Below are 215,866 nucleotides of genomic sequence, written 5' to 3' on the forward strand. Positions count from 1 at the left end.
AATGCAAGGATTACTATTTATTTTTTATTATTTTATATAGCTCCTTTCACCTCAGGCATCCGTCCTGAAGCACTTCACAAAATTTGCAAATAGTGTCTGCATGTTGTGCAGGCGAACACAGCAGCCAGATCTATATGTATTCTCAAATTAACATTCTGTGCTGTGGATCCACTTGGAACTTGGCTCTGACTGTCCAAACTCTGAACTCATTTTACAAAGGAGTTTTGCAGCCAGCAGAGAGCAGACTTTCCTCCCTTCACTCTGGGCTCATTTTAAACCCAGGTCCTAGAAGATTATGTATCACTGATCCATAGCACCATCTGCTCCTCAGAAAGCATAAAATCCAAAGTACACAAACAAACGATGGATCTCCTGCTCAAACAAGATAAAGCATTTCACACATTCGTGTTCATTCCATGCACACCCTTTTTCAAACTGATAGTCTACCAGATTTAGTATTAATACACAATGCCGAATCACAGAGGCAAAGCTCTGCTAAGTGGGGAGAGCAAAGGGGCCAGGCATGTCCGCTGTGTCTCAAAATAAACTAATGGGAGGGGGGAGAAGAGGAGGAGCACATGGCAAACACTTCCTCAGCTCTATGAGCCAAACCCAAGGGGTAAGGTTCTCCTTGCTGACACGTACCGTACAGTGCGGTTACATGTTTCATTGCTTCTACCAGACTTTCACCTTCCCCTCCAGCAGCATGGCCTTTTTTGCAAAACATTCTTTTGTCTGTGTTGCCCAGTCTCCTGTCTAATCGACAACATCTGCCCCACCTCACGCAAAATTGTTAGCTCACTCCCCACACCAGAGACGGTCAGTGTATTTATTTTACAGGTTCCCTCTTACTCTGTTTCCTATGAATATTTGGATGCTTTGTGCATTCTTAACCATGTACCTCGTTACTTTGCAGCGTCTTCGTTACACCCCCTTCCCCCCACCCTATTCTATTAAAGTTCTGCTGCTTGTGGACCTAATGCTAACTTTGAGTTCTACAGATACTTTGCTCAACCCGCTCTATCATTGACGTCATACCTGGACTCTGTGATTGCTGCTGTCTGCCACGACCACGTGACCTTCAGGACTCACAGCCACCCCTCTTGGCCAAGTGAAATGACCCAGATCACTGCCTTTCGATCCAAACTTGAATTGCAGGCGTCCTTTCTCCTGATAGTGAAGCTGAAGATCGCGACCGGTCAACGGGAGGCTCAACATGTGGTGGTTCATGTCCAGCAGCTCAATAATCAGAGCCTGGGAATCGCTGGAGCTTGCCCTTTGCCCTAACTGTGAATTCGAGGATAAATAGTTACTAGCCATCCTGGGCAAAGGGTTAAGAGAATTGTTTATTGTCAGAGGGGAATACATTTCAATGCTGCTCTGCGTTGAAACAGTAATGCTTCGATGTGAGTTCTGTGTTGCTTGATATCTTGACAAACTGGAAGAAAGGAGTTGCAAAGGTGTTGAATTTTTTGTGGCCCAAGAGACTGAGCCAAACTTGACGACATCGGTGTGAAGAGCAACGGTATTGGCTGTAAACCTCAGAACCTTGGGCTGGACCTCATCTGGCTCATCCAAGTACCTGATCTGTCCGATGAGCTCTCTGGACTGTTTGTGAAGTTGCCACAGCTCGCTGCTTGGGAGGCGCCCACTGCCCTTCAAGCTGTTCTCAACACAGTCGCAGTGACTTGAAATGCTGGCCAGCTCAAGCTCCAAGTTTTCCTGCTTCAGCTGAAGAGTCCTGACAGCCGACTGCACCAGGGTCTCCGCTTCCAACATCAGAACCTGCTCCCGTTCCTTCAACTCGGCGATAAACCGTTCCACGCTGCGTCTGATCTCAGCACGCACTGCCTCGACATTTTGCTTCAGAGACGCTAGCTTCTGCTCCAGTGCTCCCAGGGCATTGGAGAGCTTAGGAACGGACCTCCTCAACTGGGACACCAACCTCTTGAGGTCCAGTCGCAGCTGCTCCATGTGTAAATGCTGACAGGAATCGCACAGGTGTTTCTCACAATGGCAGCACACTGCCAGCTCCTCCTTGAGGCTGCAGAAATGGCAGGTCAGTGGCCCATTGCTGTTCAGGCCTGGGATCTGCTCCAGAGGGATTTCCAGAAAGCTGAGAATAGTCCTGTTGTTGGGGAATCCAGACACTCCTTCGCGGGGGATTTTGTGGACCGCCCTGCATTCGGGACATTTCACCTTTCGGTTGACTTCGTTGACCAAGCCTTTCAAGCAGGGCTCCTGGCAGAAGGTGTGCTGGCAAGGCAGGAGCTTTGGCCTCTTGTAGCGGTCCAGGCAAACGGGACAAGTCAGCAACTGCTCAATCAGGTGATGGTTCATTTCCAGATTAGCAATAAAACGAGTGGCTGGAAACATAAAGCCAGGTAGTTACACCCTTGTAGCGAATTATTTTATCTTCTGGGGGGGGTAAGCGGGGTCTCCTTGGAGTTCAACTGGCTCCGAGGCGACATGCCTGGCAATGGAATGTCGGGATCGAGCCAGCCCTCTGTGGTGGTCTCGGTGGTCCACTTCCTGAGCCAAGAGGATCCGCAGTATTCCAGGGCACTGCTGATGACAGCACAGACAGCGTGACTCATGAGCAGGACCTGGAAGGGCAAACCAGTCCCTGGAGCAGGGAGTCTATCCCACTCAGCTCCTGTTAACCCTGCAAGCCAAAGCCCTCACGGGTAGCTGGACAAGAAGCGGGAAAGCTTGCCAGACAGCAATATCAATGGCAAGCAATGCAGTTTTAGCTGGTAAGACCCCAGTAGTACCCCATAGTACATTCTGGGGTCCCCAAGCCTTGGCTCTTGCCAGCCTGTGCCTAATACTTTCCGGAATTAGGTAAGCAAGATACGTCCCTCCAGGGAGAGAGTGCACGTTCCATTCCAACAATCTATCTCTGGGATTTCCATGTCTAGGTGGGATGCTTGGTTTGGATACTGTTAACCATGGTGATGGTTTTACATATGTGTCACACCAGGCTGACCAAAACAAAATAGCAAATTATCTGTCAAGACAATTTACAATCTGAGTACCAACTCTTCTCCCCTCCCTCGTGGTAGATTGATGTAACATGTCGCATATAAAACAACACTTAATACAGAAAAACCTCAATATAACGTGTTTCGTTATTACGTAGGTTTGCATTTGCTGGGGTTTGGGTGTGCACACCGACATTTACCAATTGAAACGGAAGCTTCAGTGGTACTTCAAATTACCAGTAGGTGTACCATGAACCAAAATGGCCGATTTCCAGACCATCAGCCTTACTGGTCATGCACAGGAACTGATGTCAATGGTACCCTGGTGACCGGGAAGTTAGCTGTTTTGTCCACCTGTGCAATGGTTGGCAAATTTGAAGCACTGTTTTGCTGGGTGGGTAGGAGCAGAGCAGGGGCATAGCCCTGGGTGGGCCACGCTCTCTGCTGCCTCATACTTCCTGTTCTGGCTTCTCTTGAAGTGGAGGTCTCTACTTTGTTTCCTCTAATGGTTTCTCCTCCAGCCCCCGCACTGTCATGTCTGGGGTCCCCCAGTGCTCTGTCCTTGGCCCTCTCCTCTTTAATATCCACATGTTCCCCCTTGGTGACATCATCCGCAGACATGGGGTCAACTTCCACATGTATGTTTTTAACATACATAGCCTCCATTGGCATTGATAATTTTAAGTTTGTCCACCAGACCATTTTCTCTGTTTTTCAAGATTTAATGGTTAAGTCCTGTAACTCAGTGATTAGAGCACTCGCCTCACAAGCGAGAGACTTGGGTTCGATTCCCGGCAGGGCGAAAAGTTGGGCAAGTTTCCTTACTCCACACGCCTGATAATAATCCCTCAAGGAAAAAAACAATAATAATTTGGTCACTTCAATCCAAGACCGTTTGTGGGACACTGCTGTGCACAATTAGCTGCCATGTTTCACCCACAAAAATGCAGTCAATTCACTTTACAGTATATTCTGTGAAACGCTTTGAGACGTCTAGAAGATGTGAAAAGCTCTGTATCAAATTCAAGGATTATTATTAGTAGTATTATTATTATGCGGATGACACCCAGCTCTATCTTTCTGCCTCCACCCTCAACTCCAGGACCACTGCTGTCCTGACAGACTGTCTGTCGGACATCAAGTCCTGGATGAGGGCAAATTTCCTACAGTTGAATGTGAACAAGACTGAGGCCCTCCTGATTGGCTCGCGCCAGCGCCTCTGCACCTCAGGCACTGGCAGCATCAACCTCCATGACCCACTCTACCTTCCCTCACCTCTGTAACATCACCCGACTCCGCCATTGCCTCACCCCTCAGGCCACTGAAACTCTTGTTCATGCCTTCATCACCTCCACGCTCGACCATGCAAACGCCCTGCTTGTCGGCCTTCCGAACTCCTCCCTCCACAGGCTGCAGATAATCCAGAACTCTGCAGCCCGTGTCCTCTCCCGCACCAAACTCCATGACCCCAATTCCCCCATTCTCGCCCGACTCCATTGGCTTCCTATCCTTCAGAGAATCCAGTTCAAGATCCTGGTCCTCAGCTACAAAGCCTCCATGGCCTCACCCCACCCTACCTCTGCGACCTCCTAACCCCTTACCAACCCACCCGCTCCCTCCGCTCAGCCGGCTCCGGCCTGCTCCATGTCCCCCGACCCACCCACCCCACCATTGGCGGGAGAGCCTTCAGCCATTCTGCCCCCAACCTCTGGAATTCCATCCCCCAATTACTCCGCCTCACCCCCTCTTTAGCCTCCTACAAGTCCCGCTTCAAGACTCTCCTCTTCGACCATGCCATCAGCCACCCCCCTTCCCCTCCCCTCCCTTCTCCCCCCCTGACCCCAGCTCGGCTCTGAAATGCTGTACACTGTCCAGTGCCTTGGGACATCCTCCCGATGTGAAAGGCGCTATACAAATGTAATCTTGTTGTTGTTGTCGTCGTCTGTGCTGAATCAGCTCATTGCAAGAATGGTAGCAACCGGGAAAGGAAGGGGGAAAGAGTATTTTTGGAGTTGATCTTGGTGCCGAGGCCTGAACAGAGAAAAATCGATCATCGTTCCCGGGTTTGGCCACTGCTATCCCATGACTGCTGCCCAATTGTGCGGATGTATGACAGGAATCTTTCCCGACTCTGATGCCCACACTAGTCAAACAGCCTAATAACATTCTCTTGGCTCACAAAGCTCACTCTATTCCTTTCGATCCTGCAAGCCAAAGCCCTAACGGGCAGCGTGATCCTGGCTGCACAAGCAGTGGAAAGCTTGCAAGTGTTCTCAATGGCAATCCGTGTAGTTTTAGCTGGTTACACTCCAGCAGTACCCCAACACAGACAGTGACCTCCCCAAACCTTGGCTCTTGCCAACCTGTGCCCAATACTCTCTGAAATTAGGTAAGCAGGATGAGTGGCTCCAGAGAGAGAGTGTGTGTGTGTGTGTGTGTGCGCCTTCCAATCCAAACACACAGAAATGTCCATGTGTCATGGCACACATGTAGGGGAACTCTGACTGGGTTGGACACTGTAGCATAAGTGATGAGTGTCTTGTACGTGTCAGACGCTTGGCTGACCAAAAAGCATCACACAGGAAGAAGTTTTTTGTGAAGCATCTTCGCAAAGATGCAGTGAGTGAGTGGTTGGGGTACAGGATATCATTACCATCCAGTGCACGTTATGGACAATATAATAATAATAACCCTTGCATTTGATATAACGCTTTTCACGTCTTCTTGACGTCCCAAAGCACTTCACAGAATATACTGTAAAGTGAATTGACTGTATATTTGTGGGCGAACGCGGCAGCCAATTGCGCACAGCAATGTCCCACAAACAGTCCTGGATTGAAAATGACCAATTTATTATTGTTTTATTTTTTTGGAGAGATTATTATTAGACGTGTGGAGTAAGGAAACTTGCCCAAGGTATCGCCCTGACCTGCCGGGAATCGAAACCAAGTGTCTCGCTTGCAAGGCGAGCGCTCTAACCACTGGACTCCAATAGATACCTGGATAACCGTGGGGGGGGGAAAGGTGCCCCCACCCCTCCCCTTTGAGAAATATACCGAATACACCGATGTTTTCAGCATTTAACAGGTGTAACGCTGTCTCTCTCACCTTCGGAGATGATGCACAACCGCGGTGTCATTTAATCCGCTTTCGGATCAAAAGGACAGGAAGTGCGGCGCAGTTTGTGGGTGAAAATCCGACTTACAAGAAACAGTGTTTTGTCTGACTATCTGTATCTATCTATTATATATATATATTTTTAAAATTCCATATAAAACACACACAGACTGTTCCTCTCCCACAGCACAGGTCGGAAATGTACACAGCCTTCAAGTTGATCAGAGAAAGGGAGGGAGGGAGAGAGAGAGAGAGAAAGAAAGAAAGAGAGAAAGAATGAAAGAGAGAGAAAAAGAAAGAAAGAGAGAGAAAAAGAAAGAAAGAGAGAAAGAAAGAAAGAAAGAAAGAAAGAAAGAATGAAAGAGAGAGAAAAAGAAAGAAAGAAAGAAAGAAAGAAAGAAAGAAAGAATGAAAGAGAGAGAAAAAGAAAGAGAGAAAGAAAGAGAGAGAGAAAAAGAAAGAAAGAGAGAGAGAGAAAGAAAGAAAGAGAGAGAGAGAAAGAAAGAAAGAGAGAGAGAGAGAGAAAGAATGAAAGAGAGAAAGAAAAAGGAGAGAAAGAAAAGAAAGAGAGAAATCTTACAGGAATCACACACTTAAGCCGATGAAGGTTGGGGGGAGAGGGTAAAGGAGGAATGATACCGCCTTCAGTGTGTACCTCGGGGTTGGGGTTGTCCTCCGGGAGCGTCCACCATCGGGGGGTCAGGACACAGCCCTGGGCTTCGGCAGCCACTCCGTCTGAGGGGGTGAGGGTGTGTGTGTGGGGGGGTGGGGGTGTGTGTGAGGGGGTGTGGGGGTGTGTGTGAGGGGGTGGGGGTGTGTGTGAGGGGGTGGGGGGGTGTGTGTGAGGGGGTGTGTGAGGGGGTGTGTGTGAGGGGGTGGGGGGTGATGGGGGGTGAGGGTGTGTGTGTGTGAGGGGGTGGGGGTGTGTGTGTGAAGGGGTGTGTGAGGGGGTGTGGGGGTGTGTGTGTGAGGGTGTGTGTGTGTGAGGGTGTGTGGGGGGGTGTGTGTGTGGGGGGGTGTGTGTGGGGGGGTGTGTGTGTGGGGGGGTGTGTGTGGGGGGGTGTGTGTGTGGGGGGGTGTGAGGGTGTGGGTGTGTGTGTGTGGATGTGTGAGGGTGTGAGGGTGTGGGGGTGTGTGTGAGGGGGTGTGTGTGTGAGGGGGTGTGTGAGGGGGTGTGAGGGTGTGTGAGGGGGTGAGGGGGTGTGTGTGTGAGGGGGTGTGTGTGTGAGGGGGTGTGTGAGGGGGTGTGAGGGTGTGTGTGAGGGGGTGTGTGTGTGAGGGTGTGTGTGTGAGGGGGTGTGTGGGGTGTGTGAGGGGGTGTGAGGGTGTGGGGGTGTGTGTGTGAGGGGGTGTGTGTGTGAGGGGGTGAGGGGGGGTGTGTGTGTGAGGGTGTGAGGGTGTGGGGGTGTGTGTGAGGGGGTGAGGGGGTGATGGGGGGGTTCTCACTTCAGATTCTTGGCTCAAAACACAGGTCGGTCTCTCGGCAGAGCGGCCGCTCGGGGTGTCCTGGTCCCTCCCCTCCACTCCCAGGTCAGGGCTGTGGCCGCTCCTCTCCTCTCCTCTCCTCTCCCCCGGTACAAGGCTGCGGTTGATGGACCGCCGAGTGCTGTGCAGTTGGTGTTTGGAATTGGCTCTGGATCCGACCCCCCCACCCCCACACCACCCCCCCCCACCACCACCACAACCCCCCCCCCCCACCACCACAACCCCCCCCCCACCCCCACACCATCCCCCCCCACCACCACAACCGCCCCCCCCCCCCACCACCCCCCCCCCCCACCACCACCACCACCACCACCACACCCCCCCCCCCCCCACCACCCCCCCCCCCCCACCACCACCACCACCACCACAACCGCCCCCCCCCCACCACCCCCCCCCCCCCCCACCACCCCCCCCCCCCCCCCCCCCCCACCACCACCACCACACAACCCCCCCCCCACCACCACCACCACCCCTCCCCCAACCCCCCACCACCACCACAACCCCCCCCCCACCACCACAACAACCCCCCCACCATCCCCACCACCACCACCACCCCTCCCCCAACCCCCCCACCACCACCACAACAACCCCCCCCCACCACCACCACAACCCCCCCCCCACCACCACCACAACCCCCCCACCACCAACCCCCCACAACCCCTCCCCTCCCCCAACTCCTCCCCGCACCACCACCACCCCCCCTTCCCACCACCACCATCCCCCAACCCCCCCACAAGCCTCCCCTCCCCCAACCCCCCCTACCACCACCCACATCCCCCCCACCAACCCCCCCCACCACCCCCATCCCCTCCCCACCCCCCACCACCACCACCCCCCAACCCCCACCACAACCCCTCCCCTCCCCAACCCCCCCACCACCACCCACATCCCCTCCCCCAACACCCCCCACCACCACCACCCCCCCAACCCCCCACCACCACCCCATTCCCTCCCCCCCAACCCCCTCATCCCCTCCACACCACCACCACCCCCCCAACACAACCACCACCCCCCAACCCCCCCCCCACCACCACCCCCCCCCCCACCACCACCAGCCCCCACCCCCCCAACCACCACCCGGGGAAGCGGAGAGCCGCTCAGCTCGGCCTGGCCTGGCCACCCACCCGTGTCAGTTTACAGGAGATAATGTGCTTCACTTCACTCCATCTGTCACCTGAGAGTGACTATCACCTGTCCAACCTCTGCCCCCAGAATATTACAGCTACAGGAAACCTCTCAACGAGGGAACCACAGCAATCATAATAATAATAACATAATATAATAATGTTATTATTATAACAGCAATCTGCGGAGAGATCATTTTCCTTGAGTCTATATTCACGCACTAAACAAATATACTATATGTATATATATATATTAGTGGAGTCCTGTAGCTCAGTGGTTAGAGCACTCCGAAGCGAGAGACCTGAGTTTGATTCCCGGTAGGGAAACTTGGGCAAGTTTCCTTACTTCACACGCCTAATAATAATCCTTCAAGAAAAGAAATTAAATAATAATTTGGTCACTCAATCCACGACTGTTTGTGCGTAATTAGCTGCCGTGATTTGCCCACAGATATACATTCAATTCACTTTACGATATATTCTGTGAAGGGCTTTGAGACATCTGGAGGACGTGAAAAGCGTTATATCAAATGCAAGGATTATATTATTTGTTATATATGCAGGGTGACCATAATGTCATGATATCTACCCTAATGTAAAAAAAATCATAATTTCTTTAAGACTTATTAGACATTGTAATGGCATCACGATTTTTGGTCACCCTATATATATATCACCCCTCAGCCCAAATATACACCTGATCACTGGACATAAGGGTGATATTTTTAATAATCTTCATATTTGATATATATTTGATATTTGATAATTGGTTGGTTATATATAATATATATATAGCAGAGCCACCTTAACTGTTCCTTGGCAAATTTGTGAATAAAGAACGAATCTGAAATTCTTCATGGTTTTAGCTTAACTCTGTTGTCTCGAAAATTTGAGGTTGTGCAGATTTTTTAGAACCAGCTCTTAAAATCTAGTCCTAATTTTGAAGCTGGCTTACCGCACATGAACTGCGGAAACATGGTTTCAAAGTGATGTCAAAATTTGAGAATTTTCTAAAATTCTGCACGATCGTTACACTTTATCACGGTGGTGTCAGGCTAAAACCAGAGAGACCTTCGTGCCCTCGCACTTGCCAGCCCTCTCCTCCCCAACAATTCCAACCAGGTATCACTAATTCCAATTCAACCGAATCCCTCTGTCCACTTGCCTCTTATCCAGAACATTATAGAAAACAATCCCGGGAGGTTCATGGAGACCAAACACTCAGTGAAATCTGATTTTCCTGATCCCCTATACATTTAATAAAGTATCTTTCTATGAACGTAAAACATTAAGCAACCTGTGTGTAACTTAACATTCTCCACTCTGACAAGTCTAAGTTAACATTCCATTGCAGTGCTGGGGGTCAGAAGTGCCATCCTTCGGATGAGACGTTATGGCACTGTTCAAAAAGAAAAGGGAGTTTCTCCCGGTGTCCTGGCCAAACAATCCCCCAAGTAAAATTGGTCATTCACTTCATGGCTGTTTGTGGGACATTGGTGTACACAACAGGCTGTCGTGTTTTGCTCACAAAATACACAGTCAATCCACTTTATAGTATATCCTGTGAGTTGCTTTGAGACGTCTCAACGACGTGATAAGGCACTATATTAAATGTAAGGATTATTATTATTATTCCTCCTCCACATTATATCCTGCTTCCCCCTCCTGTCCCTCACATCTTCTTTTTTAGTTTTGCTCCATGGCCTGTTTTTGTTTGCAATCCCTTTTATTGCTAGTATTTTATTGCTAAACATTTTGTTTTGAAGTGCATTTCTCCTGTTTACTCTTTTACCTTCTGTGTAACTTTTTAAATAAATTACAACTATTGTTAATAATAATATTCATTGCATTTGATATAGTGCCTATAAACACTGAAACATCCGAAACCACTTTACAGTAATTACTGTGAAGTGTAGTGACTGTGTATTTGGGGGCCAATGGGGCAGCCAATTTGTGCCCAGCAATGTCCGACAAAAAAACAAACGATGAATGACCAATTTTATCGGGGGGATTATTGGTCAATGGGATAAATCAGCAAAGTCCAACACGTTAAATGCAGATTAACTCAGCAATAGCTCTTTACATTTTGTTGTAGCCACTTTATATTCGCGGGAGTTTATCTGGTTTTGTGTGGCTTGTGAGACACTTCATCAGAGAACAAACTCTCTGAAAAGGACCAGTAGATCACTAAAACAGAAGCTGCTGTTAGTGCAAAAGTAAAGTAGGGTGAGAATGGATACAGTTGATAGTAAGTGACTACCTACAATAAGAGTGTATTATATACAACATGCGAACAGCGACTTAGGCAACACAGACCAGGAACATTCCTGACAACCACAGACTCCCAGAACAGGTGTCTTGAAGCTGTTCCATGATCCATGGTTGTAGCAATGTGAAAAGTTCCTTCATTCTTACTGCTGTGGTTAAGAATGTAGGAACATAGCAGGAGAAGGCCATTCAGCCTTCGAGCCTGTTTTGTCAGTTTATTCATTGCAGATCTTTTAATCCCATTTCCCCCACATCAGGAAAAGTTCCCTTTTCTTTCTGAATAGTGCCACGGGATCTTAATGCCCACCTGAACAGATGGCGGGATCTCGGTGTAATTCGTTTCTGAACATTCTTGTTAATTATAGTTTTCTAATTTGCTCCGTCCTCTCCCTTGCTTTCCTCTGCCTCCTACTCTTACAGATTCATGTACGTACAGGATAAAAGGGATCACTCCTATGTATGGTACATTGTCTTCAATGAGCACTCAAATGACATGTTCAGCATATGGTGGGTAAAAGGTAACCATCTGTTTGCCTACCATACAGCCTGTGTGTGCTTTGGTGTCAGGTTCTACACTGGTATTCGTGAACTGTGTTGGTTATACACCAACATGACAGAGGAGTTTTAATTTTTTACTATCTTCTTTACAATACAAAATTACATTTGTATAGCGCCTTTCACGTTGGGAGGATGTCTCAAGGCGCTGGACAGTCAGGGATTTGGACCCAAGTTGGGGGTTGGGATTAAGGAGGGTAGACGGCAGAGAGGGTAGGAGAGTGTCCGAAGGCTCGGTCGAAAAGGAGGGTTTTGAGACATGCATTGAAGGAGGCATGGAAGGAGGCAAGGTGAAGGGAATGTGGGAAGGAGATCCATAGGGTGGGGAGAGTAGGGGCAGGAAGGCTGAAGGCCTGACCACCAATGATTGGGCGGGGGACGTGGAGCCAGCCATAGCCTGCTGAGCAGAGGGAGCAGACAGGTTGATATGGGGTCAGCAGGTTGCAGAGGTGGGGAGGGGCAAGGCTGTGAAGGGCCTTGAAGGCGAGGACGAGGACAGTCAGGGATCCACACCCGAGTACAATTCGGGTTTCTGAGTCAGATGGGTCTGCCATACTACAGGACATAGCCAGCCTGGTTCATCAGCAGGACTTGGAGGGGCAGACCAGTCATTGGGGTCAGGAATTCTCTCATTCAGCTACTGTTAAACCTACAGCCCAATGGGTAGGGTGTTCCTAAGATGGACAAACAGTGGAAAGCTTGCCAGACAGTGCTTTCAATGCCAAACTATGGGTTGCAGCTGGCTATACTCTAGCAATACTCAAATACACACTCTGGGGTCCCCAAGCCTTAACACAAGGAAATTTCCATGTGTAGGTGGGATACATGTGTAGATCTCTGTCTGGTTTCAATACTCTTAGCAATGGTGATAGGTTTCCCCTGTGTCAGACATCCGGTTGACAAAAAACAAAAGATGGTAGTTTTGGGGCTCAATCTTGGTCTGACAAGAAGGTTCGCAGAATCTGGAGAAGTTATTTGTGGTGTTATATTTGTCACCACCGGGGGGGGGGCATTCATCTTAAAACTGCCTGAGTTCAGACTACATTTAAATTTGGTCGTTTATTTCATGGCTTTTGTGAGACATTGCTGTGTACAAGTTGACTGCCTTGCTTGCCAATAAAATACGCTTAACAGTAAATCCAGTGAAGTGCTTTGAGACCTCTCAGCCACAATGTAACAGAGCACACCCGCTGTTCTATGTGTGTCGCTGAAGACGTGCTGTGCAATGCTTTGGTGTATCGAGTGTTAAAGAGGGGGTAGTTTCGCACTGTAGGCCCATGCCCTGGAGGAACTCGGCTGTGACAACCTGTAATTCACATAGGATCCTTACAATGAGCGCAGACGGAGAAACTTTCAGACCATCTATCTGAGTTGGCTTCAAACCCAATGTGTTGAGGTGAAAGGGCAGTTACAGAATGTTGCAGCACAGAAACAAACCATGCAGTGTGTTGTCTGCGCCTGGAATTTTTTTTCCCCTTAGTTTAATGCCACGCTCTTTTTCGCTCTCCATTCTCTTTAATATTTTTGCCCATAAAATACACAGTCAAACTACTTTACAGTATATCCCGTGAAGCATTTTTGAGGTGTCTTGATGATGTGGAAAGGCACTGTATCAAATGCAAACATCTGACCAATTCTCGATTTTTTTTAAAAAAAGACCCTGCCTCAACAATATTCTGTGGCAGAAAATCCCATATGTCCAAGCATCCTGTGTAAATAATTACAGAGTCTACTTTAAGAACAGCCCTCGCTTAAACCCAACTAAGCTCCTTAAAGGGCAGAAAGCAGCTTTTGTAGTACCGTTCTCTGGCCGTTCTCTGGATGAAAATAGAGAGCGTGTTCGCTTTAAGATCTTTGGGTTCTTATGTTGGTTATGTTGAGGATTTTGAGAACATTAAGGGATTATCCTGTTCGACAAAGTACTTGGAGCCCACAGGAAGAGCAGTGGCAGGTAGGGTTCTGAAGCTGTTGGCAGACTGGTGTGCGTTTGGTCCAGTTTTGTTGCAATCTGAGCCCTTCACCGGTAAGTGATTTGCAAATTTGTATCATTATAAATCTATACAAAGCGCAACCCCCCCCTCCCCCAACCACCGGACACAACAGAGTTTGAAATGAATGGACTTCATAAAGACAGGTCATTTTGGAGGGCAGGTTACTTACCAAATCACAGAAGGCTGCTCTTTTTTTCCTTCTTATTTCACATGAATTTAAGTCTAATCTCTCCACTCAAGCACCTGTAAACAGGAGGTGCTGAGAATGTTCCTTTTGAAGCTCGTGTTTAAAGTTTGTACTGTATAAGGGTTGTACTGTACAAGTCTTCAGTTCAAAGAAGAATGAGCTAGAGTGAGGATCTAAGGAGGAGGAAAACCGTGGAGCACGATGTTTTTCGGATCTTGGAAGAAGCAAGAAAGGAACGTTTGGTTGAGTAATGATCTCCAGTATTAATTAAAGAGAGAAAGTCATGAAAAACTGTAAGAGAGAGGGAGGTTGGAAGTGATAGGTGAGGGAAGGATCCCCTGTACAGAAGGCAACCTTTTTTTTGTCCTCTCTCCGGGAGTGCTTGGAGGAAGGTTTGAGATGGTTATGATTAAGGCATTGACAAAGAATCATAAAATCAATTTAGTTACTCAACTGGAATTCAAACTAAATTCCAACAATTTATAACATGAAACCCAATACCAATGAATCATTTAATAGTGGGGGCAATAGTGGTTAGTAATCCTAAATAATCCTTGCATTTGATATTAGCACTTTTCATGTCTTCTAAATGTCTCAAAGCACTTCATAGATTATACTGTAAAGTGAATTCACTGTATATTTGTGGATTAAACACGGCAGCCAATTGCGCACAGCAGTGTCCCACAAACAGTCTGGATTGAGTGACCAAATTATTTTTTTTTAGAGGGATTACTATCCCCGGAAAAGCAATCAGCCAATCGATTAACAACCGGTTTCCGACTTAATGTTAGGTAAATTGAGGCGTATGGAGTAAGGAAACTTGCCCACCATTTCGCCCTGCCGGGAATCGAACCCAGGTCTCGCGCTTGCGAACGCTCTAACCACTGAGCTACAGGACTCCACAATCAAGATCTGATCAAGATTACACAGCTAAGGTAATGCTTGTACGGTATCAGGAATTCCTCCTTGCAGACAGAGTGAATGTCAGGTGACCCAAACCCTTAGAATTCCACCCAATGTATTGCTTTGATCCTTGGAACAGGTTACAATGCCTGTGAATGGGAAGCGATGGGGTCTGCTGGAATTCTGCCCAACAGACTGAATGGAAGACGGCTGAGTCCATTGGGCTTCCGTATAATGACAGTCGTTGGGAGGTAACAGGCCAATTAGAGTTCTACGCTTGGAGCAGGCTGGTATTTATCTGGTTCATTTAATTCCATGTGCCTTTCCAGTTATACTCAAGTCCATTTGAACACAACGGGAGCAGATGAAATTCATAGTTATGCACAATGTTGAAATAGCAGATGTTGACGAATTCCCTGAACCTCACCAGCTGCCTTAGCTTCCCAACTATATCCCTTGATTTGTAGTACAGTTACCAGCACACCAACACCGCTTTCCCAGCAGACACAAAGCGCCCTGTCAAGCTTTAGCAATTTGTCACAAGTGCCATCTTCATGACTGATCAATTGGGGGATTGCTTTATTCTCAAAGCTGTGTTCAACCTTCCATCTCCTGTGTCCAGTTTCTTTTCCTCATTCAGTCTCTGATAATTTATCTCTGATAATGGGAGGTGGAAAACACAGCAGGAGGATTAGCTGCTCGTAGGATTATTGGCGGATCCATTCTCTGCAGGAAATACTCTTGGTTGCTATGTCAGCAGAATCTTGTTGACCTTGTCCGAGAGTGACAAAGCCAACATAAAACAGAAAGACATCTCACCAATGATGTGTGACGAGCCCCATCTTCCTTATTGATGAACCAGACCCAAAGGTTAATGTATCATTCTGTAGCCATCGATATCACTCTTCCCAGGCTGTCATGGTATTTTATATGAACATAAAAGCTTATTTCAATGGACACAAGGACCCAAGCAGCTGCACAATCCCAGATACTTTACAAGAATTTGCCTGGATGTTTTTTAAGAAAGGCTTTTTATAGCATCTTATCGAGACTCCTCAAAGCACTTTACAGCAATTACTGTCAACTGCACAGTAGTTAGCTTCCGTAGTAATAATTGGGAAATGACTTTGTGCAGAGAGATTGCTCATGAATTGTACAACCTGGAATAAAAATGAAAATAATCGGCACATCTTTATCCACTGCTGATTTAATAATTCAGCCCCCAATAAAAACAAAACATTTGCTTCATAAGCTGTGCACGGCTGAAAAGCAGCAGCAGACAGTATGGTTTCAGTGAGCTGAATACAAACACGGGCCACATTTTACATGTGGATCAGAATTTAAATGTCTAACTTAACTTCCCAAACTTCCAAACAAAATCAAATCTAGTTGAGATTAAACCATTGTTGTCTCTATTACCTTTTGATTTGCCAATACCAAGGTGGGGGTGGGTAGAGAATATAATGAACGTTAAAGATCTCATGTCACTACAGGACTTGTGGAATCCTGTAACATATTGGTTATTGCACTCGCTTCATAAGCGAGAGGACCCAGGTTCGACTCCTGGGCAGAGTGAAACCTTGGACAAGTTTCCTTACTCCACAAGCCTCTGTTTCCCCAGTAGTAAGTAAAAACCTGGTTGTTAGTTGATTAGCAGATGTCCAGAAACAGCCTTGAAGCGAATGACCATTTATTTTATTTGCAGGATTGTTGGCCAAGGCATCAGGAGTTGTGGTTAAAACAGTTTTTACATTATAAGTAGTTTGTTCACTTTCGGACTATTTGTGGAATATTGCTGTGTGCAAAATTGGTTGCCTACAAATACATAGTTACTAACTACATTTAATGACAATTATTGTGAAACACCATCTCTGTTCTAATATTAATCACATGCGCCTGAATCACCATCTCCAGTATCCCATCTGCGATCCTGCTTGTCTGCTTATCATTATTAATGCTTGTATCATGTTCTTTTTCCCCCAACCCCCCAAAAATATCTTCCTATTGAGAATTTATTGAGCAACCTTTGTTTCTCAATGATATCAGGTCCCAGAATTCAAATACAAATATCATGAATATTCATGAGCGCAAGTGCTAGGGAACATATCTGGACGATTGTAAAGAAGTTCTTAACTTTAATCTTGAAGTTACTTCTACATTTCCTTTAATTGATATCTGAATTGTCTCTCTTTCATAAATTCCAACAGATCCTCAAACAACTGTTGGCAGCATCTCGTGTTCAAAATGATGCAAACCATGGAGACACCAGTGCGGCAAACAAAGAAGGAAAACGGTAATACAATACACATTACGTTTGTATAGTGCCTTTCACGGTCAGGAGGATGTCCCAAGGTAATGAGATGTCTGGCTTTGCGGCTTGGTGGGACAAGGTTTCCTCGAGCCTCATACGGGATTGGTGAATAGAATATATAGAGCACAAAAGGCACCTGGAGACTGAGTCACCAGCAGGGATCCAAACAAGCTGTGGATAGCTTTCATATCAGTATTGCTGCTTTGCTGCTTACAGACCAGTCTGTTCGTGTTCATAGACATTGATTACTTCAAGCACTTTGGATTGTTCTCTCAACGTGTCAGGTGCAATCTAACTGTAAATTATAATCCTTGCTTTTGATATAGCGTCTTATCACATTGTTGACACGTGTCAAAGAGCTTCACAGAATTACTTGATTGTGTATTTTATGGGCGAAACACAGCAGCCAATTGCACACAGCAGTGTCCCACAAACAGTCGTGGGTTGAGTAACCCAATTTCTTTTTTAAAGGGTTTATTACCCCCGGAAAGCAATCTGCCAATCGACTAACAAACAGATTCCTACTTACTGCCAGGTAAACAGAGGTGTGTGGAGTAAGGAAACTTGCCTAATATATTGTCCCCTTACTCCTCTGGCTCTTTCCCCTCTTTCAAGCACCTCACCCTCTCCCACCCCTCCTTCCTCTCACTCAAAATCGTCCTCCTCTACTGGCCCCCTAAAACCTCTCCCACCTTCATCTCCGATATTTCAACACTTCTTACATCTCTCTGCCTTTGCTCTGATCGCCTCATCATTCTGGGCGACTTCAACCTGCACTTCACCCCCTCCTGCTCCTTCCCCTCGGACTTCTCTTCCCTGCTCTCCTCGCTCAACCTCTCCCTCCACATCAACTCCCCCACTCACAGTCACGGCCACCCACTCGACTTGGTGATCACCCGGGGCCTCAGTGTCTCGGATGTCAGTATCACCGACAAGGCCGTCTCCGATCACCACTTCATCTCCTTCACCACCTCCACCTGGTTCACCACCCACCTCCGCTCACTGAAGAGCCAGGTGCGGGCCGCTGAATCACCTGCCTCAAATCTGGCCTAACGGTCCACCGACAAATCTGGCTGGACCTCCTCAAAATCTACCGCTCCACTCTAGCCTCGGCCAAGTCGTCCTTCTACTCCAGGATAATCCTGGAGGCGAAGAACAACCCCAGGCTTCTGTTTTCTACCACATCCCGACTCCTCCGTCCCCCCCGCCACCCCGCGCAGGTCATCTCCTCCAACCTTCACTGTGAGGAGATGCTGGATTTCCTTGAATCCAAAATCAAGGGAATCCGCTCCGCAGGCACTACCCTCCAACCTCCGCCCACCCCCCACCCCCTCCCTCCCACACTCCGACTCCTACCCATCCTCCCCAGCACACCTTCGAACCCGTTTCCCCACCCTCTGTCACCAAACTCATCCTATCCCTGAAACCTACCACCTGCTCCCTTGACCCCATCCCCACTCCACTCCTTATCTCTCAGCTCCACCTCCTTGCCCCACGTATCACAGACATCGTCAACCTGTCCCTCTCCTCTGGCTCTGTTCCCATTCCCTTAAAAACTGCCACCATCACTCCCACCTTGAAAAANCCCTCACTTGATGCATCGCAGCTATCAAGCTACCGGCCCATCTCCAACCTCCCCTTCCTGTCCAAGGTCCTTGAAAGAGTTGTCGCCTCCCAGCTGCGCTCTTTCCTCTCCACCCATTCATTATTCGAACCCCTTCAGTCGGGTTTCCGTGCTGCCCATAGCACAGAAACTGCCCTGGTCAAGGTCACCAATGACATCCTGACCATCTGCGACCAGGGCTCCCTCTGCCTCCTCATCCTCCTCGACCTATCGGCAGCATTCGATACGGTCGACCACGCTATCCTCCTCCACCGCTTGTCCTCCCACCTCAAACTTCAAGGCCCTGTCCTTGAGTGGTTTAGGTCTTACCTCTCCCACCGTCTTCACTTTGTTTCCACGAACGGCTTTTCCTCCAGCCCCCGCACTGTCTCGTGCGGTGTCCCCCTTGGTGACATCATCCACAGACATGGGGTTAACTTCCACATGTATGCGGATGACACCCAACTCTACCTTTCCTCCTCTACCCTCTACTCCACGACCACCAATGTCCTGACAGCTGCCTGTCCGACATCGAGTCCTGGACGAGAGACAACTTTCTTCAGCTCAATGTGCGTAAAACTGAGGCCCTCCTGATTGGCTCGCGTCAGCGCCTCTGCACCTCAGGCGCTGACAGCATCAGCATCCAAGGCTGCACTCTCCACCTCTCAAAACCATCAGGAACCTTGGTGTTCTGTTCGACCCTGAGCTGTCCTTTCTCCCCCATATCCGCGCCACAACTGGCACCGCCTTCCATCACCTCCGGAACATCGCCAGACTACGGCACTACCTCACCCCTCACGCTGCTGAAACCCTGGTCCACGCCTTTATCACCTCAAGGCTGGACTATGGGAATGCTCTCCTCGCCGGCCTTCCCGCCACCTCCCTCCACAAGCTGCAGGTCATTCAGAACTCTGCAGCTCATGTACTGTCCCGCACCAGGCTTCGGGACCACATCACTCCCACCCTCGCTCGCCTCCACTGGCTCCCCATCCCCCAGAGAATCGAATTCAAGATCCTCATCCTCACCTACAAGGCCATTCACGGCCTTGCTCCCTCCTACCTCTCCGACCTACTATCCCCCTACCTACCTGCCCGTACCCCCCGTTCCTCTGGCTCCAGTCTGCTCCACATCCCCCGCCCCAACCGCCCTACCATCGGTGGCCGGGCCTTCAGCCTCTCAGCCCTTAGGCTCTGGAACTCTATCCCCCAGTGCCTTCGCCTTGCCTCCTCCCTTTCCTCCTTCAAGGTCGGTCTCAAGACCTTTCTCTTTGACCGTGCCTTCAGCTCCCCTCTCGACTCTCTACCCCCTCCTTGCTCCCTCCCTTCCCTCCCCTCACCCTGACCATTTCCCCCCTGCTCGGGTCCTGACCCAACTGTGCAGCGCCTTGGGACGTCCTCCCAACGTGAAAGGCGCTCTATAAAGGGAATCTTGTTGTTGTTGTTGTTGTCCCGACCAAGAATTGAACCCGGGTCCTCTCGCTTGTGAAGCAAGTGCGCGAACCACTATGGGACTCCATAAAAATAGTTTTAGGTCATGGGCAGGGGCTGAGATCATTGTTTGAGACGAGGCAGAGGGTGGGGGTCATTGTTTGGAACTTAACTTGAGGAATCTGTTCCTTTCCCCTAGGCCTTTCTCAGCTCTTGTCAATGGTCATTGATGAACTTTCTTTTTCTCTGGACAACAATGTCAGTGGACTGGATATTCTTCATGGACTGCTCAACGCACAGTGGCTGCAGTCATTGGTAAAGGTAACAGAGTACAACAGAATTCCTTGAACCTCTCCCACTGTCACAAAAATACCTTGATTCAGTATTTGGTAGAAACACTTCTTTCATATAATCTCTGCATGAGAGATACTTTCCGGAATTAGGTAAACGGAATGCATCACTCCAGGGAGAGAGTGCCCATTCCATTCTAGCAATCTATCGCTTGAATTTCCATGTGAAGAGGGGATGCATGGAATTCTCAGTTTGGTTTGGACACTGTTAAGTATGGTGATGGGTTTCCCCATGTGCCAGACCCTCAGCTGACAAAAAAAGGCTCAAAATGAAGAATCACCTCTTGAGTGAGATACTAGAAGGTTCTTGGAGCACATTGGATAAAATATGAATAATATCCAAGCAGAAGGTAAAATAAAGCAAAACACCTTCAGGGAAGGAAGAGAGAAGTAGAGAAAATTGGAGGAGGCAAGATAACATGGAACTAAAAATGTATGAACAAAATTCCACTGCAAACGGGCTTGAGGGCAATCTGCTTATTCACTGCCTTGGTTGGAGAAAATGTGTGACTGAATGATCATTTCTGGTTTGTTTGTTCCAGGTCTATGAGTGTCTGCACAAGTTCTCGAAAACAAGACCAGCTCCCACCATGTCCCAGGCATCTGTGCTGTGCCGAGAGGTGAGACAAAAGCTTGTGGTTTGAAAAGGCACTAGAAATTCATCCCGTACAGCACGTCCAGTTAAAGCCCAACAAGAGAGAGTAGAAATAGGGAGCATACGTTTCACCATGTTGTAACTAATTTATAAATACTTGCAAAGGAAATAAATGTGGATTATTCCTCCTGGAGTGGACAATTGTCAGACATTGGAAAGCATTTAGACAGAGGGTATGTTATGCCTGGAACAGGTGAGCAGGAACGGTGGTTAAAGCCAGGACTCTGGATTCGTTTCCGGCAGTTACCCCAACGCACACCCAAGCCTTGTCTCTTGCCAACCTGCGCCTAATACTTTCCGGAATTAGGTAAGCAGGATACGTCCCTCCAGGGAAAGAGTGCATTCCATTCCATCAATCTATCTCTGGGATTTCCATGTGTAGACGCGATGCATGGAATTCTCAGTTTGGTTTGGATACTGTTAAGCAAGTTGACGAACCTGGCAAAGGGATGTCAAAATTGAGCCAAACCTCTGTGGCGGTCTCAGCAGTATTCCAGGGCACTGCTGATTACAGCACAGCCAATCTGGCTCATCGGCAGGACTTGGAATGGCAGACTAGTTACTGGGCTTAGGGACTCTTCCCACTCAGCTCCCATTAATCCTGCAAGAAGAGATCGGACCTATTGCTGTTTCAGCCAAGGTATGTTTCGAATGGTTGAGATGGGATTTATTACTCCAGATTGTCATTTGCTGATGATGTTAATTCTTGTCCTGACCGTGTCAGTCCTCAGAAAATTGCCCACATAATACAATATAGTGATTGCTATTAATATTGTATGTAGTGCTTCTGTTTAAGATACCTTTTGACATCTGAGAATTAACTTAATGTGTCTCTGTACGTATATTTGTATGTGTGTGTCTGTTTATGTGTGTGTTTGTGTATGCATGTGTTTGTTTATGAATGTGTGTGTGAGTGTGTGTGTGTGTACCTCTGTCTATATGAGTACGTTCATGTGCATGTGCTGTGTTCTCATCTGCAGGTAGTAACAACGCTCTCTGAAGCATCTCATTCCATTCATGTGAGAGAGCTGCAGTGGTTGCTCAGAAAACCTTATCTCCAGGTCAGCTCCCTTTTCTCTCCTCTGCCCTCTCCTGCAATTGGCAGCTTACGTTCTTATTTGAATCTGAAATCATTTGAAATTAAGTTTCAAGTGATTTGTCTGCCCATTCTGCCCAGGTTATTTTTCTTCTCTTTCCTGGCCGATGGAAGTTCAGGTCTCGGATGTGCAAATGCAGTGTACAGATGCATGTGATATACTCAGGTCTATGTGCACAAGCACCCACCCAAGCACACACATATATGTGTACACAATGCACGTAGTGGCAGATGCCCTGTTCCCAGCCCTGGATTACTAGCTCTCATGTCTTTGTCACACAATAGGAACAGAGGAACAGGAGTAGACCATTCAGCCCCTCGAGTCAGATCATGGCTCATCTGTACCTTAACTCCAATTTATCCACCTTTGCTCCATATGCCGTGATACCCTTACCTAACAAAACTCTATGGACCTCAGTCTTGAAAATTTCAATTGATCCAGCATCTACAGCCTTTTGAGAGTTCCAGATTTTCACTACCCTTTGTGTGAAAAATACAAAAGCAATATTTTTGAGTCAACTACTTGGCTATTGTTGTGACAATGACCTGTTAGCTGCTGGAAAAGTTTTCAGCCTCTTTCGAAGAAGCGCCTCCTCACTTCCCCTCAGTACCTCCAGCATCTAAGTCTTGTGAAAAGCGTCACATTGCGAATCTGGTGCCCTATGTTAGTGCAGTGTGCTGGAGCAAGCTATTAGAACCCGACAGTGAGAGAAGGGATTCTGAGTTCACCATCACTCACATTCATTTGACTTGTCACTTGAAGGATGGACGTGTGCACCAAAGGGTGTTTTGCTACTGATGGTAACATATGCACAACCTGATTGACAGGCGCTGCTCTCTGCTCACGACTCAGTGGCTCAGAAGGACTACAATCCTGTTCTCGCTCCTCTGCCAGACAACCTACCCGAGGATGAGGAGGCCATGAGAATTGTGTGCCTGGTGAAGAATAACCAGCCTTTGGTAAGACCTTTTGGGAAGTTGGGATAGATACCTGGATGGACCAGAAATCCACTTGTGACTAAAACTGTTACACAGGTATTTTAAAGGTGATCTCATGGCTTCTGGCAGAAGTGGCCACAGTGTCAAAAGTGTGTTCTTCAGAGAATCCCCCATATTTCACACGGACAGTGCATCAGCTCTGACATGAGAGCTCACCTCTGACTCAAACGGTTGCAAGTTCAAGCCCCATGTTGTCCCGTGGAACCCATTTTATCTATGCTGACACTCCAATGCAGTGCCGGAGGTGTGCTGCATTGTCGGAGGTGCCGACCTTCAGGTGAAATGTTAAACCGAGGTCCCGTTTACTTGTTTAATTTTGAGTTTATTCTTACATCGCTGCATAGAGTTATGTTTGCAGCATTGGTCCTTAAGAATTATGCGTTCCTCTCACTCATCTCCCCCGCACTAAACTCTGTACCCCCATTAACCAGTCGTTTCATCCGCAGGGTGCTACCATTAAACGGCAGGAAACAGCTGGGTCCATTGTGATAGCTCGCGTGATCCACGGTGGACTTGCAGACCGCAGTGGTGAGTGTCCCCTCTTGACATGCGGATACAACAGCAGGTAAAGCATCTTCTGGCCAGGGAGAAGACAGATGCTTCAATGGAAGGTAGTGAAAAGGCCAACTGAGATATCACCTCCAGACTCACAGTGAGCCCTCATGGACCTCTGCCCTTCCTCTCAGTGACAGATTCCCGGCAGATGGTGACTGCAGTTCAGTTTTTGTTTGGAAGCCTTCATTCTGAGACCAAGGCTAAAGAAAACGATTGCACGCCCTGTGCAACACATTTGTGAATTGGCAGAGTAGAAAGCGTGAAGCAAGTTGGAAAGTTATTTGATGTGCGAGTGTTTTTTTTTGTAAGGGAGTGCGTATGAAAATATCATGTAATGTAACAAAAGTGACTTTTTTGGGATATGAATGTTCTGTTTTGCCTCAGCTTCCCCATCAACATTCCTCTCTGATACATAGGAGTGACAGATGTGAAGATGTCCATAGTGAAGTCAAAAGCTCACCCCACTTTGTATTATTGCCATAATAATAATAATAATCCTTGCATTTGATATAGCGCTTTTCACGTCGGGAGGACGTCCCAAAGCACTTCACAGAACACACTGTAAAGTGAATTGACTGTATATTTGTGGGCGAACGCGGCAGCCAATTGCGCACAGCAATGTCCCACAAACAGTCGTAGATTGAAAATGACCAATTTATTATTGTTTTTTTGGAGGGATTATTATTAGGCGTGTGGAGTAAGGAAACTTGCCCAAGGTTTCGCGCTGCCTGGAATTGAATCAGGTCTCTCGCTTGCAAAGCGAATGCTCTAACCACTGAGCTACAGGACTCCACATGTGCCAGTGTAAATGGTGTGTTTCCCAGTTTCAGGTGGGATGGAACTTTGTCATGGCAATCAACTGCTACACAAGACGCATTTTCTATACATATAATACTGCCCTCTCTCTCTCTCCCCATATGCACACACAAATAGATGGCGTTCTGTTCTGTTTGTTGTTTCAGGTTTGTTGTTTCCTGGTGACCAGTTGGTTGAGGTCAATGGAACTCCTGTGGATGGCCTGGAGCCTGAGCAAGTCATCCAGATCCTTGTAATTAATGTCTTAATGTTTCATTTGTCCCAACACAGCACATCATGGAACAATAGTTTAGAGTCGCAAACAGACCATGTCATGTTTTTGTACATTAGTCTAGTTTCAGCTGCTCGAATGTCCTCTGTAGCCAACTGCTTTAAAATTGGGCGACCATTTTTGCAACAATTTGCATTTATATAGCACTCTTCATGCGTGTAGGATTTCAGAACGCTTATATATGGGATACAAACTAACCTAATTCCCACCATGTTGTAAACGAAATGTCGGAGAATGACCTACAATTCCAGTCTGAATGAGGTCTGCTGGAATCCCTTGTGTTCATTCCTTCAGTCTTTTTTTTAGGAAGTCATAAATAAGGCAATTTTTAAATTGTCACAGACAAGCCTCCAGTGCAACCTATTGTACACATATACATTGTGAAATGAAATTGATACAACTGACAATACATCTTTACCTCTCTGAATAGGTTCGGTCACAAGGTACCATTATGTTCAAGCTTATCCCAGTATCATATCGGCAGATCAGCTGTTCCCAAAACGTGGTAAGGTCTGAGTGTTGCTGGTAATGTTCTGTATAAGTAATCAAAGTCGTTTGTGCTTTGGTCTTGCAGGAAAGTTCAACAAGAGCACAGCTGCATCCCACAAGGATGGACAATAGGCTCAAATACCACAAGAGTGGACAACTCAAAAATTTAGTTTTGTAACAAAAAGAGTTTAACATTCATTTCAAAATGACTCATAGAAATGATTAGCTCGTTGTCTAGCACACTGCAGCGCAGTAGGGAGAGCGCCAAAATGTCATATATGCCATTCTTCAGATACTAAAAGTGGAAGACAAGCTAATAGGGTTTACTTGGAGCTGAGCTTGCTCTGCAATGCTGATGACAGACCACCCAGTCTGGCTCTTCGGCAGGAGTTGGAGGGGCAGACCAGTCACACAGCTCTTCTTAACACAGTATGTCAAAGCCCTCACAAGTAGGGTGGTCCTAGCTGGACGAGCAACAGAAAGCTTACCATACAGTGCTTTCAATGCAATTTATGCAATTTTAGCTGGTTAAATTTCAGCGGTACTCCAACACACACTCTGGGATCCTCAAGCCTTGGCTCTCATCAACCTGTGTCTGTCACTTTCTGGAACTGGGTAAACAGGGTGTGATCCTCCAAGGAGAGAGAGTGAACAATTTAGGTTGGAAGATAGAATTCTCTGCCGCAAACCATAGTTGAAGCAGAGTCAATAAATTCTTCTGCAGCGGAATTGGATAGGTTATTGAAGAGGAGGAATCTTAAAGGATATGCATGGGGAATAGGCAAGATGAGATTGGCTCATGTGAGAAAACACAAAGCAGACTTGATTTGCCAAATGGCCCATTTCCGTGCTGAACTCTGTATGTTAGCCCACAAAAATACACAGTGACTCCAGTTCACAGTGGATTCTGTGAAGCACTTTGAAACATCCTCCCGAGGTAAAAAGGCGCATATCAAAGGTAAAGATTATTATTATGTTATTATGTTTCAATGTCAGAGGTTGTAAACAGAAATTTAGTTCTGTATTATATATAATAATATTAATAATAATAATAATAATCCTTGCATTTGAAATAGCGCTTTTCACATCTTCTAGATGTCTCAAAGCACTTCACAGAATAGACCATAAAGTGAATTGACTGTATATTTGTGGGCGAAATACGGCAGCCAATTGCGCACAGCAGCGTCCCACAAACAGTCGTGGTTTGGAGTGACCAATTTATTATTGTTTTATTTTCTTGAGGGATTATTATCAGGCTTGTGGTGTAAGGAAACTTGCCCAAGGTTACTTTTCAACAGTGAATTGTTTCTACGTTGTATCACTTTACAGCAGTCAAGTAACATGCGAGTGTGTGTGTTGCAGATCTATGTGCGAGCCATGGCTGATTACCGCCCGGGGGAGGATACGTCTATCCCTTGTGTCGCCGCTGGCCTGGCCTTCAAAAGGGGGGACATCCTGCAGATCGTGGACCGGAATGACATTCACTGGTGGCAGGCAAAAAATGTCTCATCTCCTTCCATCTGCGCTGGGCTAATTCCTTCCAACACCTTGCTGAAAAGGTGAGGAAATGTATTTAGCTGTTTCCTGTAGTTATTGCTCTAACGTTGGGGATCAGCCTTATTGCTGTTCTTTATTTGGTTGTGTGACACTTATTCTCCTCCCTTTTCTGTCCCCAGAAAGCAGAAAGAGTTCTGGTGGTCTCAGTCCTTTCCGCCACACAACTGTATGAAATCCACACATTGTGAGTACCAGCGCCCACAGTTCTGTTCGGTGCAGGTAGCTAGAATCTGTTTCTCTGCCTGTCCTATTGGAGCAATGGTATGAGTAGGAGGGCAGGGAAACAATTCATTTATCATTTATTTGTGTTTCACTGCCTTCGCTTCAACCATTGTTACTTGCAATAGGGCATCTAATTCCCATTTTTTGCAAGTGGGCATTGTTCTAATACTTTTCGATCCCTGTCCCCAACTCCGTTTGAAACACAAAGGGGTTGCTGTTCAGGTGGATCTTTAAAGACCCCATGACAAGATTCGAAAGGAGAAGGGAGTTTCTCCCGGTGTCTTGGCCAACAACCCCCAATTAAAATTGGTCACTCACTTCATGGCTGTTTGTGGAACATTACTGCATGCAAACTGGGTGCTTCAATCACCTACAAATACCCAATCATGACATTTCACAGTAAAATCCTGCCTGTGAAGCACTTTGTGACATCTGACATGAAAGGTGCTATATGAGTACAGTTATCAATTCAGTACAATTTATAGTTATATAGTGCCTTCAGAAGGTGAACATTTTCTTTCATTACACTGATACATGACACCCTGTTTGAGTAGCTGCAGAGGTTTATGTTTGGAGTTTGTGGCTCATCACTAATCACTGAATCTGATCTGTTTCCTTCCTGCGGCTGGCACTGGGCAGTGAGCACTGTGGATGAGGGTGAGTAGCTGTGTGCTCGGAATGCTGCATTTCTATTGTGTTTCTGCCTGAAACTGTCCCTCCCATTCACCTCCCACTTTTCCTGTTACAGAAGAGGATATGGCGATTGATGAAAAGTGCGTCGAAACAGGTAAGGTAACCACTTTCGTCGGCCTTAATTTTGGGACGATGATGCTAACAGATGTGCAATGGGTTGAAGAGCCGTTTCCCATTGTCTCCGCAGTCCATCCCCAATGTCTCGCTGTTCGCACAGATGCATTTGACAAACGTGGTATTCATGGAGGGAGAAGAGTAACATTGTTGCGTCCACAACAGCAACGACAGTTTGCACTTATACAGGACCTTTCACGCAGGGAAAATGTCTCAAACCACTACACAAAGACTGAGTAAAAGGAAGTGGTGGGATTTTGAAAGAAAGACCTGCAGGGAAGGGTCAAAGTGTTGGAAGGGTTCAGTAGATAGAAGAAGGAGTCGTAAAGGAGGGCAGAGTTGTCAGAGCAAAGGGAGTTACTGGGGGATGAGGGTTGCAGAAGATCCTTGAGGTGCGGTGGGCAATAACACTGTCACATGTCAGTGATGCACCAACGTCTCGATATTGTCAGGACATGGCACTCAGAGAATATTGAATACTCGATCGAGCTTGTATATCCACTTGTGTGAATGTTCAATGCACCACAGTTAATGGGGAACAAGCCACTCATGCACACTGCTACACACCTCCTGCAAAGCAACATTTTAACATAGAATAACAGAGCGCTATAGCACGGAAACAGGCCATTCGGCCAATTAGTCCGTGCTGGTGTTTATATTCCAGGTGAGCCTCTACTCCCGTAATTTCTTCTCCCATACAGTACAATAACATTTACAGTAGCACAGCCCCATCACATCAGAAGGATGTCTCAAAGAGCTTCAGACATCTGACTCAGCACCTGAGGAGGGGTATGGAAGCTGAAGAGAGGGAGGGAGATGACCGAAAGTGCAGTCTTGATGGGAGCTTTAAGGCAATACCCCTCTATTCTCTCTCCCTGGTGTATGCATGGAATTTATCTTAAATATGTAAATCTTAAACCTTTGTAAATCTTTGAGAGGGAGTAAGGAATAGGTGGAGACTCGTATGCAGTATAAACACCCCCATGGGCTGGTTGGCCCAAGTGGCTGTTGAAGGAGATGATAATACTCAATTTAATATCTCTTTGAAAGATTTTTTTGCTAAACTTTTCTTTCTTTTCTTCATCTCTGCAGATGAAGAAACCTTTGAATCAGGTAGGTAAGTCTTTTACTTTGATCGTACAGTTACAACAGTTCTGCTGTTAGTCTGTATCATTCTTGTTGACAGCCTGGCTCGGTTGGTAGCTCATTGGAAGGTTCTGGGTTCGAGCCCCACATTGCGTTCCAATGCAGTGCTCGGGGAGAGCTGCATTGTTGGACGTGCCCCACCTTTTGGATGAAATGTTAAAGCAAGATCCAGTCTGCATTTTCGGGTAGATGTTAAAGATCCCATGGCACTATCCAAAAACAAAAGGGAGTTACTCCTGTGCCCTTGTCAACAAACACCCTAATAAAATTGGTAATTTGTTGCATGGCTGTTTCTGTGTGCAATTGGGCTGCCACGTTCGCCAACAAAACTTTCCAACACCATTCCTGTGAAGCACTATGAGTCCATTGTACTGTATAAATGCAAGTTGTTATTGTAGTAAGAGAATGAATGAGACTTAGACCGAGAGAGATGGGCTCAGAAAGAGATTCTTAGAGAAAGATTTAGAGTGGGAGAGAGAATGGCTGGCACAGTTTAGTGCTTGTGTGACAATATAACTCTCGATCAAAGGATTGTTTAATTAGCACTGTAACCAGTTTGTATTTTGTGTAATGACTAATGTTACCTGCACTCTTTCCTTATCCACAATGGGGCCCCTCCCAATTAGTGCAGGTTCACTACTGTAATCCGTTATGCAAAGCACTTTGAGACAGTTTGCTGAGATAAAACGTGAATCAAATGCAATTACACTCTGGTTTAAGTGCTAGAAAAAATAACTGAATGCTAAAAACCTGAAATCAAGACAAGACATTTTAGGAAATACACAGCAGGTTAGTTGGAATCCGCAAGAGAAAGATTGGTTAATGTTTCAGGTCAAACCTTACATCTGAACTCATAATTTTCTTTTAAGAAGCTGGCTGGCCTGCTGTACATTTGCAGCATTTTCTGTTCTATTTCCTACGTGAATTGAATGTGAAAGGCTTCAGTCCAGATTCAGATGGATTTGTCCCATGATAACAAAAGTGCCCATAACTTGGTACAAAATGGATCGAAACTGCCAGTATCATTTCGAATGAATGGAAGGATGGAAAATGGATCTGTCACACTGGTCCTTCTCTGCGGTTGAGGTTAAAGTCCTTTGTTTGGTAGAGAACAAAGCAGGCTTTTACTCTGTAATTAATCCCACTGCAGTCCGTTCCCTGCACAAAGGAGAACAGAAAATGAGTGGGGAGAAGCAAGCGATAAGGAGATAACATTGAAGCTGCACTTCAAAATATTTAAATACGTCTATTTTTAGCTGGACCAGTGTGTGAACTTGGGACCATTTTGCAATTTAAATTGCAAGAGCAACATAAATACAGATCTCAGCATTCTTTCTATGTGTGTGGGGAGAGAGGTGCTGAATCTTAACTGCTTTACTCATTCCTATTCTCTAATCCTGTTTCTCTTTTTGCTTTCTCAAGACGAATTGCAAGAAGGTAAATGCACGGAAAGATGGAAAGCTTGCAGCACAGAGAGAGAGAGAGAGAGAGAGAGAGAGAGAGAGATGCTGTTCAGCTCACCTTATCTGTATTTGGCTGCTAGTTTCTCCTCTTTAGAGCCAACTATTCTAAATCCTATTTCGCTACTCCTTCCGCATAACCTTTAATATTCGGTTGAGATGTTAAACCGAGGTGCTATTTTTCTGTTCAGGTGGATGTTAAAGATCCCATTGCACTATTCAAAAAGAGAAGGGCGCTTCTTCTGGTGTCCTTGCCAACAATTCCTCAGATAAAATTGGTCATTCACTTCACGGCTGTTTGTGGGACATTGCTGCGTGCAAATTGGCTACTGCGTTTGCTGATAAAATACACCTTTCACTATATTCCATGAAGTGCTTCAAGACATCCCCTTGCCATGAAAGGTGCTACACTAAATATAAGGATTGTTATTATTAATAATAATAAATGGAGGCATTCCAGTGAACAATATTCCTTCATTTCGGTAACTAACCCCTGACTGCACAGCTCTGGAGGGAAGGAGACCTGAATTAGTGGGTTCTCAATGAGCCAGGGAAACATGCACTGTGTCAATGATGGAGAGATATGTATATATTTATTTGGATGTAGATAAAAGGGATACTCAAGCAAAGCTCCCACCTCCACCCACATCTCCTCCCCCTCCTCCACCACCCCACCTCTGGCTAGACTTTTCTTGCTCTTTAATCTGACTGCTGGTGGCAACCTCACAGAGTCTGATCTGACCACTTTTTCTCTTCCTCCTTCTCTACCTACCTCCTCGCTGGTTAGAAGATGCTGAGTTCAACGGATATAAACAAGGTCTCTACATAGGTATGTCACAGCTCTTGTCCATTTTGCCTCCCTCTAATTTTGTTCCATTTGTACCCTGTCACCTCTCCCTAGGCCCTGGTTCTCCTCCTCAGAGGAAGGAATGTATTAAGTGGGGCAAACTCACAGTCACAAACCAATTTCTATTGAAACCTGCCCTACAGAACATGTTGATAGGAGCTGCTGAACATCAGCTCAGTGACTTTACCTTCTCTCTTCTTCCGGGATGGAAGTGCTTTGTTGCGATGGTCCATCCCGCGAACAAGCTTTGCCTCTGAGCAAGCTCGGAGTGAGTGATGGGCATTCCTGGGATGTCAACTCACTGTCTTCCATCTCTGAAATGCAGACAATAAAACAACACCAGCAAGAAATTACACTTACATAGAGCCTTTCACGTCAGAAGGATGTCCCAAGGCGCTGAAGAAATAAGGATTTGCAGTCAAGTTGGGGGTTGGAATCAAGAGGGTTTGGCGGGTTGGGGATGGGAGTGTGGCACAGTCGAAGAGGAAGGTTTTGAGATGGGCCTTGAAAGAGGCGAGGGAGGGAGGGGGCAAGGCTGAGGGATTCAAGGATGGAGTTCCAGAGGGTGGGGGCAAAAGAGCTGAAGTCCGAACCGTCAATTGTGCGTTAGGCAGAGCGGGGGACATGGACATTAAACTGTGTCTCATTGTGTTTTGAGGAATATTTGTGCTTGATATTGTTAATTTCATCCCCCCCACCCTCGCAAAACCTGCCTAGCTGGTTTCCGTAAAAGCGCACGGCTTTGCCGGAGGAATTCGAAGAGCAACCAGCTCCTGTGTAATGCTCGATCTCCAGACAACTGTTACTCCAACTCCGTGTGGCCATACGAGGAGGTGGTGAGGTACCAGCGGCAGGCTAACGCCAAACATCGGCTGGTCATTCTTGTTGGTACGTGATTAGAATATTGCAAAGAATAATGCATTGAGGATGGATGCGGAGGTATCCCAGCCTCGTTATATCCCCTGGCCAAATATTCCTCCCTCATCCACATTCACCATGTTATAATTGGTTATTCATCTCATTGCTGCTTTCGGGATGTTGCTACCAAAGGTAAACTCACAACAGACACGACATTTAAACATAAAGTAAAGGAGGAATCCAGATCATTGTGTTCTTTCTTGCTCTTCAATTCATTTCTGGATTAAAGCCACACCTTTGGCTGTAAGACTGAGGTGGGGTGACACACCAGAGCATCAATTTACACAGTTAATAATCATTAATTTACAAGTACTAACAACCCTACAAAAGACACAGTCACTACACTTTACCTGTGAAGCACTTTGAGACATCCTCCAGATATGAAAGATACTATATCAAACGTATCTCTTTTACCTCGCTTTGATCAATTTTCCCCTCCCCATCCCTCACACCACACAACAAAAGCTAGGGTGACCATCTATGACTGCGAAATGATTTAAGGTGTCCCCCTGACGTGAAAGGCGCATCAGTGTAACTTGTATTGATATCTATCAGATGTATGGATTATTTTCCTATTAATCTTTCATTGCCTTGCCAATGTTCATTTTCTCTACATGTAGTTATTGGCAGGTTGTTTCTGGAGAATATTGCAGCTCGACCCAGCCTAACCTTGCCCTCACCCAAGATTTGTGTACATTTTCTGGACGGAAGTGGGTGGTTCATTGAACAGAAACCCAGAGCGAGAACCCAGGGAGAAATTTCTCAGCCCAGCCCAGTTGAGGACAATTTTCGGTAGACCAAACTCAGGGCTTGAGCCATTCAAGTCTGCATCTCACTGGAGAACCAAAGCATTTACCTATTAGGCTATCAGAGGAGAAACCACAGTTTGCCTTTTAAGTGAAAATTTTATGCAAAAATAAGTGGAGTCCTGTAGCTCGGTGGTTAGAGCACTCGCCTCGCAAGCGAGTGACCTGGGTTCGATTCCCAGCAGGGTGAAACCTTGGGAAAGTTTCCTTATTCCACACGCCTGATAATAATCCCTCAAGAAAAAAAANCAATAATAAATTGGTCACTTCAATCCATGACTGTTTGTGGGACACTGCTGTGTGAAATTAGCTGCCACAAATATACAGTCAATTCACTTTACAGTATATTCTGTGAAGCACCTTGAGACGTTTAGAAGACATGAAAAGCGCTATATCAAATGCAAGGATTATTATTATTATTTTTATTATTAAATGTGTAACTGTTGTAAGGACGGGCAACAGTTCCCAAAGAAATGCAACGAGTGATTTTGATGTGAACGTTTGTTTTCCCATTGCTGCAGGTCCCTCAGGAGTGGGTGTTAATGAGCTGAGGAGGAGATTGATTGAGATTAACCCTCATCACTTCCAGAGTCCAGTGCCACGTATGTAAGGACACCCAACACACACGCCCATGTGGGGCTCGGTACAATGATGGGAACAATAACTGCAGATTTCACCACTGCTACATTTCAGTCCTTATACAGACAAGGACACCTTAACTATTGAGGCTTTTGGTTCCCAGGTTTGAGGACCTATCCGCTCTTATATATCTCATTGATTTCAAAACAGTGCATTGGGTTACAATTTTCACAAATATGTCTCCTTGGATCCTGTTAAGCTCCAGGGAGACCTCTCTTACCTCCCCTACCCTTACAGTAGTCATTGACTGATCTCGAAACAGTGTTGTGCCAGGCATATCTCCTGACTGAGGTGAGACCTCTCTGAAACTGTTCTCCAGCTAGCCCCCGTGTCGACTGCAGTTCTCCTCTTATGAAGCCAGCAACCAGCACTGTCTTCTCGCACAATGCCATGCAATGCTGGCAGGGCTGCAGAGCACCATTCCCTGAGCTTCCAGTTCAGCTGTCATGTCAAAAGGAGATATCGAAGTCAAGAGGTCTCAAAGGAAGAAAATAAGAGGAAGAAAGCGAGTGAGAGGTTGTATGAGGGCTACAGTGCAAGGATTATTAATATTATTACAGTGAGAGAGGGTGATTATGGACCACCTTCAGCCACCTCTAGGAACAGTTTACGGACTCCTGGGCCTAAACTGAGAGGTTTCACCCGAGCCACGGCCTCTCCCAGTTCCCGTACCTTCCTCCATCCCACGGTCCCTTCGCCTCGCTTCCTCCCTTGCCTCCTTCAAGGCCGGTCTCAAGATCCTTCTCTTCGATCGTGCCTTTGGTCGCCCTCCCACCTCTCTGCCTTCCCTCACCCCTACACCACCCCTCCCCCATGCTCGGGCCCCGACACCTGACTGTTCAGCGCTTTGGGACGTCCTCCCGACATGAAAGGCGCTCTATAAATATATTTTTGTTGTTGTTGTTGTTGGGCTGCACAGTTTCATCATCATTTTGTTTAATTCCATTGACTATTTGGAGGGGGAGGGGTATTTCCTATGAATCATCTGCATACAGAATAGAAAGTGTAGCCCTTGCAATTGACTAACGTAGACTCTGTGCCAGCCCATTCCCTCTCTCAGTATGTGATATCAGCCATAGGTTTCTGCTGCAGTGATGAATGACATCCTAATGACCATTCTCCCTATTCTCTCGCTAGACACCACCAGACCACCCAAAAGCCACGAGGAAGATGGACGAGAATATCACTTTGTTTCCCGAGAATCATTTGAAGCCATGGCACTAAGCCAAAGGTGGATACAATACAATGCAATTCACATTAAAAGATTACACCTTTCACATCAAGAGGATGTTTCAAAGCACTTGCCACAGGGCCAGGATTGGAGCCGAGGGTGGTGGGGAGGGTACAGATGTCCAAAAGTGTGGTCAAAGAGGTACAATTGCAACACTTTGCAACACCAGCCTCTACAGCTTTCTGGGGCAGAGCATTCAATGTCTTCACAACCCTCTTTGTGAAGAAATGCTTCCTCAAACTTTCAAAGCTCTTCATAGGATTTCACTGTAAAGTGTAGAAACTGCATTTGTAGGCAAATGCGGCAGCTAATGTGTGTACAGCAGTGTCCCACAAACAGCCATGAACTGAATAATCATTTTTATCTGTATTGCATTTCTAATATCTCTCTCTCTGTCTCTCTCTGTCTTTCTCCGTCTCTCTCTGCCACAATTGTTATCTCACTCTCACTTGCATCAGGTTTCTGGAATATGGAGAATATAAAAATCATCTTTACGGCACCAGCACAGAGACAGTGCGCTCGGTACTAGATGCAGGGAAAGTCTGTGTGATCGACCTGGAACCACATGTGAGTACCACATGTGCTGATGGAGAGGAGGGAGGTGCACACCATTATACTGAATAGCTCAGCCTTGGTCACTTTTTTTGTCATGAAATTTAACAGCAGAGATTTTGTTGCAACTTTTGATTGATGGATCCTCTGTTACGGCCAATGCAGAGCTCAAATGTAACAAGAGAGGTTTGGATGAAGAAGGCCCTAAAGCCCATTTCATCTCCTTCTTCCCAAATACACTCCCTTCTGTCTCTACATTCCGGCATCAAATGTTTCTTAAATAAGTCCAGGGTATTGACCTCAAGCACCCTCCATGATAACCTGTTGCAGTCGTTCATTATCATTTATCCTAAAGAAATGCTTCCTGGGCTTGAACTTGCTTTTCGCACTCCTAATCCTGTAACTTTATCTATGGTGGAGATCAGATATAATGGGTCCGCATTAATCCAAACAACTTTTGTCAGTTTGGCTTGGAAACTCTTAAGCATGGTGATGGGTTTCCACATGTGTCAGATACCTTGGACATCTCCTTCAACCTGAGAGACAAAGAACTAAGGGGCAGGTTGGTCTCACAGGTGGGCTGGAAGAGCTCTGGCTTTGTAGGTTATTGCATCATCTTTATAGACTTCATAGAATCACAGAAATATACAGCACAGAAGGAGGCCATTCGGCCCATCGTGTCTGTGCCAGGTCTTTGAAAAGAGCTATTCAAATCAATCCCACTCCCCCGCTCTCTCCCCATAACCCTACAAACTTGCCCTCCCCAAATAATTATTTACTTCTCTCTCAAAAGTTGATATCAAATCACTTACTGAGTCCTTTACATTTCCATTGTCATAATCCCCTCTTCCTCCCATCCTCTGCCCACCCACCCCCCCCCCTCAGCCCCCATTACAATACAATGCCTAACTCAGCACCACAGCAAAAATGTCTTTGCTTCCTTCCTGCTCCAGAGAATCTATCTGACACGAACAAAAGAGCTGAAACCGTATATTGTATTTATCAAACCTCCCAGCATCAGTCGCCTGCAACAGACTCGGAAGTACAGCCGCATCATAACAGAGTATTATGTGAACAGGTCCTTCAAGGTGGGTTTGTCTCGCGTGCAATCAAGGCTTCCAGAAACTATTCTTTCAAAAGCCCCACATCAGTCGCCACATTCCATCCTTCATGTTAGCCTTTCTCACTGAGGGTACTACAAAGGTTTTATAATTGAGAGATAGGAATTGGACTGAATGGAGTTTCACAGCTGCACATTGAGAATCTTAATTAACATCAATCATCATGTTTGATGGGTCTTCGATTTTTGAATGTGTATATGTTAATCCAGCTCCCCCATGCTGGTGGGCTCCCTATTAAGACCAGTTTTACTGATTTTACGACCGATGTTAATCCAATTTCCTTACACTATTGAACTGTTGAGCTCAGTAACTTCCTGTCAGTGCCCAATTAGTCTGTGCCAATGTTTAAACTCCACGTGAGCCTCCACTCCACCCTTCCTTTACCCCTCTGTTCCCATCTCCCTCATGTCACCATCACTTTTCCTCTTAAATACACTGAAGCTTTTTGCTTCAACTACATCTTATGGCAGTGAGTTTACATCTCTATTGGGTCCTTTCTCAATCATTTCATCTCTAGAGAGAAAAGCTCCAAACTGTCCATTCTCTCCTGATAGCTAACTCGTCCCTGGTCATATCCTTGTAAATATCCCGTTCCCATCCACTGTCAGTAAGTTCTCCCAGAGATTTTTTAGCTGAGGCTCCAGCTGAATAAAAATAAATCCACAAGGATGTCGCAAACTGTGTGCTTTCTGTGAACCTTTGTATTTCTCCCGCACCCCAAAATAAAAACAAGCTTTAAAATCAACAGAAATAACATGAGATAGAGGACAATAACACAACTTGCATTTATATAAAGCACTTCACGTAGAATAACTTCAGAGTGCTTTACAATAGTTGGGCAGATGCCAGGTAGGGGAGTGGGGGTAAAGGAAGTAACCATAGGTATGGTCAAAGAGGGGGATTTAAGGTGAGACTTGAAGAGAGATATAGAGTGGTGGGGGTGGGGAGATGGAGGGGTTAAGGGAGGGAGTTCCAGAAATTAGGGGCATAGAACATCAAATGTAAACATCATGATTTGTGGCTGATTTTCAGGTGGAAGTTATCTGCACAGTAGATAAAGATATCAGTACCGTTTGTTTCAGGACAGTGCTTGTCTGATATAGTGTAAGAGTTGAGTGTTGAAGTGAATGACTGCTGACTGTAACCTGGTCCTATTTTCTCTGACAATGCAGGATGAAGATCTAGAAGAAATGGAGGACACAGCGAAGAAAATGGAGGACCATTTTGGACACTTGTTTGATCGTGTAATTGTCAACGATGACCTCCACTTGGCCTGCGGGCACCTGCTATCTGCAGTGAGACAGGCCCAGGAAGAGCCTCACTGGGTCCCAGAGGCTTGGCTGTGCCCTGACATGGACTCCTAGCTCTCAAGACATGAAACCTGAGCAGAGACGGATGGTGCATACTCAGAGTGAACGGAATGGGGAGAAATAGTACAGGTCAACAGAAAGGAGATCATCAGCGATGGTTGTGAAAGACATCTCTTCCCTTCGGTGGAAGAGCCCTTGTGCTGAGTGCACAGAGTTGCCTAAGCTGTTTCCGGGAGCGATGAGATCCACTCTGCAACAATGACATTCACCCAGGAAGTCAACCGCTGCAGGCTCTTCATTCAAATGACATTTAAAGTTTAAATGCTTCAGTGCACTATTTCACTGATTGTCAGAACATATGCCTGCAATTCTAAAACTGGGACCTTCCTGCCCTTGCTCAAGTCATTTATGAGCTTTTTGGAGGCACGTTCTCGCGTTCAAAAGAGATAAAAAATTAGAGGGTGAGCTCACTAACAATATTCCTGGAATAAGGCGACGACAGTATTTGGAGAGGCGAGGCAATGTGCATGATAGAGGAGGCGTTTATTTGAAAACTAAACAACAACCAGTGATGGGTACAATATTAAGGTTTTGTTCTTGTCTTTGTGCTGAATGTTGATCGATCCTTTAAATATTAGAGAAAAGCGAATTAGAAATCCAGAACTTTAACCACTAATATTATATGCAGTATACAGTGCACAATGTACATTAACTTGACACAGAGCACATAATTCTTTGTACATGCAAATAGCGTGTCCTGAAGCTCTCTCAAACATTTACTGTGTGTAATCTAATCTGACAAATGTTCTGTCTAAATGTGATGGTTAAGTAATAAAGTGTTATAATTAGTCAGTTTCACTGCTGGGGCACACCAGTTTTGGTTTCCCTGCTGACCTGTCACAGTACTTAATGTTGTGTTCTATCATTTAAGTAATCCTTGCATTTGACATGGCATCTTATTTACATAATTGAAACATGCCATAGCGTTGCACAGGATTTTATTGTAAGATGTGGTACCTGCATTTTTGGTAAGCGAACACAGGATGCCCACAAATGAATGCCCGATTTCATCTGGGGGACTATCTATTTTCGAATACTGCCATTGGAGTCTTTAACCAGAACAAACAGACGGGAACTCGGTTTGATGTTTAAATCAAAGGATGACACCTCTGACAATCCAGCAGTTCCCCAGCAGTGCACTGGAGTGTCAGCCTACATTATGAGTTCAAAGTCCTGATGTGTGATTTGAATCCACAGCTTTCTGATTCAGGGGTGAGAATGCTTACAAATGAGCCAGGTTGACACTTCAACCACAGAATCAATCCTGTCAACGTTTCATGAATCAAGGGAGATCCTGATTTATATTTCCTAGTACCATTAATGCAAATATATCAAAAGAACAGTTTCATCCCGATGTATCCTGTGAATCACATGAAGGATTACAAAAGACAAAATACTGCAGATGCTGGAAATCTGAAATAAAAACAGAAGTCGCTGGGAACACGCAGCAGGTCAGGCAGCATCTATGGAGAGAGGAAAATTAGTTAACGTTTCAGGTCGATGACCTTTCGTCAGATCTGGGGCATATTGGAAGGGAGCAGATTATGAGAACGAGCAGAGAAGGGGTGGGGAAAGAAAGACAATGGAAACATATAGGCGGAGGACAGAAGGTGATGAGATCAGAAGTGAAGGATTACATCCCTTTGCACAGATGAACTTGTTCTGATGTTGAAATTGCGCTCGTACGTTACGGCAAATGACTGTTTCAGCATTTTCCAGCCACTGACACTAAAAGTGTTTTTAGTTAGCACACGTGGAACCCCATCACGGTGCTTCAAGTCGATTGCAGGCAGAGATTACACAGCGGGACACTAAGAACCAGCTGAACCGAGTGCTTGTGGAGTCCTGGAGCTCAGTGGTTAGAGCACTCGCTTTGCAAGTGAGAGACCTGAGTTCAATTCCAGGCAGAGGGCGAAACCTTGGGCAAGTTTCCTTACTCCACACAGAGCCTAATAATAATCCCTACAAAACCAAAAAACAATAATAAATTGGTCATTTTCAATCCACGACTGTTTGTGGGACATTGCTGTGCGCAATTGGCTGCCGCGTTCGCCCACAAATATACAGTCAATTCACTTCACAGTGTGTTCTGTGAAGCTCTTTGGGACGTCCTCCAGACGTGAAAAGCGCTATATCAAATGCGAGGATTATTATTGTTGTTGTTGTTGTTGTTGAACTGAGTGCTTGGTTCAGGACCAGCTCCACTCACCCGTCAATCACAGAGCTGGCACCGCCCTCCACCGGGCGGGGCAAAGAGCGTCAATCCCCCGCGGACTCCACCCCCTGCCGATGATTGACGTGCGCCGCCGGCGCCCCGGAAGTGGTTGCGAGAGCCGGTGACCCGGGAGCTGCCACGGCAACGGGCCAAAGCGCATCATGGAGATGGAGCAGGAGACCTGCGACTTGGTCAGTAACAAACAATACAACACAGGGACATCTAACCCTCCACACGGCACCCTGCGCTGTGCTGGTGCAGGGACCTGAACCTGACTCACATTACACCCCTCACGGACAGTTAGTTTGTTAAATGGAATTTTCTACCATTTTGTTTTGTGGAGGGGGGAGGGCGCGGGGGGGAGGTTTCATGTTCTCTTGTTCATAAAATACTTTGTTCAGAACTTGCTCTCTCCATATCAGGTGCCACTCTGTGCTGATTCCAAAGCGCGGAGCCTTACCTGTTTTTTTGTTGTTATTTATTTCTTAATGCGGGTAACGACAATTGAGATGTGGTGTTTGTGTTTCTTTGCTGCATCTTAAACTCACCTTTGTTTCTCTGGTTCTCTCCCTTTCCCTTTCCTCCCCCCCCCCACCATGAAATGTTATCGCAGGGTATTACTTCTTATATTGGAAACCCATAGAAACGTCACGGGGCAACATTCTGCGAACGTTAAGTTTCTGTGTGCTACATTTGTTTTCAGACTCTTGTCACTGTGCCTCAAAAGTATGAAACAAATCCACAAGCACTTTCACCTTTCGCCTGTAATCACGGGTAGAAATTGATTGTGATTTCATTCAAAAACAGCTCGCTGAGTACAAATCACACAACAACAACAACAACTTGCATTTATATAATGACTCTCATGCAGGGTAGAGTCCCAGAGCACAGGGTAGCGTTCCACACACTTGGAAGAGGACAAATACATCCGAAGAAGTTAATCCTAACAATTGTAAACCAGAATGCAAGGCACACAAGGTAGTCATGCTTTAAATCGGTAATTCCAGTGCAATTTTGTTAGTGCAATGGATTAAATACCCACTTCTGTAAGTGAAATGCAGTATATGCAAGGATGGTGAATCCTGACTTCTGTAACTGAAGTGTAATGGATACAAGGAAGACATTATTTTTAATAAATATAATCCTTGCATTTGATGTACCATCTTATCAAATGTTGAGATATCACAAAGCACTTCATAGATTATACAGTAAAGTGGTACGATTGTGTGTATTTTGTGGGCAAACATGGCAGCCAATTTGTGCACAGCAATATCCCACAAAAAGCCAAGTGAGTGACCATTTTTATTTTGAGTTTGTCAGCTAGGACACCAGGAGAAACTCTCTTCCCTTTTCAAATAGTATTGTGGTATCTTTAACATTCACCTGGACAGGTAGACAAGATCTTGGTTTAACGTCTCATCTGAAGGACAGCACCTCTACCAATGTAGCACACTGCAATGGCATGTCTGCATTGACTATATGGCTTCCAATTGCCGACGTGGGGTTTGAACCCACAACATTCTGACTCAGGTGAGAGCGCTTATTATAACTGAGCCAGACTGACACCATTGTATTACCAATGCATCCATTGATGAAAGTCCATTCATTTCACTTTAAACACTTGTGTTCTTTGCTGAGTCATGTCAAATCCTATTAAATGACAAAGTATAAAGTATAGCTGGATTGCTGGACAGATTGAATAGGCAGGTGTATGGTGAGTTTACAATGAGATAAGATGTTACACTTTGTGCCAATATAATCAATATAAGCTCTCGACCGCCCCACTATTCAATTTCCACATTTAAGTATTGTTGCATTTAGATCCAAATTGGAAAATAAATCAATGAACTTCAGTGACTGATTTATCCACTTTGATTTTGATTGGTGACATCTTTGCACCACACAACAACTTTAAATGGTGGTTTGAATTGGAAGAATCATTCGTCACCACAGCAACAATTGTTTAACAATGCAATTGCAGATCAACTGTGACATTCTTTGAGTGTTTGGAAGATTTACATCCCCGTATTGAAGGGAAGGGAAACGGGGAGAGGGAAATGAGTTCTTGTTGTGTATTCCTCTGACTATCTTAGAAAATCACATCCTTAATGAAAGAAAGAACTTGAAATTTTAGAGTGTTTCAACGGTGTTTCAGCTAATTGCTGTCAAATGCATTGAATGTTTTGTAGGTAAATATAGCAGCACATAGCAGGGTCGCACAAAAAGCCAATGTAATCTATAGGATTGTTGACTAGCAGAAGCTCCCTTCTCTATTCAAATCGTATCATTGGATCTTTATCATTCACCTAAACTATCTGTCTTGTTTTCCCTTTCTGTGGGGAAAAGCAAGACTTGAATTGGCAAATGCTCATGATGGGACAAAAGAAATTGGACTGACCCTCCAGCAAGCCTCTGCTTGGGATTGAAATGTCAGCAAAATGCCAATTGGTCCCTCAACATTGTAAATGTAACATATTATTGCCTCAAGCGTGGAATCTAGTGGAGAATTACTGAATCAGATAACCATAATAGAGTACAATTTACCTTTATGTCTTTTTTTTTGCTTCACGTTGGAAGAACGTCTCAACGTGCTTTGCATAGCTTGCACCCGAGCCGGGGTATAAAATACTGTTTCATTATTGCAACAAACTGTATGAATCGAGTCCTTCCCAGCAACCTGAATCCACAAGTGATACTGGATGGATGCATTCCTATCCTTCACTTGCAACTTGAGGTACATCCATAGTGGAAGAACCTGGAAAATACATTGGATTTTTTTTTGCTGCATCAGCGTATTTAAGACTCTGAGCCCTGATTACCTTTTTAGAGGTTGTGTCATGGACCAGACATCCAGCTAATCTCCTGAGTCAGATATTGCTGGGGACAGATTTGGTGTGGGATTAGTGAGATGCAGAGCAGGCGCAAGGACCCTTTCCAAGTGCAGCCGGCTGGCTTGGAACGTGAGTGTAATGAAAAAGAAACAGTTGGTGAGTCTGGATTGTTTGCGGAAGACGAGCATTTTAGCAGGTTATGGTATGCCAGCAACTAGTCAGTGTTGCCGGCATACCATAACTTTTATCCAGTGATTCTCTCTTATCCAGTTCGTGAAATCGCTGGTTGGTGTCATTGTGATCATTGTATTGTGAAATATTGTAGTTGATATTCTGATGAATATTAGTATTTGGTAGTATTATTTATATAGTAATATTAGTATTTATTTTTAATAATAATAAACCTTGCTTTTGAAATAGTGTCTTATCACGTCATTAAGACCTTTCAAAGCCCTTCACGGAATATACTGTAAAGTGAATTGATTGTATATTTTGTGGGCAAAATGCAGCAGCCAATTGCATACAATGGTATCCCACAAACAGTTGTGGATTGAGTGACCACATGATTTATTTATATATTTATTTTTATTTGTCATTGCTTTCCTTTCACAGCAACTGGAAATATAAGCAAACGTAACTGCCGAGTGATTTAAAATGAGTCCTTTTCCAGTTAGAAACGGTCCTGCTGTGTGACTTTGTGCCCCTGCTCGGCACTGCCTTTTATTCCCTACATCTCCCATTTTCTCCTGGATTTGCTTTATAGATGTATCAGTCCTTTGCAGTCACTTCTCTCTCCTTTCTATTTTGAAACCAAGTGAGACTATTAAGAAACCAAATTAAGATTAGGTGTCAGTTTGGCTCATCTGAAAGCACTCCTCTGGGTCAGCCCCATATTGTGACTTAGAACACACCCATTCTTGGCTGATACTCCAGTGCTGGGGGTGCACTCATTGTTGTAGGTGTCTTCCTTTGGATGAGATGTTAAACTGAGGTCTTGTCTGCCTGTTCAGATCCCATGGAACTATTCAAAAAGTTTAATAATAATAATAATCCTTGTATTTGATATAGTGCTTTTCACGTCTTCTAGACATCTCAAATCGCTTCACAGAATATAGTGTTAAGTGAATTGATTGTATATTTGTGGGCGAAATGCGGCAGCCAATTGCGCACAGCAGAGTCCCACAAACAGTCTTGGATTGAAAATGACCAATTTTATTATGGTTTTGTTTTTTGGAGGGATTATATGAAAGAAACATCTTGATACACTTAACAGAATAAGATTAGATAGAAATAAAGCAGATAATATTAGAGAGCCAAAAGCCACAACTAATTTGTGCCAGTAGCATCCCACAAACTATAATGAGAAGAGTAACCAAGTAATTTAAAGGGGTGATTTTTAAGGAGTTACTGCAAGCACTAATAATGGGGGGGGAAACTCCACATTAGTGAAGACACCCGCTAATAAGAATAATAAGAATACTTGCATTGGATATAGCACCTTATCACGTCATTGAGATGTCTCAAAGTGCTTCACAGAATGAGTTGCAAAGTGGATTGACCGTGTATTTTTGGGCAAAACGTGGCAGCCAAATGCAGACAGCAGAGTCCCAGAAACAGCCATGGATGACCAAATCATTATTATTTTTTTTATTTGATGGGATTTTTAAGCTAAATAGAATGCTGAGGGACAACTTTCACCTGGTGAGAGGTGAACAAATGAGTGAGTTAGCAAATGATTAGAGTGAGTTTATAAATGGTGATGGGTTGGCAAATGAGAGAAACCAACCAAGTTGCATTTATCCAGTTAGCGTCCTTCACTTAGGATATTGTCTCAGAGTACTTTACAGATATAGTCAGATACCAAGAAAGGGCAGCACTTCTATATTTAACACTCACAGCACTAAGGGCTTATGAGCTGAATTACACTGTGCGCTCCTGTAAGATTAGAGAGCTGCAATGACTGGACGAAGAGCTTGTATTAGGAGATGGGAACGTGATCGACTTAAGCCTTTGTAGCATGTACATGCAAGATTCTAGCCCTAATATTTCTCTGTGCTTTTCTTCCAGCGTACACCTCGTGCCCTCCCACCAATACCAAGGTAAGTCTGTTGAATACAAAAGTGTTAAGTATCCATCAAGTGCATAGGGAATAGTAAATATCTCCACATGGGGTTATAAAATGAGCTGAGAGAATCTCTATGCAGAACAACAGACAGCTGGAAGGAAGGGGTCTGTTATTTGTAACATATACAGGCTCTGGATTTTTCCACTTTGGAGTTTTCCACGAGGACTTTGTATCTTCTGTTACCTCAACTATTTATTGCTGAATGCTACAATAACCCATTAACATTATGGCTGAGAGGTTTTGCATCACCTTTGTTGGGATTGTAATGTTACTTCAGCGTTAAAATAGCACAAGTAATTGCAAAAGGGAATTTTACTGGCTGTGTCATTGGTCTGTGATGTTTTGTATACAGTATTTATAGCACACCTTGCTAAGCCTTATAGATATTTGACCTGAACCCTGGCCAACATGCAGGATTGGCTAAAATGTCCCACCAAACACCATGCACTTCTCCCGACAACTTCCTGATCTGCTACTGCAAAAAAAATCTTAACATGAGCATTGTATGGTCCTGTCTTCATTTGTACATAAAGTGTAATGAAGGGCTGGTTAACTGGGAGTAGCCATAGAGCAGTGGAAGGTGATTTGAATGAAGTATTTAAGATAATGAAAGGAATTGATAGCTTAAATGGTGGAGACTCTTCACCATCCTTTTAAAATCAGAACCAAGGTGGTTAGAACTGAGGTCAGGAAGCATTTCTTCACACAAAGGGTTGTAAAACGTATGTCCCAGAAAGCTGTGGAAGGGGATTCAATAAGGATGTTTAAAGGAGAGATGAACATATATTTAGGAGTAGTGATTTAGGGGTGTAGTGAACGTGCATTGGGATTAACAAATCTGGTAAAATCTAATAAACTAGTGAAACAGGTTCAATGGACTGAATGGCCTCCTCCTGCTCTCCTATGACTCTATGCTCTTATAATGATGTGTGCGTTATTGCCTTATATTGCTGCTCAAAAACAATATTTTTTTGCGTATATACAATGCTTTCTATTTACTTTCTTTTTTAATTTTTTTTACCATGGCTTTTTGTGAATAAAGCACCGAGAATACAGGTAAGCGCTGATATGCTTAGTACTTTTTATTTTGGATTTTAACATTTCTGTATATAATTCTGTGTGAGCTATACTCCCATGATTCTGGGAATGAGAGGAGAAATGCTGACCAGTGTTCCTACTTCCTATCCAATTGTGTTTGTATGCCTATGTGTGTGTACATGTGTGTGTAGACATTCAGCAATATAGAAACTACTTTTACAGAAGCCTGTGATTTACAGCTAAATCCTTTGTTGACCCTCACTGTCCAGTATCATACATCTGTTTGGTTGAGATAATAAAGGGGTACTTCTTCATATGATCTTCAGAGAAGGGAGGTGTATTGCAGAGGTTGTGTTCAGTGTTCTAGGAGTTCACAGTGAAATGTGGACACTGTGCCCTAGAATCGTGGGACATTGGTTCTCCTCTAATTCAAATACGCTGTCAGCTCCTTATTGTCATCTGAACCATGAGGGAAAAGTGCAGAGTAGCAGCCTGGTGCTTCCTTTCAGTAACTAAAGAAGAGACATTCAGAAAATTTTCAAGCATTCTGAGCTGATGAGTTGGTGGAGGCCTGGGGCTAGGCTTTAATTATCTTCGTCAAGTGGGAGAAGGATGGGGGTGTGGAGCATGGAGAAGGATCTGAGGAGAGAAGGTGGTGGACAGAATTACCAAATTAATTTTAAAACTTGATCAGATGGTTTTATTGATGTTTCTTCTGTGGAAATTTTATTGAATTGTCAACTCTTTGATGTTTTGAACATATAGAGATAACAGAAACTGTGCTACATGTTATATGGTGGGGGGGGAAGGGAGGGTTATCATTTGGATATAAACATGTTGGAAGTGTCCTGTGGGTAAGAATGTATTTACTTACAGGAAATTCCAGTTGCAATTATTGATATAATTAATGTTCCTCAAGGGTTTCATTTGCAATAAGTAGAGATAGCTTCAACCATTTTGTGGAAATGTCATTGAAGTAATGCAAAAGGCTGGAGGTTAAAACTGGAAGTGTGACTCATAAGATATTCTAAGAAGTCTGACAAGATCTCCCAGTTATTTAGTGTCCTCCTTACCATTGAAGACATCGCTTTCTCAGGTGGATTTGTACATTGCATCTTGTACATTGGTTACAGCCATTATACTTGCTGTATCATGCACCTATCTGGCCTGCCCCACCATCGGCGGTATGGCCTTCAGCCTTTCTGCTCCCACCATTTGGAACTCCATCCCACAGTCTCTTAGCCTTGGCCCTTCCCTTGTCTCCTTCAAGGCCCGTCTCAAGACTCTTCTTCAACCACATCTTCTTACTCTCCACCCTTCCTGATTCCAACCCTCAGCTCGGGTGCAAATTTTGACTGTCCAGCGACTTTGTACCTCCTCCTGACATGAAAGGTGCTTTACAGATGTAATTTGTTGTTGCTGTGCACAACATATTGCTGGTATAATGGCAAAGATGCCATTGTCTTGTAGCTGCTTCCTAGGCTTTGCTTTGGCTTAAAAGGCTAAGCAATTTTGGTGTGTAAAGCTCTAAATTGTTCCTACCGGTCTTGATAACGTCTGCATGTGTAAACCAGTTCAATTGTTTGTTCTTTTCATCCAGAAATCCCTTTGAGCAAACCTAGAAAGAAAAAAACCAAATCTACGAATGGAGTAGGTAAGCCACTGCACAGTGCTATAGATAACTGCACAGTAGTGCACATATCCACAATGTAATACAAACCCACAGCTGGAGAGAGGGAGTGAACACTCTTCTGGTTTGTAGATGAACACGGACATGTTCTCACCAAGGCTGGATGAGCACAGCTCGGGATTCGAGTGTACCCTGTTGGAATTTCTAGTGCACTCTGTTGGATGGAAATGTCCAATGTTGATCTGTAGATTGGATTATTTAGGGGCAACTGTTTAATTGTCTGTTTTTTATTATATGCACACGCCAGATCCTGAACACAGTGATTGTATTTAAATATTTCTAATCATATGAAATTTGGGGTTTCAGTCTGAATTTCCAATCAACAAATAAAACACTTGATTTATTTTATTACGTCTTCTGCGATGTCCAAATATTTGTCTCTTGGATTTCTGGTAGGAAATAATATCTCGGGATACAGAATATAGTTTGGGGCATGACAAGTACATGACAACTGCCAGAATGGTGGTAAGGCGAACTGGATGGACCTGGTCTTCTTTAGTCTAGCAATTTTTATACTCTTATGTTCTTATTTAGTGGAACAATCTCCTGCCCTGATTTGATTCAAGCCAGCATAGATGGAACTTCTTTTTTGATTAGACATAACAGAAGCTAACTGGTGCATTATTACCTTAAATTGTTGACCTGCATGACCTTTTGACACCTATCCACTGCTTCATGTCATCTTTCAGAGTCGGCCGTATCAACAGGGAGACGTTTGTCTGAGGCTAGAGGGTCTGTGACGTTAGATCCTATTCAGAAGAAAAAGAAGAAGAGAAAGTCACTTCCAGCACCTGGTCAGTCTTATATCTAGAACAGTCTATAAGTCAGTCTTATATCTAGAACAATTCAACCAAGGGATATTTTCAGAGACCATAGTTTGGTTGGTGACAGCTCACCCTATCTCTGGGCTCATTTAGTGCCCCTGTTTTTGAGCTCTGTAGTTAAACCAGTGTAGCATTCTTTAAAACTTCTGTTACTCAGAAGTTCTGAGAAGATCAAATAAGTCCCGAGAATGGTTGTGTAATTTTAGTATGTAGCGGAGTCCTGTAGCGTATTGTTCCTGTTCCAATTTGAAGTAGTCTTCTAATCATCCAGGGATGAACAGTACTATCTTGATCTCCAGATATGTGAGATCATCTTTCCTGTGGGCCCCCCTCCTTTCATAAGGTTCTGCCCTTATCTCTTTCTTCTATTGTTGCGTTACTTCCCTTAATCTTAACCTTGCTTTTACTGCTCTGCTACTTCCTGCTTATTACTGGTATTTTTACGAGGTCTTTCTTTGATCAGGCCGATCGTTTGGTTCTTAGTTGCTTTGTCTGATGTGTAGTACAATCTTCCTGTTTTTCCAAGCTGCAAGCTATGTGCCTCACACACACACATTCCTCTCTTTATTACAGTCACTCAATCCATGACTGTTTGTGGGACACTGCTGTGCACAATCGGCTGCCGCTTTTTGCCCCAAAAATATACAGTCAATCTACTTCCGTGAAGCTCTTTGCGATGTCTCATCAATGTGATGCGGCGCTATATCAAATACAAGGATTGTAATTATTATTATATAATTTGAGCATTTTGGGATTGAAAGAATATAAAGAGTAAAAATTAAAACTGAGTGTGAGTTTTGAGACCATCACTCTTAACTGCTCCTGTTTTATTTTGTAGATTTGGAAACCACCATCAGCCAACAAAGTGTTTCTGATGGCTCATATGTGTACACTGGACAAGAGGAGAATCAGACAGAGGGGGAATTGATCCGTAAAACCAGGAAGAGAGCCAAGTAAGTGATGTGTACCCAATGTGTGCAAGTCCATCATATGTTATTGAGTCAGACCTCATTACCCTTTCCACTTGCTGACTCCTCTCCTCAGAATCTCTGGAATTCATGCTGCCCATGCTCCTTACCCTGTTATCCTGCTGATCTGTCAACTCTTCAAATGAAATGATAAACTAAGATAGCTTCTGCCTGTTATAATAATAATGATAATCCTTGCATTTGATATAGCGCTTTTCACGTCTTCTAGATGTCTCAAAGCGCTTCACAGAATATGTTGTAAAGTGGATTGATTGTATATTTGTGGGCGAAACACAGCAGCCAATTGCGCACATCAGTGTCCCCCAAGCAGTCGTAGATTGAAAATGAACAATTTATTATTGTTTTGTTTTGGAGGGATTATTATTAGGCTCTGTGTGGAGTAAGGAAACTTGCCCAAGGTTTCGCCCTGCCAGGAATTGAACCCAGGTGTCTTACAAGGCGAGTGCTCTAACCACTGAGCTACAGGACTTCTGATGGTTCAGGCGGGAATAAAGATTTGACTGCACTGCTTCAAGAGCAAGGAATATTATAATAACAACTTTGATATAGCGCCTTATCATGTGGTTGAGACATCTCAAAATGCTTCGACTGTAAAATGGTTTAACAGTGTATTTTGTGGGTGAAACCCGGCAGCCAATTGCACACAGCGATGTCTCACAAAGAGCCATGTTTGTGGGAATTGCTGTGCACAATGAGGAATATTGCCTCCTCATCTAAATTCACCAAACAACACATAAGTTACTCAGTTGCTTATTCATCTCATTGCTGCTATAGGAAGTTTGCTGTCACAGATTAGCTGCTGCTTCTAGCTACATAATTGTCACTGCACTTCAATGTAATTGATTGTTGTAGATGGTTTACAGTGGTGAAAGCCTGTAGCAATTTTTACATCCCTTTATTTAGATACAAGCAGGTATCTTGTAGTGTTGTTATAAAACACTGAAAGTGCAGGATTACGATCCTAAACAAGAGGTCTGTTTAAAACCCAAACAGGAAGAGCCGGCTAGCGGAGCTCGAGTACACCAATGAGCTTGGAGTGGAGGAAGATGACATCATTAGCGATGGATTGCCACCTCGACCTCACGGGCCTCTCTTTGCAATATCTCCTGGGACCAGCCACCCTGTGGACAAAGTGTTTCTCGAGAGAAACCGTAGGTTTACTTTGAGGAATAGTGAAATAGTGATGCCTATTTCATGGAGTATAATAGAGAGAGTTTAGGGAACAGTGAACTCTTATTTCAGGAAGTATGGGTATTGATGGGTTTCGAGACAGCTGCCTGGCCTCTGGCAGACACAGCAGTAACCTCATCATGTGTTGTGGGCAGTGCCATGCATTTTGGCTGTGATATCACTTATACCCAACTCCCAGAGGTTGCCGTTTGCTCCGGCCACACAAGTTTTGTGCTGAAACAGAGACTGAGAAAACGAGAGGTGTTGGAGGCCAAAGATCAGCTCAGGAATGAAATTACCTGATGGTCGGGTGCCATTCTGGATCTGTTTTTTGTTCAATGCTGGTGTTTGCAGGCTCCAGCACAGGATTCGAGTGAGGGGGATAGGTGATCACAGCATATGTGACATTATCTCATGTGCTCCTCAGTAATTTCAGTCAAGGATTATTATTCAATAAATTATGAAGAGCAGGATCCCATTAACTGGATGCCATCTCCATTTGTCAATGGCTTTTCACTGGAGGAAGGTGAACCAGAGACAAATCTTTCTTTGTACTGCAGTGAGCCTCAGTTCCAATCAGTGGCATGTTTTCGTTTCCAGTGAAGTTTGCTCGATTGGGTGGTGCTTTTCCCCCTCATTGAGACGTCTTTATTTCATAGATTCATAGAATGTTACGGCACAGAAGGAGGCCATTCGGCCCAAAGAGTCTGTGCCGGCTCTTTGACAGAGCAACAACAACAACAAGATTCCATTTATAAAGCGCCTTTCACGTCAGGAGGACGTCCCAAGGTGCTGTACAGTTGGGTCAGGACCCGAGCAAGGGGGAAATGGTCAGGGTGAGGGGAAGGAAGGGAGGGAGCGAGGAGGGGGTAGAGAGTCGAGAGGGGAGCTGAAGGCACGGTCAAAGAGAAAGGTCTTGAGACCGGCCTTGAAGGAGGAAAGGGAGGAGGCAAGGCGAAGGCACTGGGGGATAGAGTTCCAGAGCCTAGGGGCTGAGAGGCTGAAGGCCCGGCCACCGATGGTAGGGCGGTTGGGCGGGGGATGTGGAGCAGACCGGAGCCAGAGGAACGGAGGGTACGGGCAGGTAGGTAGGGGGATAGTAGGTCGGAGAGGTAGGAGGGAGCAAGGCCGTGAATGGCCTTGTTGGTGAGGATGAGGATCTTGAAATCGATCCTCTGGGGGATGGGGAGCCAGTGGAGGCGAGCGAGGGTGGGAGTGATGTGGTCCTGAAGAATGACCTGCAGCTTGTGGAGGGAGGTGCCAGGAAGGCCGGCGAGGAGAGAGTTCCCATAGTCCAGCCTTTCAGGCAGATCATTCCAAATTCGAACAACTCGCTGAGTGAAAAAAATTCTTCTAACCTCCCCTCTGCTTCTTTTGGTAGATATCTTAAGACTGTGACCATGGGTCACAGACACACCTACCAGCGGAAACAGCTTTTCCTTATCTCGCCTGTCGAAACCTTTCATGATCTTGAAGACCTCTATCAGGTCCCCGCGTAACCTTTTCTGCTCTAATGGGAAAAATTCTAACTTCTCCAGCCTGTCCTCATAGCTAAGGTTCCCCATTCCTGGTATCATTCTCGTGAATCTCCTCTGCACCCTTTCCAGTGCCTTAATGTCTTTCCTGAAGTAAGGTGCCCAGAACTGTCTTACCTCTAGTCCTCTGCTAGTGTAGCTGAGATCAGGAGCTTGCCTCATGGGAAGTGGCAGCTATGAGCCCCATTTGCCCAGTTCTGAGTGACCTGCAGTGCCAGCGCACTGATGCTCTGCTCCATTTCTAAGCCTTTTGATGTCCTCTCCTTTCCTCAGGTCGATTCCAGGCCACTGACAGGGCAGATCTAGTAAAAACCTCCGAACCAATCGATGTTTATATGGAAGTGAAGTCCTGGTCAACGAAAGATGTTGCTTTACAGATGTATCGTGGATTTGGGTAAGAGCAAATAGCACATGGTTGTTTAGCGATAGTAGCTGATGGAAGTGGTTGGTAGTGAATATAAAATCACACTGTGCAGTGTGACTTTGTAGCTCTGAGCTTTACAGGCCAGGAAGACTCCAGGTTCTAACCCTGAACTGTATTGAATTAACTTGTCTCAGTCAGGGCAATCATGTAGGTGTTAATGTTATTATATTATTATTATGTAGTTGTTAATGTTAGCTTCAGTGTCGCTGAGCGAAGGAGGGGAAAATTGGCAGTTTTTCTACTGCTGATGGTTATCGGGGGAGGTGATTTATTTTACTGAGAGCAAGCTGGAGTGCAATGCCGACCACAGATTTTGGGTCTGTTGATCTGTCGACTCTTACATGAAGAATTATCGGATGAGACATTCAACTGAGATCCCTTCTGCCTGTCCATCAGATAATAATATTGGGATCAGATGATAATAATAACAACGACTTGGATTTATATAGCGCCCTCCACGCCGGATGGTGTCTCAGAGCGCTTCATAGTAACGGATCCCGGGGCCGAGCCAGGGGGAGGGGGAGGAAGGTGACCAAAGCCGCGGTCGAAAAGAAAGGTCTTCAGCCGAGACCTGAAAATAGGAAGAGAGGGGACGAGGCGAAGGGAGTTCCAGAGCCTCGGGGTATAGTGGCTGATCCTTTCACTAGTGCTGCTAACATCAAATATCTCAAAATTCTTCCCAGAGAATTGCTGTGAAATGTAGTGACTTTGCATTAGTGGGTAAAGGCAGTAGCAATTTTTGTGCACAGCAGTCGCACAAGCAGCCATGATGTGAATTTCAAATTCATCTGCACGATTGTGGACCAGGATACCGGGAGAAACTTCCTTCTCTTTTTGAATTGTTTTATGGGATTTAGTAAACACCTGAACAGGCAGACGGGACCTTGGTTCCAGGACATTGGAGTCCTGTAGCTCAGTGGTTAGAGCACTCGCTTTCCAAGCGAGAGACCTGAGTTCAATTCCAGGCACAGGGCGAAACCTTGGGCAAGTTTCCTTACTCCACACAGAGCCTAATAATAATCCCTCCAAAACCAAAAACAATAATAAATTGGTCATTTTCAATCTACGACTGTTTGTGGGACATTGCTGTGCGCAATTGGCTGCCGCGTTCGCCCACAAATATACAGTCAATTCACTTTACAGTGTGTTCTGTGAAGCGCTTTGGGACGTCCTCCCGACGTGAAAAGCGCTATATCAAATGCAAGGATTATTATTATTATTATTGGTTTAATGTTGCATCCAAAGGATAGATGGTATGATTTGAGGTGTATTAATCTTTCACTGCATGCAAGAAAGGTGGAAGGCAAATTAGATGGACCTTGGTCTTTTTTTTGTCTAGCATTTCTTATGTTCTTATGTTCATTGGATGAGATGGGTGAACATTTGTAGCATAAGATCACACTCCTATCTCTTATATGCGTGTATCAGTTTGTTTTCATTAACTTTTATAGGACATCTGTTTCTAGTTATGTGATGAAGACCGGCAAACCTCATTTGTGTGTAATGTTAAACCCAGATTTACTTTGCTTTTAGGGTAATTGGACTCTTTGTAAATGGATTTCTGGCTGGATATGCAGTGTGGAATATCGTTGTTATTTACATGCTCGCTGGCCATAATCTTTCTGCTACCAACAATCTGCTGGAGAACTACAGAAAGCTGGCCTACCCCAATCAGTGCCTACTTTACCTGTTGATCACCATCAGCACTGTAGCTGCATTTGACAGGTAGGGGAAATATAATGGAAAAACAGTGGATATTTGTGGTTTGGTGTATCCGATTGGCACTGACTTATGAACTCCTCCCACCAACCACAACTCACTATGTATGGTGGAGTAGGTTTCATCCCTACACAACTCTGATGTCTTATCTGTCTCACAGCTTGCTCATATCGCTCAATTGAATTTGCTAAATTGCGATTTGATTTCCTCTTGAATTTACTGTTGTGATCTGCTTCCACCTCCTTCCTAACTAGTCCATTGTACTTATTCACCACACTCTATAAAGTCAATAAAAATCTACATTGCCTTTTCACTGTGTCTCTTTAGAGCATGAGTCTGTGAACTCTTGTTCTGTATTTTTTGGCTACATTAAGCATATTATTAAGATATAATTTACCCCTTTAGGATGTTGCATACTTAAATAAGATCTCTCTTGAGACTTCTTATCTATGGTATTAACATCACCAGCTTCCATAGCTTCTTCTGACAACTTGGATGCCTAAAGTCAGCTATCAGTCGAGTTGTCTTCCACCTTCCACTATATCCGGACTATGTGAACTTTATCTGTGTCCCTTTACACTACTTGTAATACTTTGGATTGCTTTGCTGCCATGGAATAAAAGATTCTGCAAAGCAAGGGGAATATTGGACAGTTAATGTGTGAGGGTGCCCTCTCTGTCAGTGTCGTGTGTGGCTTGTGTAATCTACGTAGAAAGATGGGAGGAGATTCCAATGGCATTTGGATTTGCACTGAAGATCCCTTTGTTACCTGTGGAGGCTCAGTCCTGATGTCCCGAGCACCTAAAGCAACACCAGTACCAAACTAGTCTTTCATCTGAGACATCTGGCTGTGCTTCATTGCACACAATGAGACATCCTGCGTCAATGATTCGTAATTTACATCAGGAGATGTGTGGCACTGCAGATGGTTTGGAATCAGTAATACTCCTGAGATTTTACTCAGTCGTTTCAGATAATGATGCACCACAGGAGCAAAGCTCAAGTGGTTCACAGACGTCATCTGAAGCTTGAGGTGAAATATGCAGCCTTGTAGTCTATCGTCTAGCTGAACTGAAAACAGTGCTCACGTCAGTTCCACAGGGCACGAAAATAACATTGATTTATGTCTGTGAAAGGTTGTTGTGGTATCAGTACAGAATTATTCTGTGATTCATTTCACAGCAAAGTGCATTTTCCATTTCTGAATGAGACTAGGGGAATTTCATTCTGCATTTCCATACAGTTCCGGGGAGAATATTTAAATACTGTAGTGTAAAATTGATGGAAAGCCATTTATTTGGTTATTTTATTAAATATCTCAATTATTTGCATCCAGTTACTGTATTCAAAATACTTGGTATAAAGTATTTAAGATGCATGTCTTATTGTATAACTTATTGTATTACTGTTGAAATTTAATTGCATTTGGTGGGGTGAATTTATAATATTGATATTAACACCAAAGAGAAGCTTGAGGAGAGATCTTATTGAATGTTACAACCTCCAGGCACTGAGGTCAGTAAATTTACCACCACGTAGAGAATTACAACAACAACAACAACAACTTGGATTTGTATAGCGCCCTCCACGCCGGACGGCGTCTCAGAGCGCTTGAATTAGACGGGGTTTTCCATTGTGGTGAGAGAATTGCTCTCAAAATGTCAGACCAAGCTGCAAGTGATTCTACAAAAGATTCTGGGCCATAAACCATATCTTTTATAATATCATAATAATAATCCTTGATACAGCGCCTTATCACATTGTTGCGACGTCTCAAAGTGCTTTGCAGGATATGCTGTGAAGTGGTTTGACTATGTATCCGTGGGCGAAACATAGCAACCAGTTTGCACACAGCAATATCCCACAAACAGCCATGGATTGAGTGGCCATTCTTATTTGGGAGATTTGTTGGCCAGGTGGGAAGCAGCACCAGTGCTCTGGAATCACATCCTGTACAACACATGGGGTAAATGGGGCAGCACTGCTGGCACGTAGAAGTTTCAATGATGCTTTGGACAAATCAACAATGTAAAAGAATGCAGGAAATCTATGAGACTCAGAAAAGGAATCACAACTGGTGAATCCTGCTGGTACCAGGATATGCCAGAGGCTGATCCCCTGGAGCTTTCCTTCGTCACTGATCCCGATTTATGAATTATTTTTCTTATTCTTGCAAATTAGACCCAAGTGTTTCTAGAATGTTGTGAGTAATGAGGTCAGTAAATTAACGTAAATTAAGTTGTTCAATGTGAGGAAAGTTAGAGACTGCAGATGCTGGGATGGAGTAAACGAATCGGGTTAACTTTAATGTTGTACTGTGCTTCACTTGCCTTTTTTTTGTTGCTCTCCTTTCTCCAGGATTAATCTGGCTAAAACAACAATGTTGGTGCGTGGTATTATAACGCTGGACCCTGCTGCTTGGGCCTCTTTCTGTAAGTGCTTCCAGTGTGTGGATATTTGCAGTTTCAGCCTATTTTCTTACATGTTTAATGCAATCAACCTCACGTCTTTTCAGTCATTTACAATCAGCTATTTCAAATTCTGACATGACTGGGAGAGATTGGATAGCAAGTAGCCTGGAAGATTTGAACTTTCTCCCCCGAGACCAATTTGAATCCAACTTGGGTGTTAGTGAATTAAAATACTGTCCTTTCACCTTTGATTTGAATGTAGTCTGGATCTAAAGCGCAACACTGAAATGCCATACATTTGTAGTTGGTGCCATATCCTTGTACCGTCTACTTTTTCGCCTACAAAATATACAGTCAAATTCACTTTACATTATATTCTGTGAAGCGCTGAAAGGAGATATGAAGTTGAATTGAATTTGAAAACTATTATCGGTGGATCAGAAGCAATGAGTTACATATAATGGAGCAGCCAGTAGGTCAGAAACCAGTCTGAGTTGATTTGACAAACCAGGAGAGTTTTTACGCACAGCTATGATTTGTTCCTTTTTGCATGGGAACATGGTTTTCTTAAATGGCTTGTTGGTTTGTGGCTAAAATTGGCTGCTGCATTTCGCCCACAAAATATACAGTCAACCCACTTTACGATATATTCTGTGAAGCTTTTTGAGATTCTCAACGACGTGATAAGGTGCTATATCAAATGCAAGGATAATTATTATTATTATTACTGTTGCCGACAAGGTAAACCCATCAGAGTGGATTCTCAGAACCATAACTGGCACATAGTTCTAAGAATCAAACCCTTTTCAATCAATTATGATTAATTTTTGACCAGCGTTTTTGATGGTGACATTTTTGCTTTAGAAAATAATAATAATAATTCTTGCATTTGATATAGCGCTTTATCACATCTTCACGACATCCCAAGCGCTTCACAGAATATACTGTAAAGTCAATTGACTGTATATTTTGTGGGCAAAACATGGCAGCCAATTGCGCACAGCAGTGTCACATAAACCGCCGTGGATTCAGTGACCAATTTTTTTTATTTTTTTTTGAAGGATTTATTATCCCCGGAAAAACGATCCACCAATCGACTAACAACCGGGTTCCTACTTACTACTAGGTAACCAGAGGCGTGTGGAGTAAGAAAACCTGCCCAATGTTTCGCCCTCCCAGGAATCGAACCAAGGTCTCTCACTTGATTGTGTTAGACAAACCGCAATAATAACTTTGGTGAATGCTGCTTATTCTATTGTTTCCCTTCTGTCTCTACAGTTTACTTTATGGCCCTGATACTCACTGTGAGCCAACAGCAGTTAAGCGACAGGATTCAGTTCTACTTGGTGCCAGGGGAACCAGTGCCAACGCTTCCACCAATAACACTGCCAACACGTGCACCTATACGCAACATCACCATCTGGTAAAATGCAACAGACCACACCTCTCCTGTACTGTAATTTCCATGGAATTAATCAATGAATGAAATAATCCTTATCACAAAGTGTAGACATTTCATAGCACTTCACAAGATTTGCTGTAAAGTCCAGTGACTGTATTTTTGTAGATGAATGCGGAAGCCAGTTTGCGCCACAGCATTGTCCCACAATCAGACATGAAGTGAACGACCAATTTTATCTGGGAGATTGTTAAAATTTAATTCTCTTTTTGAATAGTGTCATGGGATCTTTAATATCCATCTGAACAGGGAGACAGGGTCTTGATTTAAATGCCTCTACCCTGCATGAAGGGTGCTATATAAATGCAAGTTGTTATTAACATTTCATCTGAAGAATGGCGTCTCTGAAAATACAGAGTACTGCATCAAATGGTCTGAGTCTTTCTATCCACTCACCCCCTGCTGGACCACACTGAGTACTACTACTCTCTGCACTGCTCTGGAGCATCAGCCTAGATTGTGAGTTTGAAGTCCAGACATTGGGCTTGAACCTACAACCTTCTGACTCAGAGGAGCGAGTGCAACCAACTGAGGCAAAGTACCTAAATGTGCACCTCCAAAATATACCATGACTTCATTTTACAGTTAACAATAATAATACTTGCATTTGATGTAGCGCCGTATCACGTCTTCGAGACGTGTCAAAGCGCGTCAATCCTGTGAAGCAGTTTAAGAACGTCTTCCCAAAGTGAAATAGGCTTTGTCAAATGTGAGGATTATTATTATTAACATCATCATCAAAATGCTGAGGTATTTTGGGTTTGGATTATAATGTTTCAAACCACAAAAGCAATTTCACTCGCCAGATTATCAACCCATCCAGCCAGTACTAAGTAATTTTGTAGTGCGAAATGGATTGGCCTGCCATATACCCAGTCATCTCTTTTACTTTAGTTGGCTGAGTGCTGAGATGTGATGATTGCCACGTTACTTAACATAAATATCGTCCCTAAGTTTCACTGCATGTAATAACAGTCATCTTAATGCCTTACCACATTGTACTTCTCAAAGCGCTTCACAGTATTTTCTGTAGTAGCAAAATCCTGAGGAGTCTAATCATTGCCATATGCCTCTGCGTAGGCCTCCTGGGTCAGAGCTTACCATTTTGTATCCCTGGATCGTGGTGAACCTTATTGTGGCTCTCTTGGTCGGGCTGGCCTGGGTCTTCCTGTCCACTCAACCCCTGCTGGATCACACTGAAGGTAATGACAGTTATTGATGTTCCTGAGTATCTCCCCAAAATTACAAGTCAGTAATCAAACAACCTCATAAAGATTCTGATGCGATAATTAAGTTCACTGGCCATTTAACGCAAATAGTCCTTACCAGTGTTTATACACCATTTGAGCCACCATCTCCTCTCTTATATCTTTCTATCCCTTTTCCCTCATGTATGCATCAAGTTTTCTTTAAATGCATTGATGATTTTTGCTTCAACCACAGCCTCTGACAATGTGTCACATTCTCACCACCCTCTGTGTAAAGAGGTTCCTCCTAACCTCTCTTTTAGATCTGCTACTGACTGTTTTATTTTTTTAATATATATATTTCTTCTGTGGTGTGTGTTTTCTGATTACCGTTGACAGTGTGTGTGACAGGAATTGATTACAATTCAGTGCTCCAAACATGTCCCCTAAGTGCAGAGCCTCGGGATCTCAGGATTCTGTGAATGACCATAATATTAGCACACAGCCTCACTGTCACATATCTCAGCACATAGAAGTCTGTACTCAGCGCTAGCAGACAGCCTCAGTGTTATAGGGCTCTGCAGGTATACAGTACTGATGGGCAGCCTCAGTATCACATATCAATAGTTTGTAACTTGATGATTTCTCTATTTCATGAACTACTGAACACAGTGATTCATACTGTAGTGACATTTACCCCATTTATCTGCTAAACGAGATTACTTTCTCAGTACTGATGCTTCGTAACTTTTGCTTTCTAGATTTGATGTTTGCACTGGATACAGATGAGTTTCCTGAGCTAGAAGACAGAACAAAAACACAGACATAAAACTTCTGCATTGTTTCATTGTTACAAATGTTTATATGTCTTTGTGAGACTCGATAGGTTTGATACTTTCAGATCATTTTTGGCATAACCATCTATATAATATTGTTTATAATGTTTTTTTCAGTGTTTATCGTTATGTCTGACATAAGACCATCTATGACTTTGTTGCGATTAGGAGGAAAAAGGTTTTTACAGTTTCTGTTGAAGAGACCTGATGGGTCAGAGTTCAAATCTAGGATTATAATGATCCTTGTACTATATTTGCTATAGCCCCAGATCATGTCATTGAGACATATCAAAGCCCTTCACAGGATTTCCTGTAAAGTCTAGTGACGATGCATTTTGCTGGTAATTAGGTGAAAATCATTTCTCTCTGCTTGTCATTGGGGTCCCTTATGGGTCCCACGTGAAATGAGTCTCAATCCAGATCCCAATGGGTATGAGTTCCGAACACAAAACTGTCAGCATCCCTCAGAGGGCCGCAGGGTAGCTGGAGGGGAAGCGAAGAACATAGGGGTTGTCTGATGAGGAACACTGGTGCAGTTGAGCAGAGGAGGCTACTTCTGTATCTGGGCTGTGATGAATAGCAGACTTGGGATTGTTTGATGCAAACCCTAGACTCTCAAAAAAAACTTTGCATTTGATATAACGCCTAAAGTGTCAGCATCTCAAACCGCCTCACAAGTAATGGCTATCAGATATATATTGACTGTATTTTTAGGCAAATGTGGTAGCTACTTATCATTCAGCAAGGCCCTACAAACAGCCACAAAGTGATGACCAACTGGGTCCATTAAGCTTAATAATTTTCTCCCAATTCGTGCATCCTTTTGGCTCCTGGGATCCAGCATCATCGAAGGATATAATTCCTCCGACACCAGTTGCTTTCTGTCATACCACCCAAGTGAACATTCTTCATGTTTGAATCTTTGCAGGCTGTAGAGGGTGTCATAGCCTCTCCTTATCTCTCCCCACCTGGTTATTCCACAGGTGCCCGGGCAGTCAAGGTTGCTAAACAGGGACCAGAGCCATAACACCTGGCTGATTTTAACCTAAACCAGCAAATTTAGCATGGACTGTGATTTGAAACAGTGAGGTTCCAGTCCATCAGCTGCACCTCTATTCATTATCCCATCAGGCCTGCTCTGAAAGTTCAATTTGTATCCTGGAGATGAATATAATATCAGATCACACTACAAAGGAGTGGTGCTGCCCAAAATTCAGATTGAGGAGCTTTGAGATGGGAGCAGTGTGAGCATTCGTTACATTTGATTCTGCCTCTGAATGCATTCTGAAATGCTGATTTAATCACCAATACTGAGACATTGCACCATTAAGAAATTAATGTGCAAAATGAAATCAAAATAAACCAGAAATTAAACAAGAGAACAGGTGCTGATCAGCCAGTTGCTGTCATGGTGTTTCAATATTGATTCAAAGTGCTTGAAGTAGAGATGCATGGGCAAGGATTTATAAAGATAAAAGTTGGGGGTCATGTGTGGAACATAGGCCTGAAGGGAATCTTGGAGACATGGTTTGGGAAAGTAGTGCAAGTTATTTTCTGGATCCCAAGCTCCTCAACGTGAAATATCAACCTACCAGATTGTTTCAGTGAGTGTGGTTATAATTGGTCCATATTGCTGTTGTGAAATGAGTGACAGAAAAAAATCAATGAAAGGATTCAAAAGAAATCCTTTGATCCAGGCTGCAGTTTGAATAGTAAGCAAACAGGAATCAACAGTAGTAGGATTATGGGTCTCTCAAGCTGTCAGTGTATTTAAATATAACCACACTCTGTTCTGATGCACACTACATGTTGTTCACCTCTTCAGTGGTAGTCCTGTCAAGTCTCATTTGTTTCAAGTGAGAAATATTCATTTGGGATTAGAACTGTAAAGAGTATCACTGTGAAGAATAAACACAGCTTCCTATTTCAATCATTTTGTGATTTGCATTTATTGTTACAATACTAATAATCTCATTTGTAATATTCGAGAAGTGTTGACAGCTTTGAAAGGCTTGGCCACTCATCAGATAGAATCTGATAAAAAGGGATGAATGAGAAAAGTTGATGGAAATTAAATTATAGATGCTTCAGACTATCTGTGAGACCCAGTTTGTCACAGACAGAAACCCAGCCTGTTTCACAGGCAGATATCACACACAGACAGACAGGGTCTCAGCTCTCTCAGCCTGTCTCACACAGAGACAAACAGGGCCTCGGCCTGTCACACACACAGACAGACAGCATCTCAGCTTCTCTCTCAGCCTGTCTCACACACAGACAAACGGGGTCTTGGCCTGTCACACACATAGACAGACAGGATCTCAGCCTGTCTCACACACACAGTCAGGTCTCAGCCTGCCTGTCTCTCTCACACACACAATCATAGAGCGAGACAGATAGGATTTCAGATTGTCTCACATGCTCAGATCTGTGTCACTTGAGCTATTGCTATGTTGACACTGGTTGAAGCGCTTGGGTGGCGATGTGGCCAGGTCGGGGTGGGTTTGTATTTCTGTTGTGCTGTGCCTGTGTAAAAGAACACTTTGGGCTAGCACCTAATGTTTTTTTTAAAAAATGTAAGCCTACAGAAGGTATTTCTTACTCCCTTTGAAGACCTTTTCTTAGTTTGAAAAAGATTTACTAAATGTAAATCGGCCACTGCTGCTACCCATAGGCAGGCAACGCAAGATATTGGGCTACTTTGGATGAGACGTTAAACCAACTGTCTGCCTGTTCAGGTGGATGTTAAAGATCCCTTGTCACTATTCAAAAAGAAAGGGAGTTTATCCCGGTGCCCTGGCCAACAATCCCCTAGATAAATATACAGTCAAAAATATACAAAAATTTACAGTCAAATCACTGTACAAGACATAAGGCGCTATATCAAATGCAGGATTATTATTATTCTAAACGTTGTCACTCACTCCATGGCTGATTGTGGGACATTGTTATGTGCAAATCGGCTACTGTCTTCCACCCACAAAATAGTCACTCCACTTTACAGGTTTCCAGTAAGAGCTTTGAGACGTCTCAACGATTTGATAAATAATAATAAATAATAATAATCCTTGTACTTGATGTAGTATCTTATCATGTCTTTGAAATGTCTCAAAGTGCTTCACAGAATATACTGTAAAGTGAATTGACTTTTGTGGGAGAAATGCAGCAGACAATTGCGCACAACATGTATGAGGGTTTCGTCGGCCTGCGGTGTGAGACAGTGCAGGAGCCAGACAACGTTGCGGAGGTGAGGGAAGGCAGAGCGGGTCATGGCGCAGATGTGGGGTAAAAAGGATAGTTGAAGGTCAAATAAGACCCCAAGGTTCCAGACTGGCTTAACAAGGTGGATGTGCAACCATGGATGGTGATGCTGTCAGCATCTGAGGCGTGGAGGCGCTGATGGGAGCCAATCAGGAGAGCTTCGGTCTTGTTGACGTTCAACTGAAGAAAATTAGCTCTCATCCAGGACTTGATGTGCGACAGACATTCTGTCAGGACCTGTGGTCCTGGAGTCAAGGGTGGAGGCAGAGAGGTAGAGTTGGGTGTCATCCGCATACATGTGGAAGTTGACCCCATGTCTGCGGATGATCAATCCACGACTGGTTGTGGGACACTGCCGTGCGCAATTGGCTGCCGCATTTCGCCCACAAATATACAGTCAATTCACTTTACAGTATACTCTGAAGTGCTTTGAGACGTCTAGAAGACGTGAAAAGCGCTATATCAAATGCAAGGATTATTATTATGATGTCGCCATAGAGATATTGAAGAGGAAGGGACCAAGCACAGAGCCCTGAGGAACGCCGCACGAGACGGTGCGGGGGCCGGAGGAGAAGCCGTTTGTGGAGATGAAGTGGAGGCGGTGTGAGAGGCACAATCTGAACCAGTCAAGGACAGCGCCGTGAAGGTTGAGGTGAGAGGAGAGGCGGTGGAGGAGGATAGAGTTGGTCGACGGTGTCCAAGGCGGCAGAGAGGTCAAGGAGGCCGAGGCGGCAGAGGTAAGATAAGCAGTTAAGGTAAGATAAGGTGCTATATCAAATGCGGGGATTATTATTGTATCAAATGCAAGGATTATTATTATTATTATTATTATTATTGGGCTGGTAGTGGGCGACTTTGGGCTGCAATGCCTTGTGAGTGCTGGCGCCCCTGGCGGGGGCTGTGCGCAGTGCAGGCGGCGCTGTGGCTGCTGTTGAGGTGGTTGAGGCGGCGGCGGCGGCGGCTCTGGAGCAGCGGCTTCTCTCGGTGTCGCTCACACACACAAAATGCTGGACTTCGCCATTTTCGCCATCACCTTCGTGGTGTTCCTCATCTGCGCTGTGCTTCACCTGTACCCGGTAAGAGCGAGAGGCGAGGCCGCGGCGCCAGGGCCCGGTGTGGGCCCTGTGAGGGCCCGAGAGGCCGCTCCCAACAACACGGTTTGTGTACAGGACACCTCTTGTAATTATAACCTCCTATTTGCAACTGCAAATGCATTAAAAAAACACAGCTGCTGCCCCCCCCCACCCCCCCCCTCCCCTCCTCCCCCATTAAATATAACGTCCGGTTGCCTTCATTATTGAAGTCCCATTGGTTATCAGCACTAACTGGATTTCCCCCCTTTGTTGTTGTTGTTGTTGTTGTTATTACTATGTCTCGGTTTAAGTTCCGTTCAGGGACGTACCGCAAAAGTTTCATTTTCGCCCACGCAACACGCAGTCCGCTTTACGCCGTGTCCCGCGGAGGCGCTCGGGAGACGTCTCGACGACCCGAAGAGTTTCTGTGTCAAATGCAAGGATTGCGGTCGTCGTTCAACTCAAACATGGGGTGAGAAGGAAGGGAAGTGTCAAGAGAAGCCAAGTTTACAGGTGTTTCCCCCCTCCCCACCCCACCCCACCCCACCCCGGCTTGACATCTCCCTCTCCCATCTGGGTCCAAAAAGTGATGGGATGAATCAAGCGAGAATACAAAGTAAGGGAACAGGTAAGGAGGGACCTTCCCAACTGTTGGGATGATACCGGGGCTCAATACAGTATCCTTCTTGCCTCGTATTCTTAAAAAAAACAGGTTCAGTGGACTTCAGAAAAAAAGTTAAAACACAGCACCGAAGAGTTTAATATAGTAATAAATAATCCTTGCATTTGATATAGTGCTTTTCACGTCTTCCAGAAGCCTCAAAGCGCTTCAAAGGATATGCTGTAAAGTGAATTGACCGTATATTTGTGGACCCGCCCACAGTTTTGTGGAATTTTGGAAAGAGAAAGTAAACTTAGTTATATTAAATATAACTTTAATGAAACAATTATTTGGTTAATGTCACTATATGTTTTCTTGGTACCAGTTGGAATTAATTGCAGTGATTGGTATGTGTATTTTGGGAAAATTTAAACTCGGTTTTGAACCAAGCAAACAGGTAACGAAGCAAACAAAGTCCAGCATAGGAAGGCTAATGCCATGTTGGAGGAAGGCTAATGCCATGTTGGAGGAAGGCTAATGCCATGTTCGAGTTCATTGCAAAATGGTTAGAGTACAAGAGTAGGGAAGTCTTGCTGCAGTTGTATAAGGCCTTTGTGAGACCGGACCTAGAAAATTGTGTGCAGTTTTGGTCTCCTTATTTAAGAAAGGACATACTCCTCTTAGAGGGGTTGCAGCATAGATTCACTAGGTTGGTTCCTGGGATGAGGGGTTGACCTATGAGGATAGGTTGAGTAAACTAGGCCTATATTCTCTAGAATATAGAAGAATTAAAGGTGATCTTATAGAAACCTTGACAGGGTAGATGCTGTGAGACTGTTTCGCCTGGTTGAAGAATCTAAAACTAGGGATCATAGTCTCAAGATTAAGGGTCAGCCTTTTCGAACTGTGTTGAGGAAACATTTCTTCACTTAGAGGGTAGTGAATTTGTGGAATTCTCTACCCCAGAAGGCTGTGGATACTCAGTTCTTGAACATATTCAAGATTGAGGTTGATAGATTTCTAAAGGATAGAGGGATTAAGAGATATGGGGATAGGGCGGGTAAATGGAATTAGGTTAGAAGATCAGCCATTAAATGGTGGGGCAGACTCGAGGGGTCAAATTACCTACTCCTGCTCCAACATCTTATGGTCTTATGGTAACCTGTTGGCTTCCAGCACTGGTGGTCTGTGCCACAAAGTGAAGCCATATGTTTTTCCAATGAAATTCTCAACATAATGAGTTATCAATCCAGTGGTGGGAGGAAGTTATATTTGATACTTGTTTTCTCGCTGCTATTATTGTGCACCTTCTGGAAGGGCAGTTGCCTTCCCGTTCATGTGACTAGATTTATCGTATTACATAAAACAAAATGTTTGGAAACTACCAACTTTTTTTGAATATATTTCAGTCTTAGTTTTCAAGGATAGGATTGAGAAAGTAAACTTAAAAAANCTTTCTGATCACCAAGGTAGCAGAGTAAGAATTTAGAGTTGCCAATGACAATTTCAGGACTCTCCACCAGGAAGTATTTGTTTACACAGAGGATAACTTACGCACAGTAACAGGGTTACCAGGAAATGTAATAAGAAGCTTCTTGATGTGATAGGAGATGATTGGGTGGGTATTCTGGAAGAATGAGATCAAATGGGCTGAAGGGCCTTCTTCATTACAATTGTTTTGTGGAAACTCCAATTATTTGCCCCCTCTAATGATCCCTTATACTCCAAACACACTCTTCTCTAATTGAGGTAAGTGGGATCTCCTGGGAGCTGAACTCCAAGGCCCTTCTTTTTGACCATGCCTTTGGCCCTCCACCCTTCCTCTGCCACTCATTGTCTATCTTTAAAGCACATCTTGAAACAAACCTCTTTGACAACAGTCATTTCCCCCCTCTCACTTGCTCAGCGTATGATTCCATCATTATGAAGCGCTCTGAGCCCTTCTTCTATGAGAAGGGCTCTATATAAATGCAAGTTTTTATGGTTGTTATAACTGATTATTTTTCTAGTTGCTTATTATTTATATTGTTTTCCAGGCATCCAGGCAAGCATCTGGCATTCCAGGGATGGCTCCTACAGAAGAGAAGTGAGTGTCACTTCAGACTTCACATTTCCCTAATGAACTAATGAAGGAGCCCTTTTGAAAATCAATGCCAACTCATTTAGAAACTCATTTGGAGACCCAGTCAGCAAAGCAAATGGCCAGTTGTGAAATGTAACCATGCAACAAATTGCGAGGTTTCCTGGTTTGTGCCCTGCTCCCTCATAGATAATTAAGATTCCACTTTATTCATGTGTTTGCTCCTTATATAGATGCTTCTTATTTTATGAACAAACTAATTTTTCTCACACCTTATGGCATTGGGTTGCTCACTGCTCAGGGGAAGGGGAAAGTGCCATCAAGCGAAAGGGCAAACCCACGCTTTTCAGTTGTCTGGTTAGCAATCTGTGCCATTCCTCCGTGATTTGAGGGGAATAATAATAATCCTTGCATTTGATGTAGCACCTTGTGACTTTGTTAATATGTCTCAAACAGCTTCACAGGAGCGTTAAGTCAGACCCCACCTGGAGTACTCGTTTCGCTCACAAATATACAGTCAATTCACTTTACAGTCTATTCTGTGAAGCGTTTTGAGACGTCTAGAAGACATGAAAAGCGCAATATCAAATGTAAGGATTATTATTATTACTGCGTTCAGTTTTGGGTACCTCAGGAAAGATATATTGGCCCTGGAGGAGGTGCAGCGCAGATTCACCAGAATGTTACCAGGCCTAAAAGGGTTAAGTTATGAGGAAAGGCTGCATAAACTTGGATTGTATTCCCTTGAGTTTAGAAAGTTGACGGGTAATTTGATTCAGGTCTTTAAGATGATAAAGGGATTCGATAGAGTAGATACAGAGAAGCTATTTCCTCTGGTGGGGGAGTCCAAAACAAGGGCACAAAATCTTAAAATTAGAACCAGGCCATTTAAGAGTGAAATCAGGAAGCATTTTTTCACTCAAAGGGTGGTAGAAATCTGGAATTCTCTCACCCAAAAGACTGTGGATGCTGGGTCCATCCACACCTTCAAGAGTGAGGTTGATAGATTTTTGGTAGGTCAGGGTATTAAGGGATATGGGGAGAAAGCGGGAAATCGGAATTGAAAGGATTAGTTGAGGTACAGATCAGCCATGATCTAATTAAATGGTGGAAAAGGCTGGAAGGGCTGAATGGCCTTCTACTGTTCCTATGTTCCTATATATTGACTCTGTATTTGTAGATACACGCGGCAGCCAATTTGAGCATAGCAGTTCCACAGACAACCATGAATTGAGTGACCAAGTTTATTTGGGGCATTGTGGCCAGGTTACCGGGAGAAACTCAATCAAATGAGATGTTGCTTCATTATAAATTTTTGTTTTGAGCAGAGGTGCAAGATTGGCAGTTCCCTCATTTACTCCTGCGTAATCTCAGTAGTTAAGTGACACTATTTTAGTTTGTAAAATAGCTACTGTTTTGTTTTATCCTCCCTTCAGGGATGGAAACCTACCAGATATTGTGAACACGGGGAGTCTTCACCAGTTCCTGGTTAGCCTACATGAAAAGTATGGATCAATGGCTTCTTTCTGGTTTGGACGAAGGCTGGTGGTTAGTTTAGGCTCCGTAGACCTCCTTAGAGAACACATCAACCCAAACCGAACCTGTAAGTACCCCTAGCATTTGAGTGTTGCTGCCGTTAACGCTGAGCTCTGCGCACAATTGCTACTGTTCAGTTTTGTATACAGTCTGCTCTGTTCAAGGTTTTTTCCCCATTCGTCAGCTGCACGTTCATGCATCCAGAATAATGGGTGATCTGATAAAGCGATCAAAGGCATTTTTATCAAGAGAATAATTGGGTGATCAATGGTGACAAACCACAAAATTCTATATTGGGAAAATAGACACCTGAATTGAACTGGTGTGCAGTGTATTTGAGGGTTGCAGAGAGAATATTGGATTGGCTGTTAATAAATTGCAAGCTGTGATCTGTCTGTTCATGGAGTTCAGAAGATACCATGGACTGGTGGTTTAGGAACAGATTGTGAATGTAATTGGAACATGCCTTTGACCTGGTCTCCACTGTGACAAAAGGCAAGTGGTACTTTCTGGGTTTTTTTGTTCTTAAAGGATATGATTGGTACTGGTGATGTTGAGGGTAAAAATTTCTTCCAACATTCAGGTTTAGTCTTTTGGGAAGCAAAAGTCCTGTGGCTCAGTGGTTAGAGCACTCGCTTTGCAAGCGAGAGACCTGAGTTCATTTCCAGGCAGAGGGCGAAACCTTGGGCAAGTTTCCTTACTCCACACAGAGCCTAATAATAATCCCTCCAAAACCCAAAAACAATAATAAATTGGTCATTTTCAATCTACGACTGTTTGTGGGACATTGCTGTGCGCAATTGGCTGCCGCGTTTGCCCACAAATATACAGTCAATTCACTTTACAGTGTACTCTGTGAAGCGCTTTGGGACGTCCTTCCGACGTGAAAAGCGCTATATCAAATGCAAGGATTATTATTATTATTATTATTATTATTAAATGGTTGTAGCTCGAATATTAATCAATGGCCTTCACGTTCCCATGGTTTATCATTGCCAAATACCTTTTTGCTATTTGTGACTGGTGGGAGGATGGCAACACCTCTCCGTGTTGTTCGGAGTCCCTGGCGTTGTGGTACTTGCACTCTATGGGGCGGCAGTATGAAAATGGTGGGAGTGCAGGCAAGCCTCACCAGGCACTGGCATTAATGCTGCAGTGTTGAACCTAGGCACCTGAACCAGTCATCAAAGTCAGCCACTCAGCTACTCTCCGTATTGCGTTGAAACTGTAAGCTGTGCATTTTTTGTTAACATTTCATCCCATTTCGTTCTTCCATGTACAGCTGATCCATTTGAGATGATGCTGAAGTCACTGCTGGGATACCAGTCTGGGTTTGCAGGAGATGCTGTTGAGAGTCATTTGAGGAAGAAGGTTTATGAAAGCGCCGTGAACAAAACCATTCAGAGTAACTTCCCACTGATGCTGAAGGTAAGAGTTCTTCCATTCTGTATTGCTGCATTAAAATGTCACTCAAGGTACAGTGCTTCCCAACTGTTCCATTCAAGATGCTTTGAGGAAATTCTAAAGCCAGGTTTCCCCAACATCACTGGTTCTAAGAAACAATGCATCAAAAAGTGTAGATAACGTACTGTATATTAGATTAGAGAACGTCCCCACCTCTAAAACGTGATTATATATATATGTATACACACACACAACTTGCACTTATACAACAACAACATTACATTTCACTTCCCAAGGCGTTGGATAGTCAGTGTTTCGGACCTGAGCTGGGGGATCAGGATTGGGGAAGGTTTAGGGCGGTGGGGGGAAGGAGGGTATCGAAAGGACAGTCGAAGAGGGGGGGCCTTGAGATGTGTCTTGAAGGAGGCAAAGGAGGGGGCGAGGCGGAGGGACTGCGGGATGGAGTTCCAGAGGGTGGGGGCAGAGTGGCTGAAGGCCCGCCCGCCAATGGTAGGGGGTGGGCGAGGCAGGGGATGTGAAGCAGGCCGGAGACCGCTGAGCGGAGGGAGCAGGCAGGTTGGTAGGGGGTGAGGAGGTCGCGGAGGTCTGCATATAGTGCCCTCCATGCAGGGTAGCAGGGTATATTGTAATATATTACCATTACAAAATTTTCTGTGGCTAAATGTACATATATTCCTTCTCCTTTCATACTTGCTTGGGGTCTAACCCGGTCCTTGGAAAGGGTCTTAATGCAAGTTGTGTGTGTATGTGTATATATATTATATGTATATATATGTACACATAGTGGACATGTCTATATACAATATATTTGCAAGCAGTGTTTTTTAAAAAATTCTTCCTGATGTTAAGGAGATTCACGACTATAAACACCAGCACGGACGAGTTGGTAGAGTGGTCTGTTTCTGTGCTATATAACCTATGTATATCGAGGAGAAGGTCAAAAAATTTATGAAGGTGTTTTCACTCTCCTCTCGGCCAGGGTTTCCTTCAGGCCATTCAGCAAGTACATCAGTCCATCTCCAAATGGAAATTGTGTGCTCCAAGATGTCAAATGTCTACTTCCAGCCCAGGGAGGTGACTGCAATGTGAAATCTAGTTTATTAACATTATCTGATCTTTTTAATTATTGCAGTTGGATTAAACTAACCCCGGGGTCTATACATGTCTGGAATGTCTCACATTGAATCACTGGCTGCAGTGTGAAGCTGCAATCTTAAAGATCTTTGTGGCTTAATTTAGATTATTTTATCAGCTTCATATGTGCTTTATTAATAATGATCCATGCATTTGATGAAATCCTAGAACATTGAAATGTCTCAAAGAGCTTCACAGTCGATGGGTTATTCATTTTCCGCTCCAAGCCTCTCCATCTCATGCAGAGGTTTGCACCTTCTCTGGCTCGGAAGATGCACTAAAGATCATTGGTTCTCTAAAGTCAGCTAATAGAGAGGGCTTGGTGACAGCCCTGACAAAACTTGCGGTCTGACGCCCCTCCTTTAATCTACCTTTCTGCACCCACCTGCGCTGTGTTGCCATCAACCTTCTTTCATTGATTCTTTTGAAAATAAATTATATTTTTGGATGATTTGTGAATATTTTTAAGACCCAGTGTTAGGTCAGGAATTATGCAAAGTGAAACTCTACTGATTCTGCCAGAGCAATGCAACTTTTAGTCAATCTTAAAAGGTCACTGCCCTCCGTTCCACACCTGCCATCATGTCGTCTTGCCGATTCCTCACCCTTTTGAAGGAATTTGATCCCCTTTGCCTTCTTCTGGGTACACTGTTCCACAGGTACTGAAGTGGTTATTCAAGTGATCCTTGTGAGTTGTCAGCAGGGTATTCAATAGGATAAGGGATGGGAGGTTGGCAATTGTGCCAGATTTTGTCCTCATCTGATGTCCACCAGCTCAAGCGCCTTCAGCAAGGGTATCTGGCCAGCATTCAGAGGCCCAAATTTCAGCTATTTCAGCCTTTCAGACCGTTTTATCTAAAAAATTAAAATTGTACATTTCTGAAATTTCTTAGTTTGCTGGCTGTTTCTCTACAATTCTTAAGGAGAACTGGCTACCAAATTAAGACTGAATCTTAAGAATTTTATATAACGAGACAAATGGCTGTGTGTGTATTCAATCCTTGCTCAGTAGAGGACTACGCGCTCCAGAGCCAGGAGTTAAGTGTGTAAAATGGGTAACGTTTTCAGAACCATCCTCTACAGGCAACTTGAGTCATTTGATTTGTACGTTTCTTCTTTCTCTGAATGAACGTTAAGCAGATTCAGTTTCCAGACCGGTGAACTTGTCAAGGTCAAGTAGTTCCTTGAGGCTGCTTTACACAAATGTGGCTATGGCAGTTCTTGTTGCACAGCCTCCTCAGCAATGCCAACTGTCCGGAGCCTCTTGGTTATTCACGGTGTAGACTCTTCAAAAGAAACAACTTGCATTTTTATAGGGCGCTTGTATGTCAAAATATCCAAATACTTTCAGTAATTATTATCACTTGCATTGCTTGTTTTTTTACAGGCAAACACTGCACTCAGTTTGCGTGCAGCACAGTCCAACAACAGCGACATAGACAATGACTGATTGATCTGGAAGATCGTTAGCCAGAACACTGGGAGAAACTCCCATTTCTTTTGAAGTTGTCAAGGGATCCTTAGAGTCTTACCTGAAGAAAAGGGACTTTGTTTTCATTTCTCATCTGAAGGATGGCAGTTCTGACAATACGTCTCTCCCATTGGGGCTTGAGCCTACAGTCCAAGCTGAGACTCCAGTCCAGGGAGAGCTCTACATTGTCAAAGGTGCCATACTCAATTGAGACGTTAAACCAAGGTCGCATCTGCCTGTTCAGGTGGATGTTAAAGACCCCATGCACTACTCAAAAAAATAAAAGGAATCTCTCCTGATGTCCTGACCAACATTCCTCCTGATTAATTGTTCATGCACTGAATGTGGGTCTTGTGGGCCTTGCAGTGTGCAAAATGACGGTCACTATAAAGGTAGAAGTACCCTTGGAAGTGCTTTGAGCCTTTTTGATGTCATAGGTGGAATATCAAATGCAAATTATATGTTATTGTTACTGAACATTCATGTCAGTCTATACTGTGCTTCTAATATGGGTCTTGGACTAAGCTCACACCATCTGTCAGTGTGCCAGTAGAATGATCTCAGCATAGCTGGAAAGCAGCCTGAATCAGTGCCCCACATTCACTTTGATGTTCTGTTTCATGGAGCACTCCAGCAAAGATTTATAGTGTTATTTCTGAGCCTAACCCCAGTCTTTATCAGACAAGCATCAAGATCAATCTCATTTGTCTTTTTCAATTCCACAGTTTATACCACCAATGAAATGAAAGGTTTAAGTCGACCATTGAAAGAGTAGTGTATATTTAGACATTTCACCTTCGGGCTAGTGCTGAGCTTTGAACTGAAGCCAGTGAGTGTTTAATTTGGGAATCCTCCATTATCCCCACTGAGCCAGAGCATGGAATCAATGAATGACTCAGACAATGACATTCCTACAAGATTATCGGATGGGAGTTTTTCCTTTCTTCTGCCAAATGTAATGACTCCTCCTGGCTAGGCTGAACATGTAAAGTTGCACATAAATTAAACAATTTACCTGAGTCCCATATGCTTGTCCAGGTGGACATAAGTTTCTCCTGATTTCTGCCCAATGATCCTCCAGATCAGTTTTTCCTTCATCTTGTGGGAACTTGCTTTATGTAAAATGGCTTTGACATTTTCTTACTTTTGTGATTGCACTGAGAATCTGAAGGGTGATTTCAGCACCCTATTAAGTAAATAGCAATGGTTCCAATGTTAGATTGGAAAAGCTTTCAACTCCGCCTTAGATATATCATTGTCAATACCAAGGAACACATTATTTTTCCACTGTCCTCAAAGATCCAGCAGTTTCTGAATCATAAAGTTAGAAGTGCCCTCAGCCTTCAGGTCAAGCCACAATCCTACATCCGACCCCTTCACTGGAGGTGTAGAGTCCAGTAATTGCTGTGTCCCAGTGCACCCTGAGGATTCATCAATTGTCACAGAAACTAGGATATTTTGAATTCAGCATCTTACACATGTACTTAGGCAGAGATTTGACCCATGTTTGGCTGGGTTTCAGCATGATCTGGGAGCAAGAGCTCCTTCTCGAAAAACGTCATCATTTGAAGCCTTCTGACCGATCAAGACTTATGTGTACTTGTGAAGCGGTACAAGGCAGCAGCACACAAGGGGATCAGGATTTGTTACCTAACTGCTTGTTAGGTCAGGGTATTAAGGGATACAGGGCAAGGGCAGCTAATTGGACTTGAGGTACAGATCAGCCATGTTCTTATAGAATGGCAGAACAGACTCGAGGGGCTGAATGGCCTACTCCTGTTTCTATGTTTCTAGGATACTGGAAGATTTGAATCAGTTCAATTCGGAATCCCATAAATTACGTGCACACTGTGTGGTGTTCTGGCAAGGTCACACCTCAACGACGGTACTCAATTTGCTCCGCTGTTTGTTCCTTTCACCCAATAGAGAAGGATGCTTAAGCCTGGCGGCAATTGTTGTGGTGCTTGATTTTTGTTCCGCAAAGACTATATATATAAGTGGAGTATTGAAACAGGTATCCAGTACCAGCTCCCAGCCACCTGATGGCACTATGCAGACCCAGCAGTAAAATTCTGTTCAATACAATATCACCAGTGGCTCAACAGCTTTAAAGTGATACAGTACAAAATCTTTTCTAAATCAGATTATTTCTTTTTTCATGCCTCCTCTGTTCTATGCACCTTTACCCAGCTGAGAAAGCAAATGGGGGAGATGGTATTCTGAGAGCAGGACAAGCTTTCTTGGTGATGGGAAATGGTATGTGCGAGATTGGTTGTGTTGGTGACGGAAGAGTTGGTATTTGAGAGTGTGACAGGGACACTGGTATTAACAGGGAATGTTAGTGATGGAGGATATCCTACTCTATATGGTGACTATCGAATTCAAGATCCTTTCACTGGTTTTCAAATCCCATCATGCTGCCCTTGCACCTCCCTACCTATCTGACGTGCTTACCCCCTATTCCCCCACCCGCTACATCCACCCGGTTAGCTCCAGCCTCCTGTTCGTCCCTCGTCCCCTCCGCTTCACCATTGGTGGACGTGGCTTCAGCCTCTCTCCCTCAGTCCCTCCGCCTTGCCCCCTTCCTCCCCATTTTCATATCCCGTGTAAAGACCTTCCTTTTTCATCGTGCTTACGGTCACCTCCCCCCTCCCTCCACCCCTGGCTCGGGGTCAGACTCCGCCACTCGGGGTCAAGTGCTCCAGGACGCTACCCCGTGTGAAGGGCACTGTATAAATGCAAGTTGTTGCTGTTGTGACAATTGGTATTTGGAGAGCGGGTGTGGTGATAGCTGGATGAGGGTTGGTTGTGCTTGTGACTTAGGAGCCTGTGTTTTATCTTCCTCACTTTCGGAAAATGCCAACCCATAGCCACATGGCCATTGTGAGGGTAATTGCAGGTCAGCAGGTGAATGTTACCACTCTCTGATCAACAACAACAACGACTTGGATTTATATAGCGCCTTCCACGCCAGATGGCATCTCAGAGCACGTGTATCAGCTGTGAATGTTACCACTCTCCAGTCCCGAAGCATGTGAACGTTGCCACACTTTGGCAAGTTCCCCAATCACAGCACAAGTAATTGTTTGAGATAAGGAGTTAATCAATTACAAACAAAAAAGGGTAGGAAGTACCAATCAGTGCGCCATTAGCATATGTTTTTGAAAGACTATTTTTCATGATCATATGGCACAGATTTACAGGATTTCTCCAGCATGTGCGAGATTTGAGTCCTCAGTGCGGAAATGTGGCCAACTATCTAAATGGTTCCAATTTTATTCATACGTTAGATTTGTGAACTACACAATTTGCCAACTCTGGAAAACTGCCTGGATTTCTTTTGCTGTTAACCAAAATCCTATTATTTAATACGCTATTTTGCATTACATTTAGTGCTCCATGGCGGATCATTACTTGCAGCATACACTTCTTGAACATGCAAAAATCAAAGCTTCCTTCGTGGCCCAGTTTGGAACGGAACCATACAGACCAAGGACGTCCTGAACATGTCGTATAGCTTAGTCTGTTGAATTTGAGAATAGAAAGTTCTGAGTTTGAATCCTGGTGAATTCACTCTGCCCCTCACCCTTTTGAAGACGCATATTATGTTACCTTAAAAAAAATTAAGGTATGGCAGGCGACAGAGTTGATACTTAGAGGGCAAGGGGCTGGAAAAAATAAGTGCTTGGGGAGTGGGGGGAAGAAGTGTGTTAGTTACGTCTGCTTGTGTGTGCTTAGATGGTACAGGAATTTAATAGTAATGATAACCCTTAATAATAATCCTTACATTTGGTTGGGAAGATTTCAAGATCCTCTTTAGGACTAAAGAGCTTCACAGGATATTCTGTAAAATGGTGTGACTGTATATTGTGTGGAACAATGCCAAAATTAAAGCAAACCTGCCAAAGGCTTCTGAGACTCTGGTGATAATGAGGAGGAATTGTATTTCCACTCCAATACTCTTGTTGGAAACGTGTCCAATAAAAGATGTTTGCAATCCTTGTTTCTTCCTCAGCTCGCCGACGAGCTGGTATCAAAGTGGCTCTCGTACCCTGAAGCTCAGCATGTCCCCCTGTGCCAGCACATGTTAGGCTTTGCCATGAAGTCCATCACACAAGCAACATTGGGCAGCTGCTTTGAAGACGATCAACAAGTGATCAACTTTCGAAAGAACCACGATGCGGTGAGTCACCTTGTGGGTGGGGGATTATAATATTACGTGAGGGGAGAGCGAGACTGATTCCCCCCCGTCCCCCCATCTTTTTGTTGGTTTTCACCAATGAATTAATAGAAGCTGATATCATAGAAGCATTTTTAAAAAGAAAACAAGAATGGAGAAAGGTGGAGACAAACCTATTTAGCTGATATCTCAGCCAATCCAATCAGGTGAGCCAGCAAGCTTGAGCCAGCAGTCTCCCACATGGACAAAGAGCTTGGTGAGGTGGGTGGGAACATATCCTGAATATTTTAGATTGTGCGAGTGATTTGGTCAAGATACCTGGTTCCTGGAAGGAGAGAAAAGCAACTTAAATAAACCTTAGATTTTATATAGGGCCTTATCACATCGTTGAGGTGTCTCGATGCGCTTCACATGACGTAATGTAAAGTGGAATGACTGTGTATTTTGTGGATGAAACCCAGCAGCCAGTTTCGTGCACTCCAGCACACAGCCATGGAGTGAATGACCAATTTGATTTGGGGCATTGTTGGCCAGAACACCAGGAGAAATTCCCTTCACTTTTAAATGGTGCCATGGATTCTTTGATATGCATCTGAACGTGCAGACTCGGTTTAATGTCTCAACTGAAGGTTGGCACCTCCAACAGTGCCAGCCTCCCCTGCCCCCCAGCACTGCATTGGAGTATCAGTTTAGCCTATGTGATTCCAAGGCCCAACGTGGGACTTGAAACCACAGCCTTCTGACAAATTGAACAAGAGTGGTCAGTCCAGTGTCTGGAGGATTCAAAGTTCATGGGTTCATATTGTAATTCTAATCCAAAATGATGGTACTGCAGGTTAGTTAATTTTGAATGCATTGCTTCAATTGAGAGATTAATGTTAAACCCCAGGAAAGCCCTTTGTCAGGGAGTAACAATTGGCAGCATGCACCAAGCAAGTCTACCAGACTCATGGAATTGGTTATTCTGCGTAATGCGGGGAGGGAGTGGAGTCTCCCAGATGGAAAAAAAGAGACAAAGGAAAGAGCCCTTAAAGTCTGCAACTCTGTTACTTTCGTGATTGGGCAGCAATCACAGGTTCTGTGACAGGACACTGTTTCTATGCTCCCACACTCCAAACATTGTGTTTATGCAACTGAACAAATAGTTATGTAACTTCTACACTCACCTGGGTAAATTCTACTCTTTCATACAATGCATTAATAATTCAAAGCATTTACAATTCCTAGCGTTTACATCTTATATGAGGTCAGAAGGATTTGCTTTCAGCTTCAGTGTGTTGTATTGTACACCGGAGAATGTTCTTGCTGCAATTGCTGTTTGATATGGTCAAGAGCTCCAAACAAGGGGGCATTGTTTGAAACTCAAAAGAGGGATTGCTAATGGGCAGTTGGATTTAGCTGCTTTACTCAACACTGATTAATATGTGGAACCATTTGCCTAGGGAGGTGATTTGTATGTGGGAATTGGATATTTTTTAACACCGAAGGGATTTGAGCGATATGTGAGAAAGGAAGAGACATTATTTGATAACGGCTCCAGTGTCCCTTTCCAGTCCTGCGCTTCCCTGTAAAGTCTGTGATTTTTTTTCCTGTCACAAACTGCTCCCCATTTGTCGCATACATTTCATATTGATTGACTGCTGCCATTTGTTGTACGATGCCCATTCTCACCTTGTGTTTTGCTGCAGATCTGGTCTGAGATCGGGAAAGGCTTTTTGGACGGATCCCTTGAAAAAAGCTCAACCAGGAAAAAGCATTATGATGAAGGTACTTCATCCCAGCTCTTTCAGAAATGGACGGTATACACATCAACTACAGATTATTATGAGAAATTTGAAAATATTATTACACAGTGTTATTAGGCTGTGAAGCGCAATATCAGTTAGTTATGACATTTAAAAGGGAATTAGGAACAAGAAAATTGTGTAATTGTGAATAAAGATACAACAAGTATATGGGGAAAGGGCAAGGATATGGGACTGGAGAACATGGCTCCAGTGGGAAAGGTAATACGATGCAGGTATGATGGCTAATGGCTGTTTGATCTGAAATTTCTATGAAAAGAATCGCTCCCAGTTTTTCAGCTTTGTCACGATAGCATCATTTTATTCTGCTGTAAATACCAACCAGGTTCTTGGTGGTTTCTAACTAATCTCTAGAGAAAAGGGATTGAAATGGTCCAACACCAAATATAATCAACTTGGACATAACCTGGGCCAATAGAAAAGTGCGGCCACAATTTTGCTACATAGCTACATATACCTCCTCCGCCATAAACCCGCTACAAACCCGCTATAAACATAGTTTCTGGCCCGCAGCTGTTTACTTGACGTCACTGTGTAGTGGAGGGAGGAGAAGGTGGCAAATGGGCTTCACTCGGAGTTGTGATTGTGCGTATGTGAGAGTGTATGATTCTCTGAGTGTGTCTCTCTATATGCATTTATGTGTGTCTTGTGTGTGTGTCTGTGTGAGTATGTCTGTGTCTCCCTCCCCTGTGTGTGTCTATGTGAGTGTGCGTCTCTCTCTGAGAATGGGTGTCTCTGTGTCTGTGAGTGTGTGGCTCTCTGTGTCTGTTGTATGTGTCGCTCTCTCAATGTGTATGCCTCTGTGTGCGTGTGTCTCAATTCGCGTGCGTCTCTCAGTGCAGGCCCTCTGTCTCTCAGTGGACGCACGCCTCTGTCTTTTGGGGCGCACGCGCCTGTCTCTGAGTACCTGTGTGTCTCTCTCAGTGTGTGCACGCGTGTGTCTCTGAGTGTGCGCACGTCTCTCTGAGTGCGCATGCATGTGTCTCTCTCTGAGTGTGTGTGTGTCTCTGTCTCAGTGTGTGTTTGTCTCTGAGTGTGTGTGTGTGTGTGTGTGTGTGTGTGTCTCTCTCTCTCTCTGGCTCTGTATGTGGTGCCCTGAGAGCTCCTGCTGGTGTCACCCTCCCACCCCCAAAAAAAGGTCATCCAGTTTTTGTTAAAAAAGCAATTCATTTTTTTTTGCAACATGTTTAGTTTTTATCAATAAAGTGAAAAAATGTAGGTTGGCAGTAAAATGTACATCAGTAGCACCAATCAACTTCCTGCCATTTTCTGCAACATTTGCCCCAAATTTCCAATTCTCCCCACAATTTTTGGCAACTATTTCTCCATTTTTCTATTGGCCCAGGACATAACTTGCATTTGAAATGTGAATGACAGTAACGTGAGCTGCTGGTTACAGTGCCAGCCAGGTGCACCAAGGCAGGGCAGCACATTCAGTGCCTCACTGCCATGTTTCTCTCCCACGGAGACCTGATTTACAGAGCAGACATCAGACGTGATTGACGTGAAGGAACAGAGCTAGTGAAGACAAACCAAAACCAGAATTAGATTTTTTTTTAATTGATTGGGACCTCCTTTTAAGTCAAAGGCTGCTTAGAATTCTAGTGCTCACAGACAGTCAATGCCTGATGTCATACCAAGGAATAGAAACTGAAGGGAAGCCAACATTGGAACCTCCGTAAGCATTGGAACCTGTATTGATTTCATTGCGAGATATTGTGCTTCCCAAACAATTCGGAAACCTAGGCTCTGTGGGCGTCATTATACTCTATTTTTTTCAGAAATTTGAGTTTAATTAAAAAAATATTCTCTGCTCTGACTTCCTTCTCTCCTTCCCCACCCTCCTCTTCCCAATACAATCGTAACCACCAAAAAAATCTTTACTCTATTAGTTGACCAGTGATTTTTTTTTGAGCACACGCAACTATTCAGATCAGGCCTTATTTTTGTTAAATATTGAAAATGGGATTTCAAAATATTAACAGGCAAGGAAAGGAGCCAATGGTGTTATTGATTGGCCTTGCGAACATGTGGCTACCTGGCCTACATTGAACAAAATTGTTGATTTTTTTTTTCAAATCAAGACTAAAGTCTGCAGTTAATCTAGCTTTGATGTTGCTTGAAAGCTCAGGAGCAGAATTGCATCATTTTGCTCTCTTGTCCTGCAAACCTGTCATTACGTGATTCAAACCGCAGAACAAAACTTTCAATTGCTTTAGTTGCCCCGGATCTCTGGAATTCTCTCTCTCAATCCTTCCGCCTTGCCCCTCCCGCCCCACCTTCAAATTCCGCCTAAAGACCTTCCCTTTTGATCGTACTTATGGTCATCTCCCTCTCCCCCTGGCTCGTTGTCAGACTCCACCACTGTGAAGCGCTCCAGGATACTACATAAATGCAAATTGTGTTAGTTTTCCTTTCCATCCCTCCCCCTCTCTTGCAGAGACTGAGTTGTATTGGAGTGTGGTTCTTTTGAGCTAGAAGCTGTTGCTCATTGTTCATGTGTGAGTCTGGACAGTGAGTTGCGACAGGATGTTTTTCTGATCCTATCATCACAAACAACAACAACATTTATATAGCCCTGTTCATGCAGAAAGCATCTCGGAACATGGCAACCCAAACACAAAACCCTGCAGATCTCTTGATCTCTTGATCCTCACCCTCACCTACAAGGCCATTCACGGCCTTGCTCCCTCCTACCTCTCCGACCTACTATCCCCCTACCTACCTGCCTGTACCCTCCGTTCCTCTGACTCCGGTCTGCTCCACATCCCCCGCCCCAACCGCCCTACCATCGGTGGCCGGGCCTTCAGCCTCTCAGCCCCCAGGCTCTGGAACTCTATCCCCAGTGCCTTCGCCTTGCCTCCTCCCTTTCCTCCTTCAAGGCCGGTCTCAAGACCTTTCTCTTTGACCGTGCCTTCAGCTCCCCTCTCGACTCTCTACCCCCTCCTCGCTCCCTCCCTTCCCCCCCCGACCATTTCCCCCTCCTCGCTCCCTCCCTTCCCTCCCCCTGACCATTTCCCCCTTGCTCGGGTCCTGACCCAACTGTACAGCGCCTTGGGACGTCTTCCCGACGTGAAAGGCGCTCAATAAATGGAATCTTGTTGTTGTTGTTGTTGTTGATAGCAGGCAATGATTCTCTCCTTCCTCCTTACTCTGTGTAGAAACCCAAATACTTCTACTGACAGCTAATCCAGGGATCAAATTTAGGTATTTGAGTCTGATTAGCTTAGTAATGCCCCATGCACTGCATTTTTGCACTGAGCCACCAGTGGGAGTCAGGAAAGTTACATGCAGTAGAAGGATATTGTCGTTTCTGTAAATAACATTTCCAAATCCCATTGTTTCTAGTGAGTGGTGCTGAGGCCTATTGTAGCCCCAACCACTTCCCTGGCTGAACTTACAACAACAACAAATTGCATTTCTATAGTGCCATTCACATCACAAGCAGGTCTGGATCTTAATTAACTCAGCACGAACTAGGGATTGAACCCACAACCTCCTCGTCCACATATATGATTTAGTGCTGTGTGGGGGAGGGAGGTGCCTTTATCCATTCTGCCATCGGGTGGAGTCCTAGAAACACAAGAATGCTCATTAGTTCTCACTTTGCCTCCTGAAATATTCTGTTTTTGTAGTTTGTTTCCCATTGAAGGTTGGGGGGAATTTTATTTGATATTATCCTCTTTCTCTTTCCCCCCCATCCAAACACAACCCACCACCCACACAGCTCTCACAGAAATGGAAGACGTGCTGAAGAAAGTGGCGAAAGAAAGGAAGGGGAAAAGCTCCAGCCAGCAAGTGTTTATGGATGTCTTGCTACAAGGCAACCTGAGTGAAAAGCAGGTAAAGTCAGGTTGCTTCTTTCAGGGCTCTGTGTAGCTCACTATTAAAACTGGGAACCTTGTTTGCCATGCAAAGCTGTACCATCTGCGGAAATATGTGCAATATGTTTGAATGATCATATAATTTGGTTTACAAGTCATACCACATCATGTGTTGCATACCTACCTTCCAGGGACCTTAACATGGAGAGACGTTCCAAGCCAGTGTTGTATAATGAGTTTGTAAGGCTCCTAAAACTATTGCTTAATACGGAAGTGGAAGTATGCCACCCCAACCCATGGAACACTGCTTGATGGGATCTGCTTTCATAATGGAGTTCCCACATGATGTACTTCTGGTTACCTTAAGGAGTGCTCACTAGGATTCCTTATTAAGTTTCAGTTCTCAATGGCCAGTACCCATACAGCAATGACAACTTGCATTTAAATAGTGCCCTTCACGCAGGGTAGCGTCTCAGAGCGCTTTAGCACGAGAAACCTAAAACCATCCTGTTGTTGGAAAGGCACTTGACAAAGGGCATCCAATGTGAGAGTAGAATCAGGGAGTGGGCTCAGTGCAGTAGCATACTGGGAGCCACACCGCTGAAGAATGCATCTACAAAAGTGATGGAAGGGGTTCCCCAATTGGTAAGAGGTTGAGTGGGTGGGTGGCTGGTCCCTGTGCATAGTGGGAAGGCATAGGGTGTCGGCTTCCTGGATCCATGGTGGTGACATCAGCAGAGATTCCTTTGTGCTGCACACAGGAATTCATGTGAGCCATTCTTTTCGTGAACACTTTTAAAAAAATCGTTCTTGTGGTAGATACTTAAATTTGTACTGATTGATCTGTGTTACCTGGTTTTCACTCTTTGTGCGTTGATTTGAGTCGGGTTGACTGCATTCATGGTGGCTGACCTGCAGGCTGAATCCTGAATGGGGGACAGGCTAATCGAAACTCTTCAGCATTTACAACTTATTCTGCAGCCTTTGTGTTTATGCCTGGCTGAGTTGGTAGACTCTGAGTCACAGAGTTGTGGGTTCAAGCCTCACATCAGAACTTTGAATTCAGACAGACTTGGCTAACACGCCAGTGCAGTGCTATGGGAAGGTTGCATTATTGCTGGTGTCACCCTTCGGATGAGATGTTAAATTGAGTGGGGTTCCTTCTACGTGTTCAGGTGGATGTTAAAGGTCCCATGACACTGGAAAAGAAAAGGAGTTTCTCCCGGAATCCTGGCCAATGATCCCAAATAAAATTGATCATATATTTCATGGCTGTTTCTGGGATATTGCTGTGTCCAAATTGGCTGCCCTGTTTGCTTACAAGTACACTTTAAAGTTAAAGTATCTTGTGAATTACTTTGAGAAGTCCACCCGACCTGAAAGGCACAATATTAAATGCAAGGGTTATTATTAACGTATAGCTGTAGACAGTGGAAATAAATTGGTCAAATGCACTGTTGATCATGGTCTGCTTCACCACTAGCAACCTTGGGTTCTGGTATGCTACAAAGCTAATCTTACCTCTCACGTTGTCTGCCATATCATGCCAGTTTCTGTAGCGTTTCTGGTAGCAGTTAATATCTTACCACTGGGCAAGCATTGCTGCAAACTCTTTCTTTGTTTCCCCAGGTGCTGGAGGACAGTATGATCTTCTCGTTGGCTGGCTGTGTGATTGCAGCAAACTGTAAGTAAACCTGCATCTGCCAATGGAAATGTACAGAACCATTGAGGTCCATCTGCTGCTCCCAAAGTGGAAAAAAAATCTCTCATGCTCCTCAATGAATTTCTTGCCAAGTACCTATAAACTTCCCTCTTGAATATGCAGAGACAATCTGACTTCATAATCTTTCTGGCTAGTCCCCACATAATCAGCACTCTGCAAAATACTGTAATGAAATCCAAACCGTGTGTTCATGTTCTATTTCCTGAGCGTAGTCGGTGCCCCCTTGTGTAGAACCTGTGACCATATTAAACATTATGGAGGTTCAATTAATTTTAAGATCTTGAATACTTTAATAAAATTTCTTCTCAGCCTTCTCTTGAGTACAAACATTCCCAACCTGCGTTGCCGCTCTTTGTAACTCTGGTTACAACAGTCGATTGTTGGAATGTCAACCATGTCCATTTTCAAAAAAAAAAGACTGGAACATTGTTAAGAGAGAATAAATCTGAGGGATATAAATCCTTGCATTTGATATAGCATCTTATGTCGTTGAGACGTCTCAAAGCACTTCACAGAATATATTATAAAGTGGATTGGCTGTGTATTTCGTGAGTGAAATGCAGCAGCCAATTACTCTCACAGTAGTATCCCACAATTATGAATTGAGTTATCAAATTAGTGTTTTAGTTTTTTTTGGGGGGAGTGGGAGAGATATGGGACTAGGGATAGGATATAGAATAGGCACTCCTATGGAGTATAAGCACCAGCCGGGTTGAATGGCCTGTTTATGAGCTCTACCATCTCTGAATTGCGTAATTGTTTTACTTTCTGATCAGGACACTAATGACTCCTCTGCGGTTACAATGACATCACTCTTTTGGCTGGCTTGTGTTCAGTAACTTTCCGTGGAGTGCTGATTCTGAAATAAATGCATCGAAATTACACACTGACGATGAGTGCTTTAAGGGGATAGATAGTAAATCAGGTGGCTCCAGCTGCCTGACTCATTTCAAAAAGAGAAGTTTATTTGCTCCAATGGCACAGTTTGCAGTAGTGGGACTGATTCTGAAACGTTCCACTGGTTACTTGTTAGAATACAAATACTTTTTTTAGATGCAGTAAGTGCGCGAGTCCATGCATATCCCTGATTTGCAAAATCTTTTCTGAATAGCATATCTCAGGCTGACTATGGAAGTTACTTGGACACTAGTCTCATGGAAGTCTGATTTTGGATCGGTGTTTGAGTGGAGTTCACAGTGTCATCCATCAGAGATTAGCTGTTTACGCATCCTTTTGAGAAATCTTGCAATATAAGAAATCTTGTGTCAACCTGGCTCAGTTGGTGGCAACCTTGCATCTGAGTCAGAAGATTGTGGGTTCAAACCCCACAATATCCCCACCCCCGCCATATCGGGACTTTAAACTCACAGTCTTGGTTGACCCTGCAGTATTGAAGTGACTGCAGTGCTTGAATAATAATAATAATCCTTGCATTTGATACAGCGCTTCTCATGTCTTCTAGATATCTCAAAGCGCTTCACAGAATATACTGTAAAGTGATTGACTGTACATTTGTGGGCGAAATGCGGCAGTCAATTGCGCACAGCAGCGTCCCACAAACAGTCGTAGATTGAAGTGACCAATTTATTATTGTTTTTTTTCTTGTATTATTATCAGATATGCGGAGTAAGGAAACTTACTCAAGGTTTTGCCTGCTGGGAATCGAACTCTCGCTTGTTAGGCAAGTGCTCTAACCACTGAGCTACAGGACTCCACATTGTTGGATGTTCCCCATTCGAATGAGACGTTACCACAAGGTCCCGTTTGCATATTTAAAGATCCCACAGCTCGATTGGAAAAGAGAAGAATTTCTCCAGGTGGCTTGATCAACAGTCCCCCAGATACAGTTGGTCACTCACTTCACAACTATCCGTGGAACATTGCTGTGTGCAAATTGTCTGCCTTGTTCACCTACAAATTACACAATTACTACAATTTGCAGTAAATCCTGCAAAGCACATTGAGAAGTCCTGACGTAAAAGATGCTATATCAGATTGCAAGGATTATCATTGTTATATAAGCCTGAATACAATGCACTAGCAGTGCAGAAACTGGCTGAACTATGTAGAAGGCAATTTTGCAACAATTTTAAGGATGAACAATGAGATACTAAATCTCATGTTTCTCTGAATGGTGGCACCTGGCTTAGGACGAGATATAAATTTGTTCAATGGAAATCAAACTGTTTTAAAAAAAATTGGATGTTTCAATCCATGACTGTTTGTGAGACACCGCTGTGTGCGATTGGCTGCTGCATTTTGCCGACAAAATACAGTCAATCCACTTTACAATATATTCTGTGAAGTGCTTTGAGACATCTCAAAATGTCTGCATCAAATGCACGGATAATTATTCTTATTCTTAATGTTTAAATAGCATATAGAATGCCTTTTTAAAATAAGTGCCATCTACATTGTTTTTCAGTGTGCATTTGGTCATCGTATTTTTTGGCAACATCTGAAGCAGTGCAGGAGAAACTGTATCAGGAGGTGAACCAGGTTCTGGGGAAGAGCCCACTCACCCTGGAGAAGCTGCAGGAGCTCAAGTCAGTGCTTTCAATCTTTTGCCGTATTTTCTTTTGCTGATGGAGGAAAGAAGGCAATCAATTGCTCATTGCTCAGATCAGACATATCCCCACTGGGCAACTGTGTCGCATTGACTTGGGAATATGAATCTTAATGTGAAAAGGTTTTATGTGCGTTGCGACTCCCAATGTGAAGTGATCCGATATTCGTCTTTGCGTGGAATTTCCAATCCCGGCTTGTGTTTCAGAGGTTGGGAATTAAATATTTCCACAATAAAGAAGAGTACCCAGTGCTGCTCTCTCAATGGCTTCTCATAGAGATCACACAGGCCCAGGAGTAGGTTGTTTGCTGACCCTTTCCGCTAGACAGAAAAAAGGGGAAGAGGATCATGTGATAGAGCCACGTTGTGTCTTTTGTTGCGGTGTTTTGTTTAGCGCTTTTAATTTATTGGATTGAAAGGACAGACAGACTACCTCGGTCCAACCTAAGCCAGTGCTACTTTTGGGCCAACCTCTGGGAGGTGGCGACCAAGGTTCCGCTGAGGACGTGCCTGGCCTCCAGTCACAAAAAGAATGGAGGCGTTTTGGCTTCTCCACTTCAAATATTTGTGTGCTACGATACAGGTGTAACTGAATCTGCTCTCCTTTGTTCACCGGGAAGGTACTGCCAGCAAGTTCTGAATGAGACTATCAGGACAGCAAAGCTGACCCCAGTGGCAGCCCGACTCCAGGAGCTGGAAGGGAGCGTCAATCAACACATTATCCCTAAAGAGGTAAAACGCAGAGAACTATAATTGAATTGCCACCTCCTGAAATGGGAAGTGCTGATGGCCAGTCTACTAAGACTTCAAAAGGTTCCATTATTATTTATAATACACAAAGGGTTTCAATAAAAGCTAATGAGTTGAGGCAGGTTAACACCACATCGATACCCACATTTTATCAGAGCTGAGAGTGCGTAATGCTGACACGCATGGAAAAACTATAAATCTCAATTCATTATCATGTCTTATTGTGTGTTCTTGAAGCTAAGATTTAATATTTGAGTCAATTTGGGTTTAATATTTAACACATTGAATATAAGTGTTATGTTCAAGAGTTCCCAATCATGAAGTCTGCTTTGTGATTTTTTTAATAAAGCCCCCAAATCTAAAAAAGGTAGGCATTGGAACCCTCGATCTGTGAGCCTGAAGTCCAAAGCCGCAGCTCCGCACTGGCACCATTTATTGAGGGGGTGGTTACAGGTGCTGAGATAGAATGGATTGGTTGCAACTCGTATGGGTATTTGCAATATCTCCAATGTAGAGTCACTTATACACTCTCTCCTTTCTCCCCTCTTTATCCCCTTCATCTTTCCTTCTTTTCATTCAAGAGGTCACTGGGTAGTGATCAGGAGCAGAAACTCTGGCTGATAGTCTCCCTTCCTAAACCCAGAGAAACAGATCCCAAGTTTAGCATCATTGCCATTGTGTTGTTGTGTTGGCTGTAATAGCTAACTCAACCAGTGACCATTGAGCAAACCTGGGACCTTCCTGCTCCGTATTGCTCACTTATACATAAACAAACATATACAGCACAAAAGGAGGCCATTCGGCCCATCATGTCTGTGCTGGCTTTTTGAAAAGAGCTACGTAAATCAATCCCTTTTCCCCGTTCTCTCCCCATAGCCTTGCAAACTTGTCCTCCCCAAATAATTATCTACTTCTCTCTTAAAAGTTGTTATCGAATCATCTTCCACCACCCTTTCAGGCAATGCATTCCAGATGCAAACAACTCGCTGTGTGAAAAAATTTCCCCTCACCTCCCCTCTGTTTCTTTTAACAACTATTTTAAATCGATGTCCTCAGGTTACCGGCGCACCCGCCAGTGGAAATAGTTTCTCCTTGTTCACTCTATCGAATCCCTTCATAATTTTGAAAACTTCTATTAAGTCTCCTCTTAACCTTCTCTGCTCCAAGGAGAATAATCCAAGCTTCTCTAGCCTCTCCTGATAACTGAAGTCCCTCATTCCTGGTACTATCCTGATAAATCTCCTTTGCACCCTCTCCAGTGCCTTGACATCCTTCCTAAAGTGTGGTAGCTGAGGTCTAACCAGTGTTTTATAAAGGTTCATCATAACTTCCTGACTTTTGGATTCTATGCCCCCATTCGTAAAGCCTAGTATCCCATATGCTTTTTTAATAGCTTTATCTACCTGTCCTGCCACCTTCAAGGCTTACGTACATGAACCCCCAGGTCTCTCTGTTCCTTCACCCTCTTTAAGATTGTACCATCAGCTTAAATTGCCTCTCCTCATTCTTCTTCCCAAAATGCATCACTTTCCACATTAAACTTCATCTGCCATGTATCTGCCCATTTTACCAGTCTGTCTGTGTCCATTTGCAGTCTTCTACTATACTTCTCACTGTTTACTGCTTTTCCTAGATTAGTACCATCTGCAAACTTGGTCCAGGTCATTTATATAGATCAAAAACAGCAGTGGTCCCAATACAGACCCCTGGGGGACACCACTACACACTTCCCTCCAGTCAGAAAAATAATCGTTCATCACCACTCTCTGCCTTTTGCCTCCCAGCCAGTTTCGTATCCATGCTGCCACTGTCACTTTAATACTGTGGGCTTCTATTTTGTTTACAAGTTTCTTATGCGGCACTTGATCAAATGCCTTTTGAAAATCTATATAATCTACATCAACTGCACTGCCTTCATCCACCCTCTCCGTGACTTCATCAAAAAATTCTACCAGTATTCAGTACAGAGAACCAGTTTGTGAGTGCCACAATCTCAGGAGATTTCTGCACTGCCGTCCCCTCTACCTACTATGCCGGTTGGTCACCCACTCACTCTCCTTCTGAACCCTCTTAGACCCACTGAAGTCTTAGTGATGGATGGTGTGCTTAGTTTGATCTGTGCTTTTTACAGTGCAATACAAATGTCCATTTACCTTTCACGTTAGGAGGACGTACCAAGGCGCTAGACAGTAAGATTTGTACCTGAGCTGGTGGTGGGCCGAGGGCGTGGGCCTGAGTGGGTGGGAGGTGGGGGTGAGATGACCAGTAGAAAGGTTTTGAGACAGATCTTTAAGAAGGCAAAGGAAGGGGCTCTGGAATGGAGTTGCAAAAGGTGGGGCAGATATGCTGAAAGCCAGAGCATCGATTAAGGGGCGAGGAACATGAAGCAGTTGATGCCCACAGAGCTGAGGGAGCGACCGGGTTTGTAAGGTTTGAGTAGGTCACAGAGGTAGGATGTGGCAACACCATGGAGGGATTTAAAGGTTAGGACAAGGATCTTGAAATTAATCCACTGGGGAATGGGAGCCATGGAGCCAGGCAAGGATGCGGGTGATGGGCTTTTGGAGTCTAATGCTGGACATGAGCTGCAGAGTTCTGTATAGTTTGCTGTTTATGAAGGGAAGAGGAAGGTAGTCTGGCGAGCAGAGAGTTAGTGTAATTTAGCCGAGACACGATGAAAGCAAAGATTTTGATTGGACCCAACATGTAAGAAAGTAAATAATCATTGGCTGTTTATTCGATATGAAGCTATTCAGCCAGATGAGCGCAATGAGATTGTACACTGTTCAATTAAATCATCATTGGGAAGTGTTCTTTCTGTATTTCAGTTGGTGCAGTTCACCTAAAATGATTCAGAAAATGCATTGCCTACACTCGCTGTATTGTTCCTAATTCTTTATTCTTGTGTTGATCAGACTTTGGTAATTTATGCCCTGGGTGTGGTGCTTCAGGACAGTACAGCATGGCCCTTACCTTACAGGTACATTCACACTGTTTTTATAATGATTCTGTCTGTCCTTCTCTGGCATTTGAAGCTCCTGGCATCTTGTCATTGGTAAACTTCCAGTTGAAAGGGTTTGAGTTGAATGATCTGCTCAGCCTCCAGGTGGGAGAGAAGCTCTTTACCAAGCTTGGTTGAATAGACGATTATTACAAAGCTAGACTGTTTTTCTCCTCTCAACCTCCTCACTTGTAGGAATTAATACACAAAACAAACATAAATTGATGCCATTAAGAGTTTTTTGCTGTAATTAATCCTGTAGCCAATGGGTCAGAAACATCATCTTGACTCCTATTTCTCACTTCTATAATTTTTTACTATAAAAACAATTCTCCTCCTCAATGAATTGTCACCCTCTGGTTTTGTACTAATTATGGTGGATAATGGTGGATAATTAAGGTGGAGAACCAGAGGTTGATACTTCCTGTTCTTCCTCCTTGATTCAATGGGGATTAGGCATTTGAGTAAAAGTGGTAGAGAACTCGTGCCACAACTCTGAGGCATGCTGGCCCATCAGTGCAATTGGGAACGTAGTGTTATCACCAAGTTATAAAAGGGAGCAGCACAATAATAAAAATAATAATCCTTGCATTTGATGTAGTGCCTTATCGCGTCATTGAGACATCTCAAAGCGCTTCACAGGATACACTGTAAAGTGGATTGTGTGTTTTGTAAGTGAAACAATGGACTAAGTGGCCTAACTGCTGGTAATATGTGTTCTGCACAGCACTGCGGTTGTGGATATTGGGTGGGGATAAGACCAGGCTTGGCTGTGATTTGCTCCATGCACTTCCCCAGCTTTGCTCACCTAAGAAAAATGGCCACTTGAGCTAGGTGTCTTTATACTTGTACTGCAGCAAGAAGCATTATCCTTTGGGGAAGAGAAACTTAGTTAAATATTCCATCAGTAGCAATATATTTCCTGTTTTTGTGTTCTTTTATGTGAATAGTGTAACTTGTCACCTCATAATTCACACTCCTGCAGTTGTTGTGGTGCAAGGTCCTCTAAAATTGAACAGGTTTGTATTCTCTTCATTTTGCAGATTCGATCCTGAAAGGTTTGATGATGAAAATGCGAAGAAGCAGTTGACCCTGCTGGGGTTTTCCGGGAGTCAGGAGTGTCCAGAACTCAGGTAAGACAGTGATGGCCCTCACATGTCAGAGAAGGAAATATCTGCATCTCTTTACACAGAATAGTTGGAATGTTGTTGTGACCATTTCTTTTTTAAAAAGAGAATCTAATAAATGCTTGTTAAAGTGGAAAATTAGGGATTATGGAACTGAGTCGGAGAATGAGATTAGATTATGTAGCTCAAGTGGTGAAAATTTACAGAGGGTAGAGATTTTTCCTATTCAACTCTTGTTAATCCTGCAAGTAAAGCCCTTTTTTGGGTTTGGGTGGTCTAAGCTGGATAAGCACGAAAAGACTTGCCAGGAGCTTTCAATAGCAAGTTATGTGGTTTTTACTGGTTGCAGTTCTGCAATACCCAAACATACACTCTGGGATCCCCACGCCTTGGCTCTTGCCAACCTGTGACTAAAATTCTCTGGAAATAGGTGAGCAGGGTGCATCCCTCCAGGGAGAGAGTGCAAATTCCATTCCAAATGTAGGTGGCAAACATATTTGGAACTCTTATGCGGTTTGGATACTCTTACGCCTGGTGATGGAAGGGTTTCTGCCTGTGTCAAGACATCCAGCTGGCCAAAAGAAAAAGTGGAGAAAAACACAAATATTGATTTGGGGTCTGAATGGCCTGTTTCTCTGCTGAACCTCAATGTTTTTATGATCTTCTGCTAAGTTGTCGATTGAGAGAGCACGGATGTCCAGCACTTCATTTTGGCCGAGTTCCTTAATAAGGAGTGCCTGGTCTCGAGGGTTTCCAGAGGCGTCCTGCCAGTTTCTGTCTGGGAGCAACATTGTATTCTTCACTGAGGGTTTGTTTTTAATAGAAATCTGTTCTCTCTTTCTCTGTGAAAGTAGGTCAACCCTCTGTAAAAGGAGAGAAAGCTTCTCCAAATGCTGCTTTGTAAAGTCCACTGCACTCACTATGCATTCCAATTCATAAAATTACAGCTTTATTAGGTAATTCATGGCAACCTGCCTTGTCACACCCTCAGTATATTATGACCTTTTCTATGTTCAAAGAGAAAAAAGACATGTTTCATGGAGGGTGAGACCCTCTCTCTCTCCCTCTCCCCCACCCCCTTGCAAACCATGAAGCCATTCAGTTACACATAACTTAATATTTTTTACAGATGGTTGCATGATATCAAACCCCAAATAACTCACTGTAGCCAATGGTTTTCAGAGAAATGTGGTCAGAAATTAAGAGCAAGTGCCAATTGCCCAGGAGAGAAAGACGCTAATACAATGGGGTTCAAAATGAAGACTGTTTTTAGGTTCTTGCAAAATAAATGTACTGATGGATTTGATCATGAAGATTTCCATTTAATTTGAGTGAATCTCAATTGCTGTGATAGCTTTAGCAGTGGAAGGAGTACTTAGTCAAACTGTCTTGTAACATAACCAATGATCTGACTTTGCATCAGTGCCCAATACACTGAATGAATGTTGAGTCAGAACACATATAGTACAACACTACCAATAATAAGTTATTGGTGAGGACCTTGGTGTATGAGAGAGCACCCTGAACACCATATTTTCCAAGCCCTTCAGTCTTCATGAATCCATGGAGTCTAAGCATGGTGGTGTGACTAACTATCAAGTATTAATAAAAGTATCTTGAGTTCCACTATGAGGTGTCTCTGCCAACAAAGATCTTTACAATGAGTGTCAGTCATACTCAGAATGCTGTCCCCAGGTCTGTTGACTTTATAAATGGATGTCTTGTCACAGAGCAGTTTTCAAAATAGGCTTGTATAACAAACATTTGCTTTTCACAATTGCCTTAGAACCTGTTCAATCACTGAAACAATGGTTAAACAATGGTTTCGGCGCCTTGGGACGTCCTCCCGACGTGAAAGACACTATGCAAATATAATCTTGTTGTTGTAAACACACTGCTTGTCACAATGAAACACTGTTAGTTTCACATGCACTTGTCCCTCTCAGATCTCCCTACCTGTTAGGGCTTTAGAATTTAGGGATGACATGACATATACATCTCCAAGTTGCATTAATGAGTCAGACAGTCTAGTCAACCATCAACATTGCTTTACTATGTGAACTACTGTGGACTTACCTGTCTTTTGCCGGGCATATCTCAGAGCCAGGACGGCTTCAGGAAGAATATTATTAATGTTTTGACTTGCTTATGGTTATCAAATTTCCTTTGCATTTAACTGGCAAAATGAATTTGCTGGGTGACCCCAACTTAGACTTGCATGTTTAGTACTCCCTGTCGTTCCTGGAGTAATTTCTAGTCATCTGCAAACCACTGAGAAATGATTGTGGGGGTTACTTTACTGGCGGGAAGATACTTTATTCTCCAATACTATTCTCCTATTGCCTTCCCTAAGATTAATAACGTGCACCTTGCATCACCAAAGTGTGTAATTTTTAAATTTATTTTTGGTCAGCCGGGTGTCTGAAACATGTGGAACCCCATCACCATTATTAAGTATGCAAACCAACAACAACAAGATTGCATTTGTATAGCGCTTTTCATGTCGGGAGGACGTCCCAAGGCACTAGACAGTGCACAGCATTTCAGACCTGAGCTGGGGTCAGAGGGGGAGAGGGGAGGGGAAGGGGTTGACCGATGGCATGGTCGAAGAGGAGGGTTTTGAGGCGGGACTTGAAGGATGCTAAGGAGGGGGTGAGGCGAAGTGATTGAGGGATGGAATTCCAGAGGTTGGGGGCAGAGTGGCTGAATAAGACATGAACAAGCTGAGATTTCCATGCATCCCAGCCACAGATAGAAATCCCAGAGATAGATTGTAATGTAGCACTTCCACAACAACAACAAAATTACACTTATATAGCACCTTTCACGTCGGTTCCAATATTTTATTTAAAAAAGTGGGATAATTCCTATGGATAGAACTCTTAGACATGTTTGGTGCAATCCTCGCATGTCCTTAACATTCACACAATTGGGAATCTTTCCTCATTTTATGGACAGTTTGGGGACCACGTGGTTTCTGTAGGGTCTCGCGAAGCATTTCTAATCGGTCTCAAAGTTCATGCCTTCTCTTTTTCTCTCTGTCCTCCCTCCCTCCCTCTTCTCATGGTAGATTTGCTTATACCATGGCTATGATTGTGCTGTGCACGGTGATCAGGAAGCTGCGGCTGCATCCGGTGCAGGATCAAGTCGTGGAGATGAAATATGAGCTTGTCACGTCTCCTAGAGAAGAAGCCTGGATCGCTGTCAGCAAAAGGAGCTAGAGCCAGCCTGGGGACACAGAGGTTACACGATAATAGAACTGTCAGAGAGGTTGCCCTCTCTGGAGGTGTGGCATTGACTGTTAAAGATCTATGATCAAATTAATACAGTTGGATTCCTTCTATTGTCACTTTCGATTGCAGGCCACCCAGATCCACCAAACCAAAACAGTTCGCATGAAGCAACAATTACAGGGTTTTGCCACAAGCAGCTCTATGGAATGGATTTAGGGGCATCTCTTCCAGAAGAGAGTCACTGGATCTGCCATCCCTTTCTTGTGCTGATTTGTGGTGGCTTCTGAATGTTTTTCCGGCATTCAAAGTGGAGCCCCAATCTTGTCCTGCTGAGGCAGTGTTTGTGTACGGATGTCAGCTGTGTAACTTGAGAAGTTACGTGTATGACAGTCAAAAAAGGAAACATTGATTGAAAACTCAGATGGATCTGAGCATTTGGTAGAGATTTTATGGGGACTGATGGACGGAGAATACGAAGTGACAGTATGTGAGATGACAATTGACTGTGTTCATGATGGGAAGTTATAATCTATAGATTTACATTATAATAATTTCACTAATGCCATATGGAGGATTTTGTTAATTATAATTCATGTGGCTGCTTATTCCGTTTTAAAGATGGGTTTGATTTGGAGCGAGAGTGGAAGAAGCGATCATTGCTCAGGTGTTATCCTCTGTATAGTACATAACAGCTGCCATGTTCGCCCACAGTATATCCTGTGAAACGCTTTGAGACATCTCAATGACCTGATAAGGTGCAACATCATATGCAAGAATAATTATTATATACCTTACTGCAACCATTTTGCACTGCTCTCTACAGACAGTCTAACCGTATGGTTAGATCTATTTTGATGACTGCCTGCTAATGGAATACTTGGATCAAGGGAGATTTTTTTTAAATTAAAGACTTATTTTCCCTCAGAATCTTGAGTCTTTTTCTGTCTTAATGAAATCAATGTGAAGCCCTTGAAACGGTGTTGTTGCAAACATTTCATCTTTGCAGTTGCTAGCTTGAAAACAGGGAGTACTTCCAGCCACTTGCCCCAGGTCTCTGGGACTTCCTGAAAATCCCTCTACCTCGCACCCTTCAAGACTCTTAAAAACCTGCTTCTTCAACCATGCCTTTGGTCCCCTCCTTCCCAGTCTCCCACTTTTCAGACTATCCTTGTAAGTTCGTTCAGATACTATTCAACAAGATAGGCACAACGAATGCCAGCTGTTGTACTTTTGCTCTTTCACAAGTATATTTGGGCAACATGTTGGTGTGGTGGAGGCTGCGACCCTGATACTCTCCGTCACTGCAGCAGAGCGCAGTTGAAGGTATTTTCTAAAGCATTCAAAGTTCATGAAGGTGTTTGCTCCTCACTATGTGTAATTGTTTTCCTCTTTGTTGCCTCTTTCAGTCGAACACAAATATACCAGTCTGGGTTGTGCAGTAATCGGCTTAGAGAGGCTCACTCTCGAGTCTTTCTCCTTCACTGTGGGGAAGGGGCTGAACCTCTGCTTAAATAACAGTTAGATCTTATAATCAAGTCGTTGGAATGGAACGACCTCCATGACTGAGCCTACTATGTGGAAATTACAACTGTGTTGATTGTCTTTGTGGTTGAGTGGACCCAGGAGCATTATCAGTGAAACCCTGTATAAAAGATGAATTGGCCATTACAAAACACTCATTCGCTGAATGAGCAGACTAAAGTCCAACCTTTATTGCTCTGCAGTTTACAACATGGTTGGAGGGGAAAGAAGTAGCATGAAAGGATATAGCTTATTAATGAACAATTTGTATTCTGACCAACCTCCCCCCACCCCCTTCTCTTTTCCCTCCCTCGACTGCATTACTAACTTTAAATTACAATAGAAGATAATGCTTTTTCTTCATAACAGTTTAAAGTTGTGTCATCTGTTGCCAGCATCATATGAACAGTAAATATAGGTTTGGTGATTTTGGACCTGGTGCCGTGGCAAGTTTGCAGTGTGGGAAGAGTGCACATCTTCATCTTGCTTTTTATTAAAAATTGTAGCCTCACAAGCCTCACTTTTTGGGGATGAGTAAGTTCTGCTATTATAAAAATGTTTTACAAGAAACAAGAATGTAATGTTGATGAGGAAGGTGGAAGACCAATGACAGACTGGCGAAAAGCAATCCATCAATCGACTAACAACCAGGTTCCTATACTGCTAGGTAAACAGGCATGTGGAGTAAGGAAACTTGCTCAATGTTTCTATATTGACGGTGGGGGACACTGGGAGAACTTCTTGCTTTTCTCAGAAATACCAGTGTGAGATCTTTAATTTCCCCAGATCACCAGAAAAAATAATCTTATGAGATTAATCTTATTTGCAGTAATTATAAGGCATAACATTGGACCAATGTTTGAAACAAAAGCAGTAACTACCAGCCTCTGTATTATGCTCCCTGAGTCCCAAGTCACTCCTTTGATAATTGCACTACCCCACTATGCAGTTGAAGCATATAAATACGGATCTAAAATTGGGTGGTGGTGATGGCACATAAGCCTCAGCACCTGGACTATAGAAAGGAGAAAACTAGTCAGAATTCCTGCTGTTGATTGCTATCCAGTGACTCCTGATGGAGAGTGCCCTTTGTGTGGTTTTTGGGTGAGGACTTGATGAGGCTCGACCCTCCACGGTTGCATTGTACGTCTTGGTTCGCGTGTGAAGAATGAAGATCTGAGTGATGTATGGAAGGCTTAAAGGCTATGAAGCGAAAAATTTAAAATTATTAAAATTATTACAAATTATTAAAGACTGTAGCTTTTCTTAAACCTTGAGTTGAAACTAGTTGCAGTGTTCTTACTGCGACCCTGACTGAGCTAAATCAGTAGATCTGGGAGATAGATTTTTAATTCTAAGTCAAACGGAATTGTATTTCACTGAAGGTAAGCAACAAAAATAATTGGCTGGTACTTACTGTGTTTCCTAAAAGTGGAAAATGACTGGCAGGACCCCACATTCTTGTGTTTGCACCATTAGTATTGCTGCCCCAGCGTCGGTGGCTAATGATGACAGATGACGATTAATGCTGATGAGATGTGTATTTAAGATAACCAAAGCAATTTGTGTCTGGTAGGACTACGTTGCCCAAACTCTAGGGATGTGGACTGACAGCTGCAGCTGGAGGAAAGTATCTAACGGTTGTGAGTGTGAACTCTTGATAAAATATGCACTACATGAGTGATGGGGAAATACAGGCTTGACTGGAATAACAGCAAAACAATCTGAGAAAAGAGTACTTGTTCTCTGCTTGAGGAATTCTGTAGTGGTTAGGAACAGGTTAATTTAGTCATTGATGCACAAGATGGGGTTTTTCATGGCTAATGATGACATTAGTTCATCGTTGCCTTTTCAGACAAGTCTGTCAACTGGAAGAACTACAAATCAGGCACCATAAAATCTAAATCCCTGTTGGTATTTCAATTTTGCTTATTAATCCTCTTTAAATAATTTCTCATTTGTGAGGTGTTTAAATCATGGAAATAGCACGGAGGAAGCTATTTGGCCCATCGTGCAATAGCTCCCCCACTGGAGCAATCTGCTCTAGTCCCATTTCCCTAACTTTTACGTATCTTCTGTGCATTAAATACATGTAAATCAGATAGCTGCCTCCACACGGGTTTCATGAAAGTATTATTACAATCTTTTACAGTTCCTTTTTTGTTTATAATAAAATTGTCACCAAAGTGAAAGACCAAGGCGCACAGGGCCAAACTCTACCAAGATTAAACAGGTGAGCAATGAAATAAGAAAATTGTGGAAAAGATGGTCCCAGCATGTTAAACATTCTCGGGTTATTTTTGTGGTTCGCAAAGGTACACGGTAAACTGTGCAATGGGTAGAGGGAACATTGTGGAGTGGCTGCCAAATGAACCTAATGCCTTACAGTCCAAAATGGTGTTAGTATTCGGGGCAACTGCATTATTGCATCAGTGTCTCTCAGATTTTCAACTGTTGCCTTAAATAGTACAGCCAGGTAAACTGATCCACTTTCCAGTGGAAGGTAAAAAGAATCAAACACTTTTAGGAACGCCGGAGATAACTGGAGGGAAATACTGGCGAAGTGGAAAAAAAAGTACAAAAGTGGGTACATTCACTGAAGGGTTAAGATGCTGGTTCTTTTGTGCAGCTTGAAAGGAAGCCATTAATGAGCATGGCTGGCTGAGCTACAAACTGGAGTTGGATTACACCTCAGCCTCTCTGTACTCTGGCTCACCTGTGACTTGCTGCATCGCTTCCTGTAACTGGAGTGTCCTGACATTGTCAGTCAGCACAGATGCAGATAAGAAGATCCAGTACAAAATAAGAACAAATCTCTCTTTTTATACAAGATTCAATTTTCAGATGAATGGGTTCTTGTACACACAGCGTTGTGGATTGTGACTCCTGCTATCTTGCTGGTTGATATTGGACCTGCTATCAGTATCTTAATCCCACTCTGTGGGATTGTGACCTGAAACGCCCACAGTTGCATTCTGTTCTCTGAACAAAATGAATACTGTACCTGATTTATGTGTTTTCTTTGTTTCTCAAAGTTAATTCTTTGAACAGTGAAGCTAATTTTGTGTGGAGAGTATGGGGAGGAACTCTGTTAGTGCAGCGTTTTTTAAAAATAAAAAAGCGGTGGTGCTGAAGTTGGTGATCTTATCTGGAAGGCAGCACCAGTGCTAGTAGTGGGAATGCTGCAGTTAGCCTCACCTCATCTACATTGGGCTCGGGCGGTGGGGGTAGCAGAAAAGGACTTTATTTCCTGATGTGAATAGTTGGACGAAGCCAGAATCAGACTCAATGAGAATGACTTTGCTCTGTCATTCTTTATTGCTTGCCAACGCTGAGTTTGCTCATTATCTGGAGTCATATTGTGAGAAGATGGGAGAAACTTGGAAGAAAAATAATCGTGGTGTTACACATTTTGGACTGGGAAGCATTTTTGTTTCACACACATTTGTCTATATTTTAGCACTTTGGGATGTCCTCCTGGAGTGAAAGGCGCTATACAAATGTAATTTGTTGTTTTAGCAATTGCTTTGCATCAGACACCTGTCACACCCTCTTTCTGCAATGGTTACAGGTATAGCCTGAATTCACTTAGCATATTATGCAGAATACCTCATTAATTCTGAGCAAAGCATTGCAAAAATGGGAGCTAAAACTGAAAAACTTCGAGCAAGTTGGGGAACAAAATGAAGTTTGTCAATACATGCAGGGAAATTGATCAGAACACCACTCAGTTAAACATAATCGAAGAAGACAACGATTAAAGTTGTGTAAATTATGTTGAGCTGCAATCAACCATTGTATGTCAGATCTTGTTAATTTCTTAAAGACAGTGAGCCTTTTACAGCTTTTGCTGAAACACATTTCAGCAACAGCCTGTTTCATGGAGGAAAGTTAGATTGGCCATTGATGCCTTATACCCTCATTCAGTTCCCTAGAGGTAGAAAGAGTATGGATCGCTGGAGGAATTCTAGATGACATAGAACGATCCTGCGGTTCCAGAGCATCTAAAAATAAATTTGGAGGTGAAAGGTTAGCATCATTTACCACAACCCCCTTCCCCCACCCTGAACCAAAGTGGCTGTATCTGTACCAGGAAAACGAGAAAAAGATCCTAGTGAAGTTACAGAGGCCACATTGCTTCTCAGCATTCTGGTTGCACTCCGACAAGGCTTCCAGCTCCAAGGTTCAAGGATGAATTGGCAGACATGGTGGAATAAAATTCATAAATCACAGTCCACAGAGAGCAGTCTTGGCTTCAATAATAATGATCCTTGCGTTTGATATAGCGCTTTTCATGTCTTCTAGATGTCTCAAAGCTCTTCACAGAATATACTGTAAAGTGAATTGATTGTATATTTGTAGGCGAAAGATTGCCAGTTATTGGCATTCAATAAATTGGTCACTTCAATCCATGACTGTTTGTGGGATACTGCTGCGCACAATTGTCTGCCCCGTTTTGCACACAAAATATAGTCAATTCACTTTACAGTATATTCTGTGGAGCGCTTCGAGACTTCTCGAAGATTTATAAGGCGTTATATTAAATACAAGGATTATTATTTATTATGTATTATTCAGGGATACTGAAATATTAGTTTCTTGTCTCAGGATATGCAGGAAACTAAGCATCACCATGCAAAACTGCAATGTTGTGAGGAAGAGGCTGCAGGATATGGTCTGATATGTCGCCATTCCATCATATCACAGTGGGAGAGTCTGTGTAATCTACATTAGGATGGTTCTGCTCTTGGCTATATTTGATGGGTGAAATGATTTTGTTGTCTCTGTAAGCATTTGTAACAATTTTTGGGAATCTGTTCCCTTGTTATTGCAGTCAATCTTTTGCTAAGCGTTGTTGGACAAGCAGCAGGAAGCTTGCCAGACAGTAATTTCAATGGCAAGCTGTGTTGTTTTAGCTGCGTAAACTCCAGCAGTACCCCAGTACACGCAACTGAAACCCTCGTCCACACCCTTGTCACTTCCCAGCTGGATAATTCCAATGCCCTCTTCGCTGGTCTCCCCAGCTCCACCATACACAAAATTCAATTAATTAAAAACTCCGCCGTTCAGATACTCACCTGCACAAAATTCCATACCCCCATCACACCAGGCTTTGCCAGGCTCCACTGGCTCCCAATTACCGAACAGATTGATTTCAAGATTCTCTCACTCGTTTTCAAATCCCTTCATGCCCTCGCACATTCCTACCTACCCGATCTGCTTACCACCCACTCCACCACCCTTTGACTCCAGTCTCCTGTTTGTCCCTCATCCCCTCCGCACCATCATTGGTGGCTGTGCCTTCAGCTACTACGTCCCAAAACTCTGGACCTCCCTCCCTCAATCGCTGTGCCTTGCCCTCTCCCTCCCCACTTTCAAATCCCCCTTCAAGACCTTAATTTTGATCTCCCCTCCCTCTCCACCTGGCTCGGCGTCAAAGCCACTGTAAAGTGCTCCGGGATGCTACCCCACGTGAAGGGAGCTATATAAATGCAAGTTGTTGTTGTACACACTTTGGAGTCCCCAGTGCTTGACTGTTGCCTACTTGTGCCTAATATTTTCTGGAATTTGGCAAGCAGTGTATGACACTCCGGGGATCGAGTGCACATTCCAACCCAAACATGGGAATTTCCATATGCAGGTGGGATGCATGAAACTCTAACTGATTCGGATACTCTTCAGTACCATGATGCGTTTCTGCATATCAGACACCTGGCTGACCAAAACCGAAAGCATTGTTATGATTGCAATGCTTCGCTGTTTACTGTTGCCCTTATCTTCCTTATTTGTAGTGCAGGCACTTAAACTTCCCAAGTTCTGTCAAATGTTTTTGTTTCTTTTCTCTTTTTGTTGGATAGGTGATCACTGTTGCCCCGGGTTTATCTGTGTCTTGTGATTATATGCCTCTCACCAGGTCCTCGTTCCCGCCAGCAGTTCAGACCCATAGAAATGATGTTGATGGTTTTCGGAGCCGCTGAGGTGATGCGGCCGCTAGGTTCTCCTGTAGCTGGGACGTACCGTGTTGCTAAGGTGATGCTATTGCAAGCTTCTCCTGTAACTGAGGATATAGCTTGTTGCTAAGGTGATGCCCGTTGCTAGGGTCTCCATCTGGGTGTACCCTGTTGCTAAGTGATGCCGTTGCTAGGGTCTCCATCTGGGTGTACCCTGTTGCTAAGGTGATGCCCGTTGCTAGGGTCTCCATCTGGGTGTACCCTGTTGCTAAGGTGATGCCGTTGCTAGGGTCTCCATCTGGGTGTACCCTGTTGCTAAGGTGATGCCCGTTGCTAGGGTCTCCATCTGGGTGTACCCTGTTGCTAAGGTGATGCCGTTGCTAGGTTCTCCATCTGGGTGTACCCTGTTGCTAAGGTGATGTTGTTGCTAGGTTCTCCTGTACCTGGGAGTTGTCGCCTGTTGCTAAGGTGATGCCCGTTGCTAGGGTCTCCATCTGGGTGTACCCTGTTGCTAAGGTGATGCCGTTGCTAGGGTCTCCATCTGGGTGTACCCTGTTGCTAAGGTGATGCCGTTGCTAGGGTCTCCATCTGGGTGTACCCTGTTGCTAAGGTGATGCCGTTGCTAGGGTCTCCATCTGGGTGTACCCTGTTGCTAAGGTGATGCCCGTTGCTAGGGTCTCCATCTGGGTGTACCCTGTTGCTAAGGTGATGCCGTTGCTAGGGTCTCCATCTGGGTGTACCCTGTTGCTAAGGTGATGCCCGTTGCTAGGGTCTCTTGGCGGAAGTGGTGTATCCCACGGCCCCGCCCGGTGTTTCCGTTTCCGGTGCCCCCTCCCGGCTGCCACACTCTCTCTCTTCCCCATTCAGTGTCGGAAGATGTGGGGAAGATGGCGGAGCTGCAGATGCTGTTGGAGGAGGAGATCCCCGCTGGCAGGAGAGCGCTGCTGGACAGTTACCACAACCTCGACCGGGTGGCCGAGTACTGCGAGAACAACTACATCCAGGTAATGGCGGGAGCCCAGGCCGGGCTGCGGGGGTGAGTGGGGGGCGGCGGGAAGGAGATGTGGTTCGGCGGCGCCTCAGCCGCTCGGTGAACGGGCAGCAACTCCGCATCCTGACCACTCACAATGGCCTGGGGCTCGCGGGCGGGCGGGCGGGAGGGAGGGAGGGAGGGTGTGGGGGTGTGTGTGGGTGGGGGTGGGGGGGGGGATGAGGCAGGTTTCCCTTAGACCCCCATTGCTTCATTCTCCGTTCATCTATGTTTTGTGTGTGGCGATGGCTCAGTTCGTGCGTATTTGAGGGGAATTGCCCCCCTCCCTCCCTCCCTCCCTGTGCCAGTTTTGAATGTGTTGTGTGCTGTCGGTCACTGGGCTCTCTCTCGCCTCTCTGTGCGTGACTTTCCTCAATTTTCTCCTGGTATTACTCCTCTCTTTTCAAAAAAAAAAAATCTTTTTAGGGGGTGGGGGAATATGGTTGTATTTCCTTCTCCCTCACCCACGCGCAGGTTTTTACAATTTTTTTTAAAAAAAATCCTTATTATTAATAATAATGATAATAATAATTAAAAACAGCGATTGCGTTTACAATTCTCTGGAATCCCCCGGGGAATCCACGCAGAATTATATTTAAAGGGTTAATTTCGACGTTTCAGCGGGTAAAATGTGTCACGGCGTTTTATTTTTTTTACACACACACTTTAAAGAATTGGTGCAGAGCTCAAATCGAGTTTTTTTGGGGGGAAAAAGTTGAAACGCAATCGACGGTTTAAATCTGACGGTTTTAGGATACTGCCCTTTTCCATGATTTTTAGTTTATAATTAAATGTGTGCATGTGTGTGAGGTGGGGGATTGGGAGCGAGGCAAGGAAACATTCTGGGCTCCTGGAACCCCATTGATTTATTCCCTTTTCATCTATTTTTTATGTGGAGTGACTGCTCAGTTTGTGAATATTTGGGGCAAATCAAATTTTTTTTTTTACTGTCCCTGTTTTCAATGTGTTTCCTTTGCACATCTTGCTGTAGCATTACCCCAAATTAGAATCTCCCGTGTTTTATACAGTATAGAAGAGATTCGCTTTGGGCTGATGATGGGTTTTCAGTGTCTGGTTTGTTTTGGAGTTTGCAGTTTATTATGAGGTATACATGCAAAATGCTGTGGTGGTACCAAGGGAGAATTATTTGCTGAGGAATTTTGGCTCGGTAATCACAGCTGTTCATTCAGGCGTGTGCAGGCTCTTACTTGGGGTATTGTTTGTTTTGAATCTGTAATGTGGCACTATTTTAATGGTCAATATTCAGAAGGGTTTCTTGGTTCTATTTGTAAGTCTGGCTGAAGAAATGAAAACCCATTTCATATATCTGATTTTTTGACACTGCATAAACTGTTGCCGGCCATCAATTTTTCTCCTGTAGAATTTCAAAATATTTTGATGTATGTGATGGTAAAATGTGGAATGAATCGTCTGGGAGTTGGCGTGTGATTTACAACTTTTTAAATTAAAATCAATAAGTGGAGGAGAGGGTCAGATCTGTGGAATTAAAGGGACATGTTAAAGTGATTGAAATATAATTTTACCAAGTGCCTTTTTACATTGATTTGTGTTGAATGAAGGTTTTTAATTTTTCAAAAAAATCTTAAATTGAATCCACACCATAGAACCTACATTGAAGATGTATTTGTTGCAACAAGCAGCCAATATGGTAGTAATTTACATTTCCAAAGATCGAGCCCAATGAAAATTCCCTGAAAAATCCCTGTGACTTTAAATATTGATTTTTTTTCTTGGAAAAAGCAGCAAAACCAGACTCCAGTAGCCGCATTACAATTTTCTTTTTGGTGTGCATTTGCTAATCTGAGAATTGTGTTTTTTTATAGCGTGTGAAATTTCAAGGTTTGCCTTTTATGTTGCTGAGGGTTTGAGATTTTAATTTCAGTGTGAGAGGACTTGAATTGCAAAACATGTACATTGTATTCTCATTACTATATCTAAGTTATTGGAGGAGGAAAGAAGAGATATAAAGGATCCAATTGTTTTTTTTCCTGAGGCTGCTGACTCTTGCTGGAGTACAGTTCCAATGGTACTAGTGCCCTCTGTCACCTTACCCAAGTGGATTTTCTATGCATGTGAGCCAAGGTGCAGTGAGTTTTGGCAGATGAAAGCACCTTTGTACATTCCAAATTGAGTGATACTGCCTTTGGCCAGTGCTGACACCTGTGCTTTTTTCAACAGAAGCCACAAGAAAATGTTCAGGAGTGGAAATCCTGACTAATTTTTCCTCTCTCTTTTTCAACACTGCCCCCCCCGCACCCCCCCACCCTTTGTCCAGAGATGCTATGGCTCACTTGAGCTCATATGGCTTGAGATCCACAACTCAGTATAGATTAGGATTAAAAGGGAAGAAGGCATTGACTTCTTTTATGGATAGCTTGTTGGGGTCTTGTAAATATTTTCTATTCAAAGTGTTAGGTGTTTTTCTTTTTACGCTTGATTGTTCAATTTGAAATGAAACAAAAATAGATTTTGTTTAATCTCCACTCTTTTCCCAGGAGCAAATTGGAAGTCTCTGAATTAACTGATCCATTCCTTGTATGTAAAATTGAGTGACTAATTTGTTCATCCATGAGAGGGGGCGAGGGTGTTGCAACCAAAACAAATAGTGTTTTCACCTGATATTTGCATTTTCCAGCAGGGTCACTGGTTCAGGATCAGGAACCAGTTTTTTTTTGTTTCCCCTTTACCCCCAAACCTCCCTCTAACCTGGGGGTACAAGCCAATTGTTGCAGCCTTACTAACTAAGATTAGGTAACTCAGTCAGGATCAGAAATCATGCTTGGGAATTTCTGCTTGGTATGGCTTACAATCTAATATCACATGGAGGGGAAAAAAATGCAATGATTATTGTGCTACATGGTGTCATTATACAGATCGTGACTAAAATTTGTATATGGCATGATGATGTCCCACACATGTGCAACCACCCAGCCCTCCACCTGAATAATCTGAATATGAAATACCTTGGCTCTCAGCCATTTTTCTGTGTTCTGCTATGATTATATAGGTAGGTGATTAAAGGCTTTGCCAACTTTCTATTTGTGCTTGGGATGTGCAACGTGACTGTATTGGATACAGACTGGAGTCTGTATACAGGTGATCAAATCACAGCTATTGACAATGTGATCGGAAGCACGTGGTGACAAAACCGTTTTAGTCTTGGGCTCCATCAATGGTCAGGTTTTCATTTTGCAGAGGCTCAACCCTATATGGATGTCCTGGTTATCGAGCTTGCTAAATAATTGTACTATAAATCAGACAACTGTACTTTCAAACTGACTTGAGTAGATAATGATGCTCTGTGCATTTCAGCATCAATTAGTATGTGATATTAGAGAGCCTTTAAACACAACAGTCAGTATGTCCGTGCCCAAGCTTTTAATCCTCGATTTCTTAAAAGATTGTCAACAGTGTATTTTATACTAAAATTGATACAAAGCTCACAATGAACCCGAAATCTTCGAACTCACCTCTGAGATAGAAAGTTATGGGTTCAAGCCCCATAATCGGAACATGGAACTCGTATTTGCTATGTTTTTCAAATGTAGGCCAGTTGACACTCCAGTGCAATGCTGGGGGTATGCTGTATTTTAGAGATGCCATCTTTCAGGTGAGATGTGAAAATGCAGTCCTATCTGCTCATTCAGGTGGATGTTAAAGATCCCACGGCACTATTCAAAAAGAGGAAGGAGTTTCTCCCGAGGTTCTGACCAATAATCCCCCAAATAAAATTTGTCTTTCACTTCATGGCTGTTTGTGGGATATTGCTGTGCGCAAGTTGCTGCCTCATTCACCCACAAAATACACAGTCACTCTGCTTTACAGTATATCCTCTGAAGCTCTTTGAGATGTCCTCCTGAAATGAATGGCGCAATATCAAATGTAAGAATTTTTTGTTGAAATCCCCCCCTTTGGTTTGCATCAATAACACCTCTTTAATCCATCATCCCCTGTTCTCTACCCCACTTTCTCCTTTGTCTTCCTTGCCCTGCCCCTCCCCTCTCTGTTAGCCCTTAAAAGCCTCTCTCTCCCAACATGCCCCAGTTCTGATGAAGGGCCGTGGACCCGAAACGTTGACTCACTTTCTCTGCAGATGCTGCCTGAGCTGCCGAGTATTCCCAGCGACTTCTTTTTGTTTCTGATTTCCAGCATCTGCAGTATTTTTGTTCTGTTTATTATAATTTGACCTAATTAATAGATCAAATGACACTCTTATTCTATAATACTTGTAATAAGGTGACTGCATGGAGCATTACAATAAGCACAGGATATATGTTTGTGTTGCTGTTACTGCATGCAAGCCATCTGATAGTGGATGTGCCAAACCCATTTGTGACAGAAGATCCACAAAGAAGATGAATTTAGTAGTTTTGTACGTGTGAAAGTACATATTCTACGTCTTCCCAAAGGCCTCAGAAAACTTTCACTTGCTGGAAGGATTTGAGGCAAGATCTGCTATTGTTGAAGGCTAACATGGTTAACATATTCTTTATAACCAGGTAATTTTGTCTGCAAAATATACAGTCAATTCGCTTTACTGGATATTCTTGAATGGTAAAGGATGTGCTGTGCTATAGACTGGGTAATTTAGTCCAGTCTGCCATTCATCAGCCTGTTGCCAGTTTGATGATTATAATAATAATAATCTTTGCATTTGATATTGCGTCTTATCACATCTGCGAGACGACTCAAAGCGCTTCACAAAACATAAGTGAATTGACTGTACATTTTGTGGGCGAAACGATATAATGAGTAGTGCATTGTTTATTGTTTAAAAATTCTTTTGTCTTAAATCACTTTACATTTAACTTTATCTGGATTGCAAAAGTAAACCCTGAATTTCACAATGCATGTTTCAAAGCTATGTAATGCTTCTCCTCGGTCATTGCTTTAAAAACCAGTACCCCTCGCTGCCTTGTCCATCAATCCAGAGACACTGGAAAAATGGTGCATTGGTCCTGCTCAGTCACAATTTAAAGATATTTGGTGGGGGTTGGGTAGGGTTGCCTGAATGTCTGAACGTTGTCATTCTTTAAGCGAGATAGTGTTCTTTTCTTGCCTGAGTGTCAAGATTGTCTTCCTTCCTGCAAATCAATGTGAAGAATTTAATAAGTGTGCTGGTTAATTCAGGTTTCATTGAAAGGGTGGTTCTCCATTGCTAGGTGAGTTATATATCACGTGAAAAACATAATTCTGCTTTGAGGATTTTGTAACTCCTTGCATATTTCTCTGGATTTTGGGTGATCTACTTTGTTTTTCTGATGACTGTTGTAGTATATTTGAAATGGCCCAATGCATTGTTTCTCTGGCAGCAACAATGTAATTAGATTGGAGGTCGACCACAATAACACTCAAGGCACATGAGGGCCAGTGTTCTTAAACTGTACAAGGCATAAATATATATTATATATATATTTTGAGTTACTATAATTGCCTTCAGTGAAATACAAGAACCAGCAGCTTATATCTGGTGGGAGTGAATTCAGGTAGAATGCTCTTGTGCAGGCTCTGAAAATGACAGAAGGGCCGTCCTGAAAGTTCATGGCATTGTCATTTCATTTGTGGAACAGATGTAAAATGGAAGAGTCCAGGATTGAGTAAAGGTCATTCAGCCCTCCCAACTTGCCCTCTGTTCTGGGTCTTGTGTGAAGATGCAATTTGGTCACTTCATCTGGAGACTCAATATGGAAATTGCATTGGCAGTGATGGTTTGGCCGGTTTGTTCCATAAGTGAAGGCCATTTTTAAGGAAGGATTAAAAGATTACTGTTGGACTGGAAACAATGTGATTGGATGTGGGAAAGTCAGAAGACAAATGCTCTGCACCCAATAAACAATTTTGAGTGGTCCTGAAGATGGCCATTATGATTTGAAGTGACTGAGCACCATCTGTGTTGTGTAATAAAATATAGATTTGTGGTATTCCAGACCATGCCTATGGGCTAACTGCAAAATGACCACTGCCGTAACCACTTGTATCTGTGACCTAACTGCAAATATACCCTTTGCGTCTCACACCACCTGTGGTTTATTATGCTGCTACTGGCATGATTCTTTGGAAAATACCACTTTTTGAAATTTCAAAGGTTGAAATTGTATTCAATTATCTTCATGGGCATTGGTAATGGGAGGGGTTAAGACCCTCTTTGTGGTTTATGGTCCGTTGACTGAGATCAGTTCTCAGGCTTGTGAGATGAGTTGGCTGCTCTGTGCTTTGTGCAGCATGTGGTGGGGACTATAAAACAATACATTTTCACAGGTATCTAATTTTCAGTGGTGTGAAGTGGTGCTGGTAGGAATTGTGAAAGTAACAGATGTATAATAAATTGAAAATATGATTGAAGAAACCATCAGAATTAAAAATCAGCATTTAGTCCTGCTTCAAGGATGACGTTAAGTAGATACTGGAAGTTCAACAAGATTTAAGATTTTGAATATTTTTCCTTTTCAATTTAACAAGTGATTGTTAATTCTGATTCAGAAGTTTCCTGTTGGAGAGAGGGAATTTGGTCAGCAGGGGATATGGTTTGAGCCTGAGGAATCTCAGTTCTTTGTGTAATACATTTCCACTTCACTGTGTGTAAACTTAAGAATCCATTATATATATACTGTATATGCATTTAAAAATTCTCTCGAGGTGCTCATTGCTTCTTGGTAAATAGTTTTCTGCAAAGTACAGTAACTGTGTCTGTGGGCAAACAAGGTTGTCAGTTTGCACATATCAATGTCCCACAAACTGAATGACCAATTGTACCTGGAGGATTAATGGACAGGATACCAGGAGAAACTCCCTTCTCTTTTTGAATATTACCACGGAGGTCTTTAATATCCTCCCGAACAGGCAGATGCGATCTCGGTTGAACTTCTGATTTGAAAGATGACAATTTTGACAATGTAGTGTTCTCCAATAACATTATCATTCTAGACTTCGTTCCAAGTCCCTGGCATTTTTAACATCCACCTGAATAGGCAGTTGTGACCTCAGTTTGTTCTCATCTGAAGGACAGCGTCTCTAATGATACAGTGTTTGCTCTCCCAGCGCTGCTTTGGAGTGTCAGTTGAGACTGAGTTCAAAGTGCTGAAAGGAGGATTGAGCCCAAGGTGTCTACCAACTGAACCAGGCTGGCAAAAATGGGTCCCATTTGCCCTCTGGTACTTCCTCAAAGTGTTTTTATGTGGGTGTTTGACAGCGATTGTCAGCAAAGCTATTTCCCTGTTAGGTGATTGAGAGAGCTTTATTGACAGATTTATCTAAGCAGTTGCTTTGCCTGTTCGTATTGGCTGATGGCATTGGTGCAGTTTGTATGCAAGTCTGCTGGCTGTGACCCAAGTTACAAGAAGATACCACCTTGTATCGTGTCATCTGGTTCCAGCATTTTATCTCCATGCCCAGATTTTAAAGTGCAGAGATTCAGGCACATTTCTTTGGAAATTATCCAGTAACTAAAATTACTTGAAACCAGTAAAGCAAAGCGAGTGCCATACAGGCATCTCTAAAATGAAGACATCATCTCATAGTTCAGGTGAGAATGCATTATTTTTTTACCCGCTGGATTTACCTTCCCAAAGAGACTTGATTTCTTGAATATTGCAGAAATTTATAATAAACTTGAATTTTATTAATAATACTAAAATCCTTGCATTTGGTATAGCTCCTTTCAGGTCAGAGCTGTTCAAAGCGCTTCACAGGATATACTGTAAAGTGGAGTGACTGTTCTGCGGGAGAGGACACGGGTTCCAGAGTTCTGGATGATCTCTGGAGGGAGGAGTTGGGGAGGTCGCATAGTCAAGCCTGGGAGTCTGCGTTATCAACAGAAGTAACACACTTGGAAGGAATTCCCATTTGCAACTGATTGAGGAATCTCACCAAACATCACAATTTAGACTTCACTAAAACCCGAGAGTGTATTTTGTTTTGGGGTTTTCATTATTTAAACTGCCTAACGTATTGGCGGAAGAATGCAATTGATACTATGTAGTTGATCGATCGTTGCCACATATTGCTGCGCACAGCTCTGAGCACGTTGGCGCCCTTTTTGGGCAGGTTTTCATTTATCTTAGTGATAATTTTTTTAAAAAAAGAATGACTGAAATCATCAGTTGGCACCGCCACAGAATGTGTGATTTACACTTTTCCCGAGCTTAGTTTTATATTCAGTGGCCGAAATGCACTCGATTTGTGCAAATGAGCAGTTGAGCAGCATACATACTGAAGTTGTAAAGGGTGCCTGCTGCTGACTGGTTAATCCACTGCTGTTTGGACTGGGCCCTTTCACTGCTGATTAGCAAATTTTGTTTCAATATAGGATTATGGAATTAGCAGGGGATAAATAGATTTAATGTGAGCATTATAATTCTTGTGCTTGCAAAACAGGATAGAAGTGCATTTTCTTGCCTGTTAGGTTCTGTGCCACATGCCCTGCTCTGGATAGCGGATGGGTAGTAATATACTTCCTTCCCTCTCTGTTGATATTCAGCAGCAGGTATGCATGAGTTTCTCCTTGTGTCTTGGCCAACAATCCACCAGATAAATTAGTTATTCACTTCATGGGTGTTTGTGCGACCTTGCTATCTGAAAATTGGTTGTTCCATTTGACTACAGTCGCTACAAATAACAGCTTTAATAACGTGTATTAAAAAAAAATTAACAATATATATCTGTTAAGTGCTTTAAGGCATTTTGAAATAACAACAACAAATTACATTTATATAGTGCCTTTCACATCAGGAGAATATCCGAGATGCTGGATAATCATAGGTGATATATCAGATGTAAGAATTATTTGAAATCTAATACCTGCCAGGCAGTTCGTTATCTTTAAAGTTAGATTTGGAGGCAACAAATCATGGGATCTTGGGAAATTGCTGTCTTTGTATCTAAGTGTGTTTATTGCAAAAAGACAGTGGGGCTGATGCAGTGCTCGGAGAAACCAGCCCTCATATACACAATTGTGGATAACCGCTCGTACACCGCGTGTCATTTGAAATGAGCAGTGCGCTTCTGTTTGCATTTCATTGACTCTGTTTAAGAGCAGTTCAACTTAAGATTCATTTTTAAAAACATTTTTGTGCAAGTTTTAAAATCTTTTCTTCCTCCCCAATCCTGTGTACTATTTCCCTCAACGAGCCCTATTTATCCTCCAGTCTCTGCCAGGGCTGTGGAATTGCCTGGAGGATTATAATAATTCAGAGATGATATTCTCGTGAGTATGTTGCCTTCCATTTGTGTAGCTTTGTAGGTGGTATAAACAATTCACTAGCTCGAGCAACTTGGGAATCAAACTGTAGCATGTTGATCTGAAACTCCCCCCAAGCTTCATTTAAATATGAAGGAGGGGAAAGGAAGAAGAAGCTGGGAACGACTCGTTTTTTTGTGTGTTGGCTAAAGGAGAGCTTCAAATTACAACTGTATGTAATTCCCTTGATAGAGTGTCATAAATAATCCATAACAGGGGAATTAAATTACTGTTTGGAAATACTGGGCTGTTAAAGAAGTGTCCTTCTGCTCGGACAGCTTTATGACAATATTAGTGGTTAATGAGATTTTTTTTGCAGTGGTTTCTCTGGAGCTACAGCCTCGCGAGTAACTTTGATCCCTCTGAGTGAATCGCATCTGCTGAAGGCTCCAGTTTAATTCTGTCCATATTGCTCTCGATTCCTTATCTGTGGCTTTATATTGGTAATTCACATTGCTGGCATAAATTGTGGGAAATCTGGATGCAATAAACCTGGGAAACAGCAGAACCTGCTTTTCCAGAGCTTTAATGTGTGGAATAAAAATTGTTTGGAAATCTTGGCCTGTCTCCAAGATCTCTCGAGAATTGCATTGTGTTGTGCTGCCATTTCAATCCCCTGAACTTGCACTGTCCTTCCCAATCACTCAGACCAAGTGATAGTATTTCTGTTTTTTTCTTCCTCCAAGTTCATCAAAACGCTACTTGCAGTCATTTGATCGGTGGATTGGCATTGCATTGTCTATGGGTAGATGTGTTAACCTTCAATGTTAAATTTGGATCACTAGCAGATTACCATCAGCCCTTCATTGATGCCTGACTGTGCATTACTGTCCCAAAAAGCAGAGACCTTTAATAATAATAATCCTTGCATTTGATATAGCGCTTTTCACGTCAGGAGGACGTCCCAAAGCGCTGCACAAAACACACTGTAAAGTGAATTGACTGTATATTTGTAGGCGAACTTCAGAGGTTGTTCATAACTGTTGCTTCTTTATACTGGACCTGTTGCTGCAATTGTGTGACAAATCCCTAAACACTAGATCCTGCAGGATGAGTTAATAAGCAATAAAACTGCAATGTCTAGGGAATAAAACAAGAATGCTGGCAATACACAGCAGGTTTATCAGATAGCTTACATTTTTTGGGTGTGAACTTGCATAAGAATTGGGCACGTAAATGCAGTGAAAGCCAGAACTTCTGATGCAATCTGCATTGTTAACTGCTTCCCTAATAATAAAAAAATACAACCCGTTTTCTGTGCAATGTGCTTCTGGCAATCAACAGGCTTTTTCAAAGAGGCTCCAGTGTGCCAGCTCACTTATGTGTGAATGGTGAGGTACGGTTGCAACTGCAGTAGTCAAGAGACACAGAGCAATTCTTGCCAACTCCATACCAGATGTCCAGATTTTGGAGTTTTTATTTAAATGAGTACAACAAAGCTTTGTGTTCTGTTCTCATTTCTCAGAATATTGCCTTACTACTTGAACTTGCTGCTACGAACTCTGTTGGAAGTTGTGCTTGAATGATTTAATTCTATTTAGTTTGACCTCATCCACTTTCATTAAAATCCTTTATTTACCATGGCATCTTGTTCATCTGTTATTTTAAAGCTCTAAAGATGAAACCTTAAGCAAGTGGTCAGAGGTTTAATAGCACATGTGTTTAATAGCAAATTGTACCATTTGCAATTGTTTTCATGTAAGTGGTTTCAAATCTCATGCAGAGCAGAGCTGAAGAATAGAGAAAGGTGAAAAGTCCCTCCTTTATTGAGGATATCATTCAAACCGCAGTTACCAGAGAGCTAGTTTCAAAACATTCCAAGGGCAGAGAGTAGAATTTTAATAAATGCAGAGTTTTAAAAAAAAGTTTGGATATTTGTGAATGAATGATGGAGTAATATTTTTAAATACATTTTCACTTTTTTCTTGCCCACATACCATCCATGTCTCCTGAAGGTACCAAGTTATGCTGGGGAACATTGGGACTGGGCAAGCGAGCACCCTGGCATAGCCTGCGAGACCAGGTGGTGTTAGGGCATTAGACTGTGTGGGGTTGGGGCTGTATCTGTATCTGTGGAGTCCTGTAGCTCAGTGGTTAGAGCACTCGCTTTGCAAGTGAGAGACCTGAGTTCAATTCCAGGCAGGGCGAAACCTTGGGCAAATTTCCTTACTCCCCACGCCTAATCATAATCCCTCCAAAAACAATAATAAATTGGTCATTTTCAATCTACGACTGTTTGTGGGACATTGCTGTGCGCAATTGGCTGCCGCGTTCGCCCACAAATATGCAGTCAATTCACTTTACAGTATATTCTGTGAAGCGCTTTGGGACATCTAGAAGATGTGAAAAGCGCTATATCAAATGCAAGGATTATTATTATTATCTGCAAGCTGTCCAGCGTAGGCCATCAGAAGCAGGAGAAAAGTGGCTGTAGGCATAGACATTTTTTGCATTTTGAATTATTTCCATGGTGGTGAAACAGAAGTGATATTTACCATGTGTAATATTTTTATTTTTCCTGTTGCTAAGTTGAAAATCTTGCGGGGATTGAATTGTCACCAGTGCCCAGTGGGGCAATCAAATCCTGAAACCGTAATTGCATAATTAAATTTTTAACCCGTTTACAGTTGTGCAAGAAACCAGATGGCTTCCTCCCTGAGAGCTGTGTAAATGAGTCTGAATAAACATTCCCATTTGACTTCTTAGGAAGAGATGGAACACTGCCTGTTAAATATAGATACTGTTAAATGGACTAATACCTACTCCACTGGAATGTAGGATGTAACAAAATGTGTCTTTTCTGATTTCAGTCTTGATGGATTATTCCAGTGTGAAGCCCCTCAGGTGACTTGTTCTGACAGGGATTTTTAGGAGCAAGTTTAACTTAAAAGGCGAGTGGGGGGTTCCTTCCCTAAACGACTCAAGTGGGTTTACTGGCTTGTTCCAACATGCTGAGTTGCCTATGGAGCGGAAGAGGTGTGAACCAGATGTTTGCTTTGCCTTTCTGATCAAAGGATAGGGCAGTTTAAAAGTAGGAGTATGTTTCTCCTCCTTTTTTACACACTGTGGAAGTATTAGATCAGAGCGTTAATAGAGCATAGCAATGATTTCTTTAGTTATGTTAGATGACCAAACTGGTGGAGCCATTGATGATGATGGAGCTTTGGTAAGATTTATTGGGAGGAGATCTGCTGTGGCAGGGTAATGCTTGGTCAGACAAGTCTATTTGGAAGTAAATCCTAAATGGAAGAAAATGGTCTTTTATTTCATTTTCTTCAAATTATTTGTGTTAAACTAATAGTTTGATTTTATTTTGAAATGTCTCTCACTGGTTCAAATGTAACAGCCTACGCTTTGAGGTTTATAGCTTTAAGAAAAGTATAGGCAAATGCAATAGCCAATTTGTGCAATGCAAAATTTCACAAACAGCTATGAAGTGAATGACCAAGTAATTGGAAGATTATTGCCAGAACACCAGGAGAAACTCTTTCCAAAAAACCAAATGGAATATTTAAAGTCCATCTGAGCTGACAGAAAGTCTCACCTGAAGGTCTGCACCTCTGATAATGCAGCTCTCTCTCCCCAGTACTTCAGTGTAGCAACATCTTGGGATTTTGAGCTCCAGGGCCAATGAGGGGCTTGAGCTCACTGACCCAGAGGTGAGATTTATATCAAATGAGTCAAACAATCCCTGGAGTGGCTTCCTGTCTCTGTGAACATGCGGAGGTTGATTACCTGTACCTGGTTGACAGCTCACCTGGGTAAGAAGAGAGGAGAGCTCTGAAATTTCAATTAGTTGTGCATCTCCTTTTAATGGTCGGCCAGGCTCTCATTTTTTGGACTACAAGCAAGCCATAATGAAAGAAAATCCAAGTAACTGGGTAGCCTGAATTACCTTTTCTCATACATAGTGAATTTGTTGGTGAAGAGACAGATTTGCTTAGAGAAATTAGATCATAAAGTAGGGAAGAAAAGAAGAATCAATGTTCTGACTAACCATTTTGCAGTTAATGAACTTGAGGAAACCAATCCAGCCCAAAACCTTACATTATTGAACACTACTGGTGTGTTCCCTGGATGACATGTTGATACTGACAGCTAAAGAACCATGTTAATCCATGCAATTTGGTTATCCTGGTACCATATTTCCTTTTAACCCAAAACCTTTTCTGAGAAACATTGTAACATTACATTGAAAGCATTGGGCGTTTAGTTGCCTAAATGTCCATATTATCCACTTGTATGTGGAAAACTGCATCTGTGAGAGAATGAAATCTGTGTGAAGATTTGTATTTTTCCCACACCAACAGTGTTGGCACCTTTCACTGGACAATGACACTGCAGTGAGTGAGTTCCCACCTTCTGTGGGGCAGGCCTTGAGATTAACACTGGTCCAACATCCAACTAATCTAGCATCAGACCAGCAACGGGGATTTTGATTTGGATCAACAGATCTGAAAATATATTTCTTGTACTAATTCACACCCTCTGTGCTGTGCTCCCACACGTGGGCATGTACTGGGTTTTTACAGACCACTTCTAAGAAAGCTTTGTGCGTAAAAGGCACCGCAAATCCTGGATGGATTCCTGTTATGCTTTGAGGTACCAGCTACTGATTTTGCAGCCTACGCTTTGAGCTTTGCAACTTGAAGAAAAGAACTTTGCAAGCTTGTGTTGATCCCTTCAGTCTCCAGTCTGTCATGGGTTTTTTGTACTGCATCTGATCAGTTGTAGTCCTTTGCTTCTCTTCCCACTGACAATCAAAGATATATTCAGTTTCTCTGTTTGAAGTCACAGCAGCTTCAGGTGAGTGAGCAGTTAATTTATGCTAGTTTATATTTTAAAAAGTACTGTTTCCCAGCACAGACTCTGTTCAGTGGGGCCTGACAGAGGAATTTATCCACCTAATATTTTAAAAATGAAGTTTGAAATTCATTTATTATACGTAACTTGTTTTATTGTCAAAACTAGTCTACTTGTCTATCAATCATCTAGAAATAAAGTGCTGCTCTGGCTCAACACATTTCTCCCCCTGAAATAAGATTACGAGGAATTATTCTTCTACACCTTTTTTTGTATTTGCTGAATCACATTTTCTCACAGCAGAGAAGTCAGTGCAATATGAAATTGACTGCAACACTGCTTTGGATATTCCAGCCCGTGGACTGCTGTTCAGGTGTTTAGCTTGCATACATTTTCAGAGCACGTAACTGATAAAAATACATCAATACACGAATCATTCGATTGTCTTGTATACAAACAAAATCCTCTGGAGGTGGTGTTCTGTACATTTATTTCCTATTCTTTTTGGTTTCCCTGCCCACACTGCCTCGGCCAGTGGTGTTTGGGAACCATTTGCGTGGAAGTAACATAGGTATCTTGTGGCTACTGCCTCGGACTTATTAAAGCAAATCTTGCTGTGGGAATAATGCCTGTCGTACTCTTCAGTTCCCCAAAGAATCTCTGGTTAGGAACATAATTTATCTTTATAGAGAGGAATTGTGTTTGCTGAAGGAAATCCCTTGGAGTGAAATCCACTCTACTATGCTAAACAAGTAGCCGGAATTTCAGAACTAGAATGCACCTATCCTCCTTTTCCCCGCGAGCCTGTTTTTTTTTGTTTGCATTATTTAATGTTCGGGAATAGTCAGATGGACCTACAACTCAACCTGTAAAGAAATGTTAATAGTTTCATTATAATGTGGTCTTTTCATCACCATCATGAGGAATTCAGTTGCAGCTTCCTCCCGTGAAAAGGATCTACTCTGGATGGTGTGGATCATTTTGCTACACGCAGACTCTGCATAATTTTATCTGGAAACTAGTTTTTATTAAAATAAACATTGAAAGTGGATATTCATTTAAATAGCAACAATGAAGGAATTTCTGGTACCTGCTAGGTAACTTGAGGAAGAAAACTGATGGCTCTGCAAGTCCTTGTGCAATTAAGGTGGCCTTAGACAGGTGGCCTTAGACTACTCTTGTGAAAATGTTTTCTTCCACCTTGGGTTTGGTTCCTCAGGTGCTGTTATTCCTCAGGTATCTTGTCCAAGTATTGTTTCTTTGTGCCCAAGCAGTCCATATAGTCATTACAGTTTAACCTGTTTGCACTTGAAATCCACATGTGCTCTTTCCAAAGAAGCGTTATTGGATAGCGTTTGACAAGGGGAACCTGTCTGCTACATGTATTCCTTGTTCCAAATCCAGCTGGCATTGGCAACTGTTGTATTGTTTTGGCAGTAATATTGTTTTTCCGTTTGTGGTGGTCTGAACAACTGTTAGTACAGAAGCTTAACCTGTGAGGAGCTCATTTGTAAAATCAGGTAATTGAAGTGCTTTACATGGTCATTTATTGTTTTCTGTTATAGTGCAATTTAATGTTGAAAGTTAATGTTGTTTGCAGCAGATTTGAATACCAAATATGTTGTATGTGTGTATAGTTTGAAGTATTTTTTGATGAAGTGCCACATCGTGAAAATCACACCTATGTAAATGTGCCACCTGAGCTGTGATAAATGGTACCGAGGATGCAGTAGATCACCTGATTTGCAAAATCTAAAATGGTGAAAAGAGCTATTTTTCAACAGACTGGCACAAGAACATGTTCCTTCGTGTTTTAATGGAAATTAAAAATGTATTTATGTTGTGTGAAGAACTTATCTTCAAAAGGTTTCCAGCAAATTTGATTTAAGATTCACAATCATGCAGAATTTTGGAAAATTGTCATGTTAATTCTTAATTTGGTAGCCAGATTTCTGCGATTCTCAAAACAACTGGAAAACAGGCTTCCAAGTTGAGATTAACTTTACGGTTTCCAAAATTCTACACTACCTTAAATTTTATGTGAATGGTCATAAGTCTCAGACTTTGAAGAATATCAGACATCTGGGTGTCGGACTGATAATAAGATAGACTCCCGTGGCTACTTATGAAAGAATCATCCATTCTTCCTCAATAGTGATCCCCTACATAGTTATGGGTTTTCTTCATTGTTGGGGCTTATGACACGAAGAAATTCTCTTCACTGCTTGTCAGATTTCTCAACTGTTGAACAGTGGCTTGTGCTCAGCAGGATAATTCTGAGCTGACAAAACCTTGCACTGTTTTGTGTGCATCCGGCAGCCCTGGCTAGTAACCCTGGTTGTAATCTGCCTTGATGTAGAGTTGAGATTGTTTTGTTTGCTGTTGAGGAGTGGTGCCTCTCAATTTGCTGCTTTTTTTTAATCTACAGTTGTATTTGTGACAGAAAGCATGCGTGCTGACAGAATCATAGAGCAAAGAGGGAGGCCATGGAGTATATTGTGCCTGAGCTGGCTATATGATCCCATTATTCATTTTGTTCTATTCCCCCCTATATTTTCCCCATACTCTTGATCATCATTTTTGTTTTTCAGATATTTGTCTTATTCCATTCTAAAAACTGTTATGGATTCTTCAACTACTAATTTGATAGAGTTTTGATGCATGGATCAGGATAAATTGGTTTGTAGTGGTGACCTTTGGAGTGTTTGTTTCAAGCGTTGCAGGGCATGAACCTTATAAATATGTGGCTGGGCTCAATGAAATCTGTGAAGATGTCAGCTTGTGTAACTCCTCCATACTGCTCTCCGCCCGTGTAGCTAAGGCAATCATTCAGTCCTGTGAGGCACAAGTGAACGTGCATGCACACACACACACTTTTCAGGTTTAATAAAATGGGAAGTTTGCTGAATTGAATTTGAAGTGGTGTATTTTATATTCCTGTGCTGCAGTTCTCAAACATGTCAATCATTGTACCATTACATGGTGCGATGCATGTCAGGGGATTTCCTTCATCACCTTTCTTTTAAGCTAGCACAGTTCATGCATTTGGTAATTTTCTATGGATGGAATTTCTGTTTTTGGATAAAACTACATAATTGAAGTTTAGAAATGCATGACTGTTTCTGTGAAATATTTAACTAATGCTGTTGTCTTTTTTGTTCCCATCGGATGATACTGATTTGCTTTTAAAAAGAATTGCCAGGTGATGCAGCTGCTATCTTCGTAGATAAAAAAAAATCTCCTTAAGGCATTCACTTATGCTGGGAACAGTGCCACTTGTACTGACTGCCTTTCAGTAGTGCATCTTTCAAGGAGCAATTTGCCACGTTTGAGCCCAGGCGCTGGACTAATGTTGAGAGAAACTTTGGGGAAAGGGTGCGGGTGCGACTGAAAAACAGTTGAGTCTGACCCTCTTAATCATTTCCAAGCCACTTCTGGTGATCAGAAGTGGGTCTAGACCTCAATTGGATTTTTTTTAAACTCCTTTGCCAGGACAGAGATGAACTGTTACACTCTTGCTGTCAACCTAGCCCAATGATCGAGTATGGTTAATGTAGTGAAAGCCTTACCCTGCATTTAACTTCTTGCACCTGTGACCTGGAAGTACAGTACTTGAAGGAGTAGTGCAGCAGTAGTGTTCATAGAATCATAGAATTACAGCACAGAAGGAGGCCATTCGGCCAATCACGTCTGTGCCGGCTCTTTGAAAAGAGCTATCCAATTCATTCCCATTCCCCCGCTCTTTCCCCATAGCCCTGCAAGCTTGTCCTCCCCCAAATAATTATCTACTTCTCTTAAAAGTTGTTATTGAATCGGCTTCCACCACCCTTTCAGGCAATGCATTCCAGATCCAAATTTGCTGTGTGAAAGACTGTATATTTTGGGCAAAAATGGTGCAGGTCAGATACCAGAAAATTGGCCTTTCATGGCACCTTTCTAATACACTGGCACCCTGTACAAAAAACGTTCAAAAAAATGTTTAAAAAAATCAATTTTTTTTAAAGGAACTTTTCAAATTAATTTAGTTGTTTACATTTTGGCACGCAGACAAAATGTGTGGTGCTCTTTCTAGAAAAAATTTGCATGAGATGTTCCTGACCCTAATTGTGTAATATAGCTGAATTAACATATTGTTGAGAATACTGGGATTAATGATGGTGTCTATCCATATAATTCAGGTGTCTCGCATGGTTAGGCTCATTAACTGCCCACCTGGTTCCTCCAGCCCTATCAGGGCTCTCCATTTTAAATTGAAATGATCACTAAATAATAACAATAATCCCTGTTTTTTTTTAAATAGCCTTTCATATAGTCTTTCACTTTGGGACATCCTCCCAAGGAGGATTTTGAAAGCAAATGTGGCAGTTAATTTTGCTAATAATGTTCCATAAACAGCATGAAGTGAATGACCAGTTGTATCTATGGGATTGTTGGCTAGGACACGAGGAGAAACTCCCTTCTCTTTTTGTTTAATGCCATGGGATCATTAATGCCTAAGCAGGCAGATGAGACCTTGGTTTTATGTCTCATCCGAAGGATGACACCACCAACAAATCAGCACTCCCCCAGGACTGTTTTGGAGTGTCAGCCTTGACCGTGATTTCAAAGCCTTGACTTGGGGCTTGAGCCCACAACCTTCTGAATCTGAGGTGAGAATGCTGTTAAGTGAACCAAGGTCACAGCTAAATCCAACACAAATAGAAAAAGATTGCTCTGAATTTTTTTTTCTCCTACTCTCCAGATGGTATGACCTGGGGCTAAGGCTCCAAAGTACCTGGAGTCTTTTCCAAATGGCCATTCTTCATATGTAAGTGGGGATGATGAGTGTTGATAGATTGAAGGGATCTTGATGTGGATCTGGAGTGTGACTTACCTCACCATTCATGTTCCAATTCCAGAAAGGAGTGAAAAGGTAGCAGAATTCTGGCTATTTGAGATATTGGTGGCAGCTTCTCTCTTTACTTGGCTATCTCTGTTTTCCTATTTAAAAGGGATTCAGGGCAACATGGTGCTACAACTTGTTACTCTGAAACCTCACACAGTGGGAGGTTCCTCTTCATGATGCAGTACAATTCCACACTAGGTTGTGCCGACAGTGAGAGGGAATATATTGGAGTATAAGTATCATGAACCTGCTATTTATATGCCTTCTACTGAAATGTTTGAGGAGAGATGATGAGAACCCTCCCCATCAGTCTGGAATCCGATCATACTGTTTCTGTGCTATACCCACTTTTTTGGGGGGGGGGGTGGGGGGGAGAAATGGGAGCTGTTGCTCTTCGTTGACAGACTGGAGCCCATGTACTTGGCTCAGTGAAAGACTGAATTTAAGATTTTGCACAAAGCACTGAAGTTTAATTTTTTTAACCATATAATAATAATATTAATAATAATTTAATTCCAAAAGTGAAAGGAGAAGTACTTTGGACAAGTATGTAATGATCAAGTGCTTGCCTCAAGAGTGATCTTTTTCCTACGCTGTTGGAAACTACTGGTACGTTTTGAGCATCAGAAGAAGCTGAACATGTAGAATTAATAAAATGGCTGTGCTGCCTCCAAGCTCACAGAAATATTTCCTTCCCCTTTTTGGCCTTAGCAAGTAAGGAACTGTTTTTAAAGGAGGAAGTTTCTCAGCAATGCAACATCCAACTTTTAATTTGCGAGAAGGATTCATGTAATGGAGGAAGGGTTCAGCAATTGGCATCCGCTATCTATTGCATTTCTGCAGTCCATGATTCAGATTTGCATGGCGTTTTTTAAAAAATAATAATTTAGCATTTTAATGTTTTTGTCAGCTGTGCCATAATTGCCTGAACACCCCACCAAGTGAATCAGGATGTAGTTGATGTTGAGTGCAGATCATACCAGTAATCATGAATAGAGTACTCACAAAATGGATACATGCAAGGCAGTAATTGAAGACTGGGCTGCAAGAAACCTTAGAGAGTAAAATTGTTGACTGCAGGGGAGCATGCAATGTAATTGCTCTCCACTCCCCCTCTTATGGATGAACTGCATGATCACATAAGTCAAAAATACAGTGATGCCTATTTTGTTTTAAGTGCTGCCTTTCTTGCCACCTCCTGACTACTCCCCACTGAGAAATGCTGGGAATCTCCACTCAAGCGGGATGATTTATAAATTAAGCGTGTGACAATGATACGTTTGTCAACTGAGAGTATAAAATGTGAATTTGAAGAAGGGACTTCTCCCTTTTTAAAGATAATAGGATTTTGTATTGATTCCTACTGTACTAAACTCCAGACAAGTGGGCATTAAGATTTGCATGAGGAGATCCTTATCACGTTGTGATTATGTATTTGTCGGCAGATAATTTGCGCATCGTGATGTCGCACAAGCAGCCATGAAGCGAATGACTAATTATTTGGGGGGTTTGGGGGGGGGGCTCATTGGTCAGGATACTGGGAGAAACTCCCCTTTTTGGAATCATGTCATGGGATCTCCACATCACCTTGAACATGTAGATGGAACCTCAGTTTTACATCTCCTTTGAAGGACAACACCTCAGACGATGCAGTGCCCCACAATCTGCATTGGAGATTCACCCCAGACTCTCAGTTAAAATCTAACATAAGACTTAAACCCACAGCATTCTGACTCGGATGATACCAGCTGAGCCAGGCTGACATTGTACCTCTCCACGGCAGAGAGGAGCAAGTTGTTGTATTTTTTTCCACACTGTAAGTGAATACCTTTTTTCAAACTAAAAATCCCAAGTTTGAGGAATTCATTATGAGTTTATACCAAATAAAAGGTAAATTTTATCAAAGGATGCCAAAACAACAAATGTATCCATACAGTTTACAGTTGTTGTTACAGTTTCAAATGTCCCAACCTCATGAAAATATGCAATGTGAATGTGTCAATGGCATTGTGTGTTTGCATTGATATCTTTTCTGAACACACTACACTAATGCCTGGCCTCAAAGGACACAGTCCATCATAATGTATGGTCTCGCTGAGCACAGTATATAATCTTTGCATTTGATATAGCATCTTATCAAGTCTTTGGGACGTTTCAAAGCAATTCATAGGATACGTCCTCCCGACGTGAAAGGCGCTTTATAAATAATTTTGTCATTGTCGATGACAAAAGCTTACTGTGAAGTGGACTGACTGTACTTATGTGGGCGATCAAAGCACCAATTTGTGCACAACAATGAGTGGACATTTTAATTTGTGAATTCACACCTGGAGCAGTGCTCTTTTTCTTTATTGTTATTTTACTGCCTTAAAATATTCTCTCACTGACAGTATCTTTAAGTTTATCAGATTGGGTAAAGGTACTTACAATCTTCAGTATGGAGACTATATTCCAGCCCCACCCTCAGCATTGTCAATGCCTTGAGACTTACTCCCAAAGTGAAAGGTGCCATATAAATGTAATGTATATACATAGTAATGCACAAGACATGATGTGTATTGCTCATTTCATGAACCCATTTGGATTGTGTCATTCTTTATAAAGCCAGAAATTGTAAGAAAATCTTTAATCTTTAAGTTAAGAGCTTTTTTGCTGATAGCGTACAAGTGTTTGACCATTACTGTGAAAGAAATTCGATCAGTTTTGTTAGGATGTTGATCGATATTGAGAACCAATATCGATCCTGGCTTGGATGGGAGAGGTGGGTGGGGGGAGGGTTGGCAATTACTTTTTATCCCCTGAATAAAGACATAAATTGTGCTTGACATATAAGGCTTCCCACCTCTGGGGTTATTTTTATAGTTGATCAGGAGGGCATGAATAATTCATACTTCAGACGGGTTTAGATCCTTTAAGAAATCCACAAAGGATTGAATGCACTAGTTACAAAAATCAATGGTTGTTTCAGATTCAAAATGTGACTTTGTTGATGGGAGCTCACTCTGAACTCTCGAGTTGCTATTTCTATCTGGCTTCCAGTCAGAGCTGTTTGCAGATCTTGCAATTGGCAAAACCCAAGTGGGTTGTAGTTTGTCTTCAAAAGTATAACCAACTCTAAAATGGAGTTGTTGGTGATGGTTTGGAACTGAGCAGTGATCTTTTATCTTATACTAGCTGTGCCTGTTGCAGCTACGCTTGCAACCAAAGGATCCAACATGGAATGTAGATTGACACACCAACAGACATACATTTCATCTTTATGTATACTTATTTGAGAGGACTCCTGTGGAAGGACTTTGATCTTCAGTTTCATTCAGTGGGCCTTCTCTCTTTTGTCTAGCATTTTTACTTATCCTTGAAAGGTTTGATTTTCGCTTAGGCATCTTTATAATGATAAATGTGTAATTTATAATCACTGGGACATCCTCCCAATGTGAATGGCGCTTTAAAAACGTAATTTTGTTGTTGTTGCCGAGGCTTAGCTTTGTCTGTGTTCTACGTGCATGCTCTGTGATGCACGATCCCACAGTGTCACGGTCAGCTGGTGGACTCCTGCAGTGCATGCGTACATAAATACATGCTCTGTGATACACAGTACCATGGCGCCACTTTGCCTCGGCGGACGTCAGGTATAACTGCAGCGAAAAACGCAAAACTGAAATACATTTTAGGTCAGAATTCATGAACGATAGGAGATAACCGAAAACAAATATGCCCATGTCCCTTCCAGATGCAAGACCTTTCCAATGAGGCATATATCATGTCTCTACATCAATCAGTTATTGAGATCCTTCTTGAAGCACAATCATTTTATTACTATAGGTATATATGAGATATATGTATAGAAGATAGATTATTGAGCAATACATTGCAGCACTTGTCATAAGCCTATGAAAATTCTGCCGTTCATTACTTGGGTTTACTCGAATAGAATCATAGCAATTTACAGTGCAGAAGTAGGCCATTTGGCCCATTGAGTCCGCATCAGCTGTGTCATATGCAGTTCTTGCGCCTGCTGATAGGTGCACAGCAGCGATTTATCCTCAATTAACTACACTCTCCGTGTACTAAAAGAATTGTCCCCAAGTAATGCCTCCCTTGAGTGCTTACCGCAGATTGCAAGCTCAATGTTTTTAAATAGATATTCCCATCATAGCTAGGACAGAAGATGCTTTATATCATGAATGCAAGAATATTCAGAAAAATAATCAGCAGCTGTAAACCTGTGCAGTAAATTGAAATGTTGAAGTTTCTGTAAGTGTGAGCGCGGGGGAGGAGGAGAAGTGTCCTGTAATTCACTCTAATCCATTGGAAGATCAGAGGGTTTATGGATTTGTTTTACTGAGTATATCAATGTTCTCATTGTTTCGGAAATGAATGACTTGTCAACAACTTAGTGACAAGTGAAGAAATGCCAGGCATGCAGAAGAAATGCGTTTGAATCGAACTTTGTGGGCAACCCAACAATCAGTGCAACTCACTCCAGTATTCAGGGCATCTTTTCCTCTATTTCTGATAGATACGACTCATTACTAGATTGTGCATAACTTTTCATGGCTGTTCATGCTGGTGGTCTCGTAATCAGTTTGGATTTGGCTTGGCAAATTGGTCATTATAGGAACTTTTGCAATGGCAGCTTCTGGACTCTTCCGTGTTGTTTGATTTTTAGAAATTGCCATCCAATTGACTTTCAACATTCCTGCTTGAGCAATGAGGCCAAATGCACTCCAGTCTGGTGACCCTTAATGCTGAGTTTCCACTGCACTGATAAATATGCTGTGATTCTCCATATGCTGCTGGCATTTCACTGCCAAGGATATTTTGGTTTGGAGTAGGTAGAGAAGGAGATGGAAGAGGATTTGTAGGGTAATCATCATAGACCCCTTTTAAACTTTTTTTTAATGTTATTTGCCCTTTTTTTGTGAAAAAAATGTTGACATGATGAATTCTTGTTCAATGGTGGGAGAGAGAGGAAGGGAGAGAGAGAGAGAGAGAGAGGTCGTCTGGGTGGAATTGCTGAGCTCAACACCATGAGAGAATGAATCCGTTGACGTGGTTAATCCAGATTGCTTCAGCAATTGTTTGGCTGCCGAAGTTAATTTGGATGCACTGGTGGGTTTGATGTTGTATGTGCTCTGTTTAAACAAAAAGTCCCTAAGTGATCATGTATGTGACAGTATGTTGGCAGCACTTGGTCCCCCTTTTCTTTCAGGTCACGATAACAGTAATTGAGCCTAAACATTCTTGCAGAAGATTAAAGTGAATTTTAATTTCAAAAGACAACCTGTTCCATCTGAAACATGGAATAATTTGGACCACATCTTGGAATGTATTACTTGGGTAAATTGCGCAGCATAGACAGCCAACATCTGAGGCATTGCCTTGTTGAATTATTGATCGAAACCTATGCTTTTGTCACTTTGCGACAGTTTATTCTGGTAGTTGGGTAAAACCTCGGAGTCCATGCCCTTGTACGTACAGGAATTTGAATGTTTGACAGGAACAAGATTAGCTTAACCTGGAACAACACTGGAAATCTGAGAAAAGGCAAAACTGACCAAGTGTCCTGACAACTACTCCTTGTTATTTTATAAACCTCGGAACGGGCATGAAATATGCATCCTGTTGGGGGGATAGAATGTGATGCAGCCAATCTAATGATCTCTAACCCATACAGCATAGCATCAAATTAACTCTTGGCTTATAAGGCACATCACTTTCAATCCATATTATTTATTTACTGCTGAGCAAAACACCATCCTTTTATTATTTTCAGACAATTTGTATTTTGCTTTTAGCATACAGGGAAGGGTGGATGAAAGCATTGATGTCAGTAGAGCCCCAAAAATGTGTTATAGGTTTGAACAACAACAACAAAATTACATTTATATAATGCCTTTCGCATCAGGAGGACGTCCTCTCTGCATTGTGCTTTTAGCCGTCCTTGATTTCTTTCCTTGTAATGAGCTTGCCAATTGTTGAATGTATGGTGTGAGTTGCGCCCTGCATATGCAGCAGTGTGCTCTGTGTGAAAGTTATGTGTAGATGTGTTGGGTTGTGACTGGACCTCGTCTTTATTGAATTTATTTAAGCAGTCCTTGATGGAGCTCTTCTGCAAGCTCAGTTGGTGAAACCACTGCAAATGCGACAATGTCGCAAATAAGCACCAGTCTGTGCTGGAGGAACAATTATTGTTCTTAGATTTAATGTTCCCTGTTTATGAAGCAACATACCACACCATGGATGTAGAAAGGTTTCAATTTAGACCTTATGACTGGAAAACACTTTTGGAAATATTTTCAGAAATGCATCTGCTTAAAGTCCATAGAAACAGGAACCTGTCACGTGGTGGCGGATTATTGGAATTGATGGTCAAGTTGGAAATGTCTGCTGGATAGTGTGATCCATGCATTGTCTATTTTCATGACTGGAAAGTGCACAGTGATGAGATCGCTCCCTTTTCCAGCGGAATTAAATGTTAGAGTTTGTTTCCTGAGCTGATACTAATAAGCAAGCAATGAGTAACAAGGAGTCACTGTGTGAGAGCTGGAATGATGCCGGGGTGAGAGCTGGAATGATGCCGGGGTTCCTCCGCGATCTCTCTAACCTTCTAAAAGCACAATGGGTTGTTTTAGTTCAAGCCTTTGGGAACACTAATAAAATGACCACTTTTGTGAGTTGATGTGGATGAGGCAATTTGTCTGTTTCTTGAATTTGTTAGGGGATGTGAAGGGCAGCATTAGTGGTGGTGAACGATAAACACGTGTGGAGTTTTATTCACCATGAAAAGCATATCAGAATCATGCTGTAAATGTTATGGGGCTATTTTATGGATGTTAAAGATCTCATGACACAATTTTTTTAAAAAACGGGGAGTTTCTCTCAGTTTTCTGAACAACAGTAAGTGCTGCATTGTTGGAGGTATCATCCAGTAGTTGAAATGTTAAACCGAGGTCCCATCTGCTGTTCTGGCAATTTTGGTGGGTGCTAAAAATCCTTTATTTAAAGCAGGGTAGAGGATTATCCTGGTTTTATTGCAGCTCATCCAAATCACCAAAAAAGAATGTATGATTGCTGTTGTGGAACATTGATAGCCAAGGTCAGCTGCTATGTTTTACAAAACAGTCACTCTATTTTAAAGCAACTCAGTGCAATTCAAGACTTTTCCACGTAACATGTATATCGTATATCGCATGCGCCTATTGTCTGGAGGGTAGAAACATAACAAAACTAAGAGTCGGTGCACTGATCGGGGTTGTCAGTAGTTGGGAAGAGAAGGACACAAACAATCTGTAGGCTCCTACCAGCTTCAAGTGCTTGAGGAACTGGGAGCCCTGAGATTGGATTGTTTGCTTCCTTCACTTGGGTGGGGGTGAGGAGAAAAATTTCAAGCTTTCAGGAGAGCAATAAAAAGATCCTGATATTTCAATTCCTTAAAAAAAATCTATTCCACAATAATGCAAACATTTCTGGAATATTCTTAAATGCCACAGCAATGTTTAACAATGGGAATGATGAGTGATTAGATTTTATTTATATAAAGGTGTTTTCACCCAAAATGTTTTCATCATAATAAGTACTAAACAATATACTATAAATATACTTTGCTACAGCACAATCTAAACCAAATGTTTCAAACAATTTAACAGATACTAAGAACCAGGATATATCAATTTAATGGTATTCATAGTTTTTAAAATTACCATCTTTCTTCCTCATTGTTGCTACCTGTTGTCATCTTGGTCGTGTGCCACTTGCAGAACATTTTCTCTTGTTTTGCCATAAAATTTCTGGTTGAATGCCAAATAGCAAATTGGCTGAGATTCAAAAACTTCATCCCTCCATTTCCAGGGCGCCCAAACACCAAAGCCACATTTTAACTGGGTAGCTATTCCCTTTGAAATACTCTGTTTTTTAAATCCCTCACGTTTCCTGACTGAGGAAATTGTAGGAATTGCCCCTGGTCACTCTGCTTATAGTATAAAAGAACAGTGTGGCCTAAACAGATTTGCTGCCTTCATTTTGTTGCCTTTCCCAAGCCCATCATTTGAGTTGAGGAACTTAACACCTTAGAAGAGAACTGTGTTGCTTTTCTAGGATGTCATTCTTGAGATGATATCCGGGAGCACTGATTCTTAGTATTTGTTAAATTGTTTGAAATACGTTTGGATGGTACTGCCGCAAGTAAACTTGTAAAACAGGAGTAAACAATCCATTTGGTGTTAAATTTAAACCCTGATTTTAGCAACTGAGTATGTTTTCCTTTGGAGTATTGAATACTGTTCAAAGGCTGGATAAATCTAACATTCCTCCATATATTTGTTTCTCAAATGTGTTTTTATGCATTGTGCAGTAACAAGATCATAGGTCTGGTCCATCTGTCAGAGTAAAATCAAGACTCCTTTTGTCAACCACTTGTTTACTCCATGAATGTTTATGAAGATACAAGGAAGAAATTGTGCTCTTTATTTTGAATAGTTGCAGTATTGTACAGAATGTTAAAAGTAGGTCCGTGAATTGGAGCTGGATATTTGGATTTTGAATGTGAGAATATTGCCAGCAACAATTTTTTTTGCAGGCAACTATGGCTAATGTAACATTGGTACATAACTTCCTCTGATAAAGCTTGCTTAGTTTACACCTCAAGTGTCAGCCTGCTCGGTTGGTAGCATGTGTGACTCTGAATCAGAAGATTGTGGGTTCAAGCTTCATGACAGAACGTTGGGCTTATCATCTAGGCTGATAAAGCATTGCAGGAGGAGCACTGTGTTGCTTCAGATGTGCTATTCTTTGGATGAGACATTAAACCAAGCTCCTGTCTGTCTGTTCAGCGGGATGTTAAAGACCTTCAAAAGAAGAGTTTCTTCCGAACAATCGTTCAGATAAAATTAGTTCATTTACTTCTGTTTATGGGATATTGTGGCGTGCAAATTGGCTGCTGTGTTTGGCTGTAAATACAGTCACTACACTTTGAGGCATTTCTACAGTTCTGGTCACAGCAACATAAGGGGCTGTTCAGGCCCAAGAGTGGTTCAGGGGAGAGCAATGAAGATGATCTCTAGTGTTAGAGGATTGAGCTATGAGCAATAACTAGATAAGCTCAGTCTTCAGAGAAGATGACTCAGAGGGAACCTCAGAGAGGTGTACACATTTGAAATGGAATTGAAAAGTAAACCCAGTCCATTACTTTAGGGTGTATGGTCCTAGGGGAATAACAGTAGAACAAGATGACATAGGTTTAGAGTAGTAAAGGGCAATTTCAGGACAGATGCCAGGAGGTTTTTCTTTACATTGAGGGTAATCAACTGGAATAGGTTATAATAATAATAATCAGAACAGGTTGCTAGGAAAGGTGGTTGAGGCCTGGACATTGGACTCATTTAAAAAACAGCTTGATGTTGTGATGTTGGGTTGTATTGGAGTAATGAGTTTGACCGGGACAAAGGGCTTTTGTTCGTTCAAACCAATCTCCAATCGGGTTTCCGTGAAGCCCACAGGACGGAAACAGCCCTGATCAAAGTCACTAACGACATTCTGAACATCTGCGACCAGGGCTCTCTCTGCCTCCTTGCCCTCCTCGACCTCTCTGTTGCCTTTGGCACTGTCGACCATTCTATCCTCCTACACTGCCTCTCAGCTCAAGCCTCATGGACCTGCCCTTGCTTGGTTCGAATCCTACCTCTCCCACTGTCTCCACTTTGTCGCCACTAACGGCTTCTCCACCAGCCCCCGCATCGTCATGTGTAGCGTCCCTCAGAGCTCTATCATTGGTCCTCTCCTTTTCAATATATAATAAGAAAAAAACAATAATGATTTGGTCACTCAATCCACGACTGTTTGTGGGACACTGCTTGCGCAATTGGCTGCCGCTTTTCGTCCACATATATACAGCCAATTCACTTTAGAGTATATTCTGTGAAGCTCTTTGAGACTTCTAGAAGACTTGAAAAGCGCTATATCAAATGTAAGGATTATTATTATATTATATCTATATGCTCCCTATTGGTGACATCATCTGCAGACATGGGGTCAACTTCCACATGTATGCATGCGGATGACACCCAACTCTACCTTCTTCCTTCACCCTCGATTCCAGGGCCACTGCTATCCTCTCAGACTGCCTGTCAGACATAAAGTCCTGGATGAGAGCTAACTTTCTGCAGTTGAATGTCAATAAGACCAAGGCCCTCCTGCTTGGCTTCTGTCAGTGCCTCCATATCTCGGGCACTGACAGCATTCTACATCTCATGGAGCCAATATGGAACCTCGGCATCCTGTTCGACCCTCAATTGTTCTTCACACCCCACATCTGTGCCATGACCTGCTCTGCCTTTCCCCACCTCCACAACATCGCTTGGCTCCGGCACGGTCTCACACCGCAGGCGGCCGAAACCCTCATACACACATTCATAACATCCAGACTTGACTACACAAACTCCCTGGTTGTCAGCCTCCCCAACTCCTCCCCCACTCAAAGGCTGCAGATTATCCAGAACTCTGCAGCCCTGTCCTCTCCCACACCAGGCTCTGCGGCCTTATCACCCCCATCCTTGCCTGACTCCACTGGTTTCCCATCACACAGGATACAGTTCAAATATCCTCACTTTCAAAGCCCTCCATGGCCTTGCTCCCCATTACCTCTGCAACTTCCTAACTCACTACCAACCTGAGTGCTCCCACCGCTCAGTGAGCTCTGGCCTGCTTCAAGTCCGCCGCCTCGCCTGTCCCACCATTGGCGGGCGGGCCTTCAGCCACTCTGCCCCTTCCTCTGGAACTCCATCCTGCAGTCCTTCAACCTCGCCCCCTCCCTTGGCTGTTTCAAGACCCTCCTCTTTGTCCGTACCATCGGTCACCCTCCTTCTCCCACTGCCCCCGCCTTCCCCAATCCTGACCCCCAGCTCGGGTCTCAAATACCGTTTATCCAGTGCCTTGGGACGTCTTCCTGACGTGAAAGCCTCTATACAAATGTAATGTTGTTGTGATTTTTGATGACACAATAAGGTCCTGTATCAGGTGTAAAGATTTTATAATTAACTTTTTATCAATTTTCTTTGCTTTTCTCTGTTTCTCAACAAGTGACACTGACTCATGCTAAAGTACAGTTCCATGTGCAATGCCGGCTCTCTGGTTTGTTGCCTGGTGGCTATTCCTTGTGTGTGCCGAAGCAATGAGTGTTTGCGGTTGGCTTAAATTCCGGAGCCCCCATCTTTCGAGGCCCATTATGCCAAGTTGAATTAATATGCCTGAGCTGAAATCAACTAATTCAGGACAGAGAAAATTTCTGCCTTACACACCTCACTTTTGTTTCCTTGTCTGCTTGTGTGACATTTTGCCCATAAAATGTACAGTCAATTCACTTAATAGTATATTCTGTGAAGCGCTTTGAGACGTCTCAACAACTTGATAAGGCACTATATCAAATGCAAGGATTATTATTTTGAATTCTACCTTTCAAATAGATTTTTTTTGTGTGCTGCTTCTTCTCTTCTCAATTGATGGTTTAACTGATGTAATGAGTTGGGTTTGTAAAGCTCTTTCAGTGGAGCACAGTGTTAGTAGCTGTAATCAAGGCACTGTGTCCCAAGTCTAAACTGATTCAATAAATTGTCTCTTAGCTCACAACGCACTCAAAGCGACACTGAGCTGTATCCAGATTGAACCCTGTCCAATCAAATAATGGAAAGGTTCCTTTGTTGTTTCTGATGGTTAACAGACATTGGTTTGAGTAATTTAATTCAGTTTCTGATCAAAAGCAAAGGTGTGAAATCTGGAAATCCACAGGAGGTCAATCGGTATCTTCATGAGTCAGTTTCATTGCAACCAACTTGTTTGTTTAGAGCCCACACATAGCACGATCTAATAGGCTGGCAGGAAGTTGGCAGTCTTTGTGAATTGCTGATTTGGGACGTGTAAATGTCACAGTACAGTTTGGATTCTTTTCCGAGATTGTGCGTAAGGTGCAGAGTTAGAGCAAAAGGAGTTCCATCTGTTCTCTGCTGTACCTGGTTTTGGATTGTTTGGTAATGATTTGTAGGTGGTGATAATGGTAACATTTCCTTGGCAATAGACCCTTCAGCTTTTATGAGGTTGAACATTCGCCTCCAACAAATTGTAAAAAGAGTGTGGTTAGGTTCAGGGAATTGTTTGAATGAGTTCTGCTTACTTAAGAAATTCAAGTAACAGTAATTAAAATTTCTGTGCACAGGGTGTGTTCATAGCCCTGTGTTTTTTCTACAGTACAGTGACCAACAACTTAAAAAGTGGAAGAATGATAATAATTGTATTTAGAAGAAATTATTTGTATTCAATATAAATGTTTTTACTATTTTTTAAAAAAAAGGGTATAACAAGATTTGTGAACACCCCACATATAAGCTGCTGTGGAATACATATTTGTAAAAGGCATCATAATTGAGTTCAGATCAGTATGAGAAAGACAAGCAGGGATCATGAGTAAAATAATTTTATTATGATGCATGTATGTCCTGGCATTTCTCCTCTCTGGAGAGAATCAAAATGACGTGAAGTGCCAGAACACCTAAGGGAGTTGGTTTGAAGGAAGCTGCAAAATATGGTGTGAGGATATGGAGGGGGAGATGAGTGGGAGGGAAGTCTAGGAGAAAAGGAAGAAAAGTGGCAGGACTGACAAATTAATTAGTTATTTGTGACCCAGTAAAACAAACTTGAATGTAACCCGAAGAGGCTGGCATTTACAGTGCTGGAAGATATCCACTTGAAGGGAGTACTGCTTGTTTCATACAAAATGTTGTGGGATTAACAGGGCATGAATCATTCTTCCCCTTTGGCCTGTGAGCATGTTCAGCTGTAGGCTGCTACTACCAGAGTGACCAATTAAATTAACTACTTTGTGGTTCAGATAGATCAGAACTAACCATAGAATTGGGTGTTGCAAAGCAAATTGTAATTCTTATTAAGTGGGAAGCACATTACACTCCTAAGTAAATCAAAATGGGATTCTAGGCTGGACCTGAAACTGGATTTTTAATAAAAATAACAATTCTTGCATTTGATGTAATGCCTTTCACGTCGGAAGGACATCTCAAAGCACTCCAGAGTATTTGTTATGAAGTCTGGTGGCTATATATTTTCAAGGCAAATGCAGGAAGCAATTTATGCAATATCCCACAAGTAATCATAAAGTGAATGGCCAATTTTATCTGAGGGATTGGGGGCCAGGCCACCGGGAGGAACTCTCCACTCTTTTCGAATCGTGCAATGAGATCTTTAACGTCCATCAGAACAATCAGATGGAACCTCTGTTTAACGTCTCATCTAAAGTGCCACACCTTTCCTGTTGTAGCACTGCTTTGGAGCTTAGATCATGAGAGTTCAAAGTCCTGTTTTGGGGCTTGAACCCACAATATTCTGACTCGGAGGCAAGAGTGCTACAAACTGAGCCAGTCTGATACCTAATATGCTGTTCAATGTTTTTATGAAAATGCTGAATGTTTATGAAATACAGTATAAAAAAGGATCATATTTTAAGAATTTTCTTATAACATTATTTTTTATAATTGTAGAGTTGTCATAAATTCTACAATAACTTTGAACAGTGACATCCAGTGCAGGAAAAGTAATCATGCAGTGAGTCATTGAATCCTGAGTCGCATGACAATAATGAGTACCTCCTGTCAGGACTTATCACTCAGGTTAACTGCTGATTTCCTATACAACATATTCAAACATGATTTTTGTCAGAATCCATCTGAAAATCAGAAGATCTCTTTAAAACTGAGTTTCATTTCTATGGTTTGACATTCTCTGAGATAATTTGTGTTTCTGCCTTGAAGCATTTTGTACTTAGAGCGTGTGCTTTAAATACATATTGCCGAAAGAAAAGGCAAATTAAGTTACAGAAAAACTACACCACTGCAACCAAGGCAGAAGTAGAGTCACGAAAATTTTTCCAAGGCCATAATCCAATATCTTGCTTGTGAATTATCTCCCAGCTCCAGTGCCGTCCCCGTGTGAGTGGGCTGTCGGGCAGGTCTATGAAGCAATGTATCCACTGAACCTTGAATGGCTTCTCACCCATTCTAACCACTATGGCTTTCTGCAGAGACAGCAGCAAACATCTGAACATATATTGAACATATATCGATCACATATTCCCTTGAGGAATAAAAATACTACAGGAAAAGTGATTCAACCATGGCTAACTAGAGCAGTTAGGGAAAAGTATAAAATTAAAAGAAGTAACCTATAATACTGCCAAAAAGAGCAGTAAACCCAAGGAGGGATTGAGAGGGCTTCAGAGACCAACAAAGAAAAACTAAGAAACTGACTAGGAGGGAGAAAATGGATTATGAGGACAAACTAGCTAGGAACATAAAGACAGACTGCAAGAGTTTTCACAAATACATAAAGAGGAAGAGACTAGCAAAAGTGAATGTGGGTCCATTACAGGCAGAGACAGGAGGAATTATAATGGGGGATAAAGATATGGCAGAGTCATTAAAACAAATACTTTGCTTCTGTCTTCACATTAGAAGACACTGAAAACTTACCAAAAATAGAAGAGAACCAAGAAGCTAATGTTAGTGAGCAACTTAGGGAAATTAACATCATTAAAGAATTACTACTAGGGAAACTGTTGGGATTGAAAAATGACAAATCCCCTGGACCTGGTGGCCTGTATCCTTGGGTTTTAAAAGAGGTGGGGGCTGAGATAGTGGATGCCTTGTTTTTGATCTTCCAAAATTCTCTGGATCCTGGAACGGTTCCCATTGATTGGAAGATTGCAAATGTAACACCATTATTTAAGAAGGGTGGGAGAGAGAAGATGGGGACCTATACAGTGGAGTCCTGTAGCTCAGTGGTTAGAGCACTCGCTTTGCAAGCGAGAGACCCGAGTTCAATTCCAGGCAGCGCGAAACCTTGGCCAAGTTTCCTTACTCCACACGCCTAATAATAATCCCTCCAAAACCAAAAACAATAATAAATTGGTCATTTTCAATCTACGACTGTTTGTGGGACATTGCTGTGGACAATTGGCTGCCGCGTTCGCCCACAAATATCCAGTCAATTCACTTTACAGTGTGTTCTGTGAAGCACTTTTGGACGTCCTCCCAACGTGAAAAGCGCTATATCAAATTCAAGGATTATTATTATTATAGACCAGTCAGTCTGACATTGGTGGTAGGGAAAATTCTAGAATCCTTAATTAGGGATGTTGTAGTGCGGTACTTGGAAGACCATAACATGATTAGGCAGAGTCAACATGGCTTTACAAAAGGGAAGTCATGCTTAACAAATCTTTTAGAGTTTTTTGAGGATGTAACTAGCAGGTTAGATAGGGGGGAACCAGCAGATGTAGTATATTTAGATTTTCAGAAGGCATTCGACAGGGTGCCACATAAAAGGCTGCTACGCAAGATTAGAGCCCACGGAATTAAAGGCATTATATTAGCATGGATCGAAGAGTGGCTAACGGGAAGAAAACAGAGAGTAGGGATAAATGGTTCCTTCTCGGATTGGCAAGATGTGTCTAGTGGAGTGCCACAAGGATACGTGCTTGAGCCTCAACTATTTACAATCTTTGTCAATGATCCAGATAAATTTGCGGATGATACTAAACTATGTGAAGAGTAAGCTCTGAGGATGACACAAAAAGGTTGCAAAGGGATATAGATAGGCTAGGTGAGTGGGCAAGAAGGTGGCAGATGGAATATAATGTGGGGAAGTGTGAAGTTATTCACCTGGGTAGTAAAAACAGAAAATCAGATTATTTTCTAGAGGGGGAGAGACTAGATAGTGTTAATGTTCAGAGGGATTTGGGTGTCCTTGTACACCAGTCACAAAAGGTTAATATACAGGTATAGCAAGCAACTAGGCAGGCTAATGGCATGTTGAGTTTATTGTAAAAGGGTTAGAATACAAGAGTAGGGAAGTCTTGCTGCAACTATATAGGGCCTTGATGAGACCGCACCTAGGATATTGTGTGCAGTTTTGGTCTCCTTATTTAAGAAAGGACATACTCGCCTTAGAGGGGGTGCAGCATAGATTCACTAGGTTAGTTCCTGGGATGAGGGAGTTGACCTATGAGGATAGGTTGAGTAAACTAGGCCTATATTCTCTAGAATATAGAAGAATTAGGGGTGCTCTTACAGAAACCTATACGATTCTTATGGGGCTCGACAGAGACTGTTGCCCCTGGTAGGAGAATCTATAACTAGGGGTCACAGTCTTAAGATTAAGGGTCAGCCCTTTCGAACAGAGTTGAGGAAATACTTCTTCACTCAGAGGGTTGTGAATTTATGAAATTCTCCATCCCAGAAGGCTGTAGATGCTCAGTCCTTGAACATATTCAAAATTGAGATTGATAGATTTCTAAAGGATAGAAGGATTAAGGGATATGGGAATAAGGTGGGCAGAGTTAGGTTAAATTAGAAGATCAGCCATGATCGTATTGAATGGCGGGGCAGGCTCAAGGGGCCGAATGTCTACTCCCTATGTTCCTATGAGTGGGTACGACAACTGTTTTACACATTTGTATAGAGTTTATAATTGTACAAGAAAATAATGTACATCCTCAAATCATTATGCAGTGGCAATCCTTAATTTATTTTGATAGCAGGTGATAATCTGCATCTACTTCGGAAATGGACAAACTGAAATTTGATAGCATTTACACTGATCTCTCCAATGTTTGTAAAGGTATTAGTTTGGTTGCAGTCAGAGTATTGCAGACTTAAATAGTTGCAGCTGCTTTTGATAAAACAGTGAAAGGGAGATCGAACAGAAGTTTTCAACATCATCAATGATTATCCTTGCTTTTGCTATAGCAACTATAATGTGTCCGTGTGCTTCACAAAATTTCTGTGAAGTGTAGTGACTGTATATTTACCGGGGAACGTGGCAATCATTTTGCGCAGAGTGATGAATTGAGAGACTAATTTTATCTGGAGGATTGCTCGCCAGATCATCAGGAGAAACTCTTCTTATTTTTCAATAGGATCTTTAACATCCACCTGAACTGGATGGCATCTCTATTGCAATGCAGTGCTCTCCCAGAAGCAAAGGGTGGTTTAGATGATTTTTTTAGAAATATAGGGTTTTTACAATGTGGTATGCTTCACCACAACTGGCTGGTAAACTTGAATCCCCAAAAACTTTAAAACCTGAATTGGATAAATAGTTAGGGATATGGCAATATAGCAATGGAATGCGATTGGAGTATTGTTCCCAGTGGGTTAGCTGGCTCAAGCACAGACACATTGAGCTACATGAAATCTTCCTGTGTTATAAACTTACAGTATTGTAAAACGTTCTGGATGTTGAAGACAGACAACTCTTAAGGTTCCACAATGTGAAATCAATTTTGACCACCAAAACGGTTTCCAACTTCAAGGAAAGACAGTGAGAATGTATCTCACTCCTGCTGTTTGTTCCTCAGATAATGTTGGCAGAGATCTGGGAGCAAATGCTTTCTGCCCCTTGTGTGTGATGGAGAACTTGAGGAGGTGTAAGATTTGCTTTTGATTGATCCTCACACGGTTATAATCAAAACTTAAAGACTACATGCTTTCTCACCTCACCAGTCTCTCCAAGTCATTGACTGCATTTCCAACCATAAATAGTTTGGTCTCAATCCAAATATTTGGGGCCTTTCCTTTCATTACTGGGGATTGTGAGGCATATTGCTGAGGGTTTTAAATTTTATGGGAGTTAAGATTGCGCATCTGCTGCTCCTGTCATCTTAAAGTGAAAATAACCGTGAAAGATTTGACAGCCTTTTGGGGACCAGTATTTCAGAACATAAAATAGGAGTGTAATTCTGTAGAATTCTGATTTGGACAAATTATTAGGGATGAGAAGAACTAGTTAATAGATTCTGTTTCACCATTTTGGAGTATAATAATCCTTACATTTGATGTAGTGCCTTTCATGTCAGGAGAATGTCTCAATACGCTTCACAGAATAAACTGTAAAGTGTAATGACTGTAGTTTGTGGACAAATGCAGCAGACAATTTGTACACAGCAATGTCCTATGCAACCAAAACCCAAATTGACTCACACTACTGAGATGGGAGGAAAAAAAGTAACACCCAAACATCCATTGTCTACTAACAGGGTGAAATTGTTGTACAATTCCCTATTGATGATATTTCTTGCTTGGAGCAGAATATTTAGTTTCTGTGGGAGGAGGTGAAGAGCTTTGTCTTCAGGGACAGTTGTCAGCAAGTCTAGCCTTTGTGAACCATGAGGTTTCTTTTCTTTGTTTGCAGTTGCACTGATAAATTAATCGTCTTGGTTCCGGGTGAACTGATGCATGGTGTTCAATGGCAGTTACATTCCTGAGATTGTTTTGTGTGTATCAGTACGCAGCATTACAATTGGGTTTCATTTCAGACTCAATTTCCACTTAGGAGAAAAAATAGTCCTGCCCAGTGTTTGCAGAACAAATTGACATGGAGCTATCCCTCTCTTTCTGCCACTGACTGTTCTGGCTCTTTTGGTCTCACCTCCAACTCTTAACTTGTGTTTTAGCTGTTACAAATTATTTTTTTTCCAAATGACATAAACTTGTCACTGGGTGCTGAGAAGAGCAAGGGGAGAAGTTATGCAATAAATTTAGAAGCTTTTCTTCTCAATGTTAGGAATCGGGTTTCCTTTGACTATAGATTGGAACTGGTTGGTTAATTAAGAAGCTGCAGTTTCCTTTTTCTGTTCATTGAGGAGAGAGCACTGACCCGACAAAGGTCATTGGCTGAGGGAACAATTTGTCCTCTGCTGTTTACTCACCAAACATACAACACTTCATTATTGGAATTCATATTACCTTCTCTCTTTTCCCAGTTTTCCATGCTTTGCATTTATAATGGCCAGGAAATCTGTCAGGTCTTCACTAATTGCTCTTTTGTACCAGGTTTCCAATGGGTGTCGGTTTCCAGAAAGATTTTTCCCCACCTGTTGAAAAGCAGTTGTCTCTACTTGTCCCCCTCCCCACATTTCCAATGGTGAATTCACCTTGTGGGATTGTGGTAACAATCTGCCACTTCCCCCCCACTCCCCCCCCAAATTCTACTTTATGTTGCTGTGGAAACTATTACTTTGGAAATTGTGTGTAAACTATTGCTACACTTGTCAGAGATTACTGTAAAGCTCTGAGATGTTTCAGCACGGTAAGGTGCAATAAACTGCGCCAAGTTCTGATGTCCATGGGCAGTGATAGAAATGCTAATATTGAATGGTTCCAAGTTTAGTCATTCCAATTACATGCTTTTGTGCTTTAAACTTAATCAGTATTGCCACAGTTTACTGCCAGTATTGCTTTTTATTAAAAGCTTATTTCTAGATTGAATTGGTTAAATTGAAACTATGATGTTTTCAGCTGCCTTGAGTGACACAAATGTCAGCATTGGGCTATTACGACAAAAGGACCACAGGTTTGAATGGTCTCTGCTCGGGTGGCAGTTGGAGCTATATGTCTGAGTAAAAGGTCCAAGTCAGTCAGTCCTGCTCCTAATTCTTGTCAGAAATTCCTGATGGAAGATGGTGCGATGACTCAAATTGGTCATGTTTAGGTGTCAATCTGGCACAATTGGTAGCACCCCTGCCTCCCGAGTCTGAATATTGTGGGTTCCTGCCACATGGCGGGACTTTAAACTCCTCATCTGGTATGATAACACAGCTCAGTGCTGGAAGTTTGATTGATTGTCCGAGGTATTGTCTTTTGGATGAGACTCAAAACCAAGATCCTGTTCAGGTGGATGTGAAAGATCTTGTGGTGCTACACAAGAAAATCCCTGGCCTACAATCCCCCAAATTCAATTGGTTATTCACTTCATGGCTGTATGTGAAACATTGCTGTTGCAAATTAACTGCTGCTTTTGCGTATAAAATTCAGTCACTGCACTTGGAGTCCTGTAGCTCAGTGGTTAGAGCGCTCGCCTCGCAAGCGAGAGACCTGGGTTCAATTCCTGGGCGAAATGTTGGACAAGTTTATTTATTCCAATGCTTCTGTTTACCCAGCAGTAAATAGGAACCCGGTTGTTAGTCGATTGGTAGATTGGTTTTCCTGGGGTAATAATTCCTTCAAAATGTTTTCAAAAAATAATAAATGGGTCAATCCAATCCACAACTGTTTGTGATACACTGCTGTGCGCAATTGGCTGCCACATTTCGCCCACAAAATATAGTCAATTCACTTTACAGTATGTTCTGTGACGTGCTTTGAGACATCTTGAAGATGTGAAAAGGTGCTATATCAAATGCAAGGATTATTTATTATTATTTATAGTACATCCTTTGAAGCACTTTGAGATGTCGTCCCACCATGAAAGGCACGATATGAAAAATAAGGATTATTATTATGATTTCAGGACTAACACTTGAAGAGTGGTCTCTTGGGTGGAGGTACAGCAGGCACAACAATAAGTTTAATATCTAAGCAATTTAAGGTTGCATAGTTCATTAATACTCATTTGATAGCGCTATATCAAATGCAAGGATTATTATTATTATTTGTACATTTTTTTGATGCCATTTATGGTACTTGCAGCCCCTAGTACTGAAAGTGGGACAATGGTGTGTTTGAATTCTGTCACCAATGCCTGTGACTGAGATGTTTGCTCTGTTATGGAATCTAACATTGGACCTCATTGTTGTCATGGGTCCTGTACACTGACTGTATTGACTTAAACAGTTAACGTCAAATAAGGCAAGATCTGTTTGGTTTAGATTTTTTAAGCAGCTGTCTGCTCCATCTGCCACATACAGACTCTTCTGGCCTTTCCGTTCAGTTGTAGTGCTGCCTGTTGTAGCAGGAAAAACATTTATTTGTGAAATGGGACTGAAATGAAGCCTGTGTTTCAAACAATCACTCCTCGTGAAATGCTATTTCTATATCCTCTGTTTTATTGTTTTATCATTTCCAAAATTGGACATAGTGTCTGAAATTCCATTTCAGATTTATGGGAAGTACTGTTTATGGCAAGCATCTCATTTCCTTAACTTTCCATAATAATATTAACTTTGCTTTATTATTGTACGTATAATGATTCACAGCCAATTGCTGTCAAATGTAGTGACTGTGCATTTGGAGGCAAACACTTCAGGGAAGTTGCATATAACAGATCCCACAAATGGTCATGAAGTGAATGACCAATTTATCAGGAGGATTGTTGGTCAGGACACAAAAACTTATCTTTTTGAAATGTGACACTTAAACATCTTAATTTCAAACATCCATCTAAAGAGGCAGATTGGACCACAGTTTTTAATTACTTGAAGGACGGCACCTCTGAGAATGTAATTCTTCCACAATATTATTTATCAAATTGAATGCAATAAATATAGTTTAGTGTACAAGATATGCATCTCTTCATATAGCGATTAGTTTGTACTCTGGTACTGCTGTATTGGGATTTATGGCTTTTTTTGTTTTAAATAGCATAGATGTATTTAAGGGAAAGCTAGATAAGTACATGATGGGGAAAGGAATAGAAGGTTATGCTTGAAGGCTTAGTTGAGGAAGGGAAGGAGGAGGCTCATATGGAGCATAAACACCAGCATAGACCAGTTGGGCTGAATGGCCTGTTTCTGTGCTGCATATTCTAATGTAAATGCTTGGAAAATAAAACTTGCCCACAAAGCACGAGCATGTGCTGTGTTCTATGAAATTCAAAGCATATATTCTGTGGTGTGGGAAGATGGAAGCATATTTTGAGATCCTTCAGAGGAGGAGGGGGAAAATTAATAAGACTATTTCCACTGAAGCTCTGCTTTCCTAAGATCCGGCAATTGCACTTGTTCGTAGATGGAAGTATACAGCAGAAACTGCCCAGGGGTTCACTACGTTTGCAGCATAAGGCAGAATTGTGCATTTATGCAAATGAAAATTAGTGGATCACGTTTTCAGCAAGTCGTCCAAATATTCATTCATGTGTTATGAATTGGTTTTAAATTATTAGATGATGTGATTTTAAGTGTAAATGAGTTAGCGTTCTGTAGATCTCACTGGTATTTATTTGAGCTGAAGTCAGTTATAAACAGATCCAGTCTTTGTGTGTGGGGGTGGTTATGGGTGTGAGGCAGGATGGGGGGTGTTGTGGGGGTGTGCAATCTTCACATGCTTTGGAATCTACAACCGTCGAGCATTTTTATATTCATCACTGAAGAATGATGGGTTTGCTTTTCATTTACACTCGAGAGGGAAGAGAGAAAGTGAGCTTTCTGCACTTGAAACAAACTTCCCCAAACTCTGACTTGTCAATAATATCGTGCGAGGTTCTTACCCTTCCCTGTCTGAGCCACCCATTGTTTGCTGCTTTGAGAAGGTACTTACATGAAGACCTCTAACTCACACTCTGCCTGTGTCGCTCCACCCTGCTAGTGGGAGATGTGAAAACAGCCTGCTGCGTGCACTATGGGGAATCAAATTGCTCAGATCAGGTCAGTTAGTTAATTATTTTAACAGTGCTGACTGTGGATTTTGCCTCTTGCTTTCCCTTCTGCATTCATCCTTTCACTATTTCCTGGATCCTGTTCCACTGTCTGGGCTTTGAGGTTGCTTTCACATCGCCTTTTTCCATATAACCGTTGGAGGATGCCAATCTTAGAGCAAACAGCTCACACTGGCTGAGCATCTCTATCTTGACGTATAGGCTCATAAGATTGATTTGGATGAAGAAAAATTCCTCGGCCCATCCAATCTCATTTTTTCAGAACACCCACCCTACCGTCCCCCCATTATAGGAACAAGCTGCTTTTTAAGTTAAATTGAGCTGCTTTCTTCCTGAATGTGGTGCTTAAATGGCAATTGGTGGCCTCTTTTGGATCCCCACATTCCACCCTTTTTGTTTGTACCCTCACAGTACCACTTTGAAGTGTTGACTGGGTCCCACCCATAAACTTTTTCATTCGACATGAGGTGGCTCTCCTATTGCAGAAGGTTGTTACTTCGGAAGACAAAGGAACCATTCTGTTTTATTTGTGAATGGCGCATCTTTTAATCTTATTTCCCTGCTTTTTTTATATTCCTCAACACACTGACTTCTCAGGTATCCACAAGCTTTGTTCTGAATCTCTGGGATTCTGGGGTCATTCCATAGTCCCACAACTTCCCTTCATCGCTGTTTGCATCCACATTGACTAGGAATATCAGATGCATAGTTCAATGCTCATGCCATCTCACGATTAATGCCTGATTCAGACTCTGTCCTTCTGGGTTCTTCCACAAACTGTGGGTATAATCCTAGGTTTTGTCGGACATTTATTTTTTTCGCTTCATCACCTTGCTCACTGGGATCTCCACAAGCGGTACCTCCTCTAGCCCCTGCACCGTCTCGTGCGGTGTTCCTCAAGGCTCTGTCCTTGGTCCCCTCCTCTTCAATATCTATATGCTCCCTCTTGGTGACATCATCTGCAGACATGGGGTCAACTTCCACATGTATGCGGATGACACCCAACTGTACCTCTCTGGCTTCACCCTTGACTCCAAGACCACTGCTGTGCTGACAGAATGTCTGTCAGACATCAAGTCCTGGATAAGAGCTAACTTTCTTCAATTGAATGACAACAAGACCGAGGCTCTCCTGATTGGCTCCCGATAGCGCCTCCTCACCTCAGGCGCCGACAGCATCACCATCCATGGTTGCGCATTCCACCTTGCTAAGCCAGTCCAGGACCTTGGGGTGTCGTTTGACCTCAACTATCCTTTCTACCCCACATCTGTGCCATGATCCGCTCTGCCTACCCCCACCTCCGCAACATCACCCAGCTCCGCCAATATCTCACACCGCAGGCCGCCGAAACCTTCGTGCATACTTTCATTACATCAAGGCTTGACTATGCAAACTCATTGCTTCTTGGCCTTCCCAACTCCTCCCTCCACAGGCTGCAGATCATCCAGAACTCTGCAGCCCGTGTCTTCTCCCGCACTAGGCTCCACCACCCTATCACCCCCATCCTTGCCCAACTCCACTGGCTTCCCATCTCACAGCGGATACAGTTCAAGATTCTGTTCCTCACCTTCAAAGCTCTCCATGGTCTTGCTCCCCCCTACCTCTCCGACCTCCTAACTCCCTTCCATCCTGCTCACTCCCTCCGCTCAGCGGGCTCCAGCCTGCTTCATGTCCCCCACCTCGCTCGCCCACTATTGGTGGGCAGGCCTTCTGCCACTCTGCCCCCACCCTCTGGAACTCCATCGGGCAGTCCTTCGCCTCGCCCCTTTTGCCACCTTCAAGACCCATCTCAAGACCCTCCTCTTCGACCGTGCTTTCTATCTCCCTGCTTCCCCCCCGTGCTCTCTTCCATCCCCGACCCCCAGTTCGGGTCCGAAACTCTTGTCTGTCCAGTGCCTTGAACGTCCTCCTGACTTGAAAGGCTCTATACAAATGTAATTTTGTTGTTGTTGTTATGGTTGCTCATGGTGTATAACAGTTATCCGGGGTGACTGGTTCTTCCTCATTGAATCTAATGAGTGGGTTTTACTTTGGGGTCCAGGTTAATTAGAATAGAATTGTCATCACAAGCATCAAATGGAAATACCCTAGTGTGTATGTGTGCTGGATCATGGATGAACCAGTTGGTATTGCCTGCTGTCTATGTCAGTGTGGCAGTTTGGTGAAACCACATTCTTCTAAAATCATAAATTCCTCCATCAATAGTGCAGTTAGAGATGTATCTGAGAGAGGAGCAGGAATGTCTTACAGTAACCCTGCCAACAATCTTCTAAGTTGATCAGTTTACCTCATGGTTGTTTGTTGGTCCTTGCTGTGATCAAAATGGCTGCCACGTTTGCCTACAAAAATGGTCACTTGAGATGATTCGACTTAAGTCCTATAAAACTTGTTTTTTCCTCTTTCTACACCTCATTGTTACAAATATTTTGTGGAGAGTTTTTGTGGGGCTGTTCACCCACCTTGGCTTTCGGTCACTGAAATTTAATTTCTGTCACCACTGAAGCAACTTCCTTTAAAAATGGGAATCAGTCCAGTGAGATTGGAAATGGCTGGCCTTGCGGTGCTGTTTCGAGTTTCTGTGTCAACTCAATTTACGAGCTCGTCAATGGATTTGCACCAAATGCAGTTTGTAATTTAATTCAGCATTGTGTCAATTCCTTTCAACGTTTCTCCAGGATCATTGAAGAAGAGCTGTCAGCAAAAAACAAAAATGGCTCACTAAACAGGGCAATGATGCTCCGAATCTCTATCTACGTGTGAATTCTTTTTGAAACCATCACAGTTTGATTTCCTTCAGCTTTCTGGTGGGAAGGGGTGGCAAGAGTTTGAATCCTGTTCACTGTAAAATATTTTATAACTGTGCGATCACAGATGAGGTATTGGACAAAGAGGGGAAGACATCTCAACCTAAGGTGCTGCGGACATTTAACCATTAAAAATTATGGTTTATATGTTTTTTAAAAAAAACGTTGTGACCAAATTTCCATGTAGGAATTGGAAATTTCCCTATCTGATTTTACACTATCTATTTCTCTCTTCCTCAAGTCTCCGAACTGACCTCTTTGACTGCACGTATGGTCACCTCAGCCTTCTACCTTTCAGCTTTACAGTCAATTCACTTTACAGTTATTCTCTGAAGTGCTTTGAGATGTCTGGAAGATATGAAAAGCGCTATATCAAATGCAAGGATTATTATTATTATTAGCTTCCTCCCATGTTCGGTGTCCAGCCCCATCGCTGAAAAGCACTCCTAGACATTATCCTACATGTGTGTGCTGTACCATACACATGACACACTAATTAAAACTTGCAACAATGGAGCAGCTTCTTACCATGTTGAAGGTACCAATTTGTTGTATGAACTCCTGGTGTCTTTGAAATAAGACTTAGCTGGACTCTGTATTGCATACTAAATGACCCAGTGTGTTCGTTCAGTAACCTCCTTCTACTTGTATCTTTCTCATTTGATCACCGAAGTAGACCATCTGCTCACCTATAAAGACATTAACAGCCGTTTGCAAAAAATGGTGGGGGGAAATGTGCAAATATGTACGAAAATAGACTGCAGTTGAGGGTGAGAATTATATTCTATCACTTCTTTGCGTGCTTGCTGATACTAAACATGGAAAGAGCTGCGGTGGTTGCATTCTGTAAAACTGTGAGGTGCGGCTCAAGGAAGTGCTTTTCGACATCATACATACAATGTGTTATTGTGCTTTTAGAGCTTGAGCGCTGCTGTGTTGTGCCTTGCGGTTAGACTTCAATGGTATATTGGCTGTGTGCACTCGGGTCACATTGGTAATAGAATGGGGCAACTTTTTGTGCTGCAAGTTCTCAACTGGTTTAAAAGGCAAGAAGCTGTTTCTTGACATCAGATGTCTGTTGGCCATCTTGTGATATCTATTAACTGATTAGCTACTATTACCACTCACTCCTGTCACACAGGTAGTAGTTCTTCATACATTACTATTACTTCAAGGCACCTAAAATAATCCTTTTACTGGAGAAAGGTTTGGGATTATACATCAGGTTTTTGTTTTGTTTCATGATGTTTAATAATAATAATAATAATCCTTGCATTTGATATAGCGCTTTTCACGTCGGGAGGACGTCCCAAAGCGCTTCACAGAACACACTGTAAAGTGAATTGACTGTATATTTGTGGGCGAACGCGGCAGCCAATTGCGCACAGCAATGTCCCACAAACAGTCGTAGATTGAAAATGACCAATTTATTATTGTTTTGGGTTTTTTGAGGGATTATTATTAGGCGTGTGGAGTAAGGAAACTTGCCCAAGGTTTCGCCCTGCCTGGAATTGAACTCAGGTCTCTCGCTTGCAAAGCGAGTGCTCTAACCACTGAGCTACAGGACTCTGACCCCAAATCCACTCCACCATGCCCCACGGTTATTCTTCAGTCAAGAGAATGAGAGGTGACTCCTGCCAAGTGTCTGCCGCTCTGCAGCCAGCCTGTGAGAGACGTACAGGAGTACCCAAGGTCACTGCCGTGTCCTGATTTCTATTCTTTTTGCTTAATGAACGCAGGCATGGAAATCAGGAGTTTAAGGCTTTGGGAATCATAGGAGAGACCCCATGTTCCAATATTTGTATCAGCCATGTAATGACTACCCTCCATTTGGCTTATGCTATTTTTGTACCTTCCTCACTTGAAGGTACTTTTTGGTTTGAGACTAGTTTTATGGGTGGCAATAGCACTCCAGTATTTCACCCGAGCAGTCAATGATCCTCACTGATGAATGTCGACAGTCTACTTGTGTGAGACAACACAAGTGAGCCATATCCTGCCTTCACCTGAGGTCCACACATGCAGGGATTGCTGGGTAGCCATCAGGAACTTGAACTCTTGAACATTTTTTCCTTTCCCAAACTCAAATCACTGAAGCTGATAGTTCTGTATCTGTTGTTTCCCTAGCTGAGATCAATTTCTCTCAGCTAAGACCAAATCTGCTGTTTGTTATTCTTTCTAGGCTTAACTTCTCACTGAACACAGAATCGTCTGAAGACTAATATAATATTTATAATAAATGGATTTGATATAGCGGTTTTCACGATGGAATGATGTCTCAAAGCGCTGAAACAACAAAATGTACAACATTATCAATATTCTTGCATATACCTGAGTAGCATTGGGCAGCACGTGACCAGTGAGATGTGCTTCCAGTAGTCACGTGGCACAGACTAACCAATAATTGTGACATTTGGCATTAATGCTTTCAAACCCTCCAACCTTTTTGTAATTACATCAACATCCTGTCCCTGCAAGTTACCAAAAAACACATTTTTTATAACTATTTTACTAGGGCCTAAGATTGAATTACTATCAACTTATAAATTGAGTCATTATTTTGTTCTTCTAAAGAATCTTTCCCGCTTTACGTTTTAAAAAGCTTTTGGGTGTCCTTTGAAGGTTTGAGAGGAAATGTACAAACATATCACTCCCATCAGTTGCATAAATGGTGGTTTTGATGCAACTCCAGTTAATGCATTGCACATTTGCGGCTCAGCAAAAAGATACGCCAAATATTTATTTATGAAAAATTCTGACTCCTGGCTTTGTCCAGAGCATCTGCATTTCCACCTTGCTCGAAATTAATCCCTTTCAGAGTTGAAATTGCAACTTGTGTTTGAAATTAAATTATGAATCCTTAATTTAGGATTTGAGTTTTCTCCAGCAATGCTAACATCTTGGAGTTAGAAGTACTTTTCATCTAAAAAGTCTCGAAGCGCTTTACAGAATGAAACTAATTAAACTTGAAGTGAATGTTGTGGAGGCAAACACAGCAGCTAATCTGCACCGGCATCATCTTATAAACAGCATCATCTTATAAACAACAACAAGATAAGTAACCAATTTGTTTAAATTTTCCATTGGAATTTTATTTGTTAACTTCACAATATGTTTCCAAAGTGCGCTGGCTGAGACTTCTGATCTTGGGGAGTTGACTCCAGAGTCTGAAAATAATCATTTGCTATTTTGTGTTTTCTTTCAATCCCCTATGATAATTCTCTATTGAGACAGAGGTTTGATGTTAGGATATAAGCTCAGAACTAAAATCCAATTAGTGTCTTAGATTCATCCCATTTATGAACTGCTCCAGTTTGTAGACAGTTTGAAATACCAGATGAGATTTTAGCGAACCTGATCTCTGCCCAGTTTACAGGAATTATTTTTGGGGGGTCAGCTGAGTGTCTTGACATGTGCAGAAACCCATCACCATACTTAAGAGTATCCAAACCAAACCCAACATGTATCCCACTTATATATGAAAATTCCCAAGATATTTGTTGGAATGGAATGTGCATTCTCTTTCTGAGGGGACACATCCTGCTTACCTGGAAAGTATGAGGTACACAATGGCAAGAGCCAAGGCTTGGGGACCTTAGAATGGGGTGTGGGGTACTGTTGGAGTCAAACCAGCTAAAACCGTATAGCTTGCCATTGATATCATTGTCTGCAAGCTTTCTTGCTCCCACGAACAGGTTGATAAAAAGGGAACTAACTCACTTTCTCTTTCTCCCACCCCCACCCTACACTCTCTTTTCTGACTTCACGATATATGAGAAGTCCTGCATAGAACAGAGAAGGAAGCTGAATTCTCTGATTATTTAGTCAGTTACCGCACTGTGAAGTATGGGGCTGAGATGGGGAAGCTCCCTCCTGAGGTTTATTGGTCTGATGTGGGTACTGAGTAAGGGCAAGATTGAGCTTGGCCCTGTTCCCTGGTGTCGCAATGTTCAGCTAACAGTTATTATCAGGCTTACACCTAAAGAATTGTTGAGTGAGTCAGTGTACCATGGATAGCCAGTGCCTATCTTCAGCTCTGTCTAGGTCTCAGTTAATCCTTTTAGGAGGATGGGATCGAACAACAAGGCCTTAAAAACTCAGCTTGTTAGACGAGAGACAAATTGTTATCTTAATTGAAACAGAATATGTTAAGAAATACATAGGAAATATCTTTATTAAATCTGAGACAATTTGTTTTTGACGGCTTCATAGATATGTTACGTGATGGAGGAAGTACCCTGGAGCATCTTGTCGGGTCAGAAGCTTTTGGCAATTTATACATGGTTTATGTATAAACTAGAATTGTTAGTTTTCCAATGTTTGCTGATGACACATTCAAGGCTTTTATGCCGTAAACAAAAGTCTGTAAATGCAGTTCCCTTGTGTGTGGAAGAGTCGATGGTGGCAGGGCAGAGAGAGAGAACCCACTGTGATTCACACCACCCCCTGACAGAAGTCAGGAGTGGGGCCCCAGCATGCTTCATACCAGTGCATCCCACTTTCCATTTATATAACATGTTTGGTGGCAAGTCACACAGTTTAAACACAGCATGAAAGAAGCTGGTTCCAGATGAAAAGCCCCTTGTACTTCAGAATTTTTCTATTCCGAAGAGGGTTTGCTTCTTGGAGCACAGTGACTGATTGCTGTTGGCTACAGTTGATCAGTCGAGGTTCCAGTTTAGTGGAAAGGTCAATGCTTCGGGCCTCTTTAACTAAACCAAGCTAACTGCAGTTCCTTACTTTTCTGCTTGGTATCACTGCAATTACCTGGAAATAGACGTTTTTTTTGTATGAGGAACTAAGACCTGGTTATGTCATTTCCTTCCCATTTTCCTTGTTAGTGTTAAAAATAGTGAGGTAAATTTGACCTGTGCCATGGGTGAGGTGTATTGTGAAGGGGCGGGAGGTAATAAATTCATCTGAAAACGTAACACTGAGACCATTGGTTAGGCACGTAAACTGGTGCCGAAGAGAAGATTGTTTCTGATTTTGTCTTCCCCCCTCACCATGCATCTGATGATGAGAGAGGAGCAGTTACTGTAGCTTAGTGGTTAGAGCACTCATCTCACTAGCGAGAGGACCTGGGTTTGAGTAGATTTCCTTACTCCACACGCCTCTCTTTACCTAGCAGTAAGTAGGAACCCGATTGTTAGTTAATTGGCGGAATGCTTTACCGGGAGTAATAATCCCTTTATATATAAAAAAATAATTTGGTCACTCATTCCACCACTGTTTGTGGGATACTGCTGTGTGCAATTGGCTGCCCACAAATTATACAGTTAATTCACTTTAAAGTATATTGTGTGAATATATTTTGAGACGTTTCGAAGGCTTGATAAGGCACTATATTCAATTGCAAGGAATATTATTACAGTAAATGAGGAATAAAAGGAAAGAACAATGAAAATAATGACTGGCCCATTACATATTTTACCTGTATGCTCGTTTGAGCAGTTTTATTGAATGCATGCAGCAGGCTTTTCTGGCCCTATCATTAGTGTGCATACCTAACTATCCACTGAGAATTGCAAATGGCTGAAATTTCCAGCATAATTTGTGGAATTTGTAGACAAGGATATAAGATAAGTAGCATTTGTGGTGTGCGTTTGCCCGATAAGAAATGTCCTGATGCATTCATAGCAATAAGAAGCCTAGTCTTCTTCAGCCATTACATGATGCTGCCTCACTACACCATAGCAGAAGGGGAGGATATACCAATGCACAGCAAAGTGGGAAAGTGTGCATCTGTATATATTTCCATATCAAACTGCAGAATACTAATTTACCCCGCGTGTGAGAGGCACTAAATCACTTGTGTTTCTGTTACAAGGCGCTGTATTCAGTTGCTCACTCCTGTGTGTGTATACCACAGAAATTGAAATACTCGACAGGAGATTGTACAGTCTTCCTCCAGTCTGTCTTCAGGGAGAACATAACCTTGAATGAACTTTTCCTTTTTCCATATGGAATTTCAGTTTGACTTTTAAAGGTTACTTCAGTGGGAATGGAGTGTATTTACAGGTTGGCTGAGCCCACCACAGACGCATGTATTCTCTTCAGTTGCTTTGGCCCAGTATTAAGTTTTCTACTGATGCAAAAGTTGAACTTTAAAAGGGCTTCAAAAGGGGCGTTCCTCTATTGAGACAGGAATTGTACTTGGGACATACAGGGTCTGTATTGCTCAGTTTAACACAATTTGCAGCTTTCACAAACGAGTGTAAAGCTATACGTTTAAACTACAGAATATATAGTTGGCCTGGATTTAGGGTTTAGTTTGGTTTCTATTTGGATTAATAAACAATCTCTTTTCTTCTAGGCTGCAGATAAACAGCGAGCTCTGGAAGAAACCAAAGCATACACGACCCAGTCCTTAGCGAGCGTAGCTTACCTGATAAACACCTTAGCTAACAATGTACTCCAGATGCTGGACATCCAGGCTTCCCAGCTCCGACGCATGGAGTCATCCATCAACCACATCTCACAGGTAGGCAGCTGCAACCTGCTTTCTTGGTTATGACTGAGCAATTTGTTACAAGTTTGTATACAGCAATAGGTGTCGCTTTCCATTCAGACAGATAAAAGATACCTTCAAATGTGTTAATCTTCATTCATTTCAATGGCGTCTCTGCAATTGGGGCACCTACAGCCCATTCACATGGACATGGGGTGGAGGTTTCCTCCATCTCCATTCTGCTTTTGAACTATTTTTTGCTCTGCTCTTTTGATTGCGTTGCCCAACCATTAATTCACCCCGTGCAGAAGGTGACATGCTCTTATGCCTTCAACATTGCTCAGAAAGCAACAGCCAAGCTTCATGTGTGTGTCTGCGTGTGCACCTGTCTGATAATCAAGGGATAACTTCTGTTTTTCTCTCTGTTTCTCCTGATGCATTGAGTTGACCTCCACTGTGTTTATTGTGTCTTGAGAATGTGGTGCAAATGTCATCACACTGATACAACACACTGCTGTGGCAGCCTGAACTGTTTTTTATCTTGTATTTTGGAGTTGAATGTTACTTTTGTAAACTTGCTTAAGGAAGCCTGCAAGGACGGTGACCCAACAGGCAAAAATGTTTTGATTCCAACGTCTGAACAAGCTGAGGCAAGAGGGCTTGTTCCCACTGTAAGAAATGGCAAACACTGAATGATCTACCTTTGTAGTCATACAACTGCTTGTTTATCGTATAGTTTAATGATACCCAGTCTCGGAAACATCATGACAGTATTTGGGAAATGAAAATAAGTGACATGTTTTGAACTATAACTGAGTCGAGCCTTATATGTTACAAAATGCAGTTCAGATTAAATGGTAGATACTCAAAAGTAAGTTCTTTAAATTGTGCAAGTCAAAAATCCACCTGTAAATGAAGCTGGCATTGTGTGTGTATTAACTTCACCTCCAAACTGAGGAACAAGCAAATCTTTTTGATGTTTTTTATGCACACCACGCACACCCACAGACAGACACAGACAGAGTCCAGTAACTCTTGTAAATGACAGTATCAGTTTTTTTATGGTTCTGGTTGATCTCTTGATGTTTGCTCTCAGTCCACAGTGAATATGTTATCGTGCTGCCTCATTGATTTGCTGCTTTCCTGGGCTATGGATGCCCTTTTGTTTGAAATGCCATTGGTGAACTGCCTTTTGAAATTTGGTTTGAAGCTGCCTGTGGCAACCTGATTTATGCTAATGAAACCCATAGAGTTCAGAAAGAAATCTGTGCATGAAGAGTGCTCCTTTCATTTTTGGAACTGATCAGCAAAGATCACTCTCTGGTTCATATACTGCCCTCAATCCTGTTTTACTTCAAATAGCACTTTATCAATATCTTGTTAGAATACCCACACTGCAAGATTCACACCCACATCTTGATTGTTACACTTCACATAATGTCATTCACCTTACATTGTGGAGTCCTGTAGTCAGTGGTTAGAGCACTCGCTTTGCAAGCGAGAGACCTGAGTTCAATTCCAGGCAGAGGGCGAAACCTTGGGCAAGTTTCCTTACTCCACACACCTAATAATAATCCCTCCAAAACCAAAAAACAATAATAAATTGGTAATTTTCAATTTACGACTGTTTGTGGGACATTGCTGTGCGCAATTGGCTGCCACGTTCGCCCACAAATATACAGTCAATTCACTTTACAGTGTGTTCTGTGGAGCGCTTTGGGATGTCCTCCTGACGTGAAAAGCGCTATATCAAATGCAAGGATTATTATTATTATATTATTATTGTTGATACATATATGTGTGTGTGTATATATATATATATATAAAATGTCTTGGAGTTTGGTTTATTGGAGTAATATTACTCATTTTGGAAGGAGGTGATCTTCCCTTGTAGGAGACTAGGTTTAGGAGCTCCTGAGGGTACAGGGATTGCAAATCATATTGTCCCTATGGGTGCTCTTTGGTACTTCAACATAACTACTTACTGGTTCCAAGAACCTAGTTTCACTGGCAATCAGACCATACTGCATTAATGTCTGACTTTGTTCCTTTGTATTATAAAGATCATTAAATGTGGTTCTCACTTTGCTATAACAGATTGCAACTTGATTCATTGTTTTCAAGGAACATTTTTTTTCCACATATACAACAATTCCAACACTAATTCTATGTAGAATTCTGATTATTTGAGTCATTAGGTAGGCGCTTATGCTCAAATATCTGAGATCAAACGCACTCTAACCATTTGATTTTGGGCAGAGATCCAGTGGGACTTGAAGTGAAAAGTGATTTTCCCCCCATTGATCAATTTCACAAATCACAGAGGTACATTTTATTCATTTAAAAATAACAAACAACTTGTTCAATCCTACAGGGACTGTACCAGACTGAGATTCTTAAACAAGCCAATTAACTATTTTTGAGCAAAACTGCAAAGCTCCACTTCCAGATGTGCAAATATGAAATGTTTACATTTCACAGGGCAGAGTATGAATGAAACTTCATCCACAAGCAGGTGCCTCCAATTCAGGCTATTGTCAAAATAGCCTATGATGGATAACTGACGGATAATCCACTGAAAGAGGGAACCTTAATAGGCAGCAAATTTATCTTTTAGGTTTGTTGTTAACATTGAGATGGTTGTGTGTTCTCTAGGAGAGGTTTCAAACAACAAATACCTATGTAGTCCAGAGCAGTTCATATTGTCAGAGGAATGTAATTTTTGAAAAAAGTAATCCTTGCATTTGATATCACTTTGTTGAAATGTTTTAAGCATTTCACAGGATTTAATGTGCAATGACTATACTTGAGGGTGAATGTGACAGCCAGTCTGCACGCAGCAGTATTCCACAAATAGCCAAAGTTTAAGAGAGGAAAGGTATCTTAATCAATCAAGTTATCTTAGCAAGGTGTTTCTGTCCTTGAAGGTCATTAGTCAACCAGTCCGCTAAATCAGAACAGGTTATATTTGACTAGGAATGTTTGTGTTTTTTCCTTTAAACCAGTGAGAACCTCGGGAAGGATTGTGGCTTTAAATTCAGGATACAACCATGGTTGAAAAGAGCGGGAAGATACCAAAAGTTGAGAGCCTTGTTGATTTTGTTTTCTAAAAGCCTGTAGATTGTGTAAGGAAATGAAGAGTGAGAGGGAAGACGTACCACAGACTTGGAAGCCCTTGAACTAATGAGAAAAAGCTAGTGCACTGATATTTTTCAATACTCAATCAAAATGACAAAGATTACAAACCCACCTTCAGTCTCAGTCTTTTGAGATTAGAAATCTAAAGATGATTGCAGAATAGTGTACAAATTCGACAGAACCATCCCTGAAGAGTTTCAAAACCTGGGTTCTCCAGGATAAGTAGATCCAAGGTTTACAAACCAAAGTACTTGTGAAACAATCAGCTACTGACATAGAAAACTCCCTTCTCTTTTTCAAATAATGCAACAAGATTTTCAACACCTTGAACAGGGAGACGAGTCCTCAGTTTAATATCTCATCTGAAGGATGGCATTTCTGACAATGCAGCCTCCCGCAGCATTGCATTGGAGTGTCAGTTTAAACTGCAAGCTCAAAGTCCTGACATGGAGCTTCAATCCACAAATTTCTGATTCAGAGGTATGAGTGCTGAGCCAGTCAGTCTGAGATTTTATGAAAAATGAGCCCTAAATAGGTAAATTTACTGGGAGACAGGGTTACTCTCCCTTTCATGGCTTCTAATCCTTATGAATATTTCTTAGAGAGTATAATATTCATCTTCAGAGTCAACTTTTCTGCGATCTCTCATTCAGTGCTGAGCCCACTGGAAAATAGATGTTTTGATATACAACACATAATTTTACCTCAGATTGACAAACAGTATAAGATTATTCCTTGCCCCTTCTGTCAGCCATATTAACTAATGAAGGCCTTCCAAAATCTTTCATTATTCTGCTTTCCAGGATGGGATTGATCTAGGTATTTCCTCCGCATTCTTGGACCTCTTTGGAAACTCGATAAGTCAGTTCTTTGAATAACAGATGTCGTTTGACCTTTTCATTGCAATCTGCTCTTCAGTCCAAGAATAACATACTTGGCAGTATTCCTCTCTGAATCTTCCACAAGGGGCTCAGCTCCAGTGTTACTGTTGCTTGGGTCAAGTCAAATAAATCTCAATGTTTTTTTCAAATCCTGTACATTCCCATGTTCCTATGTCAGGAGATACTCTGTTATCTAGATTTTACGCTTTAAAAAGCAGAAATTTGTTTCCCAAATGGGTCACAGACTTTGACTGTCAAGTAGCTAAGTCCTGAAGGTCCCAAGTGGGATCCCATTGCATGCTGATTTAATTGATCTTACCTGGGGTGCCTGTCGGGGCTCTGCAGTTGGTACCTTGATCAAGGAGGGGAAAGTTAGCTCCAGTTCTTGGTGGTAATTGCTGCCGTCACCTTGCGTACAGGACCAGAAAAGAGCACAGGGAACATTTGGTGTGTGTGTGCGCTAAACACTCATTGACTAGGTTCACCCATGAATAATTGCCATGGCTTGAGGTGACTTCTATGGAGGAGCATCCCTGTAAAAAGGAAAATAAGTGCAACAACAACTTGTATTTATACAGCTTTCTTCACACGGGTAGCATCTCAGAGCGCTTAAAGGAGCGCTCACTTCAGGAGAAATGGATAAAATTGGTGAGAAATGAGGACCATAATTTCACACTATAATAAATTGTGATATTCTGACAACTTTGCTTTGTACGCAGATCTTATTTGAATCCAGCCTGAACACTTGCTCCATTACAATTTGTGGCCATTAAATATAATAATAATCCTTGCTTTTGACATAGCGCTTTTCACGTCTTCTAGATGTCTCAAAGCGCTTCACAGAATAGACTGTAAAGTGAATTGACTGTATATTTGTGGGCAAAATGCGGCAGCCAATTGCGCAAAGCAGTGTCCCACAAACAGTCGTGGATTGAAATGACCAATTTATTATTTTTTTTCTTGAGGGATTATTATCAAGCGTGTGGAGTAAGGAAACTTGCCCAAGGTTTCACCCTGCTGGGAATCAAATCCAGGTCTCTCGCTTGCAAAGCGAGTGCTCTAACCACTGAGCTACAGGACTCCACTATCCCTTATAGAAGGAAAATCACTCCAAGATGTGATAACCAGTTGTGTTGCCGTGTGAAGTATTGGCAGCTGTTTTTGAGCAATTTGGTTGCAGCATGTAATTAGAATAGGCTATCTGTTGACCATTGCAAAGGAGAAGTCCCTTGTCATAAGGATTGTAGATGCTGTCCTGGAGAAATGGATTCTTACAATATTGGGCATTTGTATATTTAGTTAGTTTCAGCCATAGGGGCCTTGCACGATTGATTACGAAGTCCCCATTTGTCCGTGTTGTTCCTGATCTGGGTTGGGAATCTTTTCTTTGTTCTGCACGTTTGACCTAATGTTAACTTACGACCATCAGGTGCCTGTTTCAGTCATGCATTTGTGCTCACTTCACTGGAGCTTGCTAATGAAACATAGTTTCTTGGCTATTGGATGCACTTTCAAGCTCATTGGTCCAAGCTGTTCCTTTAACGTTCATTGTTGGACTGGATATCGACGGGGTTATTTCCTCTGCCTTCCTGATATAGGGTATTACTCCCTTTCCAGCTAAAATGTTCTTTCTCATATTTCTAATTCTTCAGTGCCTGAGGTTGCTAAGGGCATTGATCTGTTGGGTATGGGTGCCTGTGTATGGGTAGCAGCTTGTGGAGTATGAAGTCTGTCACGGACTAGTTGAGCCAAACAGCCTGTTTCCACCCTGTAACAATACACGTCTGCTGGCTGCACTTTCCACAGCATTGATTAAAAGTGTTTGGGGTTGCCTCATCCCATTTTTTCAGCATACCAACTCCGTTGTCCCCCGAGCCACTATGCCCCGAGGCTCTGGAACTGCCTTCCTCACTCCCTTCATCTCGCTCCCTCCCTTCCCATTTTCAGGTCTCTGCTAAAGACCTTTCTTTTCGGCCGCGCCTTTGGTCACCTTCCACCACCTCTCCCCCTGGCTCAGTCCCAGGATCTGAAACTGTAAAGCGATCTGAGACGCCGTCCGGCGTGGAGGGCGCTACATAAATCCAAGTTGTTGTTATTGTTTGACATTCTCACTCGGGCCATAGCGAAGATGCGTAAATTTACTGGTCTTCACTATGGTCTGAGTGAGAGTGTCAAATGGTAAATTTCTATTTTTGTGCAACGAGGACATTTCAGTCTGAACAAAAGAATGAAATCTGTTGTGAACCTGTTGTCAAGGTAGGGTTTATTATTTTTACTAGATTAAAAAGGGCGAACTTTGTGAACCCTTTCAGGGTTACCTCTCAGCTTTGAGTGCCCTATTCAGTGGAACTGCAAGGTAGCCCATTCCTGTGATGTTCACTCTTTTTCCATTACCGTAAGTGCGTGGTTCCCCAGTAATGGGATGATATAGTTGGCAGAAAGCTGCTGTTAGAATTGCTCAGTTCCGAGCATCCAATGATTCTGAATACGAGGGAATCTTGAGCTAATAAGCAGAGAAGGATCTTACTTCCTTTCCATCCGTTTTTCTCCAATCATTCTTATTTTACACATCATTTCTTTTCCAAGTCCTGCAGCTGTATCCTGTTTGAACAAAGCTACTGGCTTTGTTTTTTGCCACATATAAGAACTCTTGCTTTGCTGGGCTATGAATGAGAAGAGACTGTTTGGTGCTGAACTATGAATGAGAGACACCTTAACCTGTTTGGTTTGGGGCTGTTGAATGAGAGACACCTTAAGTGTTTGGTGTATAAGGCATTGAACATGGTCAGGAAGCAATCATTATTATATGATGGTTTAGAAATTCATCCACACATTAGGAAATCTTTTCAATGGCATGCACTTTAGACTCAATCCGGTTTGGTTTTGGGCTGGTCTAAATGAGCAATGCTGCTCCTTGCTGAATTTTTGACAGTTTTCAACAATCACCACCACCAAATTCCATTTGTATAGCGCTTTTCACGTCGGGAGGACGTCCCAAGGCACTGGACAGACTTACGGACCCGAGCTCGGGGAGGGTGGAGGGCAGGGAGGGAAGCAGGGAGAACAAAAGCACCGTCGAAGAGGAGGGTCTTGAAGTGGGTCTTGAAGATGGCAAGGGAGGGGCAAGATAGAGGGACTGCGGGATGGAATTCCAGAGAGTGGGTGCAGAGTGGCGGAAGGCCCGCCTGCCAATAGTGGGGGATGTGAAGCAGGCCAGAACCCGCGGAGGGAGCGAACAGGATGGTAGGGGGTTAGGAGGTCGGAGAGATAATAATAATAATATAGGGGGGGAGCAAGACTGAGGAGAGCTTTGAAGGTGAGGACCAGGATCTTCAACTGTATCCTCTGTGTGATGGGAAGCCAGTGGAGTTGGGCAAGGATGGGGGTGATAGGGTCGCAGAGCCTCGTGCGGGAGAGGACACGGGCTGAGAGTTCTGGATGATCTACAGCCTATGGAGGGAGGAGCTGAGGAGGCCGACGAGCAATGAGTTTGCATAGTCGAGCCTTGATGTAATGAAGGCATGTATGATGGTTTCGGCGGCCTGTGGTGAGAGACAGTGGCGGAGCTGGGTGATGTAGCGGAGGTGGGGGAAGGCAGAGCGCGTCATAGCACAGATGTGAGGTAGAAAGGATAGTTGAGGGTCAAAAAAGACCCCAAGGTTCCGGAGAGGCTTAACAAGGTGGAGTGTGCAACCATTGATGATGATGCTGTCAGCACCTGAGGTGAGGAGGAGCTGACGGGAGCCAATCAGGAGAGCCTCGGTCTTGTTGATGTTCAACTGAAGAAAGTTAGCTCTCATCCAGGACTTGATGTGCGACAGACATTCTGTCAGGACAGCAGTTGGTCCTGGTGTCAAGGGTGGAGGCAGAGAGGTAGAGTTGGGTGTCATCCGCATACATGTGGAAGTTGATCCCATGTCTGTGGATGATGTCACCCAGAGGGAGCATATAGATATTGAAGAGGAGGGGACCAAGGACAGAGCCCTGAGGAACGCCGCACAAGACTGTCCGGGGGCTAGAGAAGAAGCCGTTTGAGGAGTTGAAGCGCAGGCGGTGTGAGAGGTACGATCTGAACCAGTCAAGCACAGCGCCATGGAAGTTGAGGTGAGAGGAGAGGCGGTGGATGAAGATAGACTGGTCAACAGTGTCGAAAGCAGCAAAACCTGTTTAGGTTTTTATTGAATTGTTCAAACTAATTTCTCTTTTAAAATCATAGATTTGAAAATTGTTTCCAGTGAGACTGGAATGAGTTTAGAGTGTTGAAGCTTTCTGGACTTTCCTGGTGAACATTTCTGCTGCAGATAGAAAGTGAATTACAACTCCTGATCCCAACAATGCTGTCTGGGGAAAGATGATACTAAGCACAGCCCAAGGGCTTCTCTGCAGGACAACAAAGAGAGCACAAGAAGACCAGTCACCCTGAACCAGACCTTGTGGGTCCCAGGGGCAACTGCACTAACATTTGAAGCAGGTCCCCTGACTAATCTCAGCTGCAGCTGGTTCATTAAAAGGGGAAAAGTTCCTTTACTGAAATCCATCACTTGGAATGTGTAGAATGCAGATTTCCTGCTGGTTTCATGTGTTCTCTTCCTTTTTGCCTATTATTCAAAGATGAAAGAACCATGTGTCTGTGTTTTGCGCCGTTTGAAATGTTCCAGATCTTCCCTAAGGGCGTGACATTTTAAGGTTGGTGGAAATATTGGGTCTGTCTCAGCTGTCAGACTGAAGTCTCTTTCTTTTCCCATGTTATTGGCAGAAATCTCCAGTCCATTTCTTCATTCTGCTTTTCCTTTACAGATACTGAGAATCCGGCATTTCACGCAAATACAAAGTGAGCTGTGAATCCTACTGCAACAACTTCTTGCTCTGGGCAGTTTATTCTCTGTGCCAGTGCAGGATACTGTTATGTCTGATGCATGCACAATGAGACCAGCTCAGGAAAGTTGTGTTTTCTGCAGTCTTAGCTGTTGTGTATTTTTCTTCTTTAGTTTGAACTCAACAGTTAGATGTTGAAAATAGAACTTTTCCCACTGGGGATGGAAGGAGGAGAATAATAATAATGCTTGCATTTGATATTGCACCTTATCATGCCTTCGAGACGAGTACTGTAAAGTAGACTTCCTGTGTATTTTGTGGGCGAAACTCTGCAGCCATTTTGCATCTAGCAATGTCCCACAAACAGCAATGGAGTGAGTGACCAATTTTATTTGGGGGGATTGTTGGCCAAGAGAAACTCCTTTCTCTTTTTGACTGGTGCTATAGAATCTTTAATGTCCACCTGAACAGGCAGAAGGGATCTCAGTTTATTTAATGTCTCATCCGCAGGGCAGTACTCCTGACAATGCAAATCCCTATAGCACCGCATTGGAGGTTCAATTTATGATTCAAAGTCCTGATGTGGGATTTGAACCCACAACCTTCTGACTCAGAGGTGAGAGTGTTACCAACTCAACCAGGCTGACACTAAAGGGTTTGTGGGACAAAGTCTGAATTCATCAAATAATGTATCTCTTGTTTTATCAAAAGATCATGATGTAATTACTGAAGGTTGTAGTTGCTATAATATTTTTCTTGCTTTTTTTCTCCTCTACTGAAGTAATTTCCCTTCTTTCGTAGGTCCGGTTCCACAGGCATAGAGTGCTTTTGGTTACATTGCCCAAATAGCCATAATTTGTTTGTAAGCAATTCACACTCCTGGGAGAAGTCACTGGATAGTGATTACCAACACTGGCTAATTCCCTCTTCCACTTTCAGTAACCTAGGGCCGGATGGTCTAACCTTTTGGGTGTTGAGGGCCGGATGCCACATTTGAGAAATGTCCGTAGGCTGCATATGCAATATTTTAGTTTGTCCCTTTCAGACACATAAAAGAATCATATAGAAATCCTATGTTTTAAATTGTGTGACTGTATTACTTAATAATGATCATCTCAAATGGAAATGTATGCATCAAAAGTCCTAGGGCATCTGCACAAGATGATGCCTTAGACCTAGATTCTACTCCAAGCGCAGAACCCGTCTGATTTATAGGCTAATAAAAGGCAAATGATTTATAGGTTGGCTAACATATGACAGTGGAGTCCTGTAGCTCAGTGGTTAGAGCACTCGCTTTGCAAGTGAGAGACCTGAGTTCAATTCCAGGCAGGGCGAAACCTTGGGCAAGTTTCCTTATTCCACACGCCTAATAATAATCCCTCCAAAACCAAAAACAATAATAAATTGGTCATTTTTAATCTACGACTGTTTGTGGGACATTGCTGTGCGCAATTGGCTGCCGCGTTCGCCCACAAATATACAGTCAATTCACTTTACAGTGTGTTCTGTGAAGCGCTTTGGGACGTCCTCCCGACGTGAAAAGCGCTATATCAAATGCAAGGATTATTGTTATTATTATTATTATTACAGCAAAGGGGAAAAACTGGAATGGCTTTATTTTTGCCCCCTGAAGGAACTGCTGTGGACGCCACAAGAAGCAAGTTCTGCTCTGCTGGTGTCACCAGTCCATTTATGAACTGGTTCAATAATTGACACTTTCTTGAATGTCTCACTGAGCAGAATTGTATGCTTGACAAGAAGTCATCAATGGTCATTATTAGTTCAGTGTAATTAAATACGATTAACATAAAATCCCATAGGGCTACAATTACTTCAGAGACTTCATTGATGGTCTCTATCCATGCTTCCTCTAGAACTGGCACCGAGTGAACTGCGGTGGTTTGATCATTTTAAATGCCCTTTTAAAGTTTGGATGAAAAGCAGATGACAGCCTGAGTTGTTGGTATTTGTCAATTAGATTGAATACTGTGAACCCAAGAAAAAAGAGCACTTCAATAAGCTAATTCTGACCTGAAATTTCCATTTGAAATAATGTATTGTGCACGCAGAGCTGAAACACGGAAGTTTCCCCCATTGCATTAGTGTATATCCACCTGGAACACGTTTCAGTCGGCTTGGAAGGACGGATGCCCGAGCTCTGCCAGGAGTACAGCGACAGAGCCTTGAATGTGAGGTCTTCAGTGGACTTGATGTGAGATCTGAGTAGGGGCCTTGGAGGAATCTTCTCTGTGGGCAAGACTCCTTTGGAAATGAAGGGGAGCCTATGACTCTAGCCATATAACTGGGTCAAAGACTCACCTCTCAAGGACAGTGTTGGCCTGTGGTCCCCACAATGTCCTGTGGCTTGTTAGTTAGAGCGCTCACCTCGCAAGTGAGAGGACCTGTTTCCGGGCAGGGCAAAACGTAAGGCAAGTTTCCTTACTCCTCTGTTTACCTAGGAGTAAGTAGGAACCCGATTGCTAGTCGATTGGAGGATCGCTTTTCAGGGGGGTAATAATCCCTTCAAAAATTTAAAAATAAAAATAATTTGGTCACTCAATCCGCGACTGGTTGTGTGACTGCAGGGCACTATTGGCTACCGCATTTCGCTCACAAAATATACAGTCAATTCAATTTACAGTATATTCTGTGAAGCTCTGCTCTAGATTGCCAGTTTCTAAATATGTGATTCACTTAATTTTATTGAAAGTTTTTCTTTTTATTTATATAATGGGTGGTGCATTTCCACCATAACTATTCCTGTTCTGGAATATTAAAACATAGTCAATCCACTTGACAATATATTCTGTGAAGCACTTTGAGATGTCTCAACAGTGTGATCAACAATGCAAATGGCAAAGGCAAGGGTTATCATTATTATAAATGATTCAGAACTCTGCAAAGTAGCACTATGATAGGATGTAGCTTCGAGTGGAGTCCTGTAGCTTAGTAGCTAGAGCATTCACCTCTCAAGCGAGAGACCTGGGTTCGATTCCCAACAGGGCAAAACCTTGGGCAAGTTTCCTTACTCCACACGCCTAATAATGATCCCTCAGGAAAAAAAAACAATAATAAATTGGTCACTTCAATTCACGGCTGTTTATGGGACACTGCTGTGTTCAATTGGCTGTCACATTTCGCCCACAAATATACAGTCAATTCACTTTACAGTTTATTCTGTGAAGCGCTTTGAAACGTTGAGAAGATGTGAAAAGCGCTATATCAAATGCAAGGATTATTATTATGGCATTGTCGTTTAAAGAAAATTCCCCAGAAATTTCTTATTAAATACTAAAGTGAGAATGAATTGAAGGAGACAGGCTGTACATTGAATGTTAGTGTGTGTGGTTTTCAGCAGTGAAAACTGGACAGGAGTCAAACTGATGTGTATTGCCTTCCCGCTAGCCTATAAACCCTGTAATCGTCCTGGCTTGAAGGACTGTGAACCATACCTGTGAACATTTGCACACTGAGCCATTAGTGGATTCCAGGAACTGGCCTATTGTCTTCAGATCAGTTATGAGTTGCAAGCTGCAATTCTCAAGTAGGTATAAATCTCGGCACAAGGCTTTTTACTTAAGCACTCTCAGCAGACAGGTGTTTACGTCTGATAACACAGGAGTTCATCTGTGTAATAACAGTTGGATGCAGGGAAAAGAAACCTAAAACATAGAGAGCTCCTGAATTGGGGTTTATAAGACAGCAGCAACAAGCATCATGCCCTGATCGCTGGGAAAGGAGGTTGGTGATTTCTTGTCAACAATAATGGCTGATTCCATTGTACGGAAAAAAACAGTGAATACTGGAAATGAATAGGATTCTGCTGAAATAAATAATTTAAGGAGTACGGGATTCATTTCGCTGCTCCTTCAGAGTTTCCCACTATCTTTGACATGGATGCTTTAAGAATCAAATATTTTGTGATTTTGAGCTTGTCTTCTTCACAAAAATCAATATTTTTTGTAATTCACTTATAATGTAAGTTATTTATATTCTTGGAAAGGTGAGCTATACTATCTTTGTGCTGTCATCTCATGAATTTTGCAGGGGAAGGAAGCACCAGTGAGGGGAGAATGAAAGTATGTTCAGGTTGTCGGCACATACTGACTGTTCAAATCTTCTCCCCCGCTCTTGGTCTTGCTAACCCCAGATCAGGTTGAAATTCAATAGGAACATCAATTCATTTTGCACGAATATGCTAGGTATTGACCAGCAAACGTAGCTCCGGAGGGCTACAGGACTTCACAAGTTTCTCCTTGTGTTGATAATGACCACTGTGGCCCCAGGAGAAGGATGCCCAGCCAATGCAGTCACTGCATCCAAATGAAATCCAATGGCAAGATTCCCATTCAGGTTCTTGGCCTTTTTTCCACCCCTTCTTTGGACAAAAGTGTGAAGGTGACTGTAAGTAAGGGCTTTCTCTCTCTGTCTCTTAAGTTAGTTTTCAGCAGCAACTGACGAGACCAGAAGTAAAACGTCAGATTTTAGGCACTGAGGGAGGAAAGAATGAGTTCCAGGATTATCGCAAATGTTTTGACAATGTGGAATGCAGTTTTACATTGTTGCCTGATAATACCGCAAGCTGGGTGAGGCGGAAGACTCATCACAGTGATACATCTGGGATAATGTTACTTATTAGACAGATTTTGTTCCTTATGACATTGTATTGGCAGCATTTGGTGCCAAACTCCCACTGTGTTGCTCTTGACAACATTCAGTACTTGGCCTGTTCAAGAAGAGTGGATTTTCAATCTTGACTTTTAAAACATTTGCCTGCACAGTGCAGGCATTGCACTTTACAGTCTATCCTCTGATGGGCTTTGAGACATTTTAATGATGTGAAGAGCTGTTATTCCAAGAATGTTATTAAAACTGCTCAGTGCCAAACATTGTACGCACAAATGGAAATACTTTAAGGATGGGAGAGGATGGAGACAATGACAAGAACAGATTAAATTTTTGAAGGGACTGATTTTCACACTTCCTTGGCTTAGTTTAGTAATAACAGTTAAAATATTTAGTAATAAGTTAAAATATTCAATATTCAAATGTTATAATTTAATACAGTGTTAATGCTACAGGAAAATAATCCTGACCATAAGCCTTGTTTATGCTTGTTGTGGTCTCATAATTTGGAGGGAGAAAACAGGCAGGTGGCAAAATATATCCTGTTGTTCTGCTCTGGTTGCCGTTCAAGCCCTTTGCTCTAAAATTAGCCACAACGTAGCTTCTTCATGACATAGATCTGTGTCAGCGAAAAGATAACCGGGTACTGCATTGTCCTTTTAAATTTGCAGATGTGGTTTTGGTTCCTGGAGAACCATAAAAGGATTTTTTTGAGTTTAGATTTGAAATATTTTTCTCATCTTCATACCAATTTGGCAATTTTTTTTCTTAGTTATAAATTTGGTTAAGACAAATACAAACACACCAGAGTATCTGGCTTTATTGTATTATCTTTCACTCTAGTGCTGTCAGCAAGCGTGTTCATCTCATTGTCTCCAGCATCCACACCGTTTTGTGCGATATTCCTCAGGGCTATGTCCTTGGTCCTCTCCTCTTCAACTTGTACTTGTTCCCTCTTGGTGACATTATCTGCAGACATGGGATTAACTTCCACATGTATGCGGATGACACCCAACTCTATCTGCCTCTGCATCTCCCTTGACTCTTAAGACCACTGCTATCCTGACAGAATGTCTGTCAGACATCAAGACCTGGATGAGAGCCAACTTTCTACAGTTGAACTTCCAACAAAACTGAGGCTCTCCTGATTAGCTCCCCTCAGCGCCTCCTCACCTCAGGCACTGGCAGCATCACCATCCATGGATGTATACTCCATGTCACTGGGCCATTATGGAACCTAGGAACCTTGTTTGACCCTCCTTTTTCCCCACATCTATGCCATGACCCACTCTGCCTTCCCCCACCTCCGCAACATCGCCCGGCTCTGCCATTGCCTGACCTCTCACTCAGGTGGTCAAAACCCTCATTCACATGTTCATGACATCTGGGCTCGACTATGCCAACTCCCAGTTTGTCGGCCTTCCCAACTTTTCCCTCCACAAGCTGCAGATCATCCAGAACTCTGCATCTGTGTCCTCTCCCGCACCAGGCTCTGTGATCCCATCAACCCCACCCTCGCCTGGCTCCACTGGCTCCCCATCCCTCAGAGGATAGAGTTCAAAATCCTCATCCTAGCCTTCAAGGCTCTCCATGGTCTTTCCCCTTCTTATCTCTGTGACCTGTTAACTCCTTATCAACCTGTTTGCTCCCTCCACTCAGCAGGCTCCGGCTTGCTTCATGTCCTGCTTGGCCCTTCCCACCATCGGCGGTCGAGCCTTCGGACTCTCTGCCTCACCCTTTGGAGCTCCATCCCACATTCCCTTTGCCACGCTCAAGGCATGTCTCAAGATCTTCCTCTTCAACCGTGCCTTTGTTTACCTCCCTGATCCCACCTCCGCTCTGGTCCAAAGCGCTGACTGTCCAGTGCCTTGGGATGTCCTCCCAACACAAAGGCGCTAAACAGATGTAATTTTGCATTGTATTGGCTTACAAACTTTTTGCCTCAGGATTTCGAAAACAGACTTCTCCCTTTCCCCCACATACCCAAAAGCAGTTGCAGAATAAAATGCATTTCACCTGCTAAATTTTTAAAAATGTAATACCTTTGTTATTGAGGCTTTCTACGGAGACTAGCTGAATGGTTTATAATTCAGGTCAGTGCTGATATGATTAGGAAGAGTATACAATCGAGGTTTATTTTGTCAGTGTTTCAAGGTTATTTCACACTCAAATAATTCAATTTTTGTCATGCTGGAATGAACTTTAAGCCCAGTCTATGAGGACTATGTGTGATTTGGGTTTCATTCCTCCCACTCTTTTCTGCTGCGCTTGTCGTTTTCCATGTCTTATATGCTTGTCTTGTTCTCTCCTTGTGTGTGTGTGTGTGTCTCTCTCTGTCTCTCTCTTTAACTGTGGCTATTAATTTTTCAATGCTCAATGCTCAATAAAATAAATATAGACATGTGGATTGGCATTGTTCAGGCTTATTGACAGCTGGAGATGTGAGGAATCAATATATTCATTGCATCTTTGGAATGGTCTGGTGTATTTTTCTTGGAAAAATAACATGCTTATAATGTATTTTTGGGCACTTCATCTCTCACCTGGAGCCAAAAAAAATCACTCCACATGTGTGAATAAATTGGCTCAGTTTTCCTGTTGTCCCACTGATATTTCTTTGTTTGTGTACTACCTGGTCTGATATATTTTATGTCCAACATTAATGCAGTAAAAATCAATTATCTTACAAAATGAAACACCTCTGTGTATTTTTCAATTGATACACAATAGACATTTTCCTTGTTTGATCAGCAGAGTATAACACATTTACGAAAACCCATCACTATGTTTAAGAGCATCCAAACCAGATTGAGTTTCACACGTGCATGCCACCTAGGCAAGGAAATTTTCCTTTGGGTGGAATGGAGTGAACATACTGCCTAGAGGGACGAGTTCTGTTTACCTAATTCCCAAATGTAGTAAGTTCCGAGGTTTGGAGACCTCAGAATGTGCAGTGGAGTTTAACCAGTGAAGAGGAGGGATTATGGGACAACAATTTAAGAGTGTGAGGCCATAGATGCTGAATTACAGCACAGAAGGAGGCTATTCGGCCCATTGTGCCTGTTCCAGCTCTTTGGAAGAGCTACCCAATTAGTTCCACTATCCCGCTCTTTCCCCACATGCTGACAAATGTTTCCTTTTCAAGTACCTATCTAATTCCCTGTTGTTGAATCTGCTTCCACCGCCGTTTCAGGCAGTGCATTCCAGACTGTAACAGTCCATCAAATCTCTTTTGCCATTTTATTAGATCATGGCACTGAATTCAACTTCCTTGTCTTTTCTTCATATCCAATATTCTGCAACTTACTGTTTATATGAACTGATTCAATCCAATTTCTTTCATGTTGCACGTTCATCACACTGATCACTGGTTGTATCCTCTGATACTGGTTCAGTCATCTCTTTTAAAAATGGTTTTATTTGTAGATTTGAACCCAAGCATGTGTTGATCAAGAAGTGAGGAATGAATGGCAACTTGGGTTAACAATATTTTTTTAAACAACAATTCACAAGGTCCAGGGTCAGACAAGTAACAGTTTGGGAGTGTTTGAAATTCTTGTGTGAAGAAGAAACGTTGGGGACTTTTAGCAACAACAAATTGTGTTTATTTGGTGCCTTTCACGTCAGGAGGACATCCCAAAGCTCTGGACAGTGAAGGCTTTGTATCCGAGTTAGGGGTTGGAATTAAGAGGAGTGGAGTGCAGTGGGGGTGGGTAGATGACCAAAGGCATGGTCAAAGGTGAAGGTTTTGAGATGGGCTTTGAAGGAGGGGAGGTGGAGGGACTCTGGGATGGAGTTCCAAAGGATGGGGCTGAAATCCTGACTGTCATTTTGTGGGGCGGGCAGAGCGGGTGATATGGAGCAGGCTAGTGGCTGCCGAGTGGATAGGGTGAAGTTTTAAAGTTTTAGTAGGTTGCAGAGGTAGGGAGGAACAAGACGGTGGAGGGCTTTAAAGGTGAGGATGAGGATCTTGAACTTGATCATCTGCGTGATGGGAAGCCACTGAAGCCAGTCGAGGATGGGGGTGATCGGCTCATATAGCTTAGTGTGGGAGAGGACATGAGCTGCAGAGTTTTGAATAATCAGCAGCTTTTGGAGGGGGGAGTTGGGTTGTTTGTCGAGCAGGAAGTTAGATAGTCAAGCCCAGATGTAATGAAAGCCATATTCTTTTCAGGATATTTTCCTGATTTAGTTTTATTGTTTAAAAGGTGAAAGAAGATAATTTTCCAGGGGAAATGGGATTGGGGCTGAATTTACCGTTCGTGATCAGATTCCAGAAGCAAATGTCAAACCAGTTGTGTTACTTTGAGATAGAAAGTGACTCAAATTCCATGAGGAATCTCCTTTTGACATAATCCTGAATATAAAACAATAAGGGTCCAGGTATATAAGATGTTTAAGCAGTGGCTGGACCGTGACCTGAAGCATGAGTAAATCATCCTCTTGTACAAGTCTTTTCAGGGTTGTGCCTGTGGATGAATGCTCTGTTTGATTGGTTTTGAGTTTGTTCCATGAATATCATTTAATAAACATTTGAATTTAAAAAAAAGCGTGACAGACTCTTCAGTGAAATGATTTAATTGAATGAAGTAATGTCCATTTGTTGGCAAAGTGTACGTAATGGATGGTGTGGTGTGGATTGTGAGTGCAGCCGACAGTCTAAATTGCTATCTAATATCTAATCTATGTTATTGAAATGTCAAGCTTTTCAGCTATCCTTCTGAACTGTGAACCTTTCTGAGGATGACTCAACACTGAACGCTCTGAAAATAACACTGAGCGACTGCTGATAGGGCCCAAGGATTGTTTGGTACCAATGGACATTGTAATTTGGCAGCAGAGAAGGTAAAGATTAAATTACCAGAATTTAGTGCTCGGGAAAGGAGGTGATTAATGCTGGTGTGAATACTCAATTTTGTACGTCAGAACAGCGTCAATGAAAGTAAAAATGTCTACACAAAAAGTTTGAAATGAATTTGACCAGGTGCAAGGTTCTCTTGCATTTGGTGCCAAATCATTGTGACCTACTTCAGTCTCTGTCTCAAGTTGGCATTGATGTGAACACGCCCTGCCTATGTTGGTCCCATCCCTCACACCCAGCAGTTTCTCCCTGCCCTGCTGAAATGGAAGCAGCTGAAAAATAATCTTAATAATGTGTGGGCAGGTCTCCTTTTTGGAGCTTTTATTTCAGACAATAGCACTGAAATGACTGTCGTAAGGAATCTAAATGGAAAAATGAGAGCATCTTGAATCATTTCTTCTGCAGCTGATCAGTACAAATGGGCAGCTCTACTTAAGTTTTAAAAAAAACTCAAAAGCTCCAAATATTCCATCCTGATAACATCTCCTAGTTCGAGTAGCTTGTCCCAAGCTGTACTTGACCTTAGCTTTTCTTTGCTACATGCAGTGTGGAGGCAAGTAGATCTTTCATCTTGAGACTTGAATAACACCTACCTGGCCCAGCATGTGACAGGTGGGGTAAACGCGGTTCTTTTGAATTTTGAAACCTATTGTGTCTAATGTCTTATCTCTAGTTGCTCAGAGGCAGAAGTGGCTGCTTCTCCACTCTAAATGTCCTCCTCACAGGCAGCACAACCTATTTGCACTGCATACGAATCTCAGCAACAGCAAATTGCATTTATCTAGCCCCTTTCACAATGGGAGGACGTCCCAAGGTGCTGGACTGTGATGGATTCCACCCAAGGGCACGCTTTTTAACAGCAAATGTTGCATAGAATTCTGATTAACTGGAATACCCAAAACTCGGATCAAGTTGTGTGGAATCTTGTTTAACTGAAGCCCCTTTTTAGATGGGGAATGGGGGCACAGTGATGGATTGATTGGTAAGCTTGGAGCAGAATTGACATTGGCATGCAATGCTCTTGACTTTAAATAGCGTTCAGCGAACGCTCCGTGCTTCTTGTTTGTCATGAGCCCTCGGGCTTGCAACATGAAAAAAATGATTTTTTTTTAAAAAGAAACTTATTTCATGAAGATTCTGATGCTCTTTTCAAATTCGGAAATGGATGTCATGGTGACAAATATGAAGAAGTTGTCTGGGGAGAAGCAGTAGCTGGTGGCTGCTGTGCGTGACATTGGAGTGCTGGCACAGGAACGTCTACGTTCTTTGGTTGTCACAATTTAGTGACTTTCTGACCTTACTGAGAGTGCTTGGAAGGTGGGAGGTCATTTGCTGGTTATCTGTCATGGATCTAAACTGGAAGTGGGATAAAAGGAAATGCTTCCATTGTTGCAGGCATCTGCATTGAGATTGAATGGCCGTTAAACCTTTAATATGAAGGTGTTTTATGATGATGCGCTTGGCAGATGCTCAGGGACTTTGTAAATTTAGCGCATATTGATCATATGCAGGATTCATAGGATTTTCAGAGTCTAAGTATACTAAACATCATACACAGCATCACCCCACCCCTAATGTACAGAGATGTCAAGAATTGCCCTTAAAGTAAAGTTGCGGATTATTTGATATTGTTTAACAGGCTGATGCTTCATTGTAGCATTGGGAAAGTAATCTTTGTCAGATAACTTTGAACAGGTGGTTAAGATTAGGTCCTGCCTATCTGTTCAGGTGGACATAGAAGATCCCAGGGCATTTTTCAAACCGGGAAGGGAGTTTTTCTAGGGGTCCTGGCCAACAGTCCCCCAGATTTTGTTTTAAAAAGTCCATATGCCTCATGGCTGTTTGTGGAACATGGCTGTGTGAAATTGGCAACAAACACAGTCACTTATCTATATGGAAAACTCTGAAGTACTTGGAGACATTTTGACACGAGACACAAATCATATGAAAGGATTTTTTAATATGAAATTCCTTCTATTCTGGAGTATACGAGTAACTGGAGAGCATTGTTTGCCTATTAATACATCCATTCTGCACACCATTACAGGTATTTTAACCCGAGCATGCAGTTACATTGATTCACAAAGAAAAGGCAGAATAAAATTACAGAAAGTCATATTGGCTAATGTGTTTGATACCTAGGCCTGAGCCAGCACACTAATGCTTTAAAGAAGTGCTGTGTAGATTAAAATCCTCTGTTAAGAGACTCCCTTATGTCAGTACTGTAAGCTATTTTCTCCGAGAACACATGCTTGTTTACTGAAGAGCTATGACTCCAACCAATTACAAAAGGCACTGCTTGCGACCATCAAGGATTTTCCTTCCGATGGGAGGTCTTTGATCTGTTGCAGTTGGATTTGTGAAGGAGTAGGCGCTACTCTTGGCTGTTGGTTCTTCTCAAACTACTGGAGCTTAAGCAGCTCCTCAGAAGATAAACCTCTTCAGAATGAAATGGCAATGTAGCATGTGCTTTACATTATCAGGGGAAATATCTCATCAAAGAAAAATTCAAGTGCAGTCTGAGCAGCTATCGTGGGATCCAATCAATGAGAATTTGAAAATGTTTGGTCGATTAGCATACGTAGCCGTGTTTCCATTTACATAGGGGATGACTGCCGGAATTGTTTGCTAACTGATGCCAGATTGCCCTCAATGACTGAAATCTGCAACATAGAGGTAAATTTCAGGAAAGTGCAATTTAAAGCCAGATCAAGAAGGCAAATGGACCTCAAAATGATGCTTCTTTGTGCATTTACAACCTAAATAATTGCCATCAGTGTTTTCCTTTTTCTTCTCTCATTTACTTACATCAATCACTTCCTTAAGAACTAAACCTATTGCCTATTTCTTAATTCTCTTGACATAATACTCAACTCAAATCTACGAATGCACAATCCTCCAGATATGGCCAGCTCTGGGGAGAGTTGTTCCCCTCTTGCAGATGTCAAACGACCAACTAGTGACTACCCTCCTTGGGGTGGGGTGTAAGTGGGATCTCTTTGGAGCAGAATTGTCTCCAAAGTAACATGCTTGGCAACAGAATGTCAGAATTGAGCCAACCCTCTTTAGCGTTCTCGGTGGTTCAGTTCCTGAGCCAGGTAGGTCTGCAGTATTCCAGGATACTGCTGATGACTCATCGGATCCTTGCTCTCCGGCAGGACCTGAAAGTGCAGACCAATAACTGGGGGCAGGGAGTCATCCCACTCAGCTCTTGTTAATACTGCAAGCCAAAGCCCTAACGGGTAGGGTGGTCATAGCTGGACAAGCAGCAGGAAAACTTGCCAAACAGCAATATCAATGGCAAACTGGGTTTAAGCTCTGGGGTCCCCAAGCCTTGGTTCTTGCAAACCTGTGCCTAATACTTTCCGGAATTAGGTAAGCAGGATACGTCCCTCCAGGGAGAGAGTGCGAATTCCATTCCAACAATCCTTCTCTGGGGTTTCCATGAGTAGATGTAATGAATGGAAATTTCTTCTTGGTTTGGATACTATTAAGCATGGTGATGGGTTTCTGCACATGTCAGACACCCAACTGACCAAACAAAATTGCAATAGGTATAATTCTTCATGAAATGCAAACAAATGAAGCTGTAAAAAGTACAAATTTTAATTTTAAGCTTTCACCAGAGTGGTCAAAAGTCATCAGCAGGCAAGCGAGCAAAACATTTAACCCCAAGCAAACCACTCGCCCCATCATAAGAACGCTTTTAGCTTTGCAGGAAGGATTAATAATCTGAAGGAAAATGAGAGGGATCAAATAGGAAAGAATGAGACTGGAAGGGGCATGACAAAATTATTTATTCCCCTCCTCTGTTTTATTGTTCCCTCCACCTCCTTCAACTTTGCCTTCTGTTACATTCTCCTCAACTTAGAGGGTTAGCAGTAGTAATCAGCCTCGAGCAACCCACGGTGTATTGGCCTTGATTTTATCTTTTCCCCTTTTGTGCTCTCTGAATGGGGATTTGTTGGTGCGTGTTTTCCACACTGTAATTCCCTGAAACAAATTGATGTGTACTGTGCCAGTCTATACGTAAAAAGAACCAGGCAATTGGGATCATTTACTTGTGCCATGTCTTCCCTCGACCCTATGGGTTCAGTTGCAGCTTACACTTTGTGGGCTGTACCATAGTTCTCTCAGTGTCCTCAGTGCAAATCCACGTAAACTGCATTCTTGCACAAATCCTTGCACAAGCTAGTGCTAGCCATGATGTCCCCTCTCATGGATTTCACTTGTGTGGGAAGCTGAGGTTATTCTCTCTGAAATTTGAACAATCGATGATAACCCAGTAATAGGTAATGAGCAGTCACAGAAGGAGGTTGATGATTAAAATCCTTGGGTTTAAAACCTATCTTGTTGGCTAAAATGCCACAAAGGGCAGCCTTCTCCTACAATTGCCTCCTGTTTTCATTGATTTATATGGGCTTTTGATATTCCTGATTGTCTTCATCAATAACTGTATGAGCTAGTAACTGGCAGTGAAGCAAGATGCAGCTATTTGCATTTTACAATTTCAATGTGTTCACAGTTGAAAGGATTTGTACAAAATAATGGTAAAGGGTTTTATAAATTGAGCCTGTACATTGAAATACTTATTGGTGGGATTCCATCCATTATTCTCCCTATTCCTGTAGTCAACTGACATGCTAGGGTAGGGTATGGCAAGGGTATGGCTCCAGTGGTACAAGTTACCTTTTGGTACTTAAACAATAATAATAATCCTTGCATTTGATATAGCACTTTTCACATCTTTTAGACGTCTCAAAGCGCTTCACAGAATAGACTGTAAAGTGAATTGACTGTATATTTGTGGGCGAAATGCGGAAGCCAATTGCGCACATCAGGGTACCACAAACAGTCGTGGATTGAAGTGACCAATTTATTATTGTTTTTTTTGAGGGATTATTATCAGGCGTAAAATGTGTGAACTCAGGCAAGATTGTTTGCAATGATGGTGGTGGTGGGTTGCAGCCATACTGGGTCCTGTCCTATCTGTGCACACAACTTTCCAAGTGATAAATAGTGATAAACTCATAACAATTCTGAAATCTGGCTCGTCAAAAGTTTCTTTTCCCACTCTTATCCCCTTGCAATCCAGATTGTGTCTTGGCTGACATCAGTTTACTCAGCACACTCAGGCCTGGAAGTTAGGCTGGGGAACATTGCAGATTTATTTCATTGTAATCTTCTGGCAGGAGGCAGCCCTCTCTGACATTGCATTTCATATCAAACTTCATCCAGGTCAGGATGTTGTGGAATGCTAATTTTTCAGTTCTGATGCCCAGGCTACCAACAAGCATTTACTGATTGGTCTGGCGTATTTCAAGTTAGATGTGACGTCAAAATCTCTCTGCCTCATCAATGTGCTTTTGCCCTCTGCACAAGCATGATAAAGTGAAGCCCAATTCTAACATAATGGTTGAGATCCATAAAATCCCAAATTGTGTTATAATTCAGCTGGTTTCATTGTACATGCGCATAGCCGGACAGCTTGCTCCCTTCCCTTTATTCTGACGAGTTCCTGTGCTAAAAGAAAAGCCAACTCAAGGTCATCTAGTTGCAGTCGACATTTCCTTTGTGCTGTAAATGTACAAAAAAAAACAGCAACTTGGATTTATATAGCGCCCTCCACGCCAGACGGCATCTCAGAGCGCTTAAAAACAGGAAGTGACATCAGTGGTGATCTGTTATCCTGGAAGCTGGCTATCTTTTAGCATGGGAAGCTAAAATGGCAGACTTCGGGGAGATCAGTTCTATCTTTCGGCACTTTCTCCATTGAATGTGTGCAGCATTCAGACAGTGAAGTCTGTGGAGATCGCATTACCCGAAGATCCGCCATTTTAGTACGAGAGTTGGCAGGTATGTGGGAAACGAGCAGATTGGTTACGAGCATCCACAGTGAATGGGGTCCACTGAATTTGTGCTGTAAAGAGACGTGTTATAATGGGACTGCACTCCATTTCCATTCTCTATTTCTATTTCTACACATCTTGTCACCTTAATGCCATTTGTGTCAAAGTATAGATTATTCTATGCTATCAACTGGTGCCCATTTGCAACCGGATTGAACCTGTTCCACCATAAGGCTTCAGTGCCTTTAGTCAGTTGTGAAAGGACAGCATTTTAACCAGTTATCCCACCCAGCCTCGCTGGGTGTGTACTAACATTCCATCTCTATTGATGTGATTTATTATCTGTATAGTATTGTGCAGATCAGTTAATTAATATCAGTATATTTGTGATCGTGTAAGTATCGCGGATTAAAATCATATTTACAAAGGCTAGCAAGGCCCCTGTTACCTTGATGCTGCTTGATGCACTATGTCGAGTTGAACGATTCCTGAGGTGAGCTGGTGAGGTTTGAGGCTTTGCCTGTGTTCTTCCAGTCTCTGTGTTCTTGATATTGCGATCAGACTATAAACAATCTTGCAGCATTGTTTCCATCAATATATGCAGAGCGGGTCACAGAGGTGAAAGATTGCATGTGTAAGTGGATAGAAAATTTAAGGTATCTTTGTTTCAAATTGAATCCTTTGTCAATCAGTTAACCTGATCTAAACCATTTAATCAGATTCCTCCTAGGTACTTACCTGGTGTTTTAACTTGCTCCTGGTTGCCCTCTGTGTTGGATATCTGCAAGCTGCCCTTCACTTTTTGTATTTGCTAAACTTCACAACTTTAACCGTCCATCTCCTACTCATGCAAATCACCTTGGTACACCAGCCACCTCCGCTCCCTTAAAGCCCAGACGCATTCCGCTGAGCGCACATGGCTTAAATCAAACCTAACTGTCCACCGGCAGATTTGGCTGGACCATGTCAAATCCTACCTCTCTGCCTTCGCCTCTGCTAAATCGTTGTTTTACTCCAAGACAATCTTGGAGGCTAAGGACAACCCCAGGCTCCTCTTCTCCATCATGAACCTACTCCTCGGTCCACCTTCTCACGCTTCACACATCCTCACCTCAAATGCGAACTGCGAGGCGATGCTGGACATCCTCGAATCCAAAGTCGAGGGAATCCGCTCAGCTGCCTCTGCCACTGCAACTGCTACCCCCTCCCCATCTCCTCCTCCCACCCCAGGCCCTACCCACCCCTCCCTCCACACCGTTGAACCCATCTCCCCTTCCTCTCTCATCACCACCATAACCCGTATGAAACCCACCACCTGCTCCATCGACCCTATCCCTACCCCCCAACAACACCACCAATAACAACAACAAGACTGAGGCCCTCCTTACCTCCCAGTCCACCTCCTTTGCCCCTCTACTCACTGACATTGGTAACCTCTTCCTGTCCTCTGGTATTGTTCCCACCACTTTAAAAACTGCTGTCATCATTCCTATCCTTAAAAAAAACCCTCCCTGTACCCTTCTCTTCCGTCGACCACTCTATCCTAATCCACCGCCTCTCCTCTCACCTCAATCTTCACGGCGTTGTCCTTGATTGGTTCAGATCATATCTCTCACATCGCCTGTACTTCATCTCCACAAACGGCTTCTTCTCTAGCCCCCGGACCGTCTTGTGCGGCGTTCCTCAGGGCTCTGTCCTTGGTCCCCTCCTCTTCAACATCTATATGCTCCCTCTTGGTGACATCATCCACAGACATGGGGTCAACTTCCACATGTATGCGGATGACACCCAACTCTACCTCTCTGCTTCCACCCTTGACACCAGGACCACTGCTGTCCTGACAGAATGTCTGTCAGACATCAAGTCCTGGATGAGAGCTAACTTTCTTCAGTTGAACGTCAACAAGACTGAGGCTTTCCTGATTGGTTCAGTGCCTCCTCACCTCAGGCGCCGCTGACAGCATCACCATCCATGGTTGCACACTCAACCTTGCTAAGCCAGTCTGGAACCTTGGGGTCTTGTTTGACCCTCAATATCCTTTCTACCCCACATCTGCGGCATGACCCTCTCTGCCTTCCCCCACCTCCGCAACGTCGCCCGGCTCCAACACTGTTTCACCCCACAGGCCGCCGAAACCCTTCATTACATCGAGGCTTGATTATGCAAACTCACTGCTTGTTGGCCTCCAACTCCTCCTTTCACAGGTTGTAGATCATCCAGAATTCTTCAGCTCTTGTCCTCTCCTGCACTAGGCTCCGCGACCATATCACCCCTTGCCCAACTCCACTGGCTTCCTATCACACAGAGGATACAGTTCAAGATGCTGGTCCTCACCTTCAAAGCCCTTCACGGTCTTGCTCCACCCTACCTCTCCGACCTCCTAACCCCCGACCATCCTGCTCACTCCTCTGCTCAGCGGACTCCGGCCTGCTTCACGTTCCCCCGCCTTGCTCGCCCCACTATCAGCGGGCAGGCCTTCCGCCACTCTGCCTCACCCTCTGGAACTCCATCCTGCAGTCCCTCCATCTTGCCCCCTCCCTCGCTACCTTCAAGACCCACCTCAAGACCCTCCTCTTCGACCGTGCTTTCAATCTCCCTGCTTCGCCCCCCCCCCGCCCTCCCCCATCCCGACCCTCAGCTCGTGTCCGTAACTCTGTCTGTCCAGCGCCTTGGGACGTCCTCCCGACATGAAAGGCGCTATATAAATGTAATTTTGTTGTTGTTGTTTAAATCTTTAAATCGATCTCGCCTCTCTTCACAGACTGTGGACATTCACAAGGAGAAAGTTGCCAGGAGAGAGATTGGCATCTTGACAACCAACAAAAACACCTCGAGGACTCATAAAATCATAGCCCCGTCCAACCCTGAGAGGCCTGTCCGATACATCAGGAAGCCCATTGACTACGCCATCCTGGATGACATTGGTCATGGAGTAAAGGTATGCTTTGTAGGGCTGGGAATCGCACTGAAAACAGGTCACTCCTAGAGGCTGAACAGTCACATTTTCATTTGGGCTTGGAGCTGTTCTGTTGGAGGTACTATTTGGGGGCAAGGAGGGGATTGGAGGTTAAATGTATTATGTTGTGATGTGACTTTGCCAGTGGATTGGGACAGTGCTGATGAACACTGTAGAGGTAGATGCTAAATATGCCAATTTATAAATAGCTTAAAATTAAGCCTCTAAGGTAGGTATTTCGTCATTTACTAAAGATAATTATTCACAATTTGGCAGTGATGTACCAATGGCCATTTACTGCAGCATTACCTTTCTGCAGTTTTTACTTAAATCGTTTTACAGTAAATTACGCTTTTAATTTTATCATTGACACATCATCCAAAAGAAAGGTTTAAATTAGCTCGGTCCAACTGACAGCCTGGGGGTGATTTTATCCGGCCAAAGGTCATTTCCACCATTCCAACTTCTGCTCCCTCCCTCCCTGGTGAACGTTCTCCCATGGCAGTGCAAGGAGCAGGCGGTTGTGAGGATGCAGCACAGAGAGTGAAAATAATACCAGCCTTTGCTGCAGTCTGTCAGGACGGGAAGTGTGTCTCCTTCTCCACCATGTCTTTTGTAACCGCCGGCTCCTGCCGCTGCAGATAGTGACCTATAGTGAGAGGCTGATTGGGAGGGAGAGATTGAATGAGAGGGGAGAGGGTGTGAGAGAGACGGGAGAGAGTGATTGACAGAGAGGGGGGGAGAGAGAATGATTAAGAGAGGGAGAGAGAGGGAATGATTGTGAGAGCAGAGAGAGATTGGGAGAGGGTGTATAAGAGTGGGAGAGAGAGTGTGAGAGGGGGCGGAGAAGGGGAGAGTGAGAGGTAAGAGGGGCAGAGAGAGAGAGATTGAAAAAAACAGGGAGGGAGAGAAAGAGTGATTGAGAGATAGTGTGAGAGGGAATGGAGAGTTTGTGTGTGAGAGAGAATAATTGAGAGAGGGAGAGAGTGTGTGAGAGGGAGAGGAGAGGTTGGGAGTGATTGGGTGCAGGAAGAGGAAGAGAGTGTGTGAGAGAGAAGAGTGAGTGTGAGAGGAGAGAGGGGAAGTGAGAGTGTGTCGAAAGAGAGGGGGAGTAGAGAGAGGGGATAGCGATAGAAAGAGAATGAGAGAGAAACAAAAAGAGAGAGCAGAGAGGAGAATTGAGAGCAGTGTCTTGTAGTTCACTGTCAGGACAGATGATCAGAGAATCCTTGGCCCCGCAGGGGGAAAGATGATGGACACCGAGTGATGTGCCATGCAGAAAGCTTCCTTTTCCCCAGTGAGAAACTTCTCTACGTCCTTCACCATACCTCTGCAACCTCCCAACTCGGCCATTCCCTTTGCAGAGCAAATACCAGCTTGCTTCATGTGCCCCCACCCGATCTGCCCTACCATCGCCATTTTGCCACCGCTCTATGGAGTTCCATTCCTGGAGTTCATCCAACTCGCATCCTCCCTCCCCTCTTGCAAGGCAAGTCTTGATATGATTCTTGACCACGCTTTTGGTCATCTTTTCCCCTCCACATTCCAACCCTCTGGGCTCCCAGCTCGGGTGCCCAGCTGACAGTGTCAAGTGCTTTGAGATGTTCTTCCAACATGAAAAGGTGCTATGTAAATGTTATGTTTCTGGAAGGGAAACACCAAATATTGCTTATGCGGCCCATGGACCTTTTTCAAATAGGGAATCCGGTCCTCAGCTGCCAAAAGATTGGACCACCCCGGTCTAAATAATGTAAGGGGCTTGTATCCTGTATATAAAATACTACAGCTCATCATGTTCTACTATACATCTTCGACTGCTTACATCTTCAGGCAGGGCAACAAGGCTCTTTAAAGTGTTATTTTCATTTCATGAAAAGAGTGAGAATTACAAATTCAAATTCCAGATGGTTTTCACAGATTGTTCTGACGTTTTTCTAAACCTAACTAGTCTTGTGTATTTCTGGAGTATAAAAACTTAATATGGTCTATTGGGCAAACAGAAATATCAAGGACTGGAAAACACCTTTGCAGTCCATCTTTTTTAAAAAAATATAATAAATAATTCACTTTCCATCTCTCATACCCTTCAGTTAAATGATTTGCCAAATAGCTTCTGAAGGCACCATGCAGCACCTAATCATACACACTAAAGGATCATAGGTTTGAGTTTAGTTGATCTTAATCAGAGCAATATTTAGAATACTACATTTGGCCTCAGCATTCCTGGGCCGTTTCTGCTCCTAATTGCCATCCAGCTCTCTAGATGTTTGGTTGAGAACTGAATTGTGCTCAGATATGATGCCTTCCACGGTAGAATAGCCTGCCAGCCCTTGCTGTCCTTGCGTACATGAAAAACAGCCTCTTGGGTGAGGTACTGCAGGGCGGCCAGAACCCATGGAGATGGCTGAGTGCATTATATATTACACCACAGTGGTAAACCTATCAAAGAATAGATCAGCATAAAAATATGTTCAGTCCAACCTCATATGGTAATGTTTTGCTCGGGCAAATTTGTTAATTTCAGAAATAGTGAGCAGTGCATCTCAAGGGCCCAGCTCGACTGCTCATCACAGTTATTGGCTCCTCTTGATCAGGCCTGAAAAATCCGCATCAGTTTATGCAGATTAACAGGTAGAGGAGGAGGCCAATCAACCCATTGATCGTACTGAATGCCAGTTTATAACATGATTGAAGATCATTTAAATCATATTTCTCTGCCTTTTGTGTTCATCCCTTTACTTCAGAAGCATCTGTCACCCTTTTAGTATTCATCCTCTACACCAGGGTACGAGTGAGACCTGCATTAATGGGAGGTGTGACCAATCTAAGAGTTTATCTCTAATCTGCATTGCTGGGGTTTGCAGTGAGAACTTGACCAAGGTTGTTCTATTATTGCCTACTCTGATGTATTGAGGTGAATGTTTGGTAGAAAGCAATTGAAGTTTTTTTGTTTTTTTTACAAGGCCTATATTGGGTTCTGTGTTTGGTAATCCAATTTTTTGGATTTTACATCCATCCAAAAACCTTAATTGAATGTCTTGCCCTTTATAAACTGAAAGTGACCTGCAGTAAACCAACAGATTGAGCAGCCTTTAATCACCCTTTTTTTTAAATTTGCAGTACTTTCAGAAGTCTTGAATTGATTTAGTGCATTAAATGGTGTCCTGCCTGTGTTTGAAAGCAATCCAGAGAGGATAAAGTTCCTGGATTGCTGACAATGAATTGGGATAAATAACTTGTTTGTTTTATGCCACGTTTGTGCCAAGTCCACCCTTGGGCCCCAAAAACTGATGGCTATCCCTGTAATAATAACTGTGCAATGTAAACGCTCTAGTTTTTAGATTGGGTGCAGATTTCAAGTCTGGTATGCAGCTATGCTTTGTGATGCCACTGCAGGTTGATCTTGTTCTCTAAGGCTGAGATGGATCGCAGTATAAATTAGTCGTGAGCACCACCAACTGTATAGTGTGTACAGTTGAATAATCATGAATGGGGAAGTGAAGCTGCGGTACCACACAGAGCCTTGTAGCGACACTGCAGAGCCCAGTGACATCTGCAAACTCCACAGTGCTACCAGGAGGCACTGTGTGATATTAGACACTTTGTTAAGTGCTTATATTAAACTACCTGTACCCATTGGACGACTTCACCTCCTGTGTGTCCTATAATAACATAATAGCAGTCATTTGTAGTGTCTCCCAGACTGAACTGCTTTATTATTTGGTCACCTGAGGTTTTATTTTGTAATATTTTTTCCCTGTATGTGCTCTTCTAAGTATTGTATCACACTCCATCACTATGTAATATTTAGTACCTGCTCTCATGCCTAGTCAGAACCAAGAAGGTAGACAAAAAGTTCTGAGTCTGTTCCCCTTTGCTTTTTCCTCCCCAGTTAGTGCTTACCCTTGACTCTGACAGTACAGTAGTTTGATTTATGAATCACATAGAGAATTACAGGTATAAATGATCTCCCCAATTAATGCCCAAATATTTTTAAGCTCTGTCTCTCACTGGCATTATAATATATACCAAATTGGGAAAGGTAGGGATATTCTAATGAGGTTGAAACTAAAATTGACAGTGATATTTTCATATATTCCAACAATTTTAACTGACCAGTTTGTGGAAGCATATTTCAGTTTCCAGCTGCTGGAATGAGTTTTTAACTCTTTGGACTCGATGTGTATGTAATGTTGCTGTACCAGAGGGGACAGAAAGGTCACAAATCGGATGTGAATAGCAATTGGAGCAATGAAGCCCTTCAGAACCTCCCCACCCCTCACAATCAACATCATCAATAGAACAGTTTGCACAGTGGATGGGGGTGGGATGTTGTGGGATGGTGCAGCAGTCAGCATATTGACAAACTGAACAAAGAAATAAAGTTTGTTTTAAAAATCGATGGTAATTTCATTATTCTTACTGCTGTATGATTTTCACAGTGAAGCTGGGTATATTTTAATTGTGGCTTAGATGGGGCTATGAAAAGCAGCTGTGTTTGTGGCCAGCGTAGTAGGCATTTCTCCTTTCTGAACAGCAGATGTTGCCATCTGATAAGAACCTCTGTTCATGACTCACATTCTGCTTCACTCTGTAACCTATTGGAACAATTAATCAGTCAATATCAGATACTTAACATTGATTTCTTTTGTATTCATATCCTATGATTCCAACTAACCTGTCAATGCTGTTTTTTCTTACCTTTTGTTTGCTTCATTTATGCATTAAGTGGTTGCTTAGATTTAAGGTAAGATATTTCAGGGCTTCTCTGTCATCCTATTGCTATGCTGAGGGTATCACTCACTGGGGAGTTCCAAGTACTGCAGATATTTCCTTAAAAGAAAAGATTGACCATAAAATCTAGTATATAGATTGCACTTTCTCATCTCTTGTTTATTCTCACAAAGTGTGCTCAGCATCTTATACTTCTGTGTGATTTTAGTTGCCTAAAATAACAGGTTCATTTAGGTTGCGAGTCATTTATAATCTGGAATTTACAGTATAAATGTATTTAGGGGAAACTGGTTAGTGCGTAACTTCGCTGTGGGCTTTGGTAAAAATTAAGTAGTTCATTGATTGACAATTTGGCACAATTTGACCTATTTGCTGGGCATGGATATGGCTCAGCGCTCTTTTAGGCTTCCTTCTGGAATCATGCAGGCAAGTGGGTGGAGGATGGAACACTAGGCTGGACAATCAATCTGTCAGTCAGCCGTGGATTCCAGTGATTTTCCAAAATGTCTCGTACAAGAAGCATCGGTTATATCTGGGCATGGAGTGGGTACACACCATCATCCATCCATCATGCTTAATAATATCAAACCAGACTCTATTTCATGTCTGCCACCTACAATTGTAAATTCTTACGTCTGAAGTGTAATATTCACACTCTCCTTGGAAGGATGCACCCAGCGTAATTAATTTCAGGGCAAGTTGGCAAGAGCCAAGGCTTGGAGTCGCCAGAGTGTGCAGTGGCACATATTGCTGGAGTTTAACTAGCTAACTAAAGCACTGAGTAGCAAGCTTCCTGCTCTCCAGCTAGGACCACCCTACCTTTAGTGCTTTGGTTTGCAGGGTTAACATGAGCTCAGTGGGATGAATCGTTGCCTCCATTGGCTCTAAGTCCTACGATGAACCAGGTTGGCTAGTCTGTCATCATCAGTGCCCTGCGAGACTTAGGAACCGGACTACCAAGACCCCCACAGAAGATTGACGAGATTCTGATATTCCATTGCCAAGCATGTCACCTTGGAGCCAGTTCAATTCCAAGGAGAACCTGCTTACACCTCTCCCCCTCCCTTACACACACATATAGAGTCTGCAGTAGTTCTCCAGCGTTTATGGTTACAATCTTTTCTTTATGTAGTTGAAATAGCACCTCCTCAGTCTGTGATATCCTGTTTGTTCTCTATATGTAAGTTTTAATCTTTAAAAAAAAGTAATCTAAAGGCTTGCTTGGTTCTTTCTGCATCATTCCTAAACTCACCGGTCAGGTCATAGTTCCTCAGTCTCTTTCCTCAGGTCTCCCCAAATTTCACACCACCATGATCTGCTCCCAGGTTACCAATACTGCTCTGAAATTGCCCACCCAGAGGTTCACAAGAGCAAATGAGCCAGGATTTCTGTGCCATTGCTCCTCGGGTTTTATTTGCTCTCTTTGTGGCGATCCTGAGCACTTCCTCACAGTATCACAGCAGAGGTGGGGGTATCAGAAAGTTGTGGTTTGTAGTCTTGGTGCTGCACATTGTAGTGCAGGACTCGTTTCCTTTATCACTCTGAGTTAGAAATGTGAGTGGCCTGAGTGTAACCTCAATATCTACATGAATTGTTAGTCACGCTTGAGCCCTCTTAACCCCTGCTAACTGAAGCATCAGCTGTACGATTTTTGGAGGGTTTCATTTTGACACCAGATGAAGGTTGATGAATTCTGTGGCTCTTGGCAGCCTGCATGCAAGGCGTCTCTCCACTTGGGACCTTTTTACAAACAGGCCTGGGAGCAGCTGGAAATAATTTCAAAACTAGGATTGGAAGCACTCCACTGACTAGATTATTTTTTTCTCTGACCGACTGAGCTGGGTTGTGATGGAAGAAACGACAGACATTTCAACTTCACCAATGTAAAGTTGGTTTTGTCTAATGGTTCTAATCTATTGAGTCTCACCCATGATGTGACCTGACTATTTGTCTCTGAAAATGGTTACATATGTAGAATAAATAATTTCACTCCTATTTATTCTCTAGTGCTAATGTAGTCTCATGACATTCTGTTTGAGTAGAAATACTGTTGTCTGTATCTCACAGGACTAGATGCAGTGTTTGGGTAAATTTGAAATTCATTCAAGACAAAAGCTTGCAAACAACAGTATATTATTTATAATTTGAGATGAAATAGTAATGTAGGAGGAGAAACTGGAGAATTTTCAAACCTTGTTTGAGAACCGCTTTCTTGGATCTCCTCTTGCATCAAAGCTTTGCCAACACTAGACAGAGAATCATCTTCATGGGCAATGCCAGTACCCACAGCTGCCTGAACTGAATTGTTAGACATTCGAGCTGCGAAACGCACAGAATTGTTGCTGGTTTTGATGTATCAGCAGAGTTTGTTCCTCAGGACAAGGAGAGTCATTGAAATAAAAAAAATATTTGCAGGGTTCAAAAGAAAATATACCTCCCATCAAATCCTCACCTTAAATTGTTTTTAGATTATATAACAGAGGATTGTTTAATATTGAAGTTTTCCCTTCAATCCCCACAGATACTAATCACCTTTGTCAAACACTGTACAACCGAGCTGTTCCCTACAGTTGAGGGTCACCACCAAAGATTTAATATTGACACTGCAGTGACATTGTGATTGTAGTGGTGACTGCGTGTGAAGGGGCTGACAAATAAACAGCAACATGGTCTGGCCATTTATAGAAAGGCACATTTAAAATTGAATTGAAATTGCAAGGAATGTATTGCAATTCAAAAGATACTTAATGGTTCATAAAAGTCGTGGAACTCTGCTGTGGCTGATTGCAGCTTGATAGAAGTAGTTCATTAGGAAATTAGTCACCACAACATTGTGATTTTTCTGTATTCCATGTGCTGTACAATACGTAGAAGCACTAATGTTGTCCGTTCCTCCCCCCACACATAATTTCCCTAAACCATCTACAGAATGTTTGATGCAGCATTAAAATGAGTTTCAAACGGATCCAGCCCCAGAGGATGAGCAGGTTCAGCCTTCACTCTGCTTTACATGAATACACCTTTGAAAAATTACTGATCAGGGCCTCATTTACCTAGCCTGGTTCTCTGGGCACACAATTGCAGGGAGATCCCACATTTGAAGTTTGCCCTTCTGGGGAACAAAAAATTGTTCTTGCTCCATTCGTGACACTCAATTCTTTTTCTACAAAAAAGTTGTTCATTGGTATTTTTCTGACTCTGTGCACTCCCCAGCACTCAGGTCATTTCATCAGGTGCTTTCTGCTCCCTGAAGTTTGCAGAAACCGATGCTTATTCTTTTTTTAAAAAAAACTAAGCTTCCTTGGTACTTGAATGATTCATGTTGACATCCCAGTTTGCATACTGAAACATTCTCAATTAAAATAAAATGCTTTTCTGCTGTTTTAAACTTTCAAACCCTGTGCTGTCCTGTGAGGAAGTAGATCTTGTCTAGCCATTAGAAAGCTGTAGTGCTATTTGCATGGCTTTGCTTCCTATTCTGTCTTTCCTTTTCTTTCTCTTCCTCTCTTGCTAAAGTTCTTGTTTTGCGACAGTCTCCTCTTCATCTTGCGGTGATTCCCAGTGCACAGGACGCTCAATAATCTGACTTGATGTCCAATTGCAGGTCAGCACCCAGAATATGAAAATGGGTGGCCTTCCACGTACCACCCCACCTACACAGAAGCCCCCTAGTCCCCCCACATCAGGGAAGGGGACACTTGGGTAAGTGAAACAATGCACACTGAAGAGAGAGGGGAAAGGTTCTCAGTCTGTATACATCCTTCTGTCAAAGCAACCTTGGTGAAACTCGCCTCAGATTATACTTGAGATCTTTAAGTAAATTTACAAGAATCCAATCCACAATGCGGATCACGGAATCTAAAGCAATCTTCTGTGTAAAGTATAAAATAAAAGGAAACTATGATTTTAATTGTAACTCTAAACCTATACTCTTCATCTTCAATATTAATAATAATACTTGCATTTGATATAGCACCCGATCACTTCACTGAGACTCTCAAAGTGCTCCACAGAATGTACTGTAAATGAATCAACTATGTTTTGTGGGAGAACTTCACTGACTGGTGTTTGGAGTATGCTGGCAACTCTGTTACCTCGACCAAGTAATGAGCTTGGACCTAGTGTTTTGGCAGTATGTTTGATGAAGACTTTGGCATCAGAGCTGAGGACAGTATGTGCGTAAACACATGTAAAACACACACCCAAATGCTATAGGGATCATTGATGATAATCCCTATAACTGTAAAACATTCCTCCTCTTCCTGAAGGGTATGAATGTCAGTGCCACTTGTAATGTCCTTCTGTATCCTGTATGAAATGGAGAATGTGAGTGAAAGCAATGCACGGAATAGTATCTGAAGGTGGTGGAGTATTTTCTGTTTACAGGTTCTGTTGAGAATTACATGAAGGATATTAAAGTACCATTACCGAAACTCAAAGCAGAAAGGTTAGACTTAGATCTAGGTAGATGAATTTGCTGAAGCGTAAAAATATTGGGGCTGGTCAGATGGTCCGGCTGAGTATTTGATGCAGCTTGTGGTCCAAACAGTTATTTTGTACATGTTAGAATCTGCCTGTGTTTGTTCCCTGCACAGGCGGCATTCTCCTTATCGAACTTTGGAGCCAGTGCGCCCCCCAGTGGTGCCAAATGACTATGTGCCGAGTCCCACTCGCAACATGAGCAATTCACAGCAGCAAAGTCCAGTACGGACAGCGTCTGTAAACCAGAGGACAAGGACTTACAGGTATAGAGAATAACAAGGCTTTTTCCTCCTTGTGTCTGAACCCTTTCATATTGTATACATCTAAATTTAGTTGTAATGTTTTTGCACTGAGTCCAGACATCCTTCCAGTTCTATCTTGTATGTCTTATTTACAATCTGCAATTGCATCGTTTTTTTGTGACCAGAATGGAGGCCGATCAATGAAATTTTCAGAATTTATTTTTAGCCTTCAACGGCGAAAAAGAGGTACAAGATCGAGATCAATTCCCAACACAATCTTGGTCCCAAGATTGTTCCCATGATGTAAATAGGCAGGTGAGAGGATTGAAGACTGGATATTGTGCCTTGAGAAGGTGAAGCAAAGATTTGATTCATTAAAGTACGCTGAAAGAATGACGAGTGTGCTCAGAGCCGGCGTGACAGGGCTTTGAGACTTGTTTCTTCAACGTTTTGGGACGTCCTCCCGAAATAAAAGGTGTTATACAAATGTAATTTGTTATTATTGGCAGGCTGTTAGCTGAATATACAGTAGGGAGGACAACTGTGCTCATTTTCAATGCGATGAGATAGATGCAAAAATACTCAGTTTAGTGATGCTTTGATTATTTGGTTAATACTGTGGTGGGGGAGGGGTTGGGGAGCATTTATACAAAGTCTCTGTATGTCTTTTAGGAACCAGATTGGGGTCAGCAGGGACTGGAATCCATTTGACAAATATCATTCAAATAGATACTTCATTGTATATTTTATTGAAGGTCTTCAGATCGGTGAAAGAATACTCACAGATAACTCACAAATGGAATTGCTTTTATTCAACTAGATTGAATTCCCCACTTCTACTAAAATGGAAAAAAATGTTTCAATGCTGGCATTTATATTTAGATGGTTCCTTTTTCAGCACAGCTACATACATTCTGTTTGTTTTGCTGGGACATTTCAGGGTTCGAGCAGATTGTTTGCAGGCAACTGAATTTTTTTTACCAGTGTCTCCAGTCCTGGGTGCACTTTGTCAGGCTGTGATGTGGATAATAATAATCCTTGCATTTAACTGGACATTACAGATAGTGTTTGTTTACAGATAATTATTAATAGACATTCTTTTCTCATCAGCAAGTTTCGCCCATAAAATATACAGTCAATTCACTTTACAGTGTATTCTGGAAAGCGCTTTGAGAAGTCTCGAAAACATGATAATACACTATATCAAATGCAAGGATTATTATTATTAATGTTATAAGTCAGTAATGAATTGAACAAATGAAAGAGAACCACAAAAGGGGGTTAAAGGAGTGGTCAAGAATACCAAATGCAAGGATTAATATTTATTGTTATTGTTGTTGTTGCCTTGTCAGCAGCTTTGAACTGACCGACGTACCTTCTTTTGTCGGTCAGAAATGGAGTTCCCTAGGAGTGATGAGGCAGGGAAGAAATTAAGGAACTATTGTTACTCAACCTTTGCGGTTTGTATGTTTCAGCAGCAGTGGAAGTAGTGGGGGAAGTCACCCCAGCAGCCAGAGCAGCAGCCGAGAGAACAGTGGAAGTGGCAGTGTGGGGATACCAATCGTTGTACCTACTCCATCTCCTCCCAGCGTGTACCCAGGTAAAGACTGTCCCAGGAGAGAACAATCGCAGGAAGCTTGGCTTTGCTCGTTGCTTTTCCTGCCGCACTAAAACCCCAGTCAAATCTCATTAACACACACCTGCTTCATGCAAACTTCGTGGGTCTCCTTCAAACTTCATGATTCCTCAAAGTAACTTTACTAACATCAGGATCTCAAAATCTTGGACAATATAAAGCTTTGGCAGCTTATACTGAAAATGTGGACCGACCAAGAATTCTTTGCAAATTAATTGCTTGAGTCTGTGTAACGAATGTGAGAATGCAACTCCATTTTTGGGAAACCTTCCTGCGCAGTTCAAGTATAAACATAGGTTGTAGGAGTGCTGTAGCTACCTACGCATACAGGCATAGCCTAGCGACTTGGGAGTGCTAATTATAAGGCCGATGGAGAGCAAGTCAACAATGAGTCTGCAGCTTTCAGTTTTGATTGTTCAGGGCGCTAATAAATTATATTTTAGGATTTAGACGATAATGCAGTATTTTGTTAATGTAGATCTCTTATGCTGCTTTGCTTAGTTTTGGATCACTTATGTGGTGAATTGAGTCACAGCCACAGAGATCTTATAAGAGAAGAGTAAATGATCAGTGATGAAACCTGTGGTTTCATCTTGAGTAAGTCATTTATTGATGTTTGTTGAGTTAGTGTTATTTTAAATAGATTGAAATAAAACCAGCAACTCCTGGAAATGCACAGCACATTTCTCAGCATATGAAAACAATTTTGTGGGGGAGGGGGTGCTGTGGCTACTTCTGGGTAGAGGATGCTGATCTGGTATCCGATCAGTAGCTTGTAGTCATCTTGCCATAGACGTCAGTGTGCCAGCGAGGACGCTGTGCAGCAACTGCATGTCCTAACCGCCACGTCTGCCACAACCAGTAGTGGGCAAATAAAAAGAACAGCTTCCAAATTAAACTTTCCTCACGGTCTCCACAAAGCATAATATACAAACAATGAATGGAAAGCTTTTCCAGACCCTTTTATCTTGAAGTTCAAATGATTATTCAGCCTTGTATGCTCAGTCTTGCAATGGCATTTGAATCGCTTTTCTGAAATGATTTCCCCGGTAATTGCTCTTGCTCTCCATTTTTATCAATGCTTTTTAAAAAATGGATTAAAATGTTGAATCCGTCTCCTCCTTCCCTCTTTTCCTTAACCAAAGTAGCCAATGTTTTCAGAATATACATTCAACTTGGTGATTCTGATTGAGTTTAAATTTTTAAATGTTGCACAATATCAGGACTGAGATGTACTACTAAATTTATAGGTGGGTGTTCTGTTGTATGACCTTAGGAAGCCTTTAGATGAGCCTCTGCTTGTCTTGAATCGTTATTGTGGTCACAGGAAAGTTCTAGCAGCATTTCACGATTCAGTGGAAGGTTTTCGATTCAGATTCAAGAGAAGAAACTAATGTTGTTATTTCTGGATTGTGCATAGTTCAGCTGGAACCAATCGATCATGAGAACATTGGCTTGGAAGTTATCGGTACCTTAAAAGAATCCCCCCCCACACCACCACAAGTCACATATCTGCCCCTCCAGGTCTGTTGATGAGGCAAGCACACTAGTCTTTATCATCATCATTAGCTGCAGACCTGGCTGGTATCTATCTGATCAAGTCTACCAGAGACTTAGCTCAGCTTGCTCTCCCTTTGCCAGGCAAATGACCATGGAGCAAGCTTTGTTTTCAACAACAACAACAAGATTATATTTGTATAGCGCCTTTCACATCGGGAGAACGTCCCAAGGCGCTGGCCAGAATACAGCAGTTCAGACCTGAGCTGGGGATATGGGGAGGGAGGGGAAGGGGGTGACCGATGGCATGGCCAAAAGGAGGATCTTGAGGCGGGACTTGAAGGAGGCTAAGGAGGGGGCGAGACGGAGTGACTGGGGGATGGAATTCCAGAGGTTGGGGCCAGAGTGGCTGAAGGCTCTCCCGCCAATGGTGTGGCGGGTGGGTCGGGGGATGTGGAGCAGGCCAGAGCCGGCTGAGCGGAGGAAGCGCTCCGGTAGGTAGGAGGTTAGGAGGTCGCAGAGGTAGGGTGGGGCGATGCCATGAAGGGCTTTGTATGTGAGCACAAGGATTTTGAACTGGATCCTCTGAAGGATAGGGAGCCAATGGAGTCGGGCGAGAGTGGGGGAGGTGGGTCATGGAGTTTGGTGGGGAGAAGACACGGGCTGCAGAGTTCTGGGTTATCTGCAGCCTGTGGAGGGAGGATTGGGGAAGGCCGACAAGCAGGGCAGTTTGCATAGTCGAGCCTGGAGGTGATGAAGGCATGAACAAGAGTTTCAGTGGCCTGAGGGGTGAGAAAGTGGCGGAGACGGGCGATGTTACGGAGGTGAGGGAAGGCAGAGCGGGTCATGGCTTAAATGTGAGAAAAGACAGTTGAGGGTTGAACAAGACACCTGGGTTCCTGACTGTCTGGTGAGTTGTAGTGTGCAACCATGGAGGTTGATGTTGCCAGAGCCTGAGGTGCAGAGGCGCTGGCGCGAGCCAATCAGGAGGGCCTCAGTCTTGTTCACATTCAACTGTAGGAAGTTTACCCTCATCCAGGACTTGATGTCTGACAGGCAGTTTGTTAGGACAGCAGTGGTGCTGGAGTTGAGGGTGGAGGCAGAAAGATAGAGTTGGATGTCATCCGCATACATGGGGAAGTTGATGATGTCACCAAGGGGGAGCATATAGATGTTAAAGAGGAGAGGGCCAAGGACAGAGCCCAGGGGGACGCCAGACGCGACAGTGCGGGGACTGGTGGAGAAGCTGTTAGAGGTGACAAAGTGGAGACGGTGAGAGAGATAGGAATCGAACCACGCAAGGGCAGGTCTGAGAAAGCGGAGAGGCGGTGTATAAAGATGGAGTGGTTGACAGTGTCGAAGGCGGCAGAGAGGTTGAGGAGGACAAGGAGGCAGAGGGAGCCTTGATCACAGATGTTCAGAATGTCATTAGTGACTTTGACCAGGGCTGTTCCCGTGCTGTGGGCAGCACGGAAGCCGGATTGGAGGGGTTCAAAGAGGGAATGGCGAGAAAAAAAGGAGCAGAGCTGGGGCGCCATGACTCATTCCAGGACCTTGGAGAGGAATGGGAGGTTAGAGGTGGGACGGGAGCTGGAGAGTTTTCCCTTTAAATTCAAATTGAATGAAAAAGCCCAATTTCACATGCAAGTGATATGTTGATTTCAGGCCAAAGTGTCTGCACAGTTTTACAAAGGTGTTAATTTGGTGTTTATGTATCAATGCTTCAGCACTGCTCTTTTTTTCTCTCGTCCTACACCCCCAGTGTTTACTAGATACAGTGGGAATCACCACAACTGCAAAACTACCAGACAGTCATAGCAGAGGCTCATCCAAATAACTGTCTGATATTAGAAACTAGAAACTGACCATAGCATAGCACTAGGAGCTGATCAGTTTTAAAACTGTGAGCTAAGATTTAGTGCTGAACGGTCTTATTCCAACAGAGCAGTCCCACGTTGCTTGTTGATGCATTGCTGGAGTATTGTGTAAAATGCCTCGTTTAAGGAAAGAATGTATTGGATCGTAACATGTTGAGATATCTCAAAGTGTTTGACAACTATCCACTGTTGAGTGTAGTAACTTTTATAGGTTTTTGAAGACAGCAGTCATTTGGGTAGCAAGGAACAGCAAGCAACAATCAGGGAACTGAACACTAGTCTAGAGGATTGTTGGTCAAGATGATGCCAGGAAAAACTCCATTCTTGGGCTACAAAAACAATGACAGCACCTGATAGTAATTACTTTGTGAAGCATTTTGAAACGTTTCGATGTGTAAAAGGCATTATAAAAATGCAAGTTTACTTTATTTCAAATAGTTTCATTGGATTCTTTAATATCCAAGTAAGCAGGTAGATAGGACCCTGTTTTAATGTGTCATTTAAAAGATGACACTTTTGACAATGGAGCACTTATCTAGTACTGTACAGAAGTGCCGCCTAGACTGTGAGTTTGACATCCTGCTGTGGGGTTTCAAACATAATTTGACTTGTCTGTCAGCTCCCAGACAAACTAAACTTTGTGAATGGCAAGTTAAAATCACAGAAGTCATGGAGCCATGCAGAGTAACTTTACTTTTCCTTCTCCCAATACTGAATATTGCATTGAATTGGTTCAAGAACACAGCTAAATTTCTTCAGTGCAGCTTTGAAGGAACCTTATTTTCTGGTAGCAAGAGATTGTAACAAAAGCCTGTGATTGGGCTGGTTTCCAATGGCTGCAATTCTATAAGATGTGCAATGTTGCAGTGTGTGCTAATCATGTTTGACTGTTTAAGAAGAGGTCTTTGCCTTTCTCTTATAGACAACATCTCTGTCCCTCTCCTACAGTATTGTGACAAAGGAAGAACAGGTTATGTCACTGTGCTTCAGTACGGCAGATCAGTTCCATTATTATAGAATTTTCACGGTTTGAATTGATGTGTACCATTGTATACTTCCACAAATTCAAAATTTACAATGGTTTCTGATGTCCAGGAAAATAAGCCTGTTGTAGCGCTAAGCCAAAGTCGCAGATTTGATTCCTAGTTTCTGCTGAATTAGCCAATTTCAGTTGGAATATTGTAATTAACGTGGACTAGGGAGAAGAAACATTGCCCAGGATTCCAATATTGATCACTTTCCAACATCTCCTGCTGAGTAGTAAGCATTTGGACATCAAGTGAAAACAGGCTTGATTGTGATGCTCTCCACAGTTGCTAATACTCACCGTCCAGGTTCACACATGAATAAATGGCCACTTGAGTAAACTGCTGGGCTGGAGGGTAACTAACACCTATGAATCTATATCTGACCAAATGTCTTTGGGAAAGCAGGAGATAAATGAGTAAAAGCGAATGACTGTTTTGTGCTCCATATACATAATGAAACGGGGGTCTTAGCGATTTGTCAGTACTAAAAAAGGGTACTGTAAATGGACATGTGTATTGTATGTGTTTAAACACATAGAATGTGACTGAGTTGATGCTCAATTCTTCTGATGTCTGAACATTGAGACCAACAGGATTCTTTCATTTGTGGTGTTTCTCTCTCTTCTGGAGCTTTGTATTGCAATATTCTAAGCATGGTACTTGGGTGATGGGACATGCAACTAACTGCTAAACAGGCTTTCTTATCCCAGCTAATCTTCTTTATATTAACCCTTCTTTTACAACCTTCCTGAAGGCTCTGCTGGTACCCCGCCTCTACCCCCTACTCCTCACCCTACTCCAGTCCCAACCCCCAACCCTACTCCAACTCCAGTTCCTGTTCCCTCTCCAACCCCTACCCATGTTCCAACACCAATCCCAGACTCCGTAGCAGGAGCCCAGCCCCTTGCTGATGGCTTCATCTCACCATCTCTCCCCGCTGTTTCTTCCACTCCTAATGCAGGTGAGTCTTTCTGCCTCTTGCACACTATGGCGGTTTCTCAGGCAGTCTTGCAGTCAATTCTAAGTTTTGTGTTGCAAGGACGATGGCCCATTGGCAGTAAATCGGATCTATACAAAATGGATTATTGTTTAGAAATCTGCAATAAACAGTTAGCAGCGCTTTTGGGCACAGTGCTGGTTTTACAACTCAAATCTTTTTCAACAACTAATCTATTTCTCTAACCTTTCTTGTTTGCATTATCTCCCCTTGGTCAGGGACACTGATTAATTTTATGGGCGCACTATTGAGACCCTCAGCACAGGCCAGGGAATCCTTGGTTTCATCTACTCTTGTATTTACCCATTCAACCAATAAAGGGTGATATAGAATATCTGACTCTTGAATGGTTGACACATTTCCATCAGTTGTGTTATCCCTCAGGTTGCCCCTTTGATGAGTGGGATAACCATTGCTGAATTCTCCAGTGATCCAGTGGAAGAGACACTTGCTGTGCATCCCGGCAGCATTTTTTCGTGATATTTGATAACCTGTCCATTTACCAAAGTCTAAAGTGGGTGGTAGGGAGGAGGGGGTGTATGTGACAGAATGCAACACTTGTTCAGCTCTTAAACCGCATCTTTTAATATTTTCTGAATCCATTTAATCCATATTTACTTTGTTGACCAAAAGCTGCCTGAGAAACGTCTTGCACATTGCCTTTAACTGGCTGCAGAACACGAATAAGATTGAGACGCATTCTTTTGAAGCAGGTTTGCATGTCTTGCTTGTGTACCAGTGTCTGATTTGGCTGTGTTCTCTGCCTCATGCTGGGATTAGCAGTCACATAGCAGGTGATGAGAGCTCAGATCGGAGAAACTGCCAAAGGACTGATCCAACTCACTCATCGTAAATATTAAGAATTGAAAACTAACTCTGAAGTAATTGTAGGATCATTTACTTAGTTGCCCTTTGATATTTAAATCTCAGTATCTATAAGCCTTGGAGTTAAGGTATTAGCTTGAAACGGGCCAAAGTGCAGACATGTTAGTTTCTGGCAGGATAATGGGTAGTTGCTGTCACAGTTAGTCTAGTTTTCATTAGCCCCTTTCTAAGAGCATGAACATTTCAAAGAACTTTGAAAAGAAGATGGGGATTTCTGAGCAAGGAGAGGAAATTTGAGGATGTTGACAAAGGCATGGTCAAACAGATATGTTTTTATATGGATTTTGAAGGTGGGGAAAGGAAAAGGTAAAAGGATTTTGGGAGAGAATTTCTGAAAGGGAGCAGTACAGTATATATTTATATAGCACCTTTCACATCGGGAGGATATCCCAAGATGCTGAAGCTCGTAAAGCTTCATTATCGACGGTGGAAAGGAGGGAGTCAGGAATATGCAATAGATCAGACTTGGAAGAGCAGAGGATATGGGCAAGAAAATGGAGTTGGAGAAGTATTCAGTAGTATGGACCAAGGCAATGAAGGGATAAGATAGCCAGGGTGATGATCTTGAAATTGATATGCTGGGGAATGTGGAGCCTGGCCAGGATGAGGTTATTTGTCGTGGAGTGTGGGCTGCAGAACTTATAGTTCTCTAGCCTTCATTCTGTCATTTGAAAATTGTATATAAAATTTCAGGTCAGTACAAGGCACTGTTGCTGATTCTATCTATTTATGTGAAAGCACCTTTCGTAGGATTTCTATAAGAACTGATGACTTGCTCAGCATTTAAAATGTTCCTTCTTAAATGTTTTCAGGCCATGGCCCCCAGTTCTACAGCATGAATCGACCGGTGCCTCGGCAAAATCCAACCACTCCAGGAGGTTCCCTACCTGGGTACAAGCGTCCACCATCGATTGGCTCACAGAGCAATGTCCAGAACCAGATGAATGGGGGACCCTATTACAATCAGAACTCATCTATCGAATCAAGAGGTAAAACGAATATTTAGCAAGTTTCACTCATTGTACAGAACCAAGAGTGTGTTTGTCCTTTCATCCAGCTGAGTCCTAACAAAATTCCTTCCAACAACCAGTTTCATAGAAATTTACAACGCAGAAGAAGGACATTTAATCCATTGTGTTACCTTTGTTGGCTGTTTTCAGTGTTGGAAGTAGGAGAGTTGCAGAATTTCGTATGACCCTTTATATCAGTATTGTTCATATGTTGCTGGGGGATTGTTTTCAGTGATGGAATGGAGTTGAGTGTTGTGTTGGACTCCCATGGTAGGCTTTTGGCGAGAAGCATCAACTCATGTTGCCTGAGTTGTAAGACGAGAAGGTTCCTGGTTTGTACCAAGGCAGCTGATCTCACACAGAGAGGCACTTTGAGCCCCTGTGACAGGAACTGTTATCCTGCTGCTATTGTTTTCCAGTTACTCCTCCTGGAGAGTTGGTGAATGGGACATGTGTGGTTTAAGTTTAGGCATGGGGTGGGGGTGGGTGAAGAGTGTGATTTAGGTTCAGGTGGGTGGGTGATGTGCATGTTTGTGTGTGTGATTTATGTTTAGGTGTGGGGGGGGGTGGTCTTAGATTTTGGGGAGGAGGTGGTGTGTGCTTTAGGTGGAGGTTGTGCTTGTAGTTTCAGGTGGGGGGTGGGAAATGTCTGTGTGTGTTTCTGGGGTATGGTTGTGTATGCTTTGGGTCGGATGGGTAGAGTAGAGTGTGTGTGATAAAAGGGAAGGGGTGGGAGGAAATCAAGACTGTGAGAGACATGTAAGCGTGATTTGGAAATAAACAATTTAACTGATTTGAAGTTTCTCACTCTTGAAGCTTTTAATAATTGCCCTGGAATAGGGAATTAAATGATTTTGCAACAGTACCTGTGGCATTGTTTAGGTGTCGCTGGGGCCTTGTGTCTCTCAGCTCGAGAAAGCTGTGCTTCTCCTAATGGATTTGTTGGTGCATCTCTGGTGTGCGGGTGATCTGTGTTTTCATTTATGAGCATTTGCTGTCTGCTTCTCACTGCTGTTTGTTCCTTTTCCTCTTTTCCCCGTGTCTGTCCTCGGCTGCAGTGTCCCTTGCTCCGCCCCCACCTTCTATTCTGCAGGTTACACCACAGTTACCGCTGATGGGCTTTGTGGCCAGAGTCCAGGAAAACAGTAAGTTCACGCTTTCCACTTCCTATCGGCAGCCGTGCTTTCTGTGTCTTCAGTGGTAATTTGCAAAAAGGCTTTCCAAAAATGACCTTAAAAGCAATTGTGTACGAAATCTTATCTTGCAATGTCTAAACCACTTCTTCTGGGTTTTAAAAGCTTTGCATGCATTTTGGGTAAATTTCAAGAAGCCACTTTAGATTGTGCGGTTTAATTATAATACTAACTATTCATAATCACCTGACTCAACCTCTGAGGTTTTTGCTGCGCTGCACCACATTGCCTATCCCTCTGTAGATACCACAAGGCAACAGAGTTGGATTGCACAGGTTTTGCATGATATAGGGAACAAAAACACCTTACTACTTGATTGTCAGGCTGTTGAATTCACTAAAAAGGCTCGCTTGGGAGCTGCATGCCTCTAAACAAATTAATCTAGGCTGTTTGATTTTCTTTTGTGTTCAGGTCAAATCTATGCCAGCATAAAGATTGAGCTGTGGGTGTTGTAACATTGACAAAGCAAGTGGCTGTAGCTCACCACCGCTAAAAATGTCATCCATTTTGTGTTAATTTGTCAAACCTTATAAAATGCCATAAGAAAACCCAGCAAGATGTTTTCTGTTGCAACAATGCAATGCACGATAAAAGTGATGTAATTAATGTGGCGGGGAATATGCATTTTAGCAGTATAAAGAAGTTGTGCTAACAGTTCATTTGGCAAGTCAAGAAACACTCATTGAGGTGGTAATACTATTCAGTACTGCTGCCTAATTAGCCATTCAAGTATGTTCACATGATTGCAAAATTGGTCTGGATGAAGAAGGCTCTTCACTCCATCCAGTCTCATCCCTCCAAAGCATCCTCTCAACCATTCCCTTATCACTGCATCAAGCTGCATTTTAAATCAGTCTCTTGTCCTGACCTCTACTACCTTTCCTGGCAACCAGTTCCAGTCGTTGACTACTCTGCATAAAGAAAAGCTTCCTGATATCTGTCCTGAACTTGCCCTTTACAACTTTAAACCTATGTCCTCTTGTTCTTCTGTTGTGATACCAGCCTCGGGTGTTGATCTGGGATTACATCTTAGACCCATTTGAAATGTTGTATACCTAACATGTTAGTACAGTGATTTAATAATAATAATAATCCTTGCATTTGATATAGCGCTTTTCACCAATATACTGTAAAGTGAAAAGTGTAAACAGCAGTGTCCCACAAACAGTCGTGTGTGATATGCATGCTACATACCCTTAAAGAAACAGATACACGCACACAGATACACCCGCACACACGCAGATAAACGCAAACATGCAGATACACAACGCAGGCTATTTAAGTTTAAATTTTTATTTAAACATGAGAAGCTGCTGGAACCACTGACGATGAACATTCTGCGTACGTTCCTGTTACTGGAAACTCGGCTTCACTTGGAACTGAGCCCTTATTGCAATTATGCTCCCAAGAAAATTGAGAACTATGATTGTTAATGGACACGTGGTTGAAGTTGCAAAGGGGGATTAATCCACCCAACCTCAAGTTATACACGGTAGCAGAGTGACAATTTTTGCTGATGGTGCATTTTGCTTTATGAGCTGCACTGGGTTATTTTAAACATGACCATTTGATTTCATGCAACCTTCCACAGAGGAGGAGTTGAAGTAGTTATTCAGATCAGAGTTGCTTCCACTCATACCTGCTTCAACTTGTAGTAGTGTATGGTGCCAGTTCTGCTGTTCATTGCTTTTGCAGTAGAGTAAATGAGGTAGCCTTGATTACTCCAGAGAATAAACAGACTCCATTTAGGTTAGGTCCTCATGTTCATAGAAACATAAAATTATACAGCACAGAAGGAGGCCGTTCGGCCCATCGTGTCTGTGGCAGCTCTTTGAAAAGAACTATCAAAATCAATCCCACTCCCCCGCGCTCTCCCCATAGCCCTGCAAACTTTTCCTCCCCAAAGAATTATCTACTCTCTTAAAAGTTGTTATCGAATCGGCTTCCACCACCCTTTCAGGCAATGCATTCCAGATCCTAACAACTTGGTGTATGAAAAAATGTCTCCGCACCTCCCCTCTGTTTCTTTTAACAACTATTTTAAATGGGTGTCCTCAGGTTACCGACCCACCTGCCAGTGGAAATAGTTTCTCCTTGTTCACTCTATCGAATCCCCTCATAATTTTGAAAACTTCTGTTAAGTCTCCTCTTAACCTTCTCTGCTCTAAGGAGAATAATCCCAGCTTCTCTCGCCTCTCCTGATAACTGAAGTCCCTCATTCCCGGTACCATCCTGGTAAATCTCCTTTAATGCCTTGATATGCTTTCTAAAGTGTGGTGCCCAGAACTGAACACAGTCTCTCGCTGAGATCTAACTCAGTGTTTTATAAAGGTTCATCATAACTTCCTGACTTTTGTATTCTATGCCGCTATTTATAAACCCTAGTGTCCCGTATGCATTTTTTTAGCAGCTTTATCTTTCTGTCCTGCCATGTTCAAAGATTTACTTGTATGAACCCCCAGGTCTCTCTGTTCCTTCACCCTCTTTAAGATTCTGCCATCAGCTTATATTGCCTCTCCTAATTCTTCCTCCCAGAATTCATCGCTTCGAATTTCTCCACATTAAACTTCATCTGCCACGTGTCTGCCCATGTTACCAGTCTGTCTATGTCCTCTTGCAGTCTGCTACTATCCTCCTCACCGTTTACGAATTTTCCTCGCTTAGTATCATCTGCAAACTTGGAAATTGTACTCACTATACCAAGTCCAAGTCATTTATATAGATCATTCCGTGTTCCGTCACCCTTGGAATGAAAAACCTTGATGTGAATCAGTAACTTCGGGCAGTGTGTGGGGGTGAGGCGGAAGTTGAGCTCATTCCACAAACAAATCAAATTCAATGGTTTGTTGTAAATTGTAATGTCAACATCAGTAGAATTGTTTTCCGCAATGAAGCCAGAATAATCTGGGAGAGTTTCATGCAGCAAAAGTCACACATTTCTTCCCAGGTGAACCTCTTGCAGATTGGAATGTGGTTTGGTGGTCCAAAAATGAGCCGTTGCTTCTGTCACCCAAATAGAAATTGTGTGATGTTTCTTGCTGTTAACTCTGCTTCTGTTTTTTGCAGTTTCTGAAGGTCCGACCCCTCCTCCACCACCACCTGCCGATGATGCAGTATTCGATGAATCGCCCCCTCCACCCCCACCACCAGAGGACTATGAGGAGGAAGAAACAGCTGTGGTGGAATATAGTGACCCGTACGCAGAGGAGGATCCCCCTTGGGCACCCAGGAGCTATTTAGAAAAAGGTGAGTTCAGTGAAATTCTTGCAGCAATTCAGAAAATGTACCTTTCTTTCTGATTTCCCACACAGTTTTATTGTTCCACTCCCTCGCTCTCTCTTTCCCCCCACCCTCCCTCCACCCTCTCTCTCTCCCTCCCTCAATACCCCATACAGTGCAGTTGGATTATGAGGTGGTTCCTGATTTTCCCAATTGAAGCCTCATCATGGACCCGCACCTTGTGGACACCAGTGATGGACTGTTTAGTTCACTGTTCAGTACACTTGCGATTGACGGGGACTAATATCTTAAACTCGCAAAAGATAATGCCTTACTAATAAGGACAGATATTGCCTTTAATAGTGAGTTTCCACTATATCTGCAACAGGAATAATTGGCAACCTGGAGAGGGCAATATTGTCAGTCCATGGTCCTCAGTCCAGTGAAATGTTGTCAACATTGTCACCAAATGCAGCTCCAAACAGCAACAAGAGTTTCTATTCTTCAGTTTCTCCCAAGGAACAAAACTCACCACAACAAAAAGTTAAATGCAAAGAAAATTGGGGGAAGAAAGAGGAAGGCAGTACGAGCACTCTTTCCTTACTTGATATGCAATGAGATTGTGCTCTATGCCGCTCTGTTAATGGCTGCCATTTCTGTTTACAGTGGTTGCTATATACGACTATTCAAAGGACAAAGAAGACGAGTTATCTTTTCAAGAGGGCTCCATCATTTATGTCCTCAAGAAGAATGATGACGGCTGGTACGAAGGAGTAATGAATGGTGTGACTGGTCTGTTCCCTGGGAACTATGTTGAATCTATCATGCATTACGCAGAGTGACCACTGGAAAGACGGCTCTGCAACAGTCCCCGTTTGTGTACCATTGCTCTCTGTGGCTTTGCTCAGCCTGACATGCTGATGAAGCCACACGTCAAAATGAAGGATTTGAATAAACAAAATGCATAATTTAAAAACAAAACCCTTTTTTTTCACCCAGGATGGAGTGAGGCGGCATTGTCTGTCAGGAAGCCGCTCTCTCTGCTGTCGGTGTAGGCTCTGATGACTGTTGAACTCATTGTAGAATGAGCCCATACACACACCCACAGCCACATTTGCAGAACATAACTGTAACCAATGTAAAGGGTCGACCGATGTTGCCATTCCGACTGAAGGCTGTGAACCCCTCCCCTATTCCCTCCCTTTTGCCCTCCAACTGCCTCCCCCTCCATTCTCTCTATCTCCCCTTGCCCCAACATCTTTCAAATGCCTCTGTGACAGCATTGTTCTGTATTTTTAATTAAACTGCTATTTTCCTGCAACTACACCTCTCCATTATAAAGGCAAAACAAATGGATGATAAACTTCAATCTGTCTAATCGGAGAAATGTGTTGAGTGTTGTTGAGGTGTGTGAAGATTTTGTTGGCACACGGTTTGATGGTCAAGAAGGTTTTCCCCTTTCAATTGATGGAGCGATAACCCAAGCCTGATTCATGTTGTTGTAAGTGGAGCTTGTTGATATTACTTGATGTAGTGGTGGAGATTTGGATTACCTAGATCCAGATTTACAGACCTTGAGATTTTGTCTCAAGGCTGGATTAAATAGATTGTTAACTTCCTGCTTCCCAGTGAAAGTTCATGAAAAACAATGAGGAAATGTAAGCAAATGGCTCTCAGCATTAATGGAGACGAGTGGATTCATACAACTTTCGGGGACTGGAAAGTGAAGTGATTTTAGGGATCATGAGATAAATGTGTGTAAAGGACAAGCCCGGGAGTTCAAGGCATCACGTGAGGAATCGGGAAGTTTAAAAAATATATATATTTTTGCCCCTCCCTGTAAAATGGTTAATGTGTGTAGCTTGAATTCTGCAAAACTGAGAGTCAGGGCTAGCGCATTGTCACTGATCAAAAATTATAGGTGTATCAAATATTAGAATTAATAGACCTGGACATGGGAGTTTCTAGACTTCAAAAGCAATACATAATTTGTATACCCAAGCTAATCGATGCCTATCGCTATGTAGGTCATCTGTGACATCCAGCAGTTTACTCAAAGTTCCACAGCAATCTTGATCAGAGAATGATGAAGGCTGACTTGATGCCAAGTTTCCAAGTTTAAAAGTATGTATGTTGAAGGGTCAGGCACAATAGAAAGCCACTATATGATTTGGTTTAGTCTCAAATCTCTGTAGGTTCGATCCATGAGATTTAGAATCCTCCATGTATTGGGATCCTCTTGTCCTACCTTCTTCCCCCCCCCCCCCTCACCTTGAACCTGTAGCTCAGTGGTTAGAGCACTCGCCTCGCAAGCGAGAGACCTGGGTTACATTACCAGCAAGGTGAAATGTTGGGCGAGCTTCCTTATTCCACACGCCTCTATTTACCTAGCAGTTAGTAGGAACCTGTTTGTTAGTTGATTTGGCGGATTGCTTTTCCAGAAGTAATAATTTCTTCAAAAAAAAATGATAATAATAAATTGGTCACTTTAATCCACGACTGTTACAATTGGTTGCCGTGTTTTGCCCACAAAATATACAGTCATTCCACTTTACAGTATATTTTGTGAAGCGCTTTGAGACGTCCCAAAGACGTAATAAGTTGCCATATCAAATGCAAGGATTATTATTATCAAGCATCTTGACAGACTAAGTTGGTGGTGTTCTGACACTTGGTGAAAATGTTTTGATGAGATTAGTTACTTTTCTTCAGGTTGAAGGGAACTTACCCCTCTCCCTGGCTCGGCCTCGGGCTCTGTCGTTGTTAAGCGCTCTGAGATGCCACCCAGCGTGAATATAGCAACTATATAAATGCAAGTTGTTGTTTTCTAATTTCTCTCATAGAATTATAAGAAATTACAGCACAGAAAGCGAATATATGGCCAATGTATTGCAACATTCTCCTCCGAAGCTGACTGCTGTAATCCCATTTTCTTGCTGTTTCCCAGTGCCTCTTGATATTGTTCCTCTTCAAATACTTATCCAAATAGTTATCCATTTTAAATGTCAAATGGTTTCAACCACATTAGCCGTTTCTGCAAAGCATTCCATTTAATAAATCTTTGCCTGAAAATAAATTGTTCTAAAATTAACTCTAATGGTAACTTTTTAACATTCTTGTTAAATACTTGAACCCTGTGATCCTTGATCAGGGGCTTAGTTTTGGGAGTGAGCTTTGGAACACAACTAAATCCTTAAGATAAACTTTCTGTAGCTTTTTGACTGAGTCTGGCATTTAGCAGATTTTTTCATCATGTATGTTCCCTTTCAATCTTGGCAAATTGTACACTGTAATAAAAAGATTGTGGTGTTGGTCTTCCTCAAATTACCAACCAGAATGCATATAGATGCCCACCCGATCTACACACACTCCCAGGCACTCTTTCATTTCCTTTTTGAAGTGGGTATTGTGAACAGACTGAAAACCCGCTGGTGAAGTAAACTGGAATGAGATGTGTATGTTGGTAAGCACGTGGCCAAACAGCCTGTAGAATAGAGTGTACTGTTGGTAAGAGGATTCTTGGACTAGTGATCGTTGGCAGAGTTGGCTGCCAGTGTCGCAGTTTGTGGTTTATGGTGGGGGTGTGGATCTGCCACAGCCAGGTAGCTGGTTTTCTGGTGGTATTGTCTGGCATCCACTGGTGGATCTCCAATGGTGAGTACTGTATAGGTTGGAACAGATGGAACGTGTAAGGGGGAACCAGTGAGCCGGGCTCAGAAATGTGGACTGTGACCATAAGGATTTTGAGGACTTTGTGATCAAACAGCACTTTTTAATGTTCATAAACTTCATTTGAATTTGTGCAAGTCAATGGCTGGAGGCTAGGGTGGAGCATTATAAAATGTCAAGGCCAGAATCGGTAGTATAAAGTAATCACTGCAGAATGTGAATTCATTTTTACCCCCAAATAATTTGATGTGCACAGATGATGGCCTATTATCTTTTCTTCATATTGAATATCAAATCATTCAATATTTCAATGTCTCCCCGAGGGCCTTGTAATCTAAATAATGAAACGCCAGCCATTCAGAAGGAGAGATGGGCGCCTTACCTTTCTTTGCATATCGGTCGACTTTTTACTGATTTATTTATGTATTATGCAGTACTAATGTGTAGATATCCTCATTGGTTTTATGCATTTATTTGTAAAATTTGATTTCCTCTCTCTAGGGTGGCTAGGATGCTGTGTAATGGATACCGACTAGAGCCTGACTATTTGAGAAATCTGTGTCTGTAGTGTTGAATAGACTGCATGCTATAATTCATGACCTGGGGCTTGATTTTTTAAAATTTCTTTCTTTGTCCCTTTTAAGGCTTGACTTTCAGTGTGTGCTTTTTTTGAGGGGGTGGGTAGGGGGTTGGGTCGGTGGAAAAATGTTCCCTCCCCAGGCAAAACGCTTTGTGCTGGTTTCACTCCTCTTGGAAGTGTTGCACAGTGATACCATGCAAGCATTGCAGGCTTGTTTGCAGCACGCATACCTTGAACCGACATAGACACAGCCAATGCACCTTTCTTTTAAAAGAAAACAAAAGGCGACATTCAAAGGCAATAAATCTAAAGAATTTGCACAGTATTCATAGTATTAATGATTTGTGATTTGGCCGAGAATTATTGGTATTATATAAGCAGTGAACCAAAAGGTGTGTTTTTTCCCCTCCCCTTGAATCTCATCCACTGTTGGTGAACAAACTGAGTCTGGCTCCTTTGGACTTGTGTTAATGTAATAAGACTTGGCAGCCTCTCTGGTGGGGGAGGAAGAAGGGAGAGTGAGGGACCATTGCTCTACGTCACCTGATTGACAGCTAAAAGCAACAAAAATGTCAACACGCCTGCTTTAAACAGCTCAATTATTTTTAACGAAAATGGCAGATCACAAAACCATCCCTAGAGTTGTCCCTTACTGTGCAGATTCTGCAGGGAATCCCTGTGATAGTACAATTGCAGTGGAATGGAGTAACATTTCCTGGGAGGAGAGGAAAGCAGTGCATTCCTGTTCTTTTTCAGTCTGCAAGTGTTATCCAGGATGGAGAGACCAGGATGATCCTGGACCAGTGAGCAAATGCCAGTTACTGATTTGTTGATGGCAATCGCTGGTTACAAGATCATGAGACTCAGCACTCAAGGCTTGACAGAGCTTTGAGCTCCTATGACTATAATAATTTGTCAAGGGATCAGGAAGTAAGTTAGTTATAACTGCAAGTTATAAATTGTCAGCAGTTTGTTAGAATTAGGTTCCAAAGTATTCCAAAATGCTGAAATTCAGCAGAAACGTCTGCAGACTGTTTATTAATAAAGAAAAATCAAATGTAGACGATTGTTACAAGCAGCTTTGGTAATGGGGGAGGAAGATCTTAGTGAGGTGGCTATTTTTTATTCTTGCAAATGGTCAGGAGAAATGAGCTTGACATTGTTTAAAGTTATCACATATTTTCATAAGAAAAAGAGAAATTGGGTATCATGTTCTAGCTTGGTGCATTTCTTTCAATGCAGTTGCATGTTATCCTCATTTTGTGCTGTTTTGATTCCACTTTCGATAGCCAATCTGGCTTTCCATGAAAGCATCTTGCTAAGAATTGCAGACAAGTTAGCACAAATATATTTCAAGTCACTGCTGGCTCAATCGTATCCTTCTCATTAAATAATGGTGTTGGCTTCAGTGGAGTAGGCCTTGCACAAGGATTTGAGTTCCACAGGGTCACTGAACTGACCAGGTACTTTGGCAACCTGAGAAGGATGAATTTGTGAACTCCCAAGCATTCCAAGATGAGAGGAATAAGAAATGGCAGGTAAGCATTCAAAGGAATGGGATGGTGAGAAGCTCCATTGATAAAGGAATCAGATTTAGTTCCCCTTTTAAGCCACGCTGCTTATCACGATACAGTCTTAGTCACAGAAATACTGTGGTAAATATGCAAACCACATATATTGAATGAGTATAGAGCAATTTCCTTGAGTCTTTGCAGACCATGGGGCCAGATAGCGATGGAGAGAGAGTGAGCAAACAGAACTATTTACTTGGGGACTGATTAACTGGGTTTGGTGCAAAGCTTCCACCCCTTGATCCAAACATGAGCACAGTTCTATTACATTCTTTCACAATACTTTTCTGCACAATACAGTAGCAAACTTTGTATAATTTCCTCTATCCACGGATTCCATCATTATTGTGTAGAGGGTTTGTTTTTTGCTGCTTTCCCAATATGGGGAGGGGAGAATATATTTTTTGTTAAGTTGCTCATTGCTGCACCGATTTTCTTATGTTGAAGGTTGAAGGGAACTTTGGGTTAAGCCTTTTATCCTGGTGTATCCCCACCAAGATTCGGATAATTTTTTGTGCAGAATATGACTAATTTTTCAAATGGCCCCACAAATGTTTTTTTTCCCCCGAGGGATGGGAAACTGTTGTACATTTTCTTTTCCCTGCAACAAGAAAACTTGTGATTTAACTGTATCCTGTGTATAAAAAATTGAAAGTGTCAAGTCTTAAAAAAAATAAAGAAAATTAACTGCAATGTTTCAAAGCACAGTTGCCGAAATGTACATAAATATTGTGTATGTGTTGTATTTTTTTTTGTTACCTTGTTTGCTGAAACTTAAGGCGTACAACAATGAGGACAAGATTGTTGTGCAATTCTGACACAAATACTCTTTGTTATTGGTCTGTAGTTAATCTGTTTAAATGATAATATTCCTTGCATTTGATATAGCGCCTTATCACAACTTTGAGACGTCTCAAAGCACTTCACACAATATACTGTAAAGTGAATTGTATATTTTGTGGGTGAAACATGGCAACTGAACTGTCTCGCAAACAAACATGGATTGAGTGACTAAATTTTTTTTATATAAGGGAGTATAACCCCCAGAAAGCAATCTGGCAATGGACTAACAACCAGGTTCCTGCTTACTGCTAGGTAAACTGGCATGTGGAATAAAGAAGCTTGCCTAACGTTTCGCCCTGCCTGGGAATCAGACTTGAGTCCTCTCGCTTGTGAGGCGAGTGCTCTAACCAATACACTACAGGACTCCACAATATAAATGCAAAGAAGGATTTTGTTTGTTAGGTTGTTTTTCTTCTCCATAGGAATGTTGTCATAATTTTCTTCAAATTGATTGATATTAAACTGCAAGCTTCCACATGACAATATTTTTATATCACAGTATATTAAACAATGCGTATCAAGTGTTTGATTGCCACAGAAATTCTCCCCTCTGTTTGCCACACATGGATGAAGATTCATGGAGTAAGGAAATTTGCCCAAGGGTGAAAGCTTGGGCAAGTTTCCTTACTCCACACGCCTGATAATAATCCCTCATGAAAAAAAAACAATAATAAAATTGGTAATTTCAATCCACGATTGTTTGTGGGACACTGCTGTGCGCAATTGGCTGCCGCATTTCGCCCACAAATATACAGTCAATTTACTTTACAGTATATTCTGTGAAGTGCTTTGAGACATCTAGAGGACAAATGCAAGAATTCTTATTAACGTTGTTCTGCATTAAATGTTTACCTGAATCTCCAATGTGAAGGAAAGCACTTTCTCTGAAGAAAGCAAATTTGTGCTTAAAATAAGATCGTTTTTGAGTCCTGATTATGCATTTGGAGAATCTTCCATACATTTATGGCAAACAGCGGGTAGAATTCCTTTGGCAATCATACTCTGATATAAAAATATTGTGTTCCTAGCCTTTTTTGCTTATCGGTTTATCTTGTGGGAGCTTGTAGTCTTACCTCGCTCCACCATGTGACATTTCACCATCTCCTGGGATGCCCAGTGATGATCTCTTTGTAGCTTGACAACCAGCAGCCTTGTGCTTTGCAGCAAATATTGCCGCTTCAAATGTTTGTGACCAGTGTCTGAACTCCCAGTTGAAAGGATATGGAGAACTGAGAACTGCTTCTCTGCTCCAGCAGGCAGATTTTAGATTTTGCTGGTTAACATCATCATAATAATAATAATCCTTGCATTTGATATCGCGCTGTTCACGTCTTCTAGACGTCTCAAAGCGCTTCACAGAATATGCTATAAAGTGAATTGACTGTATATTTGTGGGCGTATATCATGGGACCAAAAAATGAGGTGAAATGCTTCGAGGGAAAATAATGCCAACTCTAAACTTGCTAAAATAATGGTGTAGTTTTCCATTATTATATTAATGGCCAATTTTTACAGCGTCTCTCGGCAGCACGCAACAATGAGTCTTGTGACTCTAGTTCAAGCCATTCGTGCGGCTCCAGCCAGAGCCAGATTGTTTCCTTGCAGGGAAGAAGGGAGAAGTCATCCCACTGCCTCCGGAGCAGTTTGGGAAGTGAGGAAAGATTCAATACTAATGGGAGGATTGTGATACAAGGGTAAGTACACTGTCTTAAAAAGAGGGTTGATCTTGTTCACTGTCTGGACAGACCCTCTGTTGTGAGCAGTTTAACTGTTGTCAATTTTTTTCTACCAGTAGAAGAATTGAGCTGATAGTACACCTGTATTTATATCTATCAGTTGCATTATGAAATCTAATAGCACAAACAATGAATTCTTGCCCCTCCCAGTCCATTTAGTTTAAGTGTAAAAAGCAGTGTGAACCACAAGGGCCATGTGAGTCCAAAGTTCCTTTTCTCTTGAGTTGACGGATCCCAGCTGTGGTGGCAGCGGATATGATACAATTGGCATCAGTCCCTTGGAGTAGAAAGGAAGACAACAATCAGCCCAGATTCTTGTAACCAGTACCTTGCTGCAAAATAGACTTGAATCAATTGCAGATCTGCAATATCCAGGGTAATAGGAGAACAATGGGCTCAGTGAGGTACTGATATCTGTGGACCATAAATCTCCACCGTGATGAGAAAGGAGTAAACTGGGTGTGAATATCTTCGGGATCCTCTATGGTTCACTAAACTATCTGCGTTAACCATTTTTCAATGACTGGATTTTTATCTTAATCTCTGAGCACAGCTTGCAAAGTTTACAAGTTGATACCAATGCTGAGTTTGCCATATTACAAAATTAGCAGATGTAATCATTTTAGTGGAGTCCTGTAGCTCAGGAGTTGGAACACTTGCCTCGCAAACGAGAGTCCTGGATTTGATTCCGGCAGGGCGATATGTTGGGCAAGTTTCCTTACTCCACACTTCTCTGTTTGCCTAGCAGTAACAGGAACCAGGCTGTTAGTCGATTGGCGGATCGCTTTTTCAAGGGTAATAATTCCTTCAAAAAAAATTAATAAAATTGGTCACTTCAATTCAAGACTGTTTGTGGGACACTACTGTGTGCAATTGGCTGCTGCATTTTGCCCACAAAATATACAGTCAATTCACTTTACAGTGTATTCTGTGAATTGCTTTGAGACGTCTCAACGATTCTAAGGCGCTATATCAAATGGAAGGATTATTGTTACGGGGAATGTACATTAATAGCTGGAAACTGCGTGGGAGATAAAAGGAGGAAATGCAACTTGTGTGAGTTGCATCTTCAGTTACTTACTAGTTACCATTTCCTGCGCAGCTCAGTAATATTTGGCCACAGTTGTGCCACTGGCTACTCATTTCATCCAGTTGCAGAGGGAAAGAGTTTCAGTGTGGTTCTGTCTGCGTAGGTTGGAATGTGTAGATTTATCCTGACTGTGGAGCCACGCCCAGAGCTTGTTTATCCTGGAATGGGCACTCTGTCTCTCCCACAAAACACAGTCACTACACTTTATAATATATTCTCTCACAGTCTCTCTCTCTCCCCCAGTCTCTCTCTCACTATCTCAGTCTCTCTTTCAGTCTGTCCCACATGGGAGGCCTCTAGCTCCCATGACAACCAGAAAAAAAGTGCCATACATTTGTTGCAGAGTATAGATGTATATCTCTGAGCAGTGTGCTTTCCTCTGGCAAGTCTCATATTTTGGGACTTAAAGTATTTTTTAATATAGCTCATCAACGATAGGAGATCCTCTCCCAAAAATATGCCCCGGACACTGCCAGATGGAAGACCTTTCTGATAAGGTCTAAATAATGTCTCTACGTCGATCGGTTATTGTGTGATTGACGGATACGCAGACAGACACTTCGTCTTTATTCGTATGGAAGAAGATGATTTGCAATAGAAGGTGATGATGTACTTTTCATTAAAACCACTAGAGGGAGCAAGAGATGGCAAAATCAGATGCCATGAGAACTTTTTAAGCAGTGGATCATGTCTTTCCTGTTTGTTGTTCACACATTTTGCTTTGTCTTTCCCCGGGTGGTGTGCCAGTGATCGGGGGGCCTGCTCCCTGATCTTTCGTCTTATTGAGAATTAGGGAGTAGGGTCTCGACAAGTGCCCAGAGAATCAGAGGTGAAATGGGTAGAGAAGTGTTTTAGGTGCCTTCAAGGTTGGCTTTTTAAAACACGCCCTTTGTAGGAGGGAAGGAAGATGAAGAGGTAAGCAGTTTCACGGTTTGATGCAGTAGAAAAGAATAAGTCAAAGTGGGAGATTTCAACACCAAGGAGGAGGGGTTGAGGAAGGTAGCACAACCAGAGGATATGAGTACCCTGTGAGCAAGCAAACTTCCAGTGAGATTAGAGACTAAGCAATTTCCTCCACTCCCTTTTTCTTTCCTTCCCACTCCCATTACCGAGAAATGTATTGATGTGAGAGATGCTTGACAAAAACAGTGATTGCTGTTAATTCCTTAGAAAAAAGAACTTGGCAGCTATATTGTAGCATAGAACAATATTTTAAAATTTATTTATATTGTGCCTTTCACGTCAGAGGATGTCCCAAGACACTGGAAGGATTCAAGGCATGAATCGTATTGGAGGACACAGATGATTCAACCACTGGTGAATCAATCACAAGTTCATGTGTGATAGATGACTCACTAGCAATTTCATCTTGTAACTGGGTAGCAAGGGTCAATTCATAGCTAAGGGCTTTGCTTGATCGCTCTTGGGTCAGAGAGACATTTCACAAAGCTTTATCATCTCACAGGTTGTCTTCTCAGGAGACTGATGTTGAAGATTTTACATCTATCATCCTCGAGTCATCTGTGCGGGCTTTGAACTGCATACACAATGGGAATCGCAGTAAAGAAGCTCCTTGTGATGTATTATTTGTGTACTTTCATCGCTTTGAATGGATTCTGAGTCATCAAGCCTGGTGTGATTCTGGTTCCAGTTGTGTTGCCTTGTCCTGACTTACACCAGGATGTTCTTGTTTAGCCTGGGTGATGGAAATCTCGATGTGGGGCAATGCTTCCCGGGCTTTGGGATGGATTGCAAATGGTTCCAACAAATGCTGTTGCATTGGGATATGGGTCTGTATCTCCTAAAATTTCACAGGTTTTCAATGTGTGTAAGGTGTGTTGGAAGCTTCCTCTCAAGGGAGGAAGCTATGGGGATTCTTGTGATTTCTATATTGGGATCTGATCAGCATCTGACTACTTTGATGGGCAGGAAGCACAAAGAGGCAGGGTACACTGCTGGCATCAGGATCAGACGCTTTGAGGGTGATTGCGTTATATTAAGCGCCCTATACGAGGGGCGCTGTATGAATGCAAGTTATTGTTATATTGGAAAGGGGGGGGGAAATGCCTTAAGTAACAGCTATGTGGGATGCAACACTGAGAAGCAGAAAGGTTTCCTCAGCTGCATAGTGTCTTCAGCATGGATTATAAGAAGTATATGGCTTTTTACAAGTTGGGTTGGCTCATCAGCAGAGTATTCAAACAATGTTCATGCTT

At 42.8% G+C, this 215,866-nt stretch overlaps 5 protein-coding genes across 13 annotated transcripts in view; 4 read left to right on the forward strand and 1 right to left on the reverse strand.

The window, feature by feature from the left end:
• LOC103176921 (RING finger protein nhl-1-like) overlaps nucleotides 1-2,340 on the reverse strand; it is a 4,540-nt gene extending 2,200 nt beyond the window's left edge. Inside the window, exon 1 of the mRNA XM_007890805.2 lies at nucleotides 1,039-2,340. Within this exon, the coding sequence (XP_007888996.1) occupies nucleotides 1,039-2,340 (1,302 nt within the window). The remainder of the gene's footprint in view (nucleotides 1-1,038) is intronic.
• A 12,439-nt stretch (nucleotides 2,341-14,779) lies between these two features.
• LOC103176920 (MAGUK p55 subfamily member 4) lies at nucleotides 14,780-38,031 on the forward strand. Its single transcript, XM_042336225.1, has 22 exons — nucleotides 14,780-14,865; nucleotides 16,822-16,907; nucleotides 20,156-20,277; nucleotides 20,849-20,926; nucleotides 21,942-22,022; nucleotides 22,886-23,017; nucleotides 23,503-23,584; nucleotides 24,574-24,659; nucleotides 25,129-25,203; nucleotides 26,550-26,746; nucleotides 26,864-26,928; nucleotides 27,606-27,623; nucleotides 27,715-27,753; nucleotides 28,866-28,886; nucleotides 30,342-30,356; nucleotides 31,167-31,208; nucleotides 31,944-32,114; nucleotides 33,472-33,552; nucleotides 34,727-34,820; nucleotides 35,279-35,387; nucleotides 36,326-36,460; nucleotides 37,666-38,031. Exons 1-22 carry the CDS (start codon nucleotides 14,780-14,782, stop codon nucleotides 37,855-37,857), a joined length of 2,007 nt encoding a protein of 668 aa, XP_042192159.1. The 3' UTR covers nucleotides 37,858-38,031.
• A 2,157-nt stretch (nucleotides 38,032-40,188) lies between these two features.
• tmem237a (transmembrane protein 237a) lies at nucleotides 40,189-62,244 on the forward strand. The gene is made up of 13 exons (XM_042336461.1): nucleotides 40,189-40,269; nucleotides 44,977-45,008; nucleotides 46,077-46,090; nucleotides 47,673-47,726; nucleotides 48,452-48,556; nucleotides 49,425-49,539; nucleotides 50,569-50,726; nucleotides 52,554-52,674; nucleotides 54,238-54,429; nucleotides 56,782-56,855; nucleotides 58,113-58,257; nucleotides 59,374-59,495; nucleotides 60,242-62,244. The coding sequence occupies exons 1-13, from the start codon at nucleotides 40,240-40,242 to the stop codon at nucleotides 60,307-60,309; spliced, it is 1,230 nt and encodes a 409-aa protein (XP_042192395.1). The 5' UTR covers nucleotides 40,189-40,239; the 3' UTR covers nucleotides 60,310-62,244.
• Nucleotides 62,245-64,492: 2,248 nt separating this feature from the next.
• On the forward strand, nucleotides 64,493-96,033 carry LOC103176837 (cytochrome P450 20A1). The gene is made up of 13 exons (XM_007890627.2): nucleotides 64,493-64,653; nucleotides 67,288-67,337; nucleotides 68,768-68,934; nucleotides 70,150-70,295; nucleotides 76,913-77,080; nucleotides 78,766-78,844; nucleotides 82,610-82,725; nucleotides 84,336-84,390; nucleotides 86,855-86,975; nucleotides 87,616-87,727; nucleotides 90,661-90,725; nucleotides 91,790-91,879; nucleotides 94,944-96,033. Exons 1-13 carry the CDS (start codon nucleotides 64,582-64,584, stop codon nucleotides 95,092-95,094), a joined length of 1,392 nt encoding a protein of 463 aa, XP_007888818.1. The 5' UTR covers nucleotides 64,493-64,581; the 3' UTR covers nucleotides 95,095-96,033.
• Nucleotides 96,034-103,447: 7,414 nt separating this feature from the next.
• LOC103176836 (abl interactor 2) lies at nucleotides 103,448-205,482 on the forward strand. 9 transcript variants are annotated; one of them, XM_007890619.2, is made up of 12 exons: nucleotides 103,448-103,582; nucleotides 154,101-154,268; nucleotides 181,167-181,343; nucleotides 186,091-186,108; nucleotides 189,700-189,797; nucleotides 190,691-190,840; nucleotides 192,295-192,419; nucleotides 197,612-197,818; nucleotides 199,552-199,728; nucleotides 200,808-200,894; nucleotides 204,009-204,188; nucleotides 204,828-205,482. In XM_007890619.2, the coding sequence occupies exons 1-12, from the start codon at nucleotides 103,466-103,468 to the stop codon at nucleotides 205,001-205,003; spliced, it is 1,680 nt and encodes a 559-aa protein (XP_007888810.1). In that variant the 5' UTR covers nucleotides 103,448-103,465; the 3' UTR covers nucleotides 205,004-205,482. The 9 variants fall into 9 exon arrangements, with proteins under 9 accessions (XP_007888810.1, XP_007888811.1, XP_007888813.1 ...); XM_007890620.2 differs by having other exon boundaries at nucleotides 192,298-192,419; XM_007890622.2 differs by lacking the exon at nucleotides 200,808-200,894.
• The last annotated feature ends 10,384 nt before the right edge of the window (nucleotides 205,483-215,866 follow it).

The sequence above is a fragment of the Callorhinchus milii genome, unplaced genomic scaffold, assembly GCF_018977255.1.
Source record: "Callorhinchus milii isolate IMCB2004 unplaced genomic scaffold, IMCB_Cmil_1.0 Scaffold6, whole genome shotgun sequence".
NCBI classification, from domain to species: domain Eukaryota; kingdom Metazoa; phylum Chordata; class Chondrichthyes; order Chimaeriformes; family Callorhinchidae; genus Callorhinchus; species Callorhinchus milii.

Bases quoted from the DNA above. Each gene is read 5' to 3' on its own strand.
- LOC103176920 (XM_042336225.1), top strand. From the start codon at position 14,780: ATGGGGTCTGCTGGAATTCTGCCCAACAGACTGAATGGAAGACGGCTG. The intron at 20,927-21,941 runs GTGAGACAAAAG...TCTCATCTGCAG, and splicing joins CATCTGTGCTGTGCCGAGAG to GTAGTAACAACGCTCTCTGA. The intron at 34,821-35,278 runs GTGGATACAATA...CACTTGCATCAG, and splicing joins GCCATGGCACTAAGCCAAAG to GTTTCTGGAATATGGAGAAT.
- tmem237a (XM_042336461.1), top strand. From the start codon at position 40,240: ATGGAGATGGAGCAGGAGACCTGCGACTTG. The intron at 47,727-48,451 runs GTAAGCCACTGC...GTCATCTTTCAG, and splicing joins CAAATCTACGAATGGAGTAG to AGTCGGCCGTATCAACAGGG. The intron at 59,496-60,241 runs GTAATGACAGTT...TTTGCTTTCTAG, and splicing joins CCTGCTGGATCACACTGAAG to ATTTGATGTTTGCACTGGAT.
- LOC103176837 (XM_007890627.2), top strand. From the start codon at position 64,582: ATGCTGGACTTCGCCATTTTCGCCATCACCTTCGTGGTGTTCCTCATC. The intron at 64,654-67,287 runs GTAAGAGCGAGA...ATTGTTTTCCAG, and splicing joins CTGTGCTTCACCTGTACCCG to GCATCCAGGCAAGCATCTGG. The intron at 67,338-68,767 runs GTGAGTGTCACT...TCCTCCCTTCAG, and splicing joins ATGGCTCCTACAGAAGAGAA to GGATGGAAACCTACCAGATA.
- LOC103176836 (XM_007890619.2), top strand. From the start codon at position 103,466: ATGGCGGAGCTGCAGATGCTGTTGGAGGAGGAGATCCCCGCTGGCAGG. The intron at 192,420-197,611 runs GTAAAGACTGTC...ACCTTCCTGAAG, and splicing joins TCCTCCCAGCGTGTACCCAG to GCTCTGCTGGTACCCCGCCT. The intron at 199,729-200,807 runs GTAAAACGAATA...CCTCGGCTGCAG, and splicing joins CTCATCTATCGAATCAAGAG to TGTCCCTTGCTCCGCCCCCA.